Source organism: Colius striatus, chromosome 2 (assembly GCF_028858725.1).
Source record: "Colius striatus isolate bColStr4 chromosome 2, bColStr4.1.hap1, whole genome shotgun sequence".
Lineage (NCBI taxonomy): Eukaryota > Metazoa > Chordata > Aves > Coliiformes > Coliidae > Colius > Colius striatus.
In genome coordinates, this window is record NC_084760.1 from 68,712,441 (window position 1) to 69,000,798 (window position 288,358).

The following is a 288,358-nucleotide window of genomic DNA, read 5'->3' on the forward strand; positions in this document are numbered from 1 at the left end:
TTAAAAAAGGACTTTTGTTATGTCATATCCCATTAGCTTAACAAGTCAGAGCAGTCAGGTCTCCTTTTGACACCAGATTGTCAGGTGATCTTCAGATCTTACTTTCCAAAATCTGCTTTCACATAATTAAACTTGATTCCAGTTAACACAGATTTAGATTTTTCTCCCTATGGAATTGAAATAGTACTAAATAGGGAAAAGTTTCTTAGTGCAAAAGGAAGGAAAGAGCCTTCCATCACCCCTGAGGAACAGACCACTATAGTGCTGGTCCATGAATCTATTACAACAGTTAACTGACAGACTGAATACAAACCCAAGTGCTTGCAGGTTAATGGCTTATCGCTGATACAAGGTCATAAGGCAGGGATCCATCCTTTAATAAATTTTAAATGCTAAATGTATTGCTTTGCTATGATATTTCTACCCACTTGGTGTTGATATACTTGCTGCACTCATGAAGGACTTTTACTTGAAAACACACCTTAACTACAAATGGATCCAAATATCAGTTGTGCAGACAAAGTACGTATTACGAACAAGTAAATAACAAGCTTTTCTTCTGGGAAGAAAACAAATCCTCAATTCCTGGCAAGGAGGCAAACCGCTGTTCCTAGCAACCAAGACTTCAGAACAACAATCTAAACTGATGAATCAGAATTTGTAATGACAGAAATAGAATTATACACAGCCTCCTACAAGGGTTTATAGGAGAAATTAAACATAACTACATTACCAGCAACATGACAAATGCAGCTAAGCTAGAAAACATATGATAAAAAATAGTAACTAAAGCAAATGGTAACCATGAAAATGGTTTTATAATTTAAAAAATGAATTTAATCCATCTGATTCCTCAAATTACCTTTTTTTTCCTCCAGTAATATTGAGCTGAACTGGCTATTCAGCAATTTCAATAACATTAACTGCTAATACTGAAATAGGGTTTTGTTTTTCACATCAGGCAAAAAGTGACTGACAGTCATGCTAGTTTGTAGAGATTTTAGCATAGGAGAGACTGTTTGTTTACTGTCTGTGACTTTTGTTGCTGTTGTGACTTTTGTTTGTGACATTGTTGCTGGGCAAAACTACAGGTGGCACCAAGAGGAATTTATTTAGCAGGCAGAGTTCCTTTTCTTTGTTTCCTTTTTGGTAGAAAAAGAAGAAATATGAAAGTAACTACCAGTGACTGAATTTTCTTGGGAAACTGTGTTTGAACTTATAACAAGAGCAGGGGTACAGGATATCCCTTAATCTAACAATCAGAGGAGGGAGAGACATAAGTAAATAAATGTACAGAAATTTATTGCATATTGACATAAATGAAAGCATATATAGTATCAGATTAGTTAAATAGCATCCCATTTCTTTAATTAAACAAACAAAGACGTGACAAGATTCACTGTTTGAAAACCAAAACTAGAAAAATCTGAATAGGAAGAAAAATACAAATTTTAAATGAAAGTAATTAACTACTGGAATACATTTTTTTTTAAGTGTTGGTAGGTTCCTCAGCATCTCAGTGAGACAGCTTTCTAAAAGATAAACCCCCAATTAAGCACAATCTACTAGGCTTCACACAGAACCACCGAGTAATACTCTCATGGCCTGTGTTATAACACAGGTACAAGTAGATGTGCGTAACGGTCTGTACTGACCCTGAAAGATTAAAAGCTTTAAACCAAAACAAAGATACAAAAGAATAAGAAAAGAAATTTATAGATCTTTCTGCCAACATCTAATTTATTCTGGTCAGTATCTTTCTGGCTAATAAAATCTAACTGAAATAATTTCAAGTTATCACTAGTGTGAGTAAGTCTGGAAAAATCAGAAACTTCCTGTTATATGGAAATTAGATTTGCTAGTTATGCTGTCTCTCCATTTATTCACACCTAATGACTTTTGAAACTAATAACTAATTTAAAAAAAACCAAATGGAACAGCAAGTGTCCCAGAAATTAAATTCTTGAAGCTGAGGGACCAGATGTATAATTTCCTTTTCCTCATTGTCAGCAAAAATCAACCCATCGACATATCCACATTTGGAGACTTAGTAGAAGAATGTGATGCCTGGTCCTGGCAAGCAACCAGTCACATTTCATAGATCTCCTGGATTTTGTCGGAGCACATGGAAACAGATAATCAAAATGACATAGTCCACTTGGGTTTCCAAAAGCCCTTTGAAAAGGTCATTCACCTAAGGTTTTTGAAGAGCCAAATTGACATGGATAAACTGACATGGATTATGGATAAATAACTGCATTAAATATGAGAAATTTAACACAGAGGTACGTGGATCTTTTACACAATGGTGAAGTTCGGCACTGGATATTCATCTGGACCTACACTAGGGGCCTAATTCATCACAAATTATATAGTGGACAGTAAAGCGACAAGACTTGCTGCTGATGCTCAATTATTTGTGACAGAAGAAAACAAAAGCTGAATAGCAAAAGTCACACAAGTACTTCATGATATAGAACAGCTAGTGATAAAACAACAGATGTGGGGGAAAACAGTGCAATTCATTGTAAATATGTAGAGTCACGGCAAGCCAGGCTTAGTACAGTTTTGCAACCAAACTTGAATTCAGTGAAGAATTGTATTACCTGCAGATCTAGCCAGTGAGGCAAGACCTTGGATCCTTTTGCCCATTTAATGAAAGACTCAAGTCATTTCACACAAAAAGTTTGGATAGACTGTATTGTCTCCTGAAATGCTTTGTGAAGGCAGAAAAGAAGCTTTTCTGCTCATCTCATCAGTTCAGTTGTGATTAAAAGCTTGTCTCCACACACACAAAGGAGCATAGAGGCACAGTGGCAGGCAGGGGAACCCCAATAACCTCACCAGAGGCCTCAGTTTCTCCAGAGCTGTCACAGGAAGGAGATCAGCCCACAGCCAGAGTGTGGAACCCCTCGAGATGAGTCAGTGGAAAACCTCTCCAGAATACCTTATAGATTGGAGGAGATTACTCTCTGTAGAGGCATGGGACTCACTATAGAATATAAGGGAAGAGCATTTTGGGATTTTACCAGACTCACAAGATGTTCAGGAGATGAACCAAGGGTTGGGAAAAGGAGGGATCAAGGTGGTTTGGGGTAGAACAGGCATGGAAAATTAGAGAGATAAAGGAGCTGTTTGTATGTAAACAAGTTGCTGGTTATCACTCTTATCTGTCCATGTCCTTCACCCGATCACTACAATCTGTCCCATCTTCTTACTAAACTCGATTTTCAAGTATTTTCTTAGGTGAGGGTACTCTAGTCTGTGTGCCATTGTGTATCTAAGATCTAAGTTCCAGCAGCTGGAGTCAAACCACAGATCACAGGAGCAACTACAGAGACTGAAGGGAGTGAAGGGTTTAAGCACCAGCACCTAGAGTGTTATCATGAATCATAAGGGCCACTATATCTAGGGTGCAAGCAATAGAAGGGGTAAGAGTGTGTGGAGGTCTGTCAGCAACTGAAATGAGGACCGCAGGCCATAGTGACCTGTTTTCCTGGAGTGCTGGCAACCTCAGAGACCAGAGAGCATATATAGTTGGTGGATGCCCACATCAGTGTATAGTCATTAACTGAAGATGTATTACCATGCCAGTAGGATAGAGGTTTGGGAGCTGGGTATTAAAGCAGCCACAAGTCTGGGCCAGACACTGGAGAGACCTGGGGGCTGAAAGTTGGCTAATGGAGGAATCCAGTAGTCCAAGCCAACTCCTGAAGAGGCTGAAATTTGGGAATCAACTGAGAGACTCCTTTGCATTTATGTGTCTGTGCACAATGCAACTGGACACAAGAGGATCCAGGGCCTGCTACTGGATAGACTGAATGTCTGTGGCTAGCTCCTGGAGGATCCATTATGTGTCTGTCTGTGCATGCATAAGAGTGTGTGTGTGTACACAAAAGCCTGAGTAACAGCAAGGCCCAGTGGCTTGCATACCCAGCTGCCAGCAACCTGGAGAGGCCAAGAAATCCAGGAGCCAGCTACTGGATAGACTGAGTGTCTAAAGCCAGGCTCTGGATGGATCCATATTATATGTATGTGTATATATATATATGTATATCTTCTATTAAATGCCATTCACTCTGATCAGCCAGAGAGGGGAACAGGGTGAATCCACTACTAGTGTTTATGCTGTGTTTTCTGTTGGTGTTGATCTGCATGGCCAGTATATATACACATACACTGTGTGTTGGAGGGTGTCTATTGGGAATACATGCTCAGTCTCACTACTGGTTGAATGCAAGGACACGCAGCAGGAGCAGCCTCCCCTCTCTCAAGGTACCAGGTTCAGCAGCTCCTAACAGCCCATGTGATCACTCCATATTTGTCCTCTTTGTGTGAATGCCAAAGAAACACAAAGGCCTTCCTGGAACATCTTTCCACTTGCCCACTAGTATACTGCAGGGCTTACCACTGCATCCTTTATGAGTTAACACTGTCAATCAATAAAGGAGCATCTCTAAGGAAAATAGATCTGAAAACTATCTAAAACATGTGTATCTACAGCTTGTTGGACTGGCTTAGCGTTTCTTTCTACTCTTGTAACTATTCATGACTGTAAACTTTGGGTTTATTTTTTTTTTACTACATTTAAGGAGATTAGGCCCCAGTGGGAGATAATTTGCTTCACTTTACGGGGATTTTTGTATTAACTTCATCCTATGGTTTCTGTGATTGGACTGTCTCACAGGAATTACCACCTGATGCACTTGTTCCAGTATAGCAGCTTGTACCAAGCACTCTGCCAACCGTCACTCAAAGTAGTATAGAAATTCACTTATGTTCCTGCCTGTGTAAACCAGCAATTGTTAAGAATGACATTTTATTGACAAAACTGTTACACCTTAAAAAACAGCAACTGAAAAATTTAGCAATATGATCAAATTTATTCTGTATTGCAATGAAGTTTTTCCTCGATTACGGGTTATTCTATTGACATCAAGCTTGCAGCAGAATTGAGCTGAAGTTTGAAATTTGCAAGTGACTGCCTACATCAAGATAACATATCAACATAGTAAATTTATTTTTATCATCCCATAGCAAACCAATCTGTTTTGTGTTTCTTCAGAGTGAATGCTTCTTGCTATTTCTTCTAAAAAAACAGGAATACCATACAAAATGTCATGCAGTTTCAAAGCCACTACTTTCTTTCTGAAGTAGGAGGTGAGAGATAACTGAAAAGAGCAAACAAGCAAGCTGTTTCATCAAGGATGGAAACAATGAGACCTAGTTTCCTATGGATTTCTGCTACAGGTTGAGCTCTACATGTTTTCTCTCTTCCCTAATGAGAATTACGTTTATGCTGCATAATTCCCCTCTGAATGTTAAAAAGATCTTCCTCTTATATCCAGATGTGTGTTTACAAAAAAAAAAAAAAAAAGTATAGCAACTTACTAGTTTAACTTTTTCCTCTCTGCCAAACTGGCTGCAATTGCCCAGGAGGTTCATCATGCTATGCTGTTAGAGACAAAGAGTCTTTGTCGGTTTGTTGTCTCTGTTTACAACAGTAAATTCAATTTCATAAATATAACTTCCATATAGAGGGTATTTATAGCATTTAATATCATTTATTTCTTACATCTGTATTTTCAGGAAACAGTTTCAAGAACTTATGTTCTGGGGAACACAACCATTGATGGAACATAAAGGATTTCTACTGCATGAACCACACACAAAAAATCTATAGCTAAATCACTGATAGAGGGAGTACCACAGTTTCTATCTAGAGGAGGCCCTGCATGTAGCTAATGGCTTATCTCTCTAGGAAGTTTAAGATTAAAGGCTGGCAGGCTGTAGATGCTCAGTGCTTATTCTCAGACACCTGCTGATGCCATGATTACTCCACAGGCAAAACAAAGCCAAGTCAGAAATACCATCACTAATATCATTAGATAGCCAGTGGGATACAGCTAGGCCAACTATCTGTGAGCAGGAGCATTCTCTATAAGTGAGAACAAGGACAAAATAAAGAACTCTCTAAAATTAAATCTCTTAAAAGACAAAGTGTACTTCCACACTTTGATGTAAGCAAAATGCTATACAAACTTAAGGTACCATGAATCAAAAAGATAAGCTCTGTTGGAGACCAAGAAAAGGGTTTCAACCTAACCATTCTCCCTCCCACAAGGGGAAAAAAACACCACAAACCAGATAAACCAAGGGCTAGTGCCGGTGGGAAGGCTTTGGGTACTTTGACAATGGATCCTTCCTTGGAGACTATAGCTTGATAGGATGGGATGGGATTCATCTCTCCCATAAAGGCACTGGACTATTTGGGAGTAGACTAGCAAATTTAATAAAGAGGTCTTCAAACTAAGGGACTTGGGGGGTGGGGGGAGAAGCAAAACAGAGCAAGCTGTCCCCTCTAGCTGGGAAACAAGGTAGGACAGGGAATGCAATGATAAGTGCCCTTCATCTGCACACTGGACCGAGACACGGAAGGCTGACCACCCTGAGAAAGAGCCAAACCAGGGAGGAATCTCCTGCACCCGTCCTATGTGTTTGAGTAAGCCCCTGCGCTGCCTCTACACCCATGCACGCAGCCTGAGGAATAAGCAGGAGGAACTGGAGATGTGGGTGCGGATGCAGGGCTACAACCTCATTGTGGTCACAGAGACGTGGTGGGACAGCTGCCACAACTGGAGCACAGGCACGGAGGGCTATGGATTGTTCAGGAAAGACAGACTGACAAGGCGTGGAGGTGGAGTTGCTCTCTATGTGAGAGAGCAATTAATGTGTACTGAACTGTGCCTGGGTGGGGATGAGGAGCGAGTAGAGTGCTTATGGGTAAAAATTAATGGGCAGGGCAAGGCAGGTGATATTGTTGTAGGAGTTTGCTACAGGCCACCTGATTAGGAGGAGGAAGCAGATGAGGCCTTCTACGAACAGTTGAGAGCTGCCTCACGATCACAATCCCTGGTTCTCATGGGGGACTTCAACCACCCTGATATTTGCTGGGAGCCAAGCACACGCAGTCCAGGAGGTTCCTACAGATTGCTGACAACAACATCCTGTAGCAGGTGATCGAGGAACCAACAAGGAGGGGTTGGACCTGCTGCTGGACCTGGTACTGACAAATAAGGAAGGTCTGGTTGGGGATGTGAAGGTTGGAGGCAATCTCGTCTGCAGTGACCATGAGATGGTAGAGTTCAAGATCCTGTGTGGAAGAGGCAGGACACAAAGCAGGACCGTGACTCTGGATTTCAGGCGAGCCGACTTTGGCCTCTTCAAAGATCTACTTGGATGGATCTCATGGGATATGATTCTAGAAGACAGAAGTGCCCATGAGAGCTGGTCAATAGTCAAGTACCACTTCCTCCCAGCCCAGGATCAGTGTGTCCCAATGTGCAAGAAAGGAGGAAAAGGAGGTAGGAGGCCTCCATGGATGAGCAAGGATCTGCTGGGGCAACTCAGGCAGAAAGCAGCCATCTATGAGAGGTGGAAACAGGAGCTGGCTTCTTGGGAAGAGTATAGGAACATTGCCAGGGCATGTAGGGGTGCAGCTAGGAAGGCTAGAGCCCTTCTAGAATTACATTTAGCCAGGGAAGTTAAGGACAGTAATAAGGCATTTTGCAAGTACATCAGCAGCAGAAGGATGACGATGGGGAATGAGGTCCTGCTGCTAGATGCTGAGGGTGCCCTGGTGACCGAGGATGCAGAGAAGGCCGAAGTACTGAATGCCTTCTTTGCTTCAGTCTTTACAGCCAAGGCTGGCCCTCGGGAAGCTCAGTCCAATAAGGATAACAGGATGGCCAGGACAGCAGAGGACTTGCCCTGGGTGGAAGAGGAAGAGGTTAAAGACTTGTTGGCCAAGCTTAAGGCTCATAAGTCAATGGGTCCTGATGGGATGCATCCTAGAGTGCTGAGGGAGCTGGCTGATGTGATTGCTAAGCCCCTCTCCATCATTTTTGAACAATCACAGAGGACAGGGGAGGTGCCTGAGGACTGGAGAAAGGTCAATGTCACGCCAGTCTTCAAAAAGGGCAAGAAGGACGACCCAGGAAACTACAGGCTGGTTAGCCTCATCTCCATCCCTGGAAAGGTGATGGAACAACTCATCTTGAATGTTATCACTGAACATATGAAGGAAAAGATAGTTATCAGGGGGAGTCAACATGGCTTCACCAAGGGGAAATCCTGTTTGACCAATCTGGTAGCCTTCTATGAGGGCATAACCGGCTGGCTAGATGAGGGTAGAGCAGTGGATGTCATCTACCTTGACTTCAGCAAGGCTTTTGACACTGTCTCCCATAACATCCTCATCAGAAAGCTCAAGCAGTGTGGCTTGGATGAGTGGACAGTGAGGTGGATCAAGAGCTGGCTGAATGACAGAGCCCAGAGGGTGGTGACCAATGGCACAGAGTCGAGTTGGAAGCCTGTGGCCAGTGGAGTTCCACAGGGATTGGTTCTGGGACCAGTCTCGTTCAACGTTTTCATCAACAACCTGGATGAGGGGACAGAGTGTACCCTCAACAAGTTAGCTGATGACATCAAACTGGGAGGACTGGCTGATTCCTCAGAAGGCTGTGCTGCCATTCAGCGGGATCTCGACCGGCTTGAGAGTTGGGCAGAGAGGAACCTCATGAGGTTCAACAAGGACAAGTGCAGAGTCCTGCATCTGGGAAGGAACAACCCCACGCACCAGTACAGGCTGGGGATTGACCTGCTGGAGAGCAGCTCTGCAGAGAGAGACCTGGGAGTCCTCACTGATAATAAACTAAGCATGAGCCAGCAATGTGCCCTCGTGGCCAAGAAGGCCAATGACATCCTGGGATGCATCAAGAAGAGTGTGGCCAGCAGGTCAAGGGAGGTTCTTCTCCCCCTCTACTCTGCCCTGGTAAGGCCTCATCTGGAGTCCTGTGTCCAGTTCTGGGCTCCTCAGCTCAAGAGGGACAGGGAAGTGCTGGAGAGAGTCCAGCGTAGGGCCACCAAGATGATCAGGGGAACGGAACATCTTTCCTACAAGGAAAGGCTGCGTGCACTGGGGCTGTTTAGTCTGGAGAAGAGGAGATTGAGGGGAGATTTTATTAACATTTATAAATATCTAAAGGTGGGTGTCAGGAGGTTGGGACACCCCTTTGTCTATGTTATCTAGCAACAGGACAAGGGGTAATGGGATGAAGCTGGAACACAAGAAGTTCCACTTAAACATAAGAAAAAACTATTTCACTGTGAGAGTGAGGGAGCAGAGAATAGGCAAGCAAGAATTCAGAGTCATGATTTCCACTCTGAAATCACTGATGTAGTTAGGCCAAATAAAGGCACAGATGTTCTAAACTATGACACAAACAATCCCTGGTCTACTCAAGAGTAACATGTTTCCCTTCTGATGACTCCCCAAATTTTATGTAAAACAGAAATGTTCTGATCCCATTTAATATTACCAGTGACCTGGCCATATGTAATATATTCAGTGACTCTACAATGTTGTTGAGGGCAGAAGCTAGATCTCCCCTCCTCTACATTATTATCTTAACTGTGCCCTGTCTGGCCCAGTCAGCCCAAGGCTGTGCCTTTCTCACCCTGTGAATTTGGTTACTCTCATGGCAAATAGACAATCTGGCTTTCGACTCTCTTGAGGCTGCCACTGAAGATGATATATGTTCCCTACTACCTGACTAAATGGTGGCCTATTACATAAAGCAGAAATGCTTTACCTGCAATTATAAAGCAGCTGTAAAAGGTTCTGGTTTATAAATCACAGCTAAACAGAAATACTCCTCTACTATCCTGAAACATTGCACCAGATTTAGGGGTAGGGAGTCTGTCTAAGCATCCTCCCCATGTTTCCTGCTATCAAGTTATACTAGTTCTGATCACCTCTGCAAGACATTCTCTCTTCCCTCAGTACTGTCATGGTATCCTAGGCATGGGCTCTGGTTCTGTATGCCACCTGAGGGACTAAATGCATAATTTATTAACCTCACCTCTTAACACCCACTTCTTTGTCGTAATTCCTCCTTCTGAAAGTGGTAATGATTTCTACCTCACAAGAGTGCTGAACTCTAACTTGAGCATAACATGAGACTAAAAAAGACTTCTGTTTTCCTCAGAAGTCAGAAGTGCAGTGGTACAAGGTACTCTTATTATACAGCGAAGTAGCTGATTGCATCCCTCACACTTTTAGATGACCCACTGTTCTACACAGTACCTGATCCTGAAAGTACTGTATATTTAAAGACATAGAATCACTAAACACAGGGTTGTTCTTCATCCTGCTAAGAATATAAAACAATACATGGAAGCGTGGCTGTATGTGATGTACAGATAAAAAACATTTCATTCAATTTATGGAAATACATGTCTATTGTGACATACACTCTACCTACTGATCCACACATTTCATCTGGCTGAAAAGGATACTTACTCTCTTTCTGAAAATTATTAATAACCTTTATACGTCCTTGGGAATTTACTGAAAATGAAAGCCAGACAAAGATGTGCTGAACTTGAAGATAACCATTCTAGCTGAAGCAAGCACAACTAGGATGTATCTCTTTCATACGGGTAACCATTTTTAGCTAGGCAGGGACCAGAATGCCTCAAAGGCAGAGAACATCACTTCACCCACACTTCTGCCTTCACACCACAGCCCTCCACACAAAAATTACTTTCCCTGCTCTCTTGTATCTCCCCATGGCCAGAGTGTAAACAAATAAGGAGGCCCCATGCATACAGCATTTGGGGATGCAGACAGATGTCTGTCAGTGTATTTGTTAAACCTGCCAAATCTTTCCATTTATGACCCAGTTTGCTCAGCTTTGTAACAACCCCCTGGCAGTATATTAACTTTCTAGTTACATTTGCTATCTGCATAGAGGTATCTGACAATCCGTGTGTCTTTTAATTGACTAGTTAGCTCCATCCTGCAGCACTTTGTTTACTGAAACAGGTAAAGAACTCTAGAGAGAGCTTCCTTAACGTATTCAGAAATGAAATAGGTCAAAGGCAAACTGGACAAAAAAAATGCTGACACACATTTAGGAAGTTAATTGTTTTTTTCCCCTGTTCCATCTTCTGGGAAATACCCCAGCCCACCAGCAGCAGCCCACCCTAAGGCCGCCAAGAGCAGGCAAAGACCCGTCGTCGGCTGCCCGAGCCCTCAGCCCACAGCGGCTACCGGCCCGCCGGCACACACCACCTGCCCAGGGCAGCGCTGGGGTAATCCCCGCCCGCAGGTTTACGCGGGCCAAGCCGGGCTCCCCTCAGCAGCAGCCAGGGCCTAGCACGCCTAAGGACGCTGTCACCGTCGGCCACTGCCATTCGAGGCCTCAAGAGCCACCATGTCAGGCACCACCGGGACAGAACGCCAAGGCAGGTACCTCGCCGGGCGCGACTACAGGGCGGCGGCAGAGCTCCCGCCGGTCGCTTTACCGCGACTGCCCGCGCAGCCCGGCACGTAGCCACAGCTGCCTGGCGGGTAGAAGGCGGAGCGGGGCAGGGGCGGAGCGAGACGGTGGTGCAGCGCAGACTTTCGGCCAGTATCGGGTGGGAGAGAGGGCGGAGCGTGGTCCGTGCCTCCCCTCAACACAATGTCCCGGCACGTTTTCCTCACGGGACCCCCAGGTAACGGGGGCACGGAGGAGCCCGGGGAGCGGGGCAAGGGGAGGCAGTGCAGCCGCTGGGGCCGCCCCGGGGCCCAGCTTGGTCCTGCCCGGTTCGGCTCGGCCTGGCCTGGCTTGGCCTAGCACAGCCAGGCACCCTACGTAGTGCCGTTGGCGCTGCGAAACGCGTATAGCCGAGCAAAGCAGCGGCGCAGGCCGTGACGGAGCCCCGGGAGCGGCTCCCGCAGCCGCCGAGCCCGGCAGCTACCTGCGAGGTCGCCGCGCTGCCGCCGTGCAGGCCTGTGGCAGGTCCCCTTCCCGAGTCGCCTGGCGAGCTCGGAACTGCTACATTCCTTAACTTGTTCCTGATGAAAAGGCCAGGTTAGTTCTTGATCCAGTCCTATGCCGTGTATGTTTCCAGATGCTGCTGCTCCGTCACTGGCTCTGTCACTGGCTGTTCGAGGCTAACGAGGAAAAAAACCCACAACAAAACAACCTGGACAACTACTATGCTTCATTTAAACTGCAGCCGTTAATAATCTATGAGCATTCATGTCTTTGGTAGCTTATTTGTAGTGATTTAGCACTTCCAACTTTAGTAATGCTCAGTTACAGAGTAACAGTTGGTACCCCATATGGCAGACGGTGATTGAAGCAACAGAGTAGCTTATCATCACAGGGGAATCCAATTCTTGTGGAAGTAGAATGGGGTATGATGTGAGAGTCAAACTATAAAGTTGATAAAGAAGCAGTTCTGATTGAAAAGCTGTCTTTTGTGGCTGGGAAGTAAAGCAGTGGGCCTAATTTTCCTTTTGGCCAACCTTTTGCAGGTGCTTGTCTTGTCTGGAATGAAGTTGAGATGCTACTGCCTAGGTTGAGATAGCAATACCTTCCACTCACTTCATTCTGCCTTTTCGTCCCCTTGAATATAGGCAGCCTGCTGGGAGACACAGATATCAGGCCTGTTTAGGCCTCGTCTCTGTTTAACTTGAATTGGATGTACTGTTTAGATTAGCTAAATATATAACTTTAAGCTTTCTCAAACTTAGTTTGAATTGGTTTAGCTTTCTTTGGCAATTTACTGAACAAAGGTAACCAAATTAGAAATAGCAAATCTACTTGGACAAATTAGTATAAATTTGCTTATAGAGACGAGGCCCTAGAAAGATGGGAGATACTGATGGTGCCAAGTTTGTCATTTTGTTGTTCAAATGCCAGGAATTGCTTCAGCCTCAATTTTGAAAAGTTTGCTTAATAGTTTGACTAAGTGCGCTTACAGCCAAAGAATATTTTACCATTGGTATTCACTGTTAAGAAAGTAGTTCCTAAATCCGCTCAAAATCTAAGGAAGGAATTTGGTATGTGCATGTTGAAATTATTTCTGTTGGCATCTGTAGGCACTTCACGTTTGGTTTATATTCCTTGTCTCCAGGAATTTAAAGGCTTGTTCTTGCAAGATATTTTCTGTCTTCTGATTATTTTCTTTTTGGACAACAATGATTAAAAACAAGGTGATAACACTAAATTTTGTGAGAGGCAATAAAGTTGAGTTTAAAAGGAGATCATCAAGGGATGTACTTGTACAATCGCATAGAGGAAGAAATAGCTCCTTTGTGGGAATGTTTCAGAGGATGTCTGAAACATAGCCAGCATTCACAATGTAGAAAGTATATCAGACTGTACAAGGAGACATCAGATGTTGAGGGTTTTAAGGATCTGTCTGAGGGTAAGAAAGTGGTTTATAGGACCACAGGATATTTCATTTGAGAAGGGACTTAGGAGGTGTAAAGGAGGGTCAGCTATAAGGCCAGACCACGTTGCTCAAGACTTTAACCAGTCAGGTCGTGAAAACCTCAAAAGGATATGAAGAGTGGGCAGCCTGTTCCAGGGCTAGATTGTCCTCACAACAAAAAAAGCTTTTCCGTGTATCTAGTCAAAACTCTTACTTGAGTTACCATAGGTTGTTGGAAGTACTCTTTGTCATGTACGACCTGATAACTCTGGGGCCCTGAGTGCTTCTGATTTCTAGGACACCAATAGGAGGTGTCCTTTGTGCCCGTTAGGCTTCTGGTAATAGCAGGCAGTTTTGACCTTAAGATCTAACAGGGGGATGAACTCAGCTGTGCTCTTAAAAAGTAGTGAATAGCAGTGGTAGAAAGGGAAATTCATCAGTCAGTTTTCCATGTAGCTTGGGTACCAGTTGTGTACATAGAGCTTGTGTATTTACCTGTCTTGTGGCAAGCTGTCCCATGCACTGTCTAAACGAAGAAGTTTAGTGGTAGCCTGAGATATTTTTACCATTCTGTCTTGACTTCGCTGTAGACATAGTTCTTAAAGGGTGATAAAACATAATGATGTCAGTACAAGATGAACTTTAAAAGGTTTTATTCTGTTCTTTTCTTTCTTATCATTTGAAAAAAACACATCAATTTGCAAACTTTAAAAGTAATCGATGTGCCTGCTGAACCAATCCATTATTGTGGTGTATAAAAATGGGCTTTTACTGGAGAAGAAGATTAATCCTCTGTGCTTTTTTGTTTCCCCTTTTATTTTTAGGGGTTGGAAAGACTACTTTGATCCGGAAGGTCACTCAAGCTCTAAAATCCTCAGGCATTCCCATTGATGGATTTTACACAGAGGAAGTCAGAGAAGGTGGCAGGAGAACAGGATTTGATGTTGTCACTTTGTCTGGAGAACGGGGACCTTTATCTAGAGTCAGGTACTGAGGTTTTAAAAACTGTGAGTGGATTATTGTTTTACGTTTCTGCCCTGGTCTGTCACATGTTAAATACTCCTCCAGAGGGTGATTTCCAGCACACATATGGCTTTCATGGTCAGGTTCTTTTTCAGCTCCTGGCCAGTGCCTGTATTGTGTATGTACACAGTGTCTCTATTGCATAGTGAAATATTGAAAATGTGCTAGGGAAGGGTGTTCTGTCTTACACCAGGTAGGGAGGAAACACTGCAGAGCATTTTATTGTGAGGCCAAGTCTCTTTGGGGTATAGTAAGTAGCTTTTTGTGGACAAGGAGGAAGAGTTTTTTGTTTGTTTCAGTGGTTAATTTATGAAGACAGACATGGAAATTAAAAGGGAAATTGCATATAACATTGTTTTAAAGAGCCACTGACTGGCCCACAAAACCTACATAGGAATTTTAAGCAAAAAGAAGCTTCCAGAACCCTTCTAAGACAGGAGCCTCTGAAATGCAGAGGCGCTCACAGACTGTCCTGAGTCTCTAGACTTAGCTTCTCATGCTTCATGCAAAACTGTCTAGGCCCAGGTACTTCATTGAGGTGTAGTTGATCTGACTAAATAATTTGCATGCTGCTAATAAAGGACATTCTTCACCTAAGGTAGTGTGGTGCAGCAGGTGCAAACTGAATATTTTTCCAAGACTGTTCAAGGGTTTTGCAGCCTATTTAGGCTACTACTGTGATGCTGTCTGTAGTGTCACATTACTGAATTCAAAGATCTGAACTGCAGGCATGTATTTTGATTTCAGTGTAAATAAACCTGCTGGCTTTTAGATCTCATTGTTCTTCCACACACTGTGCAAATTTGAGCTTGCATAGTAACGAAGGTAGCTTGAGGTAGATTTATTATCTGAAGGTATGCTGTCTGCAATATGACTTAATGGGTGGTTTACAGAGTTTCTTTCCTTTTCTTAGAAGGATTAAAGGGATTTGACTTACTAGGATAACTTCTCCTAAATCCATTTGAAACGTCTAAACTCATTGCTTTAGAAGGAATTGTGTATCTCTGTTTCAAATTCAGTGCTGGTTCTTCTACTTCAAGATGTGAATATCGGGTTGGACAATATGTTGTAGACCTCATTTCATTTGAGCAGTTGGTTCTACCTGTGCTGAGAAATGTGAGTATTCTGTGAAAGCTGTTGAAAAATGGATGCTTTATGATAATCAGTGTTATTGGAAGGTCCTTTTACAGCACTAGTTTTTGATGTTAGTAAGTTACCTGTTTCTTGGGTGTTTCTGATTCTGATTGACTTCAGGATCAGGAAGCTGGAGGGGCAAATCTGGCATGTCCTTTTATGTTTATTCTGGTGTTGGACAGGTTGCAGTTGCCTCTCATTCTTGATCTGATGTCCTGTGAATCGTTGACCTGAGAGACGGCCAACAGGAAGTTTCTTCCTATTCCACTGTCTTGTGTATTGGAAAGCAAACAAAATGTACGAGTGGCTTACCGTGCAGAACTGGGTGGTCAGTGAGTCCAAGAAAAAAGCTTTTGTTGCTGCTCTTCTTCTTTACAGCCTCTTTTTTTCTTCCCGCTCTGATTCCCATCTTCTTCCAGCAGAAGCACTTGTTTCTTGAATTCAGTGGTTATTTTTGATTACTTGCAGATTTGTAGGTTTTAACTGATAATAGCACCCCGATAATTTGGGATTTAGCCTGCTGTGCAAGGAGTGCTCTGACTGTGACAAGACTTTCCACGGTCTTTTCCCTGTCCTTCTCTTGACATTCTGTTACAGCAATTTTCCTTCTCCTCCCTCTCTCTCACGCCAACCTTTCCCTCTCCAAAATTAAACAAGAACAGATCTGATTTTGGCGATAATGTATCACAAACAGTGTGCAACATCTGCTGAACTGTACTACTAAAAAGGTCCTGTTGTGATTTTTCTACACTGATAAAGCTCAGGAGACTGAAGAAGAAGGGACTTCTTAATGGACTTTGTCAAAAAAAAAACCAAACAAACCCAAACCAGTGCAAGGGGCAACAATGAGATTGAGGATCTGATTTTATTTTTGTCAATGAACAGGGAAGCAAAGATGGGGACAAGGGAGAAAAGAAACACAAATAAAAAGGAACAATTTTAATATGTTTACTCTCACTGTAACTTGATTTACTATGTTAGTAAACAGAAGGATAGCTTAATAAAAGAGACTTCATTAAACCAGTACTGTATTTGGAATCCTTTTACTGCTGCATTAATGTGAAGCCCAGGAGAGACCTTGCTGGTAGTGTTGAATTTTTCTGATTGTTATATATCTGCAAGTACAAGCAAATGAAGAGAAGAAGAAAAGAGGCCATCAGAGTCAGACCCTGTTCTCTGTTAGACACATTTATAGGAATGTAATCATATAAGTAGGCAGCACAAAATGGGAGAGGAGGAGAGTAGGGAAGATTATAGAACTGAAATAACAAGAGAAAAATGAAGAATGAGGGTAAGAGTGTCATAGGGTATTATCTGGTTTGCTTAGAGACTAGCACAGAGTGAGCATATGCCTATTTAGTCTTGAGGACAGCTTTTCAGCTTTTAAGGCTTGGATTTCCTTCACTGCAGTGAGAGCAGGGATAGACCCTACAATGGATCATCTCTCTGGTTCTGGAAACTTTACCAGGCAGGACTGAGGATATTTTTCAAAGCAAAATGCTCTGTTTCTCAACGTGTGACCTAGTGACTAGTATTGGCTTTTTAGCTCACAGATCTATGAAAGGATTATTAGATAAAATAGCTACTCAGCAGGGACTTAGCTTGAAAAGTTCTTAGGATGCATGTTATGCAGTTCTTCCACTTTCCCAGAAGCAAACACTTTGCCTTCACAAGGGAAAGCATTTCAATTGTCTTGTTTTGTTTTGGTGGGGTTTTTTTAGATTGTGTATAACATGGCTGATATTGGTATATATTTATGGATGTTTTGGCTTGAGTCCTCCTCACTTCTATAGATAATAGAATACAATTCTCAGTTACTTTTACCAAGAGAGCGTAGGCAGTGCCCATCCTTTCCCACTGAGTAGTTCCTATGCTTTCTGAGTTGCCTTTCCCTCAGTGGCAACCACCCATTGCTGTCTCCTAGACTTCCATGCTCCTCACAGCAGCCTGCAGCACAGTGCTATTTGGCACACTGTTCACTTGCTGAAAAAAGCAAAGTAGTCACAAATATGTTTGAATGACCTAGGAAAATGACTAGGACTATAAAATAAGCTGTATCTCAACAAAGAAATGGAAGTTGACTGCTCTGATGTGAGAGGCTTGGGAATGGCTTGGTTTTTATCCAGGTAGCTTTGAAGAAGGCTAGTTGTTCTGAGAGCAATGCTAGTTTTGACCCTTCTCTAACCCAGCTACAAGAGGAGAAACTTCCAAAACTTGATTTAATGCAAGTATTTATTTTTGCTTTGATAATTGTGTTGTATATATATTGATCTATTCTAAATCCATATTTTCATGGGAAGGATGAAGTTTTGAATAGTTGGTATCCCTCTGGTTGAGAGCTGCTAATAAGCAAAGGGTATTTCTTAATTGTCAAATAGTTCGTCTGTGACTACTGTGAGAATTCTGCTTTGAAAGAAAACTTTGAAAGAAAAATTGACTATTATAGATGTTATTTATGCCATACATATATGTTCACCTTTCAAAAAGTCTGTGCTGAAATGGAAATTATAGATTTATAAGTCTGTCAGTTACCACCAGCAGGTTTGAGTCTTCCACACTTTCCCCAGTATTACAATTGAATTGTTTTAGTGATATTTCTTTTACGAGCATAGAAATAATTTCTGTTGCTTGTTCTGTGTTGTTTACAGTCTCTTGATGCACTTTTCCACAGGTAAACCATGGCAGTGATGCAGAGAAAAATATCTGTGTCATAGATGAGATTGGTAAAATGGAACTCTTCAGTCAGGCTTTTATTCAAGCTGTTCGTCAAACACTGACTGGCTCAGGGACCGTGGTGCTTGGAACTATTCCAGTACCTAAGGGAAAGCCACTGGATCTTGTTGAAGAAATAAGAAGTAGGAAAGATGTTGAAGTGTTCAATGTAAGTAATATTTAATATCCTTAAAGAGCATTCTGTTCTACGTTGCTGGTTTGTATTTGGCTGTGTATAAAAGCTGTTACTTCCAATTGATAGCTGTGGGTAGTTGGTATGAAATAAGGAGGGTTTTTTTAGTTTCCATTTTATTCTTAATGGGCAGGTGTTCACCATATTAAAAAAGAAATCACATTTGGCATTTACAGTCTCACACAGCTGGCTTTGCTTGTGAGGGGCTGCAGAAGTAATGATACAGTTGTTTGAAAAGGTTTTCTTGCTGTAGTATTATGGCCATAAAAGTATTCATTATTCCTACGAGTTAAGTCTTTTAAAATACAGACAGGTTTTTACATTTATTTTTTTTTCCAGACTAGCTTGCAGAAATGTTACCAGCAATTCTATTCAAGAAAAAAAACCCAAAAAGGTAGCAGTGGAGTTGGCAGAAACTGGATGATCTCTAAAGGTCCCTTCCAACCCCTACCATTCTATGATTCTATGATTTCTAGAAGACACTTGTAAATGGAGTGTACTTTCTCTGGAGTCAGTGAACCAATTTTGGTATTCATTATACTTTTACAGATATAATTTTCAGACTATTAGGGCCTCAAGGTCCATTTCTGATCAGTTACAGGGAGGTTCTCAAGAACTTACCACAAAAAAACATAGCTTGTTCACAGAAATACATGCATGAGATCTGTAAGTGTCCTGGATGCTTCACAAAAACAAGCTAAGGCAGAGTCACCACTCTGATTTCTGCTCAGTGTGTACTACTGGTAGTACAAAAAAAAAGCTATATATCCAAAACAGAACTGTGTCTCTCTAAGTTCAGTAAGTGGGATTTATACATCTTGGCTTACTAACAGGTCTAATATGCTATAGAGCAGTGTACTGTTGCAGCCTGTTCTTTATCAGACGCTCATCACAGTGAGAATGCTGACTTTATTTTCATCCAAGTGAATGAGGAAGGAAACACCATTATCTCAACAACTTCATAATGCAGAGAAACCAAAGCCTCCATCTTTTTTCCTCTCCAAAGTTTGATTGATAAAACCACAGTGATCAGAAAAGTTCCTCAGTTTGCTTTTGTTTGATGCTCCCATCATCATCTTCAGTTTCTGGATTTTTTTTAAAAAATTAAATGCTTGTTTAATTAAAGTGCTAAAGCAATCCTGGGAGGAATGATGAGAGAAGATTCCTTACCTCACATAAGCATTCAACTCCTACCCTTCCTGTCAAGTTTCCCACTGACAAGCTGATGGGTGTTAGTTGTCAGACTGCTAAACAGGGATGAGTGTGAATTTTATATGACTTGCTTTACAGTGGTAGGGCTGGGGAAAAGGGAATGGAGGATGCCTCACTGAAAGCAACAGTCATTTGGTGCTTAGGCTGCAGTCACAGCAAGGCAACAGTGTGCATTTGGTCCTCTCAGGGGAGGAAACAGGGTGCTAGAAACGGCATTTGGCTTTCCAAGAAAGTTTTTGAGGCTTCTGCTGTCTCTTTATGAGGTGATGTTCTGAATGCATGTGCCACTCAGCCCCAGGTTGTTGGCTGTATCAGCCTGAAGATACAGCTTTCTCTTGTGCTGACTACAGCCAGCAAAAGTCTCCTTGTAAATGTCAATGGAGCAGTGTTTTCTCTAACTAAAAAGACTTTACTACAGAAGAAATTAGCCATCTTGTATATGCTGCTGTGATTAGGACACGCAGGCTTCCTAGTTTAAATAGGGTTCTCTGGTGAATCCGTTTAGCCAAAAGCATTGGTGTGAAATGTGTGACGGGACTGCAGTAGTTCCCATGTGGCAGAGACCTGCAGTGCTAAAGTCTTGTGCAGGAGAGCATCTGTCTCTGCAGTGACACACTCCATACTCTTTCCCAGCTAGTTAGAATGTGTGTATGAGCAGGAACAGAACCTGCTCATGGGGAGCTAGAGGTGTTAGAAGATGTGGTAAATACCACATCACCAGCTATGTTCTTCAAGGGCTGTGGCATGGGGAGAACCTGGAGTGCCCAAATAGCTGGTGGTCAGTAATTTTGTACTAACTTTTTTGTGGTGCCTGGAACTGTACAGAAGTAGGTGGCTACCTTCCAAAAAAGTTTTCATAGAATCATAGAATGGTAGGGATTGGAAGGGACCTTTAGAGATCATCATTCCAACCCCCCTCCAGAAACAGGTTCACCTAGCAGGTTGCATAGGAACATGTCCAGGCGGGTCTTGAAGACCTCCAAGGAAGGAGACTCCACAACCCCTCTGGGCAGCCTGTGCCAGGGCTCCATCACCTGAACAGTAAAATAGTTTTTTCTTATATTTAAGTGGAACTTTTTGTGTTCTAGCTTCATCCCATTACCCCTTGTCCTGTTGCTAGATACCATCGAACAAAGGGATGCCCCAACCTCCTGACACCCACCTTTTAGATATTTATAAATGTTAATAAGATCTCCCCTCAGTCTCCTCTTCTCCAGGCTGAACAGCCCCAGTTCCCGCAGCCCTTCCTCGTATGAAAGATGTTCCAGTCCCCTGATCATCTTGGTGGCCCTGCACTGAACTATCTCCAGAAGTTCTCTGTCCCTCTTGAGCTGAGGAGCCCAGAACTGGACACAGGACTCCAGATGAGGCCTCACCAGGGCAGAGTAGAGGGGGAGAAGAACCTCCCTTGACCTGCTGGCCACACTCTTCTTGATGCATCCCAGGATGCCATTGGCCTTCTTGGCCATGAGGGCACATTGCTGGCTCATGGTTAGCTTATTATCAATCAGTTTTGCTCAATTTGTCACTGTTAGGCTGCTTTGAAGTAACTCAGCAGTTTTCTCATCCTTCCTGTAGCATCACAAGGACAGTTCTGAGGTTTGATGCTAAGTGCAGAGAAACAGCTGTTTGGGATTTTACAGTCCTTTCTGTCTTGAAAGAATATTCAGTTGGTGTAAATAGGCCCAGATGCCCTAAAAGCAGTTGAGGATTTGTTCTCAAACGTTTAATGTGTTATGTTTAGAGCACTTAACGATAGGAGCTCTGATATTTAACACATTTCTTTCCATTGTTGCCTAGTTCCATTTTGCTGAGAGTTAAACTTTCCAATGAGACTACAGAGGCTTTTTTTTTTTTCAGAAATAGTGCCATAAATAGGATCAGATTATCCTTAGCAGCTGGCACATATTCATTTTCTCCTATTTTCCCATGTATTAGATTTGCTTCTATGAAACCCATTAGTGAAGTTTGGTTGCATATGCCTTTTAAGAAAGAAAATAAATAGTAACATGGATCAGGAGAAGAAAAGGTTCCATTTGAACAGGCTCTACAAAAGGGGTTTCATTGACAATACTTTAACAGTTAGGGGAAGAAAGCTTTTGTCCTCTACTGCTGCTTCCTTGGACTCTAGATGTTGGTTTCCTCCAAATTTCCTAAATGCTTAGTATAAGCAGCATCTACAGTTATTTAAAACTCCCTATCTAAAAATCTGCCCATCTGTTTGTACATTCAGTGCAGATACTGGGAGATTTGTTCTCTCTGGGAAAGCTGCCTGTGCAGAATGTCTCCAGATCTTCAGAGGAGACTTCTATCTATCAAGCAGCCTTTGTAAAACAGTTGTGAAAATTTCCCAGCACTTGGCACTGTCTCTCTGCTGCTCTCACTGGACTTCTGGCACGTAGGTGTGGAAGAGGGATAGATAAAGTGTAGTATTGTTTTTGTTGGCTGTGAGACAATGGGAAGAGCTATTAAATGTTCAGAAGGTCCTTTGAAAGTCAGGATATCAGGACACTTGCTGTGAGATTGAGTTTGGCTGTTCTATGTTCTTGCTGTGTTTACCTTGGGGTCTCTCAATAGCCTTACTGAAAAGCAATTCCATTCATTGTTGTCTTGCTATTTTTGTTACTGTGAGGTTTTCTGGTTTATCTTACAATAGATTTGGAATGACACTCAATAAAAAGAGCAACATTTTCAGGCAGATCTTCCCTTTCATTCCTTTTTTAGTTGTTGTTAATATCTCTTTTTCCTCAGTCCTGTGTTGATCTGCTCTATTGAATTTAAGTAGGTGACACTACTGTCTCTAGGTTTTACATTGTTGGTTTCCAGCATTTGGATAGGCTGTCTGTGACTAAATAGCAGTAGGCTCCTAGGGCCAAAGTCTTCAGGTAAGACTATCAGCTGTTCCAAAGTATTAGTAATTATAACATTTCCTGTACAGTATTGGCTGGAAGGGAAACAAACCTGTGTGCTCAGATTTTAAATGCAGCTACAGGGAATGCAGTGAAACCTTGCTGGTAGAGAGCCTGACGCCACACAGAGTGTGGTTGGTGTCTCTCCTTCCTCAGGAAAGAGCATTTCTCAAACTTGGTTAAAAAGATGAATGCCCTTACACTTGCTTTTTCAGCTCAACTGTCTTTGTCTGATTTCATCTTGCCCCCTCTGCAGGGATCTGAACAGTGGGGAAGAATTCCCAGGCTTTTTAAAACAAGGCTTTTGCTGACACCCTCACAGTTGCTTGTTAACCTTTTCACCACCCCAGCCATCTTCCCCAGGTTTTGGTTGAGTTAGTAATGCATGGCCCTGTGGGGCTCTGTACTCGGGGGGGGTCTGATAGACCCAGTCTATCAGGAAAGGATCATTTATACCCTGCCACCTCTCTGCCAGCTGACTGGCAAGTGCAAGGGTTTCCTTGGCAGTTCACAGGGATCTGCATGTGCTACAATGCACATGGGCCCAGCAAAAGACAGGACACCGGCCTATATGGATTTTCATGTGTGCTGGTCTTAAAGCCCAACATACCTATGCACTGGTCAACAAAAGATGTGCCTCAGTGTGTTACAAAAGCCCCTCAACTTTCTCAAGTGGTCTTCTTTTTCAGCGTGTTTCTATCCTGCAACACTAAGGCTTCTCAGAATACAGAGTTGCACTGTTGAGCCTGTTTGAATTTTTTTCATTGCAGATGTTTTTTATTAGGTCTGTCATCCAAGAAAATATCATCCTTTCGAGTACTGACGGCTTAAGAACTCTATAGTAGGAAAGTTTTATTTGGTAAATGACAGAAGGACATGCTGGTTCTTCAAGTGATTCTTGATAGTTATTCAAGCCCCGAATAATGCTGCAAAAATACTGTGGGTAATTACATCAAACAAAATCATTGAATATTCAATTAGATATGGAGGTTTGTGGCTTTAGCTTATTGTGTTCACAGTAGCAGAGGAAGGCAGGTGCTTGACACTTAATATTCCTCCACCACGAAAGAGATGCGTTTTAATTTCTGCTTGCTTTGTTAATGAATCAAACACTGATATAGAGGTCATTCATCAAGTTACATCAGTTTTAATTTCTCTCTCTCTCTAGGTTAGTAAGGAAAACAGAAACAGCATTTTACAAGACATCATGGCAGCTGTAGAATCCTGCAGAAAATGAAGACCTTTTCTCGCCTGTAAACACTAAAGCTTTTATTTTACAAAACATTACAACATTTTGCAGATGTTTTGGAGTCTGTCCTTCCTGCTTTAACCCCTGGAGGCTTTACTGGAGCCTTGAGGGTAAGCAAGGTAAAGCTGGTAATACTCTAAAATGTGACAATGAGATAGCTGGGTTCTTGTTTATTCAGTTCAGAAGCTGATCCAGTAAAAAACCTGAACAGATGTGTAGTTAACATCCAGTTCTAATCTGTATAGCTGGAAGTTCTAGTTGCACCATCTAAAAGCAATTTGCTATCAAAATTGGTCAAGATCTCGGTCTTTCAGAATGTAGTGTGGGCTGGAGACCAGTTTGGTATCTGGAACTTGATCCTGGTGTTACAGAACAGAACCCTGCCCAAAACTGATCTGTGCTCTGCCCGGTTTATGTAGAAATATCTGTGCTGTTGGTGACTCAGCTTAGGTGTGTCCACGTGTGTTTCAGCATGAGTGCAGACCACTCATGAAGTAGAAGGGATAAGTAGATGCTCTCTCCCTACCCTCAGACAACTCTTGTTACAGTTACAGTTGCAGAAGGATTATCTGGAATTTCAAGGAAATTTCCTGTAGTCCCAAGTGACATTTTCAGACTTCTGCTTCAGGAGGAAAAATAAACAACTCTGCCCTCTCCTAAGTGGCCCAGACAGTAGCTGATAAGAGAGCTGCAGTTTGGGTTTGTTTTCAAGACGACAATCCTGCCTCACACCCCCTTAAAAGAGAAACCAAAACAAAACTTCAAGTCTCTGAAATTCAGACAACACTTGGATTGTGTATCTCGTACAGAGTTTATTAAGTCAGAACCGACTTACTACAGCATTTGTCTATATTGGGTTTACAATCTGTTATGTTTATTGATACTTTTTGGTTGGTTGAGATTTTTTACCTTATTCAATTCTGTACATGGTTAATGGTGAAATAAGAAGTGTTTGAGAGTATTAGACAATGTGTTTCTCCATGTGCAAATGTGTGCCGGGAAAGTGCTACCACTTTATCAGTTTTGTATGTTGTGAAAACAGAATTCCCTCCCAGGTGCACATTTGTTCCTTGTATTTTTTGTAGTCGTCTCTGGCTGTATAAAGTTGTTAAGAATTCAGTAATTTCTTAAAGTTTTTCTGTTCAGTTCAACAGCTGTTAAAATGAGCGAACTATTCAAAGGCATTTTGAAGTACCATTTCATAGAATCACAGAACGGCAGGGGTTGGAAGGAAACTCAGGAGATGATCCAATCCAGCCCCCTGCTAAAGCAGGTTCAGTTCCATCAGGGAGCACAGGAACGTGTCCAGGTGGGTTTGGAAACTGCCAGAGAAGAAGGCTTCACACCCTCCCTGTGCCAGGGCTCCGTCACCTCAACACCAAGGAAGTTTTTCTCTGTGTTTAAGTGGAACTTTTTGTATTCCAGCTTATGTCCATTACTCCTTGTCCTTGTCCTGTCACTGGATACAGCAGAAAAAAGTGTTGCCCCATCCTCCTGACATCCATCTTTTTTAACTACTTGTGTCAATGAGGTCCTCCCTTAGTCTCCTCTTTTCCAAGCTAAACACCCCCAGATCCCTCAGCCTTTCCTCATATGAAAGATGTTCCAGTCCCCTGATCATGGTGGCCCTGCGCTGGACTCTCTCCAGAAGTTCTCTGTCCCTCTTGAGCTGAGGAGCCCAGAACTGGACACAGGACTCCGGATGAGGCCTCACCAAGGCAGAGGACAGAGAGAGAAGAACCTCCCTTGACCTGCTGGCCACACTCTTCTTGATGCATCCCAGGATGCCATTGGCCTTCTTGGCCATGAGGGCACATTGCTGGCTCATGGTTAGTTTATTGTCAATGAGGTTCCTCTCTGCCCAACTCTCAAGCCAGTTGAGCTCCCGCTGAATGGCAGCACAGCCTTCTGGGGAATCAGCCAGTCCTCCCAGTTTGGTGTCATCAGTGAACTTGCTGAGGGTACACTCTGTCCCCTCATCCAGGTTGTTGATGAAGATGTTGAGTAAGACTGGCCCCAGAACCCCACAGGCCTCTAACGTGACTCAGCTCCATTGATCAAGACCTTCTGGGCTCTGTATCTAGTTATTTACTTGTGTAAAACTGACACCTAAAGTTGTAGGAGGCTGGATGGGGACAGGCACATTTACAGGTGCCCTGGAAACAGCTGGGAGCATGGAGGGAATCACAGAATGCTAGGGGTTGTTGCAGGGTGCCATGGCCTTGTTTCCTGACTGCCTTGTTATACTACCATTCTGCCCAAATCCATTTGGATGGTGGTTTCATTTTCATCATGTTTGGGAAAACGGGAATTTCTCTTAGGAGTTCCACTATGTTGAGAAATTACAGCTCCTGGTTTCTTCTTGCAAAATAAGGCTGTGCCCTGAAGGTACCAGTCCCTTTATTACTTCAGGCATCTTAGACAAGACACTTTGTAGAAGTGAAGGACTTGGGACAAAAGTAAACCTTTTCAGGGCAGTGTGCCATAGAATTTTGAACAGAAACCTCTCTGCACTTGTGTGAGATATCCTACTATTTCAGTGTTGAGTCTGTTAGGCTGTGAAATATGCTGCAAAAGAATTGTTCTTTCAGTGATTAAATAATTACCTAAAGTCTACCAAGGTTTTGCTGAGACCACAGTTAAGACTTAAATGAGGATCAGTCTTTAAAGCTTAAATAAATTGAATATGTTTGACACTTTCTGTAGAGGCTGGGAGTGGAATTCCTTCAGGAGTGATGGCAGAGTTCTGTTTTCCAGTTCAGCCAGTATTGTTGGGAGTTGTTCCTCATAAAAGAAAAGATATTACCGTGCACATGGTGCCATGATGCCTGCTGTAGTCCCATTATTTAATAGACTGGGGAAGAAAAAGAATCATAGCAAGAAGCTTGGGCAACTTTTGACCAGTGTGGTTATAGTACTTTTAAGCCATTGTCTCATAGTGTAAGGAAGACCTTTTGTAGCGAGGGTAGGTAGGTAGTCACTGCAGAAACTTCAACAATGGAGATGGATTTTTCCTTCAGTGGAACTGCGAGTGAAGTGTCTGCCCTTTTAAATCAAGGGATATTTTTGCTTCTGATATCAGTGGCTCGCTCTTTCTGCTGCCTGTCTCAAGGCTGGTCTGTAAATTGGTGGTGCTCTTTTTTTTTTAAGCCCATCTTCTCTCTGAGCTAGAGTGCTTTTCGAGAGAAATAAAGAGACCTTTTATGGTCTGCGTTCAGCAGGAGATCCTAGGTGACCTTAACAGTCATGTCTGGCCTTTAAATCTGAGATTGTCCTGAAGAAACTATTTGCCTGATTCAAATATACATGGAGGGAGTGAGAAAGTCATATTTCCAACCGAACTCGGGATTTTATGTCACCCTGTGTTTACTTTACTGGTAAAATCTTATCGTCTGGTCTTGCACTAATAAAATAGCTGGGAAGCCTTGGGAGCACTGTAACAACAAACAGAGCGTTCACAATTCCCCTGATGGGCTGATTTTACTAATAGCACACATTTGGTGAAAATAACCTCTGATGTACCAGCAAGATTCCAGATGACAACGTTAGTGCACCTGCAGGTTTTAATTGATGCAAAAAAAGGAGAGAATACGAGGTACCAGTTATTCTCTCAAAGCCTGAGAATCAAAGATGCTTTTGGCAAGGAGGCTTGTAATTCCATGGTAAAATTGCACACAGCATGGAATAAACAGGGCCTGCATTATTTATCATGCATCAGACAATTTTTGACTTGGAAAACTCTGAGAAGACTGAACGAGAGAGGTGACTCTTTAACATTGGACCTACTGCTAAGTTAATTGTAAGTAATACGCCTGTGTTGCAGATTTAAAGATGTGCCGAGCACCTAGTGAAACATTGTAATTAAATACCAGCTCCCAATCCAGGCAGTGCTCTAAATATGGCAGTAATTGGGTAGTTAAAAAATACACATTGATGAGAAGATGATTACTACATGCTGGAGAATTTCACTGGTAATTCTAATCTTCCACAATGAGCTGCACAAAATTCAGCTAATCTGTAACTTAAATTCCCCAGCAAGAGAAGAGCAGTCAGTGGGTTAGAGCAAAATGCAGATGACATTTCTTGCTTTATTCTAACAAATAGCTTTTAAAAATAGGATGTGAATGACATTGCAGAGGCTCCTAAGAACTTCATAGTTTCAGAATGGCACTCATAGGTACTGAGAGTATCAATACTAGACTCACACTGTTGAGTCCTTTTTGTTAACATTTGTCTTAAATGCAGTGAATGGCAAGATTTTCTGTCTGTGGGAAAGATGTGAGACTTTTCAACAAGAACTCCAGTTCCTCACACAGAAGAACCTTCAAAATGGAGGGAAGAGCAGGACCTCTGGCATTTCTATTTTTGAATGAATGGAAGTGATCTTTGTACATTGCACCCATCACTGTTCCCATCACTGTTGGGAAACAGCCAGGCTGAAGGCCAGGCTGGAGGCTTGCCAGCCTACCTGGTGGATGGGAGCAGTCCAGCAGCCTGTGGCTGGCTTTGATAAAATACTACTAAAAGTCCCTTTACCAGATCTTAAGGTCATGTTTCACCCTTTGGAGTGTAACACCTGGCTTTTACTGTCTGGTATAAACAAGAGCCTATTAGTAAAAGGAAAGTTTAGGAAAAGAAAATTGGAGTGAGGAGTAAGTATCCCACATTGGATGCAAGGGCTGAAGTAGTGTCTTTGTGCTTGTTTTACCATATGCTGATTATCCTCCTTCCTGTAGCCTGCTGTACTGTACATGTTCCTCTCTGCTCTCAGGTTGCCAGGGCCCCACCGAGCCAGTGTGGATAAAATCACTGCCAATGTTTCTTTTCAGTAACGGTGATGTTAACTGGGGTAAAGCTGAGGGGAGGCAGATGGGGCCTCTATCTCTTCATCCCTCCTGGCTTTTGTATGACAGAACTGCATATACCAAACACTCTTGTGAACTGAGTGCTTAATTTCCTCAGAGGATGCCTTCAGCTTCTTAGGGTGTCTGTGGAGTGTCGCTGCTTTCAGTTGTAGAAACAAGGAAGTTTCTGGGCTGGCTGAACAAGCAGTGGGCAGGCTTCTGCCTTCAGCCCCTGCTGAGTAAGTGGCCTCTGCAGCCCTGGAAAAAAACAGGCATAGCACTTGAATCTTCAAAACTGACACAAAATGTAACTGCACAGAAAAGGTACTTAGGTAGTGGTGGTTGGCCACTCTTCCTGCATCACAGCCGTTGTAAGAGATCAGACATGTACCACAGGCAAACTCTTCAGCCTCAGCAACTTCAGAGCCAAGTTTTAACACAGTTACATGCTGTGAAACCTGTTGTCAGGGCTGCAGCTGACTTTAGGGCGGTGAAAGTTGCCTTTGCCTTTCATTCGGAGCCCAAAACTGCGCAAGTGGCCTTCCTAGGGTGTCACAGCTACCTCCATCCTGCAGCTCTGAAGCACCTTGTGTGTGACATTAAGCTGCTTATGTCTTTCACGAATAAAAGAATGGCTTAAAGCCTTTGTGGATCTGTAGGAAATGATACTGAGAATAGCATTCCTACAGACTCAGGTGCCTTATGGCGCTATGCAGAGCTGTTTGGAGTAGATTAGTGTTGAAGTTAGGCCTTGTGTAAAGGTTGGGTATCTGTTTGTTGGCTTGTGTGCATCAGAGCCTTAAATGCATCTTCCCTCATGTACATAGTAATCAAGTCTGTCTCTACCTCATGCAAACATGGGGGAGGTCGAAGATATCTTAAATCAATGCAATCTCATACCTTGTTCCAGGTTTTATTTCTCACAGTCATGTCTCGTTATGCTGTGGGATTGGCCCTTATTTAAAAACACTGTATAAAGCAGTAATCTTATGAAAACAGCAGTCTCCAAAATGATGAAGAAATCTAACATGAGTGAATTCATGCTGTCATCTTTCATTTATTTTGTCTTTGTTCTTTTTGTTAATGGTCACTCCTGGGTTTTTTCAACCCACTGTTACACCAACAGCTTTAAGACAAAACCAAACCTGTGTAAGACATGGTTACCAAAAGGAAATAATTTTTTTGGATCTTACCTTGACTCCTGCTCTGCCCTTCACCAAAGGAATCAGCATATGCCTAGAAAAGGCAACTGCAGGAGCCTGGGCTTCATGGCACACTTCTGTCCCCAAGGAGTTATGATCCAGGGGCCAGTGGCTTGAACTAAGTCAGGAACTGTGAGGCAGCTGCACTATCATAGGGTGCAGTACCAGAGGACATGGAGATGGGAGTTTCTTACAGAAGCTTTGGTGCTGGAGGAGGTGGTGTTGCTGCTAAGCAAGATACAGCAGCTTGCTGCTGGAAGGATTTGTGCAGTTGCTTCCCAATCTGGTTTAGTATGCTATAGAGGATAATTTAGGTTGATTTGGACTACAGGAGTTACTGGGTTTTGATGGTAATTAATTCAATTAGGTTAAAGGTGTGAAAACTGGGAGGCTGAATTGAAGCTAACTGAATATAGAGAAGCTTTTCTTGCTTTCCACAGCTGCCTGTTTGCCCTGCCTGCATGCAAGGCAGGGCTGAGGAAGACAAAGCAGTGATGGTTTATCTTAGCAGACTGCCCTGCAAAAGCTCCCAAAGCAGAAATGGGGCTGCTGGCTGTATAACCTTCATTTGTAATTAAGCACTTCATGAGCAGGGTGGTGGGAGGAGAGGTGCCATCTGCCAGAAATGGTTAGAAGGGAGCAGCTGAATTCAATTTCCTCTTCCACATTGCACCTGGATGTGGAAGAGACATTAGCAGGACCTAAACTGCATTGATGACCATGTGTCATGGGGAGCTCTACATGAATACTGTGGTTTTGCCTTTGTCAAGATGAGCAGACTTTTGCCTAAGTTGTGCTGAGCTTTATAAATAATCATCAAGATCTGAAGTGAAAGAAAACCAACAGATTTCTCAAGATCATAATGCAGAAAGCAAGTTAAAACAATTCAAAATAAAAAAGAAGAGCCAAAAACTACTGCCACACAAACATACTTGGATCATTTTATTTTCACTAGGTGTTATTCTACGTATAATCTGAAGTGTGGCACAGTAGGAAGCTCAGAATGCAACAGTAATGAGACTCAGCTACAGCATCTCTTGTTAAATCTTTCTTGTTAATTGGGACAAGACAGCCTGGCTGCACGTTGGAGTGTTGAGAATCAGAAACAATCTATGGTAGTTACAGTAAAGAGGAACAGCAAGACACTGAGAGCTGCATGTTTTAATTTGGTTTTAATGCAAAAAAAAAACCAAACAAAGAGCACACGCATGTGTGTTTAGATGCTGGAGTAGAGGAAGGATTTGTTGCAGCCTTTTGGCTTCCAAAGTAGTTGTGCAGTCCTGTTAAGTCCGTGTTTCTCAAACTTTGTGAAAGCATGGCCTCCCTCTTTGCCTTAGCTGTCTTTATGCAATTATTAAATTGGCAGCAGCTCAGTTTCTCTTGGGGAGGGAAATCAGAATGCTCTGTAATTACTGGCTACAAGTGTTCATGGACACAGAGCTATGTCCAGCAATTAAAAGCATTTAGCTTTTCTCTTCCTAATACAAACACCTCCAGACAATAATTACACCCTGCTCTGCACTTACTGTCCTTGAGGAGCATTCCCCTGGGCCCCTTTACAGCTCCTAGGGGGCTGTTGCCTGGAATTTGAGAATCACTGCTGTAAACCAAACAGGAGCATGAAGATAATACCTAAGAACAGCTGTTTATGCAAAGCTGCTTTCTTTGCAGATAAGGCGCACCGTATGCTTTGAAGGCTTTCCATGCACTGGATGCTGCTTTCTTTTCTCCCACTGGACTTTCATTAATCCGTGTAGCATGGCTGGGTCACACAGTATTTCAAGATGGCTGCATGCAGTATATGAATCTGTGATGCTATGTTGCTACTCAGAGTTACCACCTCTATAACATGTGAAAGAAAAAAATAGATTTTTCTATTGGAAAACAAATAATGAGATTTAGCTGTGGTGTTACGGCGCGTGTTGTACTGTCCTGTTACGGATCATTGCTTCTGCTCAGAGTTGCCTTTTGCTCTATGTTATATATCGAATGCCAGTTAGCTTGCATGCAATCAGCTGTTCAGCTACAGCAGGAAAGAGATGTCTTGTGTGCTTTTCACTGAGTTGTGTTAATATTTCCCACTGTATTCTTTTGTGATTCCAACCGTTCCAGAGGAAGGAACGTTAAACAGGTCGTGTTCATTGTTCTAGGATATATAAGAACCTGAGATGAAGCTGCACTGTGTGGTCTTTAAGACATCTTCCAACTCTACCCATGCCAAGGCCTTTAGCTGAAGAACATCTGCCCTGTAGTATCCTTGTGTGGAAGTTAGAAAAATAAATATCTGAAGGTTGCTTGTTACATCTGAAAGAACCTAAACCCACGTGCAGCTCCCTGACCTAACTCTGTATTTAGTTCTAAGAAGTGCTTGGGCCTTGTGCTGGGAATACTCCTTACTGCTCCTCAGACAAGCTTTGCTGAGAAGCAGTGTCTTCCAGGGCCATATCTTCTTGGCTGGCCCTCCTGCACTCCAGGTTCTGGCTCATCAGGATGGTGTGGGCTGGAACTGCCTCTGGATGTGGTCTGGGCTGTGCTGCATCCATTGCTTCACACGTCTCAGTGGGCTGCTGCAAATGAAGGGAGAGAGAAAAAAGGAGAGAGAGAGGGGAAGGAAGGAGGGAAAAGAAAGAAAGAAAGAAAGAAAGGTCATCTAAGTTGGAGAAATTTGTAAGTAACACTTCAGCTATTTTTTTAAGTGTCATTTCAAAAAAGTTCAATATTGATCTCAGGACTGTCATTCTGTGAAACTCCATGGGATTCTGAACATGCATTATTCACAAAGGACTTTGGAAGAGGTACTTGTCACACTTTGTGTAACGCATAAATTTGGAAAGGAAAGCAGGCCAGGAGCTGGAGGTTTAGTATTACAGATGTACATGTACGGAGCGCTGTAAAATAATTTGGATTGAAAAGGACTCCTGGAGGTCATCCAGTCCAAACTGCTGCTCCGAGCAGGGCTGACTTGGTAGAAGCTAAACCAGGTTGCTCTGGGGTTTGCTTTATACACTCCACATTAAATTTGACTTACAAAGACACCTTTTCGTCAAAACTGGAATGCAATTATCAGTCTGAAAATGTTATGCACGGTGTCACCCACTGTAAGGAAGCCATTAGTACAAAAGCTTTCCAGAACTCTGCTGTGTTCATGTTTAAGTGAAATACTTCCTCCTTTCCACTTTCAATCAGGCACCTGGACTCAGAGCAGTTCCTGTGTCCAGGACTCACCTCTTCTAAGTATAACCATGTAGTCTTAGTGCATCATCAAGGCTGTCAGTGGTTAGCAGAGACGAATGTCCCAGAGCAAGATGTCTTCCTGACAGCTGGGTGAAGTGCATTGTCCTCCTCACTGAATACAGAAGCCACACTACTAACCTGCTGAGACTTCATGCCCAAATTTTACATGGCTTAAAGTCAGACGAGGTGAATCCTGCTCTTAGTCCTCAGTATTGCAGACGGCCTGGATTCTCTCCAGCTAGGCTCATGAGCTGGAATTATGCCGTGTCACCTGCTGCCTTCAGCTCTAAGTGTAGAAATATTCTTAATGCTTGTTAGAGTAATAAAGCAGGTTTAGACCCAGATGAATAACGTTCAGTCAACTTGGAAGTTCCTAGCAAAACTCCAGGGAACATTGCCACACACAGAATTTTTGGGTTGAGAGCAAAATACATGCAGGATAAGGAGGTTTTTTAACTTGAGGTTGGCAGAACTGTTTGCAAATTAGGGAATCATAGAATCACAGGGGTTGGAAGGGACCTTTAGAGATCATCTAGTCCAACCCCCCTGCAGAAGCAGGTTCACCTAGATCAGGTCACATAGGAACGTGTCCAGGTGGGTCTTGAAGACCTCCAAGGAAGGAAACTCCACAACCTCCCTGGGCAGCCTGTGCCAGGGCTCCATCACCTAAACAGTGAAATAGTTTTTTCTTATGTTTAAGCGGAACTTTTTGTGTTCCAAGTTTCACACAGTTCAGAATGACAGTAGCAGAATAGCATTTTGGACTACAGTCTTCCCCTATTGCCAATTTGGTTTCCATTTTGATAGGCCAAATACAAAAGCCTGTCTTAATTATGTCCCTCGATCTCTAGCTGCATTCACCTTTTATCTCGAGTTCTCTCATGTTATTGCTCTGTAGTGCTGCGGTGAAGGTTTCAAAATGCAGGAAAGCAACTGATGGCAACCCAAGTTAAACAAATACACTTAAGTAGACAACAAAACAAAAACACTACTGCGTGCATTGAATTTGGGAAGAGGGATGGAAGTTCTTTGTGTGTACTGTTTTGCTGTCAGAAACAGCTGAATCACAGGGCATGCAGGTTTCCTTTGGGAAATATTTCCTACAGACTTCTTTCAACTAACCCTTTCAGCTACAAGGTTTTCAAGCCCTGGATTGAATTTCTGGTCACAGAGGGACAGACCAAGTACACTATTCAGAGGGAACCATTCTTCTTTGTACAAATAATTAAGTTTGTGTAAGCAAGAAAGGAAAGAGCAATTTAGTCTGCTTATGATGGTACTCATCACCTGGGCTTCTGAAAAGAGAGACCTAAGCCCCTGGTCTGAGTGAAAGGAAGGATGACTTCGGTCCAGTTCAGTTTGCCACAATTTCAGGTGCATGCATAACAGCCAGCCTGTCAATTACTTACAAATACATCATTCTCACACTGATATTATACAATCTCGTTGCCTTTGTGATGCAGCAAAATCCAAAACAAATATCAAAATCCCGATGTTTTGGAAAAGACTATTTTCAGTGAGAAGGAAGAAACCAAATGGTGCTGAGGACAGTTCAAGAACCTGAGCTCTGTAGCTGACACATAGTACAGCTGTTTTGGCCTCAGCCTTACCCGAGTTGCTTGACTTGCTGCTCTAGCAGATGGACCCATGGCAATATTCATACTGCTGGACGACTGGGTGTCACTGGTGTTACCTCCGTCTGCAGCCGAGAGCCCAGAAATCACCAAAGCACTTGAAAAACTTCTCTTGCCAAACAGCAGGCTGAGAGTTGAGCTGGTGGAAGAGGCCAGACTGGACCTGAGCATTGCTGCAGCTCGGTCCTGCACAGTCAGCTGGCCAGCAGCAGGGACAGCAGGGGACTGGGAAAACACAGATGTTGCCGAGTTGTGGAATGACAGCTGACTGCTAGAAAGCCTTTGGGCAATTTCATGGGCAGATGTAGATGTTTGGATGAAAGGCTGGCGGCTTTCTGCAATTGGTCCAGAGTGACTTGAAGCAGGGGGCCTTTGGTTTAAGGCAGCATGTGCCTGGATGGACTGACTCCTGGGTTTTCTCCTACCTTTAAAAGAAAAAGTAGCGTATTTAAGTAAGTGGCATCCTGATGGACTCCACCCTATTGACAGCCTCCCATGAGTACACATCACTACTGGCTCCCAAGAATAACAGGAATAACAAACTGCTACGAGTCTTTTTGTGTTTTCCACTACAAGGGTACTGGCTTTTGGTCAGAATAGCTCCAGTGGTTCTGCAGAGTCAAAAGGGAGGAAAATAGGCAAACAGACCAAGGAAAGTGCTCTAATCACAGGCTCACTCCTATTCTGCCATGTACGTTTTAATCTGCCCAGTGAAGGACTGAGCATAGCATTACTGTAACTCTACTCCCTTTTGCAACCACACTAAAGCAGGGGGTGTTGAATATGCACCTTAAATGGCTTGGCATAATTAAAGGCAAAACTAGAATAAAACCCCTGGGAGTTAAAACAATGGTACATTGTTGAAAAGAATTATTCCCACGTTTAGGGAAAGAGAATTTGATCATTTAGCCAAGTGGAAGACTACCACATTCAAGCCACAGAACATTCTTTAATATTAAACTGTATCTGAGTTCCAAGAGTGATATTTACAGTACATCACAGACTGAAAAGATGTGACCACCTTTAGGTAGGGCTGGCTGTTGGAGGTCTGAGTGGGACCCACACAGGGCTCTTGCCCCAGTCTGTGGAGCATCTCAGTGCAGCCACTGTTGGATACAGGGAGTAGATGAGATTAAGCTATTCTATCTTCCTGTACACATATACCCCCATTTTTAACATTTATAGCAACACCTGATGTCATTTAAACAAATTCTGTATTTCTTATGCTTGTATATTTAAATAGGCACAGAATGAAAAATAAAACAACTTGGTGGCCAGTGAGCCCCAGAGACACCTTGGTGTGCACCACAGGCCCCCAAAGAGGGGGCCACCTCTGCAGGCCTGGCCCAAGCCCATGCAGCAGATACCCAGTCACTTGCGTCTTCAGCTTCTCAGGAAACTCCAAACATTAACACAAGCTGGCACTTTGGCTTCCCAGATGTAGCTGTGGGGTAGGGAGTTGATGCCAGAAAACTGTTGGGATCTATCAATGCAGAGAGAAGTGTTGCCAGCAGGCCTTTCCAGGTTGCTGGCAAATTTGTTGTGCTTTGGTTTTTCCCAGTACACGAACTATGGAAGGGAGGGAAGCACTGAATGATGAAATTTTGCATGAATAAAGGAATATAAATCACAGAATGACAGAATGGTAGGGGTTGGAAGGGACCTCTAGAGATCATACAGTCCAGCTCCTCTGCTAAACCAGGTTCCTCTCCATCAGGTCACACAGGAATGTGTCTAGGCAGGTTTGGAAACCTCCAGAGAAGAAGACTCCACACCCTCCCTGGGCAGCCTGTGCCAGGCCTCCCTCACCCTCACAAAGAAGTGAGAAGTAAAGAAGTTTCTTTGTTTCACATTATCTTCTAGAAACATGACTGCTGAATTCATGAGAAATGCAGTAATGCAGAATTTCATGTCCAAACTATTTACATTCTGTAGCTGAAACACACATCCGTGGACCTGTGTTCCAGAGGCTGGATCATTTTTCAGATGCTGAAGCAAAGAGAACTTAGGTAACTTGGCACAGAGTCAGATGGCAGAGCTGGGCCACAACCTAACTGGAGCTCTTTAGCTGGACTAGAATCTAGTTGGTTTAGCAAGTACTGGACACTTTTGCACCCCACTTACAATGTTTCTTGAGTTCTACTCTTTATAGTTCAGCCAATAAAAAAAAATAAAACTTTCCTACAATGGCCTGAAAAGCAGCACTTTCTGTAGTATAAGCCCCAAGACCTCTGGGTCGGAGCAACAGGACAGATGCCCGTGGCTCCCGTGTGTCATGTTGCCAGTGTCCTCTGCACCTCAGAGGCTGTGTCTGGGGGCTGGGCCTAGTGCCGCGCTGGCAGCCCTGCATACGGCTGGGCCTCATGGGGATTCTGCTGCCCCAAGCTCTGGGCTTGTGTCTAAGTGCTTTGGTTTCTACATCTGATGGTTATTGCAATACGCTCCCCTTTTAAAATAGAACAGGCTGGAATTAAGAACAGAGGGACTGTGGTGTGTTAGTTTGTGCAGGAGCTAATGTGGCCAAACATCTGTCTGTGATTTAAGCTGCCAAGCTGACCCCTGTCCAAAAGTATTCTATATGCATCCCGAATGCAGTGGTTAGAGCACTGGACGGGAGACCACCCGCATCTACACATAAATAACTCTGTCCTTGAAAACACTTAAGAAACAAAGGGTGTTCTATAAACTGTATCACAAAATAAGGACACTTTGGGGCAGAACCCCACACATTTCTAATGCTCCTGGTTTTGGTTGCACTTTTATAGAGGGGGTTTTCATTGCATTTTGCAGACTAGGTGGCATCAGGCTGCAAAAATATGAAATATGAAAACATTAAATGCACTTGATTCACAGATTATGAGTCGAGGAGGACTTGCTGTGATCATCTCTTCTGCTGTGCATGTAGCATGGGACATAGAGATCCCTGGAATTAATTCCTGCATGGTATTACTGATCACTATGAGTATTTTAAAGAAATGCATCCAGCATCTCCAGCCACAGAGAACCCATCTTAACCCTTAGTCACTTGTTTCACTGCTTATTTACTCTGACTGTTAAAAATGTGAACTTCATTTCAAATCTGAATTTGTTTTGCTTTATTACATCCACATCTGCTCAAACCAACTGTCTTTGGTCACTTATTGTTGCCCAGGTAAGTACTTACAGACTATGATCAAAGCATCTTTTACAATATAAATTGTTTGAAAGCTCTTTAATTTTTCACTACAGGATGTATTTCCTAATCTTTGATAATTTTTTGTCTCTTCTTTGAACTCCTTCCAAATTAAAAATGCCTTTCTTAAATTAAGGCACAAGGATTGTGTGTGATAGGCCAATAGTGTCCTGAACCAAAGTCAGATTGACACACACACCCTACCCAGGTCACTCTATTCATTCTCCTTTTTTGATAGCAGGCATAGCCTAAGTTCTGTCCCAGGCTTCTGGTTTTGCCGAAATACCTTGATACTTTGAGCATGCTTTGCAACTAGCTGTCTTAAAAACTTTATTGAATGAGAGTCATTTGGATTTGCTCAATTGAGCATATAGCTTTGATAGTCAATCTTTCTTGTTCTTTGTTGCTGTTAGGATGGAAGGAACGACTTCATCATCAGATCTCAGAAAGAGATCATCTGCATTTTTCCCAGTACAAACCAGACATTTCCCATTTCTACATTATTGGCAACTCTTACCTGTCTATATAGTGATGGATCAAGACCATTGCTGGGATTTCTCTTGTTTCTAACACTCTTGAAAAATAAACAGCCACAAAACCACTTTCATCTTTAACAGTGCTAGCCAGAATCTTCTCCTCATTTCATTCTCTTTCTCTTACCAGTGGTCTCTCAGGACTGAATACTAATTTGCATTTGCTATTTTCCACTTCCTTGCATTTGTTGTGCATTTCTTCATTTTACCTCAAAGCCAGGTTGTTTTTCTTAACTAAGTGTGACCTTCTCTCTTGACTCTGGTTTTCTGGGTACCCAATACGTTCTTTTGAAGAACTCACAATTAACTTCCATTCTGGTATGGCATGCTTAGGATCATTATTTGCCAATCAAGTTTGCCATCCTGATTACTGCAGTGTCAAGTTATGAGTGTGCACATGGGGATTCCTCTAACGCTGGACTCAATTAAAAGCCGCAGTTATTTTATTCTTACAACATGATTTATATTCAGGGCAAGATTTTCTCCAGTCTTATCCATTATCTTTAATGATAGGTCAAAATGATCTAGTGTGAAACAAACAAGTGTCATACTCCTCTAGTTCTCTGCTTTAATTTATACAGTAATGCCACAACTTGTTGAAAGGTTGAATTGAATGATGAATTGGCTTTACAACTCCTGATCCCACAGAGACAGGTCTCAGTGACCCACTGCCAAACTTTACATGTATTTCCAATATGAAGGGCAGTAGTTCAACCTCGTGAGTGTATCTGAAGTACTTATGAACCCACAATTTTAAATGAGGAGAGTTCAGCTGTCAGTTGACAAAATGATGGGCAATGTTTCATTTTCTCCTGGTAATTGTTGCATAGACATAAGGAGTTGGTTCCTATTTGTTTGTTCTCTATGTGTGCTGATGAACAGCCAAACCAATTCCTCAAATAAACCATCACAGCCCTTCCAAGGTAATCAGGATTTTTGCATACATTCAGTTCTGCCGTTCCTACCAACTATAAGCACGGGTTCACTGTGGGACAGGCTCCTGGCATCACACATGTAGACTCCCTCCCATCTGAACTTCTCATTCTGGCATTGTTTGTGGCACCTCCTAATCCAAAAGTTACACATAAAAGGAGTTTGACAGTGGAACCTTTGGTCAATCACATTTGCCTTATACTCTGCAGTAGAATACCTGGAACAATATCAGGAAGCCATATCCTATACACGCTCAGTCATTAAGAAAGACAAAGCTCTCTAAAACCAGCTTTTGCCTGCATATAAGCACACCCCAAAAGGATCTGCCCATGTAGCCCCTCAGGAGAAGACTACAGAAAAAGCCAAATACATTGTGCAAATACCTGCACGCTGGTGGACCTCTTGAGATGAAGCTTGCAGCTGAGGGGTTCCATCTCTGGTGGGCTGCGAGCTACTGCTCTGGCTTGAATTGCCTGTGGAATTGCTGTTAGACGAAGAGCCCCCTCCACTATCCCCCTCTTCCACGTTCCCTCTGTCGTGGTGAGCAGTGTGGCAGTCCTTCCGCATCCTGTTTGCGGGAACACACGCATGCTCAGCCGTTGGCCATTGAGAATTTGTGCCATCAATGTTAGGTGCCTTCCAAATACGTAGTTGTATTCTCTTAACACCACTGCGGGTCTTGTGACATTTTATGAGGTGGCAAAGGTGGTTAAGCTTGCTTGGAACTAAATTGTGCATGACACAAGCCAAATCTTTGCTTGCCTGTGTCAAGCAGCTTTGGAGCCCTGCAAAGCCTTTGGGCTCTTTATCTAATGTTGCAGTGGTCTCTAAAGATCAAATTTTGCATGAGGTAACCAAATAGCAATTAATAAGGAATGGGCTGGAGGGAGCTTGGTGGGACGAGCTGCATGGTGAGAAACAAGCATATTAAGCCACTAGATTTAATCTTGTCAGTTTAGCATAGGTCTTAGCATGCAAGCTGGATAATGGAGTCTTTCCATGGATCCCTGCCTCTCCTCAGCCTCAATGGTGATAACGCCAGTGGAGGGAATGAGACAAGTGAGCTGCTGCTGTATGAAAAGTGCATGTATGCATGAGAGGTGGAATATGTCTGACATTGATCATGCATACCTAGAGGAAGCCAGGCAGTTTTGCTTGATAGGAAGTACATTTTTAGGTGTGTTTTCATCAAGAACAACACTTGGGGATAATCATGTATACTACCAAAGCTTTGGAGCATAACCCATCAACACATGTTCTGAGTAACCAAGTTACAGAAAAGATGCCTTTACCTACAAGGCATAAACAGTAAACTTCCCTGGAACAAGGGAAATGTCTGTAATACTAAGTGATTTGATAATCAGTCTTGCTGAACATGTAGAAAGCTTTGCTTAAAAGCCACAAATGAGTTAATGAATTGGCTTTCTGCTTTATCTGTAGGGCTATTTTGTTAGGAGTTATTTGCAATTAAAATTTTACTCTTCGATAACTGTATGGAATTACTCTCTTAACAGAAAATATATTGGGACCAAGACAGCAGGGTCTCTACCTGCACAGCCAAAAATTAACACTTACCTTAACCATTTGGATCTGAACCACTTTTTAATGTTGTCCAAACTGACAGGTCCTCCCCAAATGTTCCTTAGTTGGCTATGTGTCCCAAGGTATGAGGTGGTTAAAGGGGAAACATACATCGGATAGCCCAGTGGCTGATCACATGACGAATTAATTAAGTTCCGCAAGACCTGCTTGTTGTTCTGGATGCTCCCCCTCTCCGGGTTACGGTTGCGTAAGAAGATCAGCTCCTGCTGCTGCCCAGCCCAAAGCCCTCTGACGCACTCCTTGTTGACCTACAGGCAGGTTAAAAACATGTGGATCATGTGAAAATGTTTCCTACTGGCCAGGCTGGATTAATGAGCTGAGGCCAATTGCATGAGGTTTAACAAGGGTAAATGCTGGGTCCTGCACTTGGGTCACAACAACCCCAGGCAACACTGCAAGCTTGGAGCCGAGTGAGTGGCTGGAAAGCTGTCTGGAGGAAAAGGACCTGGGGGTGTTAATCTACAACAGCTGCACATGAGCCAGCAGTGTGCCCAGGTGGCCAAGAAGACCAATGCCATTCTGCCTTGTATCATAAATATCGTGGCCAGAAGGGCCAGGGAAGGAATTGTCCTCCTGTACTTCGTGCTGGTAAGGCTGCACCTCAAATACAGTGTTCAGTTCTGGGCTTCTCACTACAAAAGGAACATTAAGGTACTGGAGTGTGCCCAGAGACAGACAACAAAGCTAGTCGAGGGTCTGGAGCACAAGTCTGATGAGAAACGGCTGAAGGAACTGGGGATCTTTAGCCTGGAGAAGAGGAGGCTTAGAGGAGACATGATCCCTCTCTACAGCTACCTGACGGGAGTCGTAGTGAGGTGGGGGTTGATCTCTCCAGTAATGAATGATAGGACAAGAGGAAATGGCCTCAAGTTGTGCCAGGGGAGGTTTAGATTGGACATTAGGAAGAACTTTTTTACCAAGAGGGTTGTTAAGCACTGGAACAGGTTGCCCAGGGAGGTGGTAGAGGCAGAATCCCTAGAGATATTTAAAAGATGCATAGATGAGGTGCTGAGGGATGTGGTTTAGTGGTGGGCTTGGCACTGTTGGTCTGGTGGTTGAGCTTAAAGGTCTTTTGCAATCATAATGGTTCTATGACTCTATGATGTAGGTAGAACGGCAGTTCTGTGTCTGCAAACACCTCGTGTCTTTGCACCACCAAGTTTTATGAACTGGTAAAGCCTGGAATGTTACTTCAGACACAGAAACACCAAAGTCAACTGCAAAGAGAGATCTTTTAGTCTCTCAATCCCTACTTGGATAACTACAGTCAACCTCTCTTTTTAGCCAGATTACTCAGAAATAATATTATCTACCACAGCCCTAAATTACCGCAATATTAGAAAGAAGGTTATGTACCTTGATAACTTTGAAGCTCAAGTAGGTTTTGTGAAGCATGATAACTTTATATTCGTCTGCTCCTTCATCCACCACATGTCTGAGGGTGAGCAGCTCCTCTCTGTTGGAGAGCACAGCACTGCGCCAGGCTGGGTCCCCTTCGTGACAAATCACCACCTTCTCTTCAAAAGATTGGATTGCTTCGTACAAAACTGCTGGATCCTCGTACTCATCTGGGCACGTGAACTGGTCCTGTCAGTACAGGAAAAAGTCTTGAGAAGCTCGGGTGGACTTATGAGAACACAAAAACTATTATCACTAAACAAAACACTGTTTTTTGAACAGTTGCTAGCTGATTCCCTCCACCCCCAGGTGACTTGCCATTGGGGAGGCAGAACAATTAATTTTACAGTAACATGGAAGGTATGATTTTTGTGTGTGTGTGTGTGTTATTTTAACCTATTCTGATATCTCCACTCGGTGAATGCCAGCTTATCCACTTCCTTTTTATAAAGTGAGAAACCATGGGAGGTAGAGCTTTTGGGAAAGGCAAAGGGAGATGAGAATCACCCACATGTTCCACAGTCCTTCTGCAAACCCTTATTTTTATTCATGAAAAACCACCAACAAAGGCACAGACGGGAAATCCATCAGCAGATGCCACAATATTGTGTTACTCCTTTAGCTGCCACGCAGCAACACAGCCAGTGATAACATTCATAAAATCCTTGTGTTAAATTCCCAGATATTAATTCACAGCAGTTCCACTTCAGTTACATTCAGAGCAATTATAAATATCATGCATGATAAAAGCATGTGACACTAAATCATAACAAGGCCGAAGCAAGAACAAAATCAAGTCCAAGCTATACAGGGATTGACCTGAAAAAATTGGAGCAACTTCAGTGGAGGTGTGCCAGATTTTTACAACTGAAAACAGAACAGGGTCAGAAGCAGCCTGACATTATCAAACAAACAGCTATGACACTAACCCTTCAAACCACTCTCCCCTCAGCTGTGTCCTTTAACATATGGAAGTGTTACATGTGTACTGTCATTTCCTAAAGACCGACAAATTAGCAATGAAATCAGTCTAATCGATGTATTTCTTTTCAGTCTAGAAACCATCTTCATAGCAGCCACACACGCAAGTACAATATGGCTGTCGGTTCAGTTTTGATGAAAAATGCAGGGTCAAGCTGTGCAGGATGAATGGTTTCAAATGGGCAGCTGGGAGGTACAGAAAAGAAGGTAAAAGGTAAATAAATGCCCAGCTTTTCCAGTTTGGTTAAGGAAGTTTCTTAGCAACAGGCACTCTCATTTCCCTCTTTTTTTGTTTCCTTCTCTGGACAGTTTCTACATTGTCCTGCATTTCCCTAAGAAAACAGATGCAGCAGTAAAAGTTAAAAATGAAAATTACAAAAACAGACTCTACCTGGTGTAGCTTCAGAGACATTCGGATTGCCGGGGCAACCACCTTATGCAATAGGTCCATGTCTGCAAAGACCCACTCATCTTTTGCTGCTATCCGAAAGTCTCCTTTGAACAGTGCGTGGAGCCCATAAAGAAAAGAGTCCAAGCTGTAAGAGAAAGGCAGCAGTCACCCCCAGAATTTGTTCCTGTGCCCTGCAGCTGCCAGCCACGTGCTCAGCCGTGCACGAACCAGTGGCCCTCCTGCAGTGGGAACAAAGTGAGGGGCTGCATTGCATATTTCTCGGGGTAGGTGGTTTCCCCTCTGCTTGCACTGTAAAGGACTGTCTGGGAAATGAGGGTGGCAACCTGGAATGAAGGATGTCCTAAGGATGAGTGGCTGTGTCATGAGGTGCCTCAGGGTGCTGCTTCTCTGCAGCTGTGCCAAAGGGTCAAAGAACGCCTGCTGCTCATTTGAAAGTGTATTGATTGGCCCCGTTACTCACAGCACTTCTCCATGCAAGGTAAAAAAAAAAACGAAGCCAGATGTAAGTTTTCAGCAAATCTGAGACTTCTGTCGTGAAACTCCAACCCAGACGTGAACATTAAACCAGATGTACTAGGAAGAATACTAAGTTTCAGGGACTGTTCAGCAAACTGAGTGAGAGCATGGATCAAACACCACGCGTTTCATACGGGAACAATGAGCCCTAATGCAAATATGTACTGGGTTTCTTTTTACTAATATAAGAAACTAGATATAACCAGTTCTGCCTGACCTTGGATGCTGGTTTGCCTGAACGTGAGATGTAAGCAAGAGGTAAAAGGTACAAAAATCAAGCAGCTGTTAGAAAACGGTTGCACAAGGCCTATGGGAAGGGAAACAACCAGCCTTCAGCTCCTGCCTGCACCTCGAATCACAGGCCTCCCAAAAGGACACACAGCCACTTGCATAACACTTATACAGCTGTCCTAATTGCTGCTCTGAAGAAGTGATCTAGAAATCGAGGAAAACAGAATCATCTAGTAAAAACAGGCATCTTTTGCAAAGCCACGGGATGGGGTTTCATCTGCCTGCCAAGACTTCACTCGTTCTTACAGCAGCTGATTTTTTTCAGGTTGTAACAAAGCTGCATTAAGATGTCAGCGGTTTTCATCATTGCCCAGGCTTTCTCCAGAGAGTGCATAGTCTTCCTAGAGTAATCAAGAAAGCTCAATTATGTGGAAAAAGAAAAAAGGGAGTCTTTTAAATGTTCTTCTCTTCTCTGGGAGAGGGAGAAGAGAGACTGGGAGACTGCTTGGCCTGTCATCAGCTCAGGCACATTCTAATTTGGCCCTTGGTGGGCAGCACGTTTTAGAAATTAAAATGGAAAGATATGTATGTTGTTACCAGAAAAACAGCTGGACACCGATTTTCTCCATGGTGTAATACAAATCAACTAATCAGTGGAACCAAGGCTAGTCAGGAAGGCAGGGCTGTGGCTGCTGCTGAGAATGTGAAGAGTACGGGGAAGCTCCTGGGAATTCTTAACTGATTTGCATTTGTTAGTACTAAGTTATGTATTAAAACACGCCTACGTGAGACTGGCACTTACACTCAGATCTTCAAAACATTCAAGCACTGATTTCAATGGGAGTTCTTATGTGTCTTCAAGGAGCGTGTCCTGATCCCCACTGGCTTTCAAGTCAGTTCACAAAATGATAATATACCCAAATCCTGCTTAATAGTTAGGAAAGCTCTAGCATAAACCAGTTAAGGGAGAGAAAAAAAATGGTGGGTGCAGCCAAGGTGGTGAAATACATGAATATCATCTCCTTTGAAAAAGCCAGAAATCAGGAAAGGTCCTTTCACTCGCCCACTGACTAGACAGCATCCATTATATACAGCTGAATCAGGAAAAAAATCCACTTCTGTATCTAAATATTCTTCCCAGGATGAAACTGAAAAAAAAATTATCCTGAACTCTGCACCTAATAATGATCTGTAGTATAGTTTTTCCCCACATAATACCTCCTGTATTTGCTCTGAAAAGTTGTCTGGGATGAAGGGAGGAGCAGGCAGGAGAGAGAACTGCTCCTTACATCATTAGAGGCTCTGAATGCCAAGTGTGAACACCGGAGCAGACAGAGTTTGCATTTACATCAAAGTGTCCTATAGGTATGAGCAGATGCTAAACAGGCTGCTGCAAACAGCAGTATCTGCTGAAAGCAAGGCCAGGACTAGGACAGCTATGCGAAACGCAGCTGAGCATCAGCAGAGGGAGCGGAGGGGAGCACGTACAGCTCTCACTGTGCTTAGTTAGGGAAGACTCATCCATTTCTCATCCCTCTGCATAATAAGTTCTCTAACCAGCATTTTTAAGAACAAATGTGACTGCTACAAGAAGCAAAGCACTGGTGGCAGCAGTTGTGAGAGGCTGAGAGTCAATTACTTTATATATCGTATTTTCCACCAGAGAGGTCTGGAGGAGATTGCTGTATTCACAAAACCAAGGACATCTTTTATTCTCCTGCCAATTGTAATGAGGCTTTTGGGTACATTCTGCCTATAATGTGACACCATCTCAAACCATTATTTCTGTAACACGCAGCCCTTAATCCACATAAGATACAGCTGCTGTTATTCTTCCCATTGTTATGCTCTCTTCTGAAGACCCTAATGAGATTATAAGGAAGCTGTAATGCCAACAGCTTTGATCTCAGGCCCATCTCAAGATTGTTGCTACTTTCTTGGCCTAGTTTTAACACACCTCAATTAGTAACCTGCTGTGGTTATAAGCTCATTCAAAGTATCTGAAAAACTAGTGAAGGTAGATTCACCTGCCAAAGAAGCAACATTAATCAGGAAGAGACCTAACTATGATTTCTGTCAACATTTCTAATCCTCTGGGCTAAGAGCCCAAAAAGCTGCTGTCACAACTGCAAGCTATTTCAAAACAAGACTACTGTAAGGTGTGTGGGAGCCACTGGACCTTTGAATGGGCAGAAAAGAGAGGATTAAGTAGCACCACCAATAGCAGAGAGAGGGCAATAAACCCAAAGCAAATACTCCCTCCTACTGCACTCCTTATGTTGCTCCAGCAGCTGAAACTAAAAGCATTTGATGCAAGCCTGACAATAGTATGGATGAAGACTAATGAGATGGTGAATACATCCATGTGTATTTTACACAACAAAACCCTTCATCTGTCTGCAGTGTACAGACCTTTCTCAGTGCTAACTAGATTTATTCAAGGAATAAGGAAACACACATGCCTGTGAGCTGGCAATGACCTGAGTGTCATAGCTCACCTGAGTGACATATTTTCAATGGCTGCTTTTCTAAATTCGGTATTTTAGATGACAGTAGTTGTGAGCTAAGAGTCAAACTTTTCTCCCCTGCTTCTGCCCTGCTCATCTCTGGCAGATAAAGCTGCACTGCCTGCTTGATGCTGGGCAAGTGCAATGTGATGCCCAGGAGAGAAGGGGCGAGTGGTGCCATCTCTTCCCAGGCAGAGGTGTTCCTGGAGCCACCCTCTGTCCACTCTGAGCTCAGGTGACCCAAGCATCAAGGCTTGGTTACTGTTGCAAGTATCTGATGAGAAATGCCCTATAAAGAGATTTTTCTATATTCCAAATTTGAAATATATGCTTAACCACTTATTTACCAGCAGGTCTAGTAGCTGAACAGGATTATTAAGCAATTTTTTAAAAATACACACCCAAAACATATCACTCATGTCTGAATAATTGAATGGTAATGTCATGTCATTCTCCAAATTGCATTTTGTGCAGGATGCCTCCTAATGACAGTTTAAAAGAGCAAGTGATTTGCATAGTAATGCTCTGCCTTCTTAACGAATGCATTTATTGTGCAATCTAGTGTTAATGTTGGGTTTCTACTGACATTTACATGAACAGGTACACTGAATAATTATTTACATACATTATATAAGAGCATTTAAAACCTTGGTTTACAAAGTGACATTTACTGATTAATAGATTAGACAAAATCATGTGTAAATGAGTGCAAATTGATAGTTTACATACACAATGTAAACTTGAATCTCAATTCTGCAGTGCACAGCTCAGAGTGACTTTACCTTTGCATTACTATTTCTGCACAGCAATCGGATGAATGTCACTCCCCAAGACACAGCAAGGGCTACTAGACTTAGTCCAGAGAAAGTTTCCTACTACCTGCACAGTTACTCCCAAGAATAAAACACAGACCACAGAGCACAGAGTCTTGGCCTGGTTGCTCACGTTGGACAGATCTAAAACACTGTACAGAAGTAAGTGTGAAGAGGAGAAGACTACAATGCCTGTCTGGCCATCACATCACAAAACCTCTAGCAATATTGTAGGCAGGATGCTTTACAGCCATAATTAGTAGAAAGTCCTACAATAAAGTTTAGGGTCATTCCTTGGTGCCTACCAGAGCAACAGAAATACTTTTAAGTTCTTGCGGTCCAGCATTTGAGTGTGAGAAGGCATGTGCCAGGAGCCCTAACCTCTTACAAAGCTAGCCAGCTCCCAACAGCTGTGCAGGCAGCACATCCTGCTCATGCACACAGCTGGCTGTGGGATTGCCTGTTCTGACATCATCTCTGCAGAAAACTATAACCCTTTTCAGCACCAGCAGGCTCCAAAAGGTCCTCAAAGTATCCTAACACCATTTCAAGGAAAAGGACTGTGAAGCATTTACCTAATGAGAGAGAGAGGGGAGGCTGACCTGCCTTGAACACCTAAGGTTAATCCTCAGGAACATCTCTTTTTGGCCTCAGCAGTGTTGCACACATTGGACAAAGTCTCCTTCCCCCTAGCATGCCATAGAATTGCATTCATTTTGGAGTCTCACTGCCTTACTGCTTCTTTATGTTTCAATAAGTTGTGAATATCTGTGTGAAGCAGTAAACACGGTAAGTATGGCAAGAACTGCCCCTTGTGCTAAGTGAATATATTTGGAGGATTTCTGTTGATGAAGGTCTTTCTGTTGATAAAGGGAGTGGAGTACTCACCTTGCTCCTTAGTTAATAATTTCCACTAAATTGTTTTTGACAATTAAATGATAGAAATTCCTCCAGAAGGGAATAAACACGTTCCACCAAGCTAAAGTCATGTTTTGTAGCTGTAGCAATTTATAACTTGAATTGTGCTGCTCAGATTCCTTTTTTTGCCCCCAGATCTTTCTGACAGTTGGAATGTATTAAAGGTAATTTAACCAGGTGGGTAAGTGACACAGTTTTTCCAACAGGGAAACTTTTCTAGGGAAAGCTTTTATGCAGTAGCACTGAAAAAGATACTGACAAAAGCTTCCACTCAATCCCTTTTATGTCACAAAATACATTTTGGAAATACAATGATTCAATGCTGCCCTGGAGCACTTGCTTAATAAAAGGAAAACCAGGACTTAATTAAAGATACAGGATTATATAGAATAGATTCAGAAAGAACAGGGATAGAGCTGTGCACTGCATTTGACTGCTGTAGTCTTTGCCTTTCTACAGACCAAGAAAAGCATTTTTAAGTATGGACTGTCCACTCACCAAAAGAGAAGAGTTAGTTTAGTTCATTGGTAATTTTCCACATTCTGAAAAGGCATGGTATAGATGACTCCTGCAGTTATTTATTAAAATTTTTACAGAAGGCTTTGCAAATAATTATCCTTCACATTCATACTTTCCATGTTAAGCTTTAGAAAGTCTCTGGTAGTATTATCTCCATGCATTAGCTACTAATCATGTAAGCCAATACAAATAGGTGACATGGTTATTGTATCTTTACTAGTACTAAAACACTGGAATTAAGGTTTTAAGATCCAGTGGAAAGTACATGCAACATGATGTCAGTTTTAGGAAGCTTTTGTGATAATTTTAGTTACATTCTATATATTCTATTATCACTATGACATACCTATTGCAGGCTCAGACCAAAATCACTTTAATCTTTTCATCAAAATATAAAGAAAATCATAAATACACATCAAATTTTCTATCATGTCCTCAAACTCTAAAATCTGGATCATCAAGAAAATAAGACAATTTTAGAAATATCAGTGGCCTACTAAACATTACACTAACTTGAGTACCTAGAAATGAAAGGAGAGGAAACTCAATCCAGAAGTAAATTTCTACAGGAAGGGAATGTGCAGACTGGTAGAAGAGGTGACAAAAGCCACTTTAGAAAGTGGAAAGAAGCAGCACACCAAGAAATAAGCCACGTGGGCCACAAACATTTTCCATGACTGACTGACAGAGGACAACAAAGACAACGGCTACAAAAGTCTTAACAGTTAACAAAGCTAGAATGAATATTTAAAAGGACTGTTTTATCTTACAACACAAAATGCATTCAAAATCACACATGCTGCCTTTGTTTGCTTGTTAGTGAGACAAATTCTCTTAAGGAGAACACTGATAGAGGGCTAGCTAGCTCTGCTTGCTCATAGTTTTGTGGCAATGAAGCAAGGTCACTTAGAAACTGTATTTACCCAACTTCTCTACTGTCACTAAACTCCTGTGAACACAGGGAGTTCAAATGCACCCACTAAATATCTAAGATTGAGTGAGAAGTTAGACTTGATAAAAATAAAGGTTATGTCAATAATAAAATGTCTTATCTATAGAAAAGTGTAAAGGATACTTTATAAAACCCAAACAACTCAGAACTCCTAGTGAAAATGAAAGAATTCCTCATGAAAATGTCAGATAAAAAGCATATTGAGAAACAATCTTAACCAAGTACTGTTTAATTAATCAGACTTTCTAGGAAGAAGTGTTTGGAATGAATGAATGAACGACTAAAGTAGACTGAGAACAGACAAAGCTTTGGTCCCAAGAGATGCGAAGTTCTCCCTTCCTTGGTCACTAGAATGAAGTGGCACAATAATGAGAAATACAGCCCTGAGGACTCCAGGATCCTTACGGATTTATTATTTAGCTAACATGATATTGGATGATTTAGTAGTTTCTTTCTCTTCTGGAGGAAACCAGCATTCCAGCATCCAGGCCAGGCATGAGTGAACACTATCAAATAACCATCAGTAGCCATTTTTTTTAATGCAAATTTCTGCTTTCCCTATGAAATAAAGACTGGTGTTAAGTACTTAGCCAACTATCAAAGCATAAAACATCCAGGAACCTCAGAAAACAAATGATAGTTGCCTCCATCTAATCTTCTACTGAGATTCCAGTTAAGTGAAAAACAGACAAACAGGTCTTTGCTTTAAGACAAAGAAAAGGGATTTCTAAAAATTACCTGATGGCCATATTGTGAGCTGCAGTTCCCAAAGCTCTTCGACCCAGTATACACAAGGCAAAGGAAAGTGTCACTAGAGGAGAATCCTCATCGCTGTCGAGCTGCTACAGGGTTTTAAGAACAGCATGTTACTCTAAATGCAAAGCCATCTTTAAAAGCACTGCAACACTGTCAATGATAATAAGCCGAAAACTTGCATGTAGCTGGACCTACACACAAAACCATCCTCTGCCATTAAACGGAACAAGAGGGAAGATCATTGCCATTAGGGGATTTCTGAAAAATGCAAGCTTATTTTGCCACTGGTTAGAAACAGAGCATTTCAACCTCAGGTGGTGAGATCCCAAGAGGGTAGGGGGATGCAGGTTGTGGGATTTTTTGTTTGCTTGTTTGTTGGGTTTTGTTTTTTTCCTCACAGATCTGACATTCTAAACCAGAGCAAATTCCTTATTGCTGAGAGACACTGCAACTGAAGGCAGCCAAACCCCTTTTCATGGCACACAGTGCCTATGAAATCCCTCCACAGATTCCAGAAGAACAATCTATATGGAAAAGTTTGGAGGGGCACACTTTCAGTGAATAACAATAGATATCTAAATTGTATACCATTAATGACACTGACCTCACGTTAACAAGCAGCCAAAATCTCTCGTTTACATTTACTACCTCAGGAGAGTTTCTTCACTCAAATTTTTCCAAAAAAGGTTCACTATCAAGCAGAAGGAAAAAACTGAAATAACCTCTCATGAGTGTGAATCTTCATGAGGACACAGACTATTTCAATCCATGCAAAGAGTGATTTTTTACAGCTTTGACTCTAAAACTGAAGCCAATTATAATGGAGAATGTTGCTCCTTCTATAAAATACATTGATTTTCAGAGTTATGTGTACAGTGAAGCTTCTTTTAGTGTGTCATCTCCTACACAAACTTTACCTCTATATAGCCAGTGAATTACAAAAAACAGATATAAAAGAGGGAAAAATCTATAAATATGTGTGCACACTGGTGCAGGCATTCGTTTGCCTAACTTAATAGCCTACTGGGCAGCCCTAAATCTGTTCTATTTGACAGTCCCAGCCACACAATAATTGAAGCAGCATCATTTAGCAGTGGCTCTCCCTGAACCATGCAATTCTTTGTCTGTCAGAACTTGGGAGCTGAGATATGGAGACGAGAAAGACAAGAGATGAAATATTCCCAGTAGGAGGAGATGGTGGGGAAGGCTCAGAGGACAACTCCATGAAAACAGTTCCTATGTAATGATATGCAGAGGAACTGGTGAAATGGTGTTCAGATTAGAAACATGAGAAGGGGCTGAAGTGGAGGGCAAACATTAAGGTTCAGTGATGTTATGCCAGCTAAGGTCAGTGGCAGTAAATGGGATGTGCACTCAGTGATCCCCTATGAAAAATGCACAAATAACCGTGCATGGGGGCCAGGAAAGATACACTTCTCTCTTTTTTTTTTTTCTTTTGTCATTATCAGGAATAATCTGAAAATTAAATGAAGGGAATGTACTTGTTTGAAACTGTGTTCTCCCCCTGGGCTACTTGGAGTATTCCACAGAAATACAGTAGTGCATTTCTGACAAATGATTGCTGACTATCAGTAATCTCAGTGCTCAAAGCACGTAAATACGTAGCTGTACACCTGCCCCTGACCTCCTAGAGCTGCCACGTAATTTCTCATGGTTTTGTGGCATAATTCACTTGTGAATTATGAGCTCTCAGAGGTGACCTGTACTAGCAGTGAGTTCGTTATACACTTTCCTACCATTTGCAGGCTGTACTCAAATGTAGGCAAATTTTCAGAAAGGATAGACAAACATCACAAATGTTTGGCAAATGTATCCAAACACTGGCAGCACTAAAGGAACAGTAATGCTCTGATGGCTTTCCCTGAATGGAGCCTGTTCTAGCGATACTTCTGCCAGTGTTTGTTACATCCTTGCATCCTAGAGCTAATGAAATTAATCAGTGTTAGAAGTGTGCACAATAAGGAATTGGTTACGTATTCAAAGACCAACACTCCTTAAAACTCTAGTTTTTGCACAAGAGTAGTCTCCAAAATATGGGGTTTTTTTTCCATTCCGTAAAATGTATTTTTCTTTTATGTTAAATATGACAGCTTCAATTAGATAAATTTTGTTGTATTCATCCTAAGCAAGCAAAAGTGTAACCATTCACCGTTTAACTCCTATCTCAAGAACCAAAACTACTAGTAAAAACTACAAAAGCGAGCTTACCTCCACCCTTTTTCTAGCACAGAACTGAATCCAGTCCAGATAAACACTGCAGAAACTAGCTCTTGTTATTCCTTGGAGACACGGGACATAATCTTCATCTATGTTAATGTTAAACATTGCAAGGTCACGTTCAATATAATGCCACTTTGCATAAGGCTGCAGGATCTTTTGGATGGATTCGTCTTTTATCCAGTCAAAGATTTTGGGAGAACTTGCTGTAAAGTATATTATACTCTGTTGAAGAAATGTGCAAATGTTAGTCACTCTGTCTCTGATTAAAGCAGATTTATTTTACGCAGAAGACAGTAAATCAAAGAGCACCACATTAACTACCCACAAGGGTACAAACTTTTCCTGTCTTTTACTGTTTGGCATCATTGCTTCACAAAACTGTTCAAGTTAGAAAGATGATATTAATTGATATCTAAGTATCAGACAACAGAAAAATAAGTCATGTTTTTAATACCCTTCTGTCCTAGAGGAAAATTAATACAAATATTAGGCTATGATGAGACTACAGAGTTCCAGCATCTGAACATGTCAATTACTGGATATTAGTGATGTTCTGGAGTCTATTACCAAGAAGTTAAAAGTTTAGGCATATCTTGAAAAAAACAGTAGTAGATATTCACATGCTCAAAATAGAACTTTTTCCTCCATGGGCTTCCTGTTTCTGGGGACAAAGCTTTCCTAATTCTTTAACAAAAACATTTTCACCACGATTTAACCACAAAGGTGATATCTAACAGATGTGTACAATACGAGTCTGAAGCCCGTTTTAATTGCTGTATTCTTTCTGCATTTAGTAACATGACTATTTTTGTTATTTGTTGATGAGGCTAGTAAAGAATAACAGGGTTTTTTTCTTATATGTGAGGTTAAGAAGCTGATAACTGACGTAACTGAATTTGCTTTTAAAGCACCGAGGGAGAAGCAGCATTCAGCAGGAGCTCTTTTACCAAATGCAGAAATACCAGAAACCAGCAACACTTGTATCTCATGCCTCTGCCTGAGTTTCTAAGTTTAAGTTCTTCAAACTGCTATGTCTGGAGGCATTAAAACAATTATAAATAAAATAAAATGGTAATGTTTTAAAATAATTCCTCCAAAACAAATTTAAGGCATATTTTCAAAAGAAACTTAAGGAGAAGTTCCAGTGTTGCAAAGAAGCATCAGCCAGAAAGTCCCATTGTAATGTTTTATGTTTATAATTTTTGTATTAATAAAATATACTAATTTAGAACTGGATTCCAAAGCAAATAAGGGGTAGGTGAACATGACTGAAGATGACATAGTTCTACTTTACCCATGCAATGCAAATATTATTAAGCAAATAAATATATAAAATAGAAATATGACGTATTACAAAATCTTTTTAAAATCCCAAATGCTCTCAACAGTTTATCTTTCAAATTATATAAAAAATATAAAAGCAAGAGGAAAATTAAGCTCCAGAAGAAAAAGACAAGACAGACAGATACAGACTGAGGATGGACCCTTAATTTCTTGGCATGTGGAGAACAATACACTCTTAAAAATATTCATGCAGCAACAACAGGAGCTGAAAACACAGCATTCAGTGAATGTAGACTTTTTGAATACTGAAAGCATTTAAGAACAAGAATATATTGAGCAGAGATGGAGAAGACAAGAGGGAAAAATATCATAGTACTTGGGCAGGAAATGACCTCAAAATATATGCAGAAGGGCTACAGGAGATGACCTGCTTTATTTGTGGAGAACAGAAATCCTTTTATAAAAAGAAATACTGGCCTTTCTAGGTTGCCAATGAAACTGCACATGAAATAAACACATAAGGAATAAGACGCTCAGTGCAACTCATTATTTAAAGACCAGTATGGTAATTATTCTTGAAGGGTAGGAGAACTGAAACAAAGCACACGACTTCTTTGTTGATCTTCAAAATAGTTTCCTTTTTTTTATTATTCTCACCTGTGTTTACAAGGAAGCAGATTCAGCTGGGGAAAAGAAATCAGACTCATAATCAGACAGAGAAATAGCAAAAACCTCTGTTGCCTAATTAAATTCTGCTCTAAGTAGCTCATCCTAGTTATGTTTTGTGCACAAGTACATCCTCAGCTATATGCCAGTTCAGAAACAATATGGTAAATATTTACACTATTGTAGGCTACAAAGAATAAACTAGAGGCACTCCAAATGCTCACAGGGCAATGAAAGTGCAGTTGCTGCAGGAACTCCAGCCTAAGTGTTTCCTGACTTTGTGATTTATGCAACTCGAATACTCCATTAACTAGAATTCTTCCTACAATTAGTTTTCTGCACCATGGAAGTGTCAGGGCTTTAACATGTTTACAGTGAAATTGTGCAGGGTCTTTACAGCTGAAAATTCTCCTGTAAGAAAGAAGTGTGAAGGAACGAATTCTCACCTCTGTTTCTGATATTGTTTATCTGGAGGTAAGTAAAGTAGCAAATCAATGGGATGAAAACTGATCTGATATGTAATATAATCTTCTCACCTTCTGAGGCTGTACTACGGATTTTACCAAATCTTATCTAAGCTTCTGTTTATGGAAGAAACTAACAACTTGAAGATTAGGAGAAGAAAATCTCCATATAGCATTATCTGCTGTTCATCCTTCCCTAAGAAGAGAAGTAGATTAAAGGACTGACACCCTTCTGAGAATGAAGATCTGTCAATGCAGTGTTACAGTACTGGCTCAACAAAATTCAACCAGAAGAGATTTGATTTTCACATCTTCAAAGCCATACATAGGTGGTGAACATAAAATCTGCATACAGAGATGGAGCCACAGCATAGCTCAGTAGAGTGGAGATCATTTAACTCACCTGCCTTCTACTTAAAACAAGATTAATTAACCACACTGGCATCAAAGAATCACAGAATCTCAAGGGCTGAAAGGCACCGTGAAAGATCATCTGGTCCAATCCGCCAGAGCAGGACCACCTAGAGTAGGTCACACAGGAACTCGTCCAGGTGGGTTTTCATATGAGACAAAAGTTTATCTACGCTATCTTATGTCAGATGCTTCTCAAGAATGTACAGAACCAGAAGCCCTAAATTATCTTTCAGTTAAGTTTTACTTCCCAGGTGATGAACCTCACGCTTTCCACAAGCCCTTTACATATTAGCTGACTAAAACGCAACTTAAAAGCTCCACTGTATAAAGCACAATTCTTAACTGCTTTAAACTCATAAGCTGTTGATTGGATTGCAGCTTAGACTGGGAATTTTTTCGGTCTTGTTTACCATCAAAAGCTGAGTCATATACCAGCTTGCATCAGTTTATATTCAGGTTATTTAAAGAAAAGCAAAGCCATTGCAGCAACACATTCATTTCAGTTTAAAGAAGGTTGGGTTCTTTTAGTTTAGATGCATTGCTTAAAACCAATTTAATTTATAGCCACAAGATACACTTATAAAATGAAAAAAATATGCTCACATGTAGTTTTGTTTCTAATTAGTTAATTAAACAAAGCAGGTTGGTTACCAGGCCCTACTGTCTGTAAAATTATTTACGAAATCGCAGTCTGCATTTTACAAAGTAATCAACTGCACGATCAAAGCAGCTTTGTGAGGCAACAATCTTGTTTTTACTGTTGTGGCTCACTTGCAAAATAAGGTGATTAATTTATTTACAACAGGTGTCTATAAGGTTGACAAGATTTTCACACTGCAGAGATGTAAGTAGGAAGGAGATGTCAGGAATGGCTGGGAGCTTTAGTGACAATCTCAGTGGCATAAGAGAGTGCATTTGGGTCTTGTCTCAGACAAGCAAAGCTCAGCAATTTCTTAATTTGCTGGTCTGGAAACCATTTGGCAGAGGTTGAAGATGTCTCGCTAGACTATAAGGTTCAATTATTTTGAAAAAATAATATGTGTGGTCATTGTGATCTTAATAACAATAATGCAAATATGGAAGTGATGTAAATGAATTGCTGTTTAAGCAGTGGAATAAACCAACTTCAAATGTGCTGTGGTATAAATGTAAAACAGCAGGTAAGAAGGGGGTTTGCATACTATAAATGCACATTTGAGAAACAGCTCTTCAGAGATTTCCCAAGAACTTTATTCTTCTTGATCTTTTTTTTTCCCTCTCCCAGAAAAAACAGTGCAAAGGCCAAGCCAAGAAGAAATAACAAACTGTCAGCGAAGATTTGCTTTGTAAGTATGCTCCCTCTGATTTTATGGCTAGAGGATAACTTACCTTCTTGATTTCTGCATCGGCATGACTGCGATTTTCTGTACTAGCTGAGCTGTCTAAGTGGCCAGAATCAAACACAGCAAAGGGAGACAAGAATTAATTACTCCTACCTAACATCAGATCAGTCTGACTGCCAGTAGTGCAAATGAATAAACACCAAGCCAAAACTTGAAACGCTCATTCCTCTATAGACAGCCCACATTCATCCTGTTTGACAAACCTGCCTAGGAACACAGCACACTTTCCCAAAGAGTTTACCTTTATATAATATCTGATAAGTATTCTCCGCAGATCAAACACTTGCAGCATTGTTGCAGCGTTGTTATCAATGATGCTGTATCCTTCCAGGATGTACTGGGTTCGTGTTATTTCCCATGTCAGCCATCGGAGGTTAAAGGCTGCATTACATGACAACAAGTGAGGCAAGTGCCCGGGCTTACAACAGCAGCAGCCTTCATTGTCTTCATCTCCTTCTGTTATAGCTTCCACTTCTCTCTGCTGGCAATATGTCCCTTGGCAGTGAGAAAAAGAGAGTATGCTGCCAGTTATTGGGGGAGGAGGAAACAAAAGACATCTCCCAAACTGAACAGGTAGGATTATCGGATGCAAAAATCTAATAGAAAGAGCTACAGCAACAAATTAGATGTGCTAATTGATCCACGCACAGTGGCAAACAAAGAGCTGTACATTATTTATTTGCTATCACCTATAAAAGCCAAAAGGGCCTGATGTGACAGTCGAGGCATTTGGTTCTCAGTTGAGCTAAACCACAGCTTCTACCTTAATAAAAACTCACCAGGAAGCAACACTAAAGAGACTCACTCCGTCAGGCACATTAAGCAAACTGATACAAGTCTCAGCCTGCTTCTTCAAATAACATACAGGATGCAAACAAAGATTTTACAGTGTGTCAGAACACTTTTAAAATTTGGGTTTTAGCAAACTATCTTGGAAAGCAGGTTCCAAAAATAACATCCACCAAGTCGTTTGATCTCCCAACAGAGTAAAAGCTGCTCTGCATCAAACATCTCTAATGAAGAGCACCAGTGGCAGTATATCATGAAGACAGAATAGCTTTCTAATTAGCCTGTTACACAGGCTGTAGATCAAAATACAGTAAACCTTTCTGGAAAAGAGATGTTACCTCAAAGAGAAGTCATGAAGCAGACACAGAAACAATAACAATGTCTGCTCTGGAGACTCTGCATTTCTTCGTCGGTGCTGTGCACACTAGATGGTCAAGCTGAGCTCTTTGGGGTTTGAAATTACGAATGTGGTTACTACACCACATAGTAGGGTACTACAAATCAAAACAGCAGTGGATACTCATGTGCTTCCCCCACTGTTCTCAAAATACATGTGTTCTATGTTCTTGATGTCTGGATCTTAAAATTTATTTCCTGTGGGATGTGGCAGAACTTACTCTCCACTGAATCTGTACATAAGCCATCTTTCAAGACCACCTCCTGTGATACGAGTTACACATATGCCTTGCATGGGCCTTTTGCCAATGGTTCAGCATCACCCCACAAGAGAGCTGGCTCCATCAGCTTCTAAACAGTCTCAATAAGAGAGGAAGGTGCTAGACACTGTGTTGCAGTTCAACAGACATGTACATCCCCTGCCAGGAGCAACAGACCCATTCCATTGTGTCACTGTCAATGGGAGAAGATTTTGGCTATGTTCATCGTCTGAACATTGGACCAGGAAAGAACAGTGACAGCTCCAATCCCCCATGGTTTGCCAGCACCCTGAAAGAGAGCCTGGAGCAAAGCAGCATCCCAAAAGGCCTTTCTGTGGAGCGTCATGACAGTCCCCGTGCCCTCAAACTGCCAGTCCTTGTCCCATCACAACTGTCTGTTCAACAACCTGTGGATTTTAGTTTGTACCAATAGAAGCAGCACCCAGAATATTCCTCTTTCTGTGCTAAGAAGAGCTTTTCAAAATATAGCAAAATATGTTAAAGTACTGGTTATTACCTTCTCTTTTTGTGCCTGTGCACCTTTTCAAATATACCCAGCAAGTAAAAACATATAAGAAAAAAAAGAAAACTAGAAAGATCTGAAGGAAACATGCAAGAAAATCAGGACTGTAGCCCTAAGAGATCCACTATATTTCAGTAATCTCTGCTCTGTTTTGTATGAGTGAAAATTTACATTGTGAACTCAGTGTTTTTCACACCCTGATACATATTCCTCCTTGGACTTCAGAGATATACAATATGACAAATTATTAAATGTCTTCAAGACATAAACATCTTTCAACACTGCCACGAAGTACTAAACATGACCTATCAAGCTGACATTTCCAGTTGGACTGGACATGAGCTGGACTGTTTCTGCTTCATATTTCACAGATTTCTACATGAATTAACACTTACTGCTCAACAGCAAAAAATGCAGCAACTGCTTTGGGTCAATGAATACTTCTCTGAAGTCAAGTCAAAAGATATCCTACTCAAACTGAAGTAAGGAAAGGCATATTCCTTTGTACATAGCTTGAAAAGAGTAAAATAACTGCTCTGTGCTGGTGCTGTTGGTATGTTGTTATGTTTATTTTTCAGATTTCAAAGGTCTCCCAATATTAAACTGAATTTAAGAGAAAATATAACATCATTTCAGGTGCTAAATTAAGTATTGCCAAATGTTTGTACGTGATGAAAAACACAAGCCTAATAAACAACTGTCACTGAGCCCCCTGCAACTAAGGGAATTAAAGATGTCTTTGTTCAGTTTATGTAGCTCTGTTCTTAAATATTTTTTCTTTTGGTATGGAACTATAACACTCCATCCCTCTAGAATGCTGGCTGTTTCTATGTGCTCTTTGTATTCTCTCTATTAATAAATACCAAATAATGTTTCTGCAAATTCTGTTAATTACTAGTTTTCTTAAGCTGTTTATTTCCTGAAATATAGAGAGGCTGGCAAAGCAACTATGAGGTGAATTTAAGAGACCCTAAAATGTTTGCAGGAAGCTGTCATCACATGCAAAACAAATAGAAGAAGATGCTAAAATGTCTCCAAGTTGTTAGGTAATTTTAATCAACTAAAGCTCAAATCACACTACAGGGGACAACACTGAACTTGGGAAGCGAGAGACATTCTAACTGGGATGGTGTTATTGCAAAAGCTCTGGGAATCAACAAAAGGAGCTCATGTGGTCAGCTTGCAGATTTGTTCCCAAGAATGAAATCAAACCTGTGCTCTTCAACATCAGGGTAGCGTGCACTTGCTTAAGAAAGGCTGTTTAATGGGCTTTGGTACTACGAACTTTGGGATTTGGTATCTTGAGTGCTTGCAGAGCCTCTGGAGTACCCCTGTTAACTTTAAAGGTGTAATCTAAGCCATGGCCAGTGGTCTGATAAACCACCAAATCCCTACTCCTATTGTCATGCTGCTGATTAGTATTTCTAAATGATATCTAGTAAAAAGACTCAAATCTGCAAAGACAAAATGCAGGCTCGACACTCAAGTACATGTTGGTTCCCTCCCAATTCTTGCAGTTAGTTCTAGAAATACTGCTAGTAATTTTCTCTCACCTTTAATTGAGCCTTACTTGAATTCATAATGCACTGGCTGGACTTCAATGCCAGAGATTTGCATGTTACTGAGAATTTTCATTTTACCAATGCCTACACATGAATTCTCTCTAGTGTAGACACTGGCACTGCAGAGACAAAGAGAATGTGCTCAGCTTTATGCACTGAGCCAAAAGGGACAAGTCACAGTAAATGAAATTAAGCATTTGTGTACAACTTTTACAAAACTATGACCTGAAACTTTTGTGTATATGATGATGACTTAAATGACAATTTTTATATCGCTTCTCCAAAAAAATATCAAGTCCAGGCAACTCTGAGAGAATTATTTATAAAATCAAAGAGCAAGGAGCAGAACGTGCTCTTCAGTTCTGTAATATAATTAAGTGTAGTATCATTAAATACTAAAATGTAGGAAAATGTTGTCACTAGTAATTAGTCATTTGAAAATCTCAGGGAAAACATTTCCTTTTTTTACATTTCTTTCTGCAGTAGAAAGAAAAACAGCTCCCATGCTTCACTCAAGCTTAGCCATTCACCGTGACCCTTGCTAGCATAGATGAGACCGATTCATTTCCAAGATATCTAACACTGGATGGCTGCCAAAAATCCATCAATGCAAGAACATGTGCCAGCTGAACAAAGCAAGGTCAATCCATGTGAGCTGAGGAGAAAAGCAGGGTGAGAACTTGGAGCTCTTTCTATTTTCCTGACGCATCAGCATTTGAGGACTGACTTGTGCTCTGCCAGAATGATCTGACCTAAATGGAAATGAGAAAATTGAAACTGAAGACTGTAATCTCACCTCAGGAGGACACATCAAATACACCAGAATTAATGACCAACTAGCCTTCTAGAATTTAAGGCCGAAATCAAAGTGTGCTTTTGAATTCAATTTTGGAAACTTGGTGAGTGAAAAGTTCAGTTCAGAAGGGCCAGAAAGAAAATCCCATAACACAATCACATACTTTTAGAAGTGGTTTTAATTTCCATAAAACACTCCAGTTTAATCACATATCTATAATGGGGACTAATTATTGTGGCTAAAGGTAATGATAGCTTGAGCACTAAGGATTGCTGATGTATAATAAGTAGCTAGAATGCAAAGGTACATGGAAAAGGCTCTGAGGGCTAAGGCACTGACTCTAGCCCACAGATATTAAGATCATAAATCACTCTCCTGCACTAGGCATTTCAAGTTTTACTCTTTGACCCAAACAACCAGCTTTTAGGGGACTTAACTAAGTGTTAAGTTGGAGAGATGGAGTTAGGAGCCACAAAGAGGGACCGATGCCCAAAGTAACTCTTTTTGTCAATGAAGAGCATGGCCTGCAAGTCTACAAAAATGCCGAGTTGCTATTTGTTTGGCAAAATGGCACACATGAATGTTTTACAAATAAATGCGTTACACTGGAAATATCTGACTCTGCTCCACCAAGCTCTGCCGCCAATCTGAGCACTCCCAAATTCTGATGGAGAAGGCTCAGGTTAGCAGCTTAATAAGCAGCAAGTTATCATCCAGAGGAAGCACAAAGAGCATAATTACAGCCGGTGAAAGGACACCTTCCCCTGCAACAAGCTCTAGAAACACAGAACAAAAATACTTCAAAAATGAGTGAACTAGGCTCCCAAATAGAAACTCATGAACCCCAAAACTGGACATATTCCATCTGTTTTGTCTCCTTCCTGCTATTTTTCTTGTGGAATTGGGATTAGAATAGCAGTTTACAAGCTCTGATAGTTTCAGGTTGTTTCAAAGAAAAATCTCAGCACTTAAAAGACAGTATCTACTTCTCAAACATCAAAGCTATTAGTTATAAAACTGTGGTTTGGTTTTCTGCTGCTTCAGGGGCTTCTATGCCTGAAAAATAGTCTGGTTTTCAAACCAGATCAGTCAGTCTAATAACCATCATCCTCTCTCCTCAGAAACCTTTCATTTACTTGATCCACAGAGACACATTATGGAAGCCTAGGTGGAAGAAAGCATTGTCTAAGGATTCTAGCTGTTAAACTTTCAGCTACCAAATATCACAAAAACCTCTCATTTCATCTCTTCTGGAGTGCAATGCAAGACACAACATTTTGTTTCTGGCAGAGTCATTTTCTCAAGAAAAAGCCTGCAGTGCATTTAACATCTTCGTTCCAGAGGTCTTCTCCAGTACACTCATATATACATCCAAAATTGCGGAAGGGAAGAAAGGGGGAAAAAGGACACCAAATATTTATTCTTGTCTGTGCTACAGAAACTATTCTAAGCCTATTGGAAATTCATAGATGGCTTCCACTGCTGGAGCATTACTGTATACCTAGAAAGACTTGTACATCACAGATTTCCTTCATTCAACATAAAATATCCTCTTCCTCATTTCATGCCATTCTTCACAATTAAATCACCGAGATTAAAGAAACCCCTTAGCATTCTTCCTACTCATGCCTCTAATATTTTTGAGCATTTGTGTCTCCCAGCCTTTGTTCTTTCCCATAAAATATGTGTTTCTGGTTTTTAACCTCTTCTCCAAAGAAACGTGTTAAAAATGGCTGCTTTTCTCTGAACTCCTTGTAATTTATCAATACATTTAGATGGTGCATACACTGAACATATTCCAGGTGCGGTCTTGGAAAACATTTGAAGGTGAGCACTTTTATTTCCCAGCAGAAAGAACTGATTTCACAGAATGACAGGGGTTGGAAAGGACTTTAGAGAGCATTCAGTTTAATCCTCTGCTAAAGCAGGTTGTCCTCTATTAGGTCACACAAGAATGCATCCAGGTGAATTTGAAAACCTCCAGAGAAGGAGACTCCACACCCTCCCTAGGCAGCCTGATTTGTAAAACAAGGAGTGAAAGTTGCAACCACTCTTTAAATAAAGAATGATTCTTGCAAGTGATACAGAGCCTTCAGACACAAAAATCAAACACCAGTTCCTTACACTGGTAATGTACTTGCTACTGTAATAAAACTATACCACTTACACATACACTGCAGAATTAGACATCATTACTGTGCCTGAAGCGTATACCCTAAACTGGCTGCATTCATACACCATTTTGCGTGGGAAATAAGTGAGCTAACAGAGAGAAAGCCCCAAAGGCAATCCCATCCTGCTGTCACAGCTGCCTTCCACTATGTACAATTACATCTGTGTCTGCCCTGCACTTCTTTCCTTGATTCTTCTAATGAAGTTCCAAGTGAAGCATGAATATTGCACGTGCAACATTCAGTAATAAAAAAATTGTAGCAGAGATTCAGAAGTTAATTACGTGATTGAAGAATATTGGGCATGAGTTAGAAAACAGCTCCTCAAGACTTCAGCATCACCATCCATAATTTCTGTAAATGTAATGCCCTAACTGGATATTCTCCAAATGACATTTTGCGGAGGCATAGACTAAACAAGAAAATATTCTGCATCTTCCTTGTTTTACAGGGAACTCGCAGTAGCTAGATATTTTGACAGTCTTTCTGCTTGTTCGCTGACTTTGGGTTTTCCCTTGTCTCTTCCTTTCAAATTAAATGATATATTATGTATTTCTTCTGGCAGGCTGCTTTTAGCATTTTAGCGAGTTACCAAAGGGCTTTAGTCCCTCACACTCATGTGCAGTTACCTGGAAGTTTTCACCTAGCCTGGACTCATTACAACGCTCTCTTCATTCTTGGCCAAGGAGGAGTTGGGCATCTCCTCTGAATGCCTGGACACACTGAGTCTCCCCCCGTGCTTTACACACAGGATGAACAAACATCTTAGTCTATAGAAAGGGAGAGTGATCAACTAATTCACACAAGGTGCTTAATTCAAACAGAACTAACAACAGATAAGAGAAATCTCAGCTTTGCTGACTCTATTATTTCATTCTACTCAGTCTGTATCTTCTTACTGTTCCTGCAGGGGTTTGGTTTTGGGTTTGTTGTTTGGTTGGTTTTTTTTTTCATTTAAAAGCTGAGCCAAACACTTCCAGTACATACAGTTAGAAAGGCATCTGGATCAGCCATTCATAACGTCAACTCTCAATTAGGCTAGACTGCAAACTGAGGAGGCAGTACCTGCTACCACCAGTACACTTCAATTCTGAAGTGTCTCTGACCCCTTCCTTGTGCATTACTGTGGCAGCATTGCTGGTCCAGCTTTTCAGCTACCACAATGAGCAATATCCATAGGAAAACGCAGAGGTCCACAATGCAAATACTGCTTCTACTTTACTCATAAAGGGAAAACAGTCATAGACAGAGACTGTTGTGATTCACTCATTTTCAAAGTAAACATAGACTTACTTCTTGAAGTACCTGTTGCAGCCAATAGACATGTTGGATCTATTCATGAAGCAAACTGGCTACAGTACTAACACTGAACAGTGTTAGGCAATCTGCACAGAAAGGTCAATTTTCAGACTCATTTAAGTTACTTAAACTGTGATTGTAGGGAATACAGTGATGCCTTGACAGGTGGCACACTGCAACTTTTGAGCTTTGCTCTCAGATTCAAATGCAAAATGGCACTCACCTGGTAATGAACCATTCTGGCTAAAAGTCAAAGCCTTCCCAAACCACTTTGCAACCCTATCCAGTTGTTCACCACTCAACTTTTTCCAGTTCATTAAGCCCATCTGCTAGGGTCCTAATCTTTTTTTCCAGATAGCATGTGGTTTGAGCATCCTGTCATTTTCTCATCTCAGTTTCCAAGATTTACTTTTCTTGAACCACCTGCAGATGGTGATGATAGAGAGGGACCCAGCAGTAGATGGCAACTGCGTAAAGGGAAGAAAACCACTCACAAAACTTCTGTAATTTAAACGTAAGAGTGAGATTTCTTTTTTCTGTTTCAAATCCTACAATGAACTATTTTAACACAAAAGGACGATGAAAAAAGCTGATTTCCTGAAATTAGAATGCAAGTTAATGGAAATGTACATCATCCTGCTTACACAAAATTCTAACAAATCTGAACGGTGTCAATGTCGTCCAAGATATGTCTCTTATTTAAACTACAAATATCCCTCTTGGAAGTCTCTTTTCCTTTTGAATTAACTTTTTTTTTTTTACTTCAGTTTCCATAAATAACTGTGAGCAACCTAAGAAGAACCAAAAACGACAAGCTGACTAAAACTGTCTTTAAAAAAAGGGCAATTATGTCAGAGATTTACCAGCCTGTGAAACCAGTGGTACTCTAAACTGAGAGATTTGAACTGCCACAGCTTTAAGCTGTTCTTGCAGAACAACATAAATCTACATTTATCTAGCATAGATTTGAAAGAAGAAGTAATTGCAAATTCTAAATCTACCATTAAAAATATCTTTCCACCTGTGGACTCCATGGGATACTTAGTCTCAGTACCTATCTCTGACACAGAAGCACCACTGCTTGCCTTGGGGGCACGCAAGGAGAAGATGATACTTGCACAGATAGCTTTGAAGTTCAAGAAAGGCACAGAGCCATACATTTATCATCATAATCACCATCAAGAACAAGAGGAAATTATAAGGCTGAGAAACAAATTCTTTCTCTTCCTTCCCAGTTGCTTTTTCTTACAATTTATCTTTGTACTGAATAGCTAGCTCTCCAAGTACTACAATACCAAGCTGTTTCACGTACTTACTGTATCCTGCATAGCTTTTCTTAACATACAGGAGAGTTATCTTTGTCTCTACCATACAGGAAGGAGAGTGAACATCAACCATTTACCACAACCTGTTCAACATCCTACAGGGAGTCTGTCACAGAGTCAAGACTTGAGCTCACACATGTTATTTCCTATTCTAATCCTCCCACACCTAAGTGCATTCAAAGAGCCAGTCTCCTATTTTCTCATACTCAACCTTGTTGAAAAGTCACCTTGCTTATACACTCCTCTACACATTGCCCATTAGATACTCAGCCCTTAAACGTGGGAAGCTGGGATTTCAAAAACCCTATCACCCACAGTTACAAAGTGGTGTCTTTGAAAGGTTACAAACCCAAGCAACCAAGATGTATCATGAGCAAAATTTAAAAGCTGTCTGAAAGTCTTGTGGGTTCACCTTCCTTTTTCTTCCTACTCTAGCAACGACAACAGGCAAAAGGACAAAAGTATGACACTACGAGCAACTGGCCTCACAAAAGCCACACCACTGAGGAAGGAGATGCATTCCTTAAAGAAGACTGTCCTGGCAGAGGAATGTACCAACCAGGGAGAAAGCAAGGTCCCTTCTTCATCAACTGAAGTCAGCAACTCCTAAATAAGAGAAATATGAAGCCCTGACTTGCTTCTCCTGTTCTACTGTGACAGAAACCATTTCACCATTGGCACCTCGTATGAACTGACACGGGATATTTTTCATGGGAAGAGTCTTATGGTACATGGGGATTTTTCAAAAACAGGTTTTGGGGGATTGAAGAATTTTAAGAACAACTTGGGATTTCATGGTTATGAAGGAAAAGAAATAATCTGGTAATACAACTATGCATAACCTAAAAGATCTATGAACCAAGTAAATAATTCAACATGCCTTCTTTTATAAAGTCTTATGATACAGCAGAACATTACTCCAAATTTCTCAGCATCTAGGCTTGAAAACATTGTCATTCAAATAATGATACAAAGAAGTAAAGAGTTTTTAGACAGATAGACAAATATCTGTTAAAAGAGAGAAAGGTCTTTAAACTCTATATCGTGCTATAATTGTCATAGATTAAAAAGCCAGACAAGGTTTGCTGTTGGGTTTTTTTTTTTTTTGTTATTTACATCATCAGGGATCCTTACCTCGAAATTCCAGCCCTCTGAGCTGAAAGGTGACAAGGCCATTTCCAATTTCGATCAAGTGCACAAAGGCATTTAAATAATCCGATGCCAGAATAAAACAGTCTCCTGTGTTGTAGTTTCCCCAGCGGCCTAGAATCAAATCTCCACAAAGAGACTCCTGCAGAGATCTTGTCAAATGCTCATAAAAAATGGAGTTGAGATTATTGTCATCATTTCCTACAACCAGAGCAGCACACATTTGTAAAGAAAAAATATTTATAATACACTAAGTCATTCATCATAAATTCCTGTGTTCTGTTTTTATTCCTGCATAAAATGTCTTCCTCTATCTGGATAACATCTTCCTGATACTTTGCGCAATCTGCATTTTCCAGGTGGTTTTCAGCCCTTCAGAGAATCAGGCCTGAAACTTTTGTTTAATGTGAACAATATTGTAAATAGAACATCAAATTAGTGATAACACCTATTTCAGACTGGATCAAATCGCTTCTATGTTTTCCAAGAGCAAGAAGTTTTTGGCTCCACCAAAAGTCTCTGCAATGCTAAGTTAAAGTCTACATATTGTTCTTAATTTTAAGAAACGAGAAATCATCATTATTTCAGTACCTAACCTGAAATTTGAATATTACTTCTGAGATTTTTAAAGAATTCAGTCACACATAAATTTTATTGGTATCTGTTTCTTTTAGTCTTCCAGGAATTTTTCAAGGCTTTCTCCATAAAGCATCTGTTGGTACTTGAGCATACATATTTTAAAAGATGTCACTTAGTATAACTGAATGAAACAAGGTTCATTCACCACTAGAATTGCTACAATTTCTTTAAAAGTATTAGCTGCCCAATTACACACTGCTTGGACCAGCTGTCCAGGTGAAAAACACCCCATCACTGTCTAGAAGTGTCTTCTCAAAGGTCTTTGGCATTTAACTGGATTAAAAGTAACACTTTGTGATGGTGATCACCTGAAAGGGAATGAACCTTTCACAAACGCTGACAGTGCCACATAATCCAATGTGGTGTCATCTTGTGCATGTACTCTTTTACATAATATATGCTCAACATGAGAACTGCTTTTCTTTTCTACAACACATCCATGTCTCACCTTCAATATCTTTAAAATGCTGGTGCATGAATGGATTTCCAAGTACAAATCAACGGCTTGAAGGTGTGTTTGTATATGTGAAAGTGTATGTGGATACATATGTGCAGTTACACATTCATGTTTATGTATGTGGATATTTAGGAGCAGATCTAACATCCAGGAAAAAAAAAAAAAAGAAAAAAAATAACAGAGGATGACAAGCTATAGCTTCCCCTACAAATTGTTTCTCAACACAAGAAGAGGAGTAGGCATGTTACTAAGGTGCTTTTCATCACCTTGGCCAGGGTGTCTCCAGTCCTGCTACGTATATGCATGCAGGTGTGTATACACATACAGACACACTCAGCTTCTGAAATATGTTTGGTCAAAATCTAAATGAGTCATAAAATGAATATTTTAAGCACACACACACAAGGAATGCTTTGCTTTAGCTACAAGGTTTAAAACATAATTAACTTATTAGCATATATAATAATGCTAAAGGTTAGATGACAGAATAGCCTTGGGAAACATCCTAATTCCCTGCCTTGAAATGATTAATAATGAAAGAGCACTAAATATGCCTCAAATTGTTAATACCTCTCTCACCTTCTTGGAGACAGTTTCCCAGATTACATTCCCTTTCTTACTGAAGATGTGTATTTGTTCATGCTACTGATGTAATGGAAAAGGATTGGGGGGAGGAATGTAGAATAAAAATTTAACAGCAATTATTACAATGTAAACTAATGCCTCCACAATACAAGCCCCTGACACCTCAGTGGCAAAACAAAATAAGCCACAGAACACTGAAGTGGAAGAAATCCAAATATGAAACCCTGACTTCCCTCACTGGGGCTGGGATTCACCGTGAAACACTGGTACATAACCGAAGAGCGAACTTACTGATTAAGTCACACAACTTAAAAGCTGGTGCTCTGCTATATTTAAAACCCTCTGGCTTGTTAACACATTTAAACTCTGTGCATCTCTTCAGCTTGCCAGGCACAGTCTCGATTGGTGTAAATCACATTTTGCAGATCAAGCAACACACTCAAGCTCCCAGCCATACCTGCATCCTTTTCGATCTGAATTGCCAGTCTGGTGTTGGAATGGTCCGATCTTTTGGTGCTGGAAATAAAGATATGTGTACAGCCATTTCTTTCTTTTTTTTTTTTTCCAAAAAATAAGATTCTCCCAAACCCACAGTTTTATTTTCTTCTTTAATGTAACTTCTCATTCTGTGTTTATACCATTATGCAGTTCATACACTAATCTATTAAGCAGTTTATAAGTAAGCTTATATAGTTATTTGACATAAGTATCGCTATTGATGTAGTTTATCAGCACACAAAACAAAGTATTTATGTCCCCTCTTCTTTTCCTTAAACTCCTTCTTCCCCATTTTCTTTCTTCTGAAGCAGAGTCCATTCAGAACATTGTCTATTATCTGTGATAATACACAACACCACATCCTTAAATAATTGAACTGGCTCCAGAACCACATCAGCCAGGTGCCACCAAAACAGTGAATAGAAAGAATATTAAAACAGTCTTTCTTCCCTTCTAAGCCTTAAGGGAAACATCTGGACTTAAAGGGCTTTCTGTGTGTCAAAATATTTCTCTTAGTATATGGAAAAATAACAACAGAAAATCACTTTATTTAACTTTATATTTAGCTATGCAGCAATTAGGGAGTTCCTAGTCATTCTTATCACTTGAAAAAGAGTAAATTACGGTGCCTTAGTCTGTACAGATATTAACCCAGTCTCCCTTATGAATGACATATTCCCTTGTCAGTGTTTTCATTGTAGCACTGAACCATAAATACCACAGGAAAAGTGGTCACAAACCAGAAAACAACAAAAATGTAGATTGGAATGAGCTTTTATTTCTGCCTGTAACAAAACACATTAACAAAGGAAAGAGGAAATCACTGTGGGCAAACTTGTGTCCAACAGAAAGCAGTGGTGGTTGTGATGACTAGGGAGGCAATTCCCAAGCATCCATTTTCCAAGACATCAGTCTACAAGTCAAAGCCAGGCTAACAAAAATGCTCCAGTAAACATAAATTTCCTTGAAACATTGCTCTGGCAGTAGTGCTTTAGATTTCAGGACACTTCATTATAAATATTGCCTCAAAAGCTTTGTTCTCAATCACTAGCTGCAGCAAAAGGCCTTATCAATCAGATATAGAATCACAGAATCATTTTGTTTGCAAAAGCTCTTTACTAAACTATGTCCTCAGCATCTCATCTATGTGTCTTTTAAGTATCTCCAGGGATGGTGACTCTAACCATCTCCAACAATCCTCTCAGTGAAAAAGTTCTTCCTAACATCCAATCCAAATCTCACCTGGTGCAACTTGAGGCCATTTCCTCTTATCCTATCTTTCCTTACTTGGGAGAGAGATTGACACCCACCTCACTACAGCCTCCTTTCAGGTAGTTGTTGAGAGTGGTCATGTGTCCTCTCAGACTCCTCGAGGCTAAATAACCCCAGCTCCCTCAGCTGCTCCTCATAAGACCTGTCCTCTAGACCCTTCATCAGCTTTGTTGTCCATCTCTGGACACACTCCAGTGTCTTTCTTGTAGTGAGGGTCCCAGAACTGGACACAGTACTCAAGGTGCAGCCTCACCAGTGCTGTGTATAAGGGGACCGTCACTTCCTTGGTCCTGCTAGTCACATTACTTCTGATACAAGCTAGGATGCCATTGGCCTTCTTGGCCACCTGGGCATACGGCTGGAAAAGTGCCAAGGCACCATCTTTCTCAGTACAGGAACAGAGGGAGACAGTCAGACAGGGTCCTCCTCACATCCTTTGTTGAACTGTGAGAGTGGCATGGCCAAATGCAACAGGAGCACAGGGCATAGTGGAGATTTAGAAAGGGCTAATGGATAGCCAGTCAGTTTACAAAGCCCAAATTTAGTTGCTCACTATGAGAACTCAGACATTGCCTGAGGAAGAATGCGTCAAAAAGGATATAAGTTACATGGAAGGTTTTCAAACAGCTTCAATAACACTGAAAAAAGATAGTGTATAAACCCAGGGTAATGTTGTCTTTGAAGCACAGCAGAGACTCTGGGAGTCTGGAGGTTCTCATCTCAGTATTGGCTCCCAGGATCTTGTGTGTCAATATACAAGTTATTTAAAATGTTGGAAGTTTCCAAGCTGAAACCATAAGCTCATGCTGAAGCCAACTGGGAGAAGGATGCCATTGATATCTTTAACGTTAGAAAGCCTTTTCATTCACCCTCTACAGCCTCCCACAAAAAGCTGCAGAAAAACAACCAACAGAAACATTACATGCAGCCTTCCTTGTAGCAGGCAGAGGAGGAACAGAATTGCTTTACTTCTTATTCCCTACCAGCAACTGATGTTTGCTTTTAAAAGGCATGTTCTTTATTTGCAAGGAATACAGCTGGAGACAATATAAATCTTAATTATAATTATTTGTAATTAATATTAGTACATTATCTACAGAGATTAACATTTTATTTGATGTATTATTTATCTTCCTGACTCTGGTTGGCTCGGCTTATTGTAATTGCAATTTTCATTTCCTCTGCAACCCAAAAAGGCAACAGGGTGGGGGGAGGGTTCTAAGCAGTTCAGAATATAAAGAATGATATTTTTTTTCCTTCAAAAAAGCTGTCAGAATTCTTCTACCCTGATACACATCCACCTGCAACTGGAACATGTGCAAGAGTAAGCATAAAGATTAGGTTACAGAATTCAATCAATTTTCTATTCTCAGCAGAGAAATGCTGCTGATTTCCAAATGTGTATGTTTTAAGAATATGAGACTGCTTATTAACTTTCAGTCCCACTGAAATCAGTGTGGCAGTATGAGGTATAAGTCAATACTATTCTTTACCCCATTTTTTTACAAACCTATAAAGCATTTCTGTTCTCAAGGCATATCAAGACCCGTACAAATCAAGAAGTACTTCAGAAAATTCTAATCTATAATAAGTAGGAATCTTTTTGCCCAGATTGCAAGTGCTTTAGGAAACTTTGAGACAGACAATATGGCCTGACTGGGAAGAAGGGAAGGAAACAGAACAGCTCTGACAAACAAAACAAAATCAGGCTCTGCTGAAGCTTGATTCTCCATTCCAAGCACAGTAACAATTGCTTAAGCAGCTAAAATATGGGCCTTGGGTCACAAGGCAAGAAAGGATTTACCTTTTCAGACACTACTAGAAGACCCAAATCTTTATACAGATATTTTGAAGCATGATTTCTTTTTTTTAATTACTGTAATATAGACAGTTTGTAAAGCAAACTTCTGCCTGGAAATTCAGTTTAGTTGAATAAATTCAGTCAGGTAATCCATTTTGGTCTTCAAAAATCTTCCACAATTATTAGTGAGCAAGGCTATTGTTTGTACCTTCTTGAAGGTGACGGGAATTTGCATAGCATTAAACTATAACACACCACACACCTAACAATCAAAGCAGCAAAGCCTTTAATCTTGGGCTTTTTGCTGTCAACTAGGACCCTTCAAAGTGAACTCTGGGCCTTGTGAGTAATTTGGGCTTTTGTTCAGTGGCCTCTTGCTTTAAATTTGGTAGTTACCATTCATGCAAGCTGGTAATTAGCTCAGTAATTGGATTTCTTCCTAAAGAGTATTATTCTATGTAAAGAATAATGCAATAGTGCAGGTCCTTCAGCACTTGCCCTACAAAGAAAGTGATTGTGCTTGAACGTCTTCAGCAATTTTAAAGGTATTTCAATCAACATCCTGCTTGGTTCCTATCTCTTGCTCTTTTAGTCCAGTATTTACACAGGCACTGAGATAATCCACTGGTTTGCATAGCACTGTTCATGCCATCATAACTATGGCTTCCCTTTGCAAAAGGGTGAAGTCACTTTCTATACTTTCCCTTGTCTAAAATATTGCCTCATTTTTCAACCTGGAAAGACTTTCTCCTCTCTCCTTATTCTCCCAATTTTCTTCAAAAGGTAGCAAAACCAGTGAGAATTTAGGGTGCCTGAGGAACATACAGTAGAATCATGCAAATTGAGGAGGAGAAAGGGAAAAAGAAAAATCATTGCTGTGCATATTTCCAGAAGATGAAAATAAAATTGCAGCTGTTCTATCTGCCTTGCTGTTGCTGTGTTTTGCACCAAAACACAAATTCAGTATTTCCAGATTTCCTGCTGTGAAGGAGGGGATCTCTACTTTGAAACAGAAAAAAAAGAACCCAAAGAAAAGCAGTTCCCCTCTGGGGGATGCAAAAGTTGCCTTTCTAGGGTAGATCCAAAGTTCTTCTGCACCCGTGTCCAATGAATTTTAATCTGTCTTTCCATGACATCTAACAGGCAATTCTAACAGAGAGAAACTTCACTGTGTTGCAGGCCTATGATTATTCATGAGAGCCTGTGAAAAAAAATCCATTTCTGTGTGAATGTCTTACGCTGCTGGCACTATAAACGGGAGGCTTAGCATTAAAAACATAGTAGTAGTTGAAGGCTACAACAGGAAGCCAGGAGGGAGAATGAGGAGATGGCAGAAGAAGTAGGCATCCATGAATTTTTGAAGGACAACAGAAGCAAAAATGATGGTACTAATTGGAAATGTGAACATGCCCAAGTAGTTTAAAATCAATTTCATCTAAAACGCAGAAAGATTTCAGTGTGATTATAAGAGCAAAGGCTGACAGCCCCTTTGTGCATAACCATGCCCAGGTTTTCGGGACAGCTGCACAGAAGAGAAACCTTAGCTTTAACCCATGTTAATAAAGAAAGATCTATTAAAAATGAAAACATCTTCTCCTTCCTGATCACTTGCTCTGATTCTTATTTTTCATGCTTCCTTTTCCCCTCTTTCCCTGACTGTTCCGATGTTTCATCTAACAATAATAAAAACTAGTTTTGATTGCACACTTTGAAACTGAGAGAGGGCTAGAGCATAAAAAGTTCCAGTTGTTAAAGACAGTATGGTTGAAGGAATCTTTTAAAACACAGAAAGATCTTATTACCAATGTTTCCTGTTCTTAGAGTCCTTTACTTAAAAACGTTTTTGCAATGGATTCTGAGAGCTTCTTGGCTTTGGTTTTGGGGTTTTTTTGTGGTTTGTCCAGTGGGGCTTCTTGTTTTGGTTTGGTTTCTCGGGATTTTGGGGGTTGCTTTGTTTTTTTTGTTTGTTTGGTTTGGTTTGGGTTATTTTAATTAGCTGTCAAAATCTGAATTGCAGTCAGTTACTGAAGTACAACTCGGCATGTTTATTTGGCATATTCTGATGTCTTTTTTGAAAATGAAGCACTGCAGCAAATAAGATGCAAATGAGAGGTGTGAATTTAAGACCTGGGAGTCCTGGTTGGTAATAAACTAACCATGAGCCAGCAATGTGTTCTCATGGACAAGAAGGTGAATGGTACCCTGGGATGCATCAAGAAGAGTGTGGCCAACACGTCAAGGCAGGTTTCTCCTCCCCCGCTACTCTGCCCTAATGAGGCCCCATCTGGAGTCCAGTTTTGGTGTCCTCAGCTTAAGAGGGACAGGGAACTTGCGAAGAGAGAGTCCAGCATAGGGACATCAAGATGATCAGGGGACTGGAACATCTTCCTTATGAGGAAAGGCCATGGGAACTGGGGCTGTTTAGTCTGGAGAAGAGGAGCCTGAGGGAAGATCTCATTAATATTTACAAATATCTAAATGGTGGAAGTCAGGAGGTTGGGGCATCCCTTTTTTCTATTGTATCTAGTGACAGGACAAGGGGTAATGAGAAGACACTGGAATACAAAAAGTTCCATTTAAACATAAGGAAAAAAACCTATTTCACTGTGAGGGTGAGGGAGCCCTGGCACAGGCTGCACAGGGAGGGTGTGGAGTCTTCTTTTCTGGAGGTCTTCAAAACCTGCCTGGATATGTTCCTGTGTGACCTGATCTAGGTGAACCTGCTTTGGCAGAGGGGTTGGACTAGATGATCTCTAAAAGTCCCTTCCATTCTATGATTCTATGAAAAGCAGAGTCCCTGAACCTTAATTAAAGTTTTAGTATCTGTATACAACTTTCATGTCACCCTCAGAATGGTTACACTTGCTGAACACCTTCTCTGTGTTCTCAGCTTCTCCACTCTCCTCATATGTTGACAAAAGATGCCTGAGTAATCATATTCTTGAATGGAAGGGTTGAGTTTAGTCTCTGAACCTCAGATGCCCCTAAATGCTTGGTTCAGTTAAATCTAAACCAGGAGGTGATGTACATTATCTAAGTGAATGGGATGAACACTTGCTGAGAACATTCTTATGGACATTCAGTCAATCCATTTCAACAGGTTTCCAATACTCAATATGACAAAATTTTCATGAGTTAATTGACCTCATTAGTTTATATAATTTGGGAGCTAAGCAGTAGACAAACAGCTTATAAAATTTTAGTGCCACTGTACATCTACATGAGCTCTTAAAATATTATGTGCTTCCTTTTTCTGAGTCCATTCTCCTCTTTCCTTTATGCCCTGTTGCTGTCTTTCATTCCAAATATCATTAAAAGTCATCTTCTATCATGCTCATGATTTCCTTTCCTCTATACGCAAGAACTCATTCCTTTCCCTTTTCATTTATCCCACTCGCAGTTTCGATCTCTGCTTGTGTTCCTGCCTGGCCTCAGCATGCATTCCTTCTCTGATACCTCCCTTCTGTCTTGGCTCTGTCCTCTTGGAATGATTCAGTGAATTGGAGTTGTGAATGCATCTTTAACTCAGCAGGGAAGTACAGAGCACTGAATCAGAACGCACTCCCAATTAATTATCACACATATGTCTCCTATTCAGTTAGCCTCAGTTTGTTTTATTGACTGCCGGGTCAAAATTTGAGAAGAGGAGATGTTACCAGTTAAAGAGATACTGCCAAACAGTTAAAATGCAACTTGGAATTTTGAACAGTCTCCCTTGACTGTGAAACTCCTGGCAACTCAGAAAACATTTATCTTAATACCAGAACTATTTCATTAAAGTTGTCTGGTTTTCCTTGCCCATTCTTACTGTCATGGGTTTGTGTGGAGCCACTTTTTGCTTGGTAACAAGGGGAGGGAGCTGCAGTCCTGTCCCAGTAAGCAGCTCTCAAAACATCCCCTGGCTCTCAGGTGGACCCACCTCCAGCCCAGCTGTCAAGTGACAAGGTGAGGGCTGGGCTGGAGAGGAGATGTGCATATCTCTATGCTACAGCAAGCGGCCAAAGGGAAACACGTGCACACAAGGTCACTTCATGGCAGATCACAGTTCAAGATGCTGAAGGGAACCCAATTTCTAGTAGTGTTTCCTTTAGCCTGAGGCTTTACCTGAAGCAACACCTCCACACCTGAATGCTGTGGCTTTGTCACTCCTCAAAGCACTACACATCTGCTGAAAATGGATTAAAGACTCCCAAACCAAGGAGGTGCAAGTCCATGGACAGTATTGGTTGTGTGCAACATGAAGATGTATAGCAAATAGGCAACACAACAGGGACAAGTCAGAGAAGGGTCTTAAGAAGACAGATAAGTTAGTCTATAGAATAACATGTAACTTCAGAAGGCGCAACAAGAACTAAGCCTGAAGTATAGATAAAGATGCTCCTTCAAACGTTTTGGTTTTCTCTGTTTTCTCCCCCAATGCCAGAACCACAGCAACACATGCACCTGGAGAACAGGGCACAGCTTCCAAAGACCAGTTTATGCCCATTGTTTCAATAGAAGAGCAATTTCTTTCCCCTCCAAAAAATTGTCTTTATTGGGGAATCTGTCAGTTATAAGAGAAGATTAACAAAAGAAAAATTAGCAGCAAGTTGCTAAGGTTTCGGCTTTTTCCATCACTTCCAGCCAGGGAGTGCCACTACAGTCAGCAGGAATGCTACATCCAATGGCATTCAAGCCATGACTAAGCATCTTTCAGTACCAGTCTAGGCTAGATGCTCAAGGATCTAAACACCTTTCAAGTCTCCAGAAAGACTCTCACCAAATTCCACATACCCCATAAACAGAGCCAGGCAGCCCTTCTGTTTTGAAGGCAATACACCAAAAATGCAAACTAAAACCCATTTATTCATTGGTCCTATTTGTTCTGACTTTTAAGGCCCAGTCACAAATAAGCTCCTATTTTGGTTTTATCTACATGCTGAAACTTATGATTTTGCTGAGTTCTAAATTAACTTCACACTTAATAAAAGCCTGGAGAAGCCCTGAAGCCAACTTGGTGAAGAGCCATGGTCATCAAAGGGACTAGCATTCATAAAACTGAGTAAGTGCTGATAACAAAGGAACTAAAACCTCAGTACACTCCAGAGTTAAGTCATGCAATTGCAATACAGTTCTGGTCAATTCATAGAAAACAGTATAGAAGTCGAAGCAGCCAGAGAGAAACACAAAAATTAGCAAAGAAAGAGAAACAGTTCAGAAGAAACTAAATGGATGGCAGTCGACAGTGCAACTCCTGGCTGCAATGTGGCTTTCATATCAGAAGGAACCTTAAGTGTAGAGAATAGGCAGTGATAGTAGTCAGAACATAAGATTTCTGAAGTGATATTTGAGGAAATAAGGCAAATACTAACTGCTGTCAATTAGGGGGAAAAAAACCCCATTCTCCCGTGCTTAGGTCATGCTATAATTGTTGACTTCAGAGGTTCATGTACCTTTCTTTAAAATATTCATTATAAATCAATGTCTAAGGCATTACTGAAATATAAACATCTGCTGTAGTTCTTCCTCTGTAAACATCACCACTATGGAGGTCTAAGAACACATGGAAAATTGAACATCATAGCAACAAAAGACTGAAAAGTAATTCATCTCTAAACCCCATAACTTTAAAGGTCCAAACAGGCAGCTCCCAAACTAGGCCCATAGACATGAATGAAGGATGTTTTGTATTTGGAGCAGGGGTTTCACCAGCTGTAAGGGATGAGCTGTCTCACAGGGAAAGCAGATGTATTAGAGTGTGTTGAAAGGAAGCATTTGGAAATGGAAGGCCTGTTATGGGGCAAAAGAGAGGGAGCAGATGGGTACTTTTCACAACTTCTTTTCCCACACACGTGCATAATGTGGTGTCAACCCAAATTATGTCTACACTGTGAAAACTCTACCCATTCCACCTGCAGGCTGTCCATGATGGGTAGGTTAATGGTGCTGCTAGAAAAAAACCAAAATGCCAGCTGCACTGGATCTGAGGCAGAGCAGTTTTTCCTCATCCTCCATTTCCATCTGTATTAACTTTTCAGGTCAATGCTTTCCAGACCACAATGACTCGACTAGTAACACAGTGATACATTTTGTAAAAAGATGGAGAAAAGGAAAGCTCACATACTCTTAAACACAAAGAGATGTCTTCTAATGCCATTCTGAGATAAGTGGCAATGTAATCATAGCCTCTTTAGAGGCTATGATTTAGCTAATTCAGTTACACTACATTGTAATTCACTCAAGACCCTTCAAAGTAAATGCAAGCTGTGTCTTGCCCAAAAAAAAAAAAAAAGGCCCTGAACCAGATGATGGAGAAAGAATAGAAACAGGATGGAGCAGGAGAGATGAATGGCTTGTAGACAGCAAAATCTCTAGATTCCCAGTGGCAGTTTGCTGCAGGGACAAGTCAGAGCTGAAGCAGAGAACAGGCTGCACAATGTGATCCAGCAGTTAGACCCAATGGGGAACCAGAGTAAACTTCCTACTCTGTTCTGTCCACTGCCATATCCAAGATACAAAGCAAGATAAGAGGAAGGGAGGAGAGGGACAGAATGAGGCTGCAGGGTGACAAAGTATTTAAGAAATAAAAGCAAAGCAAAGGAATGGAACAACAGCATTTGAAAAAACACTTTACACTTTAAAGTGCCTATACATTAAACAAGATTTACTGCTATTTCCTTTTCTCCCTCTGACATCTACAGCCTAATCATTACAACAGCTGTGAAAATAAAGACTAAAACAGGACTCTTCAAACTGGGAAGTAGTACCCAAGCTAGCAGCAGGACAAAGTCAGTGTTGCATCAAACTTTTTTTAAAAAAGAGGAAAAGAAAAGAAGAGAAAATTTCTCATAGTTGGACTCCCACGAGGCAACCAGCTTATGGGCAGCAGGCCAGCTTTCTGATTTTACACCCTCCTCTCTACAACAAACAATGGCAGTAAAAGCTGTAAAAAAGGTGTTTGCATGAGAAGTTGTTCTTCCTTACCTTCCTTATTGCCTTATTTTTTCTTCTAAAAGTCACCCTTCTCTTCCCCTCTGAAAGATCCCTGACCTCAGTGATGTATTGGTGTACTAAACTCTACACACAGTGAGTACCAAAGTGCGCACTATAAACAAACAGCATCTGCTGATTGCAGGGAAGAACACCCATGCACTGTGCACACATTGCAAGATCACAAACAGGCACAGTATGACTTCGAATTCTGAAGAGCTTGTTAGGAATTTCACAGTTTGATTACTATTAAAAGGAATCTTTTTTTTCTTTATTTTTAACCTGCTTGAGCTCTTCTATCTCCTTGAAGAAACAAACAAACCATCATCTTAATTTTCTAAGACATTCAGCTCTAGCTTGCATCATCTAGAGTGGCAGATGCCCAGTCACAAACCTGAGGAATCAATCTCCCCTTTTGCCAGCAGAAAAAGTAGGACTAAAAGAAACACTGGAAACGCAATGAATGTGTGCATTCAGAAAATACCAGGTAGAGACAATCAAAACAACATTTTAAGGAACAGATGGAGCAGTTGCTCACTACTCAGTCTACTGGCCTAGCTCTATTAATAAACATGGTACTCCGTACTTGCTGATGTCCAAAGCTTATACTCTGGATTCACTTTACAGAAAATAATTTGGATGGTTTTTCTTCATCTAATTTCATACTATTGGCCCAAATGAGATGCAAAAATAAGTTTTCCTGAAGTGAAACAAAGAGAAAATCGTTTGCTTGATGGCAGTGAAGTGTGCATATGCTGATAAACAGATATGACACTCTAAGAAAGCAACCCAATTTATGACTTAGAAGAAAAACAAAACCATGATATTTTGATATCTATACCTCTTGCCAAAATTGCTTTCAGTTAGTCCAATTAAGAGGTTAAATTATAAAAAAAATATAACCATAGAATTTACTACCTTCATATAAACTAAAATGAGTTTTTGTGTACCTAGTATAAATGTGTGGTTGTCAATACAGCAAGGAAATGTTTGAAAACGACTATAAAACAAAAAGGCTGTATAAAACACATGGAAGGTAGCTTTCCCTTGGGCAAAAGTTCCTGTCAACAGACAATGAGTATGGAAAAAAACCTTCCAGAGATTCTGCTTTCTATGACTGTGTCTCAGACTGCAGTGTAGTGAACCTGTGGCTTTCCACGAATACCCTGAGCTGAACTTGTCAAAACTGTCAACCCACTTCAGAAAGGAAATCTATATACCTATTTCCCCATCTGTTTTGTTCTGTCTTCCTGTATGTGAAAACACAGGGCATATCTGGGCTTGGGGCACTGCAACCCTGAGACAGGTCAGCACATAAGCCAAAGCAACTCTGCTCTCAAGCTGAAGTTTCCAATCCAGTTTATCTCCACAGCTATGAAGGGAAGCACCTATGCCATCCCTTTGAATTTTTACATGTAAAAGGGTCAAGATATAAAGCAGCAGAGAGAGGCTCATCTCACTTCATTCAATTATTTCAAGTATTTTGAGGGAAAATTTCCTTATTCTTAGTTGAGATCTGTCCCCAGAGTACAAAACTCATCTCCTCTCAGAAGGTTTCCACAAATCTCATCAAATTCAGGAACAAATACAGAGCCTCTTCCACATGACTTGACTGTGTGTAATTTCTTTACAGATGAGTACATATTCATTCGCTGACATAAGTCAAAATCAAACAAAATAAAACTCTTAAAAGATTAAAAATGAAAAAAATCAGTTACTCATAGTTTTGAATTCTGAGGTACTTAGATACATGAGTGGCATCAATGCAAGAAGTGTGTACAGCACTTCTCACTGGCATGACCAAGTCCGGACTGGACCAATGCAATTTTTACTTTGTGCCTCAAACTGCTGTTCTACAGCTGCAGTAAGTTACTTCAAGCCTGGTTACATGTTAGTAGGGGCTGAGAAGCTCACGCACTACTCAGCACATAACTCAAAAGACTCCCCACTTTGAATCCAGCCCCCAGTTGCAGACTGCTTATCCACCCCTGCAAAAAACTACCTTCACAGAATCCCAGAACGGTGGGGGTTGGAAGGGATCTCCAGAGATCATCCAGTCCAATCCCCTGCTAAAGCAGGTTCACCTCCATCAGGTCACACAGGAATGTGTCCCGGTGGGTTTGGAAACCTCCAGAAAATTAGACTCCACACTCTCCTTGGGCAGCCTGTGCCAGGGCTCCCTCACCTTTACAGCAAAGAAGTTTCTAGTCATGATCAAGTGGAACTTCCTGTTTTCCAGCTTGTTTGTCCTGTCACTGGGCACTACAGAAAAAAGACTCACCCTGTCGTGTCAACACCTGCCCTTTAGGTACTTAGAAGTATTGATGAGATCCCCCTTCAGCACCAGGTCCCACAGCCTTTCCTTGTAAGAGATGCTCCAGCTCCCTCATCATTCTTGCTGGCCCTGCACTGGAGTCTCTCCAGCAGTTCCCCGTCTCTCTTGAACTGGGAAGCCTAGAACTGGACACAGTACTTCATCTCCAGTACTCTTCTTGGGAGCCCAGTTACCAAGTGCCCTCAAATCCTACTGGGCCAAAGGAGCAGAAGCTTTTTATTCAATCTTTTCAATATTCTATGTTTACATCCTTGTCAAACTGAATGAACGTCAGCCAAATTCTGGCAAAACTAACCAATTATTTGGTAAACCTCCAAGATCAGTTGTATCAAGTCATAATGCACACTCATCATCTCTTCACTATGAGAGTTACCTGCCACAACCCAAACAGTAACAATGAATCAGTTTGGTATAAAATAAATGCAGCCTGACTTCTAGTGCCAAAGGCTTCAGAGATTTAGTTGCTAACGCTAGCTAGCAAGACAAAAAAGGCTGACAACTGAGAGTTTTACTGTGGTGGGGTTTTATCACAGCTTCATGTCTGTGTGTCTATACAACAAATGCAACATGACACCTCATCTACAACATACCAATAATTGTTTAAATACATTTTCAAAAATAATTGAATAACCAGGGAATTGTACAACACCAGAATCGGAGTCAAAGACTAACCTCTTACGCCCTACAACAATTTAAGGATTATCTTTGGAAAGAAAAAAATACCTCCAGAATGAAATTAGAGAAAAATCTCTACAAATAACTAGTGTAGAAAATTTTTGAATAGTCTTACTTGTAGTTTTTCTCCCAGAACTTGACTGGTCTTGCATACGATGCGATAAAGATGACGCTACCAAGAAATGGACTCAGTGGTGTAGAAAAGACTGAAGTGGCCAAGGTTTGAAAAAAAAGTATAGCAGAGTCTGAAAATTACAAGTTAAGGTAACACACATGCTTTTGTTATACTTTTAAACCATCAATGAGGCAGCTCTTTGAATTATTTCTTTTTGCTGTTGTTATTTATTTTACCAAAGAGGAGGAGACAAAAGGGAAAAGGGAAGGAAGGCAGGTGGTGCCAAATTGCCAATTAACAGGATATAATTGGTGGCTCTTCAATACGACATAGTTGTAACGAAGGCAACATGCCTGAACTGAGTATGTCATTAGTAGAGTGACTCTATCCAACCTCTGCCCAAGCACAGATCCCGAGCTGAGCACAGGCATGGCAAAAAGTGCCCACTTCCAGCTACCTAGTATGCCTTCTATAACACAAAGGGTCTTTCCAGAGTCTGACACAGAGTTTAAAACAGCCCCCACCCCCAAATCACTTCCTTGGCAATTTTTCATTCTCTGCACTGGAGTCGAGTTCCCAATGTGTCCATTACTCCATTCTGGGAGTTTCTCCTTACTTTGGAATGACATAGTATGCAGAGAAACAACTATGCCTCTATAATCCAGCTTGCTGGCTTAAAATCATGCTTTCACATTAATTCTTACTGACAATTTAATATTCTATGCTGACTGAAAGGTAAAAAATGTTCAGCATTTCATACTGTTTGAAATAGATATGAAATGAGAAGGTGAAGAGAGGGAAACAGTAAATATCACACATAAACCTCATAATGAATGCCTGAATCCATAGCTTACTTTACGTTTAAAGTCATTTTTCATATTGCTGGGAAAACAAGTTAGGAGATAGACAAGGATACCAAAAAAGATGCAAGTTGAAAGGAACATGACTAAAAAACCCCAAATAAATTAAATTTGGGGCTTTAATTCTTCATTATTTCATACCACATCCATGAAACCTCAGGAAAAAGGTCTCTAAGTTGGCATAAGAGACCAGTTTTCCTTCCATACGCCTCTCTTGAGAGGAAGGTGCCAAGTAAAGAAGTTATGAATTACAGAGCCACTATAAAAGTACAGAGATCAACTGCATCTAAAACTAAAACTAAGGTCAAATCATCCAATAACCGCAGTCTTGTAGCTTATCCTCTTACAGCAATATCCTTTATGTGCGTCTCACAGTCTCCAAGCCTTATAAAAAACACTTTAACATATGTATCACCATGTATGTATGTACATGTAGTACAGTGTGTCCATAAAAAGGCGAGCTAGCCATGCTCTCAAAGCAATTTGCAAAATATACAAAACGACACCTCTCAAATCCTTCAAACTTATTAACAGAGAGTGGTCTGGAGTAGTGTCTTTGTGCATTAGACTCTGCCCTCAGAGTCTAAAGTTCAAAAAGCAACAGAGAACAGAGAGCAGGAAGCATGTGCATCAAAAAAAGTTAAAATGTCACATTCCAATGTTGTCAGAACCAGCACTGTCTGTGAAAGATGAACAAGTATTTACAAGTGTCATATAAGGGAAAGAGGCACAGGAGCTGAAGAGACAAAAAGAGAACATGAAGGATTGAATGGGACAGAAAATGTGATTTTCTAAAGAGCATTCTAATACCATGATTGATTTAAAATCACCATCATCATGAGTTAAGACATTTAGGACTCTGAATTGTTTGTGTCCAAAACATAACCATTAGTAAGTTTTTTTTCTGATAAAAGATACAGTGATCTACTGAATTTATGTTGGGAGAAATTTCCCATTTGACTTGTACAAGTTATTTCAACTGTTTCATGTATGTAAGATCAGGAGAGCAAGTAACAGTACATGACTGCCCTACACATATAGCTGATGTGTGCAGTGGGCAATTACCTGTCATCAGGCTTTTTATATTAGATGGTATTGAATTTACTTTCACTAGATAATCCTTTATCTACCGATATTTTAATTATGCCTAAGTAAAAAATATAAAAGAAAAAACAAAAACTCACAGGCAGACTTTTTTACGTTCCAGGTCGGGTTTCCTGTGTACTATCTTTGTTAGGTTATACTTTGTAGAAGCAGAACTCAGTTCTTTGTGAATAATGGATTTTCTTTTCAAGATGGCCAAAATCAAATTTTGAGGAAAAACATAACTAAAAACTCTTCAGCATGAAATAAAACGTTGTATTTGAGGATACATTCTTATAATTTAAAAATCTCTTTACATCTAAATCAAATAACTGAAAGACATTTTCAAAATCTTCCATCTCCTTTTAAAATAGAACTATACCGTAAGACCAACTCAAATCATCTGTTTCTCAAAACCTACATTTTTATTTGCAATTACTATAGGCCTTGCAATGGTCACCTAAGGGGCAGGAGAACCAAGTGTCACAAGTCATTCTTTTCTGATGTTAGAGCTCTAACCTTTAAACTATCAAAGCAGAAACTCTCGTAAACAGGATAATTTGAACCACAAAATCTCTCTTTCCAAGGTTCACTGTTAATTTATTAAGTAAAAGCCTCCTTTGACTACAAACTACACTGACTTTTCCCAGGGCGATGATAACTATAAACACATATCCTCAGTCTTACCCATTTAAACACTGGGAAGTGAAGTTGCAGATCTCTCCTCAAGCCAGAATCCTATTCCCATTCCTGGTCTTTCAGGATGAGGAGGGACACTGAGAGATCATCTAATCCATGTAATAGCCACAGGGTAGGATGAGATAAGCCTATTATGTGACTCCTGACAGATGTTCAATCTAAATTCCTTAAGCTCTGTAATGGTGGAAGCTCTACAGCCTCCACCAGACAAAGCTACACAATGTGTTGCCTTTCATGTCCTGCACACTGGAATCAAATACATTAAAGAGTGCAGAACTACCGAGTTCTATGGCAAAAGCTCATCAAGGCAGATATGATTTAGGATATGAAGAGGCACAAATAATTAACTCTGCCAAGATGATGCAGTAAGCGCTTAGTGCCTCTGCAGACCACAACATGCATTTATCATTACTGTTTGCAGGGTTATGGTAACAACAAATAAAAAATCATGCAAAAAGGCAGATTTGTGGTAATAGTAACTTGTGCATTTAACCAGTATCTTAATTGCAACATGGCCTTAAAAGACAGATTTTAATTTACAAAGAATACTATAAATAATAAAAAGCTAGTCTAGATGACTTTAGCAATAACTGTGCAAACAAACAAAATGCTGCAGTTTACTTTCCATTTTGCAAAGACTGTCACTATTATCAAGATGAATATTATCCCTGCACAAAATATTTGTGACCAAAAGGAAGCTCATTGAAATGTAATCTTAATGTTTAAATGTCTTGCTAAGTAACTTTATATCCACTTGTCCTGCAGCTCATATCTACAATAGAGATGAAAATAACTTTTTGTTGTGAAATCCAGAAATAATTTGCTACAAATCACTCAAAATGCTCAGATAAATCACTGTTTTTGTAATGCTTTCCCTTCCATAATTAGACAATCTAAACCTTTCCCTCCAGGAGTTATTCCGTCCACACTTTCCTCTGTCCAAGTCTCCCACTTATTCTTCCTAACATAAGCACTGTTCATCAATGCTGCATATGATTCAATATATCACAGCAAAGAAAGAGCAGAGGGAAGAAATCACTCAAGTGGGAGGAAACATTGTGAGATGAAAGAGACAAAGACTTAAGTGCATATATCTAATAGACAATACAAAGCAAACTCTTCAGTATGTCTAAACCAAAACCACTTTGTCAACTCTTCTTCTACAATTTTGGTTGAGAGGTTAGAAATGAAAAGTAAGTCTCTGAAAATGCTTTAGATGTCAATAAAGTTAAATGTGTTCAGTTACAGTGTTTTATTTCATTTTTTATCTTTTTCCTACCTTAAATCAAGCTTCTAATTGAATTTGACTCTAAGTTGAAAAATTTTTGTTCCCAATATACATTTTTTAACTCTAAAAACATTTGGGGGTCAACGTGTTTTATCCACAAAACCATGTTCTCAGCCCTGGAACAGGCACTGAAACAGAATGTTTCCAAAGGACTGCTTTGGCGTTGAAGAACATGTATTAGTACTCATAAAACAAGTGGAAATGCTAAAATGGAGAATGCTTCTCAGCACAACAAAAAATGTATATCAAAATGTTAAAATCTAGCTCCTTCTGAAATGGTAGGGAAAAAAAAATCAAGACAGTTGCAACAGACATTAGCTCACTGAAATTTATTTGTATCTGAGATACCAACTAGAAGCAACTAAGAAAGTAACTAATATTTTAGAGCTTAGTCTGCCATATGCCCTTACTTCACAAAACTAGTTTCTGCATACATGTAAGCGCTCATTCAAGTTGAAGTCAATAAGTTAGTCACAACATTCCTTTCTGAATGCATCAAAAGTCAGTGCTGAGGACTGTGGAAATAAGTGATCTGCAGAATGTGGCTGAATGGAAAACGAGAAGCTATAAACAGACCAGTTTGAGTCAAAGTTCGCTTTCCCAGTTTCAGATCCCATGCAGCCAAGAAAGAGAGAAAAATGTATTTCTGAAGAGATGCTCCATGTATTTTCACATTTTAAAATAATCTAGGAGTTCTGCACCTTGTTCAAACACTGTATATTAATTACATACATGAAAAGGAATTTAAGAATAAAGAAAAGCAGATTTATAAAGGATATGAGGTATTGCAAAGAGCTGAGCAAAAACATGGAACGATGATCCCCAGGCAATCTGCCAGGGAGCTATGTATGTCATGATGAACTGCAACTTCTGCAGCAGGTCCCACAGCTGTTAAAAAAAAGAAAAAGAAAAACATGGTGATTTTTTAAGTCTCTGAGATAGTTTCAATACCAGTATCTTACACTTTAGAACTATGTCCTGGAATGAATGTGGGGTAAATTATGTCATATTATTTGCTTTCATGGGCATTAAGACCTTATTTTAGTAAGGCACAAAAGTATATTGTTCATTTAAAACTGAGGTAGCTCCGAGATGACCTTTCTTCAAAAGTATGTCACTTTAATTAGAAAGTGGCAAAACAGGTTCTGATATTTGCTGCATATATCACACCACCTGTCAGACGGTTACAGAAGAAGAGACTCCAGGAGAAAGCAGACACAGGGAACAGAGGATGCTCAATGGGAAAAATGTGGCTCTGCACATGACAATCAGACTTATTTCTTAAGAACACTTCATTTACTGGTACATTGACAGTTAGAGAGGATGTATCTTCACTGGCTAACTCATTTAATCTGTCCTTAAGTTACCAACCCCAAAGTACCACGTGTCCATCTGTATCCACGCTGGCAATGCACTTACAAGATGAACTGTTGTCAACAACTGCAAATTAATTGGGAGGGAGGTAAGAATGACTAATAGCATTTATGTGTTTTGGTCTTTGTGATAATGAGCCACCACAGAAGCTGCTGCTGACTCTGGTTATAAACAGTGTCATGCTAACTCCAGTTACTACTAATAAACCTTTTAGTTGAGAAGCAAGCACAGTGCTTCACATGCTTTCTGTGCTTTGGCATGACTTAAATTAGGAGCAATATGCAAAATATAGATTATGTTAATTTTGCACAGGCATATCATTTAAAAGCAGTAAAGCCCTGATAAAAACAAGCTGTTATGATCCTTTCAAGGTATAGCCTGGTTATCCCTACTTAGTTTAACTATAAGAAACTTATATCTTGCCAACTTTGTTTCCTCTCAAAAATGCTACATGTGACTTTAAAACTACAGCATTGTCAAGAAAAAACTAAAACTAGAACTGACTTTTATTTATTTGAACTCCGTTTAGCAGCTTGTGGGGTTGCCATATTTTGCTTAATTTGTATTTATATAAAATGTGTGAATGAACAGCTGGGAGAAAAATTGTATCTGCTAAAAGATTTAAATGAAGGGCTGAAAAAGCCAATGACTCACATCTGAAACCTCAAAAACTCAAAACTGCAGCACAAGCCAGCAAAGTTCTGCCTGTTGCAGATTGAAATCACAAAGCCATAAATCACCCCAGCTGTGTTCAAAGCTCAGAGTTCATCAAAAGGTTTTCAAACCTCAAATAAAATTCAGGTTTTGCATTTGCTAGGAAACCAAATCCAGAAGGAGAACCTCCTGGCTTCTTGATCCATTACATCGTTTTAATCATTCTTTAATATTTACACACTCCTGCAAACAGGCCACGGAGCCCAAGTTCCCTGTTGCTTCTCTAACATGTCCTGCTACTTCTACCTTCTCCACTGCTTGAACTTGCTATTGTTTCTTTCAACACTTGTCTCTCTACTGACAGGCAATGGAGCTCATTTACATTTGTAAGAACATGAAAGTAAGAATACCACTCTGGTGAATCTCTTTTGGTTTTTTAAATGATTTTCAAGCTACTGCTCTCATTAAGAGTTGTCAAGTGCCTCTATTACCTCTTAAATTATTACTTCCAGGGCACATTCTGCAAAACACCTTAAAGGTAAAGTGCCATTTGCATTTTACATATCTAACTATAATTGCTAAAGGTGATATCATCTAGCAACTTAATACAGAGATTTAGGAAAGGGGGATTCAGCTTTACATTTTCTCTTTTTCATTTTTCTAGAACCATCTGAAAAAATACTTCTGCTTATCAATTTTAACCTATTTACAATATGCTTTCTCCTATATCTGATACAGGGACTCCAAGGATTCACAAAGTGCTATTGCTTTTCTCACAGAAAGAAGGTGAAGCTGCTAAAAATTGTCTTCATAAATAGGAGGCAACTGAACCTCAGAAACAGCCATTCTCTTATCTCAAGTAATCTTATTTCAGTTTTCAATAATCCTGAGACACTAGCTAAACAGGAAAACCTTCAACATTTTTACTTAATTGTCAAAAGACTTTAAAAGGTTTGGAAAGCCAAAGCCCATTTGGAATTGAATCCAGTGAGGAAAGTAAAAGGCACCAGGAGGACTTCCACAGGTACATCAGCAGCAGAAGACAGACTGAGGTTAAAAAAACATGGACCTGCTTCTGAATGAGGCAGGGGACCTGGTGACAAAGTGCATGGAGAAGGCCAAAGTACTAAATGCCTTCTTTGCCTTGGTCTTTACTGGTAAGCCTCCAGGAATCATAGGCCCCTGAGATCTGGTGGAAAGCATGGAGAAATGAAGACACCCTAAATTGTGAAGGATTAAGAGTACATTTAAACAAACTAGACTAAAACACTTCCATGGGACCTGACAGGATACCTTAGCCCTTCTGCTGTTCTGTGAACTATATGAGGTATATTTTGTAGTTACAAAGGGGGAACCTTCCCACCTAAAATGAAATTGCATTAAATAAATATTTTTTTTTAATCTGAGTTTTAACCCCCTCTTTATAAAAATTTCCTTAAACATCTATAAAATATGTTATCATTAAAACTTCTACATTCTAGTTTGGGATGATTTATAAACAAATATTTTCATTCAGCCTTCTTAGATCTTCAGTCTTTCCTACAGTTCACTAAGCAGAAAAATGATATATTCTTTAGGGGACATAAAGTCCTCATATTCTTAAATATCTTTACTCATGCAACAGTTTTGTGCAGTAAACAGTTTTTAAGTCTTCGATAAAGAGTTTAAATTATGAGTATATTTAGATAATTTAAAACAGCACATTCCTACTACTGTCAACTGAAAGTGCAGAACACGTACCTATCTTTCATATTTATTTTACATGGACACATATTTAATTATCTTTATCATCCTTAGATCTTCTGTCAGTTCTGAAGCCTCTACAGGCCTCTGACATATAAACTACTATTCTATATAACTATAAACAAAGTAAAGACAAAGATTTATCTTTTCAGGATTTCTTCTAAATCTGGTTATTCTTGCCTAACCAAATTTAAGTAAAATTACAAACTAGAAGTTAATGGAAATTAGTTAACATATAAAATAAGATGCTAGGAGTCTGAAACATCACTAAAATGTGATCTCCTTTTCTCAGTTTGGTAGATTTCAATAAACTAGGCAGAGATTAAATGGTGAGTTTAAATGACACAATGTGATACAGAGACTATGCAATGCTTTCAGCTTTTGGCAGCCTTTCTATATGTTCAGAATCTGTTGGGACTCTGTGTGGGCAGACTCCTTGACAATACTGGGACTAAATAATGCATTAACATTTTCTTACTAAGCTTGAATTTTGCTGTGTTTTTAAAAAGTTTATGTACAAACTGGTTTAAAACAAAAAAATGTCATATATATATGGCTATGTGCTCTACGTGCAACAAAAAATTGAGATATTAAAATAGTTAAATGTAGAAAGCATTTTTTCTCCTCCTTTCAACAGGTATTTCTTTATGCCCGTTTAGATCCTGAGAACTTGAGACAAATTTGAACTCAGATGCTCAGATGTCAGGGGTTACCCATATTAAGCTAATTTTGGTCATTAGCTCCAAGTCTCAGAAGTAAATTCTAATACCTACTAGTAATTTCTTTTTTATATTTGTATGTCAATAAAAACTAATAATCATCAAGAGTGAAAATCTGTGAGCATGTATATGTTTATGGATATGAAATTAAACTTAGGCAGAATAATTTTCTTCTAGTTTATAGCTCAGCATCTCTGTTATTTTATTTAATGCCATTTAAACCAAACTTCACCCTTGAAATCCTACAAAACCAGATTTACTGGAGACATTAAAAGTTTTTAATGTTTATGTCTTAAGTCATTGTGACATTCTATTGGCGTATATGAACAGAGCTGCTATGTTTGAATTACAACAAATACTTTCCAGGCTGTCTTTATTTGCATCTGCTTACAGACAATTCAAAGCGTTTATATTGTGGGATTTCAAGATCACTGTCTAATGCAACATACATAAAGAGACAAAAACATAATCAAGCCAAGGCTCTGATATCAACCTCTAAGGAATGTATTGCTGAAACACAGTGTTCAGCACTTGAGATCGCCAGTGCACAAACAGGCATTTTGTAAACAGTTTAACTAGCCTCAGAAGCCTTAAATGTGAAGTTAAATGTTAACCAGCAGGCAGAAGCAAGTATGAGGAGGATTATGACAACAAGATGATGACAAAACCTAACAGCCCTGGATTTGCTCATGGTAGATGCTGCTTCTTCCTATATTGTCATCTGACAGCAAATGCCCAAGGAAGGAGCCTGTGGTACTGTAAGAAACTGTCTTCCATATCTTCTGAGGTGGGCAAAAAAGACAAGATCAGAGCTAATAAGCTTAATTTGCAGAGGGCCAGACACAAGAAATAAATGAGCTGGGAGCTGTGCTGATCCAGCCTATTCAGTGAAGGCTTCTTAGACATGGCTCCTGCCAAGACAGTGTCTTCCCAAAATCCCCTTTAAAAGCAGCCATTAAAAAAAAAAAATCCACAGAGTAAGTTGTGTGCTGAAGTGCCAGATACTCAAGGTTTCACTTTCGGAGCCTGCATCAGATACAGAACATATCTGTATCAGCATGAATGTGCGAGAATACAGTCCTCAGTGCATAGTGAACCACACTGACTCTGGGAGAAGATGTTCACATGCTCACCGAGTGCATTTGTCCCATTCTGAAAAAGATCAAATGCAATTTAGGAATAGTGTCAGTGACATAGAGGTCAGTGACAGAAGGCTGAATTAAAACCCATTAAATGATTTCTCCAATATTAAAAGGAAACATGAATTGTACAGTGCTCAAGAAGGTTAAAGAACCTATGGAAAATACCATTGGGATTATCCTGTCAAATATCAGATGTAGCTTTGAGTATTTTACTCAGCAGAAAGAGTTTTAACAGGGTTTATATGCCAGATATGAAAAGTTGAGGAAACAGCTGTGTGCCAAGAGGGTGCAGCTGATTAAGACATTGGATTTCAGTATGCATGCATGGCAAGAAATGGATTAAAATATGAATTAATGACTTAGTGCTAGAAGCTTTGAAGTGAAACATCAGATTTAGAGAAGGATGAAAAAACAGAAGGGGAAAGGAAAAAAGAGTGAGACTTTTGATTTATAAGTAGCACCTAAATCAATCAATATGACTTGCCAACTAACCAAGAGTTTTATTGCCACAAAGGCAATAAAAAGATCCAATAGGTTAATTGCTTGACTTGAACAAAGCACCAAGAAGGTCAGTGCACTTGGTAACACTTTCTCATAAAATGAAGGAAAACAAGATGACATGTATAATTTCTTTTCAGACCAAGGGATTGTGTGGTGGATGTCGAAAGTTAAACCTGATCAGTTCAAGTCTAGCAGATTGTTACAAACTGCTTGTCTTAGCTGGAGTATGACTTCAAAACCATCTTTCATAAATGTAAGAAATTGGACATAGAGAAGTATACAGAAAGAGGAAAAAAAAGACAAAAAATCATGTGTAGTATTTATTAGCTGGAAAATGTATTCTGGGAAAGAAGAAGAAAAAATATCAGACAGGGAAATTGTATTCTTAAGTGAGCTCAGCAGGGGTAAGTACTTAGGCAAATGAATTCAGTGTTAATGAAGGCAAACTTAACAAGCTCTGGTTCTTTGATTATTTTGCCTTATGCATGAAGACAAATTCACAACCCTCAGAGGACTTGACTATAAGAAAATGTAAGGTGATTTCATATTTTAGTATTGCTAATTAGTTCATCTACACACACAAATTAAGAGGCCATTAAACTGCCTGCCAGTAGCATACAAGACACTGAAGGAGATAAGAAGTTGTAGTCCCATACATTAGAGGGTTTAACAACACTGGGTCTTAACTCTCATCCAGATCTGTGTAGTAGTTGGGTGTGTAGGCCAGGGGTAGCTCTTTCTTTAGGGCTTAAAGGAAGCCACACAGATTTATCAAAAATACATATTCCAAAGTAAAAGCATTTCTTAGTTGTGCTCTGGATCTGAAATAGTTGTTGATAAAAGAGACAGTTTACCACAGTTTGGCATATGGGAATCTCCAACATGTTGCTCCCAGTACTGAACAGACTGGCAAAAAATCCCCACCAGTATTTATAGGAGCCAAGAATATAATGCAGCCAGAACCATCCACATTTGCATTGCCAAGTTTTTTTTTCTCTCTTTGCTCCTTCAAGTCAACACTCACTCCACTTGAGGTTCCAAAAGCAGTTCAGAGAGATGCTATGACCCATCTCCACCAGCAAGATTTAGAGGATGTCCATGTCACTGGATGAAATGGAAAGCCGTGTCTTTAAGAGGATACAGCAAAAGAGCTGGGGACAAGCCTTGCCCTGAATATCTTTGTTAACACTCAGCCAGGTTCAAATCAATATCCTTGTTGTTTGAATGATTTGCATTGGTTTCTACTTTACACTTAATATTTGGTCTTTTTTGGCTTGAACAGTTGTTACTCCAGCAGTCCTTTAAAAGCAGCTCACGTATCTGACAAGAAGGGATATTCTTTTTACTTTTTTTTTTCCTAATCACACTGACAAAAGATAGACTAGATGAGCTATAACATACGCTTAAACACTCATATGCTTTCCCTCTCATATGTGTTGCATGTGTTACAGTTCTTCCTCAGTTAAGTATTATGTCAGTAAGCATCAGAAGCGTGGAAGAAAACCCCATCTTTTAATCCTTCCCAAACAGTTTATTCAAATTGGTTAATATTCCCACATTTTCACCTGATTAGATAAAATGCCTGATTTTTTCTGACTTTTACAAGTCTAGGGCGAAATCTCCTAAATCTCATTACATATACCATCTTTGCTATGCCTATGACAAACATATTCTCAGTTATTTGTGGGTTTTCATTTTTAACTAACGTGAACATTCGTATTAGCCTTTGCACTGACATCACCTCCTAAAAGTTCAGGGAGAACAACTGACTCATTTGAAAGTTTACACAGAATCACATAGACCCAGAAGACTGTCTTGATTGTCTCATTTAACTTCCTGTAGAGTCTACATCAGAGCATTATCTCCCCCTAGTTTCTGAATGAGCAACCATATATTTTTAAAACGCCATTCACCTCCAATTTCAAGAACTTGAGCAACGGGAGTTTTTGACATATGAATCCCAGGCTGTAGTCAAGGATGTAAACTGGGCTGGCCATGTGGAAAGTCTAGGCATAAGATGGAGAAGTCCTGTTCCACTTGAATTGAAAGCTGCAATCATTCTTAAAAACAAATCACAGAATGATCAGGGTTGGAAGGGATTTCCAGAGATCATCCAGTCCAACTCCCTGATAAAGCAGGTTCCCCTCCATCATGTCATACAGGAACGTGTCCAGGCAGATTTGGAAACCTGCAGAGAAGGAGACTCCACACTCTCCCTGGGCAGCCTGTGCCAGGGCTCTCCTCACCCTTACAGTAAAGTAGTTTTCCCATATGTTTAAGTGGAACTTAAACTACAGAAAAAAGTGTCACTCCATCCTCTTGACATGCACCTTTTAAATACTTAAGAAAGTGTTTCCAAAATGTTTATCTTGCTCCATTGCCAAGGCAATGTGAAAGACAAAACTGCACATTCTGCATATGCCTAATCAACTTGTAGCATTAAGTTTACATTTTGACATGCTGTGGAAGGTGAAAACATGGCTAATGAGTTTTTTAAAAAGAAGGGGCTGTTTAGTCTAGAAAAGAGAAGACTGAGGGGGGATCTTATTAATATTTACAAATATCTAAAGGGTGGGTGTCAGGAGGCTGGGACATCCCTTTTTCCTATTGTAGCTACAAACAGGACAAGGAGTAAAACACAAAAAGTTCCATTTAAATATAAGAAAAAACTACTTCACCGTTGAGGGTGAGGGAGCCCTGGCACAGGCTGCCCAGAGGGGTTGTGGAGTCTCCTTCCTTGGAGGTCTTCAGGACCCGCCTGGACATGTTCCTATGCGACCTGATCAAGCTTGACCTGCTTCTGGAGTGCGGTTGGACGAGATGATCTCTAAAGGTCCCTTCCAATCCCTACCATTCTATGGTTCTTTGAAGCTAATGAATTGTGTTGCATTAATAAGTCCTATGAAGTTAAAAAGACAAAAAAAAATCCAAGTTGATTAAAAAATCCTCAAGAATAAAACTGAATAAACTCTCTCATTCTCTGTGTAACCCCAGCATAGATGGCTTGGCTATTTGCAAACAGAGGTAAAAATCTGTGAGCAGCAATTCGGACTTTCCATTCCTAAACTTGTTCAGCGAGCAGTATGTTCATTTGGAGCTTCTGATTTGACTAAATTACATTAAATTAACAGCACAACCGGGAAAATTAGGGGAGCACAATCAGTGAGATATTCAGAAATATTCCACGCAGCATTACTAGCAAAGCTTTATTCAAAACAATCTGCTTTAAGACTCACTACTGCAGTTGTGAATGTCTGTTCAATTTACACGCCTTCCTCCCCAGTGCCTGGCAGAAGAAAATAAATGCTTACTACCACAGTGCTTTGAGAGCATGCAAATATTGTTTTCTGGGGTAACCATGCTTAAAAATTACCTTCACTACTGACTATGGCACAGCACTTCCAGTGTTTTCTAATTCAAAGGGTGCTAAGTTGACATTTTCAATGAGTAGGCAGAAATCAGGCATGACTATAGTAAGTTCTGCATAGCCAAAGGTGATGGTAATAGAGACTACTTCAGTTTTTGGTTTTCTTTTTAAAGATAGTTTCAAACAAAAAAAAAATTACTGAGCTACAGGCAGATAGAATCTTTGAAGCCCCATCAAGATTTTAGGAAAGGAGGTGGATGCAGCTTGCTTAGGGCCTATGGTATGGAAAAAACACACATCATCTTTATCCTTATGTGACCATATCCTTTACTAAAGTTCCACAATATTGAGCAAATTAAAGCTCAGATCTTAATAAGAGCAAAGAAAATTTATGCCCTTTATGAACTGAAATTCATAGGACTTTGCTGTCATCTACAATACTATTTTTCAGACCAGCTTTAATGATCATTGTGTAACTGTGCGTGTGCTTTTGTAATAGAAATAATACAACCATTTAATTTCTTTCTCTTTTTTTAAATAGAACAAGGACAAGTCCACTTGATGAACTAATGGCCCACAAAATTTCAGATATCAGATACGAAGATGACAGATCAATGCCAAAACTACATTTTCAAAACATGTCTGAAGCATACGCTTTCAGTCTAGTAGAGTAGCGCTTATTCTAGCAAACATCACTGCTTAATTTAGTATCACATCTGCATCACATTCACTGCTCCTCTTTCTCTCCAAAGGTAAGAAGCTCTAATCCTATTTTGGGATCACAGAGGATGGTGAAGGGGTTCTTTTTAAAGCAGGGCTTTGTATCACCTCTTCTACTCCTTTATTTCTGCCCTCCTCCACCTTTGCCATCTCACCCCAGCAGAGAGAAAGCAGAAAAACAGGTCTGAGGGTTGAAGGCTTGCAGCAGGTGAAACTCCTACTGGAATGTGGTCCAAGTGTTCAGAGAACAGAAAGAGCCCAAGTTCCCTCACTGAGTTATTATTCCTCCCTTCTCCTCTTCCTTTACATCAGCACGTGAAAAGCATTTCATTTCTGCTGAACTCTTTGTCTGAATGACTATGAAATCCCAAAGTAACACCAATGAATTGGACCTTTCCTTAGGAAGCCCAAAACTTCTAGGTAGGCATGGACAGCAGCGTGAGTTGACACTCCTTGTATAGAAGGGCTAAATATCTCCATGCACACTGTTGGGCATCTCCACGGCACATTCAGCATTCAGTACAGAACCAAGTTTTTCTCCTCTCAGAAATTAAGAGGTGGGTCATACTCACATGTATAGCAGGAATATTTTATGAAAAGAAACCAAATAAATGAGCCTGACAAAAAAATCCCAACAAAATCAAATAACTCACCAGATTTACACTTGTACTAACTATATTATATGTTATGGCAACTGAGGAGGTCAACAAGTTAAAAAACAAAATAAAATACAAAATAATTGGTAAAAACTTTAGACAAGTCTTCAAACTCTTCTCATGTTTCTCATACCTTTATCAAGGTATCAGTTAAACCTGCTTCTTTCAGTGAAACAGCATAGATATCAAATCAAGACAGGGTGTGATCAAACCGACATAGAAAGGTTTAGATTTTTTAAATTCAACTAGAGCACACTCGAAGAGTTAACAATGTGAATGAGAGGAAGGAGCTCTGAGGTTAAGGGCAGCATCACAAGGATAAGAGACTGAAAATAGGAAAAGAAAAATGTTAAGGTTGACATGAGGAAAACATTTATTATCATGAGTACGATTAGATAATGGAATAATTTCCCAAAGGAAGTTGTTGAGTCAAACACCAGGGGGTTTCAAAGGAAACCAAGATAAAAACACCAGGCAATTGTTCTGGAGGGCAGCCCTGCACTTATGACCCAAGAGGCTCTTTCCAACTCATTGAAGGTTCTCCTCAACAATTTGGAACCTTCTATAGCAACATGTGAACACAATGTAAATGCAAAACATTACTCAAAACCAGGAAAGATATTGAAGTTTTACCTTGTTTTCCGTCTACAGACTTTTTTCCTTTATAGCACCAATAACCTGTGTCTATATACATATTCACGACCTGTAAAAAATCCTATCACATGTTGACTAGTAGACACCAAGAACACAAATAAAGCTATGCAATGTATCTTCCAAAGAAATGACAAGAGCTATAAAACTTAACTTATGAAACACGATGGACATCATGAAGAAATCCAGCAAGAAATTTTCTGAAATGTCTCTGTAGTCAAATCGGAAGAAGATGACAGTAAAGCTCAAAGTAACAAACTGATTAATAGGATTACAGAATGAGGAGCGGAGGAGTTTCATCCCAGCAACTGTTATCAGGATAATATCACAGCTGTAAGAAAGGCAGAAAGAAAAGCCTTATCAAGTCAATGTCATAAAGCATTAAATTATGAAGCTCTTAAATACAAGTAGGTGTACCAGATGGTCTTAGATTGCTATATATATCTATATCTACACATCTTAATGATTTAGTATACTAATTCTATGTTCTTTTAATAATCACATTTGTTTTACCCACTTGCAACTTCCTATGTTTCCCTTATCATTATCACACTCTTGTAATAAAGAAATCTGTACTAAAATCAGTACTATTGACTATGAAAAGCCAAGAATCTAAAAGGCTATATTTATATAGCCCTTAAAATAAAAATTCAGTTTCAGAAGTATCTTGACATTGCCATTAATACATTACTGTATTTGAAAAACTCATTTTGAACCCACTCCATGGACAGAGGTGGCGTGTCACCCTGCCTTGAATTTAAAAAAACCCATTCCAGTCTCTGGATACATATCTGAACTTAAGACTTGATGTTGTTCACATTAAGTTCTGGTTTTAAGACACTTTACAGGATTAGAAAAACTATCTTGGACAGCAATTTTGATCTCTTGACAATACAGCCTGTTCTGGGGGTTAAATCCTAGAAAGGTCTCAGACACTAATTTTTAGGCCACCTGGGTAGGTGGGCATTCCCCTAAGATGTGACACAGTACCGGGCTCCCAACCATGAATGCTTGCATAGTTATGTATTCTACTCAACAGCCACTAAAAACCACAGCAACAAGGTCAGGAGCAGGAGTTGAAATTCACGATTCTCCTCTCCTGTAAGAATTTCCTTACCGCCAAAGCAGAAGGAGTCAAGAGCAAACCTGCCATAGCCTCTGCTTTCCTGCTAAATGATTAACAGTTGGACTCTTGTTAAATTAAATGGGCCACATCATCTTCTTCATCAAGGTTTTTAAAACGAATTAAATCAAAGTAGTATCCTGTAAACTCAATCCCGATCATATACTGAGGATGCTGCAAAAACAGCTCAGCTCAAAACCTTTGGGTTTTTGGGTCAGGATAAGGTAAGAGACAAGTGATTTATTCAGAAAGCTCCGGGCATGTTTAGAAGTATATCTCAAGCCTCCTAATGAACCACTAAGCCAAATTCAGAAGTATTTAGTGATATCAGGTACCCTCAGGGTGTTCTTGCAGTTGAACAAGTAGATTTGGATTGAAGTTTTGCACGTTGATGCCCAAGACCTATAACGGATGTACTCCTGAAAAAACAACCCAAACCTAAAAGACATTAGTACAAGTAACTCTTTGTTAATTGAGGACTCTTCTTAAGTAAATTAAGCACACTCACATTTTGGGAGATGCATTGTTATTTTGATTCTGGGGAAAACAGATGGGGACTTCAATGCATAACGAGTGACTCAGATTAGGCCACGTATTTTCAAAATGCATGGCAGGCTTTCCTTCATCCTGCTATGAACCAGGAGAATACCTGCTGCCATGACTGACACTTCACAGGCCAGAAAGCTCTAAAGACATTTTCATCATTCTAAAGAGGTTTTCAGTATTCTAGAAAGGCTCATAAATCTGTACATTTCCAGGTTGATTTTATGTGGCATTTATTCATTATTGTGTATCTTCCACAATGCAGATGAGACTCTGTATAAGTGCAGGTCATTCTAAAGGATCACCAGGACATCAATGCTGGAATGAAATGCCAAGCTGGCCTTATTTCTCACCCTGTCAGAGTTGTTCTTTTCAATTTGCCTCAGATTTCAGAATGGAAAACCTAGAAACTAAGCTAAATAGATTCTGAAGCAACTAGAAGCCAGCCCAGTATGTCCTGTATGAACTGCTTGCATCTCACATTCTTAAAAAAGAAGAAAATTCTTGCAACATGGAAGATTTTTCACATGGAAAACTTACATATCATAGAGCAAAAGGAAGACTTTTTCTTCACTGGGTCTGTTAACATGCGGAAAATTTCACAAAAAAAGTACATTTTATAAAATAATGCTCTCAGGTATAAGAAAAAAATAATCTGCTCATTATCCCTCTTCTTTAAAGATATTGCCACACAATCCTGGGGCCTTAACTCCCAGCAGAGAGAAAGCAAGGGGCTGGGCAGGGGGGGCCTATTTCTGAAGGCTCTGTGGCAGGTAACACAGGCAGGTCTTTCAGTTTGTCAGCATGGGTCCCACTAATAACGAGTACAACAGGATCTGTAAAGCTCAAGTAAACTCCTGACTGTAAAGGAGATGTTCTGCCTTCTCAAGAAGCAAACTGCTTCAGTACTTCAAATCACAAACCAAGATGAAGCTTAAAAATCTATTAAAATTAAGAAAAACTCCAAAATCAAATAACGCAAAATATACCACCTCAGACACTTTCAGACACAGAGCAGGAGAGTGCTATCTTTCTCTAAAGTATGTTGTGGTCTGACCTTTGCGTGGTAAATAACTCAGGAATGCTCCAACAGCAGAAAATGAGGTTTTATGTATTAAAGCAGAAAATGTAACCTTCAGCAACACTGTCTAGGGAAGGAGCAAGGTGAATCCAGGATCCCTTATGGGTTTACAGAGTTGAAGAGAAAGAGGTAGGATCTGAAGACGAATGTTTGGTGTGTGGCATTTGCATGGTGGCTGATGGGGAAGCATATTAAAGAGGAGTGCCAGAAAAGAAGAGACCCTGGGAGTATTAATGCCATGTTCAGTTTTGGGTCCCTTACCTTAAGAAAGACACTGAGGTGCTGGAGTGTGTCCAGAAGACAGGCAATGAAGCTGGGTCTGGAGAACAAGTCTGATGAGGAGTAGCTAAGGGAACTGGGATTTTTTTAGAATGGAGAAGAGAAGGCTGTGGAAAGACATAATCACTCTCTACAACTACTTGAAAGGCTGTAGCAGGGTGGGGATTGTTTTTTCTCTCCCATGTAATGAATGACAGAACAAGAGCAAATGCCCTCAAGTTCTGCCAGGAGAGGTTTAGACTGGACATTAGAACTTTTTCACTAGGAGGGTTGTTAATACAAGAACAGGCTGCCCAGGGATGCAGTAGAGCCACCATCCCTGGAGATGTTTAAAAGCTATGTAGATGAGGTGCTGAAGGACATGGTTTAGTGGTGGGCTTGTCAGTGTTAGGTGAGTGGTTGGACTTGGATCTTAAAGGTCTTTTCCAACCAAAACAGTTATATGATTCTATGACCTCAGTTACAAGGAAAAGAAGAAAATACAGGTTTTAAATCCAAGGTGATCACACAGACAAGAGGAAGGTGGGGAAGGAAAGGATTGTCAAGGTATTCCCCTACAGGCCAAACAGAGGCAGATAAATGTAATTACTTTCGTTAATCTCAAGATTTCTGAGGGACTGACTCACTACTTCTGAACACTTGAGGGAGGTGATACTTTAAAGTGCAATCTAGCTCAGAGTAATGACTATGTAAATATAGCACCTTCAGAATCCTACATGTTTGCTCAGTGCACTTACTCAGTCTGCTAACTAGTGACAAAAGACAGTTTGATTGCTTTTTAGTTCTCCCAGCCTCCCAGAGACAAATAGAGGGGTGAGTGTGAACTCAGTTTCACCCTGGATAAAACAGTCAAACTCCTGAAGTACCTTGGCCTTAGCATCTCCCAAGTGTCTGAGGGGGAAAAAAAGTCAATGGGGAACTACACAGGCTGTATCTTTGAGTGACTGGTGAAAGTCTCTCTGCAAAAGTATCTGTCTGGAAGGAATATGCAGAAAATTTGACTAACATTCCAGTTCCTAGTTTCAACCCCTAAAAGCAGAGATCACCTTCTTCTTATAGTTGTATAGGTCCTAAAGCTATATTGCTTTTCTAGAGAGAGAAATAATTAAAACACATGCAATTCTTACACCAAAGTTCTTTTACTGAACATTTAAAGTTACAAATCTAAAACATTATCAATACTGGGGAACTCCACCTCTCCAGCAGTTTTTTCTGCTACTGGAACCTTCCTTCCTGAACACAGGCTGTTTCTTTGTTTTTCTCATCTGCATCACTGTCATTCTGATAAAAAGACTGCAGAAACACTGCTCACTGGGGATACTGCAGTCACTAAGCCTGCTGAGTATATGCAGTAGGCAAGTCACTGACCAAAATATTTACCATAAAAGGCTGTCTCTGCAGGGATCATACTGTGAGACCATGGATCAGCACCACCAGGTTCTGCTTAACATCAGAGACGTCAGTCTTTGGAAAAACTTGTATCTCTACCTTTCTCAAACCACTCTTAATGCAGGACTACCCACCACTCTACACTGTTGAATATTTTATTCAGTCTTGCCTTAAAAGACTTGTGTGGTGAACCTTCTGATAACTCCTTTGGGAGACTATGCTACAGTCTTAAAAATCCTCAGTTAGGAAATGTTTCCTGATATCCAGCCTAGATTTCTCATTTTCCTCTGATTAATTCTAGTTACCCCACTGCGTTTATGCCCATCAAACACCTGCAGCCTTGTATAGTGTGTCTTGCTTTTAATTGACATTTAGACATTCTATATGTATCTATATATAGCTCCTTAATCTTTTAATTTTTTTGCTCTCCTACTGGAGACATGTCTTAGTCTGTGCTCAGGTAGCTTTGCTTTTTTCTTTCAGCAAAGCCAATTATTGTACACTGAACTAAAACTGCACAAAAGCAAATCATGACAAGCAGACTTCTTTTACGAAACAAATTTAATTTCTCAGTCTTTAGTCTAACATGAAGTAGTCTACTAATCACATGCTTTGAGTTAAAATCTACTTACTGTGTACCAAGCTTCTTGTATTTACTAATTGAGAAAGCATCAATGGTGAGAGCATTCAGTATTATAGCTGGATACAAGATGTATTTCTCAAAGCACTGAAGCCACACATAGAGTCTTTCAAACCACATCAAATGAGCAGCATCTGAAACGGAAATTCAGGTAATAGACTTCATTTCATCAAATTACCAGCATTTTTTTTGCACTGCAATACCACAGAAGAAAATGGTTAGCTCACATTAATAATCAACCAACTAATTTATGAAATAATGGAATTCATAATTCTTTTGCAATAGTGAAATCTATCCTCTGTTCAGTTCTCTGAATTTAGAGAGTATTGGTTTGCTGTTTATAACTGCATTGATGACAAATGCTGTGAAAGATGATACATACTAGACAGCAGTTTTTACATAATTCAATTACTAGTCACTATATTAAATAGCACCTTTTAGTGATGTAATGAGTCTGGAGAGGCTCTGTCCAGCTCTGGCATCAACCTGGTGGATGACCTAGAAAACCTTATTTGAACTCTGTGACTTATTTTATAGTGGCAAAACACTGTATTTAGATTGCAAAGTATCAATGACCTCATTGATAAATTAAATTGCCTTTGAGCTCTAAAGACTGAAGAATTAACAGGAGTTAGAAACTGTCAGAGATGTTTCTCAAAATACACAGCCACAGCAAAAGGTATCTGCCAGGCTCACATTATTCACCAGTCAAGAGTGTCTTTTTTTTGCAGTACACTTTTATAACAACATCACAGTGCTTAATATGAGTATCAAACAAGAAAAGAATGCTCTGTGGAATTCAACTGCTATGAGAACTTAGGTGAACTGAGTGCAGAAGCACTTCTGTACAGACAAAAATAATGTCTTTATTCTCAACAGAGCTTAGCTAGACAAGGTTACTGGAAAAACAGTGAACGCAAAAAGGCAGAACTCGATATTGACTCAGAAATAACAATGTCAGCTACTGAATCTCCAATACTCTTTCCTGCAGAAATAAAAATGATTACGTATACACATCCCATCCTCCTACACACACCTTTTCAATGACAGGCAAAGACAACATGCTGAATCAACAGATTTGTATGTTCTACAGGCTCAGCTGTATATTGTAAAGGCTCAAAGAGAAAGATATAAAAGTGATCCTTCCAAATTAGCTGTAAGTTAAGCTTTGCCAGTATCTTCAGCTAAGGCAATGGCATTGCAAAAATCTGCTTTCAGGTAATAGGATCAACTTCTCTTGTTTAGTGCAAATATATTTTCTCCTCTTACCTAAAGGTCACCTCCTAAAAGTTCATATTTGCAGTGAAATTTCTATTTTGGAACCTAGTTGTTACTCATATCCTTCTTCTCCTTCTCCAAAATACAAATTGCTCTCAGACTTCCACTCAGGAACTTCATTCAGCTATCCAAAGCAGAGCTCTGTATGAGAACTCAAGCTTGAATAAAGAGATGTGCATATCAAGTATTCAAAAAAGAACTTAGTTGCAGAAGCAGAGAGATGTGTGTAGACAATGCAGACAGAAAAAATGAGCTCACATTGACAGGTGGCCCAGGGAATCATAGAATGGTAGGGGTTGGAAGGGACCTTTAGAGATCATCTAGTCCAATTCCCCTGCAGAAGCAGGTCCACCTAGATCAGGTCACACGGGAACGCATCCAGATGGGTTTTAAAGACCTCCATGGAAGGAGACTCCACACCTTCCCTGGGCAGCCTGTGCCAAGGCTCTCTCACTCTCACAGTAAAATAGTTTTTCCTTATGTTTAAATGGAACTTTTTCTGTTCCAGCTTCTTCCAATTTCCCCTTGTCCTGTCAGCAGATATATCAGAAAAAAAAGGGATGCTCCAATCTCCTGATATCTACCATTTAGATATTTGTAAATATTAACGAGATCCTCCCTCGGTCTCCTTCTCTCTAGACTGAACAGCCTCGGTTCCCAGAGCCTTTCCTCATAAGATGCTCCAGTCCCTGTATCATCTTAGTGGTCCTGTACTGGGCTCTCTCTAGAGGTTCCCTGGAAAAGAAGTTGCTTGGGAAAAATTCAGATTATCCGAAAACGGCTTACATGAACCTGTGGATATAAAAGCAGTGGAGGAAAGAGAAGAAAAATTAGTCTCTGGTGTTTCAGGGTTTTTTTCTCACTCAGCCCTACGCTGCTTTCTACATGTCTATTATAGCATTAGATCATACATCTTGACCTCAGCATTTCTTCCTGCAGTCAGGCAAAACATGATAACTAGTAAGTTATCTTGTAGGGGCATCATGAGAACTGGCCTAGTAATTGCTATTCTGTGGAAGGCCTGTAAGTTTGAATAGCTCATGCAGAGTCTATGAAACAAAGCCCACAATAAACTTGTGGAATTGTTATTACCAGCTGCTCATCCAATTGGAAGCAATCGTCATCTCCTCATAGCACCACACTTGTCAAAAATTAGGAAGTTGAAAATGAAATTCTGTGCAGTAAAAGTTCCTCACAGACATCTTGTTTTATGTACTTGTTCTTTAATTGTCCATACCAGACAACTACAGAATACTGACCTGTCCCAAGCTTCTCTTTCTATACAAACAGGGAACCTGTAAGTTTGGTTCCTACATTTTTCTTACAGGGTAAAAGAAAGAAGACAGCCTGTCAGACACATCTATCAAAGGGATTACACAACCTTTCCCTCAGCCTGTCTCATCTCAGAACATGATAAAAAGCCTCTGTAGTGGCCTCAGGGACTAAAACATGTAATTTTTAATTTATTTTTTACTCTTGTTTTCTAACACACAATTGCAATAACATACAGTGCAATAATACTTAAGCCCCAAAGTACAGAAGGAGGCCACATATAAAATGAGGACTGCAAAGGAAAGAAAAAAGGCTGTTGCCCACAGCAAGTAGGATGGGAAACGGATCTAGATCTCAAAGCAGAAGGAAACTCATCTGTGGAGATCAGTCTGGCAGATCTCTACCCTCAACCTTTCCAAAGGCTGAGTCATTGCACTTAGGAAAACAATGTTTTCTGACAAATGAAGACAGATTTAATCAGGACAAGGGAAAGAAATCCTATAGTAGCCTTTTATGATTAAGTCTTGTAACAAAGAATAAAACTTGAGTATTCATCAGAATTTCTGATTATCAGTGAGAAGAAGCCCTAAATAATGTTTTCAGTTGTGCATGATCCTTAAGATTTCTGTTTCTACTACACTTTCCTCAGCATGTTACAGTAAAAGTTAAAAGGCAACCTTCAATCAAGTCTCTTGGGTACTCGAGGCTTGTTTGGAAAGTAATCGTTTTGAAAGACATGTTTTTTTTAATAGAAGATTTAAATCCTTAATGCATGGTTTTGCAGAATAATCTGAACTCTTTTGTTGTCTAGTTGAAGAACAGACTAAAATCCCTCAGCAGACTGTGTTCTGACAATGCTGTCTTCAAATACCTCAGGAACATATATTGAGAATGATTAAGGCACAGGATCCATCAAGAAACGACAAGCAAGCTTTCGGCTGGTAGCAAAGGCAAGATGAGAGCTGAGGGGGGAAAAAAAGCTGTACTTCTCAAAGTACACTGGCTGCTTGCAGAAATAACTATATCAGAACAGAAAATCAGACCTTGACATAAAATATTTACCAATACTCACACGTATCAGAGCACTACACACTGAAACGAGCAGACATGAGCAAGAACAAATGTTCAAGAAAATCTCACAATTCTTTTAAACTGTAATGTTTCTGTAAAAGTATTACGATGGAAATTAGAATTTTGTGTTGCTCTACTCATATCATTCAAATGATACATAGTTATATATCAGAAAGCAGAAAAAATTCTGCCTCAATTTAATCGCTTAAATTACTTAAAATACCAGTGTATTAAGAATAAACTACAGCATGCCAAGCTACACAGCAAGTAACAGTACTGTAAGGTAATAGCAAAATGCTGATCAGAACATGGTTTGTGAAAGGCCACTTAGAGCCAGTAAGATGACTAAGAGACAGAAGGATTTGACAGAGGAGGAAAGGCTGAGGGAGATGAGATTGTCTAGCCATGAGAAGAAAAGGCTCAGGAGGCATCTTACAAATTCCTGATTAAGGGCATTTTGGGGATAAAAAACCCTGATGGAGCAGGTAAAGTTGATGGAGCCAGACTGTTCTCACTAGTGTCCAGTGTCAGGACAAAAGGAAATGGGCACAAACTGAAATTCCATTTCAAAGTTAAAAAAAAATCCAAACCGTCCCCACCCTCAAACCAATCTTGCTTACTGTAAAGATGACCAAATTCTAGAACAGGTTGTCCAGTAAGGCTGTGGAGTCTCCACACTTGAAGATACTAAAAACTGGACACAGCCCTAAGCAACCTGCTCTAACTTACCCTGCTCTGAGCGGGAGCATTGGACTAGACAATCTCCAGAGGTGCCTACCCAGCCCCAGCTCTTTGGAGGAGGGAAATGGAAATGATGGACTATACCTGCTCTTCAGAAAAGGGAAATGTAAAGCATAATTTATTCTCCCTGCTCTGTTCTTTCTGGTTTGTTTGTTTGTTTTTGAACAAAGACAAGCTGTAAGCCATTGCATCCATTGTTCAGAAAAGATTTGATTACAAACCTCTCACTTCCCGTTGATGGTGCTCTTTGCTTTTAAGTATAGGGTGGGAGATCCAAAGCCAGGGGTGATGCTTTCGAAGCTGAGGAAGGACGTAATGTGTGACAAATCCCACAGTCCATGCTAAAGCAAACAGGACAATGCTGAGAAATGGCTGGGCCAAAAGAGGAGAAAATGAAATGTGGTTATATATAATTTGCAAACAACATTTTAAAGTAAAACTTCTTAATTTTTTTAATAATTTCTTTAATTGCATTTTTGTGCCATTAATTTTTAACACTACTTTGAATTTCTCTGACTCCACAGGGGGATATGGATTTTGATTTCTGTATTTTGCACATATAATTAACCAATCTTTTCCTCCCTAATTGGAGGAAAAAAGGAAATTTATCAGGTTTGATCATTCTATCCCTCAGGTTCCATATAATAAAAGAACTGTGGATATGCAGAGGCTTAAGGAAAGAGACTTGAGATAAGTAACACTGGAATTAGTACAAATACCCATAAAATCCTTTACACATTAAAAAATCAAAGAGTTATGATGACCACTTAAATTTTCATTAACGTCTCTTCCCACAATCTCTATTCTTTCCAGTTAAAGCACCCTGTGGTTTTGCAGAAGAGATAATATCTTACAGGGGAAAAAGACAAAAAAAAGGATAGATACACACCCTTAATGATAGAAACACAGTACTGGCACTGACAGCAAATGACAGAACAGCAGCCACTGTGCAGACAATGAGATCCGATTTCAAGATTTCTTTCTGTGAAAATAATTAATTTACACAAATTAGCAAGCCAGTACCATTTCAACCTAAGTGAATGGCTCTATTCTCAATCACTAGCAGTCTGCATTGTGGCAAGGCAAATCAGTACACACAGAATCTTAAGGGTTGGAAGGGACTTCGAAAGATCATCCAGTCCAACCCCCCTGCCAGAGCAGGATGACTTAGAGTAGGTCACACAGGAACTCATCCAGGTGGGTTTGAATGTCCCCAGAGAAGGAGACTCCACAACCCATCTGGGCAGCCTGTTCCAGTGCTCCATCACTCTCACAGTGAAGAAGTTTTTCCTTGTGTTTCTTTGGAACCTCTCCTAATACAAAAGTATTTTCTCTGCTCTGCTTTAGGAAATGATTTCTTCACACTTCAGGTTTGTCTAAGTAATCACATTTAAATTCATCATGCCTAATTTAAAGTTATATTTTTAAATAACACAGCTTTAAGATTGGAGAAATCAAAGTAATGCATTTATATATTGAGTCTGATTCTGTTTAAGAGTCTGATCTCTTCCCGATTATGACTTTTTTTGTTTTAGGAATCAAAATTCTGGCTACATTTCCTGTTTACAAGCATTCAGATTTCTTCAGATTCGCTGTCTCTTGCATTACTGAAGTGACTTATGTTTTCTGTAATGTCTTCAGAGACATAAAGTTAATACATTTATTGTGTTCTAAAGTGACATGTCCCATTCTCTGGTTTTCTGTATCAGAAGCCATATTTCAGCAAGATTTTATGGATTTCAGACAAGTCTTTTTTTCTAGTGTCACTGGATGATAATGAAAGGCCACTTCTGCCTATACATAAGGATTTATAACTAAGGTAGGAGCAATTTTGTTTCTAAAAATTGGAAAATATCACTATCTTTCCAGTCTCTTTTTCTTGTGATTAAAATGTCATTCTCAGTAAACAAATAAACAAGATAGCTTGCGATCTGTGCAATCTTTGAAATTGTATTTCAGAGGTCATCCAAATGTCTTTGTGAGTAAATGAAAATCTTGTCTTGGATTTATGAGAGGAGCATTTAAGTTCAGCACTCAATACTACTGCTAAGTTATCAAATGAGTAACTATCTGTAGCTCTTGGTTTAGAAACTGACTTATGCTTTAACTCAAAGACATCTAGAAATAACACATGAAATGGAACACTTCTGTTAGAATTAGAAACTCATCCAATTTCCTGATGCTGCAAGCTAGGTCTCCATGTATCTCATCAAAGAAAAAGAAAACTAAAATAATGATTGGATAGCAAAACTACAAATAAGAGACAAAAAGAAAACAAGCAAACCAAGTGAACAACAGAAGTGTTGTGAACTATAGGGGAAGCTGGTAGCAACCACTATATTTAGGCTGCCTATCATTCCCTGTTATGAAAAATGCTTCTTAGTAAAAGGTCACAAGCATCAGCACTTCCACTTACTGCAGCAGGCCTTTGAAATTTGATAGGACTAAAAAGCCTCCAGGCTCAAGAAGTACTTTTGTTTTGTCCCAGGAAACTCCAATCTGGTTTACCTAAATTCTCTAGTCATCACTACTGCCCTTCCCTCTCCCAGGCAGCTCACGAGTATGTAAATCCAAAGGAACAGACCTTCCTCCTCTCCAAGAGCTGTGGTCTCTCCAGACAGCCCTTGTGCTCCACATGGACTACAGCTGAAAAGGTGTAGGAGCAGAATTAGGTCTTCCTGACTCTTCCCAGCCATCTTTTCAAAAAGAAAGCCCTGCTGGCTTTGTTCCTTGCTTTTTGGCTGTCATGTGCAAGAGAAGAACAACAACATGAGAGACCTCACAGGCAAGCTCATCTCTTTCCTGAACAAACCTTTGATCCCTGCCAGTTCTCACAGGTCTCTCTGTTCATGAAGACCTTCTCTCACTAGCAAGTTGTGCATCCATCTCTCGTGTTAACATGTGGAACAGCACTGAAAAATTGTGATCAAAACCCTGATATGATGGATAAGGGAATTACTGTCAATCCATGGAACTGAAATAACCTTTTTCAACTGCTCCATTTAAAAAAAAATTGCATAAAAAATCTATGTAAAGTAGTAGCATTTAGCTTGTAAAATTCAGCATCTGAGAAAGTTAAGCAGTGATAGATTCATATGGAACACTGTCAGGCTTTTTATGAATATGTATTATGAAAAGTTTTGATCAAGTATCATTTTCTGCACAGCTGAATCCAACTACTACTATCAATAAACAAGCTTATAAGAACAATAAACACACTGCAATCATTTTCAAGCTCTTCTGTTATATCAGAAAGGATTACTATTGAAATGACTTATTTCTCTCACAGTCAGATGACTGAAGAAGCTGCTGTTTTAAGAACTATATCAAATATTAAGAATTGAGCTGTAGAATCAGCAGAGGTGATCACGGACATTTTGGCGAGAGGCAGCATCCCAGCTTCCCATTCTGTAACAGGTCACGAGGAGAGACTTTTCAAAAGATAACATTCAAAGGGAATGTATTACACAGATTATATTGCATAAGACTAGTATTTCCCAGCTTTCCTACAGCTGAGTTTGCAAGTATTCCTTTTAGGGTGCTCTCTTTGACACATTTACAATCCCATACAGGAAAAGGTCTACGTTTTTAAAGCAATTAATATTATTCAGGTATTTAAATCCAAATTTGACAATAAAATACTAACTCTGGCAACATCTAAAGTGTTTAAAGTATCTTACACATGCCCAGGCTTGCCCTTTTGCCCTTGCACAGAAACGCTTCAAAATGTAAATGTACTGCTCAGCTGCTAACTTGCACAACAGTCCCCACAGGAGCGCCTTCTTGACGTGGCAGACGCTTTCAAACTTCTTACAAAATTCTGTTTTTTCTTCCTTCTAAAACAAAGTTGAGCAGTAGTTGCTATTGTTTCTTGTCATCACATAGGGGTCAGGGCCTCTTAGGAAATGGCTGACCCTGGAAAGTTACCTACATGGTTGGAGGTGATTCAGAGGTGATATCTTCCAGAATAAAACCTTGGCCATCCACTTACAGGCCACTGTGGGTGGATCTGCATTTTCCATCCTTCCTGCTGAAGGCTGCTAGGTCCTGCAAAGCACATGCCTACCTTGGATGCAACTCTGTTTCCCATCCTGCCTTTAAACACATCTGTTTAAAGCAGGATTTTGGATTCCATTCCCAAGGCCAGGAACTTTCAAATTCAGTGTTGGATAACCCTATAATGTGATGCTTGAGTCCTTCACTGCAATTGAGCCAACGAGTAAAAGCTAAGCTGTGATCACAGTTAAATCTTCACAGTGAGAGATAATCAATATTAGACTTTGGGTTGAATGCAAGTGTTATTTTTTCTTCTCCATTTTACGCTCTAAGGTAAAAAGAAACCATAGACCAACATCTCTACATTTGATGCCTTAGAGGTTTTTCAAGCAGAATATACTAGGGCTTGTTTTTTTAATTACTATTTTCAATTATGCTTTTGGAGCTTTGTACAAATCCTTTTACTAGCTATCTAAATGTTTGCATTAAAGGCCAGGAAGGAAGCTGAGTTTGAATGTAACACATTAGCACCCTCAGGCCACTAGTTAATCTAGCAATCAGCCATGTGGATGCCTATAGAAATTAATTATAATGGTAGGAAGCTCCATTCTCAAAGTTGAATGGTCAATTATCCATCACAGCTGTTTTATAATTCAGGCTTCCGAAGCGGGCAATTCTAACACAGCTACTCAAGCAAAGGAAAATAGTAAAGGCCATGTAACTAAACATTAGAGATGCTGCATTTATTATTCCTAACATCAATGAAAAGCCACTATGGAACACAACACATTAATTTTCAATATTAACCTTGTTTGCTTCCAGCTCCTTGAGGAGGGGGTTTGGGCCCGTATGCCTTACAATTTCTGATTAAAACAGATCTTATTGAAATAGCACATTATGTAGACTATAAGTCTATACATAGACCAAGGCAATGCTGGCTGTTATGTTGCCACTGATAGGGGGTTAGAAATACTCTCCTCACAGAAGAGCACTCCAAGAGGAAAAAAAACAAACTACCACCATGAAATGTACTTCAAGTAATGACACATTGTTTCACCCAGCTTCTGAAGTGTTTGACAATCCCCTTGCAGAAGTTCTACTAGCTGTTTAGAATCAGCTTTTAAGAGCCAGATGAGTCCTACATCCTGAATAGGATTATTACTGAAGCAAGTCAGCAGAGGCTGTTGTGCTCCTCAGACTTCAGGTATATCTATTTACTCCTGCCTCAATTCTTCCCTACTTGTTCTATTAGCACTGGACTGTTGGATAACAGTAGAAGTCTCCTGACAAACTGGTTAGTGTTTGAGACAAAGGTACCAGGTAACACAGGGGTTAGCCAAAGAAGTTGTATTAATCAGAAATTGCACTCTCTTTCTTCAAGAGATCTCCCAATGTGGAAGAAATAGCACTGCTAATTGCCACCATACATTTGAGGGAATCCCAGATAGAGGAAAAAAAAGAAAAAAAAAAGAAAAAAAAAGAAAAAAAAAGAAAAAAAAGGAAAAAAAAGAAAAAAAAAGAAAAAAAAAAGAAGGCAAAGAACTAGCAAGCTCCAGTAACACTGAAGGAAAGTAGCCTCTGTCTCAAAGTAGTAGCATGAAGCATCAAATGCACAGAGCTGAAAAGTGACAATCCTCAAAATCAGGTACATCCTGGAAAGCAAAAGGTGCCAGGAATCCCACTTAATTACATGCAAAACACCACCGGCAAACTATGACAGGAATGAGATGTGGTGAAGAGAAGAACTGAAGTCTTGTGTCTGTCCAGTCCCACAGCAGTCCTCCCTGCACTTCTGCATCTTCTGGCCCAGTGGCTCAAGGGCCCAAGTGCAGCTGAACTACATGGCAACTGTGTTAGTATAAGACATCAGATCCCTGTCTGCATTACTGAGACAAAAATAGGTTCAGAATCTGCAGCATGACTTCATTTTGAAAATACAGACAGGATCTTGGATGCAAATTTGTTAATTCTTTTGTTGGTTTTATTTTCTTTTCAAAATATTGAATCCTTACACAAGTTTTCCCTCTGCACTGTGAAATGAAACCAGTTAAGTGGACAGTCACAGAAACTGCTTCAGTCTCTCAGCTAGACCCCATGTGCAGAATGGATAGCAAACCATACTGCTCCAAGAAAGGCCCTATCAGCAAAACAAATAAGTGAGATGCAAACGAGTAGTGTTGCATTACATCATCTATACAGTGCCCATGTACAAAATCAGACTGACAATAAACTGTGGTAATAGCCTTCACACCAGAAACACCACAGAATACAGCAAAACTGTAACATAAATACTTTAATTTTTACCCTGTTACCAGCTGGACATTAATATTGCAGTGTGACCCTGTTGCAAACTGTAGCTCAAAACAAGCAACAAGAAACAGCCAACTCAAAATCTTTTGTGGGCCTTATTAGAGTAAGCAATTTAAAATAACATTATATATGATAGAAAATAACAATCTGAGCAACATCTTAGCAAAGAAAATTAGAAAACATTGGTAATGTGGGATCAACTCCTGTGCTGAATGTAGGCTGTGTACTGCCTTATAAAATGCCCAAGAAATGATTCAGGATGTAAAGGAGAGATGCATTCCTTTGAAGGGATATTTGAACATCAATCCGGCTACCACACTAGCCACTGCTAGGCATAGGTCACGTCTAATGGTCAAAAAAAGATAATCTGTCATGCAGGCATTCTCAGAACACTCTGCTTCTGCAAGCATTCAAGAGTTCAGGAATAATTGCCTAGAATGCAAATGCTCAGATGCAGGCACTAGGGATGTACACAGGAGGAGCTCCTGTGAAGCAAAAACATTTCCTGAATCTAAGAAATATCACCCTTTAATCCTTCTGGAAACTTAATCATCTTCCCATACGAACTCTAAGATCAACCTCCCCTGGGTTAACAGTGAGGGTGGTTTTCTATACAAAAAGGCACAAAAAGGAAGATGGGTCACTTTGGATGTTTAGGATGAAGTGAGAAATAAGCCGACACAAACTTACAGCTACTTGCCAGACAGTAGGAAATAAACAGCCTGCCAAGCAAAGGACAGACAATGAGATGGCAATGCTTGGCATCAGGTATGTGCCTCCCTCTCTCAAACTAGTCAATTTTCATGTGCTTCTTCCATGTTTATGTGCGAAATCTGCTCTGTGCACCTGGCTTGGCTGAGGTGGCAGGCATATAGTCAAAGGTACTTTCTAGCACACAAAAATGTCTTCCTTAAAATCAGGTCAACTCCTAGCCCTAGAAAAGAATTAATAAGGGTTGTTTAAAACACAATTCTGTGGAACAAATCCTGTCATCCTTCAACATGTCTAGAGAGTTTGGTTGGACTGCACACCTTTTTGAATGCTTCTTGAACAATCCAGCCTACCCTGTACACACCAGGTTGCCAGGCTGTAACTCTATGCACTGAACCTGCATTAGTTCTCTGAGTACCAGGATAAGATGCTCAATTCCCCAAGCTCTAACAGTGCAATTCCCACCAACCATATTGAAGAGTCACTGCTGCTGAGACCTTCAAAGGAACCCTTCAGAAAGGAAAATTACAGTATCCTCCTTCTCCCTTCTGGCCTCACTGGAAAGACATAGAAGAACTTCTCTCCGTTACTAACCATGGATTAAAAGGAACAGGATATACATATTCTCCCATTTTCTGTGCTTTTAGTAATTTAAGTATTTAAATTACTAAATGTGAATATTTAAGGATTTCTCAGTGGGGAAATTTGATAGGAGAGAGAGCTTTGAACAGAAAATAACGAAAGAAAAGGTCTTACCACTGATTCTCTCATCTTCTCTGGGAGTGGATCTGCTGCTGAATCTTCAAATTGTTGACGTAGATAGTGAGGGACATATTTGCATGGAATAAGGGACCTGTTTAAAAAAAAAATCCTAGTTAGAATACTTCTGAACATGTCTAACAGATAGGAATATTCCTAGAGAGCAGTGGAGGAAGAAAGCCTCAGATTTCCGTCCTCATATATGCAGTAGCTATCTTCTCTCTGTATAGCTGAAGATTGACAAAAATCAGCTCTATCCATGATCAGGGTAGAACTTCCTCATCAAAAATGTTAAGGAGTCTCAGCAGCCTAATCAATGTGACTCAGTCATCTAGAAGAATGAGCAGAGAGGGTACTGTTTCATTCATGCCCTTTATTGCTTCAGCTAAGTTGAAACAGATCTGGGAGCTGTTAAGTCCCACATTAGAAAGTCCAAAGAACCTATTTCTGTATAAATTGTATATTAATTCTCAGTTCAAGATTTATGTGCTACCTCCTCCTCCATCTTGAAGTTTATGCCAGAGGCCATCCCTTAAACACTGTTTCCAATCTCCTTAACTTCCTTTAATTGAGTTCAAAGCTGTCAAAAAAATCTTAAACCTCTTTTTTAAAGAATTATACATTTTTGTCACAATTGCACAATAAACATTTGATGTTATGGTGTTCTTAATACATTTAACAATCATTTCAGCTGCTGAAAGAATATTATGAAATCAGTAGCTAGACTTAAAAGTAAAAATGGATTTAATGGTTTAAGATTACTTCTGTAAAGCAAATGTTTTAAGAAAGAGAAGTTTATGTTTTATTAAAGAAGTTAATGGACCAGTGTGTCCTTCGCAGGGAGTGGGAAAGAAGAATACATTTAAATTACTTCAAAACTGAAAGAGCTCACACTTCCATGCTGATTTGCAATTTACCTGTGTGCATTTTCCTTCAAGGCTACACAAATCTCCCTAATACAGCACAGAGCTTCACTTCCTTCCACACCTGAGTTGCACACTGTAATGGTTGATGAACTACATACCACCCACATAAAGGTTGATCCAGGTCTAATTGACATCAGTGCCAAGCACAGCAGGCTTTGGATAAAGTTAATGGCAATAGAGATATGCAGTTCTTGTTGCTTTGTCACATCAGAACCTGGTAAAGTATAAATATCAGATTTCCTGAACTTTTTGGATGACAAAGAAGGAATCTGTCAAGTCTTGAGTAAGGTCTCCTATGAAGGTTTTTCAAATCCACCTGGACACATTCTTGTGCAATCTGATGGAGGGGAACCTGGTTTGCAAGGGGGTGGACTGGATAATCTCTAGAGGCCCCTTCCAACTCCTACCATTCTGTGATCTACCAGGATGCCCTGCATCTTTTCCATCCTCGTCAGAATTCTTCTCTTTTTCCCAAGTTTCTCAAATACAATCTTGAATGGCCTAAAAAGCCCTCCACTCCCTCACTCTCTGCTGCATTACAGAACTGTGCATCCAACCATGCTGACTTACCATGTGCGTACCACAACTTCCGTACACTAAAGAGCCTCACCTCAAGACACACACAATACATCTCACAAATCACAGGAGAGAACCTGTGGGTTTCCTCACAGGCCCTCTGCACTGTTCTAGGACAGACTGAGCTGTCTGTGAAGCAGAATCCCAGCTGGCACGGTAATATTGACTGCACAAAAAACACACGTTTGCTTAATCCCACAGCCATGTATGCAGATTCCCACATGCTTGTGGATCACCACAGCCTCCATGACACTTGTGGAACACATTTCTCACACAGGAAAACTCACATCTGCTGTCCATAAGCTATTGATTTACAGGCCTCTCTCAGGTGACCTCAACCTGCAGACCACAATGTTGGGACTTCTCCTCTGGCTCTCCCTTGTTTGCAATATCAGTTCTTAATACACACTACCTTTCCTCAGATACCTCTAGCAGACTATCTCAGAGCAGAAAAGGAAGAAGTTAATAGCAGAGAAGTATAGTTTACTGACAGCAATACTCAGCAAGAGCTGGAATTCAGTCATCTTCCCAGCACATCAAATGTCCTTTCTCCTGGCCGCAATGCTATCCAACACACATGCTGCAGCTTCAGTAGCCTGAGTACCCCCTCAGCTAAATCACTATCCTCCAACATGGCAAGCACACAGTTTCCTGGAGAATGAAATCTTCTTAAGGGAATTTGCACAGTGCTGTTAAAAGATCACCAGCCTTACTGGCAATCTGACTGCAGCACTTCATTTATTTACAGGACTGTTATTAACCAGGCAGTCATAGCAAGGAATTTCCAACTCACTACAGTAATTTCAGGAGACATCTCCTGTGGTTCTGAAACCCAGGCAGCACTCTGGTTGTGTGCTGTACAGAGCAATCAATGAATAACATTTACAGGCAACTTACATCAGTACAGATGGGTCACTGCTTTGTCTGCTGAGGTGATAAGAAAGTGCAACAAGCAGACCACAGAAAGCAGAGAACAGTGCTGGAATGTGTTGCGCATCCCAGGGCTCCTGAAGGACAGAAAGCAAAGTATTTGTAAGTTAGGAATGCAGAACTTTTTTTTTTTAAAGTAGTCTAAGATATACATGCACACTTAAAAACACAGTATCCAAATTTGTATACCATATACCAAGGACTGAAAATCCTGCTTCATAACAAAGATTATAATTGTAGAAAAGACTGTGATTAGATGTTTTGTGATCATATTATGTAATTCCTCTATAATCGGCAATTAGCTAAGAAACCACATAAAAGGCAGGTTTTCTTTTGTCTTTAATGAAACACTTGAGGCAAGTTCTCATTAACATGAGATGTGAATGAAATGAACTGCACTGTGTTTGCCTAAAATCTAAATTTCTATGTAGTTACTTGAACTTGTAGTTACTTGATGCTCATAAGAAAGCTCAGAACGGGTGGGTTGGATGAGTGAATGGTGAGGTGGATTGAGAACTGGTTGAATGACAGAGCTGAACCACCAGATCAGCTCAGGAAGGACAGGGAGCTGCTGGAGAGAGCTCAGTGTAGGGCCACAAAGATCATTAAGGGATTGGAGCATCTCCCTTATGATGAAAGGCTAAGGGAGCTGGGGCTCTTTAGCTTGGAGAAGACACAGAAAGCTGACTTAATTAATGTTTACAAATATGTAAAGGGCAGGTGCTAGGAGGATGGAGCCAGGCTGTTCTCAGTGATGTCCAATGATAGGACAAGTGGCAACGGGTACAAGCTGGAACGTAAGAGGTTCCAAAGAAATACAAGGGAAAACTTCTTCACTGTGAGGGTGATGGAGCACTGGAACAGGCTGTCCAGATGAGTTGTGGAGTCTCCTTCTCTGGGGACATTCAAAACCCACCTGGACGAGTTCCTGTGTAACCTACTCTAGGTGTCCTGCTCTAGCAGGGAGCTTGAACTAGATGATCTTTCAAGGTCCCTTCCAACCCTTGAGATTCTGTGATTCTGTGAAATGTGAAAGACAGAAGTTTCTAATTCTACTCCAAATAGTCATTACAAACAAAAGGCAGTTACACAGTATTACTGAAAGAACCCAGCACCATTTGTTTGACAAGTTAAACTTTGACATCCTGTTTCACTCACTTCATTGTTCCCAGTTTTGGGCCCAAATACATTTTGGGTTAGCTCTTCCCACGCTTACATCAGAAATCCATCTTCTTCAAAACACTGAAGAAAACTGAAGCCAAAACATTCTGAAAATGGCCAAATCAGACTATTCAAATATCTATTTTATTTCAAGGGTAATACAGCTGCACACAGACCCACTCAGTAGCATCCAGTGCATGACTGCCCCCTTACCCTGCAACTTCTTTCAGAAGCAAACTATTGTGAAGAGCCCAGCAATATACCTGGTACTGAAATGTATCAGTGGCCAGTTTGTGAATCCACTCTGCCCTTTATACTGTAAACCTGGACATGACCAATTCCCCATACTAATGTCTCAGGAACTCTTTACTTCCTTATTTTCTGTATATTACACACAGCTTCTACATTTGGCTGGCCTGTTGTTCCAAAGAGTCAATGTTACAGCAAAGTTCATCTGTCAGGGAGCCAGGAAGACAGGCAGGACATGCATCAATATTTGCTGTGTGCCTAGAGCGCAGGATGTTCCAGAATAATGCTACATGTTGTACAAAAGATGAGAATGAACAAAGGTGTCATTTTGTCATTTTCCTCCCCCACTAATGATGCCTGGGAGAGCTTTAAATTAAAAAGATTTAAAAAACCCCAATATAGCTGATAATTGGACAATGATTCTTCTCAGTGGGAAAACAGGAATGACAGCTTTTAGCCTTGGAAGCTGGTATTATCTGTCATACTAGACAGGGAGTCTGACTTCCTACTTTACTTGATTTGGTTGAGGTGAAGTGTAGTGCTGTCATACACAGTTTTGACTTTGATGCAGACACTCATGTAGACATTTTAAAAAAGAACATACAAAATGGGCTTATAGGGTTAATGATGAAAGAAGGGTAGGGGAGTGGAACAGGCAGCGTTCCATTCCAATCACAGAATCACCTAATCCCAAAACAACTCACTAAAAAGGAAGATAAAGGTGGTTTTGAACTTACAAGCTTTTCACCACTGGTAGAGGTGTGAGGTAAAGGTATTTTTAAAAATAAGAGGCAACAGTTTTCTGTCCTACATTATTTAACCATTTTGCTTCTTTCTTCCCTTAAAAAAAAGTAAAATAAAAAATCATGTATCTTTCAAAGGTATGCTCAAATAAACGGTATGTCCTACTCCAGAGATAAAAAGTGCTCTTAACAGAGAACCATTTGTAGTAAGCAGAAATTCTTGTGAGCTGGTTTTTTTTTTTTTCCAATAATATCCCTCTCAAAGACTTTGCGGATCGCTGCAGCATTAGCATGGTTGAAAGTGAAGGTGCATGGCGGCTGGCTTTTTAAATATGAAGACAAACTCCAGTTGTTTTTCACAAAGCACACACCATCTGATCTTCCCCTCTCTCGTGATTTCATCATTGTTCATAAAACTATAAAATGGTTTGGGCTGAAGATATCTTTAAAAGCAATCTTGTCAAACTCTCCTGCAAATCAACAATCTTTCTTTGGTCTTCCTCCTTACTTCAATTTACCCCCAGCTTCATCATGGATCTATGCTATTGCACAAATCAAACAATGCATAGGATAGATGTTGACAGTCAGCCATTCCATATCTGTGATAGAAAATCGAAAGAAATACTATCACCCAACTTCTGAATATGTAAAAGAGAATCGACCCCTGCCCCCAAAGGTATAAGAAAATGGTAACAACAACTTGTCCTTTACAAGGTTAACTATAAACTAAACTGGATTACCATGGATCCTCATTTTCAGTGAACACTAACCAGGAAACGGGAACAAGCCTCATGTTACATTGGTTAGTGACAAATTCTAAGCAGAGGTTCCCACCAGCCTTATCTTTGCATTATCCACAGAAATCAAAACATTAGTTTCCCAAAAGAGCTCCAAAAACTTATGAAGTGATAAACTACCAGAATACAGATATCACTATCTATTCTGAGCATATTATCTCAATTTCTCTGCAATCCCAGCTACTGTGACCATATTTTCATTGCTGAAATTTAAAATCCATGAGGATGGGACTGAGGCATGGGTGTGCATATGTGTGTGCACTCCACCTTATACAATGGGATCCTGCTCTGTGACTAGGATTCCTCAATTAGAGAGTAATATGAGCAACAACTTCAGGTAGGTAACATGGATTCTTATCTTTCACATAATGGTCAGTTTATCCTAAACAAGAAGTATAGATTTCTACATTCCTATACAGTGACACACTTCTGTAAGAGTAACCCTGGAGCATATCAGATTCTGCAGGTATAATTTACTTTTTCTGTTATATCTGGACAGTAAGTTCTCATATACAGAAAACTAAGAGCATAACAGTTAAAGTTACATCTGAAGTGGGGAGTCTGACTATGGCTGGAAACGCTGTTCACTGAAATGCGTGATATCTGACAACTCTCCAAAATTAACACTCATAACAGCTCCTGCCTGAACCTCAGGGGTCTCTAAATTGGAAAGTACATAAAATCGATGAGCCTTGTCCTCAAAATCTCCAGTAGAGCTGGAAGTATTTTATGTGGTAGAAACAAAGCTGTCTAATAATCCTATAGTTCTATTTTTGGTTGCTTGCACATCTGGGAATTCTGTCTATACACATAGGCCCATTCAGTGCTGTTTAGAAATTTATTTGAGTAGTCTTAGCAGACTGAAGGAGATGTATGATCGCAATTCTCTCCCATTATAAAAACCTAAGACAAATATTTCAAAATTATTAGTACACAGATGAAGCCTGCATCACTGAAAACAGGAATCAAGACACACTGTTATCCTGATTAATGACTTTAAAACTCATTAAACAACAAGCCAAACTACATTAATGTGAGCTGAGAATGGTTTAAAACACACACAGGATTTTTAGTAACTGTCCACTGTAGTGATAAGTAACCAGAAAATACTTTCTTCAGGTAGAAGATAATGAAAACTATATAATTTTCATTAAAACAAAATATGCACTTAGAGCTGGAAGAGGCAGCTGTGTCACAGATGAACACATTGGCATCAGTTTAATTTTTCTGACCCAAGTCTAAAATCTGATTATTTTCCAGGCTGATTAAGATAAACCAGAAGGTCTTTAAGCAGCCTTAAAAAAAAAAAAAACAAACCAAAACAAAACAAACCGAAAACAACAAAAGGCTGGATAACAAATAATTAACTAGTTCTGGACAACTTTCAAATCCAAAGCTGCTGACTGGAAGAGAAGGCCGAAGAGGAATAATGATCAATTCCAGAAACCTTCAGGGATGTGCTCTTCTGCCTCACAGCAAAACATTAATGCACTGGAATGCTAAAGACTGATACAAAGATGATTAAATGCCAGAGTGTGTATTTATGGAAAAACTATGAGTGCATACTGGACCTTTTTTTTTTTAATATCTGTTAAATATTTGGGCACGGACCACAAAGCAGATAGAGTAGGAGAGAAAAATCAGCAGATCTAGTAACTCTAGTCAAGTGAAAAAGATGGCACAGAAGTTCCTGTGTCTCCAATCTGATGGATGTAATATCTGAAAATAAAACCACCTACTCCATGAAAAAGAGATAACCCTTTCCTATATCAAAGCTAAGGTAGCTATTAGAGCTGCCAACTTCTGTTCAAGATTATAGGACTGAAGCCAAGATCAGAAATAAAGCCAGGCTGAAGTGAATGTAGATAATTTTAAACTAAAGTCAGTTACCCAATAGCTTCAAAAAAGTAGCAAGCTGAAAAATTGCTGCTATTAGATGTATCAATCCAAGGAACGACCAAAAGGGGCAATAAAACCATGTTCAGGACTTAAAGCTTCTTTTTAAACAAAAGTAAATGAACATTTATAGAGGACTTGGAAAGAACTGGAATAAGGAGCAATGATATTAAACATAGGCCTGGGAGATAAAGAAAATCTCAAAACAAGCAGGAGAAGCTCAAGCCTTTGCACTTCAGAAGACAAGATTTATCTTCTTTCTTATCTGAATTCCAGTTCACAGTATTGGTATATGTAAAGCTGGATAAGCAGCCTGTATCACATCACTCATAACAAGGATGTGTCTTGGGATAAGTTGTATGAAGAGATGCTTTACAGCACCTGAAAGCTGTAGCCAAACCACCTTTGTATCACTGCGATAACATGACTGTAAAACAAAATTCTATCCAGAATCTATTTGAATCATCACCAGAGTGAACAACTGCTGTTCACCAGCTATGTCAGAGACTTGAGAACCTGCTCCAGTCACAATGTTTCTTTGACTGACGAACAGTCGTGAACAGTCTGCTTTCCATCAACCCTCCAGGCCTCAAACACACACATGGAGACCAACAATTCCGGCTATTTTGTGCTTTGGAGATTTCTGGAGAAATTATCTCTTAGAATTTTAGATGCAATCCTCTGTACTTCCAACTGTGAATGATATAGAGTTTTCTTTTTTGTTAGCTTTAAACAAAAAGAAAACTGATCAGTCCAGTAATAGCACCACCAGAGGAGGTCCTGACAAACTGCAGATCCACAGTTCTTCCGTACAAACATCACAAGAGGGCAAGCTGCTGAGGAACACTCTGAGGAGTGGAGTCAAACACTTGGCCACAGCAGGTAGGACCCCTTCACTTCTCAGCCACCTCCACACAACACATCCCTTTTCCTCCTCCAAATGTTCGTGCTACACAACACAAACAGGTATGCTCATTGTGTGATGACTTTGCACCTGGCCTTGTAACAGACTGTCCCTTACTTTAGTTGTGTGGAAATTTTGGTTACCTAACACTCATGTCTGTCAGATGAACAGTATTCAGCTACTCTCCAAAACACGTTGCATCTTTCTGATGGTCCTGTGATGGGTCATGTAAGCAGACTGCCACATGATCCAACCTACATATTCACTGTTAGCACAAGATCTATCAATCCTCTTTTATGCAATATGTTCATTTTAGGCATGCGAGACAAACATTCCTGGCCAGTGATGCTGCAAGGTCATTCAGAGAGAGTGGCAGGGCCAGATGAACTCACGGAGCACACCAGATTTTGTCTGCAGACATAGAATGAACTGTCAATTGAGACTACTGCATAATAATTTTCCTCAAGCAACTTACCTGAACAACAACAAAAAAATCAATGACAATTATTAAGTTAAAATAATGACACATCTACACTCCTGCTGTTTTTTCATAGAGTTGGTTTTGTACAAGATAACAGCAAAATCGGTCTGGACAAGGAAGAGGATTTCAGCACATGCCAATTTGTTTCAGTTCTCAGAGCTTATATTTGAATGTTGAAAGTTAACTTGAGAACTTACACTGTTTTGTGGATATATCCCAAAACAATTGCTCAATTCTTTTTTATTTTTCTAAAATTGGAGTTTTAGAGCAAATAACTAACTGCTGTGAATTTGGCATTCTAAAAGCTTTTCAAACTTTGACTGCAACTAAATCAAACTATTGTACATACACATATATAGCTTCTGTTCTAAAAATGAACATGAAAAACTCACTGAAGAACACAGGTCTATTATAAAGACTAAGGTTTTATTTTAATAAAAAAGAAAATCATGTGGTAGATAATTGATTCTTCTAAAGAACTTCTTCAAGAATAATACCTTTCCTTTTGGAATAATTCACTTACACAGAAAAATGAGGCTAGATTATTTCACCCTACAAGACAGCAACTAGAACACAAGAATCACTTAAGGAAGGAAAGGCTGAAGCCTGATACTGCTGGAATGGGTCTTCAGCCTGGGCACTTGAGCAATTGTTCACGCATAAAAAGCACACAAACACTTACAGATCTATTCGCCTCTGCAGTTTATTACAGGAAACAGAAATCTGCTAGCTGTTCCTGCTGAGCTATAAGTTATTCTGCCAATTAACAGAGTTTACATTTGAAGATGCCACATTTCAGCCAATAAATAAGCTTTGCAACCCAGAAATCCAGCTTTGCAACCCAGAGAGAGTCTATTGTGTTTCTCTGCCTTGAATACTTTTGATTCTGCTAATTCAACTAGTAATGAAAAAATTTTGCTGTGTCGGTTTTGCCAAACTGACTAAAAGTGATAGAGTAAAACAAAAAAATCAAGAACAGCTGCAAGTGTGGAAGAGATGCCATTTCTATCTCAAATAAAACCATGCACTTATCACCACTGTGCAAACACCTCAATGAAACAGATCACAACATTTGCTCAGTTTTGAGTTAATCTCTGTAATTTCTAGTGCAGCAAAAATCCAAACCTTCATTTGATTAGGATCAGAAGTTGTTGATCACTACATATCAAAACAGTCCTAGTTTCTTACAGGGGTATCAGACTAATTTCATGGTGGTCCCTATAAAGGATCAGTTTCTTCACTTACATTTAAGTCAATCAACAAAATCATTCTCTTGCAATGTTACAAACAAAGGCCTCAAAGGAAAAATATCTCTGGACCTGACTGAAGAACAAGGAAGGTTAGGACAAGTGCTTATTTCATAATTTCTGGAAGAAAAAAAAATATGAAATTTCAAGCACCCCAGTAGACTGAGATTATGGGCTGAAGAAAGTAGAATCATCTTTACACGCTTTAAATTAACCTCCTCAGAAGTGCTTTCACAAGAACAGTGCCATAAAAATTCAAATTAACTGTAATTTCTGTGTGAATAGAAAGTCTGCACTTAATATCAGCAATTTACAACAGATATCTTGTAAATCTTTCACAGCACTCTACAACTTCAGGGTAGCATTAAAAGCATATTTCTAAGCAGTTTGAAGTCTAATCCATGAGGAGATTGCTTATCTACAAATCCATCTGCATGCTGCAATTTAAAGTATTACGCTGAGAAAGAAGTCTAAAATATATTCAGAGGTTTTTCTTCAATACTGTTTACAAAACCAGGTTTTCAAAGTATCCATCCCACAACTTCCCTATCCTCAACTAGTGAATTGCCCTCTGCTAACCTTAGGGAAGGAAAAAATTATAATTTCCCCAGATATCTGCCTATTGTAGTTCCTTCCATATAGTCCTTTCCATTTTTCTCATTTCTCCCCAACCCCTTCCCTCATTATAGATTTTTCTCTCACTCTGTTCACCCTTACAGAGAGCCACCTTCTCCATCCTGGCTCCCAGTTTCCAAATCATTAATATAGACAGAAAAAAGTAGCAGGAACACTAACTACTTTAGGAAACTGCATAAGAAACACTTAAGCTTTCCAGAATCACACAGCAGGGTCAAGTTAAACCACTATAATTGATATACTGGGTGAGCCTGGCAACAGGGGATTGAACATGTGGTGTACACCCAGGAAAAAAGAAAGTGTCTTAACAGAGCACTGGTCAGCAGATGAGTTGCCATAATTTATTGTGTATGGACTCAAGTCAACTAGAGGCAAGATAAAAGGGCAGCTTAATACATTCTACCTTACTATTGGGAGTGGTTAAGAACATATGCACAGCCAGCTCTGATCACCTGTGAATGACTATTTATGCATTATAATTTACCTTTTTTGTATTTAAGGCTCCATTTCTAAATTTTAAGTGAAGAGCTGTTAAAAGCCACTATAAAAATACTTATGAAAACGCTTAAAGAATTTCCTTAAAGAAACATTTGATCACTCTTCTCATCTATGTAAATTGCCAGCCTAGGTGTTGTCAGGATACTTCCTCAACTGTTGTAGTACGTCGTATTTTGACCTGTGTGCTACGCATGCATAACATGTGAAGACCTGGAATTTGTTGGCACAAAATTGTGGAGACAGACAGGACCAGCATTCAGGTGGCCGAGAAGGCCAACAGCATCCTGGTATGTATCAGAAATAGTGTGACCAGCAGGACCAGGGAAGTGTATTCAGTGCTGGTGAGGCCACATCTCGAGTACTCTGTGTAGTTTTGGACCCCTCACTACAAGAAGGGCACTGAGGTGCTGGAGCATGTCCAGACATGGGCAACGAAGCTGGTGAAGGGTCTGGAGAACAAGTCTGAGGAGGAGCAGCTGGAGGAGCTGGGAGTGTTTAGCCTGGAGGAGAGGAGACTGAGAAGAGACAAGATCACTCTCTACAACTACCTGAAAGTGAACTATAGTCAGATGGGAGTTGATCTCTTCAGTAATGAATGATAAGACATGAAGAAATAGGTTCAAGTTGTGCTAGAGAAGGTTTAGATTTAGACATTAGGAAGAACTTTTTCACTGAGAGGGTTATTAAGCATTGGAACAGGCTTCCCAGGGAGGTGGTGGAGTCATCATTCCTACAGGTATTTAAAAGCCATGTAGATGAGGTGCTGAGGGACATGGTTTAGCTTAGTGATGGCCTTGTCAGTGTCAGGTGAGTGGTTGGACTTGATGACCTTGAAAGTTTTCTGCAGCCATAATGATTCTGACTCAGGAACTAGGCAAATTCATAGGCAAGCCCACAGATACCAATTGAAATAAGCAGAGACATGCTCTCCAACATCCCTAATCCAACAATTGTGGATACTGATGGAATGTTAGGGAAAAGAGTGGCAAACAGTTAACTGTCTTAAATTGCTAAATTGCATTTCCCTGTGGATGCAGACACATTACTGGGTTAAATGGTCCACCGCTGTGCCCAAGCTCGACATTGAAGTTCTTAGGAATATGAAGCAACAATAAAACCCTTTCTTTTTTTTTCCCATCATAACTATGGACCATACAAGAAATGTTGACCAAACTCAGTCTTGTTTATGTGTCTCGCTTATACAGGTCAATAGGAATTGCAGGTTCTTAAGTCTTAGTTGCTGTTAGTCTTTGTAGGAGAAATTTAATGGATCGTTTCAGACTAATACATATAAGAGGCAAACAGTCACACATATTAGACACACATTTACTCCTATATTTCTACTATAGTTTCAATCTATTTCAGATAGATAGATTCTATAAGCAGAACCTGAAGGCTGAGTTTGTAAAGCTCATCTTGATAAACAACAATGTAGCACCAAAAAAAGCTGGTTTCCCTAGATTATATGCATTTTTAGCTTGAAATATTGAATTTCTGCATTGTTGTCTTCTGACTTACCTTCACTGCACTGAAGCAGAAAGCATATAAGACAACCAGAACCACAAAGCTTCGGGAAATGCTGTATAGTGCAGATACTAATCCTGCAGCAGCTGAAATACAAACATTAAATGGTAGTTAATTTCTTCCTAGATTAGAACATGCAATTAAAAGAAAAAATGGAACAGCTCTTGCATCGTGAGAGGTATAGAAATTTAAATCAGTTATCACAAAGCTGTTTGTTGAGAGAACACCTTTAATGCTCCAAATAAGCTCACAAAACTGCATACACCTAAGACTGAAAGCCTAATGCCACTGAATTCCATGGGGTTTGCATTTACCTGAGGTCCCAAACTATTGCTTTTTGTACTGAACATGGTTTTCCCAAAATATCAGTATGTCTCTCCATGTTGCTACCAAGGAAGAATGACGTGATCACGTGACTATTGAGGAAGCACGTGATTATTGATAGGATGAGGATTTTCTCCACCAGGTCCACTATGAGATTTATGAGATAAAATGTAAAGAATACTCATATCACCTCTTCTGGTTTTAACCACTTGCCAAAGGCTATGTTTACGGTAGCAAGCAGAATGCTGCAGTAATCCAGAGTCTGTGGAATGAAAAGTACTGAGGATGTAATATCCATAATAGACATGGTTGAGAAGCCTTACTGCAGATTGTCTCTAGTCTGGTCCCACCAACTGGATGTTCGTTAGTATTTAGGCCATAAGAGCTGCACCCTTACAGTCCATTTTTCTTTTAAGCTTTATCCAAATGGAAACCAGTTTGCACACTCTTTACATCATTCCATGATGCAAAACAAGTGATAAGTGGGAACAAGGAGAAAGTTTGTTTCTGATCCAGATGACAGTGTAGATGCACATCAATTTTCTTTGTTACTTAAGCTATAATCAAAACCGAAAAACATCACTACCAACAAAAACATGATGCATAGTCTTTCAAAGGACTTGATTAACTTCTGACCAAAACAATACTCCCCAAAAATCCCAAATCTAATATCTTGTGAACATGTTTTACTGCTGCAAACAATGCAAACATTTTTACATCTATTTTTTTAAATGGAATTTTAATAGAATCAAAGTTTAAAAGTTTTTTGTTTTTATAAGTACAGAAAAGATTAATAGAAGACATGTCAGGACAGAGCTTTTAGATACCCAACCACATTCTGCAACCTACAGCTCAGCTTGTATACAATTTTTCAAAGGAAAAAAGAAATCTAATCAAGGGAAGGGGTTTGTCCTACTAGTATTCGTTCTACTGTTATATGAGTGCCATTAACTGTTTGAACTTTAACATACACTGTGCTTTAAAACATGCAATAACACACTCTGAGGTTGTAAGACCAGAAAGGTCAGGATACAATTGGTTACTTACCAGAACCACCAAAAAGCAACATGTCTATTTGCTCCAAAAGATATATAGAGAAGGTGTTGATTTGGGGGAAAAGACCAAGAAGAGAAATTGCAGGAAAGCAATATAAAAACACTAAGAAAAAAAAAAAGTATGTTAGAACACAGTCACACATCACAATGTATAGAGAACAGAGAAACATGCATCATATCAGAATAAGAAATTGTTGCAATAATTACTGAAGATTACTGAAGTGAACATACCTTAAAAGCAACAATTACACTTCCCTTCTCATGTATTCAAAATAAACTATGCTATTTTACACCTAGGAAAGTAAATCTCAGAGTTTAATTTTGGCTTTATTTTTTGATAAAAGCAGGATCAGAAAAAAACCCAAAACACATTATGTAGCCTCCTTACTGTTTCTAAAATACTTTCCATGTTATATTTGTTCTATTTAAAGTACAGAAATTTGGATTTGTAGACTTTGAAACTTCCTTCTTGACTCTGAGAAGGTACAAAATATAACAATTCAATATAAACAAACAAAAACTATTTGAATTGCTAAGATCCTAAGTATCTTGGCTATCACAGTATCCTGCCTCTGTCAGGAATCGACAGCAGACAAAGAGCACATAAAAATGGATAAACCCATAGCAAAACTTTCCCAGAATATTTCCCGAGCTTCCGGCAGAACGGACCTTGACTTTGCAGTAGTGAAAGAACATCAAAAATAGTAAAGAAACTTAGGCATAAAACCCAGTCTGAGATCTTTACATAATCTTTTTCTAAATAGAAATGCTAATTTAAATGGCTCCCTACAGTCAAGGAAAAGCAGGAGTCATAATTCAGGTAATCGTGCTGATAGTCTTACATTCTGTTATTTCCAGTCAGTCTTCCTTCCCATACGTTTACTCCACCCTAGAAAATGCTAAGCACAGTTGTCCAGTAAAGCATCTAAACACACACTTGACTTAAATCTTCAATACTATTAACTTGCAAAGATACATGCACATGTTTAAATATATTATTACTGCTTCATTGTACTAGTACCAGAATGTTCTGCATGAAGGAAAGAGATGTGTGTTTACATGCCAGGAAGACTGCAGTTTCCTCCTATTCATTCTCATAAAAAGCAAATTAAACAAATCACTAGTACAACTTATTCCTCTTTCTACCCCAGTCAAATTTTAAGGGTGTAACAATAGTATTTGTATTCTTCATTGAATGCTAATTTCACATTTTACTTTCAGCTCCTCTTACTAATGCACCTCATGCTGAAATGAAATCATACACCAAGTTTGATCTGACAGCTTTTAATCTTCATCATATTATACATTACTGCTATCTAATACTGTAAATCTTGCTGAGGAAGTCAAATACAGGAGAAAAAAAATGACACACTCAAGTGTTAAACACAGACAGGGCTTACTTAAGTGTACGTGCATTCACAATGTGCCCTTCACCGCCACTTCCTACTGCTGGCAGAAATTATACGTATGCAGGAATATGAGGAAACACTGCCTTCTCAATCTTTTCCATGCAAATGCCATTATTAATCTTCTCTACTTTGCTGCTCTCCTCTTCTTTTAGATATTCCACCAAGCCATACCAAGCCAAGCAAGGATCACTCTTGAAGATGGACAATGACAACAACAAACTGCCTGGTAGGCCATGTAGACTTGTCACAGGATCGACTACACTAAAACTCACTGCTGGAGCTCACAGATCTTGTTCCTCTCTCAAATGGTTTGCAGAACTGCCAGAACTCATCTTCAACTACTGACTTACAGTCCAAAGCTCTGCCTTTGCCTCAGTAACCTCAGAAAAGGATGAGTAAGAAGAGGGAAAGTAAGTACAAGACCAAATACATTATTGTGTCAGTAATCCAACACATACAGTGGTGAATATAAACAAGAAGGGAAAAGTTAGTTGACTACAGCAATGTCCTCACCTCACCCTCTCTCCATTAATACCTTGAATAATCCTAACTTCTTTGGCTAAGGCAGTCTTGTTTATCTATCTCCTCCTGCACAAAGGAGCACCCCGGAGAGGAAAAGAAACAGCTGTCACTTATAAAAAGGACTGAATTCAGGAGCAGTAGTTTCCCTTGTGGGCAGCAGACAATAAAAGTAGCTAATCAATTGGAATTGCATTATGAATTCCAGCGAGAATTTGTTTAAGCATCACAGACTTCCATGCAGAACACCACCTTTAAGAGTTGGACCACTAAGAGATGCTTATGTGAGCTGCTGTAGTTTGAAGATATCCTCTAAACAAGCAGTTACCAGGTTAAGTGTAGGAGGGAAACACAAATTTTGACTTTCCACACTTTATGTCTTTTGAGAAATGTAGGATGGTAACTCATTGACAAGGTCACTGCTGCAAACACTATGAAAGTTTAGAAAATTCTTATTTTTTGAAAAAGATACATCTGAGTATTAGTGCATTAGCTGTGTTATAATACATACTTCTTCATAGGGAAAAAAACCCAAAAAGTTGTATTTCGTTAAGAATTAGTCTTTTTGTTCTCTCCTCTTGATCATAACAGAAGATAAAATAGACAGAGGTTTTCTTCCCCTAAGAGAAACTCTGCCATTGCTAAAGTAGGGGGCAGAGTACTTGCTATCACAAAATTTTGACACCGCCTGGTACTTCTGAGATGTCTACTCACCTGTCTAATACACATTAAGTGCAGAACTACTTTTGTCCCTAACCACACTGTAGCACCTAGCAACTGAGGTAGGCTCTGTCTGTGCCCTTACTTGCACTACATTATGTTCATCCACTAAAAAGGTCCACTGAAAAAAGCAGATTAAAGACAAAAAGCATAGTTAGAATGAATTAAAGCTATGACCTCCCAAGTAATATAAATCAATGGCAGTAACACCATCCATTTAAAAGAAAACAGAATCAGACCCTAAGTAGATTACTTACAAAGAAGTTGACCTGTTAAAAAACACATTTCTTAATTAATTAGGTTACATATCTAACAAATTTGCACTGCTTTTCTTTTATAATCTTGTTTCAAGACTTTTCTCATAATATGCTATGCAGCATCCCATTAATTGTTGGTAAGTCCTTTCTATGATTCCCATCACTTTAGCTTCTTACCATAGTAAACAGCTGAAATTAAAGACTTTTCTATTCCTTAGTATCTGTAACATATAGTCAAAAATCCCTTGATTTCCCAACACATCAACTCTGAGTATTACAAGAAATTATGAGTAAAATATAACTCCAAAAGTCACCATATGATGACAAGCCAATAAAGAAATAATCAAAAATACCTAGCAAATAGGCAAATCCACAAAACAATAGCAATATTTGATTGGTATTCAGTAGGGACAACTTCCTTCCTGGTTATATTGCCCAAAATAAATACTTCTATACCTTCAGTGCCTAAGGGAATCTACATATGAAGTACAGCAAGATGCCGGACTATGCCAGACTGCTGTGGCTTACATGAGTAGATGCACTGTGAACACTTGCAAGGATTCACAGCAGCCAGAAGCTGAGACCCCTATAGAGGCAAAGCAAGGAATAGCCAAAGCACAGCACACAGCGCCACTTCAACAAATGCACCCTGGCAAAATAAGAACAGGGGACAAGCAAAGTGAAATGGTTTCTTTTCCCCTTCTCATTAAACAGATTCCAGTTGGACAGATAGATCCTGTATTTCTTCTCTTCTCCACCCCTTCCAGGCTATTTCAAGACCCTGCTCTACCACCTCTTCAGTCCAGCCAAAATCAGCACATTTACAACCACACTTTGTTTCCTTATACCGGTTGCTATAGTTTTTCATGTATCTCTATCCCAAGTGTCATTTAAGATTCTTGTTGAATTATTTATCAGCATTTTTACTGTTCACCTTTGACAGGCAGTGAAAATAAGATGTAAGAAGGAACTTTAATGAGACCAAAGGAAAGTAATGAAAGAAGCTAATGAAAATAAGTGAGATGCAAGTCTTCATTATTCCCCTGTTTCTGGTGAGAAAGATTTGGAGTCAATGAACCCATATAAACGACCAGAATGCTCTCCTAAAAATAATATGCCTTTCAGGCAGTAATTGCCTGACTTAAGTATTGCAAAAAGCAAGTACAACAGTCACAAGTGAACAAAGACCTCAACGGTCATATACTCTATCTCACAGTTTCTTTCTGCTATCACAGTCTGCAGGTGCATGTTTAATTGAAAAAGGATATGATCTGGACAAGCTAGATATTTCCTCAGTTAGAGGAAAGGTGGTGGTTGAATAAATAATACGGGAGTTGATGCAGGGCAAGCTGCTTCTAATCATTAAGGAAAAGATGGTTACCAGGGGGAGTCAACATGGCTTCACCAAGGGGAAATCCTGTTTGACTAACCTGATATCCTTCTATGAGGGCACAACCAGCTGGCTAGATGAGGGGAGAGCAGAGGATGTCATCTACCTTGACTTCAGCAAGGCTTTTGACACTGTCTCTCATAACATCCTCATCAGAAAGCTCAAGCAGTGTGGCTTAGATGAGTGGACAGTGAGGTGAATCGAGAGCTGGCTGAATGACAGAGCCCAAAGGTTGGTGATCAATGGCACAGAATCGAGTTGGAGGCCTGTGGCCAGTGGGGTTCCACAGGGATCAGTTCTGGGGCCAGTCTTGTTCAACTTCATCAACGACCTGGATGAGGGGACAGAGTGTACCCTCAGCAAGTTGGCTGATGACACCAAACTGGGAGGACTGGTTGATTCCCCAGAAGGCTGTGCTGCCATTCAGTGGGATCTCAACCAGCTTGAGAGTTGGGCAGAGAGGAACCTCATGAGGTTCAACAAGTGCAGAGTCCTGCATCTGGGAAGGAACAACCCCATGCACCAGTACAGGCTGGGGGTCGAACTGCTGAAGAGCAGCTCTGCAGAGAGAGACCTGGGAGTCCTCATTGATAATAAGCTAACCATGAGCCAGCAATGTGCCGTCGTGGCCAAGAAGGCCAATGGCATCCTGGGATGCATCAAGCAGAGTGTGGCCAGCAGGTGAAGGGAGGTTCTTCTCCCCCTCTACTCTGCCCTGGTGAGGCCTCATCTGGAGTCCTGTGTCCAGTTCTGGGCTCCTCAGCTCAAGAGGGACAGAGAACTTCTGGAGAGAGTCCAGCGCAGGGCCACCAAGATGATCAGGACACTGGAACATCTTTTTTACGAAGAAAGGCTGCGGGAACTGCTGTTCCGCAGTTTTAGACTAAACTGCTGTTTAGTCTAGAAAAGTGGAGACTGAGGGGAGATCTTATTAACATTCACAAATATCTAAATGGTGGGTGTCAGGAAGTTGAGGCATCCCTTTTTTCTATTGTAGCTAGCAACAGGACAAGGAGTAATGGGATGAAGCTGGAACACAAAAAGTTCCATTTAAATATAAGAAAAAACTACTTCACCGTTGAGGGTGACGGAGCCCTGGCACAGGCTGCCCAGAGGGGTTGTGGAGGCTCCTTCCTTGGAGATCTTCAAGACCCACCTGGACATGTTCCTATGTGACCTGATCTAGGTGAACCTGCTTCTGCAGGGGGGTTGGACTAGATGATCTCTAAAGGTCCCTTCCAACTCCTACCATTCTATGATTAAGAACAGGTGCTGTGTGCTCAGCACGTGAAGAAGATAAGAGTAATCAATTAAGCCTTGTGTGATCACATGGGCGGAAGTGGGATACATAAGGAAGTAGAAAGCAAATAAAGGGTGGCTTTGAGTCAACCTTACTGGTTGTGCTGTGTTGCCTGTGTGCATTCCAGCACGAATATCAATGCCTCACTACAAGAGTCCTGGTTCTAAATTCACAAACCAATGGGTTGTCTTTGGTACATGACACAGCTCTTGGGAAGTTCTACAGTAAAGTTTAACTTTTCGACTTCATATCTAACGGTGTTGAACTACCTGACTTGAGTCCAGTTCAGCAGTTATTATCTGTGACACAGCTAAAGCAGCATAACAGTTACAGACTTAAGTGTGTAACAGGAAGAATAGATCTGACAGAATGGGGTATTTCCAGCTGTGGCCATTCCAAATTAGTGCTAAAGGATCATTAGTCCTGTATCAAGACAATACTTAAATGTCCTCAGCCTCCTCAGAACATTATTCCAGAAGGAAACGGGTTGGAAGAGCTACTACAGAGCACCTGCTCCACAAAAAAGCATCATATGGGCAGCCAGATTAAACTAAATCAAGAAAAATCATGTTCTTCATGAGTGGAAGAATGTCCAGCTGAGGGCTCGGCATGGATTAGCTTCAAGATGTTAAATTTAAAACTCAGCTTATTCTGCAGTAACTGCTCCACACAGACAAGCCCTTACAAAGATTAACTGAATTTCACAGATGATGTCTTTTACTAATAACATCAGCAACTGTTTTCTGTAGAGACTCTTCTATGAGCCTCATTTCACTAATAACTGGTCTTACACAAAGGGAGATCACCAGCTGACATCTGTATCCCCACCCCACACCCCTCTTAAGTAATTCCAAATGTTTATATCAATTTGACTTAGAGATGTGCCTCCATAACATGCATTTGATTGTCAACATGGGAAAACACAAACTTACCCAGCTAGTTCTTAATCCATTTCTACAGTCCTAAAAAAAATATTGACTCACCTATTACATGGTCTCTGGCTGACTGGAGAGATCTGGGTGAAAAGAGCTTCAAGCCATACATTGTATAAACTGGAGGATTTGTGTCTTTAGATCCAGCATCCAGCAGCAAAATAAGGCCACACAGTATACAAAAATATACAGGTCTGCTGTAGGTTATGATTTTATTGTGCCCCTGGGGAAAAAAAAAAAGTGTTTGAATTTTGTATTCTTTCTCATTCTGTGTGCACTGCATTAAACTGGAGAGAGGTCAGGAGTCAGACAAAATATTTCAATGACTTATACATACTAATTAAGAATAAAAATGTTACAAGGTATTTTATCTTCTCCAGAGAAGATTTTCAAAAAGCACAGCAGTTAAGACTAACTTCGGCAATCATTTATGCTTTTGAAAATCTGACCTTCTGGACCTTTCAAAACACTAGTTGCAGAAGTCATCAATTTCTGTGGAGAAAAAAAAAAAACCCTTAATCTTTCTGAATCTTTCTTTTCAATAGACAATTTTTCTCCATATTAGTGTTCTTTTAATGAATGTCTGCTTCAGGTAGTTTTGCTTTTTTTAAAAAAAATTATTTTATGAAACATCAAATGAATTTTAAATTGCATCCTGGCAAGTAAAAAAATAGTATAGCACCTTATAGGTGCAGTGTGAGGCATGAAGGCACCGATACAATTACATTGTTTTTTGTTGATTTGAACCACTTGACTGCAAGTTGGGGAATGGAGGGAGTGGCACTCATTGGCAGATTCTGGACTCTCTCATGTAACACTTTGAAATGATAATTAGAAAGAATGAATATGTGGAAGGATCCTTGCCTTACACCTTTAGTACATGTGTCTCACACGACTGATTTGCACTAATCCTACAAAACACTGCTATGGGGCTGTGGGACAAGGAGAGTAACAGGCTCTTAAAGAAAAACCTTAACAGTTCTCCTGGTAGCAAGCTTATGGGTAAATAGGGCATTTTAAACACCGTTGAGTCAAAAGATACCTTGGGTTTGAAAAACCGCAAGCAAAGTAACAAGGACTCGCATTCACCTTGCACAATGCTGCTGTGAAACTGTTCTTATTTGTAAAATGCAATTTAAGGGAGTATAATGAAGGATCATTTTGCTTTTGAGTCTACTTACTGATTTGAAACAGCGGCCGTATTTGGCTACCAGCCAAGCTGGTATGTTAGCATTGCTATTAACTGATCTGTACTCTCTTCTGGGATCAATCAGTTAACAAGGCGGCAGATTGCAGGGAACTAGCAGGTTTATATTGCACCTCACATCCATGGAATACGAATCAAGTCAGACTGATAAATCCTAGCTGTTTTTCAGGAGGAGGTTTTTTTATGGTTTTTTTGTTGTTGGTTTTGATTTTTAAAGTTAGCATTTCATATACATAAAAACAATCAAAAGAGAATTGGAAAGATAAAAATCTGATTCTTAAAAATTCACTTAAAATATTACTTTCTGGCTGGTTTTAAACTTCAGTTCATGTATCCTAAATACAAGCTGTGCCTTAGGAAAAGAAGACAGTACATTTTGCATCTAAACAATTGCTTAATGATTTATATCTTAATGTGCATTCAGACCTAAACTCTATCTTATCATGATGTTATCTGTTGAATTACAGAACCCAGGTTTTATTTTTGCAAGGCAATTATTTGAAGGCAGTTGAATTATTTGAAGACAAGTTGACGACTAGAAGTCCAGAGGTTTAGCTCCACACATCTTTCAGTTCCAAGCAGAATGCTTAATATTAAACTTTTACTTCTAAAGTAGTTCACAGTGCACTGGTGAAGAACTGGCTGAAGGGCAGGGCTCAAAGGGTTGTAATGAATGAGGATACATCTGGCTGGTGACCAGTCACCAGCTGCGTTCCTCAGGACTCAATTATAGAGCCAGTCCTGTTCAATATATTCAGTTACGATCTGGATGCAGGAATGGAAGGTATCATTAACAAGTTTCCTGATGATATCAAACTGGGGAGTGCTGTTGACTCTCTTGAGGGACAGGAGGCCTCGCAGAGGGTTAGACACATTGGAGCATGGGTCAATGACAAATGGGATGAAATTTAAAAAGTTGAAATGCTGGAGTCTGCACCTGGGACAGAGTTACACCAGGCACAAGTATAAATTGGGAGAGGAGTGGCTGGAGAGCAGCTCTGCATGCTGGTGGGCTCGGTGTGAGTCTGCAGTGTGCCCTGGTAGCCAAGAAGGCAAACTGCATCCTGGGAGGCATCAAATGCAGCAGAGCCAGACAGCCAGAAAATGTGATTATCCTGCTGTGTTCAGCATTGGTGCAGCCTCACCTTGAATACTGTGTGCAGGTGTGGGTACTACAATGTAATAAGGATGTGAAGGTCCTTGAATGCATCCAGAGGAGGGCAACAAAGCTGGTGACAGGGCTGGAAGGCATGTCCCGTGAGGAGCAGCTAAGGACGTGAGGTTTGTCTAGTTTGGAGACAAGAGGCTGAGGGGTTACCTCATTACTTTCTACAGCGTCCTGAGGAGGGGGAATAGGAGGAGGTGCTGAGCTCTTCTCCCTGGTATCCAGTGACAGGATGTGTGAGAATGGTTCAAAGCTGCGACGTGGGAGATTTAGACTGGAGACATTTATTTACTGAGAGAGGGGTTGAACACTGAACAGGCTTCCTGGAGAGGCTGACACCTCAAGCCTGCTGGACAATGCCTTAAACAACATGCTTTAACTTGGTCAGCACTGGAGTGGTCAGGCAGCTGGACCGGATGATTTTTGTAGGTCACTTCCAATTGAAATAGTCTGTTCTATTCTAAATAAAGCACTCTACGTAGTATTATTGTTAACAACAATAATAGTATTTAGGATTAAAGAAGTAGCTTTCAAAGGATGTCTGAACAGCCTGCAAAATGTGAGCAAATATTACTTTCTCTACTTTTGCAGGTGATGGTGGGGAATGAAGCAGAACCCTGAAAAGGAAATCTTGCCTGCTATGAGATCAACAGCAGCAAAGCAATGCAGTAGCAATGCACTCAGAAGGGCACTGGCTGCATAGCTGTCACACTGCCTGGGATACACTCAAGCTGAATGAGCTTCCCAGAGCACAAAAATACTCCAGTCACCACATCTTGGGAACAGGCAACACAAGAAAGAGGAACTGTTGTGAGTCCTAGTACTGTATTTCACTGTCATTTACATCCTTTGTGTGAGAGGGACTATTTGGGATAGGATCAGTTTGAAGCCAACAGCAGACATCTTTTAGGGAGAGGTCACTGGGATGGTGCATGACCTCCTGAGTCACAGAATCTTAAGGGTTGGAAGGGACCTTGAAAGATCATTTAGTCCAAACTCTCAGCTAGAGCAGGACCACCTAGAGTAGGTCACACAGGAACTCATCCAGGCTGGTTTTCAAAGTTTCCAGAGGAGACTCCACAACACACCTGGGCAGCGCATTCCAGTTCTCCCTCATCCTCTCAGTAAGTCACAGCCAAGGGATAGACATTGCATTTCCTCTTTTCAAGGTTCTAGAAACAAAACAGAAGCCCAAAGCCCTTTTGTGCCTTTCACTGACAGGCCAAGCTAGGCAGCTCTCCACCAAAATGGGCACGAGGCAATGAAACTTAACATGGTATTTTAGCTATTAAGGGCTCATTTTGTTCTACTAGACAAACTCAAATTTTGACATGCAAAACTGACAATATATTTGCATCCTACAAACACAGTACTGGTGCATCTTGTACTTGTATAAAAATATTAAGATTTTCAACAAAGTTAGAATACTTTCACACTTTCAGTTAGTAAAGTAGCACTTTTGACTGCAAAGCATTTTGATCGAGAAATTTCAGAATGAGCTAACGATTTTTTGTTATTGTTCATGGGTGCACACATGCAAGAGAAAAAAGATTAGAAGGCTTTATAAAATACAAAGTAACTGTGCTCAATTCTACAGAAAAGCTTGCAGGGGCAGAGTAAAAATATTTGTATCTTACAGGATTTATGAAACTGCCTATGATAGCTACCCAACTGAATTACCTATCTGCTGTGTTAGATAACAGCGCCAAGACAACAAAGTTATGCTAGTGATTATGTAAATCTTAAGAGAATGACCATAACCTTTCAAAGCTCAAATGCCTTTGTAAGTCTGAGATAGATCCTGAGCTATACAGATGTCTTATAAGGGACTTACAATCTCTCATGATACCTCTACATAGCCATTTACTACAGACACAGCCTTTATTGCCCAGTCTGCTCCTATCTCTAAACCTATCTCTAAACAGTATCAAGAAACTCTGCAAAGCCATTTGTCTAAAACTTCGAAATACACTCAGTAAGGATCTCTTGAATCTTCACATTTAATATCCTGCAGTCACTGGCAACTAACATTTGGAATGGACTCAAATTTTCCTCCCACCACTCCAGTGAGGTTCCCAAATTTCACCCTCCCAGAAACACATACCCCCATGTGAACATTAACTAAAGGCCACCAGCTCCCAATGAACCAGAACTGTAAAGGCTAAAGCACAAGCTGACAGGAAAATCACTCTCATCTTTTAGCAGGCAAATACTAAACCTGCAGCTACATAAAGAGGGATAAGGAAAATCATCTTTTAACAGACTCGGGAAGCACAGTGACCAAGGATGAGGAAAAGACTGAGGAACTTAATGCCTTTTTCACCTTAGTCTTCAAAGGTAAAACAAATTTTTCTCTGGATACACAGTCCACTGAGACATAAGACAGAGACAGGGGCCTCCTTAGTCCATGGCAAAATGGTGTGTGACCTGCTGCTCCACCTCAACGCACACAAGTCTATGAGGCCAAAAGGGATTCAACTCAAGGGTACTGAAGGAGCTGGTGGAAGAACTCACCAAGCTACTCTCCATCATCTGCTAGCTGTCCTGGCTTGTCATGGAGGTTCCAGAGGACTGGAGAATGGCAAATGTGACCCTCATCCACAAGAAGGGTCAGAAGGAGGATCCAGGGAACTACAGGCCTGTCAGGCTGACCTCGGTACCAAGGAAAGTTATGGAACAGATTACCATGAGCACCACCATGAGGCATATATAGGACAACTAAGGGTTCAGTCCCAGCCAGCATGGCTTTATGAAAGGCAATTCCCAATTGACCAATCTGATCTCCTTCTATGACAAGATGACTTGTTTAGTGGATGAGGCTGTGGATGTTACCTACCTGGACTTCAGTAAAGCTGTCAACAGTCTCCCATAGCATCCTCCTGGAGAAACTGAGTGACCATAGCTTGGACGGATGTACTCTACAATGGGTGAAAAATTGGCTGGATGGCTGGGCCAACAGAGTGGTAGGGAATGCAGTTAAATCTGGTTGGTGGCCAAGCACCAGTAGTGTTCCCCAGGGCTCAGTGCTGAGGCCTGTTCTGTTTAGCATCTTTATCGCTGATCTGGATGAGGGGATCCAGTGCACTCTCAATATGTTTGCTGACACCAAGCTGAGCAGGTGCGTAGATCTGCTTTAGGGCAGGAAGGCTCTTCAGAGGGATCTGGACAGGCTGGAGTGATAGAACGAAGGCAATGGGAAGAGATTCAACAAGGCCAAGTGCCAGGTCCTGAACTTGAGTCACAATAACACCATGCAACACTACACACAGGCTTGGGGTAGAGTGGCTGGCAAGCTGTCCAGAGGGAAAGGACCTCAGTGTGTTGATTGACAGCTGCGTGAACATGAGCCAGCAGTATGTCCACGTGACCAAGAAGGCCAATGGCATCCTGGCTGGTATCAGAAATAGTGTGACCAGCAGGACCGAGGAAGTGATTGTCCCCCTGTACTGGGAACTGGTGAGGCTGCACCTCAAATACTGTGTTCAGTTCTGAGCTCCTCACTATAAGAGGGATACTGAGATGCTGGAGCATATCCAGAGACTAACAATGAAGTTGTTGAAGGGTCTTGAGAACAAGTCTGATGAGGAGCAGCTGAAGGAACTGAGGGTGTTTATTCTGGAGAAAAGTAGGCCATGAGGAGACATGATCATCCTCCACAACTACCTCAAAGAAAGTTGTCATGAGATGGGGGTCAGTCTCTTCTCTCAAGCAACAAGTGACAGGACAAGAGGAAAAAGCCTCAAGCTGTACCACGGGAGGTTTAAATTGGAGATTAGGAAGAACTTTTTCATCGATAGGGTTGTTAGACATGGGCACAGGCTGCCTAGGGAAGTGGTGGAGTCACCAACCCTGGAGATATTTAAAAGCCATGTAGATGAGGTACTGAGGGACATGGTTTAGTGGTGGGGCTTGGCAGTGTTAGATTAGTGGTTGTACTTGATAACCTTAAAGATCTTTCCCAACCAAAACAATTCTGTGATTCTATGATCCAATAAATGCTAGTAGTCAGCATTAGCTGTAGAATCTGAGTAGTTCAACTTAAACACCAAGGCTAATCTAAACAAAACTGTATCACAATACAATAAGTACAAATGAATATAAAATTCAAAATTCTAGCTGAGTTAAGATAGGTTTTTCTCTGTATACTGAAACTTGTCCCTTAGCACAGTGACGGTACACGGACAATACACAGTGTTCACCTCAAGAGTCCCTAGCTGTCACAGCATGGTATGGAGGACAAGAGGTAAAATTATCTCCAATAGAATTGTACTAGATTACCAAACTTTGTAGGTTTTAGTCAGCCAGCTCTTCCTCAACACCAGAAAGTGAATACACTGGTGCTTGGAAGGAGTTCAGAACAAAAGCCTAGGCATTTCTAAGCACTGTGCTTTCCGAATTCACTGTATGGTATTTTAAAATGGAGTCTTTCAAAATGGTACATGCCACGGATGAAAAAGTCACATCAAACAACAACAAAGTCTGCATGTAAAAGATAGGGAAGACATTTGGAATCTCCTTGGCAAGCATGGATAACATAAGGCATTTGCAGTTACTCATGGATCCAAGAATAGAAATTAATTCAGTGTGCAAATCTGTGGCTCATGATGGTTTGTTTCACACTGAAAAAAAAAATCTAATCTATATTTTCATTCATGGACATGGTACTGATCATTCTTTAACCACTTTGCTGTTCTGCATCCTCGCGTTAACATCAAGAAATGTTATTTTCTTTAATTTTAATGTAGTCACATAAATTACAAAACAGTACATGGAGTATCTTTTCTCACCTTCTTGTCTTCTTTTTGTTGTGTTTACTAGCACAAACAAGCCTTTACAAAGATCTATTGTGTTAAAAAGATATAATGCAGAAATAGCTAATCTTCTGTTTTAACTTGATCTATAATGCCTCCTACCTTTAAAACTCTCAGTGGAAAAACTCTCTAAATTTAATTTCCATTTGAGTTCACATAATGCACCAAAGTGTTTGCTAGAAAACATCCCTGGTAAAGTTTTAGGAAATCAAATGTAAGATGGGAATACATCTATTGTTACTTTACTTCACTGCTGCATGACTTACAAATACAATATGGTGACTAATACTTGTAATGTTATTGTGGGAGTCTGAATTGCAAACCTGGATTTTGCATGAAAAATGTTCTGTTTAAATTTCATTAGCTACTTTAATAGTATAAAAACCTATGGGCTAGATAGGTTTGTAATGAAGTTTTGATTAAACTGTTTGCCACCTACTTTAAACAAATGTACACATTACTGATGTCTGAATAAGTGAAAATTATTTGATTACAGTTTACATTATTATGTCTAGACACATGCAGCTGAACTGACAAATAATATTATTTTAGTCCCCCAAAACACAAACTTTTCACTGAGGTAGGAATATCCCCTCCAATGTCTAAACTGCTGTTTATTAGCCATGATTACTTTTTATGCAGACAGGTATTTCCTGTGAATGCATTATAACCAACAATACCATAAGTTCAACCGACAATAACTGTAATGGAAATGAAACTAAGAATCTTCTGAAATCCATCTCAACGAAATGTGTAGCATGCACTTGAAAATAGCCTCTGTTTCAGGTTCAGCTTGTACTTCTAGTCTCTAAACTGACAAAGATAATTGCTCCCCGACAAAGGGAAATGATCCAGCAGGACCTGCAGTTTTCAACATGATGGTTTTGAACCCTGAGGGAAGAGAGAAGGTCTTCAAAAACATTTAAATTGCTAAATAAGAAATATGAACAACTAAGCAGCCAGTGTAAAAGCAAGCAAGGGACCTCATGACCACTGAAATGTCTTCCAAGATCTTCAAATCAAAACCACTGAGACACTGTGACAGGTGAAGAGGTTAGGTTGCAGTTTTAAGATGATGCTCCTAAACCAGTCCGATAACGAGGACAGGCTTGGATAGGGAACTGGTTCTTTGTAAGGTGGTTGTCACCAGAGTTCAGCTTTTCAGACATACTCAACAGACATCAACCAGCAAGATCCTTACAGTCTGCATTCACCCACAGATATGGCTGTTCCTTCAGAACCCAAGTATACAAAAATGTAATCATATTATAACAAAAGGAAGACACTTGTACCTTTTGATGAGCTAATAATACTATTGATAAATACATCTTCAATATCATATTTAAAAAAAAATCCCCAATCTAAAAAAAAAATCCCAAACTTAACCAATGACTGAGCTGCTATATCTGGAATTTCTGCTGTTGTCAGTCACTGTTTCCAAAGGAAAGCAAAGAAAAAGCTTTTCTGATGCCATAAGACAGAATTTCCGCAAACTAATCGAGATGATTTGGTTTTACTGTATATTTTAGCTTAAAGAAAAAACAATTCTTTAATAGTAGTGATGAATTCAAACAGTTTAAGATTAAACAAAGACAGTTCCAAGTCTCAAAATAACTGACAACATGCTGCTCATTTTCATAAATCACTTAGAACAGCAAACTACTGATACCTATGTTTCACTGAACAGCCAACTGTTTCACAGGACACAAGTAATAAGAAAAGAGAAGCACTAGTTCTACTGGTCAAGACTTACATGTATTGGTGAAGCAGGATCAGGTTGAACACTCTAAAAACAAAACAGAGGAAAAAATGTTTGCTTACAGAATTCTGCATTTGTAGAAGATAATTAGCAATTGCAATGAAGTTGTGTCCCACCTTCAGGAGAGAATACTGGCAGCTGGCCATCACAAGACAGAACAACAGAACCCAAATGTCTTTACAGAAGCCTTGGTTCAAAGTCAGGAATCCAAGAAGTGAAACAAGAACTATCAGAAGGACAGCAATTACATTCTCCTTTATATCTTCAGTCCTACGTGAATAAAAATGTTAAGAGAAGTACAAATATTTATATATTGTTAGAGCAAGGCAACAGTACTGGAGCTATCAGAATTTACAGAAACTCAGATTTGGCTCCTAAAACTACAGTTCCATGTTTGATGGTATTTGGCCCCCATGCAAAAGACCTTATTCACTATGATAGATAAAATATATAGCAATAAGGCATTCACACTGAAAATCAGCACCCTCCAATCTCACTTCCCAAAGAGAATTCCATAGTAGATATTACTTGAAAGGAGGCAAGCGTATATTTGTTTTTAAAACAAACACAAATGCCCCCAAAGAAACACAGAAAAACCACCCCAAACAAACACTTTTAAATGAGGAAATAAAGTATTCATTTAATTAAAAATATTTGTGTGTCAACAAAGAAGTAGATAAAAGACCAAATTTGTCATCTGATGTTTTATTTGTTTTAGAACATTGAAGCTGAGATAAAAAAACAATGTTAATATTCAGGCTATAACAATAGAGTTTATCAGCAGATGCTTCCCATGCAATGGAAACAGACATAAGGTGCCACATATACTTAAGTAGCTGCTCTGGACCACAGTTCCCTGACTACATAGCCTGATTTCTGCAGCATGTAAAACTGTTACCTGAGATTTCTACTGTGGAGCCTGTATTAACCTATATGGCATAGCATCCAGCCAAAAGCAAATATAGAAGAGCCAACAGTCCTTAGGTATGTAGGCTAACATGTCTGAAGGTCCTAGATTACCATGTGAGGTCTAACAGCAAAGGGTACTACCTGAAAAGTTGATGCCAAATGAAATTGAGAAACTAGAAAAAAGAGAGATGCCAAGACAATAAATTTTTCTATAAACAAATAAACCTGAGCTGGGACAGAGGGAACAGCTGAAAGATCTCCTCTTCAATATCACATTATAATTTTTATGATTGGAGTGCTTGATTTACAATACCCTGGCAGCCTTCTACTCTTTTATTTTTGCACAAAAATCTGATTTTCTCATCAGAAAGTACAAAACCATTGGATCCACAACTGAGAATCAAATTAAAGACTATTCCACAGACTTGCTGCTCACATGAATCAAAGTCCCTGCTTGAAGACAAAAGGTAGCAAAAACCAGCAAAACCAACTCTGTAGAAAAAATATTTTATTGAATTTAAAGCCAATAAGCATCTATCTACTCAATCTGATTATGAGACACTGATACAATGTTCACTTTTTCTTTCTCCATTGCTCTACAGAGACATGAAACCACCCATTGTAATACTGCATAGAGCTGCATTAAGAAAAGCTTACCTATCCAACAATGCCAACAAGGTAAGACGATCATACCAGACTTTAATCCATTTGCCAGGGAATATAATAAATCTGTAAAACTGCCTGTTCAGCTTCCGTTGTGCTGAAGAACATGAAGAATCCTCAGGGTCCTGGCTGGGTTGCTTTAAAAATAAACCAGAAATACAGGAAACTTTTTCTCCTTGGCATATGGCTGATAGTAAAACAGGTGTTTAAAAGGTTAAATTTACATCAAGTTTCAGGTTATTTTTTTTTTTAGTCCTAAAAAGGATAGTGGGATCATATTTATTTTCTTAATTTTAAATTAGAAATAAAAATATCACAGTAGTTTAATTATTGCAGATGGACAGAAGTTACATCAATTGTGGAGCTCAACACTGATATGATGCTTTAAACATAAATACTCAACACTAATTTCTAAAATAATTACTTTTTAGTCCTGATCCAGTGCTTATCTAAGTTTCATTTGAAGATTTCTCTGTGAGTCAGGTTAATTACAGAACAACACAAAACCACACACAATAGGACAAATCCTTGTTTTCAATCAAAAAAATCAAGTAGGCTTTAAGGCCTAGAGGCATGACTTAGCAACTCTTTCTACAACAGAGCTTTATCTTTCCTGATATGCTTCTAATACCACATCAGGTATGCACTCTCAAGAAGAGCAAGAGGGGAAAAAAACCCTGCAAACAAGCACAAGTAATATAAACATCATTAGCTTAAGAGTCTCTAATCTTACCATCACAATCATAAATCCATCCCTTTGAATACTGCATTTGTCAGATTCTAAGGGCTTTTCTTCTTGTCTGTTTGAACTACAGCATTTCAGATCTCCTCCAACTCTACACCTGCACTCCTTCACCAACACTTGTGGGGAGGGAAACTTATCTACAGACCATCAGCCAAGCCTGCAAATCTAGACAACAGAACAAAAAAACCTCTGCAAAGTAGTAATTTCTTTCTAAAGTACACCAACAATTGATTGGGATGAGGGGATCACTTATTTTTCTTTCAAGAAGAATTTGACTTAACAGTGATTAGAAATCTCTGAAGTTTTTCAATCTCCTTCTATACTCCCATTGTTAAAGATAATTAATCAACATTAGATAACAAATATACCTATTATGGAACTCTAGGAAATGTTTACATTAGAATTATTTGTTAGATTCACTTTCCTATTCAGAGAAGGTGATTTCTATGTGAAGTAATTGATCATTATCTTGAATTGTAACTGTTAGCAAAACACAAGTTTTTAAAACAACCTGTCCCCTGCACAAAGGAATTGTTAAATTTTCTCTCAGATTATTGGAATAATTTCTAATCACTTTCTGGGAACAGAAATTTTCCAAAGAATTGACATGTGACAGCATATTGCAGCATGTCAGCTGGGAACCAGCTCATTTCTACCCTCAGTGCTCAGGAAAACGTGAGGTACAACAGGCTACCTTAAGCTTTGGAGAAAGAAATTCAAGTTCATGCATTTTCTCTCATGCTTCCAACTGACTAAAAGTGTACAGCCATGCAGTGCTGGGTTGCTCAGCCACTGTCATCACAGGACAGTAACTCATGTTTCTCGGCAGTCAGTCATACGAGACTGTTCAGCATTCTTTTATTTATTAACAATTCCAAGTAATTTAAACACTGTCAGATTGACTGCAAACCTTTCACTGCACTGACTTTAAAATCTGAAAGTAGTTAAGGTACTCCAAATTTTAACATTTCTATTATTACTTCAAAAAGTTGCTGAACTACTGAGTTGGGGCATTTATAAAGAAAAAAATATATTTTTAAATACTGCAGTTGCTAATACTGGCAGTTTTGTTTCTCTTGGGTCTTATTTCCCAGCAGAAAGCAATGTGGAACTCAGTCAACTACAATCATTAACTTCACTCATCTAATCTAGACTGCTCACTCTAAGTAAAAAAAAAATAAATCAAAATGGTGGCAAAGAGTCCATTAAAAACACCTGAAGGATTTGATTGTTCATTCCAAAGAACAGCTTAACATATATTTAACTGACTGCGTAAGTGAACACTTTGGCTTCTGAGGAACTGTAATGTTTGGATGAAGTCCATTACATGATTCTTGCAGTACTTGGGCTGCAGTCAGACTTTGGAGCTGCATTTGTGAAACTCTCTGACTGGCCCTGGGCAAATTGCTAAGTCTAACTGTGCCTCCTATCAAAAAAAGAGCTTATAAAAAATATACTTTGTAAATTTATATAGTGTCAGAGACAGCATGAAACCCTAGCTTCATTGAAATCAAGGACAAAACTTTTCCTGAATAACTTAGGCTCAGAATTTCATGTTTAATAAAAATAAAATGTAGAAACCAGGAAGTTCTGAAATTACTGCCTGGCCTTGTTACAAACTTGCTATGTGATCTTGAGTAATACATCTTACTTCTTAGTGACGCAGTTTTCCCAGAAGAGGGGAAAAAAAATAAAAGGTGGGGGGGGAGGCATGACAATTATTCTCTAATTTACAAGTAGTTTACAAGATTATAAATATCTGGAAAACATCTGAGTCTTCAGATGGAGTATCTGTCCAAATCTGAAATACACAATTCAGGAAAATTTCCTGATTTTTAATTTAAAATAGTTCCTTTAAACAAGTTGCTTCCAGCTTTAAGTTCCTGTGCAAAATCCAAGATGAAAGATAATTAACTGGTATTTTAAGGTTATTCATAAATATCTAACTAGAATTTGCCAGGAAAGAACAGAGAAGGTTAAAGTTATTACAAAAGGAATTGTAAAAACAGATTATAGCCTTAAGCCATCAGCCACGGACCACAAACACAGACCCCTTTACAGTTCAAGTATCTCCACATATTACAAACAACTCTGAGGGCCTTTTTCTTTTACCAGCTGCACTGGGGAGGTGGCTTTGACATTCCATAACAGACATCCAGAAGTCTGGTTGCCCGACTGAGAAAAGTGAAACCAGACACGAGGTTTTAAGATAGTAATGAATCTGGAGTAAACACTTCACAGTATTAAAATCTGGTGGTGGCTAAAATCCTAACAGCTGTGTACTCTTTCTTTCAAATAAAATACGACCAAAGATAGAAGACCAAATTTTTAGGTGATGGAGTCTAAGTACTCCCCTAGGACACTATTCAATGTCAGTAGAAAGCAGCTGAATCACATCCATCAACACAAAATTGCATCTTCTCCCACATGCGCCATACCAGGCAAGGTAGAATAGAAAAATCAACAAAAATGTCTTAGGAACAATCTGGCAGCATTTGTTTATGAAGCAGTTTATCAAAATGCTAGAAACTGAGATATTACAATGTACCCGTGGGCTTTCCGAAAGGGTCCTTCGCGCCACCATCAGTAGGAGCTGCTGCTGGAGCGCACTTGCTGCTTGATCTCCAGAAGATGGTTCTTGGCTCTCTGAAGTGGTAGTACTAGAGGAGCTGAACTGTATTTCCCTGTGCACAGAGGGCAGAAAGCAAATAGACTGTTTTAAGAGGCAGCACTTTCTTAGTATTTCTAAAACATTACAGGAGGAAGCCTGTAATTAGGTTACTGGTTGGCTTCCACCTCCATACCTTAAATCTAGCCCAGGCCCACAAAGCAGTTAACACTCAAATTTAGGCTCACATGGTCTGCTACATGCATGGCAGAGAATCAGATACTTACATGTCATGTTTTTATCTTCCTGAGATTAAAAAAAACCAAACTACAGCGAATCACGCTTCAGAAGTGCCTTTTCCTGTCTGATGGCAATAATTCAGGTTGAGCTGCATATCTATGAGGCAAAACCACAGGGTGGCTACTGCAAAGATGCTGGACTAGATTTCAAACAAGCTCACTTAGGTACCAAGATAGTCTAGTCTCACCTACACCAAATTTGGTGACTACTAATTCACCCTACTGAGAATCCAAGCTACAAGAACTTCCTTCTGCCCTAGCAAGATCACAATAATACGTGAGCTAATTCACACAAGGCTAGCTCAGATTTCCCCGTACTGAGTGTAAACTCACCCTGGGAGGGCCTTGAGCAAAATGCTATTTTTTTCCCCATGTTTTCTGCTTTATGTTGTAGATACAACACTTAAACAGTTTACTTGAGGAAATCTTCCGCACTTAGAGCAGCGATACCTGTTGGGTGCAGAAATGGTGTGCTACCATGGCATGACTGACTGGGTCTCAGCAAGAGTTATATTGAAATGAAATAGCTGTTACCCGGGGAAAAAAAGAAATTTAATTTGAATACTTCTTGCTTATTCTTTTCCAAAAGGAGCTTATACATCAGGTGCCCTGCTCTGTACTCATTACTCCTCTGCCTCTGAATGGCTGCCTTGGGCTCTTATTACTATTTTATCTGTACGAGGTGAAACAACCTTGGTACTCATGCAAGGTAGTCAATACCTATTGTTCCTATTTTCCACAGAGAAAAGACAAGCAGGAAGAAACTCCAGGCATCTGCCTCGAGTCAGATAGAAAGCTTGTGGTAGGGCAAAAAATAAAACTCTCACCTTGCATATCCTATGCTTGTCACCAAGACAACTTATTAATTTTTAGGTAACTCGGCCTTCCTTGCATTTGCCACCAGTTCCCAGTGCTTGTCATGTAGCCATTGTTTAGCTCATCAAAAGTGGCTTTAAAATTGTGGCTGTTGTGCACATAACTGGCTGTTAAACTCCAGTGGCCAGCATTGTGCTGGGATAAGGCTCAATGTCTGCATTACTTACAAGCAAGGCTGAAGAGTCACACCAACAGCTTGAAATGCACATACTTTCTCCTTCTCCCTCCCAGCTAGCTTTGCCCGGACCAAAAGGAACACCAACAGCCTCAGGATGTCACTAGAGCAACTATCTTGCCTCTACTCTCTGAGCCTGGTAGTTCAGTCTTTTCAAAGCCTTGACTGCTATCAGGCATGAATTCCAGACCTGATATTCACCATCTGCCACTCCAGTAGAGTTATCAGCTGAGTAGAAATGAGAGCACCCCGTGTTCCTGACCCTAAGCATTTTGGACAATCTCCAGACCCTCACTGTCTTAAAAATAATTTAAAAAAAACATTAAAAATACAGTGTCAAGACACAGGCAATGAAGTTGGTGCAGCATGTGGAGAACAAGTCTGATGAGGAGTGGCTGAAGGAGATGGGGGTGTTTACTTTGGGGAAGAGGAAGCTGAGGGGAGACATGGTCACTCTCTACATCTGCCTCAAAGGAAGCTGTAGCAAAGTGAGTTCTCTTCTCCTAAGTTACAGTGACAGAACAAAAGGAAACGGCCTCAAGTTGCACCAAAGGAGGTTTAAATTGGAGATTAGGAAGAATTTTTTCATCAAGAGGGTTGTTAGACACAGGCACAGGCTGCCCAGGGAGGTGGTAGAGTCACCATCCCTGGAGATATTTAAAAGCCATATAGATGAGGTGCTGAGGGACATAGTTTAGCGGTGGGCTTGACAATGTGAGTGGTTGAAATCTATCTGAAAAGTCTTTTCCAACCAAAACAATTTTATGATTCTAACAGCATTCCCTTCACTCCCTGCTCCTCCTGCTACAGGCAGAAGCATGATCAGAATAGCCATCATGTTCCTTTTGGACAGTACTAGGAAATGAGGACTTGGTCCAACACAACACACTTGATGTCCTAGCCACAAGGCAATCCTCCATAAGAACACATCTTCTTTGTGGGTCTTGTTTAGCACCTTGTCAGCAGTATATAATAAAGGGGTACAAAAGGGATAGGATCAGATCCAAGACCTTGGATCTCAATCAACAGATTTAGGCAGTCAGAAATGGCAGGAAAGCTAGAGGTATGCCTCCCAGGAGGAAGATTCCCTCAGAGGACAGCCACACCTTTCAATATTCTGCAGTGCCCTACTCAGGAGTGACCTTGCCCAGCTTGAAATAAGGCAACAAACTCTTTGTTTCCTCAGGATGAATTGTCCTGTTCCTTGTCATTGTCAGTGCAACTTTAGGAATCTCTGTCCACTGCAGGAAAAACAAGAAGCATAGCTCAAGGTATGCAGGAACACTACCCTAAGAATTCCTGCCCAAAAGCAACCCAACAAAACAGCAGGGAAATAAAACAGTGGCTGCTGATGCTTTCCTAAATTGCAGAGTTAAACTCCAATAACTCGCTGTATCTTTAACTGTCTTTCTCCAACAGTCAAATTGAGCCAAGAGTACTTCTAGATTGGACCATGTCTTTTATCCCATGTTTACCAAGAATGGAAATGGCAGGTGGACAGATACCTAGGCCAAGATATTCTCCTGGTACTCTGCACTATCATTTTTCAGAAAGAAAAATTCTTTTACTTATAAGACTTCTTCCAAGCATAAACTTACGAGACAAAATCATCTCCCATCAGACTTGAAGATAAAAAAAAAAAATCATAGCTCCACCTATAAGGAACAGCAGAAAATTTCACAAACAGCCAGGACATTGTGGGAAAAAGTCAAAAACTTCATAGGTTTGACAAGGCAATTAGGGCAGAGAAGCTGGGAAGGGAGAGGTAGCAAAGCAACAATTCCGGCTGTCGTCTGGCCTTCATCTGCTTCCTATCTCTCTTATTCATCAGCCTCATTTCTCTGTATCTTCTTGGTCTTTCCTTCCCTTCCATTCCCCTCAGCTCCTGTTTACCATTTTTTTCTTCCTTATCCCTATTTTCCACACAACCTCCTTCTCGCATTCACTTGCTACCCTCCAATGTTGAATAGCTCGCACAGCTACTTAGAAGCTGTATGTTTCATTCAATGATATCCTTATTGCACTGACAACAAAAAACAGTAAGAAATGCAATGGTAGTGTTTGTGTTTTTGTACACCTATAAACTGGATTCCATAAATTTATTATTGTATATAAATAGGAGCAAACACTGTCTAATCATAAAATCATTATAAGAGCTGATCTCAGTGTAACATGGAACCTTGCTAAACAGAAAATCTGTTCGTTTGAAGAATCAAATTAATGTTATCAAGATCTACTACAGTAAGCTGCACTGCTAATGTAAGCAAAAGCATAATTGAACTAAATTTTGAATAATAAATTAACTAAAAATATCTTTGATAATCACACAATCTATGCAGATCAAATGCAAAAGATACATAGCACCCTCTACCGAAAAGTGGTTACAAAGTCAGTAATTCTTCTCTGGCTCATAATTCAGTTTTGTAAGAACACTGAGTAAACATAAGCTAGCTGAGCAATCATACAACACTAAGTATGTTTTAGTACAATCAGGCAGCACTAGAAAAATCTCTCTTCTCCCTCTCTGATTAATCTGTGACAGTTGCCTTATACCACTGACAATTTATACAAAGCCATTCAAATACAGCACAGCCTATAACATTCACTTTGCCAAGGATTAGCTAGCCTTCAGTGTGAACACCTCTCAAGGTAAGCTCATTATACAGGCCTGCCACAAAGAATTCCCCATTAACAAAGTTGTTTTGCAGGTCTTGGATCAATTTTGTTCTAAGCTGCATATAGGAGAAAAGACAAGGAACCTTGTAACACAACAGTCACAACAACAAAGCACCTTCCTCTTGGCCCTAGTGCTCAAAACCAGAAAGATCCCACTAGACCGCTTCAGATGCCTATCTGGGTTACTATAAAGCTTAACAGTGTGCAGCAAATATCCCCAATGATAATACATAATATAGCTCAAAAGCTATTTGTAATACTTACTGAAACACCACTCAAGTCAAAGTAGCTACAGTTGTGACATGAGCCACAGTGAAGCTCAGAATTGTGACTCTCTCCTTCTGTATATCCAAGAAGCAATTGGTTCTGAGGTGCAAAGTACTTGCTGAACTGAGATCTCAGCAATTCAGTTTTTCAAGAGATAACTAGTGTTAATGACATAGCAGGAACTCCAAATGCCCTTACTCACCCTTTCAAAACAGTCAGTCTCTGGTAGGAACACAGATGTCTAAACTGACTGAAAGTATTGTATCAACAACGGCCCATAGCTCACCGATGGCACCTCCATTACTCAACGTTGCTGCTGATGTCTTCCCACTACCCCCTCAGCACCTTTGCTCCTTCTCACCTGGCTTCCCTGCCATTTCGTGTTCCAATCACTTTAACACCTCACACACAGGCCTCTTGCTACATCTACTCGTTGCTTATCAGGTCTACCCTACGAAGCTGCCAGCATTCATCTGACACAATCATGACTGAGATTAAATCCACTGCCACTAGTTGTGGATATTGCCACCTTTTTTTTTTTAACAGCAGGTCACGTACGGTTCTCAATTGTACTACCAAATGACAAACTGAAAAAGCAACCTGAAGTATATATGAAAACTGAAATAAGCAAAAGTGACGGCTGCATTAAGACTGGATAATTATGTGACAAACCCAGTCATAGCACACATGGAAATAAAACATGGAGAGGAGACAATCTTCACTTTTTGGTAACTTCATCGCTTCAAAAATAATACAATTAATTCAGAATGCATATTTTCACTTTCCTTACTGATTACTTCTGAGGGGAGCTCAAGAAAAAGACAAATTCTCTCTTAAATCTTGTTGATATTTTGCTACTCATCTAACAGGATTTGTGGAGGACTTTTGGCATTTACAAGTAATAACAACACCTCTAAGAATAATAAGACAGAATAACCAAGTTCATAGAATGGGAAAGCTGGATGTACTGATTTACTGACATAACAGAGAGAAAAGGATGCAAGATCACTGTTAAATTTTTGCAATGGGCTACAAAATGGGCAGTGGTACATACTAAGTTCATTAAGTCAGACATTACACACAGACACAAAGGCCTTGTAAAGCCTGTGACCAGTAGCACTGTGGCCAGTGTGAAGGCAGGAAGTCATGAGTGCCGTCTAACTCTGCTGTAAGAATGGGACTCACTCGGTACACCCTTACTTCTCAGTATTCCGATTTTTTCACTTTGATAACAAGCAAGTAAAATAAAAATTTGTGAGCCTATTACATTTCAGAACAAAGATAAATGTACCAACAACTTCAAAAACAAACAGCACATACTGCCTAATAAAACAGAGGATGCATTTTGAGAAGATGCAGTTTTACTGGAATGAATGCATTAACAGCACCCACGGTTCCATTATCTCCATCGCCTTTTAAAACACTCGTTTGAGCTCTCCTTCCTTATGAAAGGGTTGGGGGAGGGAAGAGAAACCAGCTCCAAAAGGTAAACGACTACTGATGCTCCTAGTCCTGAGCAGGATTTTGCTGCCATCATGTGGCAGCAGGGCCCCCTCTCATCTCAGAGTTTTATTCTATTGAAAACTTGCTTCCCTGTTCTGTGTTCACAGTGAAAGAGGGGCTAAAAAAATCCTACAAATACAGGAAAATATTTTAATTGGCCAAACTAAGGTAAGAGATTGCTCCTGTCTGTAGCAAGCCCTCGGAAAAAAGCTGAGTTTTGCACATAGCATTTTTCAGAAGAATCAGTGGCTTCATTATAATTCAAAACACAGTCATTCTTAGTGCACACATGCATGCATCATTCCCATTTACATGTTCAAACAGCACCGATCAGGTAGGTGAGCAGGTCTTCTGAAATCACTGGATCCCCGAAGGAATTACATATGATATTTGTCGCATCCATTTCAAAACACGCTCAGCTGCAGAACTGCACAACCTGCCAAACAGCTTAAAGAAATCTTTAAGAGTCAGCAGCCTATTACCAGAGCAGCAGGGGATCTTTGTTATTTGGGTCACCTTGCCAAGAAATATAAAAATGTTTTAGTGATACTGTATTTTGTCATTCTGCAATGGCATTTTGAAACACCAAAAAGATACTTTTAAAAAATCTACTTCTAAGTCTATTTTCTCCTATGAGGTATAAACCTCAAATATTCGGGGAATTTTCCAGGAACAAATGTACTGAAGTATTAACACACTTATACAGGAGACATACAGTACCACTAAGACATTCAGATAAATCCATTCATGTAGTATAATGCAGTCAAGCAGCTTATTCAGAGATCTGCATGTAAAATCAAATAAGTTACGTCACAGATTTGAAGTTCTCTCTTTTGCCCAGGGCCAGAAACACTAGCACTCAGCAGCTGTACTGGCAGATTTCAATGATTTTCTTAGTACTTGCTGGTATTTTCCTGCAACAACTTCTTTTTAACCCCTTGACCCTGCTGTTGCCAAAATAAACCCCAACATTTTCTCCAAACAAAAAATTTTGAGCTTTTTTTTTCCTAATAGTATTCGAATCTGTATTGCAAAGCATTTTAGACTCAAAGTACTATATATCTTTCTAGAAGCCTGGTTTTAGTGCCAAAGTTTTATCTAAAACAGTGAAGAGTTTAGAGGACTAGTTGTTCTGAACGTGTAAAATGCAATATAAATGCAGGAACTGTACTGGTATGGATGAACCATGTGTAACAATGAAACATAGAATCATAGAATGGTAGGGGTTGGAAGGGACCTTTAGAGATCATCTAGTCCAACCCCCCTGCAGAAGCAGGTTTACATACATCAAGTTATATTATTTTAATAATTATACACATACATTTAAAAAGATACCTGACCAAGAAAGCAGGTGAAGGCTCAAACGAGAAAAACTATTTTTTAAAACATATACAGTAACTTAAGTGTGTAATATACAATTGATTATAAGAGAAAGACCAAGTCTCACTCAGGCAGAAAGAAGAATCTACAGCTAAGAAAGAAAGATGAGGGGTTTTTTCCTCAGTGCTGGGCAACCATTCTTTCTGCTCCAGTTCTCAAATATTTCAGCTGCATGCCATACATCCATCTCTGTGGCCTACTTCATATATTTATTTTAAATTGCAGCTTCTCTTACACATATGCAGCATAGTAGCCTCAGGAACTGGGGCTGTTTAGTCTGGAGGAGAGTGAGGGGAGATCTTATTAACATTTACAAATATCTAAATGGTGGGTGTCAGGAGGTTGGGACATCCCTTTTTTCTATTGTAGCTAGCAACAGGACAAGGGGAAATTGGAAGAAGCTGAAACACAAGATATATAAGAAATTAAATGTAAGGAAAAACTATTTCACTGTAAGGGTGATGGAGCCCTGGCACAGGCTGCCCAGAGGGGTTGTGGAGTCTCCTTCCTTGGAGGTCTTCAAGACTCACCTGGACATGTTCCTATGTGACCTGATCTAGGTGAACCTACTTCTGCAGGGGGGTTGTACTAGATGACCTCTAAAGGTCCCTTCCAACCCCTACCATTCTATGATTCTATGATGCAAGTTATGGTTACTGCTGTTTAACAGACACTGAAGTAATAAACTGCAGTAGGAGGTCCAGCATTTAAACTTATATGCATTTGAATGACTCAAATGCCTTTACATCACAAAGCTGAATCTGTAAGTAAAAACTTGGATTGTTCTGACATGACACTAACTCTATCTCTTTAAAATCAACATATTTGTAAAATGATACTATGCTGCACAGAACTGTGTTTCAATATTGTCTTCTCTGGAGTTCAACACAGGAGAGAATTATAGAATCTTTACAGTTGGAAAAGACTTTTGTGATCATCAAGTCCAATCAGTCACCTCACACTGCCAAGTCCATCACTAAACTAAACCATATCCCTCAGTACCCCCTCTATGTGTATTTTTTTGTCATTCACTTCCAGGGTTGGTGACTCCACCACCTCCCTGAGGAGCTTGTTCCAATGCTTAATAACCCTCTCAATGAAAAAGTTCTTCCCAATGTCCAATCTAAACCTCCTTTGGCACAACGTGAACCCATTTCTTTGTGTTCTATTATCCATTAACTGGAAAGAAGAGACTGACCCCCCAGTTCACTACAACTCCCCTTCAGGTAGTTGTAGAGAGTGATCATACATCCTCTCAGCCTCCTCTTCTCTAGGCTAAACCTTCCAATTCCTTCAGCTGCTCCCCATAAGACTTGTTCTCTAGACCCGTCACCAACTTCGTTGCCTGTCTCTGGACATGCTCCAACACCTCAATGCCTTTTTTGTAAGCAAGGGCCCCAGAATCAAACACAGTATTCAAGGTGCAGCCTCACCAGCATGAAGTACAGGGGGACAATCATCTCTTTGGTCCTAGTGGTCACACTATTTCTGATACAGGCCAGGATACCATTAGCCTTCTTGGTCACCTGGGCATACTGCTGGCTCACATTCAGTTGGCTGTTGATTAACATCCCCAGGTTCTTTTCTGCAAGACAGCTGCAAGCCACTGACCCAAGCCTGTAGCATTGCCTGGGGTTGTTGTGCCCCAAGTGCAGGACCTGGCCCTTGCCCTTGTTGAACCTCATACAATTGGCCTCAGCCCATTGCTCCAGCCTGTCCAGGTCCCTCTGAAGACCCTTTCTGTCCTCAAGCAGGGTCTACACACCCTTGCAGCTTGGTGTTATCTGCAAATTTACTGAAGGTGTATTTGATCCCCTCATCGAGGTCATTAATAAGAATGTTAAACAAAACAGGCTCCAAAACCAGGCCCTGGGGAACACCACTGGTGACCGTCTGCCAAGTGATTTTAACTTCATTCACCATAACTCTCTTCGCCCAACCATCCAGCCAGTTTTTCACCCATTGCAGCACCCATCCATGCATCCAGTGCAGCCAGTTTTTCCAGGAGGATGTTACAGGAAACACATCCACAGCCTTTTCCTCATCCACTAAGCCAATCACCTTGTCATAGAAGGAGATCAGACTGGTCAAACAAGACCTGCCCTTCATAAAGCCATGCTGACTGGGGCTGAACCCTTGGTTATCCTCATGTCATGCCTCAGGATAGTGCTCAGGGTAATCTGTTCCATAACCTTTCCTGGCACTGAGGTCAGGCAGATGGGTGCGTAGTTCCCCCCTTCCAATCTTTCTTGTGGATGGAGGTCACATTTGCAATCCTCCAGTCCTCAGAGACCTCCCTGGTGAGCCAGGACAGCTTGGTGAGCACTTTCACCAGCTCCCTGAGCACCTTTGGGTGGATTGCATCTGGTCTCATTGACTTGCATGTGTTGAGGTGGAGCAGCAGGTCACACATCATTTCCCTTTGCACTAAGGTAGCTTCAGTCTGTCCCTTGTCCCTGTGTTCCAGTTCTAGTAGACAAGTGCCCAGAGAAGAGCTGGTTTTAGTATTGAAGACCAAAGCAAAGGTGGCATTAGGTACCTCAGCCTTTTCCTCACCCTTTCTCCCTACGTTTCCCCCTTTATCCATTAAAGGGGGAAAATTCCCTTAGGCTTCCTTTTGATGCTAATATATTTGTAGAAACTTATTGTCTGTCATGGTTTAGCAAGGAGCAGCTTTTGTTTGGTAACAGGGGGAGGGGGTTGCAGTGAAGACCCAGTAAAGAGTTTTTCGACTAACCCCCGGCTCCTGGGTTCAGACTCACCTCCGGCCCGGCTGGGCCAATCTGGTGCCTCTGTGATCACTATTTAGGGGTGGGAATTTGAAGTGCTGGTAGGAGGTGTAACAGTGATAAAAGATGGAGGCAACCACGTGGACTCCACAGTCAGAGAACAAGGAAGGAAGGGGGAGCACCAGACCAAGAATCCACTGCAAGCTGTGGCGAGAATGCAGGCTGTACTCCTGCAACCCATGTAGGGCCATGGCAGGACTGAGAGCCACCAGCAGCTCTGCGTGAGTGCACCGGGACGGGCGAGGGACTGTGTGAGGAGGCGGCCATGGTGCAGGCCGTGCTGGAGAGTCTGCGCGCCGCAGAGCAGCCCCACACGAGAGGCAGAGAGGAGCTGCAGCCTTTGGGATAAATGCACATGGGAGCAGCCCGTGCAGGGCTGCTGTGTGTGTGAGGTACCCCACGGAGGTACCTCACACACACCTTGCAGGGAGGACTGGTGCAGAGCCCACCTGTCCTGAGGAGAGGCAGAAGCTATCAGGAATAGACTGACTGAAACCCCCACTCCCTGCACCCCGGGTTGTTCAGAGGGGGAGGAGGTAAAAACACCGGGATCAGGGCTCTGAGCCCAGGAAGAGAGGAGGAGTGGGGAGAAGGTGGTCTTAAAGAGCTGGTCAGACTCTTCATTGTTGTACCACTCTGTGTTGTTTTATTTTGGTTATATTTTGGGGTTTTATGGTTTTGCTTTAGTTGATGTTGCATTAAATTATTTTCTGTTTTCTTCCCCAAGCTGAGTAGCCTGGTCTGTTTTGTCCTGGTCCTTAAGGGGCAATTAAGCTCTCCCTGCCCTTTGGCAATCCTCAGGTCTTTAGTACTTGAGGCTAATCGTGGTCTTTTGTTCCCTGGTGGGCCTAAACCAGGACACTGTCTTTTACAGTAGTGGCCAGCTTAACTTCTAGTTGAGCCTTGACTCTTCTCTTCCTGCATCACAGTTACTACAGCCTTCTAGTTCTCCCGGGTTGCCCACCCTTTCTTCCAGAAATTACAGCTTCTCTTTTTCCTCCTGAGCTCCAGCAGAAGCTCCCTGTTCAGCCAGGGTGGTCTTCTGCCCTGCTGGCTGACCTCTTGCACATGGGAACAGCTTGATCCTGCACCTTTAAGATTTCCTTCTTGAAGAATGTCCAGCCTTATTGGACTCCTTTACCCTTCAGGACTGATTACCAACAGACACTGGCTAGGCACCTCCTAAACAAGTCAGTCTGCCCTCCAGAAATCTAAGGCAGCAGTGGAAATGGGGTCAAGTACACAAACAATATTCTTAAAAGCTGCATTTGCTAAAACCCAGCATATTTCCTGAAAGAAATATAAATGGCCAAAAGCCTCCACAGTTCATGTGGGCATAAGTCCAGTGGCTCTAGAAGGTCTAATACTTCATTTTAAAGACAGAAATGCCCTAGCCTCTTGAGAAAAAAACAAAAACAAAAAAACACAAAACCAAAACTTCTACAAAAAAACATTTTTCCTTGGAGCTACACACATTTCAGTTTTTCAGCTAACACTGAAAGCATTCCTGGGTTAGTATGGACATACTCACACCAGGACTTTGTGTGTGGACCACCTGCTGGTTTTTTTTGAAGCTTAACTAACCATAGCACATATATGTCTGCACACACACCAAAGAAAGCTCTGTGCTTTAAACAGAAAAAAATGCAAGTATGCAGCAAAAGTGCTCCAACACCCAGAAATACTACTGCGTATCCAGCATGATGCTACACCAGCATCCTCTTCAGGGGTGTTTAAATGTTCTGTTCTCATCTTAGATCTTAATACCCATTAACATATTGGAGATGGACTGCAATGTACCCGAGTCAAACAGCATGGGAAAAACCACAAAATATTTTTTGGAGATAAATCCAGCCCATTTTGAAATAAAATTTCTTCACATTGGCTAGTAAAATGTTAGGCTGAAATAAAAATCATGGTAACAGATCATCACTAAAACTCATGGAGGAAAATGTCTGAGTGTCACAGTGTTATCATGCTATCATGTCTGTCAACTGTTCCAGACAGTACTGTGGAAGTTTTGGATAGTTTACTCCTGATTAGGAATATCTTTAAAATTACTTGAGGCAAAAAGCAGATAGAACAAGCAATCTCAATAAGAGCAATTCACAGGCTATCATGGGAATATACCCAGTTACTTAACAACCCTATACCTAAAAGTGTTATATTTTGATACTGGATGTTGCTTTCAAGGTTTCTCCAAACACTGCTCCTTTCAGTACTGAGAACACAATTTTACACATGGAAAAAATTTAGAACACATTTTTGGCAGGAGCAAAAACGCATAGAAACTATGAACACAGTAAAGTGCATTACACTAGTGCCCTCGAGTTTATTGTAAGCTTACTTTTTCTGTCTTTCACAATATAAATGAAGGAAGCAGATACAGGCTACACATTCAGGCAGCATTATTATTTTAGTACTTGATACTACAGAAAAGAAACTGCAGCAGTTTACATTAGCTGAACAGAGCTTTTCATAGATGTGAAACCAGGAAAGACAACAAGCCTATAGATTAACCTCTTGCAGTCAAATCATTTGTAAAGACAAAGTAGTATTTCATACACGTTAAGCACAGCTACATTACTGAGATATATCAAATACTGACACATTTTTCTTCAATATATACATACACACACACTGAATGTGCTCAGCCTTCTAAACAAGAGCCCCAGTATGCAAAGAAAGCACATTTATAAAAGTGAACATTTAAAAATACATTAGTTTTGTACAGCAAGTATGTATAGAATATGATTGCTGTTAAATTTATCTATAGCTACATGTTTTTATATATATATATATATATATATATATGTATTTTACAGTCCTATTGGCCACTGTTCTGGGGACAGATCATGCAAAAAAAAAATTAGTTCTACTATTATCATCACTGTAATTTTAGGGGTTTATGCTTTCACTGATATTTATGAGCCACTTTACATGTAAGTGATAGATCATGTTTATCTTTTTGACTGCTTATCAAAACTCATACATCCAGTTACAAGAGATATTCAAATTAACTAAAGAAATTCCTGGGTTACGACTGCTTTGTCAGTGACAGACAGAAAAGGTGTGTCAGAGTGCCACCTCCTTATTTGTAAAACACTTATTAATTCCAACTTGCTTCTCCTGATCCCAGAAAACAGGTATATGACTAACAATATTTTAACATCCAAATTCTTTCAGCTCCTTTTTTTAAGGAGGTGTTCTTGTTAATTGTTGTTGGGTTTACTTTTTATTGCCAACCTAAAGGGAAGATTTTTAACTTGAAATTGTAACTGTTCTATACACATAAAGGAAAGCCTAGCAGTTGTTTGAAGTCAAACTAATCATGCAAAAAGGCAGTTCATACTTATACCAGACATCCATTTTACACCAATGTCAACTTTCTCATACTTAACTGACTTCCCAGAAGCCAAACACATACTCAAAACACAGCACTGAAACATTAAGGATTCACTGTAAGAGAAACAAAGGCTGGTAAATAACTTAATGCAATGGAACAGAAGAATGTTTTTTAAGGATGAAAAATCTATTTCCAATTTCCCACTCCGAAATAGATTCAAATGGCCTTTCTGCAATTAGTTTCTAACATAATCCATGAGCTGGCAATACAGTTTAGACTTTGTCCTGTCAAAGACTGTCACAAAGAAGTTTATGGCTAGAGGTGAAGCTGGCATGATAATGGGAGCATCAAATTTAGAGGCAATTAGCTCAGCAGGGAACCCATTCCACAGGGACTGCTGGCAAGAGGTGTTGCTGGCAAGATAACAGGCAAAATTGGGGTTGGACTAATTACATGGACAATAACTGGGGAACTGATTAGCTACCTGCCAGTGTTTAAATAACTTATCAAACTCAGTAACAAGAATCACCTGTCAAAGTGAGAGCTAAAATGGAAAGGGAATTCGCTTTTTTTGGTGTTCATTGCAAGACCTTTAAAATTAACCTGGCAAACTTAAGCTTTTAAATATTTTAAAAGCTGGACTGCTGGGCCAGTGAGAGACAATTTGGCGAGAGACAAATATGGTGACAAGTTGAGACAATTCTACTTCTCAGGAACTTTTGGCAGAATTAAGGGATAATTTTAGAAACTCTTAAGAAGAGATTATTTATACTACATTTAAGAAACTCTGAAAATTTCCAGGACAAGGACTGCAGGTACAGGTAACATATTTCATTAAGACACCTACTATAGTTGAAAATGCAAACAATAAAACAAACAAATGAAGTTAGAATCTGGTGGAAAATACACTAACATTGATGAACAGGAGAATACTCCAAAGATCATCAAACAACACCGCAAAGCCAGAAAGAGGTGATGGACCACTGATATTTGATAAGACAGAGTGTGATTTCCTCAAACAATACTGCTTCCAATGTCAAGGAGCCTCTGAAGGAAGAAAGCACAGAATCCTTCAAACTCAGGCATCTGCTTTCTCTGGCACACTGTAATCCATTGTTGTACAGTCAGCTTTTACAAGCAAAGGAAGAGCAGGAAGCACATAAAAGCAAAGAACAAAAAAAGCACACAACAAAACACAGCCTCACTTCTGTGACAGCAGCATTGTGAAGATTTTGCATTATTTGTGAGAAACGGCTTTCAGAAGCCATGCCAAGAAGATAAAATTTTAACATGCCATAGAAATAGTTCTTTGATTTCAGTTCCTAATAATTTGTTGCAAAATGCCAGACCAGTTAAGACTTTACTGCTGGAGCAGACAATAGCAGGACTTGATAAACAGAAATAGCAAGTTACAATTTTAATTTAAGATCATTAAACATTAGTTAGTCTGCCTCAAGGCTTTCTTTGATCGTCTCTTTTGAATGGTATTTAAATACCTTCTCCAGTTTTGCGTAAATTACTTGAAAGGTATTAACCTATGGCCAATTTATAAGTCAATTAATTTTTGCTTGACAAATCATCCAGAGCTCATACCCTCGTCACTCAAAATTCCCTCCCTTTCACCAGCTGTAGTATTACCCAGAAGTGTCACAGCTCCTAATACCAGTGCCTCTGAGCTGCTGTTTCTTCTAATAACATACCCAAAGCAAGAGGCCTCTTGCCATCACCTAGCCTAGGCCAATTCTCCTCATAAAGAAGCACATCAGGAAATGGTCCATGCACATTCACATAGTTACTCCACAGACTCAACTAAGTGATATTTTCCCTTTATGGGTAGCTTAATCTTAACACTATAAAGCAAGTACAGTTGGTGGAAAGTGTTTTAAGAGCTTATATACATCGACTGCATATTGTTCTCCAGAAGCCTATTCTAGATTCTGAAATCTGGGCTCCCCAAAATCAAAACCCTATCCTTCCTATTCAAGGAGGATGACACCTCGTATGTCCAAGCATTAGTTTAACTCATGCATCCCTTGACCTTATAAAGTCTAATTTTGATGGCTTATTGATGGGTTCTGACAGCAAACCTAAAGCTGTAGTTTCTACATCATCTCAAGTACTGATGTTGTAGTACTGTCAGAGCCATTGTCTTCTCCTTAGTTAACTTTCTGATGAGCTGGGAGATAAGACAAGGACATCTCAGAGGTGTTTTCCACTACCCTTTCATAACAGTAGCATCTCCTGTTGGTATGGACTATTCACACAGAGACCAGAGAAGGGCTTACCCTCAAGGGAAGCATTTCTACCAAGAGCTCTTCCTTTGCAGACATACAGTGTCTTCTGTAACTGAAGCAATCATTGATTATGCCTTGTACTTTGTTTTATTCTATTTGACTTTTTCTTTAGTAATAAAAAGGTCATTAATTAATAACTGTGAATACCTGACTTATCTTTAACCACAGATAAGAAACTATCCTAAGTGATGTACAAGCCTGCAGGTGGGGATAGGAGAAAGAGGGAAGAAAAGATGCCTGATTCCTGAATCATCTTTAAAGCAAATTTTCCCCCCCTATTTTCTATATGCTGCAACTGTTCCATATTGTCTAAATACAAAATTACTTGATGGTGAGCATCTGAAGAAAAACAAAAAAAACCAAAAAAATCCTTTCCTCTTGTGTTACTCTTCAATCTATGCACAGATGGTAGGAACTGCCCATTGAACAAGCAGCTCTCACTAACCTCTCTGGCCTGAACTTACTACAAAACACCCTTGCAAAAATCAACTTGAGTATGCTTCATTGTCCTCTTTCCTTGTGTTTTTATGTGAATCTCTGCTTTGTACTTTCCTTCACGCTGCTCTGTTCTTGGAAAAGCTCTTGTGTTCTGATTTCCCATTCACTCCCATACAGAAACAGTCCTGGGAACTCACTCATCTTTGCTAATTTTTTCTGTTCCCCATTCTGAACTGTCACTGTACTCCGAGATTTCTGGTAAAGGTATAAAATGCATGTGAATGGCTGCAAATAATATCTGAATTTGGTTTTTTAACAACATTTAGCAGACCCTTTAAAAAATAACCCACATTCCCAGAGGTCTGCAAACTGCAAATTAAAAAACCAGCACTTAATATAGCATAGGACGACAGTGATGTCACATAAGCATCTAGCAAAGAGAAATTCAAAAGGACTTCTTATAGAAGAAAGATTGCTCTTCTTTTGATACAGACCAACTGATAAATGTCAGGGGACCATAAACTATTTCTGAATTTAGGACAAATTCAAGTTCATAGTTATATGATGGGGGAGGAAGGGAGTATTCTGGGCAAGGTGAAACAAAGAGAGTTGCAAGAGTTAAACAGTCTGAAAGTAAAACATTTAAGTCAAAACTGAACTTTACCAGGTTGGGGTTTTTATTTGGCAGAAGACAGATGGAATTTTCTGCTGTAGATGAACTCGAATTAGTATTCTTTTTTAATCTTCACCCACTGACTGTTAAAAGTATTATTCTCATGTGTCTCATAATAGCGTTCTTTCTCAAATGATAAACACGTTTCTTAACACAGTCCCAAGCTTTTCAAAAGTCTTCACTGAAAGCAAATCACTTCAAAAACAATATTTACTATTAATAATGACCCATCTCATACCCTCACTCAACTGTTCCAAATACCGCTTAACAGTATGAAAAACGTTAAATTATTTAATAAAATAATTTAATGAAATTCTTCTTAAAGATATGCAAACAACAGATCACAGAGAGTGTGGAAACTATAGTAATTAATGTGGAATTTCTGTGGATCGTTCCAAAAAGATCTTTGAAAAACTAAAATTGTTCAGATACCTTTTCAGAGTGGCAAATCATCACTAGAGATTTTATGCAAGGTGAAAGGCTCTGCTGTTGCAATCCAGAGGAAGCAGTGACACTGGCTGACAGTGACACAGCATCAACAATCTACAAAGGACCCAACAGGCATGGGAAGTGAGCAAGACAAGGTTGAGAGAATAGCTGGTAACTAGTCTCACTAATTTTGTTTTGCTTACAAACTTATAAAATCACCACACTTGACTTGGGCTGTTTCCAGAAACTAATGAAAGCATACTGGATAGTTTTGGTTTTCTTTTTCACTTTTCCTTATCAATATTCTCACAAAGCAGTCATTGTTTCAGCACAAAACAAAAAAAAACGCATACTTTGATGTCTCAAAGAGGTTAGTAAATTTATTCTCCAGTGTTCCTCTTCACATGCATCTTTCACAGCTATCATCATGTCATAGCTTCTAGGAGTGAAAGCTTTTCGTATTTCTAAAAATAAAGGCTTACTTACTGAGCATTTGAAATACAATCACAATTTGATAGCTGATGTCGAAAATTTCCTTCCTTCTGACAGCCAGCCTTTAGATAACAGGATCTAATCTCCCCTTTAGAAAAGACACAGAAGAAAAAAAAATCAGTTCAGTGATATGATCATTTGTTTTACATACAAACTTTACAAAAAAGCCCATTTCAGTTCAGGCACATTTATAAATGTAGTTTTCAGTCTGTGCACTGAGCTTATATCAGAAAGCAAATCAACATTTGAAAACCTGGGAAATCAAAACAGGGAAGTTACAGTAAAAATGTAGAAGGTATGTAAAGTAAATGCAAGATAAATCAATGTAAGTCTACTCTAAAATGTGAAATCATCAGATGTTTCTTCTTTCCATTCACAAAAGTGAGGTCAGGAGGTGCAAACAGGAAAAAACTGTTAAAATTGTAGCCACTGCTACTCCCTACTTGCCTATACAGCAAAAAGTGATGAGTCACTGCTCATTGACCCAGAGGTCATGCCATCTGCCTGACTGGCAGCTGCTGCAAGCCTGCCAGCAGAGCCAAGAGGAACTGGCAGAAAACCAAATCATCTCTGGGGTCACAAACCGAGCTACCATGAGCACTTATTCCATAATGGCTTTGAAGATAGCTTTAAGGGACACATGGCTTTTGGGACAGCTGCCCTTCAGAGGTGTGGACCAGCACCTCACAGGGCACTACATGTTGTTCAGACTTCAAAACAAATCTGTTACAGCTTCAGCCTCCATGAATAGCTGCAAAGCAGAGGCTTATCAAGCACAGGCACACGACAAGACTAGGTCACTCATTAATTCTCTTGAAAGGGGTAGCAGACCACAACTCCAAATGGGAGCTAACATCAGAGAGAGTTCAGTCTGAGATAGCTGAAGAATAAAACAGCAGAAAGAAGTAATGGTTTACCTAGGCAAGCTAGTGCCAAACTCCTCACCAGGCAGAAAGCACCAAAGGCCCTTCTGCAAAGACAGAAATTGTCTTCTGGTCTAGCCAGTATTTTTTGATCATGTTTGGAATATAAACTTCCATGCACTATGTAAACCTCAGGTCTGTGATGGTTGCTGGTGGACTTTAAGAACTCTCATTTTTATTGATCTGACTTTAAATTACTATTCCCCTTTCTTTCATGCACACAGCAAAACATGCAATTAGTAACAGACAGGAGAAACATCCTTTGAGGGCATCTAAAGTTCTTTAGAAATTTCCTCACAGCTTCTAATTATTCCAACCACAGAAACTCACCATTTTCATCTATGAATACATGCATTGCATCCACGGATAGTTCATCTTGCACAGACGCCTCAGGTCCACTTATTACTTGCAAGACAGAACTGTCTTGCTGAGAAGTTACCCGGTAGATAATCTGCCTTTGCCTGTTGCCCTGGTAACTTGACACAAAAATGTTTCAAAACTACTATGAGGAACTTTTTCTTGTTCTCAATAAAACAAAAAGAAAGAAAGGTTAATTAAAAGTTTATGTCATTTCTACTCAGTGAAACAAAACAGCTTACATCATATCTTTGAAGTACAAAATGGTAAAGTAAACTGGCCTTACAGTGCTGCAAATTTGGCAGACTCTGGTAGCACCGGACTAGTACTAGCATGATCTTGGCTTTGTACATCTGATCTTTCCTGTTTAGGAAGTTGCTCACTGTGTTTTTCTGTTCCCACCATTTCTTCTTTTCTCTCCGTCATCTGGCTATCTGGAAAACAGGGCAGTGAAGTGGAGCCACTCTCTGCAGATGACTGTCAAGAGTTTTGTTCATTAACTAATAAACAAGAGCACCTAAAAGAGAAAAGCTAAAGCACTGCAGTAATCACCAGTTTCATGGACAACATTCAGATTACTTAAAACAATACAATCACAGAAATCTGGATGAGGAGGTACTCTGACTCAAGGAAGCTGTGGGAATCACTTGTTTCAAGAACAGGCTGTGTGAAGCAAAGGACAAAAGAGAGAAAATTTCTGCTTTGCTTCTTCTGTTGTTTCAGAGGGAAGCAATCCATCTCTAACCTAAAATGGTAAGAGGCTGCTTCCCTGGAGGCTGTAATTTGCTCCTAAACTGTGTATACTGGCATTAGAAAAGCAGAAGCATTGCCCCACTCTCCTCTTACAAAAGGGAAAGCAGCACCTTCAAAGGAAATAGAGATCTTGGATTGGAAAGCAGGTAGCTGCCTAATCCCTCTCTTCCCCACTGGCCACACAGCTGATGCAGGTCAAAAGACAAAGCAGAAAAACAATTTGACAGATTCTCCTATGCTTAGAAAAAAGAGAACTATAGATTTTAAAATACACAATTGACTTGTCTGATTTCTACTACTTTGAATACCTATTATATTTATATTACCTTTCTACACATGCATGCCATTTACTTACAAATGTGTACAACTTTCAAGCAAGTCTCTTTTAGTTGCCACCATTCATGTTGGATGAATGAGTTTACAACTGTGTTTGCAACAAGTCGAGTCAGTTTGCAACTGTGCTTTGTAAGCTAGAAAAGTATCTGTTAGGATTTAAAAGGGAAACTAAGTGATTTCATCACCATCTGCAGTTGCACGATTAAATGCTTTAAATGATAAAAAAATTCAGTTGTTTTTGTGGTGCTTGCTGGAGATGCTTCAGCGAGTCCTGCAGTTTCTTGCACTACGCCATGTGTATTGAACTGTACTTACCCAGACTTCTTGCTATACCTGCTGTTTAAAAATCTTAGAAATTTAATCAAGAAAAAAACCCACAGAAATTCCTCCCACAAATAATTCCATTTGTTAAACCACATTTCCTACCAATACAATTACCATCCTGACCTGCAAGAGTAACCAGTCAAGAAATAGTGGTGTCATAGCTAAGATAGTCTAAGGATAAAACAGATTCAAGGCTTGTAGAGACGCAATATTTTTTAGAAGGCCAACTGACATAATTGAAAAAAACCCAACCAGCTTTTGGATATACAGACCTTTCAGATTGTCTGCCTTGTTTTCCTCCAACCATATCAGTTGATCTAATAACACATTACTTATACAAACAAACCTACCTTCCAGAGTTAAGACATCTCTACATCAGTTCAATACATGGGTCACACCCCTCTAATATCCTAAAGCCTCAGACACACACATAACCACATTTTGATGCAAACATTTCACACTTACTTTGGGGAGGACAGAGTGGGGGGATTCAGAAGCATAAGAGCAACTTCAATTGTACCACCACACCTTGCCCCAGCAGGTCTCAGCCCTTAATGTGAAGCACAATATGCAGCACCAAGCCTGAAGAGTATCACTGGTGCACCAGAAACTCACCAGTGAGGGTACCAGATGCAAAACGGAACTGGTAGCAGAGATAAAGGCACCATGTAACTCTTGCCTGGAACAGCAGAGTTCCTTCAGCTTCCACAAGCAAGGGGAAAAAAATAAATCAAACTCATGACAACACTATTTGTGTTCTGAGTCTCCTGCACTATTTTTAAAGCACATGGTGACCAAGGATCCTGACTTTATGTGCAACAAATACAATGAGCCTAAGTTTGGTTTAGGGAAATGTGCATCCTTTGTGCATGGAGACAAAATTCAACAGGTTGTTCTATTTAGTGAAGGGAAAAGAAATACAAGGGAAGTGGACAACATTTTTTTTCCTTTTCTAATCAAAGATTTAAACTTTATTTTAAGCAGACACTGTCTTATTTAACTGTGGCATTACTGAAGCATTTCTGAAGCATACCTTAATGATGTAAATGTACCTGAGGGAGGTGACACAGCCACAGATACCTAATCAAAATCACCTTCCTAAAGGCTTGGGCTGTTCAAGCTGTAAGAATAATTGATAGAGATTAGAAACTGTGGTTTTTAATAATCTAATTGGTGCCATATTGCCCAAAACTAGCTCTAGGGATGGAACAATTAAAAATATTTTTTAAAATTTTATTATCTAGTAGTTATATAAAATGCTTCTCTTTTCCATTCCAAACCACAAGCATTGCAGACTTCTTTTCCCTGCAGTGGTAAAGAGTCATAATAATAGAAACATAAACGTATTGCTTCTTACAGGTTTTACAGGCCAATCAGACAACACCATGGCGATTAATACTTTCAGCACTGGTAAGGTGGTCCATGATGCGTTTATGACTAGTTTTCATTATTATCATTTATTTTCTTCCCAGTGACTTACATCTTCAGTATTTAAACAGAGGTAGAAGTGTCTAGACTAGGAGTGTTCTGCCAGAGCACATCATCAGCTCTACATCATCACATACTCCTCTGTATGGAAACTGTATTTGCAAAGATCAAGTCCCTAAGAAAAACCTCTCCAAAAGCAAGAGTAGTAAAAAGCACAACACAGCAGTGTACTTGCACCTACCCTGTGGTCTCCTACCAGAGACATTTACCCCAAGCCACCACTTCACACATCCCTGGCATGCATGCAGCTGAGCTCACAGAAGCCCCAAGCTCAGAGCCAGGCTCTGCAAGTAACTTCACAGTTAATAACTGAAAATGATATGCAGATGACTCAAATATGTGAGGCATAACTAGCAGGATTCATAGCTTAAGTCATGCACAGTCAGGTTAAGTCAGGCTAATCCAGGAGTCCTACATAACCAACCAAGTTTTGGTCTATACATCATTTTCATACTTTGGTTGAGCCCAAGACACATCCTTTAGTTATCCTGGTAAAATTCTTATCAGGACAAAAGAAATGTTTATATCCCATATGGGTACAAGATACTTTCTGTAAACATTTTTATCTGCACCAAAGTGGAACACCATAGCATATTACTTAAAAAATACAACATTCTAGTGCTGACAAATAAGATTCTAATTTAAATGCGGTTACACTACCAAAATTTCCTTTGCCATGTTAAGTTTTTCATTTGTGGAACAGACTTTAAGTATCTCAAATCATCTTTGTAGACAAGGCTGGGAGAAAGCTGAAAACAGTTTGACAGTTCAAATGGAACAGCCTTTATACCTATAATAATCCTGATAACCAACTGTCAGTGTATCTCAACTTTAAAAAGTTGTTTTATCATTAGGGAATTAGAATGAATTTTTATTCACTTATTTCATAGTTATTTTCTATAAAACATTTTTACTATTTTGTGCCCTCTCTTCAGAGTCTCCCAGACATTTTCCTCATCTTTCACTTGTATTTCCCTATCCCAATCTCCACAACTCACCTCTGTAGCTTAAATTGCCACTGTTGTTGTAACTTCAAATGCCATCTGGCTTGAAATCTGGTCAAGTAGAATTAAGCTAATTAAGTAGGAGTCTCTTCATTAATTGCTCTGCCATATAACCTACTTCCTTCCACAACACTACACTCCAAAAAAAACGAAGCTTCACTTTAAAAATATATTTGTTGCCCATTCAGTCACAGAGATAATTGGTTTCAAATCACTCTATGCTTTTGTTAGTACCAACATGAAACAAACGTTCTGCAAGTTGTGAACTGTCCCATTCATAACCCTAGAGCACATATCCTAAGAACACCTTCAACCTTTTCTTTACCGATTGCTTTAGCGGAAACATCTGACATGTACTTTATTCTCAACTGAAATTTGCACACTACACCACAAATACTTTAAAAGAAATATCCGACATAAAAGCTGGTCACCTGTCAACCAACAGGAGTGGCCAGGGAACCTGATACAATCCAAAAATAAAAGTGCAACATGAGCACTGAAAAAGCACAAGCGTTTATCTACTAATCAGGATTATCACATTGATCTTGAAGTGACAGCGAAAAGTAGCAATACTCACTGTACTTGTTTCAGGACAAGGAGAATTAAGCATAAAAATTACTTGCTCAAAACAATCTCCTAGGCTAGCAGCAGAGCTGGGAATAAAATAAAGGTTTTTGAGGTCTCCAGTAAGTAGTCTAACCATTATTACAACTATGTCCGAATATAGATCTCTGAAATAAACTCACAGTTAGTTTCTTTACAAGTGTCAGCCTTGTCATCAAACATACTATTGTCTCTTTGAATTTTAGAAGGAGGTTTTAAAATCTCAACCCATCAAGCCTCACACATCAAGTATCAGATTTAGAAAACTGAAGAGGGGCATCAAGGCATCAAATGTCCCATGTTCCTTCTCTGGCATGAGCATCAGGAACAGCACACAACTGCTCTGACAGAAGAGCAAGTACCTGGCAGGGCTTTCTGTCCTAGGTGCTATCTGCCTGCCAGCAAACTCCTCTGCTGTCGCCTCCCACCACAGCTGTCATTCGGGCCAGTGACTCAATACATAAGATCCATCTTCCCCATGATTATATGGCAGGCAACAGCCTTCTTTCTCACATGGACAGAAAAAAAAAAATAGTCAACAAAACCTTGAGGAGTCTAAAAATATCTACAAGAGTATGTTTCAGATTTTTATAGAAGGGTAATTGCTTGGGATCCAGAAGAACTCACTCAAGGTTGTGGTTTGTGCACTGCCCAGAATGATGAGTACCTTTTCTAAAAAGAGCCTGCAAAACATCTAAATTTGGGCCACACAGTCCCGGTTTAGGTTCTCCCCCACCACTCCCATAGCAGCCTTTGCACCCTGGGTGATAACACCGCCTGTCCTAGATTACCAGCCAGTGGTGACAGAGGAGACATACATGATTTTTTGCCCTGCATAAGTCTGATGCACAGCTGCTCCTACTTAGCTCGAGACATGTCAGGGATCCACAGCAGTTATAAACTCAGCTTTCTTTACATGTCTCAAAGACGGAACAAAATTTTCAGTTGCCATTCAACAGGCTTTCATTACATGGGTGGTGCAAGTTTGATTCAAAACTGAAAAGACATTGGCCTGAAAGTCAATTTTAGACATGTTAGTGGTACTTTACCACAATCTAAAGAGGTGGAGCAGCAATGAAAAAAAGCTGTCTAAGAGCTATTCTATGTCCTATATCTTAACACATGAAATCTGGCATGCCTGGTAGTGTAAAGCAAGGGTTTAATTTTCTTGTACTGCATTTTACTGAGCAGTCTACTGACAAAGGCTTACATTGTCAGGATGATATCTCTTCTGTTTCCTATGTGGAAACAGTTCTGTGAAGGACCATCCATAACAAAGACCTATCCATGACACCTGCAGGACTGTTCTGATGGGCATTGCCTTCTCCAAATTATGGAAAAGGTCAGCTTTCTTACACAGGGCTCTGAATACCCAGCTTTCCAGGAATTTGCCAAGTTTCTCACAATGTCTAATAAACACCTTTGTGGGGTGGATTTCATGCTCATTTGGATTAGGCATCTACTATTAGCTTCTGCCAATTGGGTGGTTTGCAAGGTTAAAAAGAACAAAAACCAAACACAAGTAATCTCTTCCCTGCAAACAAATGGAACATAGCTTGACTTGCACTGTATTCCACACATAGAGTGGGGGTTTTTTAACAACCACTTTAATGGGAGAATAACATTTAATTGGATCTGTTCTAAGATGTTATATTGTTAAAGCATATTTGTAATTGCGAGGCTGTTACCAAATTAGAGGCTTTCTCAATCCTAAAATCTAGTCTTACCGTGGGGAAGCTGCCAGTAATGACAGTAATTTATTTTAACAAACAGCACGTTCTCACTGGGCTAGAAAACAAAGCCTACTTTCTTTTAAAAATAATTGCCTTTGAACTACCTCTCCCTAGCTTAAAGAGTTCAGACTGAATATCATTTTTCCCACAGCATCAGTCCAAGATGCAGGAGACACCTTGCAGTGACAGAAGCCACAGCCAACATCACCACTCCTACAGGACATCCCCTCCTCCTGGCCCACCTCCTTTCCCAGGGTGACACTTGCCGGAAACAAGTAGGGCCATTTGTTGTATGTGTATGCAGCTCAATTTCACCGTCTCACAAACATGACGACTTAATCACAGAATGGTGGGATTTGGAAGGGACCTGCAGAGATGATCCAGTCCAACCCCCTGCTAAAGAAGTTTCCCCTCCATCAGGTCACACAGGAATGTGTCCAGGCGGAATTGGAAACCTCCAGAGGAGACTCCACACCCTCCCTGGGCAGCCTGTGCCAAGGCTCCCTCATCTGAACAGCAAAGAATATTCTCCTCATGTTCTAGTGAAACTTTGTGTTCCAGCTTCTTCCCATTATCCCTTGTGCTGTCACTGGGCACTACAAAAGAGATTCACCCCATCCTCTCAACACTTGCTCTTTAGGTATTTATAAGCATTGACAAGGTCCCCAACTCAGTCTTCTCCAGGCTAAACAGCCCCAGGTCTTACAGACTTTCCTTGTAAGAGAGATATTCCAGTCATCAAATTATCTTGGTATCCCTCCTCTGGACTCTCTCCAGAAGTTCCCTGTCTCTCTTACTGAGGAGCCCAGAACTGGATACAGTACTCCAGACGAGGCCTCAGCAGGGTAGAGTAGAGGGGGAGGAGAACCTCCCTCCACCTCCTGGCCACACTCTTGATGCATCCCAGGATGCCATTGGCCTTCTTGGCCACAAGGGCACATTGCTGGCTCATGGTTAGTTTGCTCTCCACCAGAACTCCTAGGACCCTCTCTGCAGAGCTGCCCTCCAGCCTGTACTGGTGCATGGGATTGTTCCTTCCCAGGCGCAGGGCTCTGCACTTGCCTTTTCCTAAGAAAATAGGAAGGCAGTAAATTCAATTTGGATCACTTTCAGTAATAGTTTGGTTTGCAAGTTGAAGAAGAGCAGAATCCTTGTTTCCTCGGGATTTTGGATTCCAGTAAGAAGAACCTTGTTTGCCAGATCGGAAGTGTAATAACTACACACACATTACTAAAGTTTTGAGGTGTAAGGTGTTTCTTTGGTCACTCTCAAATCTGAGCCTGATTTATTCTGATCACCCATTGCTTTCTTTTATGCAGTAATCTCCCCCATTCATATTAGATGGGGTTACTTGTCTGAAAGCCCTTTCAAGATTAGTTGAACTTTTATTTTTATAATTATTATTTTAAACTTCCCCCTGCAATGTTTATTATTACTCTTTTCTAGCTAAGTCATATCACTTAGAAATCAAATTATTGTGTGAATATTCCTTCTAATGGATGAGGCCTAGCAAAAATCAAACTCTGCTCACTGTGGCACTGGTCTCGCTGCTTAGAGGCATGACTGTGCCCCCAAGCCCTGCACCCTGGGGACTCAACAGGCTCGCTGTGCTCCACAGGGAATCAGCTGAGCAGGCTCCAGTGAAAAGCAGGGCTGGCTCAACACATATCTTGGGCCACCACAGAGCAGACTGGTAAACTCAACAAGACCAGGGCAGAAACTGCTCTGTAGAGCAAACTGTCTGAGTCTGAAGAGAAAAGTGAATCAGGAGGCTGCACAGAAGGTGAGTGGCTAAACTGAGAATGGATAAACAAGGAAAGGAAAGCAAAAAACTGGAAATAACAAGTGCGAGAAAAATTGGACACAAGTGAAAGACGGAATGAGATAAGGGTCTCATGCATTGCATAGGACAGGTAAGAGGAAAGACTGTGGAAAAGCAAAGTGAAAGGTAAATGAAATCTACAGGAAAACAACACATCTAGAAGAAAAAAACTACTTATTTTTTTAAAAACAAGGTAAAAGTAAGAATTTCACATTTTTTATTAAAAAGCTGACCAACTTTGAGATCAGCTCTGTGGCTTTCATGTATTGGAAGGTTCTTGCAGGAATGAGACAAGGAATCAGAGACTGCCTAGAGCCTGTCTATGAACAGGGATACTGCTGTAAAACAGGAGTGACAAGATGTTCTGCTGAGCATCATGAAATTTCTTACCTTTTATGAAAAACAAGTATTAAGACTGCATCTTCTTTGGCTGTCTTAGAACAGCTTATTATAGGACCTAAGGTAAACCAAACATTTTGGAGATGGGGAAGAGAAATTTTTATTTTCCTTTGGCCCAGATCTTCTAAAGCAAGTTCACTGATCGCTTGGCAAGTAACCTGAGATTGCATCTATCTTCACTGAACCATGTCTTGCATCCTCATGAAACAGACTTACTAGTTTTGTCTAGAGATCTGCTGAAGACATTATAAACACTATTCCTTCCTAAAAGGGGCCACAGATATAGTTGACAGTAGTGAGAATGTTGGTTAAAAACAGACATTTCTATATCATAACCATTAATTGGATTGCATATAGGTTTTAAAATTTGCTGATTGAGGGTTGTTTCCCTTTTGACTAATGAAAAATAGTACCTTCTCATCAAAGTTCCCATTTAAAATACTGGGGACTTTCACTGAAAACAACCACCAAACTTTCCTCCTTAAGGCCTAAATTAGTTTTAGTTCTGAGCAACTAATATAAAAATCAAAATTCTTACCTATTACATGAGAATACATGATTTTAAATTAACATTTATTATAAGCTAACCCACAATTGTGCAGGAAGTTTAGTAATACGCATGTGTCTGTGCACAGATGTGTTACCTAAAAGTTGAACCATCACTAGTGACAATTCCAACTTTCTACATACTTACAGGAACAGGCAGACAACTCTCAACGTGCACCAGGTAAGATGGGCAAGGGTAGGTACAGTGCTAGAGCTGTATACATTTTTATAAAATATTTTTGGTATTCCAGCAATCCGGAACTGCCATATGCATGCTATTCTAGTATAGAATACTAGATACATACCAGACATTGACTGAGGTTAGCTTTAGGTTTTCCAGAATAAAATCTTTAAGAAAATACAAATATTCACAGAACTGTTAGCTGACACTATCACACTTCCGCTGCATCATCTTGCCCCAATCAAGCCCAGCCCTTCCCTGGCCCTATTAGCAAAACCAGTTCTCTGGGAATTTGCCCTACTGCAGATCTCAGACTAAGCTGCTATAAACAATTTAACTAGTCACAAAGTTCTTTATCCCAGAATAAATGTAAACCATGTATCATACCTCCAAGTCCATTTTCTTTTGCCATTTCTGTTTTGACAGTGGATTGATTAGATGCCTTCATCTTTGACGTATTAATAGATTCCAGGAGAGAGACAAACTCTAGGAAGTTTGATTCATTGGGCACTTGTCCTTCTTTAGCTTCTAGATCTGATTTAGAAGTTGGTAGAGTCTTTTCTTTGTCAGATACCTCCATTACATTCTTACTTAAAAGCACATCTGTCCCACTGTCTACGCTCAGCACCCGCACATGCCTCTTTTCATGAGCAGTTCTACAGGACTGAGGGTCTAGGTTCTGCGGGTCTTCCTTAGAAGTTAAGTCCAAAGTCTGGACATTTTCAGAAGCTTTCTCCCTATTTGGATCTGAAGAAGTGTTAGTTTCTAAAGGAGTGTTTGCTGGGTTACTGTGTTCCTTTCCTGCATCACCTGATTCATAGCCAGAGCATTGGTTAGATGACAGCTCTGCCTTTAACATTTCTGGTGTCCTTTCACTTTCACTAGCTTCTGGATAAGCCTTACCTTGGCTGTCATCAGAGAGGTCAAAAGTGATAACAGGGATTCTGAGCTGTTCATTAGTTTGCTGACTTGGCCAACCTGTTGTAACTATACCAGACTCAAGGGTTGAGCTTGTTCTCTCAGTTCCTAGAGCCTGTAAGTGGACAGAGCCTGCTAGGTCACTAAGGGTGGTGTTTGGTGTAGTACTCATTGTAATGACAATTTTAATGGGCTCACATAGCTGGTCTCCAGGAAGAGAGTTGTCCACAACTACAACAGCAGTCTCACTGTCAGAGCAATCAAGGTCTTCTTGAGTATTACTGGCATTGCAAGAACTTTCCACATACTCAGGATCTTTGGTCACAATGGCATCGCACTGTGGGCAGTCACTAGTAAAGCCTGCCTGTCGTGATGCATACCGTAATTTCTCACTTTTGTAGCTTTTAAGATTACTCAAGTGATCTGAAATAACTGAATTTTCACTGTCCCATGGCTCCGAAGAAACTCCAGTCCTTAAAATATCACATTGCGATGAAAAAATATTGGAGCAGTTTTTAGCTACATCTCTGTCCACAAGAATATCTTGGGATTCATGCTGTCTATGTGGCTGTCCATTCCTTCCTTTTTCACTTATTCCATAACCAGAAAATGTTTCCATCACAGCTGGTTTTGTCACTATTGCTGATGTGGTGGCACCTGAAGCAGAGGCTGTAGAAACAGGTAATGTATTTGCTTTGATACAAGGTGAGGTAGATGAAGCTGGTGGAGCAGCCTGCTCTTCTAATACCATAACACCTAATAAAAAACCATATAGGAGTTAGGTCTCACAAACATGAACATTGTGCATTATTGAATTATGATCTTTAGCTAGCGAAATCTGAAGCAAAGTAGAGCAAAGGATGTACAGATGATACAGCTGACTAAAACAGTTCCTAAGAAAGGACCATTTTTGTTAGCTACATGTGAAATACTATAAAAGTAAGCTGGATACCTTCCAGGTCAGGACAGACAGCAGCATGTCTATTTCATTTCAAACAATCAAAACAGCTCAAGAAACAGCTAATATCAAAACTAGAATCTTTTACAGAATTATACTCACTTATGGAGAGATGAAACCAAGAATAAGTCAGTGTGTCAAAAGTTTGTTATGCCACTTAGTACATAATGGTCCCATAGGATATGGTCATCAATCTTCATAGAATCATAGAAAGGTAAACGGTTGGAAGGGACCTCTAGAGATCATTTAGTCCAACCTCCCTGACAAAGCAGGTCCAACTAGATCAGGTGCAGGTGGGTTCTGAAGACCTCCAGAGAAGGAGACTCCACAACCTCCCTGGGCAGCCTGTGCCAGGGCTCCCTCACCTGAACATTGAAAAAGTTTTTCCTTATGTTTAAAAGGAACTTTTTGTGTTCCAGCTTCATCTCATTAACCCTTGTCCTGTCACCGGATACAACAGAAAAAAAGATGGCCCAACCTGCTGACACCTATCATTTATATACTTGAGAAAATAAATGAGATCAGTCTCCTGGTACCTTAAAAAAAAAAAAAAAAAGAAAAAAAAGATTTAAACTAAAAGAGACATCTCAAGCACTGGAACTGTAGGCAAAGCAAGATGTACTGGAGTTTATACTACAGAGCCAAAGGTCAACAGTCACAACAGGAGTCTACAGTTGGATGATGCTTAAGCACTTTAAGATGCTATCCAAGCACTGTTTTGTTTGTCTAATGCTTCAGAGAAGCACACAGCTTCCCAAGAATGTGGGGGAAGGCTCCTTCGTCTCCCCATGTCAAAATGGGGAGAGCTCCTGACACCAAAAAGCTGCATCCAAAACAGCTTGGCTAACAGTTGAGAAAGCTTAGCCCGGTAGAATTCCCTTGAGATTTTGTTCTCTTTTCCATTCAGCTCCTAACATGAGGCACAACAGAGCCTGCCACGGGGTCCTCTATGCCATTTTTTTGTGGCAAGCAATGATTAAACAAAGATTTAAAGGGATTTACAAAGCCTTTAAGATACCTCTAAGATCTTCAATAGTTTCCTGTGTTGGTAGCTCCTAAAAACAAAAAAGAAACATACAAAATTAGCATGTGCATTTATTAAATCACTGGGGAAAAAAAGCAACTATTAGTGCACTAGCTATCTAATCAGAAGTTAATTACAGCACTGATAAGTCAACATCACTGAAATATGGACATATATCTTGCACAAAATGCAAAAGGCGGGTGAGGGAGATGGTTATAGAACACTCATGCTCCAAATTGCATCGTGTGTGATGTTTGGGGAGGGCAAAAAAAGGTTTTTATAAAACATTTTGCAATGCCTAATCAAGATATATATTTTTTTAATCATTAAGGAATTGGATGTGTTCAACTGTTTGATTTCTCTAGCTACACGTTTCCAAAGCACTGAAGTGAAAAGACTGGCCTCCAAGTACTTGGTAACAATTTCTCAAAGGAAAACTGGAGGACACAGTCACTACATTATCATAGAATCATTCAGATTGCAAGGAAGCCTTGCAGGTCATGTAGTCCAAATCCCCTCTGCCATACACACACTCAAAGCAGGTGTAGTTTGAGCAGATTTCTCACAGCCATCTCCAACAGAGCTTTGAATATCTCCAAAGATGGAGATTTCACAACTTCATAATCTCTTCCAGTATTTGACCACCCTCTTGGTAGTGAAAAACAACACAACAACAACAAAAAAAAAAAAAGACATAAAACCAGCCTATTAAATCTAATTATTTAATTGATCTAATTGTAGTTTTCCATGGCTGCAGGTTGCAATCACCATCTCTATCCTGTCACTGGGCACCTCCAAGAAGAGCGTGCTCAGTCTTCTTTATACCTTACCAGTAAGAAGCTGAAGGCAGCAGCAAGCTCTTCTAGTCTTACAAAAAGTTTTAGTTTTACAGAGGCTAAAATATCCCATCTGTCTGTCTGCATACATCATGTACCTCATTCCTCGGCCACCTTGGTGGCTTCTGCTGGATTCTCATCAGCAGGTCAGTCTCTGTGGGAACTCACTGAGGAGCTCAAAACCTAAAAACAATATTCCAGAGGAATACTTCAGGAGTCTAAATTCAACAGCCTAAGTGTCTAAGTAGAAAAAAAAAAAGTTATTGGGAAAAAATAATATGGCTCTTATGGCTGACAGGCACCAAAACCAAGAGTAAATAATTATTTCCTAAAATTTTATGGTGGTGTCCTAGCAGCAAGAAAAAGAGCCTAGCCTTAAAAAGATCCAACCTACATGTTTGGAAGTGAGAGACTCGGGGCGAGATCCCAAGAAAGAAACAGGTTTGCAGAATGGACAAATACCAGAATATTGGGGACTAAGACAGAAACAAGGTGAAAAATATTTTACCTCACAAAAGAAAACTATGAATCATACAGATGCTACAAAAAGGTAAAAACATTCTGGGAAATGAGGAAATAGTTCTGATTTAGACCAAGATTTTAACAGTTTGTAGTAAATAGGGACATAGGGTGGGTGTGGAGGAATATGAAGACAAAATGGAGTATCATATAGCTACTTATACAGAGATCACTAACCATCCTCTGCACTGACTGAGGCAGGAGTCCTGTAGAAAAAATAGCATGGGATCACATAATTAAAGATTTTATCACAGTATGCATGTGGAGTAGCTTAAAATTACATAGACAGGATTATTCTGTTTCTTAGTTTTTTAAATACTTGATTCTTCAATCTTCTTATGTGTGGTATTTAAGAAAAAATAGGGAACATCTAATACATCCCTTTCACCACTTCATACACTACTGATACCAAAAAAAACAAGGCCAGTGGGATGGAACACATATATATGTATTTTTAACCTCACGTAAACATCTCCTGGATTTAAATAATGGGGTTTATGCTTTGTTTAAATACTTAAGAGATGTGTTGAGTTCATTTTATAAGCCTAGGTCTAGCCACACACACACAAAAAAGTATTAATGCTCCAGGAGCAGATCCCTTCTGAGGAAATGAGAGGCTGCCCTGATTGCATTAGCCTCAAGTTTTGCTCAAAGCAGCCATGAAGAGTAGTTGCTCTTGGCAAGATTTACAAAGGCCATTTGGTACCTATCAAGCAGATAAGACTGCCCTTAATGAGTGCAGAATTACGTTTGCCAGTTTCAGCTTGGTAAACTCGAATCTTTAGGACAAGGCTGTCTGACAGCAGTGGTATACCTAGCAGATCCACAGAACTACCTCAAGGCAGAGCTAGGCTTCAAGCAATACAAACCTCCATGTGACAGGCTGTGGACTGCACAAAGTGAAGACACTATTACAGAAAATCACATACTAACCATTACTCCAGGTGAGTTCTCCAAGGGCAGAGCCTGTACCCTTGAACTGTCATGAATTGTTTGGGTAGAGTCATTATGGTTGGTCTCACCAATGGCACCATTATCCCCAGTGTTATTGCTGAAAAGTAAGCAAATGAACAATAAAGCAATGCTTCTCAGCACTGAGGATCACAGTGAGTTTTGGGAAGAAGCTAAGGAATAACAATAGAATAGGAAGAAGCAGTATATCACAATGAAGTGACAGCACGTTTTTTCCCCTCTAGTGCTAAAACCACGAGGCTGGAAAATACTGTAACCTTTTTTTTTTTTTTTTTCACCTTTTTCCTCACCAAGACAACTTGCCAGAAATAAATAACTTTGTATTGAAGAATTTTTATTCTGATGTCTTCAGGAGTATTGCTATGAGAAATTCAAAGACGTCTCTCCAAACTCCCTACGTGTATACAATGTAATTTAGCCTGCCCAAAATGCACATGGACTTATTGGCACAAAAGGTTGTTTGGAGTTTCCTATTAGGTATGAAACAATCAAATGCAGCTCCTTTCACAATTTTTGCTTTTTACATCCTTTGACTGTACCCTTGCATACATATTGCTTATCTAATTGCCTGTTTATTTACAAACTTCTCATAAAAAATCTATTTGAAATGCAATACATAATGTGTATTAATATAACATTCAGACCACAAAATAAAGTTGTTCCTCTGGTTTTAGCCAAGGAAAACATATATCCATTACTAATTTCATGTTATAAGCCAACTTGTCAATCACTTCCTTTGAAGTTGCATTCAACTATCCACTAACTCTTTCTACACATATTTTCTACAAGCTTTTCCATAGACGCAAGCAAGTATTTTTAGACAAGGTTTACTAATGAGAATCAACACATATTCTCTTTCTTGGGTATAAGACAACAAAAATTCAGTTGAAAAAAAACTGAAAAATCACCACAGTGAAACATGAAAAATTGTGGGTTTGAGCTTCTTTCTTTGTTTGTAAGGGTATCTTCTTCTAAAAATAAACAAATAAATAAAATGTGAAGCTCTACAGCTGCATATAAGCTGTACAATTATTTACCTGGGGGTCTCAGTCACGTTTACACAAGTTTTTTAGTTAGCTGACTTCATAATCTCGTTCAGACAACCAGACTACTGCTGGGGCCTGTTTAAAAACTTCTGTCATCATGTCTAGTTAAAATACTAAGTTCTTCATTTTCTGACCTTAAGTGATTCTACCTCATAGCCAAAACAAAGGCAGGATAACAAAAGTTCACATTCACTTAATTAGCTAGTGATGAGGAAAACACTAAGGTCCTGTTGAAATGTGAACAACTAGGACAACTGATGAGCCTCTTAAATAACTGTATCTGACATCTGTAAATAGAAAATAGATTTGTAGACTGGTGAGAACTAAAGAGGAATAGAGCCTGAAAGGCATCACCAAATCTGAAAAAAACCTTTTATGGTTAGTGACACACATAAGACTGAGTTCTCGGAAGAGTCCCAATGCAGACTGATCTTGACATTCCCAGCAACATCAGTGACAAGGATGTAGCACAGACATATATGTGTAAAGACACAGAAGAGTAGTATCATAAAGGTGCACAGATAATCTTGATACTTCTTAGCTTACACAGAGCTAGCAGTAGTGACTGCAAATGCAACAAAAAAAAGAAAAACCCAAAGGAAATTCTTCTGTACAGAACACCCTGTTGAGCTGGACAGGTAGTTGTAACAAACCTACTTGCTTTAAGCTTTATTTAGGCATTTCTTTGCTGCCATCGCTATTTTATATACCTTGTTTTAGCATCTTGCACATCTGTCATAACACTTGGGAACACTGGAAGCAGCTTGTCAACTTCGTTTGTATGACTCAAGCTTGAAAAACCAGCATGAGAGGTCTCCATTTATTCAAAAAAGTGTACAGTGTAATACTCTACCTATACACAAATCTGGAAAATGTCAGTACCAGTCTTTGGCACAATGCTATTTTTACCTTTAATAGCATCTCAACCTGGAAGCAGCATTACTGACTTTCTTTACAGCAAAGACATGTGGTTCTCCAGCAGAGAGGCTGTAAATACTCACTAAATGCCCCTGAAAAACAAAAAATGTTCTAGCTTTCTCCATGAACAGGACCACAGAAGCATCACAGGCAGTCACAATAAAACATAAGGGGGAAAAGCATCTCACACATCTAGGTTTCAGCTAAGAAGGAAGTCACTATAAGCATATAAAGGCAACAGGAGCTCAGGCTTTCAAAGCCATGATATTAAAGCATTTCCACTTCTCCCCTTCTCAGCAGGTAAGTGCAGCAAGAAAAGGAAACCTTCCCCAGAAAACTTCTCACAGGTGTTCTCCAGGATCTTTTAATACCTCTCAGACAGATCTCTTCCTACTGCCTTCACCATGCCACTCTGCTGCCCTGCCCTCTGGACTAGGTGAAACTCCGCCTTTTTCAGCAGAAGCACATTGTAGCCACTGAAAATGAAAGCACTAAGACAATTTTTGAAAGTGTCATTTCTCACACAACAGTCAACAGGCATTATTGTTTTGCAGGACCTTAGTGCAAACTCTTCTGTTTTACAGAACATACCAATAACGTGCAATGAAAACCTTACCTATGATCTGAGAGCTGATCTGTGTTTCCTTTAGGAACCTCTGGGTCTTTACATTGCCTTTCATTTTTTTGTGAGAGTTTTTGTTGAATTACTTCACCTTTATCAAACATCAGGTGCAGACGATAACTGATCACTTTTATTACTGTGAAGAACACTGTCACCAAGCTGCAGTACACAAAAACCGTAACTTCATTTGCTGGAAAAGCCTATTGAAAGAAATAAGAAAGATATAACGGTAAGTTTCTTTTTACAAGATGCCACTATTTTTTTAAGTAATTTTCAAATTTTTTATTCCTTATTGTCTGTTATTTATACCTCTGCTGAGTTTTGCAACCACAAGAAGCAGTGAATCTTCACACAGCATACTTGAGTTCTGCTCACAAAGAATGCCTAAGGATTTGTTCAAACTTCAAACAATTTAGTAAGATTTCTTCTTCTTTTGTTTAGCTGTGGATATTATTTATTTCTTAACAAAATCAGTACAATCTCACAAAAGACAAACATTGTAAAACTTCTTCAAACACTCCGTTCCCAGGATAATGCAGTTGCAGCCTTTACTAAGCTATAAACTTATAAAAAATACAGGCAAAATATTAAAACATTAGTTACCTATAAACAGGAAACCCCTTTTGAAAAATTCTGTCACCTTAGCCTGCCTCTCAATTATGATTTCACAGTAAAATGCTGTAGTTTTATCTCCTTTTTCTAACACTTCACAACATGTTCCCAAGTATCCTACTGCTGAAGAATTTTACATAATTAATCAGGACTAGTCAAAACAAACGAATAAAATGCATTTGGAGAGGCAGCCTCTTTGAATTCTTTTTCTAAAGTTCATAATTGTTAATTTGCAGCAGTGTGACCTGTTTGGTGATGCGTGATGAGCACCATATTTCTTAGTCATTAAAATTAATTACAGTTCAACTATAGTCTGTAAAGTTCTTTCACAGACATGACACACTAACAACGATTTTATATGTAAATATTTACTTACAGTAAAGGGCAAATCATAGCAATAGACACTTGTCATTATAATCAAAAGGACAAAGCCAGTCCTTTATAGTCACAGAATACCCTTTGGTATTGTCATGAGGTTGCAGTCTCACAATGAGTTTAATCTCTTCTCAGGTTTCTGGAGTGTTTTTTTGAACAGAGCATTACTATATCTCTGCACACTTTGTAGCAAGAGGGGAAAAGAAAAAAAAAAGATTTGCTAAAAGCCTACTGAAGTTAGTTTTTAAGAATTATCTTTACTTTGAGCCTAAATCTATCATTTTACGTATCAGCATTGAAGGCCAATGAGCATTTGGACGGAAAAAAATCTAATTCTTTTTAGGTTCATAACTAAAGCACACTGACCACACAGGTGAAAGAAATAAGGCACACTTACTTCACCTCTACTACAAGCCACCACATTTATCTTGATGTTGAAATGAATATGCTGAATCATTTCTATGTTATTACAAGCAAACAAGTTGCCATGCAGCTGCTGCTGCTTTTGGCTTAGTGAGACTTCACACCTTGAAGATGTACATGTGAAAATTTTCAGGCAAATCCTTTATTATGACTAATCTGATTTATATACAATCTACTGCACAAAAGTGGAGAAGCTATTTAGCATGTAGGTACCACTAATGATCCCTAATAAAGACATTATTTTCTACAAGTTGAGGCTTAGTCTGTTAAGATTACTTTGTGGTACTATGTATATAAAGAAGACTAAGCATACCCTTCAGTTATTTAGCAAACCCGGGCCAAAAAGAGGATCGGTTTGCGAGGCCATGCTCTCAGGGTATAAAAGATTTGGTGGATGAGGTAGAAGAATTTGTGGTTTATGACTAACATATTTGCAAAACAGAAGTTAAAATTGCTTGGTTTCACAGAGTGTGATAGCCAAGAATCTGTAATGATTTATTTAAAAGAGATATTTACTCACTTTCCAAGAAATATCTTCAACTAAAACACACAGGCCCATCATTAAGTAACAGCTCAGAACTTGCCAAGAGAAATGAAGTGCTCTATAGGCAACGTTCATGTAGCTTAATAAATATTCTATGAATAAGGTCAAGGGGACACAACAAAAATAGACTATCAGTAATGCACTCTGTGGGTGCAGAAAGTATGCTACAAGATAGAATCAAAGGAAGCTCCTAAGTGCGAAAGAGGCCCGGTTCCAGCAGATGCCGAGTGTTGCGTGACCTCACCCCTCCCTCATGTCCAGGCCTCATGAGCCTGCCTGCGGTCTCTCTGACCATACACACAGCCTATATAGTGCTTCTTCCACATACACGCTGTGCATGCTCACAATCCCAAGCCTGATGCTGTACAAGGCAGCCAGTGCATCCTTAATATCTGGGGTCAAGCTAAGTAGTACAAGCTGGCATCTTGCTCCCTGTCTACATGAGGAATTAGGAGAAAGCGTAAGCCAAGAATGGAAAGCCCTTGATTTTCTGAACCAGGCCTCTTGCATAAGGGTACAAGTGTCATACGACTGCAGTTCATGTTCTCAGGTATACATAAGTGAAAGCTATCAAGTCTGCTTGAGCTAAGGAGGAATTAAGTTATAGACCACAGAGGAATTACATGATAGATCCACTTTTGATGCACTAGAATTATAATTAGCCCAGTTTCCTATGGAAACGAGGTTTTATAATCACACCATGTGCCTGGATTCATCATCTCTCTCAATCTCCTCTGCTGAATAACTTTTTAATTCTTTGGCTACTTTGAGAGAATGCACCCCACTAGGACAAGGTCACAGCAGCACATTTCCTGCATTAACAAGAGGAATCCACACAGCTCTCTGACCTTTTGAATGCTTCCCCAGTGACAGAAAAAGCTTCAATTGAGCTGACATCTTATTAGAAGCTAGGAAAAACACATCCACAAATACAAATTCATTAGAAGGCAAGCTTCATGACATCCCACAGGTCTCTGTGGAAGCTGTAGCTCCAGTTTTCTTTGCTCTTGCCCAATTAAAAACTCTACCATAATGTACTACTTGTTTTCCAGTAGCTTCTGTTGTTACCCCCTGCACCAGAACAGCATGGGGTCACAGACAGAAATGAAGGCTGGCATGTTTCAAATGTAGCCTGACTTACCATTGCACATGCAACAGAGTTGACCTACCCATGCAGGGAGGGTCTTTGCTTGGGGTTTCTGCCCACCCAGAGGAACTGCCAAATTCCTCTTCACATGTCCACTAAAGCTATTTCAGTAGCACAACGTCAGAGGTGACTGAAGCATGTACTTCCTAATATAAAGGTGTGTGACCTTTGAACAAAATACCATACTTTATCAATTGTACTGAATTATTGAAGTCAAATAGACCCAGATGTGTTCCACCTGATGCTTAAACACCTGAGCCATCTAAAGCAAGATGATACTGCACCTGAGCCTTGCTGTCTTGGTCTGCTGCAGAACACAAAAAAGGGAACTACTAAACAAATACACAGCCAGCCATTGCCATCAAGCTTGCAGAGGTGTGTGTGGGAGATATCATACTGGAGTCAAAGACAAATATTCTTTTATTAATTTAGCCAAATGAGTAACTCAGAAATGTCCATCACACAGTATAAAACATGAGAAACCAGGCAGCAAGTAAAACTGTACAGGTGTACACTCAATTTTTAGTGCACATTCTACCACACATTAAATATACTAAGTACAGTGTAGCTTATCTCTCTTGTATATATATATCCCTCAGACGTATATGGACCCTTACTTTTACAGAGAGATAAAGTGGGGTAAAGTGTGATCAAATGGGCCTGGAAGCAGCTGACACACTGCAAGTTTTATTACAGTTTACCTCTGAGTAATTTATGTGCCCACACCCTTATACTGCCAGGTTATACTTCTCCTATCACAGCATGATTTGAACATCTAATGCGTAAGAAGTAACCACCCTGTAAATTCAAGGGCTTCCTGTCCAACGAAAAGCAGAAAAAACACTAAGCCATTCTGGGGGCTCACCAAAATGTGGATACATATTCTCTTTAGGCTTGTAAAAGAAGCTATAGTAAACGCATACCCAAAGTTGCATCTCTGCATCACTAGTGTTTCACTGGGCCTGAATTCAGCCCAGTGGCTTTGTATAAAAATTACCACTATTTTCATATACAAAACACCTGGAAACCCTGGACTGTTAGGTAGAATAGATTAATTCTTAAATTCTTGTGAGAGTTGACATGGCAAAGTTAGAAGAGATGGTATTACAATTTTGAAAGATTATGCCCCAAATAATATCCAGTGTACACTTTAACTGTATATTTACTACTACAAAGGATAAATGACACAAGATAGAAACACAGATTTGCGTTTTCCAGAGTAGGGAAGCTAAAAACAGAACCATTAGTACCAAAGTAAGCTATGCTGACAAAGCTAGAGAATGAAATCCTTGATCCACACAGCAGAAATAGCTTGATACTATAAGCTTCCTGGTACTACCGTCAGCACATCTCTACTGAGCCAGTGTGAAAAATCTAAAAACGGATGAATTTTGCCATTTCATTCAAATCAAACTGCTTCAGAAAGACTTTCTGACTTTGACCAAAGGGTAATTAAGACTATCCTAAGCAAAGGAAAATTTTTAAAACTGCTACTCTGCTTTGTTTTGACTTTGCCATTTCAAGCAGCAGCTGTGACTGCTTTAGCTGAATCCAAAACTATTGGTGTCAAGTGTGTAACATAAATGTCACTCCAAACATTGCTGAGTGTGACATTATAGATAGAATTCTCGAAAGAAAACCTTTAGTTAAAAAAACAGGTTCAATTTTCCAAATGGCAAGAATATATATCTTGCACAAAGTTTATAAACCCCGGCCATCTGAAAGCAAGAAAACAAATACTTAAAGACATTATTACTCTCAAGCAGTCAGCATGATAAATGCATTATTCTTATCACGGATAAAGAATTCCCATAGAAATGCATTAGAGCTCAAGAACACAAGTCCTGCATTTAATCAGATGATTCATCAGAAAGCCAGACAGTCTGCAGAAAAAGCAAGTCCATCTGGATAGGCAAAGGTGAAGCCCAAGAGAGTGTTCAGCAGATAAGTCAGGTTTTCTCCCCTTCCCTTCAAATAATTGCTTTTTTCACCTTAGCTCTGACCTACAATCTTTGTATCCAGTGTCCTTTTTTGCAACCCTGCATGCCTTCCTCCATACTTTTAGTTCTGAAGTTTCCCACAAAGAAAATACATGTTTCTTTCAGATACATACTTACATCAACTGGAAAAAAAAAAAAGTTAACCTTTACTTTTTTTTTTTCTTTTTAAATCACACATGCCACTTTGACAGTAAATCCTACAATGTACGACTCTTGCTGGTTTGCAAAGGAAATAGACTCTATCGATCAGAAGAAAGTATACTGTTATTTTGGTTTGTTAATTCCATGAGCCATGCTTACAATAAATTGACCACAATCTATGTCAAAAAATATAGTACACCAATTTATTTTTAAAAACACAAGATTTGCTTTTCACTGGGATTACAGAAGGACTCATGAATGCTCTTTGCTTGTGAAAATCAGGCCGACATCTGACCGTGTAGACTGAAGAAACCTATTTTCAAATGTTACTCAAAAAAAAAAACCAAACCACAACCACCTAAAAATTCTACAGAGCTTAGTTGAGTCACTGTGAGAATCAAAGCGATAGAGGCTGTTTCCAATGGGAACAATATTAAGCAACAACCACTGAAGAACACACTGATGTGATGAGCTAGTAAACTATACTTCTAAGCTTCTCTCACACAGTAGGAAAACTGACAACCGTACAGAAAAAGTTCCAGGTTTTCATGAAAAATTATTTTAAAGTCTGGCAAACAGGCTCTAGTTATAAAAATTATTTGTGACGTTTAAATTTCGGCACAAAAGGATCTGCATGTCACGAAAAGCCATGTGACTCACAAGTGACATTCAGCAAGGCATGTTAATTACGCGGTATTTGTATTTTTCCATTTATTAACCTTTCTCAGCGGGTAAGGCTGCAGCAGAGTCAGAAAAAATAAATAATTAAAGTCTCTAAAAGAGATGTTTTGAACCAATGTCCCCACGGTCACTCAGCATTTGCAGGGGCCAGCGGTGCACTCCGGCCCAAGCAACCCTACTCTAACTGCTTGGGCAGGGCTAAGAGGTCCGGCCCCTGACTCACGCGTCCATCGTGCTCACCCCGTTAACCTTTAGACACAAAATCCTCACGTAAAGCCCAACACGCCCATTTCTATGTACCACCACCCAGCAGAGGTTAGTTTATTGCCCGTTGCGCTCACTCCCTTGCCCTTGCAGCTGCCTCCAGGCTGCGGTCCACCGCTGTCCCCGCCGCCCCCTCCGCGCCCCGGGCCGGGTCTCACCAGGTGCAGGGCCATGGGCAGCGTCAGCAGGAAGAGCCACAGATAGAGGTGGCAGCTGTTGGTGAAGGCGCCCTGCTCCGGGTCATGGTACCAGCCTCCGGTCAGCGCCGCCCACACGCCTTGCCCCACCAGCCGCGCTGCCGGCGACACCATGGCCGTCCCCCGCCGCCGCCACCGCCGCCCCTCAGCCCGCCGCCGCCGCCATGCCGGCCGCCCGCGGATTCTCCCATGGTGCCCCGCGACGCCGAGCATCCCGCCCGCCCCACCTCGAGAGCCGCTGCCGCCGCCGCCGCCGCCTGGAGGGCGCCCTCCCCCTGCGCACAGCGCCTGGCTCGTCCCCGGTGCGATGCGCTGCGGTGCGGGGCCGGGGGCGCGCTCGGCAGCGGGCGGAGGCCGCGGGGCGGAGAGGGGCCGGGCCGGGCCGAGCCGAGCCCCGGTTCAGTTGGGACGCGGAGGTGTCCGTCACCGCGGCGTCCCGGCGTGGTTAACAGGTGCAAAAAACGCGCGGCACAGGGACAGTGCCGTCGTCAGCCCACTGGGCTGCTCCCCGCATCCGGCACACCCCCAGCCACCGCCTTCTTTTCATTGCCGGTGATTCGTTTTTCCTGGCACATTACAACTTTCTCAGCTTTGAGCTCTGGCAAGCTTCAAGTGTGGACCTTTTCACGGTTTTTTTGAGCTATATTTTAAGCGGGTAGATGGGAAAATTCTGTAAAAAAAACCACTGTAATATTTGGTTTCTTTCAAAAACGAGTTTAGGGTAAAACAGCCTGCGTGGTGCTACAGAATTCATGGCAGCTGACTTTAAATAAGCAGTGAAGAGGGGCAAGGGAGGTGCAGATGTGCAAAGCAGGTGGGAGTGGAGCTGAAATGGTGGGTGGAGCTGAGTAGAAATATTGAGCATAGGAGCCCTAAGTCATTGGGGGATGGGGCATGTCCCCGTGGGACACCCCCGAAAGAAGGGGCATGGGGCTAGGCCTCATCACACACAGCACTCCCTGCCTCACACCTTCTGCCATCAGAAAATAGCTGTGAAATTCAATTGCATGTCTCTCGTGAGCCCCTTCTAGGGACTTTTCCATATAGAATCACAAAAACATAGAATGGTAGGGGTTGGAAGGGACCTTTTAGAGACCATCTAGTCCACCCCCCCCTGCAGAAGCAGGTCTACCTAGATCAGGTCACATAGGAACACATCCAGGTGGGTCTTGAAGACCTCCAGAGGAGACTCCACACTCTCCCTAGGCAGCCTGTGCCAGGGCTCCCTCACCTGAACAGTATTTTTTTTCTTATGTGTAAATGGAACTTTTTGTGTTCCAGCTTCATCCCATTACCCCTTGTCCTGTTGCTAGCTACAATAGAAAAAAGGGATGCCCCAACCTCCTGACACCCACCATTTAGATATTTGTAAATGTTAATCAGATCCTATTAATGAGATTCTATGATTCTCTGTGTAGGCCTTTATTGAAGTCAGGTTTGTGAAGGACATGTATGAAATGGAAGCAGCCAAGAAGGCTGCACATGACTACACCACATTTACTCTACTTTCATCATTCCTTATTGTGGATATGACTTCCTGTGTTTAGTTTCGGTGTGCTTTGTATGGGTTTTTCAGAGACAAATGTTATTAAACAACCATATTTGTGAGCCAACTCATCACATTTCAGCTTGCAATGTGGCCATGCTGGATGCTTGTGTTAGCTCGATGGGAAGGATGCTAAAGCAGCATGAAGAAGCGTTTAGGAGCAGGGAAGGCAGCAGTGCCTCGTGTGCTACTCAGTTATACCTGTCTTACCTAAATCTCTCCGGTTTTGTTTTACCCTTATCAGCTTCATTTCAAAGATGGCAAAGTTTCTTAACACAAATTGAATCAAGTGCCTTAGCCAGCTATGAATACTATGTTTGATGTGTGATAATTAGAAATGTTAAATTTTCAGAACTCACTGAAGTTGTTTTCCACTTGCATACTGGCAAGTAACGTCATTTAAATGCACAGCTTCAAAAAAGAAAGAAAGTAAACAAAGATAGAAATGAAAAGCTTCTTCAAAATGTCCTCTCTACTGTTGTTTGAGACCTCTGTCTCGTGCAGGATATTATTTGGAAAATCTGGGTGGTGAAGCCTTCATTGGAGTTGATCTAAGATTGGGTCTTGTCAGGGTGAACTGTCTGCCCATCACTCAGATCTTCCAACTCTTCCCCATCTTTGGATAATGTTGTCACCAAAGATTTTTGGGTACAGTGGCAATTACAGGAGTCAAATGTCCCCGTAACTTCCAGATGAGGATATGTGTTCTAGCCACCACACAGAGCTACACCTACAGCTGCAGGAATGCCAAAAGTGAAAAACACTCCCACTTTTCTCTGGAGAGAGGCCACTGTGGAACTGCGAGGAAGGATTTGCCTGCTTCCTGCCACCCTTCCCGGTGGGAACTCCACTAGATGGTGCCGCTGGAGAGGCCACGAGTGTAGCAATTGCTTAAGTGGCTAAGAGAGCAAATTTTGGAATAATATCTCAAAATAAGTATTTAAACTTCTCGCTGTACTGCAACTGATACCCTGTCTGACCCAAAACATTCCACACTTAATTAGTTCCTCCAGATTCTTCTAGATAACAGATAAAGTTCAAGGTGGAATTTGTGTGGCAGAATGCTTGTATTACAACATACTTTATGGCTTTTATAATAAGGCAAATATGCAGATAGCAAAAAGGCTTGTAATTATCTCTCTGAATAGCTGCAAGGCAATCCCTTATATTAAAGGAAATGGGAAAAGACCGGACAGACATGCTGGTTCTGCATTCTTTCTTTTAGGTTAACATGATTCAGTAGGTAATTTTCTGCTTAATTTTATTTTTATCCTGTGTGTACAACTATAAACACAGTTTACTGTGGGACAAACAAGAATTTATCATTTTTTGGATACCAAAATTTTAGGTTTTCTGAATTACAGTCTTTATGTCGGAACCTTAGTCCTCTGATATCCAGCTGCAAGTTTTGTGTTTAGGGACCTGCAGTGCTCTAGGGCTAAGGGGTTTTGCGCGAGAAGTCATCACGTCAGCTTATTGTGCCTGCCAGTGCGGTCTGACACCTTCCCCGAGCATTTTCTATCCACCCCGGGGCCTCTCCCGGCAGCAGCCGTGTCGAGAACCACAGGTACCGCAACAGAAAGTAATCAACTCCGAGGATGAAAACGCGTCTCCTTCGGCTTCGAGCCACGCTTCCCACAGCGCTGGCCAGAGTACATCCCCAGCCCACGCACTTCCAAAGGAACCACGGCTGGAGCTTAGAAAGGGATACTTCTTTTTTCCACCTAAAACCAGGGAAATCTTTATCCAGAAATAGCATACACACAGCATTGGCTATTTCCTGGCAACGTAAGGAAAGGATAGTGTGATCGCGCCCCGGAGAGTCGGGAGCCTCTCAGTCCGTGTGGGGACCGCAGGAGATAGCCGAAAAGCGGCGGGGGCGGCTAAAAGAGGAAACACGAACTGAGGCAGCTCGCTTTCTTCAGAAACTGCTTTAGGGTTATTCTGGTAAAGTCCCGAGATCGCACAAACCTTCGACCTGCTCCGCCACCCCCGACGGACAAAACGGGGCAGGGGGGGCAGGCGCCTGAGGGCAGCCTGTACCGAAACGTCGCTGACACCTCACTGAGCGCCGCGGCCTTCCCCTGGCACACTCCCCGACTACATACAGGGCTAGACAGGGTCATCTGTGCCCACGCCGACAGCCGGCGGCGGGGCGCGGTAGGCCCGGCGGTGCCGTTACGCCGCCCCGTCCCCTGTTCGGGCGCGACTGCTGCGAGCGCCTGAGCCGCGCGGCGACCGGAGCCCGCCAGTCTGCGGGCGTGGGAAGGCGGGCGGGCGCGCGCGGCCAACTACCTGACTTACACGCCCGCCCGCCAGCCCACTCCCCGCCCCCACGGCCCCGCCAGCGCTCGGCCCCGCGTGACGGCTGGCGGCCAATCCCCGGGGCAGGGCTCGGAGGCGGGAGGATGGTCGCGAGGCTCCGCCACTCCCCTCCCCGCCTTCCTCGCGCGCGCTTGCGCCCTACCTGCCGGAGGCTGGCGGCAGCGGCGGCGACCGGGTGCGCCGGGGTCCGCCCCTTCCCCGGGCCCCTCCCCTCCCCCTCCCGCGGCTCCCGCTCGGCGGCGGCGGCAGGTGAGGATGCGGCCGGTCGGGCGCCCCCGCGTCGGCTGCGCTGGCGGCCGCCGGGGCTGAAGTCACTGCCATGGCTCTGCCGGGCGCCGGGGCGGCGGCGGCGGCGGCCGCTGGTGGGGGTCCGTGCCCGCTGTGGACGGCGCTGTACGACTACGAGGCGAGTGGCGAGGACGAGCTGAGTCTGCGGCGGGGGGACGTGGTGGAGGTGCTGTCGCAGGACGCGGCCGTGTCTGGCGACGACGGCTGGTGGGCGGGGAAGATCCACCACCGTCTCGGCATCTTCCCCGCCAACTATGTGACCCGCCAGCCCCGCAGTGGGGCGGCGGCGGCAGGAGGCAGCGGCGGCGGGCGGAGAGACCCCGCGGGGAGCCTGACGGAGATCGACTTCCAGCACCTGGAGCTGCAGGAGATCATCGGCGTGGGGGGCTTCGGGAAGGTGTACCGGGCCACCTGGCGTGGCCGCGAGGTGGCCGTGAAGGCGGCGCGGCAGGACCCCGACGAGGACATCACGGCCACAGCGGAGAGCGTGCGGCAGGAGGCCAAACTCTTCTCCATGCTGAGGCACCCCAACATCATCGCCCTGCACGGGGTCTGCCTGCGGGAGCCCAATCTCTGCCTCGTCATGGAGTTCGCCCGCGGCGGCTCCCTCAACAGGGCCCTGGCTGCCGCCCCCGGGGCCGGGGCCGCCCGCGGGGGCCGCCGCATCCCCCCGCACATCTTGGTGAACTGGGCGGTGCAGATCGCCCGCGGCATGCTCTACCTGCACGACCAGGCCATCGTCCCCATCCTGCACCGAGACCTCAAGTCGAGCAACAGTGAGTCCCGGCCGGGGCGGAGGGGGTTGGGGGTGAGGAGGAGCTTTCCGAGAGTGGAGGCGACACCGAGGGGATCAGTTCGTCCCTCTGTTGCGGCCGTCCAAGGGGCTGCCCGGCGAAGAGCTGTTTGTGCCCCGCCGTGGCCCGGCGCGGTGCGCTGGCAGTTGCTGTTGGGCCGGCCCGCCGCGGGACGACTTGGGCAGGAAACGAGCAGCCGGGCACGATCCGGGACTCCTGTTTCACCGGGAGACGAGTGTCGCAATTAGAGCGGCTTGGGCACCTTCTGGTAGCAGCTTGGGCTGGCAGTAGGGTGGTTGCTGCGGCTGTGAGCTGGTTACAGACTCGTGGGAAGGTCGAGAGAAGAGGGTTTACCGGCGACGCTGGCAGAGCAAAGTCCTGTTCTCGGACGGCAGCTCTCTTAAAAGCGAAGCGGGATAAAATCGGGATAAAAAGCGGCTCAACCGCAGTCTCAAATGCACAAGACTTCCTTTACTCTTATGCCTTGTGTAGTCCTAGGTTTTAAAAGTTTCAGTAAACCAAGTGGCTTGTAAGAGAAAGACAACTTCTTTTTCACTGATGAACAATCGTGTTTCAGGTTTTCTTTGCATGCATTTAGCATTGCTAAAATTCATCCACATAGAAACACTGAGACAGAGAAGACAGTAGCTTAAAATCAGTAGAAACTCGTGCAGTTGCCAGATTCGCTTTCAGCCATTGTGCATGGACAAAAGCACCTGAAAGAGTGAGGGAGTTGCTAAATTCGTGCTTAAAGGATTTTAGGTCCATCTGTCAATACAAGAGCATCTAAGCTGTTGTCATTTGTGGTGCTGGAAGACTGGTTTAGTAGAATAGAGGTGTTTGTGACGTGCCGTTATAGTTGTGTTTTGAATTGATGACCTGAAAGTGAAAATCTATGTGCTTCCATGAACATTTTAAGACATATTGGACTCTTCTTCCTATTTATTCTGAATGTGCCAAATGTGCAGCAATATATTGCTCTCTTTTTCCAGTTAGGAGCCCTGAAGTATTACAGCAGAAATAAAAAAAGCTTCATTCAAGTTTGAAGCACTTTGTTTAAAAGGCCTTTGCAGCATGTCTTGAAGGTCATCATGCATGGGTTGTTAAGACAAGGCTCAGTCATGGGACCGTTTCTGAGAATACTTTCACTATTTGCTTGATAAAGAAAGGGCCTAGCTCAGCTACATTTTTGGGTCTGTTTGAAGCACTGGATTATCAGCTCTTGGAAGGCATCCTTAAAGGTCATGGCCAACACCTTAATTGCAAACAAGTTATTTGTTGGCAGCTTGTATTTAGTATATTTCCTTAGACAAAGTGAGCTGCTGCACCTTAGCCTCCCAAGGTGACTATGGCAAAGGCTGTATCTGAAATAAATTCATAACCCTCTTGTTTAGCGTAGCACCTAGTAACCAGTAACCAAGTTGGTTAGTGATGTGAACTGATTACTGTTATCATCTCTGTGTATGTGGGTAATGGCAGAGCATTTTAGAAAGGTGCTTTTGATTGTAACCTCAGCATATGTGCCTCCTCAGCTTTCATTACAAACTCCCTCCCGTTGCATGTAATTTGCATTACAAACTCCCGTTAGCTTAGTTTTCTCACCCATATTTCTTAATCTTAGTGAAGTTTGAAGGTAATATTGAATATGCTAAACACAATTACATCTCTTGATCATCCAATTAAATGGTAAAATCGGAAGACAATAGTGTGTTAGTGGTACAATATGCTATAGTAACTATGCTCAACAACATGGGTGTAAAATGACTGCAGGTCACAACAGTATCCCCTGTTCTGTTAACTCCACTGTTCATTGAAGAATTCACTTCATTCTTTTACTATAGTATTTTCCAGTTTTACACAGTGGGAGTGGAAAGCTGCCAGAGTGGACTGATCAATGTACTCGATTTGGATAGTAACAGTTCAGCAGTGGCTATAACTGCAGACGACGATCTGGCAGTGCCCATTCCACAACTACTCATCACTGCTTTCCATGGATGAAAAATGGTGGTGGTGGTGGTTCAGTGCTCTTTGTTAAACAGTTCTAGGTAGTATATGAATGTCAGTTTTGTGACAGCTTGGTTATTTTTGTTAAGAAGGATTGTTTTTCTGCTTGGAAGTTTCCGCCAGGGGAGGTTTAGATTGAATGTTAGGAAAACTTCTTCACTGAAGGGGTGGTTAAATACTGGAACAGGCTGCCCAGGGAGGTGGTGGAGTCCCCATCCCTGGATATATGTAAAAGATGCAGAGATGAGGTGCCGAAGGACATGATTTAAGTGGTGGGCTTGGCAGTGTGAGATTAGTGGTTGGATTTGATAGTCTTAAAGGTCTTTTCCAACCAAAATGATGCTATGATTTTATTAAATTAGAAAAATGATTGCCCTTAACATGGCATGGTAAGGAATGCTCCCCAAACTATTTCCCTAGCAAATAGACAGGAACTAATTTTTACAGACAGGAAAGGGAGCCCTTTGCACCGGTGTACTGGTGCAATATCCAGAAAGGATATATGTCTCAGCTTATGGTTGGCAGGCAGTAGGCAAAACAAGCATCTGAAAGGCAAGTGTGTTACTTCTCTCCAAGCAGATTTATGGAGTTGGGATCTATAAGACAGCATGTCTAGTGTGGTTTTGCTGGTACCAAATTGACATGACTGGAATGGAGCTGCCATGAATTGAAGAGCTGTGAGAGTAGCGGGGTTTTATTAACAGGAATGAGTATGACCATCTAGGTTTGTATGGACGGGTTTCCTTGGTCTCTTTTAGGCAAGTGGGAAAATGTTTTTGTTTCTGCCAAAGCAAGAAAAGATAAATAAATAGATAGGCAAATGTTTTCTGTATTGGGAAGGCAGACTAATGGACTTGTTTGTGAGAGCTGAATGAGGAAGTAAGGGATAACTCTTGGTAGCAGAGTTTCTTAAATTCTGGAGTCCATGTAAAAAAAAATTAGTATTTCAAGGCTATTTGTAAGTAGACAAAATAAAGGTATAAATAACACTATTAGCTTTATGTTTGTGTGATAAAGTGAAACACAATAACCGTGGCCTCTAAGGTCTATTTTCAAATTGTGGGTGGTTTAATAAACCTTGTACAGGCGACATGGTATGAGCAGTTACTCTGAAGGAGAACGTGAGCTATTTTAAGAATAATTTCCTCATAAGTAGTTATTACGCTCTTAGATATATTTTATAGATTAAGGAGATTAAAATTAAGGATTAAGAGGTGAACTTTACCTATCTAAAAATTTAAAAGAAAAAAAATGGAAAGAAAATGTCAAGTTTTTCAAACCATCATGGGTAGTCAAGGAATTCTGAATTAAATGATACTTTGACTGAAAAGCAATAATGTTAAAAACTGTGAAAATACTTGAATGTTCTTAACTGTATCTCCTGGGTACAAACTTAGTCTTGATTAAGCAAGCCAACGGATTCTGAAAAAAGTTAACTTCTGCTGAAAATAAAAAAACAGGAATTCATCTACAAGACTGGACACTAAAAACGTGTGCCTTTCTAGCACAACTCCACTGCTTTGCTGACTCTTTGAAAGGACAACTCTTTTTTTTCTTCTCTGGGAGAATCAAATTGCTTTCTTCTGGGCAAGAATACCCCATTAGTTATGAGACCTGTGGTTAAGGGCTTGGTGCAGGCTTTCATGATTCTTTTGTAGTGTTCTGAAGAAAGCTAGTAATTTGTCCAGATAGAGTATGCAGGGTTTTTACTTTCTGAAGTCTGGTGTAGAGAAAGCAGAGGTTTGTTTTTCTCTGATTGGTTTCAGACTGCACAGTACTTCTGCCTTTTAAATATAATCACTTTAGTGCAGCAGCTTTGAGTACTAGTAGAAAATGTTACAAAAAGTTCAGAATATCTTGCTTATGGCATAGATACATCCATGAATACAAAGTAAATCACAAAGTTGATTTTGTGCAGATTAGGTGTGCTCACACAGTATTGATAAAGTAGTCTGTTATCTTTTGTTGTAGATGGATATGCTTGTAGGGTTCAGTTTGCTATGGCTTTCACCAGCTCCTCTGATGTCCTAGGATCCTTTGCAGCTCTCTGAAGTGTGTGGAGTTTCTATTACTTTTTGAAATCATCAAGGACAGCTTGAGTTTTAAGGATTGTTGAATGAGGCTGTGGATGTGACAAGGCTAATGAGAGCAATACTTGAAATCAGAAGGAAAAAAAAACCTACAAAAGAACAGTGAAACTGCAATTAGACAATCCACTTTACTGTGACATTTTTCAACTAGTCTTATGCAAAAGTCAGAAAAAAGAAATCATTTGGCTTTAAAACCTCAAAAGGAAATGTGATGTGGTTTGACTGAACTGTTGCATCAGTTGCTTTTGAAGGAGGGTCTCCTGGAGCTTGAGAAAAGCAAGAACAAATTATATTCCAGTTCTTTGCTCTTGCAGGTTATTTAGAGCAGAATTACTGAAGTTATGCTGTTAAACACCTTTGCAATAAGTCAGATAGGTTTTCAAGATCTTATAAAAACTATTTCTCTTTAACTTTTCCACCTAGCAACTTTAGGCTACCTCTTCATTGAGAGGAAAAGAAAGGTTTAGCTCTAGTTTCTGTCTGCCATCTCCTAAACTGACTTTATTTATTCTGTAATCACTGGGATGCATAGTTTGTCTCTTACCTATGTTTTGAAGAGGGAAGGGTTGCTCTCGCGTCACCAGTAGAGCTGTAAGGGTTGCTCAGATGTTACCAAGTGCTTGAAAATTCAATGTCTTCTAACATACAGTTATTAAAAAAACTAAATATTAAATTATATTGTAATTGTCCTTGATAATTTTGAGGGAAAAGACTGATTTGATATTCCACCTAACTTTCTTTCTCTAGATGTAAAGTTCTAAAAAGTCCACTAAGGGCAGTTTCAGTCTAGCATTGTGACAGCTACTGCTCACCTGCTATATTGTAACAAAACTAAAAAGCTTGTTTTTATACTGATGTGTATTCAACATCTCACTTTTCTGCTCATGGAACTTCAGCTCTCCTCCTCCCTTCCACATCCCCGGCATGCCTGCTGGTATAAGCCTGTCTGTCACAAGGTGCACATCCAGTACTGGATGCCTCCTGCCACCTATAGCAGGCTGAATATGCTGTAATTGATTTGTAACTGCTTGTATTGCCTGACTAGCTGCTAAGTTTCTGCTGGCTGGCCTCTCTGAGGTCTGGAAGGGGAATGAACACTTTTTTTTCTGGGAGAACTAACTGCAGTTTCTCTGCTATAATGCAACCTACATTCATGAAACCCATGTCTCTGAGAATGTGCTATTGTTTTGACTCATGCCAGACAGATAAAATAGCAGGGACAGAAGTTATTTAGCAGTTTAAAACTCTTATACTGTAATTTTCCGTGCTGTGTTCATATGGGAAGTTATGGTACTTAAATGCTTTGCACTGCTCTTGATTACTTAAATTGCATAAAGCTAGAAACTTTTCCAGGTACACCAGCTTCCTATCCCATCTCTATAAGTAGCAGTAGCCCTGGATTGTGCTTTCCTGTAAAGATGCTGCATAAGAGCTGGTTGTACATCCTGAAGCATCAGGAACGAGCTCTAGTTTTAATAGCCTTGTCCACTTAGTACTCTTTACAAAAACAAACACCAAAAACCTAAATCCAGCCACTCTCATGCAAACTGTTGTAGGCTTGCAGAACTTGTATGTGTCTCCTAAATTTGGTACTGTGTGAAGTTTTTCTATATCTCAAGACTGGCCATTGATAAGTGGGGAAAAAAAATTCTCAATAATTTAGAATACATTCTCTTTAACAATAGTCAAGTATATTTATGTTTAGTCTTTAATGCTGAAAAGAAGTCTTTTAGGCTGAAACGCTAGCTAAATCAAATATAATTAGATTAAAACCTATGAACTTGTAGTACTCCTATTTATAACTCATTTTTAATACAGACTTTCATTTTAATGTTTCCTTGTGTTAACCTGACAGCTGTAAAGCTGTTCCTTATTTGGTGTTGAGACTCTTTGCATCTCTCACAGGTAGGATTACTAATTCAAGAATAATGTTACTTTGATCTTTTCCTGGATCCTACCTGGTTCTGTCTTTGTTCTCTCATTGTGATACACAAACTGATCTAGTTTGCAGCTACTGGAAGGTTGGATTTTTTTCCCATTTTTTCCCGCTCTGTGTTGATACTCTTTCCTAGCAGGTCTCTACAAGAAACAAGATTTCTAGTGATCTCTTCATGCCCAACATGGGAAGTCACATTAAAGTCTGTATGTCACATTTGCTGACTGTCTTTTCTGAAAGTATTCTGTTTTGGGATAGCATTATAAATTGAATTGTAGGTCTTTGAATTAGAGTATTTGCAATATTTGATATTAAAGAAAGCTTTGAACATTACTTGGCTCAGTTTTTGTCTTTTTAAAGCTGGTCCACTAAGCATGTGGTCGCATACTTACTTGCCTCTGAAAATTGCACTGAATGAGCAACCCATTTCCACAGAAGTCAATGGAAAAACAGGCAGCTAAACGCTTCCCATTAGCTGTTAAAATACTTACACATTCGCCTGAACAGTAAGAAATAAGTTTAAATGCTGACCATACCAGTTGTGAAACAGGGTATTGTATGTAAAGAAACAGAATGCCAAATGGGGTTGGGATTTGAGCATTGGCAGTATTACCTTAGAATTAGAAAAATTTGAGTTATTTCTGTGTTTTCAATTGGAGATTTTTTTTCCCCCCCCTCCTATTGAGAGTGGAAGAACAGTGCATGCCTTTGGAACCTCTTACCAAATATTAAAAGCTCCATTAAAGTTGTGTTCTGCAGCCTCAAAAGAATAAAGTAACACATCAGTGAACTGTATTTGGATGTTGAATACTGTTTTGTGGTTTCTTTGACCTTAGAAGAGAATGGCTTTTTGTTTGCAATCTGTAGGTTTTCTTATCACTGAGTATAAACTTTCTTCTAAACACGCTTCAATGTTTCAAGTTGTGAAGCATGATGGCCTTGTATAATGAACATTTGTAAGGAGTATTTGCAGCATGGGTGATTTCTGCCCTTGAATTTTATTTCTGATGATTTCTTAATTTAAAACATAGAAAATTGTATCAGTGACCTTCAGTAAAAATCCTTCTAAAAAGTGTAACACTTTATTTTTGAGCTTTGGGTTTGGCTGGTTGTTTGTGGCTTTTTTTGTTAAAGGCAAAATTATGGCATCAAATTGAACAAAAAATAGATTTTATATACATAGAAATAGATTAAATATATTAAATACCAAATGACTTGTATGTCTATAGTAGCAGCACCAAAATAATAACTGGTATCCTAAATGTACGTTCCTGGATTGACCGTTTAAAAATAATCTCACTATTTTTAATTTGCTTGATCATGTTACTGAGGGTATACCTCAGATGAATAACTGAAAATAAGTTGGATGTTTAAGTTTTGACCCACTTACCGCATCTTAAAGATATGGGTTATATATGGTAACATGGAGAAGTTATGCATCCGTATAATGTCACCACAGAAGTATTCTTCCTTCTTGGAGCTTTCTGCCAAGTTTAATCATTTTTTTGTGGAGGGTCATAGCTCCAGTTAAATCAGTCCTAGGCATGCCAGTGTTGGCTATATAATCGTGCTTTGTTCTTTTCATGGTGTTGCTCTGTGTTTTGGCAGGTGTGCTATTAACTTGAAGCTGATAAGCAGGCCCTCCCTCTTGAAAATGCAGGAGTAACTGCTTCATTGCTGTAGTTCACAATGGGACAAAGTAACCCTTGGAAGTGGTTAATTTTTAGTTCTAAATATTTGTGCAGTTCTGTGATTTTTCTCTTCCATTAGGATTAGTTGCCACTGTTCCTTCTGAAAAATGATTTCATTTCTTTCCTCATGTGCCATGTAAAAAGGAAAAAAATGTATTTTCTAACTCATTACTGAACTGTAATGCTAAATATTGAATCAAAATAGCAGGTTTTCTCTCCCATTTTCTCCTCCCAAGAGAATGAAAGCACTGCCAAATTTGCAGAGTTCTCATTTCAGAATAAGTGTTTTGCCTTTGCTATTAAAGAAGATGAGAGTTCTTGGAAACACATAGTCCTGAGGCACTGTTCCTCAGCTACTGAAGAAACTGTAAGGATTGAACGCAGGACTCCTAATCCAAAGAATGTATTTTCTTTTTTTGTTGTTGATTTTTTTCTCAAGTTTTGTATTTTTTAAAACCGAGGAGTGGGCTAAAAAATGGGTTTTTGGTTTGGGTTTTCTTCTACTTTGATTTTAAACTAGTTGTTTGGCAAAAATTCTTTTAAAGCAATATAACTCTTTCAAATATTCTATATGAGAGGAACTGTCCATCTAAGTCAGAATCCTTTATGAATGTAACCCATTAAACTTTATCATAGAAGTTATATTAATGGAATTTCAAGTTAACTGATGGGAGTCTAATGGAACTCAATGACTAAAGGTTTCTAAGCATCTACAACTAGAGTTTGTTTGAATTCACAGCAGGAGGTGTCTTCAAAGTGGTAGAGAAATTTTTTTTTTCTTCAGTTTATTCAACTGGTTCTGTTCAATAGTGATTTTGATCAAAGGTGATTTTATAATGGAAAAAAGTAGCAGAGCTGGATTCTATCTTTATGTCTCTGACTAAAACTATATGTAAAGGGGTTATGTCTATTAATTGTGAAACGTTGCCTGTCCTCTCACTACTGCAGGTGACCTGTGGCTTCATTTAGCAGCTACCTGTGTGAGGAGGCTTCCTCATGCATCTCCAGGCACAAGGTCTCCCTGCAAACATGTCAGTGGAATCTGTGGTCAGTAGGTCTGGGTTAAATCTGCTGAAGTATACAGCAGAAAACTACTGTAATCTGTACCTATTTGTAGGCCTGATTTTTTTGTTGAGCTGTGTGGCTATTGAGTTTCCCAAGGCTACTCAGTTTCTAGACTCAGTGGAGGGAAGAAGAGCTGTGAGGATGAGGGGCTATAACTGGAAAGGAGGTTAAAACGAGTATATTGGTGACAGCAAGCTCATGTCGTCTTGTATCAGGTTACAGCCATATGCTTCACATTGGTTAGTGAATCATCTTTAAAGGTATAGTCCATTTTAAATTGTTATTTAAGAATCTATGTATTAAGCTTTTCAAAACTTTCTTTAATTTAGCAGTGATTTTTTTTTTGTGTACATTAAATATTCCAATTTCAGCATATCAAATGCACCTTGATAGGGATCACAAAAAATAAAGGAACAAGGAAGTACATAATTGCTGAGTGTAATATGTTACAATCAGGAGAAGTATGCCAACTATGTAAATACTTGCATGTATTCAGAAGCCGTGAGTTCTCCTTATTAGCTTGAAATAACCAAATTGCATCAAGTAACCTTCAATATACTTCAAAAAACAAATCTATAAATTCCAAGCAAATTTGAATTAAATATTCTTGGGCTTTTTTACATGAAATATTAAAGAAGTGATTTTACTAATAGTTAAGTTAGTTGTTGGTTCTGAATAAGGGTAACCTGTATCAGCTCTTGTCCCTGGATGCTGTTTTAGAGATTATAAACTTAAGTGGAATTACCCTGATGATTGTGTGTGTTCTATGACATACATTGATTTACTTTGTTTTGAAGGGAATGACAAGATCTTTTATTTGGGGTTAGAGAGGTGATAAATACATTTTCTGAAAGTTTCTTTTGGAGGAAACTGTACCTGATGCATTATATATTGGCTAAGACTCCTTTTGCAGTTTGAATGTAATAGCTTTCATTTGTCTTGTGTTTTGATTTTGTTAGGATTAGGAAGAAGTTCCTTAAATAAATTAATCACTATTTCACAACAAAGGTGATGTTCTTTAAGGAATGGATACACAGCCACTTTGTTCTGTAGATTTTAAACAAGAAGAATATCTTAGTCAGGAATGACTGATTCACTACTTCTTAGCAGTTCTAATCTACCTGTATTTTCGTCACTTTCTATTGCATAACTTTCTTTCCAAATCTAATAGCAAGCAAAGAAGAAGGAGCTTAAAAGAAAGTAATTGCTCTTTTAAATAGGTTGGGAAGTTCCTGGTAGATGCTGCATAACGGAGTGTTTTGAGTTTTAAAGCAAAGTTTTGGCATTGATTGATTTCCATGTAATTGTAAAATTATTAACAAGTTGCTGCAATGAGGTAACTTTTCTTAAACTTACTATTTGAACAGGAGAACAAAGCTTAATCTTTTATTAAACTTGAGAATGTAGAGTGTGCAATCTGCTTTTGATTTTTTTCCTTTTTTTTTGCTGATACAATATCAGAATCCATTCTTTTCAGAATTGTTTGAATGATGATTTGAATGTCTAGTTAGAAATGCTTGTTACCTCTGGTACTTACTCTAACGATAGAAATTTCTAGTTTGCGTCACAGAACTGTCTGAAAATGCAAGTGAAGCACAAATGGCAGGTAGTAAAGGAACTTGCAGCATCTGTGGCCTGTGCCAATAGCTTGTTAAAACTGCTTCTTCCTCTCAAGTTTCCATTTGCCCAAAGTTGCTTTAATAGTGGTTATTAAAGAGGTAAAGGGGAAACAAAAAATGGTGATGCAAGGTGTGTTAAAGCTGTTGAAATCTCTCTTCCCTCTTTCTCTGTCTTTTACCTTTGTTTCCTCCAGGTGGCCAGGTGATTCCCTGTCATTCCCATGCTTTGATCATTTTCTTGTACCACGTGTCCCACTATGGGATGTGTTTTTCTTGTGGAATTGGTGTGTATTTGTAAATTCATGCTGTCAGGGGCTTTTTCTGTCAAGTCTTGTCTTGTTTTGGCTTTCCAATTGGGAACACTTTATTCAGGACTATTTTTTTTAATATATGTTGGCTCCTGTGAGGTAGGATTCTTCTTTTTTTTAAGCTGCACATTTTTAGACAAATACACTTAAGAAGAAATTGTTGTGGCATTGCTTTCAATTTTGTGTGAAAATTAAGAAATTATTACATAGATATAGACATAGATAACATAGATAACAGAGGGACATAGATAACAGAGGAACACAGTGTCCCTATAATAAAAAGTAGATAAATGTCTCCTGCATATGTAGCCAGTGTTGAAAGGATGAAGTTATGTTGGTAATGGTGAGCTCTAAACTTGATTTATTGAGAAGTGCAATCTGACAGATACTGGCTACAAAGTTGACGATAACAGTCACTATCCTGAGAACCTGTAGGAGAAAAGCAAGGTATTTAAGAAGCAGTGCTGTATAGGCAAATCTGTCATCTTTTATATAAGTGTACGTATTGAAAATGTCCTGATCAGTTAATATTTTTGCTGTGATAATTTGTGTTTTGAAAACTCCGCATGGCTTCCGTAGGCAGTGCTGAAATTTTAATTTCTAATTATGATTGGAACCAAAGAACAACTCTTAATATTGACAAAACTTTGTGCTTCATTAATTGAATATGCAAAGTTTAATAAGGCTTTTTTTCTGCCTGGTAGTTCATAGGTAAAGATACAAGGTTGCCCTACTGATTTTGTTGCATGTCGATTTAGTGAATTAATAAGAACCAGATTCACTTGCAAACAGATGGAGAGGGGACTGGCTGGGTACAGAGAAGGGATGGACAACAGTAGCAGCATTATCTGGACAATCTCTACTTGCAGATAGAGGTAAATTGCAGAATCGTTTAGGTTTGGGAAAGCCTTTAAGATCATCAAGTCCAACCATTAACCTAGCATAAGATCTTTCTTCTTTCTGGTATTCTCTAAGAGTGGCTTTATCAGTGGTGGTAAATGTGGTGGGCATGTAGGAAGTCTCACCTATAATCATAGTAACTTAAATAGTTGTGCTATTAAATAGCATGTATTTGCAAGACCCATGATAGTCAGCTATTTATCCAACTTTAGATAAGGTAGCAACAAGCACTATATGGCAAATAACTAACTTGGGAAAATAAGATTACTTAACATTCCATTTTTAGTAGTACCAAAATAGAGAGTATAAAGGCATATGGTAGATAATATAAAGAGGATAGGAGGGATAGAACTCGAGTACTTCAGGATGATTTTTTAAAAAGTTTCAGTATTGAAAGAGAGTTAGAATTCAGTACATCTAAACTATTAAGAAGGTGTTCAATCCTTAAACTTGACTTCTGTCATAACACTTTGTTTACACAGTTAGTTTAAGTGGCTGTTAACTGAAAATGGTCACTTGGAAGTGCTAGAATGCATTATGAATAAAATTGGTTTTAACTGCATAGAGTGTTTGGACTTCCAGAAACTTTTCAAATGAAACATTTTATTAAATGGAGACTTTGAGATAGATAAGAGAAAGGAGAAATACATTTTATATATATTTAGTAACAAAAAGACTATAGGAATCACCTTTATTAAAAGAGCAGCATTAAACAGCTTAGTGCTACGTGGAGATTTCCTGGATGTGCTGCCAACTAAAAAGGTCTGTCCAGGCTTCTCTCAGGCTTGCTGTAAATACTGTTTTCTGCACTGCATGAATTTTAAGAAATAAAAAGGAGAGAAGCAGAGGCAAGAATGGGAACCTTTTAAATATGATATGCATTAAATAAAATACTTGCAATTTGAACAAATACTTTCAGTTTGTCAGTAGACTTTCACCTTAGTCCTGTCTGAATTTTGTACAGCAGTCATGTACTTCACAAATTTGATTTGTCTAAATGTGCTCTTTTTTGATATTTTTTGACCAGTTACAGCCTATTTATCCATATCTAGGCTCTCACTTCCTTTTTTCTCTCCCCAGTAAAATGTCAAGAGGCCAGCTCTTGTTGTCCCAATCTGGCCAGATCTGGCCTGCCACCTTACACCTCTCTCACCTGAGCTCCTGCAGTTAACTCTTGCCTTTTGTTCTCAGTAGCTCAAAGCAAGTGTTACGGTCAGAGAGTGTAGTTTGGAGACGGAGTGGTGAGCAGGGAATGGCACAGGAAAATGAAGGGAGGCTGAAAATATTTGGGTGGGAATTTGCAGAGACTTCAGCCTCTTTTCAAGCCTAAATTCTGTGCCTTACCTGACTACCAACAGCTTGTATGTGAATAGTAGTAGTTTGGTAGAGAGATGTTGCTGGTTCTATTTTAAACAGAGGAACACACACTTGGGAAATACCTTGTGGCTTAGCTGGTTCAGTTCTGTCGCAGTCTTGGGCAACTATGTGGTAGATGTGAGGTTTTAAAAGTGTGCTGAACATCCTATATGCTTACTGTTACACTATGAAATACTTGCAGTGTGCCATAAGATTGGTAGAAAAAGGCTCCAGCTGTAACTACGCTAATGCAGAAAGCTGTAAAGATTAATGGCATTACTGTTTCAGAAGCTCTTAGGTTTGACAGGAAGGTGTAGGGGTTTTTTGCAGACTAAATTGTGCTTTGCACTGCAGAGGAGAGTCAAAGGTGAAATGGGGAAAAAGAGGTAGTATTTTGAAGTCTTATATGACTGTCTACCCTGGTAGTTTCAGATCTAGAATGGAGTGTCATCATGCGCATGTCTGTAAAACAGGTCAGCTAGGGCACCTAGGAGAATATTTTATCAATAAGAGCACCAGGTGCTGTAGGTCTGCATTCTGGTTCTAGATGTGGCTAACTTCTGTTCTCGTAGCTTCCCTCAACCTTTGTTTAGCCTAGCAAAAAACGGCAAACTCTTCTGATTTAATCTAAAGAAGTTGTTACGGGATCCTAACTATTCTATTTTCTGCATTTGCTTCAGTTGAAGTTCCTCTTGTTCAACATACATGTACAGTCCTAGTCATCCAGTATTTCATATGAGGTCTTATGTTTTGTACAATTCTATTGATATTTCTCTGTTTCTACTAAAGAAAAAGAGGTTGTTTTTTTTTTTTTAGTGCCTTTTAGCGTTACATGAGCTACTAGAAGAGCTGTTTGATTTTTTTTCCATCAGCCAGAATAGCCAACCTTTTCTTCTTCCTTCACCTCTGCTTTATAGCTGTAAATTTTATGATTAGTCCCTTCCAAGTCTGCATGTTTTCTGGCATGATGATGTGATCTTCCTCAGAGTGGGAAGTACCCTGGGTGAGTATCATCTCACTTTGCTATCAGTTCTTAAAATGCACTTTGTATTATTACTGATTGGCATGTGAAACAGTGATTCCTGTTTATCCTGATAATTTGTCTCCTAAGATTTACCTTTATACAACTCTCTAAGGAGTTACAAGTTTTCCTTTATACAACTCTCTAACTGCTCTAAGGAATTCTTTAATTAATCCTTATTCTGTCTGTATCACTAAACTTCCTAAAACGTATTCACCTCTGCTCATATCTGCTACCTCACCACTTTCTAAGAAACGATACATTAGGACAAAGTGGAATTAGTGTGATAACAGCTATCTGCCATAATTTTGTTGTTTTTTCTATGCCTCAGTGTTCTTTCTCTAGTTTTCTTCAAAATCTGTTATAGAATGGCATTTAAGTTAAATTGATGTGTGTAGTTGAGTAAATATATTTCAGATGTTTTGACCGTAGCTATTGTTTACTTTTTTCTGTCACAGAGTGCCATAACTTTACTGATTCATAAAAACACTTGATGGTAGATTTACATTTTATACAGCATTAGCCCTGCTTAGGTTGGGGCAGGGTGGGGTGGTAACATCTTGAGGCCTGTTCCAACCTAAATAATTTCATATTTCTATGAGCTACTTCAGTGACCCAGGTTGAGTAATACTTGCATTTCCAAGTTCTTTTTAGTTAGTGTTAGACTGATGAAGAGTATAAGATTTTTTTTCATCCATGTGGTTAAATACTAGTATCTTCGTATGCTTGCTGCACTGTCAAAAGTGTCAGGAATTTTTAGGACATGAATTTTGTCACATATACCAATTTCAATACCACTCTATTACACAGTATTTCTATTTTTCATTTTTCTCTCTGAATTAAGGATTTTTTGGCTTTTATCTTCAACTTGTTAATTTATATTTTGTGAAATTATTGAAAATAACATGCAACAGCATCTTCTTGTTCTCTATCTGTAAATGGTTCTAAGCATCTACTGTCTGTCATATTCAAACAGTGTATGGTATCCTAACCTATGCTGCTATGATGTTAATAAATTTACTTTCTCCTTGATCTCATTGCAGAGTCACAAAGGAAGGCATGCTAAACAAGAGTTGGGTTGCAAATGGTCTTACCCATAGGAATCATGCAGCCCTAAAATATTGAGTCAAATACTTATTTCTGGCTGTAGTGCATGCAATGTTTGGATTATAGTCAAAGGTGAAATTTTATGTTAGGTAGATGCAAAGTAGTCTTTTCACATCTAACTTAGTTTCTTCTTAGATTCTGAATCACTCAAAAAGTCATAGTCTGATTTTGCTTATGTCAAAAATGAGTGAGGTGGACATAGTTTTTTTCCACACTTTTGCGTTCCAAAGAATTTTTATTTTAAGTATGAATTTATTTTCAAATAGGCTTTGTAATTTTAAATATTTTGGGCTACATAAGTAAAGAATGAATTAAAAGTATGAACATTCCTCTTTGTGGAAAATAAAAAGTCTGAAAAATGTTAAACCAAAAAGTGCTAAACTGATTCTTACCCAACTTAATGTTGCAGATGTATTGAAGAGAAATCTTAAAGGATTTGAAAAAGAAACAAATGAGGGCTGACTGAACAGGGAGAGACTGTACAATGACTTTTCACAGGTTAGCAGCCAGCAAGGGCCAGGAAGCTGTGGAAGTGGCAGAAGGATGCTATAGTAAAGGTTGCTAGGCTACTGTGAGGGAAGCACTTATGGAGCACTACTCAGCTATACTGAGCATTTTTACTACCCAGCTGCTAAGTAGTCTGTGTATGGTATTGCTGTTTTCCTGGCTACTAGCCGGAAAGGGAAGCTCAACTGCTAAGAAACATTGTCCCTTTGTAGGATGAAACTTGGCCACGTGCCAGTTATTACCTTTTGCAAGACTGACTGTTTTTGGTTTCGGTCACATTGACGGACAAGGAATGTCAGGAATTCTGCTGAACATGTTTGAAATGGAATAGCAAACAATAGGCCTTTGATTCAAGTATAGAAGTATAAAAACTCTTGGATAAATTTAATTTGTTCTGGTGGTGGTGACTAATGAACTCTTAGTTTGTCTATACCATTTTGGTCTTCACTTCTTCCATGTTAAGAAGCTTACTGAAAATGGAGTGTGGATTTTCTTTTTTCATCCAGATTTGATGTCATTTTAAAAATATTTCTAAGAGTGTAATCTCTACCAGTAAAAATTATTGCTGACAATTGCAAATCCAAAGTCATGAGTTTATTTTCTCTCTATGAAATCATAGGTCTTCATCTTTTTTTATTAATGGGTTCTGTGTACCATGTTTCGCCATACATATAGTTGGAAAACAGATGCATTTATGATTCTTCTTATTTGTAATTTAACCTTTGATCTTTGCCCCAGGAGATTATTTTAATGGAAAATTAAAGCTGTAAGTTCCTACCTCAGATAGTGACAGTGGAACTGAAAATGGAATTAAAATTACAGTGTGTTAATAATTATTCCTTTGCATCTGTTTTCTGTTGACTTTTGATCTCTAACACAATAACACAGTTCTCTTTTAACACTATGTTGTTAACATGTATTACAACTCTGACAATACTTTTGTGTTTTATGAACAAGTCCGACACTGAATACGCACTGTAGGATGCAAAGGCAAAAGATGATAATTTTAGTATCCATGAAGGTGCAATGACTATAATGTAACCTGGATTTGATCCAAGTCCAGTGTCCTGCTGCCAGCTGGGGACTCCCAAGGCAAATTGGTATATAGTCTCCGAACTTGTACTGATTTGTGGCCCAGGGATTTCTTGAACTTAACAGTGGTTTGTTGGGTTTTTTTGCTATAAATGGTGGTTATGAAGTTGTCTTCTGTGAATTTGTGTAGGTGCCTTTTCGATCTAGATAAAATAATAATATTCACATACTTTGCCAAGAATTCCAAAGTTCACCAGCCCATGTGTTGTGTGAACAACTGCCACGTGTTTGATTCGTATCTGCCAATTTTGCTCTGTGATGTCCATTTCTTATGTTGAGAAATGGTGCACAATTGTTACCTGTAGCTTCCTTCATTCCATAGGTGGTATTATAGATTCTGTTCTCAGATGCTTCTTTTTCTGGTGGAAGACTCCTTGTATATTAACCATTCCTTTCAGCTGTGGATACGATATTTTGAGCACGTGTTTTGACCTCTTCCATGCCTCTTTCATTTCTGTTATATACTTTTTGAGATGATTAGGAGCCAGGATTGGGTACAGCATTAAGGATGAATTTTATACACTGACATATCATGTCCTGCTTTGTTTTCCAAGTATTTTATAGGAATTCTTAATATTTGATTTTGTTTTAAAACTCCTGCTATTTTTATTACTGCAGAATCTTGTCATAAAGTGAATGTCTTTCACAGCCCATCGTCATCTGTGGGATGTGGAGATTCTGGGCTTTCTTAAACTTAGGCACTGTATTTTACATCTGTTTCCAGTGACTTTCTGGTTGCTAATTTAATATCTACTCGCACAGTTGCATAAAGAACTCATGACACTGTAGGTATTTCTTGCTTTTATAGCTTAAAATTATCAGAAACCTTTTTCATGTTTATAAAATTTCAAATAATAATTTTACAACATTTAAAATAGACAATTACCTGTGCAGTACAAGTTGTGTGTGAAATTAATATCAGCACTGGATATTTTGATGTGATTAACATTGCATTAATTTCCAAACTCAATCTTTTGCAGTTTTGTTGCTTGAGAAGATGGAACATGATGACATTTGTAATAAAACTCTGAAGATTACAGACTTTGGTCTGGCTAGAGAGTGGCACAGAACGACCAAAATGAGTGCAGCAGGGACTTACGCATGGATGGCTCCAGAAGTTATCAAGTCCTCCATGTTTTCTAAAGGAAGTGATATTTGGAGGTAAGAAGTTTGTCTGCTGAAGACCATGTTCAGTAGAACTGTGTTGAGCTTTTTTAACAAATTTTTACTTGATTTCTTTTGGTGGTTTCCTAGGTTGTCATCTCAACACATGGCAAGTATAGCTCTTCTAAGAAACACACTCATTTCTCAGCATGTACTTCATTTGATATAACTTTTGATATTCATGACTTATAAATTGGGAGAGAGGTAAAACAAAAAAGGATTGTGGGTTTTTTATGGTTTTGTTTGGTTGGTTTTTTAAGGAAAGCATGATCTCATTAAGAGAAGCCTTTACAATATCTATTAGTAAGATAAGTATTTTATCTGGAGTCTTAATATAAATAGCAGTATGTTCTTGATACATTAACATATGATTTATCTCTTATTGATATGTTTATATTGAATGTCTGAAAAGTCTCATTCTACATAAAGAGACGGAACCAGCCAGTAATTACCTTATATGTCTAATAAATAAAAATAAGCTGAAAATCAGACCTTTCCAAATGTTAACTTAAATAAATACTGGTTTTAGGAGTATAGAATGTGATCATGTGTAAAAGTGAACATCAGATCTAAGCTTTTACATTTATAGAGATTTTGTTTCCAGTAGCTGGAGTGAGGAGAATGTATTAAGCACAGAATTGTTTTAACTTGCTCTCTAATTTCAAAGTTGGGCAAGTCCCAATGTTAAATTTGTGAATTTCTCATAACAGATGTTATATGTGGATCATAAAAAATAATATAGCTCTCAGTGCTGATGCTATTTTTGAATGGTATAGTGTGGGATGCATGTATTGTAGAAAAGTAATTTAAACTTTAGTTTTAATTTAGTAATTTTTTTTGTGAGTGAGGAAAAGTGGTGATTGCACAATGAGCTCTAAAAGCTGCTGTGCCTCTCCCTAAAAGTCTGCATTTCCTTTCTTTTTGAAGTGTTTTCTCTCAGAAGGATCCAAGATAGCTATGTGGGGAAGGAGGGGAAGAGTTTAATCTGTTTTCTCATGCCTTATGCATGTTCTTAAGTTATATAATTCTTAAATAGGGTCCTATTTTGCTTACATGCTTGATATTCTACAGCATTAAGTAATAATTTTGGTATTCTCAGGATGATTCTATATCTCCACTACTGTTTTGTGACACCCATTTGACTTGTGTCTGGAATTGATTTTCAGCGTTTTGTGTACATCACTGAGTTGATGCCCAGTTGGGAAACATCTTGGCTTCATTCCTATTTTCCATTCATTCATTCTTTCTTTCTTTCTTTTTTCTTTCTTTTTTTTTTCTTTTACGGGATGAAGGTTGGGTGTAGGCGTTTCCCTAATCAGCTGTGTTCCATGCTTAATTACAGGTCCTGTCCAGTCTTGTTGCTGTGATTTTAGGTATCTGAGGGGGTATGCTTTGGTCCAATTATTTTATATTCTGCTGCAACATTAGTTTACATTTTTGGAACCTACAATATTTCTCTTCTTCGCCTTCTCTCCTGCACGCCTCTCTTGTAAAAATGTAAGTATTTAGCTCAATGATGGACATCTAACAGGAGAGGTTTTTAAGTAGAAAGGCTGTGTTTTACAGTATAGTTTAGACCTTCTTGGCTTCTAGAGATTTTCTGCTTACTGCACTTTGGTCTATTCTGTTGCTTGTCTTTACTCTTTCTTTAAAACAAAAGCAAACCACCTTGTTGTAGGAGTGGAATTTGTTTTAAAAAGCTTTCAGGTCACAAAATTAAGTATGGGTCTCTCTAAGACAGTACATTTTATATATAGATGTATCTCTACTACATAACGTATTTCAGGAAAGTTCTAAACTTCAGTTACACGTACTGAGTGCTTAGTCTCCAAAAGAAATCTACAGGCCTTATTAGAAGAAGAAGAAGAAAAAAAGAGCAGTTGAGGCTTCTCAAGTGTACTCACACTTGCAGCTGTTCTTCCAGAATCAGACAGTTCTTGGAAATGTCGTGGGAGTATTTTTTGTGAAGAGCCTTCCAGGCTGCATTTTCTCAGGTGTCATCCTGGATAGCAGAACTGATGCTTTCTAGGCCCTGCATGTATATCCTTTTGCTTCCCAAACCAGGGTTATAACTATTACATTTATTATTCTTTGGCATATGCTTCCAAATTCACAAACAAGAATTCCACTCTTTCAGCCCTAGCCTTCTATCAATCGTCATGTATTTCTTAGTGGTATATCAGTCTTGGTTTTGTGTATGGAGCCTGAAAGTGCAAAGATGCCCACAGATTTCCAAGTGCTGACAGTAGCCTTTACAGCAACGTGTGCTTCCATTGTACAAGCTCTTAGCAAAGTGAAGCAGCACTGTATAGCAGGGTTAGCAGCTGGTTTTGTCTAGTATGTGCATATAATTTGGAAGGAATTAATGTGGCAGTGCTTATTAACCTGTGCTTTAGTAGGTGGATCGTAGAGTAAAAGAAACTTGGAGAACTTTAGTTTTTATCAACTTTTAATATATGTAAAACAAGTAGAAAAAAACATTGCTGGAATGAGATATAGCAAGGTAATAATTTTTATTAATGAAAATGCTTACAAGGAGATATTTTTTAAACTATTAATCTTTTTAGTTTAAAAATGTATTCAAGCATATTAATGCCTTTTGCTGAAGATGGAAAAGGACATGGCATTTGCTCTTTTTAAAAAACCTTATTAGAAGCTCTGACTGTATACATGGGACAACTGTATGTGGGCTGGTGAAATTTACTACACAAACTAGCTACTTCTGTAGTTGAGAATTAATAAGTAGTTGTTGTCTTAGGTAATGATAGATTAGTACCTCCCAAAAACTCCGGTATGACAGGACTAGAATGTCTTCAGGGTTCCTCCCCACAGTTTTATCCCCCCAGCCCTGGCTGTTGGCACTTGATATTAAGACTGCTTTCATTAAAAGAAATACTTTCAGGCTATTACTGCATTGGTCTGTTTAAAATTTTACAATCACATTCTTGGCACTGGCGAGAACTACTTAGGATTAAAGACTTGAATTGTAAACATAACTAAAGCTGATGGCGTAACACAACTTTGTATAAACTATTATTTCTTTTTAGTTGAATTTATTGTTCTGCTTAACTTTAGAGTTGATGCTAAAATAAAGTAGAACAGAATAGTCTGAACGAGGGAATTCTTTGAGCTAAGAACCATCTATGCTTGCTGAGAGAGCATGATGTTATTTTTACGCTTTCTTTAATCATACAGATGCAATGCTGTTTAGTAGAATTTCCTCATCATGCATAAAATATGTGTCCTCTGCAGAAAGCATTGTAGTAACTATTATCAGAATTACCACTGATTTAAAACAAAATCAGAATTCATTATTTTTTTCTCTTTGGGTATGCAAGCAAGTGCAGAGATCAGACTGGAAACAATTATTCAGAAGCTCAAGACATTTCTTTTTTTATTCCTTTTTTTTATTCCATTTTCTTTTAGGTGAGAGTAAACTGTATTTCTTAGCTTTTTATTAACTGTGAATACTAGAAATTCATTAGTCTTCTAAGATTTTATGATAGGAAAAACTTCTTAGATAAACAGAATGTAGATAAACAAAACACTGCTGATATTCATGCTGGTATTGCATAGCTTGCTATTTTTATTATGTTTATTATGTTGTGAGGTCTTGCATAATGCTGAATGACTTCTCACTAAGGAGAGAGTGATAGAAAAACTTAAACTAATGTGTATTCTTCTTCCTGTCACATCTGCTGTAGTTGAAGTGGTATTTCTGGTACTAAGGGGTACGTGATAAGGGAAGGAGTATGTAGCCCTTAACTCCCTAGTGCTGTATGCATTTCTCCTCATGTAGGAGAGTTCAATACATTCCTGCAAAACTTCCAGGTAGTTTCTTCAAAGATCTGAAGGGACAAGAGCAATACTTTGTTTTCTGTTTTTTTCCCTTTGTCTGCTCGCTTCACTATTCAAAAGCAGCAATAGGTAGTTCTTTGTGTCGTAGTTATACAGTTAATGGTTCCTAGGCAGAAAGAAGAGGAGGATGGGGGGAAAAACCCAAACAAACTCAGTTATAGAGTTTACTTTGGGCTTACGCTCTAAAAGGAGTAATTCCTGCTTCCATAAAAATGACTGTGAAAGCTGTCCATGGAATAGGAGTGTTAAAGCAACATCACTAAGTGTGCTATCCCAGTCCTTTGTAGGGGCTTGGATTGTTTTAGCAAACCAAGCGTTGGACATATGGATACAAAAAAAGGTAAAAGCAACACCCAGCTTTTCTAGTGTGGAGGGCATAGCAGAAATTCTTCCAATTAATGTTGCTGCAGTAGGAATTTCCATAGTTCTTGATTTCTGTACATGATGCTGATCTCTTCATGCCACTACTTCTCACTGGAGACCACGTTGTTTTGTTTGCTTATGGGGGTTTTTTGGTATGGAGAGGTTAGTTGTGCATGTGAAACTAATTCTCAATCTTGTTCTGTGGGAAGTGAAAAGTTAACAGGCCTTTATGTAATACACATGGGATTAGAAATGCAGACTTCAAGCAAACTTCTTTTTTTTGTTTTGTTGGTTCATTTTTGGTATGGAAAAAATTGCTTGTTTTCCTGTCATTCAGACTTCTGATTGTGAGACTCACATGATACTAGTATTTCTATAAAAGTGACTTCAGGATACATTTGTAATAGGAATGTGAGCCACTCTTAGAGTTGCATCCAATTTGGTTAATTACTATTCGTGGAAAGGTGCAAGATTATTAAAGTAGATCTGACTCTTAAAGGCATTTGCATTTGACATAGGAAGTCCACATGAATTTCAGTGTATGATTGGACAGATACTTGTTTGTTCTTGAGTAAACAATATTTCAGTATTCAGAAAATAACTATTAAAAAATTACCTTTTGTAGTTATGGAGTGTTGCTGTGGGAACTGCTTACAGGAGAAGTTCCTTACCGTGGCATTGATGGCCTTGCTGTGGCTTACGGAGTTGCTGTCAATAAGCTTACTTTGCCCATTCCATCCACCTGCCCTGAACCATTTGCAAAACTAATGAAAGGTATCTGTGTGTTTCTTCCTACATATTTAAATAGTTATATTTGGGGGGGTATGTATCCTTGCCCTTAATAGTTATGGGGTTACAAAATAAACACCTAATTTGATTAAATGTTGTGTACAAAGTGTTTTGTTTTTTTCTTTACACAGCAGTCTGGTGTTACAGATAGTTGAATGTATTTCTGAGTAAGTCATAAAAAATTACTGTGTACTGCATAAATTCTTCAGTAGTGACAGAGTGTGGTTTTGGTCTGATTTTACTGATTTCCTTTTACACTGAAACCGCATTCATTTTTATAAAGTACAGGATATACTACAGATCAATGTGAGATCAAGAATAAAATCCCAAGGGAAAGAACTGCAGATGCTGGGGTTTTTTCCTCATTGTTTCTTCCTGAGTGCCGAAAATGTTTTTGGGAAATTCCTTAGAGAGAAATAAGCATTGCTTGCTAGTGGCTGTGTCCTTGTTTTTAATGAATTTCTGTACCTTTTAATGTATATCCCTTCTGTACAGTATTGCTAGTTTTGCTGTTTCAGGTCCTAAAGATAGAGATGAAAAACAAAGTTGACTGTTAATACAAAACCAGTCCTCTAAATACAGGTAGGTAGATGTCACTTCTGCAAATGGGAAAGAAGGTAGGGAAGCATTGCGCGTAAAGGAAACACGTTAGAACTTGAAGTACAGTAGAAAGTGACTTGGAATTCATGTAGCTCTTCAAAAGGTTCTATGTTCCATTAAAAACTGATGGGATTTTGATAAATTCTAGAATGCTGGGAGCAGGACCCTCATATCCGACCATCGTTTGCCTTAATTCTTGAACAGCTTACTGCCATTGAAGGGGCAGTTATGACTGAAATGCCTCAAGAGTCTTTCCATTCCATGCAAGATGACTGGAAATTAGAAATTCAGCAGATATTCAATGAATTGAGGACCAAGGAAAAAGTAAGTTGACTTTTCCAATTGCATTTCAGTGAAGGAAGGATATGTGTGTGTGTGTGTATGTGCATTTTTGGGATACAGCAGTTTTCAGCTTTTTAATTGTGGCTTACCAAAACAATACAAGAAACCTGATTTATTAGTGGAGACACACTTGAGAGGATAAATTGCTTGGAACAGAGCTTGGAACTCTCTCATAGAAGCATTATTAATTCAAGTTGCCTGTTGTTGGATGTACCATTCTTAAATTCCATTAACATGTTTCTGAACATTGTTTTAAGGTAACCCTGTCACTGTCTTGCAGCAAACTTGCTTTAGAAAAGAGATTTGAGTACTGTTTTTCTGAAATTTCAAGCAATGCTGATTTTCCCCTGAACAAAACCAATACAGTTCTGTATGCTGAAACTATAGCTAGAGGGATTTCAGTTGGAAGTGAAATGTTAAGTTTAATGGGAAGTGTAATGTTATTGTAGTAAGTGAGGATTATCATATGAATAACTTGTTCAAGAATTACAAGCAGTGGAAAAAGAAACATACCCACACCTGTCTCCCCAAATAAAACAGGTGGCAGATCCCTAAATGTGGCATGTAGGCTCTTTTAAAAACTTTTTTTGTTCACTGCATCACTTAAACAAACAAACAACAGTTTATTTACCCCTTAGCTAATCTTTATAAACACTCTGAGTTTTCAGCTGCTGCTGAGCATGTTCCTCAGCTGTGGGACTGGAAAGCTTTTCATCCTGTTACACAACTGTTCACGTGACTTTGTTTCAAAAAATGAAATGATATTTTTATCTCTCTTCTCCCTGAACAGACTGATAATATTGATCTCCCAGTATTTCAGTTTTCTAAAACATCTTGCCAGATATTAATAAGATCAGTTAGATCACACTACTACTCACGAAACAGCTAATCCAGTTTCTCTTGTTTATTACCCAGATTCCTTTCACTAGTCTTCTTTCTATGCTCTCATATCAGGATACGTTTGTGCAGTGTGAGCCCTTGCTGTTAATTCTCTTTGCCCTCTCTTATTAGTTACTTAAAATAGTTTTTAATCACCCTGAGGTTTATATTTTCCTTTAGACAACTTGATAAAGACAACAGCTGGAATAGACCAGGTGTCCTCTTGAGCCCCTGTTCTGATAGTTCTTATAGAATAATTCTAATAGCAAAAGATTTCTTATTTACAGATTAGTTTTGCAGTTTAATTATTGCCCAGTGTATATTTGTTGTTATTTCCCATTAAATGGTGATAGATGAGGAGGAAGAGAATTGAGATGCGGTGGCTTGTGAAGAAATCTTTGTAAAAAATGTAGACAACTTTGACAAAAGCAAAAACTAAACTCTCATCTCGAAAGTTACTGTCAGCAGCCTTTGTCCCTTGCTGCTTCTCATCAAGGGTCACAGATGGCTGTTTGTTGACTGTTGGCTGATGATCATTGTGACATTACAGATCTACTGATATAGCAGTATATGTGGTGTCAGAATTTATTGATCACCACTACGATTGTGCTATCATCAATAATAATCTTAAGTACTTCCTGTCTGCCTTTGCTTCTGCCTTTGCTTTTTCCTCTTCCATTTCAGTTTACAGAACTGTGTAAATGTTGTCTGTATAGTCTTTACCCAGCCTGTAGTGGGCATACAGGTTGCTGGAGTTGGATTCTGTGCCTCTGTAGTTGTTAGATCTCTTTCTTTCCACGTGGATTATAGCCTCTCTACAAAGAATAGAGACTTTCTTTTTGTCATGGAGTCAACAGCCACTGCGTTTACTTTCCATAACCCACCATGGGGCATAACTCTCCTTTCTGCCCCTCCAGCAGCTGTTCAACCAAGCATTTTCCCCTTTTTACTCGGAGGGCAATTCTAACTGTTGTTCCTATTTGTTTAATTTTAACATTTTTCTGAAACCATCAGTCCAGTATGAAATTTGCTATTGGATAAAAATCTGACTACATCAAATTTAGAATTCAGTAAGTCCACACAAAATTTTGGGAGAAGAGTCATATTTTTAGTGTAAAAGTGAATTAAGTGTAATTAGGGAGGGGAAAAGATAAAATGAAATTTACTTCTCATATGCCAAAGTAAATGCATCTCTAAAGGCATCTAATTAGGTAAACTTGTTTAACAATGAAAGCATGTAACTTTGACTTAGACAAGGTTTTCCTTTGTGTGGGCTTATTTAATTTGGCACATTATTAATTTCACTGTCAGGTACTAGGGAGAAAAGTAAAGTAGAATACTGTTGTTGTTGTTGTTGTTATTATCACGACCAGCACACAAAAAAAACCTGCGTGGAGTTTCATGCCCTGTGTAAAAGGAACTTCTGTGGCTGGAGGAATTTCCTCAAGGGCTTGCTGTAAATGAGTGTTGGTAACACCCACTTCAAAAGATCACCATCTCCTTTTGACAAACTTTCTTGAGCAACTTAAATATAGAATTATTTCCTAGCTTCCTTACAATGGCTGTTTTAATTGTAGAGTTATGTAGAAATGTTGCATAACTAATTGCAGTAAGTCTGGTTTTAATTAGTTTATTTGGAAAAGAGTGAATACTTAATCTCTCAGTGAGGAAACACTATTACTTTTTCTAGACTTATCTGTCTTTTCACTATGGGCCCTCAATTTTTGCCTGGTTATTGAGCTTTAAGGAACCTGGTTTTGAGGTCAATGAGAGATGGATAATCAACAGTGGCTCCTGCTGTGTTAATATAGTAATATTTTCTTTTTAAACTCTAAAGTGCCTTTATTGTAAATTTCATGCAGCTTTGGATTCCAATCCTTGTTTTGGACTGTCCAGTTTGGACTAGACAGGAGGAGGAGTAAAGTAAGAACTTGTAGCAATCTCTTAATTAAGTTATTAAATATCTTTTTAAAACCACAAGCAAATAACAAATCCCAAAGAAAAACCAACAATAACCCAACAAAACTCACTTTGAATTTCCAAGAGGTGGAATTACTTTCTGTGAAACTCTAAGTTTAGCAAAGTGGGTATTTTCATAAGGAAAAAAAAAAAAACAAATACTATTTTGAAACAAGGTTACCCAAAATAAGCAAACCATATTGTCAGTCATTTCAATTACATTTTAAAACAGTGATAAGAACTATGTATATGCTATAGTTGTACATAAAAAACAACTATCTTTCTGAGGAACAGATATTTCTCACTGAACCAATTTGTCTTGGTGCCAACTTGACTTCTGAGAATCCATAGTGTTTTTGATGAGAATGGAGACAGGTTTTTTTTTCCCTCATTTGAAAACACCAGAGTAATGTAGTTCAGGAACTAATTTTTAAAAGACAAAGTGGAAGTTAAAAGAGCGTAAAATTTAGTTTTTTGCTTTCACTGTATTCGATAAGGATTTGTGCTGGCATACAAAATTGCTGGATATCAATTAACAGAAGAAGGCAGTCTGCTTTGAAAAAGAAGCACAACCAAAAGAAACAAAAAACCTCCCCATCCCACCATGACACCATAATTGTAAGATGTGACAGAATAAATGAGTAGGAATATGGTCCTTTTATATCCAGAATTTTTGGCATAGCATAATTTCAAATGCTAGTTTTCTATTTTGAATTGAATTTGAATTTCTTTCCAGATAGAATCTCTACAATTGTAAGTAAAAATGAAAAAATTATATAGTGGGAAATATACAGTGTCAGTCACATCATAGCTTCTCCTTTTCCGAGAGTCTCTTTTATTAGTGGTACTGACTACAAGACTTCTGGGTCAGTCGGTTTCATGTATAACATGCCGCATACTACGAAGGGAGATCAACTGAAGTTTCAGATATATTTTATCAGGTTTTGGAAACTGAACATTAAGATAATTTTAGAGATGGTAGGTTTACAACTGTTAAGCCTTGGGATTTCAATTTCCCTGAAAAATTAACTAGCTTCCTTACAAAAATGTTTTCTTCCCTGAAATACAAGAGAATAAAAGAGGAACAACAATTATTTATGGGATTGATGGTTGGAGAGTCTGTGTGACTTTAACTCAGTGGTTACTAGCTGTTTGATGTTATACAGATACCTTCTAGATTTTAATTAAGGATCATCTGTCTTCTGTCTTATGACTTGGTTTATCCTATTACACTAATCTTCATTCAGTGTAATACTGATTGCTTTTTTAGATAGAAAAGTGCTATTTAATACATGGCTGAAAAACAGGAAAGGTTAGAACATTTAAGATAAAGGCATTAATTTTTGTATTCATCAGGTCATTGACTTTATGCTAGTGCACAGGACATATCTAAGAGCAGCCCTCATGCCATGCCTGATCTGAAGTACTTGGAGCACATTTTCTGCTAGGCTGTAAGCTGATAATCTCTAATTGGTTGTGTAGTCCCCATTGCTAGTGCTTACTTGCCTTAATTAAAGTGGCTCAAGTAAATGATTAAAAGGGAATCTGTGTAATGTGTGATTGCGTCCAGATGCAGAATCTTTGCTTATGCAGAATGGAGGACTGTGACGTGTTACATGTATATAGTGCATCTTGAAAATATATCAGGAAATACAAACTGCTGTATGCACTTTTTATATCCTTTAATACAATTTGTTACATTATTACTTGATTGCGCTTGTGTGAATCTTGCCTTCAGGAGCTTCGATCACGAGAAGAGGAGTTGACAAGAGCAGCTCTTCAGCAAAAATCTCAAGAAGAATTACTGAAACGCCGTGAGCAACAGCTGGCAGAACGTGAGATTGATGTACTGGAGCGTGAGCTGAATATCATGATATTCCAGTTAAATCAAGAGAAACCCAATGTAAAGAAGAGAAAGGGCAAATTTAAAAGAAGCCGGTTAAAACTAAAAGATGGACACAGAATTAGTTTGCCTTCAGGTTTGCAAATTTTTTTTTTAAGTTCACAATTTATGTTACAATTCATATGCAGACTTAATTTCCATTGTTAGTGTTTTTAGTATTGGCTATCATGGTAATTCATTGCCAAGTCCTTCTACCATAATAGTGCAAAAGAGTATGGTAAGAATTGCATAGCCTTTTATTTACTTACTGATTTGTTTACTAAGGAAACAACTTTGATGTGTCATATTCTTGTGGAGTAATCCTTGTTTCAACTGGAATAATCTTTCACCTGATTCAGCTAGCAGTCCATTGTGTCTGGAGGGAAAGGCTACTAGCATGGGAGCCACATGGTTCAAGACTGCTTCCAAAGTTCAGCTTTTGCCATTCTCTCTGTGCAGATAGAAAAACACCTTTTTATCACATCACAGAGCTTTCTAACATGAAGAATTGTTATGGCTATATGCCCTGAACTTGTAAATACCTGGCAGAAAAACAGCAGTTGATGAAGGCTGGAGGTAAAGATGTAGTACATCTAGATTGTATGCTTATTGGGGTTGCAAATAGAGCACAGCAGTTAATCTTCTGTGCCTTCATTCAAAAAAAACCACTGCAATAGCAGCAGAAGGTGCTATTTCAGAATAAAAATGTGGCATAATTTGAATGCTAATGCATTTAATTCCACCCATGGAGACATGAAAATGATCCCTTTGCAAAGGAGGTGTGTTTGTAGAGTCGTTTTTTGGTTGTTTTGTTTTTTGTTTTTCTTAGCAAGTGCTTTAGTGATGCCTTTTTAATGTCGCCACGAGATGGCACTATGGAAACTCAAGGTTATGCCAATGGTTGAAAAGCCTGCAGTAGTGGTACCGTACCAGCATCTTGGTGTTGATGGTTTTTCTTTCAGCTGCTTCCAGGTCAAGCCTTTCAGTTTATTACTAGTGCAGTAAGAACTTAATTCCACACTAACAGAGGTCTGAACAAATCATAGCTGTCTTGTAGCTGGAAAGCGAGAAAATAGGCATTAATCTTTAGAGTACTCTTTCAGCACTAATCGTAGAATCATAGAATGATAGGGGTTGGAATGGACCTTTAGAGATCATCTAGTCCAACCCTCCCCTGCAGAAGCAGGTTCACCTAGATCAAGTCGCATAGGAACATGTCCAGGCGGGTCTTGAAGACCTCCAAGGAAGGAGACTCCACAACCCCTCTGGGCATCCTGTGCCAGGGCTCCCTCACCTGAACAGTGAAATAGTTTTTTCTTATATTTAAGTGGAACTTTCTGTGTTCCAGCTTCATCCCATCACCCCTTGTCCTATTGCTAGCTACTATAGAAAAAAGGGATGTCCCAACCTCCTGACACCCACCCTTTAGATATTTATAAATGTTAATAAGATCTCCCCTCAGTCTCCTCTTTTCTAGACTAAACAGCCCCAGTTCCCACAGCCTTTCCTTGTATGAAAGATGTTCCAGTCCCCTGATCATCTTGGTGGCCCTGCGCTGGACTCTCTCCAGAAGTTCTCTGTCCCTCTTGAGCTGAGGAGCCCAGAACTGGCCACAGGACTCCAGATGAAGCTTCACCAGGGCAGAGTAGAGGGGAAGCAGAACCTCCCTTGACCTGCTGGTCACAGTCTTCTTGATGCATCCCAGGATGCCATTGGCCTTCTTGGCCACGAGGGCACATTGCTGGCTCATGGTTAGCTTATTATCAATGAGGACTCCCAGGTCTCTCTCTGCAGAGCTGTTCTTCAGCAGTTCGACCCCCAGCCTGTACTGGTGCATGGGGTTGTTCCTTCCCAGATGCAGGACTCTGCACTTGTCCTTGTTGAACCTCATGAGGTTCCTCTCTGCTCAACTCTCAAGCTGGTCGAGATCCCACTGAATGGCAGCACAGCCTTCTGGGGAATCAGCCAGTCCTCCCAGTTTGGTGTCATCAGCCAACTTGCTGAGGGTACACTCTGTCCCCTCATCCAGGTCATTGATGAAGACGTTGAACAAGACTGGCCCCAGAACCCATCCCTGTGGAACTCCACTGGCCACAGGCCTCCAACTCAATTCTGTGCCACTGATCAGCACCCTCTGGGCTCTGTCATTCAGCCAGCTCTCAATCCACCTCACTGTCCACTCATCCAAGCAACACTGCTTGAGCTTTCTGATGAGGATGTTATGGGAGACAGTGTCAAAAGCCTTGCTGAAGTCAAAGTAGATGGCATCCGCTGCTCTCCCCTCATCTAGCCAACCAGTTATGCCCTCATAGAAGGCTACCAGAATTGGCATAAATATTGATTGATTTGAGATAAAATACTGAGTAACTTCTTTCTCTCTGTGACAGCCAACAAGACTGAATAACAGCTTGTGATGTGTAGGTGACTCAGTTTGGGTCCACTTAGACCTATCTGCTTTTGTTGTTGTTACGGTCTGAATATGTGAAATCTTGCCTGTTTGACCAAATATCTAAGTTATTACATTGACCTAGAATTTATCAGTGTTTTTAATATGAACATCTCTTAGACTATCAAGTCTAATTTATTATATAGCTTTAATTGTTTTAGGAAGTACAGCAATATAATCTCCTGAAGAGATTTTTATTTAGAACATTAAAACTAATTTGGCTTACACTCTTACAGATTTCCAGCACAAAATAACAGTGCAGGCATCCCCCAATCTGGATAAGAGGAGGAGTTTAAACAGTAACAGCTCTAGTCCATCAAGTAGCCCCACAATAATTCCTCGTCTTCGAGCAATACAGCGTAAGTCTCCACCATCTCCATTTGTTCTTTTGGTCAATAGAGGCTGTTTGTTCCATATACTCACTGAAACACTTACAGTAGTGTCAGATTTACGTCTGATTTCCAGGTCCCTTAACTTGTTCTAACATTTGCAACTTTTTCTTTGATGGGAGGGATAATCTTGCTAAAATGACAAACTAAATGATTGTGAATGCTTTTAATCATGTCTTTCCTTAATAACTTCAGAAACTCATTTGTAAACTAATTGGGATAACAAAATGAAGAATCAAAATTTCTAACAGTAAAAGGCAAAGCATCACGTTTAGAATCTACGTGAAATTGAAAACAAATTTTTATTAGATATTGGAGTTCATAAAGGAAATCCATTATGGACTATCAGAAGAAGCCAAGGGTTTAAGAGAATAAGAGAATGATGTAAGATGAAAAGGCCAGAGAATCAACCAGCAATTCACCTTGTTTGTGTCAAAAGAGAAGCAAGCTTTAAGAAACTAGAAAAACAGAAGATAATAAACAAGAAAGCTTGCCTTACATTTTTTTGAAAACAAGAGAAACAAACAAAATAAAATTGTGGGTATGCTTGTAGAACTTCATACATGACGTACTATAAACATATACTGAAAGATGTGTTCATGCTCACGTAATGGAGATACCATGAATATGGAAGAAAACTGATTATATTGTTGCAGTGGAGACTGCATTTGTATTTGGGAATGATATAGGTAGAGATAGAAGATAGTTCCTCCAGAATTCATTGCTTGCATTTGTAATGTCTGATCTACTGTGCAGTGTAGATTATCTAATTATCCCTATTCAGTGTGGAATGCCTTAAGCTTCACTCTCTCTCTCTAAAATCAGTGGAACCTGTTCCAGCTGATTGATTGTGGATGGTGACTGTCTTCTCATGCAAGGCTAGTCAGGTCTGAAGGAAATTACTTCACAGTCTGGCTTTATCAGATGTAAACAGAGAGAAGGGAAAAATCAAAATGCATGGAGATTATTTTCTTTCTGCATAATGTCCTGTAGCTAGTTTAAAGACTTTTGTAATTTTTTTTTAAATAAACTTTCAGGCTGGTTGAAAGATTATACAGAAATCGGATCTCCCCTCTCCTTTGGAATACCTCTGCCTGATGAAATCTCCTTCATTAGTAATGTCTAAAGGAGAAGTGATATTTTTTCTTGCAGTAACTTTATTATTTGTTTGAACTGTAACTGATACAATTCTCTGGGTGGAGACCATTCACAGAATCACAGAATCTTAAGGGTTAGAAAAGACCTCAAAAGATCATCTAGTCCAACCCCCCTGCCAGAGCAGGACCACCTACAGTAGGTCACACAGGAACTCATCTACGTGGGTTTTGAATGTCCCCAGAGAAGGAGACTCCACAACCCATCTGGGCAGCCTGTTCCAGTACTCTGTCACTCTCACAGTGCAGAAATTTTTCCTTATGTTTCTTTGGAAGCTCTTATGTTCCAGCTTGCACCCGTTGCTCCTTGTCCTATCATAGGACGTCATTGAGAACAGCCTGGCTCCATCCTCCTGACACATCTTTGTAAATATTAATGAGGTCAGACCTCACAGACCCTGTCTTGCTTTTCTTAATGAAAAGTTGAGATGAAAGGAAAATTATGTAAAGTCTTTTTCAGAAGTTAGCTGATCCACTATCTGTGTGGATAATGATTTTCTGACCTCAAACCATGTGGTAGGTTTTTCTTTTGATTGGGTAAAAAATACTGCAGAGGTAAGAAAGAGTTTTCTTAGTGAGATGACATAGTTATTGATAACCAAGACTTATTTTATCTTTGGTTCTCTTTGCTCTGTATGGAAATGCTTCTGAAATGATTCTGAAAACCTGAGTGTTTTTTTTTTTAAATGCATAGCCATATGTAAGCTTATAGTAGTGCCACTCCTTGCATGTGCACTAAGTCCCACTGCGGATTTTTCTTTTCTTTCTTTTATTTGAGCAGGCATTTGTATTTGTGGGACTAGAACATACATACAGGGCAACATAAAGGCTCTCCCTTAAAAGTACACTTCTCTTACTGAGTTGGGATTCCTAGGTTTTACCTAAAAGCTTATCAGATCTCTTGGAGTATCTAGCTGAAACAATTTAGCTTCCACACCCATCTGCACCTGTGCAAAATAAATCCTCTTTCCCACAATAATGTTTTATCTTGATTTAACTTCAAAGTGTCTTTGTTTCAAGGAGACTTGCTCAAATACAGGCGATTTGAAAAGGCGTATCTACCAATTGGTTGCCTGATTGCTTCACTTTGTTGTGAGTTAGTCTGGCTTCTAAATCAAAAAGTTTTTGAAGTTAAAATAAATCTAATTATAAATCTTATTAAAACACATTCAGGTAACTTTGAAAGATGTTTTAAAGGGAGAAGGAAAACCAGTAGGAAATACATTCCACAGGTCCTGGAATGTTATTGAAGTTGGATGCATAAAGAAGGCAAGTAGAGTGTTGAACTACAGGGGAAGCTGTGATGGTGAAGTGTACAGTGAGGCGGGAGTAGAGTCCTGTGCAGTGTAGGAGTGGCAGAACCACGGGCATGTAAATGTCATCTCATCATGCTGTTTTAACTAAGTTGTTTTGAGCTACGTCTCTCCATCGTAGCTCTAAGCATGTTATGTTGATAGCAAATTACTTTTCCAGTTAGTCTGTCCTATATGAAAATATACTTCCCTAGATCTGGTCCTAGAAAGAGGATCCTCTAAACTCTACAGTAAAAACCTACTATCAAAAGATTCTTTCCTTTACAGAGCTGGGCTTTGACTCTAAAATAAAAATAAAAGGGAAACACTTTCGTTTCTGAAAGCAACTTGACTAAGATCTTTGCTACATCTCTTAATTTTTCCTCAGTGATTCCCAAAACAGATACACACACAACTAATGGCCGAAGAAACAGTGTATATGTGTACCAGCAAGATGTAGATATCACAAGTGAACATGAACTTCCCTGTGGGGTTATGAAAAAAGGCAAGATTTCATTATGTTTCAAAGGTGCTGGTTCTGTTTAATTTAACAGTTGAGACAGTGACAGACTAAGCATTTAATGAAGGTTAGACACTTTAAAAGTATAATTTGTTTTGGTGTAGTGAGAAAGAAAATGTTCATCATTGTCACAATTGTAATGTCCTGTTTCATTCGATAATGGTTGTTCCGCAGCCTATATTTTCTTCATTGTAATTTAAGTGCTCAGTCTATCTCACTTGTCTGAATTACCTAAATGTAGGGTTCTCAGTTAAAGGAAGCATGGAAAATACAATCGCTTTTCTGCTTTATCCTTGTGTCTCTTGTCAGCTTGTAAATTATTTTTCTTGCTAGCTCCTCTTTTTGTTTCAGTACAGTTTGTGTGGTCGTCTTTGTAAAAGAAAAAAATCTCAAATTTTGTCTGCTCCTTAAGTTAGTGGGTTAAAATGGTTTTTCAGTGGATAAAATATTCTGTTCTGTCAAAATATTTTTGTTTTAGAAATTCTATTTATGTTGGGGGTTTTTTTGTTTGTGTTTTGAATTGCAATATCTAGTAACTTCAGATGAAAGCAACAGAACTTGGGGAAGGAGCACAACTTATCACCAAGAAGAATTTGAAGACGCAAAGAGAAGTTTTAAAAAGAGAGGTTGTACATGGGGACCAAGTTCAGTTCAAACAAAGGATCGTGCAGATTGTAAGGACAAGTATGTCTATGACATTTGTTTGTTTGATAGTACTAAGTATTCTTGGTAACTGAATCACTAACAGAGATAGTGAGCAAGTTCTGCAATCTCTAGTTACAGCTAAAACTCAGTCCTACTTTTTAATTAATTTAGGAACGACATTCATAATGAGTAGCTCTCTCACAGAGACTTGATGATAAAACACTTATCTTAAATTTTTTGTAGCTCATATCTCTTGCCCTTTATCTGTGGTTTTTGAGACTTGTAACTGGGATGCTGAGCTACTAATGCATACCAGACATTCATGATCTATCTTGCCCATCCTCACATTGACCTGAGGAACTACAAGCATGGCCCCCAGTGGACACTTCCAGTACAATTAAGTAAGACTGACTGATTTTTGCATACATGAGGAACAAGTCACACCAGCAATGTCATTTACACCAAAAAACACAAGGTTAAAGGATTCTGAAAATAAGTTGGATGCCTTCACTTTCAGATTATTTTTCAGAATGCTCAGAACTGGAGATAAGCAGTTTTTCTGAAGCAAGAGATCCTTCTCTTTGTCTCTTCTAGTAGAATTATTTATAGCACCTTTTTTTTTCTCTGGTAGAGGCATCTACTACTGGCAGTAATTGGTTCCAAACCATCAACTGAAACTGGCTTTGTGGTATTTTTGTTTGTTTTACAGTCACTATGTTTAATAAAATTTCAATATTCACATCATTTCTTTGCCACAATGAAACTGTTTTCCAGGTTTTCACCAACTTTTGTTCTTAAATAGGTAGTCAAAGCCTGTTTTTCATTGGCTTTCTTTTCAGGCCTGGCATTTTCATTTTATAAAGAACGCCTGATGGAAGGCATGTATCAATTTATAATCATAGAATCATAGAATGGTAGGGGTTGGAAGGGACCCTTAGAGATCATCTAGTCTAACCCCCCTGCAGAAGCAGGTTCACCTAGATCAAGTCACATAGGAACATGTCCAGGCAGGTCTTGAAGACCTCCAAGGAAGGAGACTCCACAACCCCTCTGGGCATCCTGTGCCAGGGCTCCATCACCCTCACAGTTGAAATAGTTTTTTCTTATGTTTAATCATGTGACTGTGTGCTATTCCATACAGGATTTTTTACCTTTGGAAAGTTTTACTGTTTTCAAGTTGTTTACTACATGTTTACAGTTTAAAAAGAAAGTTTGTTGTTTTTCTGTCGAAGTTGATATAATGATAGTATCTTCTGTGATGTCAAAATAACTATTGTTATTTCAGAATAAGACCGCTTTCAGATGGCAGCAACCCTTGGTCAACTGTTTTAATGAAAAATCAGAAGGGTGTTCCCTTAGCTTCGTTATTTGTAGACCAAGGTAAGAACCGCTTTTTAAAAAGTGAACGTTGCCATAAATTACTTGAGTTCTGCCTCCAGTGTTATAAGTTGTATTACTTTAATTCTTCAAGAATTATGCATATTAGTAGAAGAGTAGTCACAGTATGAATCAGTTTCCTGTGCAAAAATGCTATCTATAAGAAAATGCAAGTATCTGTACATTTCTGTCATTAGCAGTTAAGAAATATTTGTGATGTATGAGCACTACCACATAAAGATTCTGGTTTTTCTCTTATGTTTTTGACTTACAGGCTGTTCTGAATAGGAGTTCTGCAGTCACCACATTTTAGTTTCTTTTAAAAAGAAATAACTTAATTGGTAATTCTCTTGACAGTTAAATGATCATTAATGACTTTTATTGTCTGCAGAGTTGTTTAAAAATTTCATTGCTGTTAAAAAACCTGTAAACTCTGAAGTATTCCCAGATATTATAGAATCACAGAATCTTAAGGGCTGGAAGGGACCTCAAAAGATCATCTAGACCAACCCCCTGCCAGAGCAGGACCACCTAGAGTAGGTTACACAGGAACTCATCCAGGTGGGTTTTGAATGTTTCCAGAGAAGGAGATTCAATAACCCATCTGGGCAGCCTGTTCCAGTGCTCCTTCAACCTCACAGTGAAGAAAATCTCCTTTTTATTTCCTTGGAACCTCTTATGTTCCCACTTACACCCATTCCCCCTTATCCTATCATGGGACATCACTGAGAAGAGCCTGGCTCCATCCTCCTGACACCTGCCCTTTCCTTATTCATAAATATTAATGAAGTCACCCCTCAATCTCTTCTCCAAGCTAAAGAGCCCCAGCTCCCTCAGCCTTTCATCATAAGGGAGATGCTTCACTCCATCATCTTGGTGGCCCTGTGCTGAACTCTCTCCAGGAGTTCCCTGTCCTTCTTGAACTGAGGGACCCAGGATATTCCAGATGTGGTCTCACAAGGGCAGAGTAGAGGGGGAGGAGAACCTCTCTTGACGTACAGCCCACACCCCTTCTAATACACCCCAGGATGCCATTGGCCTTCTTGGCCACAAAGGCACATTGCTGGCTCATGTTCATCCCACCGTCCACCAGGACCACCAAGTCCCTTTTACCTACATTACTCTCTTAACAGTTCTTTCCCCAACCTGTACTGGTACATGAGGTTATTATTCTTTCCCAAATGCAAGACTCTGCACTTGCCCTTGTTGAATTTCATTAGATTTCTCCCAGCCCGACTCTCCAGCCTGTCCAGGTCTCGTTGAATGGCAGCACAGCCTTCTGGTGTGTCAGCTACTGCCCCCAGTTTAGTATCATCAGCAAACTTGCTGACAGTGCCCTCTGTTCCCTCAGCAAGATCATTAATAAATGTGTTGAACAGTATTGGTCCCAGCACCAACCCCTGAGGGACTCTGCTAGACACAGGCTTCCAACTAGACCCTGCCCCATTGATCATAACTCTGCCTTCTTCCCGTCAAACAGTTAACAATCCACCTCACTACCTGATCATCCAGCCCACACATCTCAGTTTTGCTGTGAGGATGCTGTGGGAGATGATGTCAAATGATTTGCTGAAATCAAGATAAACCACATCCACTGCAATACCATCATCTATCCACCTGGTTACATCCTCATAAAAGGCTCTCAGATTGGTCAAACATGACTTTCCCTTGCTCCCAATGAGCCTCTTGTCCTTTAAATACCTGGAGACAGCATCCAGGATAAAGTGTTCCATCATCTTTCCAGGGACCAGTCTGTTGTTACCCAGCTTGTCCTTCTTGCCCTTTATGAAGACTGGGTTGACATTTGCTTTCCTCCAATCCTCAGACACCATTCCTGTTCTCCATGACTTACTGAAGATGATGGAAAGTGCTCTAGCAATGACTTCCACCAGCTCCCTCAGCACCCACAGGTGCATCCCACTGTGGCCCATGGATTTATGTACATCCAGATTGCTCAACTGATCCTTAACCCAGTCTTCATCAACCAGAAAAATACCTCCTTTAACCAGAGGTCCTTTGCAGTCTGAGGCTCCTGAGGACAGTCTCCAGCAGTATAGAGAGGCAAAGAAGGAATTCAGTAACTCTGCCTTCTCTGTATCCCCTGTCACCAGGGCACCTGCCTCATTCAACAGTGGGCCTACAGTACCTCCAGCAGTAGTTTTATCCGCAATGTATTTGAAGAAGCCTTTCTTGTTGTGCTTGACCTCTCTTGCAAGGTAGAACTCCAATGAGGCTTTAGCTTTCCTAGTTGCCTCCCTACATCCTCTGGCAACAGCCTTATATTCATCCCAAGTGGCCATCTCTTCCGTCCATGATCTATAGACTCTCAATATTAGTTCTCAGTTTTTTAAAATGATGTTTGTTCTCTCAATTTTCAAGAAAAAACATGTAGATTTCAAATCTTAAAAGTTGTTGAGACAACTTTTTGGGATTTACAGGTAAATTACAAAGAAAAACATACTAATCTTCTTAGGATCAGAAACATAATACCTGTATGTTGTGTTTTATGTCCATTATTATAATGTCCTCTGGCTATACAATCTTCATAACAAATTTCAAATTTGAACACACTTTCTGTACTACACATTCTGAGAAAATTTAAGTTACCAGTGTTAGAGAATTTTTCCCTCTGCCCCCATGCCCCAGGAAAAAGGCATTTTCATTTTCGTACACAGTGGTAGGGGAGTATAAATCAAGGCTTCACAAATAGTAATTTTATAGATATATCAGCTTTCTATTAAAACCCTACACACAGAGAAGATTATACAGTTTTACATATTTGTATTTTAAATATTTTTGTATGTACTCTGTAGCATTCAGTAGTTCATAGTAGAATAACATGTAAGATAAATGGTACCTTCCATTTTATTTTTCCTTAGCTGTGAGATGTCAAATTTACTTTTTATTCCATACCACTAAGTCATAATGAATTAATTGGAAAATTTTCTAGTAACTCATTGGATTTTGGAGCACGACTTAATGTGTTGTAAAGAATGTGTTCCAGATTTTATCTAGCAATTTGTGCATAATAGATTACTTCACTCAAATCCATACACAGAAGCATTTCCTGTGTTATTTGAAAAACAGTACCAAAGTGTTGGAAATCCTCAAATACTACAGAAAATGCAAAGACAATACCTGCTTCTCAACTGTGTTGAGTGCATAAAGGTTGGTAGGTACGTTATGCCTCTCTTAAAATAAAGGTAAGCTTTCAAATGTGAAATACGTCATTTATTTACAGTTAACTTACATACTCAGAAAGATTGATCTGAAAGTTCCATCTAGTAGTTTTCTTTTGAGTTGCTTAAAAAGATGAAATTGTAGCAAAATGGTACTTGTGCTCTTTTAAAGACCATCAACAAAACATGAAGAGATTTAGTCTTAGGATGTGTTTCTGAGTCTTACAGTGTTAGTTGTGGAGCTTCTGACTGCATCCAAAGGGAGTGTACAGTACACCTCAAGATTAATCCTTAAGCAAGTGAGAGGAAGTAATGATATACATATGCAGACATGCAATAGCGAAACAGCTGAATTGCAATCTTAAAGCATGCTGTGATGTTTTATAGGTGTCTGTACTGATAAGAAACTTCTCCCTGAGGGTTTGGACAGTAAAAGACCAAAGCCAATTAAGTTGCCAAACCAGAATTATATTAATCTACCTCTTTGGAAAGATGATCAGGGTGAGAATACAGCAGAACATGAGAGCTTTGAAGAAGGAACATCTGCTAGTTCTACAAACAGTACTCCTCAAATGACACCTACAAACAGTCTGAGCAGGACGCTGCAGAAAAAGAGGACCGATTCAGTGCTGTATGGGTGTGCTGTCCTCCTTGCATCTGTTGCACTGGGCTTAGATATCAGAGAGCTGAACAAATCACATGGTCCAGATGAACTTTTGCCTAAAGATGAGAAGAAGAAGCGTGATGGAATATTTCAGCGTGCTTCAAAATTTCGCAGGAGTGCCAGTCCTACACGGCTGCAGTCCAGGAAAGAGGAAACAAATGTTTCACCCCTAAATCCAGCTGCAAATACTGTGAATCTTCTCTCTATGCCCTCCATTTCCACAAAATGCCTACTTCATTCTGACAGTGAGGATGCGTTTGTAAGCACTGTGCTTGGCGATTGTGGGCCATGTCATTCCACTGATGACTTTCTATCTGAAACTTCTGAAAGGAAGAGAGAACAAAGGATACAGCTGTCTCCTAACACAATTTCTACACGATTGAAAAATCAGCCTTTTAACTTTTGTCGGAAACAAGAGTCTCAAAACATGCTGAATGATTCTTCTACAAAGTTAAGTGTGTTGGGACACAGACGAACCTTATCAGATGGGAGCAATTTTCAGACCACAGGTGGGTAACTAAGAACTTGACATGCAGGGGTTTTTGAGAAAATTTAGGGAAATTAACCATTCACTAATGAGCTGTTAAGATTTTTGTTACACTGTTAGGTGTTAGCTGAGCCACCATAACTGTATGTCCCTAAGCCCTCTGTATCTGAACCCTGAATAAACCGCCTGCATTTGGAATAGTGTCTAGTTAGGAGTGTGGGTAAAGGGAAGAGGTGGTTCATTTCAAGATGGTATCTATTTTTCTGGGGTATTGCAGAACTAGGTTTCCCTAGTCTTTTCATGTCAGCTTTTTTGTGAAATGTACACTATTAATGTTATGGGTGAAATAAACTGAGACTGTCAGGTGTGGGCATTATGAAGTGGTGGATTTCCTGAGTCTTGAGAGTACGTGTAATACAGTTTCACAGTCCACATAGGTGAGCGATTGAGCGTCATTTTAGTACTGCACATTTCTTAACTTCAAGAAAAAGAAGTCTGGTAAATTTTTATTTGCTTGCTTGACCTAGAAGTTATGTCACACGTTCCATGAATCCTTAAGATGAAAAAAGGTCTTTAAATCTGGTTTCCATATAAATGGAAAAGTTGGTGATTAATGAGTTTTTGAAAATAAGTTCTAAATTCCAATACTGATGTTCTATGGTGGCTTAAATGTAATACTCTTCATGGTACTCTATGCATATTTAATTACTCATAACTTGAGAAATTTCTGGGGCTTTATTCCAATATGAATATTCATCCAGTTACTGGGCAGTTATCTCTCTTCTGCAGCAATTAAAAATACATTGTTGTGGTCTGTAGTAGAAACTGTAGGTACAAAAATGTTGTTTGAGCATTGCTGGTCCTCTTTGAAAGATTCCTCACAAACATATGAGCCTCTTAATTTTTCTATGGGAAAAAAGCTAGTAGTGTTTATAGCAACCCAGTTTTACAAATAACAAAGAAATCAACAAGTCACATGGTTTCAATTGGCTTTTTTTAATTTGGCCTTTCCTTTCTCCTAGCTAATGGATTTACTTCAACCAATGAGGTCTCCACGTTGCCAGTTCTGTCAGTTACTGGAACTCTGCACTCTCCCTCTGTTCAACAAGGAAGCAAGCACAATGGTGTTTCAACTGAAAAGCAAGGCGCTGTCAATATTATATCAAGGCCTCGACCTTCTTCTGTAAGAAGTAAAATTGATGCATGGCAGATTATTCCACGTATTATTAAACCAAACTCTAAAGACTCTGAACATTTAGAGGGCAATGTAGATCCAGATGTTAACTCCTTGCCAGATACTGAGGAAAGAACTAACTGCCACATGCCCTCATTACTTGATATTGATGTGGAAGGTCAAAACAGAGACTGTACTGTGCCTTTATGTAGAATGAAGAACAAAAATTGTCGGCCATCTATATATGAACTGGAGAGAGAGTTTCTGTCATGAGTGCCTTTTGTTTTAAATATGTTTGCTTTTTAAAGGGGAACAAATATAAAATTCTTGTCCTTCTCATGCTTTGTGCTGCTTTTTTTTTTTCTGATGTACTGTGACAAATAGTACCAAAATTATTAAAATGGGCAGCTAATTAAGAAAGTGTAGTAAATGGCTTTTTCAAATGTTCCTTGAAATCCCAGGTAGCAACTCTAGAAGCACAGTGCTGCAAAATAGAGTTCTAGGTATTACTAAAATGACAGCCCACCTTCCTCTGCAATGTCACAGAAGTTTTCTTTTGGGTCCGAGTGGTTTTGCTAGAGGTTTAACCTTTGCAAGTGGAAGAAATGAACAACATACAGTAAGGTTGTGTTCCAACAAGAAGAGAGTCGCCCAAGAGGTGCTTGTCTGCAGCTTGCTTATGGGGCCTGTGGAAGTAGGGAGCGGGGCAGGGGATTTTAAGGTGCTAGTGCAGGAGGCTCTGTTCACTCCTTATTAAACAGGTGGTTACTTTTTAGCAATTGGTACTGAAATTGATTAAGGATCTGCAGCTGAATTTTGAGTATTTGCCCTTGGCTTTTGTGAGAACTTTCAGCTATGTGCATTAGTTTCTCCAGAAAGTTACATTGCTTGTATAAACATTTAGGTTTCAGCCATCTTATTGATTTGAGAAGGTAAACTGCGGTATTGTGATTGGATTAAAGGTATTTGACATACTTTATAATGTGAAACAACATTCCTTGTAGGTAAGGATACACTGGAACGTAAATATTTGTACTCTTAACCTTTTGAAAGCTACAGTGTTTGCACTGAAAACAATATTCTTAGTCTGGGATTTTGTTTGTGGTGGAGGAGTTTTTCCCCCTTGTTTTCTTTAACTCTCTTGCACCTTGTCATGAGGAAAGATGATGGGTTTTAAAGATAATTGGTTTTGGGTTTAAGTGAGGCAAGGATACATTTTGCTGCACTCAGATTTTAAAACTTCTTTAATTAAATATTAAGTGTTTGAGTATAATCTCTGCAGTTTTAATTCCTACAGTTACTACTGAGTGTCCAATTATTCCTATGTAGGAATTCAGGGACGGGAACATAGATGCTTGACTGGTTTTCAGTGATAGAAAGGTTCCAGAAATTTCCAAGTAGTTAATTGTGGGGGCAGGAATATTTATACTTTATAACACAGATGGTTTAATTTTTTACAGTATCACTAAGCATTTAGCAAAAATCAAATGTACAGTATACCGTCCCTGATCAAAACATTTCTAGAATTAAAGGAACGTCCCATATTCCAGTATTTAAAGTCTTAATTTTCCATATCATTGGATGTTTAAATAGTCCTAAAAAAATACAATTGGGTAATGTTAGAATAAAACTACTCTGTTCCTATCAAAACACTGGGTTTTCAGACCCTTGGTTTAAGTGTTTTCTTCCCCTTTGCTCTGGGGCCTGGGAGTTCACTTAAGTAGAATACACAATTGCTTAAAGCTTCAAAACCAGGGGATTAAAAAATAAAGTTTCTGTTCTAAGACTGGTGTGCAGTACAGTGACTACCTTGAGGATGACAGGTAATTATACATACACAATCATGAAATGTTAATCATACAGAGCAGAACACACAAAATGCAGCTTCCCATTTCTCAAAGTGAAAATAGAAAAGGATTTCCTTAAAGGATTAGTTTACCACAAGTAAATTTATAACCACGAATTGTCTGTAAAACTAAATACTTGCATAGCAGATTATTAAGTTCTTACATTTTGTTCAGACCTGTTTCAGTATTCCCAATTCTTTGTCAACATGATGCAAGTTGCATACTGTTCTTTGTCTTTAAACTTCGATTTCATCATAAAACTTTAACAGATGAGGTCTATTCCAGCTTTAATACAAAATGTTTTAGTAAAATAAAGTCAGTTGGGTACTGCATATGGATTGAATTTTAAGTATATCTTCACAGCAGATTTATCTTCAAGGCTTAATTAGAATTTTGGAGCATTGTGCATATTTCGTCTCTTTCTTGATCAGTTATTCCCGTGTAATACTGAGAGAAAAGGAATTGATTGTTTTACATGTTTCTGATGAAAGTATTGCTGGCTTTCTTCAGAAAAATCTCAGGTGCTGAAGTATTTTGAGTTGTAAACTTCTGTTAAGTTCTGTTCTGTACTTTTAAGGTTTATATAATTTTAAATGTTGGATTTTGCACCCTATGTTTTGTAATCAGTAGTATCATCATAAAAGCCCTTTGTGAGCTATGTTGTTTTCCCTTATGAGTGGCTTCTCTCTCTTGTAATTAAACAAAGATTCCTCTTCAGTGGATAATTTCCATAAGCATGGGACATGTGATATGCCCAGTCCAGTGCATTGTAACAGTTTAGGTGACCCATGTCAAATATTTTTCACATGATGCAGGTTTTTCTAAGCTTTAGTTGGTAGTGCTTCATAATTGTCTTGATAGTTTAAAAATTACAGGCCAATCTTCACTGATTTTAAAAAGAGAAAAGCAAAAATTATTGCAGTCATGGTTTCACAGTCTGTATTTTACTTGTCACCAGAGAAACTATCTATAAAGGTTTGGGAATCTGGTGTTTGTTAAGTGATCTGTGTTTGTTAAAAGTATATTTATTTCAATGTAGGTTACTATCCTGACCAAATAATAATTTATGTTGATTGTTTTAGCATACAACTGAAGGTGCTTACACTACAAAGATTAAGATAAACACTTGACATGCTGTTTTTACAAAAACCTGATGATTTAAATGTTTTTATTTAAAAAAAATAAATGTTTTGTAGCTACTGTATTGCAAAGTGACCTGAATTTTCTTGAAAAAAATATGTGTTAATGCTTTCTTAATATGTACAAAGGACTTTTCCGGTGAATAGCCAGGATCTGTAGACTTACGGTTAGCCTGTTCTTGGCACATTCAAATGTAATTGTTACTTTAAGATTAATTATCCAGTACAGTAACATGAATGTTTCTGTTAATTCTATGTCATGGATTTGGGCAGAAACATATTGAATAAGCTTGTTCTTTCATTTCTGTGACCATAATATGTCTTTTGATGCTTTTGCAATGTTGGGTGGTTATCTTAGAGGAAGTAGAACAGTGGATATAAATAAATTCTGCATCTGTTTCAGCATCAAGAATACAGGTAAGGAATAACATTTCTGTTGTGGGCTTTTTGATGGGCAGAGTTTGTTGATTTTTTTTTGGCTTTGGGAGGTTTGGGTTTGTTGGGTGTTTGGTTTGGTTCGGTCATTTTAGGCAAATAAAGCCAGTATTTTCCTTTTAAACTTTTCTAACATCTTCTTTTATGAACTTGCCTCTTTGTTTTACTTAATGCCATGGGTGCGTTAGTCCATCTTTCAGTAAGGCAGAAGAGGAAGTATCTATTTGCACAGTGGCAACAGACAAGATAGGGCAAAGTAGAGACTGAAAGTAGTAGTAGTGTAGTGCACTGAAATTCAAAGCTCTGAGCTCAGTCTTACAGAGACACGCCTGCATAGAGCTTTCAGTGAGGCTGGCTAGATAACAAATATTTACAGGGCCTGTGAGTGTCAGTATGGAGGCCAGATTAAAAACCAAGCTCCGTGGGCAGTTAATTTTGTACACAGTGTTAACAATGGTAATACTAAAGGTCTCCGTTCAAGCGTGTGGTAATAGAAAAGGTCCCATTCTCACTAACCACATATTTTTAAAAATATAATTAGTGAGATCACTACAGGGCATGCATTATGAGAAGCTAGTGAGATCCATTATCTACTACATTTTTTTAATATAATTTGAGCATGCTTAAGATTGTAGCAGTAGGTATTCTAAACTGAGGCCAGAGCCCTTGCAGGTATGTAATGGATTTCTCCCTGAATGTAGGTGAAAATGGGCAAACCAAATATGAGTTAGTCATGTCAATACTGTTAAAAATCCAGTATCCTCGGCGATCTAGCTAGTTTGATAAAATAGCTTTTTTAAGCATCAACAGAAGCAGCCTTGTTCTAATAGGCTAGAGAAAAGATCCACAGAGCCATGCAAGTAGGATGGGTTTACTTTTTCATAGAATCACAGATTGATTTACATTAAGAGACACCTGGAGATTAAATAGTCCAAAACCTTCTGCTAGAGCGAGTTGCCCAAGATCACGTCCAGTTGAGTTTTGAGTAGACAGAGGCTCTGCAGCTTCTCTGGGCAGTCTGTTCCAGTGTTTGCAAGTCATAGAATCATAGAATGGTAGGGGTTGGAAGGGACCTTTAGAGATCATCTAGTCCAACCCCCCTGCAGAAGCAGGTCCACCTAGATCAGGTCACATAGGAACATGTCCAGGTGGGTCTTGAAGACTTCCAAAGAGGGAAACTCCATACCCTCCCTGGGCAGCCTGTGCCAGGGCTCCCTCACCTGAACAGTGAAATAGCTTTTTCTTATATTTAAGTAGAACTTTTTGTGTTCCAGCTTCATCCCATTAATCCTTGTCCTGTTGCTAGCTACAATAGAAAAAAGGGATGTCCCAACCTCCTGACATCCTTACATTAGTAAGATCCCCCCTCAGTTTTCTCTTCTCTAGACTAAACAGCCCCAGTTTCCTCATAATTCAAGTTTCTAAACTCCCTTTTACACTCACGGTAAAAACATTTTTCTCATCTTCAGATCCAAATTTGTTTTGGTTTTTTTAGTTTTTGCCTATTGCCTCTTGTCCCATCCTTGTACACAGCCGAGAAGAATCTGCTTCATTCCACCTTATCAGGTATTTATAAACAATTATAAGATCCTTCTGGAGCCTTTACTTCTACACGCTAAACAATCCCAGCTCTCTCAGATGACATTCCTCTAAGCCCAGTTTTCCAGCCTGCCCAGGACTCTGAAGAGTAGCACAGTATCTGGTGCCTCAGCCACTCCTTGAAGTTTTAGATCATCTACAAACTTGCTGAGGATACACGTTGTCCCAGGATCCAGGTTGTTAATGGAGATGTTAAAACAGTTTCAGCCTTACATCAGCCCCTGAGGTACTCCATTGATACCTTGGTGACATTTAAGCAAGTTGTAGTTAATACTATCTCTTATTTTGCTTATATCATGTAAAATATTTTCCCTATGTGATTTAGGTAATGGCTATTCTTCAGCTACTTTCACAGGCTTATTTTTTCCCATTTCAAAACCAAGGACATAATGACAATTCTCACATGTAGGCTTTAGTTTAGCGCTTCCAGTAGTTGAAATGTGGCATTATGATGGCCAAGTTCAGTACTGCTTAATGTAACAGCTTGTACCTGTTCCAAATCTTTAGCTTGCTTTAAAAGCAGACTCATAATTCAGCCTGGGTCACTGAACTAGTCAAACTTCAGTCAAATGTCAAGTTTAGCCTTAGTCCTTTGAGTGATCATTAATAGGGGAACTCATGGTCTGCAACACTGCTTAATAGACTTTTAAAAAAAACATTTGCATGATGTCAGAGAACATCGGTCTTCTCTCCTACCACACCACAGCATGTAGGTCTGACAACTTGAATCTCTTGTGTCTGCTGAAAACATTCACGAATACTCTGGTCTCCAAAGGAGAGAGGGCACAACAATGAACTCCTCAGTAGAAGTTCTCCTAAGAAGGATGCCCAACACAGCTGTGCCTGCTGTAACTTTGCAAGCCAGAGAATTTACACAAATGCTATATTGTCCTCTGTCTCCCTGCCAAGAGTTCAAGCATACCTAGCTAAGATCTTTGATGTAGTACTAGACACTGTGAATAATCTAGTCATCTTAGGGCTTGCCAGTTGTTATGAAAGCAGGTGGGAGTCTGCATATTTGGGGCCCTAGAGAAAACAGAAATAATAGGACTATTCATTACCCTCAGTGTTTTGCAAGTCATTTGAATAATTCCAGTTTCTAAACTCCCTTTTACGGCAGACAGGATTAGGCAATAATATTTCACAAAGCCTTTTTACTCTCTGCAACCTTCGTGACTGAATGTGATATTTGTTCATTGTATTAGATGCCACTTATTCTGCCTGATAAATGTTATCAACAGTTGGAGGGATGCAAGATGGAGAGAGGTAGTTGTGCTAGAAAGCAGGTGCATCAAACATCAGGTGAACCTGCCACTAGTTAGGCAGTCAAAGCTGTATACTAAATGTATATTGTCTAGTGATTTAAGCTGTATTGAGTGCATAGTTACCAAGACTGCTGGATATACAGAGTATTTGCAGAAGCAGGGTATCTACCTGAAAGGAAGCCACTTCTGCTAGAGAAGTGTCCTGCATGTGGTCAGATGCCTTCTTGACTGTCATTAGGGAAATGGGTATGTATCTCCTTCAATGCATGAGCTACCTGAAATGTTTAGCGTAGAAGTGGTAATGGTCATTCTATCAGCTACCGTAGTTTTTATCAAAATACTTAATCTTGTAGCTATTGAAACCCTGACATTATTCATGTTGCTTCCTCTGCTCTTGATAGCAAAAATTTTCATCACCAAGACCCTAATTCCTTCTTTTTTGCTACTGATGGCTGGCTTTGTGGGCTAGGGCAGAAACAACTCAGTGTACCCACAAGAAATACTCATTAGACAGATATTTGTGGGCTAGGGAATAACTTTGTCCTATTTTTTATGATACCTTAGCCAGTTTAAATACACTGAAAGCATACATTTTCAGTTTATTGTGGTAGTCTTTATTTACCATGGTTGCTTTCCTCTGGTTAAGCAAATTCTGTTGGTTTGTAGAACCAGACCATTGAGAAGAAAACCTGTACTGTCATTATCTATTGCTAGAAGATGTAAAAAACAGATATTGTCTATGGTGATATTATGTTGGGTAACTATGTAAAGCATATTAAGAGTGTTTTATGAAGTCATCACCTATGATCACTTCAGCAAGTTTGGGCAGCTCTACAGAATATATTCTCTCAGGCCTGCTGAACTGCTGAGGGGTACTGTTTGCACAGTTGTGCTAAGCATTGCATGGTGTATTTAGAAGACAAATGTGCCTGAGACCATTTCATCTTATTTTTTAAAGAGGTTCTGAATCTCTTTTGGAAAGTCAGGGGTACTCTTTTGGTTTGCACATTGTATGCTTGTAGGTTCTAAAAGGAAAGAGAAATTTGCTTGTAGCTGTAAATATGGTCCTAGAGGGGTTTTTTTTCTCCCTTTACCTTAAAACCTGTTAACATGTTTAGGGTTTTTAAGGAAGAGGAATGGGCACTACCTCGTCTTTCTAACTATACATGAGCCAAATACAGGGTTCTGGCTTATATGTTCCCTAGCAGATATTGCTGAAGGTAGTTCTCTGATAAAAAACACTGTGTAAATGTCTGAATAGTATGAATATGTATCACAAATGATTTTTTTAGAGAGAAAAAAAAAATACTTCAACTTTTGTTTGCAATGATTGTAGTGTTTGTTTTGAAAAGTAATTCTTTTTAATACTTGTTGAATTAATACTCATGGAAGTCAGGGTAGGATGAGACTGGGTTGCAGTTGAAAAGAAGTCTAAGTAGGAAAGTTTTGTCTCCTTTTTCCTTTTTTGTATAGTATAATTTAAGTTTATCTTGCTGCTAACAATGAAAAAGAGATGAGGTCCTATAATACACAAAAGCCTTCACAGTAAAATACACTAAAAGTAGCAGTTCAGGACTGAGCGTACGTATGTGCATATGGACATCTATGATCTAAATCTTGTAATGCAAGCCAATTAGCTTTTCTCCTTGGAAAGCAACTCAAAGAATTAGAACTGGAAAGTATTGGTTGACCTGGTAGAACAGGCATACAGAGGAGGCCGATTGTATTACAGTTTAGAAACCTTTTATCACCCATTTGCATTTACAATACGGGTCAACCCATTTTGCATTGTGGACCATATCAAAATATGTCCTGCAGACCTGTGATGTTGTTCAGAGTGTGTATACCAGTGGAAATGGTACAAAGAGGCAGGAAAAGGAGTTCTCATCCACGGGTGTAGTGTATTTAGGCAAAGCATCACTCTTGACTCAAATCTGTTCTTTCTCACAAGTGCTTCCTGTGTCTTTTTCTTCACCTGTTTCTCTGAAGCATTTTTATGTCTGTTTCTGGAGCTGTGCCTAAGGATTTGCTTCAGGACTTCTTTGAATGGATTGATCCTATAGAGCAATAAGCTTCTATCTAACAGCTCTGTTTCTGTGGTAGGAGGCACTACCAAGATACATGCTCATTTTCTCTTTAACAGTGGTCTTCTACTGTAAAAGCACCTCGGTGTGCAGCAGGTCTCCCATGTTTACAGGCATGTGTAAGCATCAGGAAGAAAAAAAAAAGTCACTTTTGTAGTCTACCAATCCTCACCACTTCTCCTAACAGCTATTCAGTGGCTGGTGCAATGAACTGTTTGTTCTGAGTAAGATTTTCACAGAGATTCACTGTCCTGTTTCCCAAGGGTCTCAATTTGTCAAACCTTCTGGAGTAACTAGTATCACTCCCTTACTTCAGTCCATTCATAGATGTTACTAGACTTGTTGATGCTCACCTGTTAAGGAACAGAAAAGTTTGAACCTTTAGAATACACTACAGAAGAATTTTACAGTTATCCATTGCCAAACATGGCTAAGTGGAAGTTTTTCCACTGTATTGTAAACTGAGTTTTTTACAGCACTGGCTTGGCTGATGCTCCAAGAATGAGGCTTACCCTTGAGAAAAGTACACTGAGAACAGAGAAAAGTACAGTGAGAATGGAATAGATTGTTGCTCCCCTTACTACTGACAGTATGCAGGTTTATCATATTTCGCCTCAGTTTTTTTCTTCGCTAGGGTAAACCATACATTTCCTTCAGTCTTCCTAAATAACTTCTTAGAAATTTGATCATTTTCTTGACTTTCTTTTGTTTTCATAATTTGAGATGGAGACAAAGAAGTGTCCAGAAATCTCCAACTGAGAATTTACTTGCATATCTGACAGTCAAAAAGCCATGTCATGGTCAAAATATACCTGCAACTTAATTTGTGAAGTCTTGTCACAGATACAGTAGCTGTTACTTGTCATCTTTGAGATGCTTTCAAAAGATCCTGATTGTTTTTTCAAACACTTGAAGGAACATTGAAAGTGAGCTGGTTAGTTTGTAATGGACCACCTACATACAAAAACAAATTCAAAACACCACCATCTATGCATTTCGAAGACTTTTGCTTTTCTGTGGTTCTTAGAAATGACTGCTGTAATCAATCAGCTTCAGGACAAAGTTTATCAAGCCCAGCTAATTAGTCATGTTTTAGATTTTTTTCCACTTTCTAAGCTTTCTCTGGACTGCTTTTTAGCAATCTCAAACTCCTTAGGTTGAAGCCTTACCTTTGCTTGTTCATCTTAATTGTGCTTGTAACTGTTTAACATCTGAGGCTCTTGCAAAAGATTGATGCAAATCAGGTAATACCATTTATTAGAATCTAATGAGGTGATGGCTTTGCCTGCCTGCTAGGAATGGTACCACTGCTTTTCAGGTAGGTTTTTGTTTATTTGTTTTTATTAATACTTTATTTATAATATCACTTATTTTGAGATTTTCCTTCCAATTTAATCTCATTTTGTCTCCATGTACACCTGCCATTTCTTTACTTCTTTTTTCTGCAGCCTTTTGCCTTGTATTTGATATCAATAATGAATTCACAATTTATTTCTTTTATTTTTCAACCTGTATTCAAGTGCTTCAGGTACTGAAGTCTAGTTTTGTCAGTTTAGGAAAGAGAGATTGAGGAATGTCCCCTTTTGAAATAAGTTTGCAGAGATTTTTTTATACCTGTAGGTCTTTCTAGATTTTTGACTACTGAGCAAGAATATGAATATTTTGTAAGTGAAACAAGTTTTAATCTGTTTCTCATTTTTAAATAAGAGTTGTCTTTTTATAATTTGTATTCTGGTCATGATACTTCTCAGAAACTATACTAATTGATCCATAATCTTGTTCATTGTATTAAGACTTTTGGCTCTTCCTTGTCATTACTGTGGCTTTATACAACCATCTAAGACTAATTTCAGTGAGTCTTCTCTCTCCTTAATTTACTATGACTGTATTTATAAATAAACTTATCACCTCATTTTTAGGTCCATGTCCAGGTTGCCTTGTGACTGTTTTCCCGTGTGCCTTTGTCAACTAACCCATTCAATCCTTACTTAAAATCTTCCCCACTAGGTTAAGAAATCAATGTGTTAAATGAAGTCTTTGTCTAATAGGTTGTCTAGGTTGACTTGTCCCCAGAGATGTCTGATATCAAGGAGTTAAGAACACTATATCTAAGTGTTATCGGTTCAGTGACCTCTCCCATGCTGCTTTCAACAATAATTAACAGTGCTGTTTCAAGGAAGATATTTTTTAAAATGTGCCTTTGTAATTGCAATGGATCAATGCAGCTAATTTAGATTTAATTTGGTGTTAAAAAATCCAAGCATTTTAGAAGCCCTACAAACTTTTTTAAAGGTTAATTAGATGTAAACCTCTGAAAACTTTTATTTGATTAAAAGAAATGCAGTCTTTTTAGTTTGTGACATGTTTAATATTTTGTCTTGAAAATGTATCATTGAACAGTATCTTCTAAAATAGCTTTACTTTTCCTCAGCTTTTGATGCAATGAGTTCAGCAGGAAAGTTGTAGCTACAGGCAGTACAAACTGGACATCAGACTTCAGTTCCAGGAGAAGCTTGGGTAATGATGTTGGGCAAGTCACTTCTTTGTAGCTTATGCTGTAGCTCTGGTAAGATGAGCATGAGGATTTCATCCTTTTCTGTAAAGCACTTAACCATGATCAAAGGCACCATGTTTCAGTGGTAAACAGCAGCCCCATCAGAGTTAATGCCTTAACTTTACACACAAAGAGGAGCTCCGACTCTTAGCCTGGGAACTGAATATGTGGCAGCTGTACATACTTTTCTTGCAAAGCACAGGTTCCTTGCAAGTTAAAGTTTAACTTTGGTAAGGAATAATTCCAATAACAGCTGTCTGCAATGATTTAAGCAAGAATTGCCACACTGGGGAAAAAGTTACACAAAGGTTAGTGGGGCTTTTTTAAAGATTCTAATAATTGGTCAAAGATATTAAAGCTTAGCACTGGTTTTCTGTTTCATACAACAAACAAATGCTGTTACATTATTCTCCCCCACCCCAAATTCATCAGTATGCTAGTTATTTTCTTTTGTCTGAATAAAAAGACTCTGTATTTCAACCGCTGCTGCTTATTACTGCTCTTGTAAAGCTGCATTACTGGATTGCTCCCCATTTATGAGCAGCTGGTGAATGAGAAAATATTTTCTAAAGAAGAATGATGTTACAGCTTACTGACTCCAATGGCAGAATAAGTTCCTCATGCTCTTCTTCACACTAGCATTCTCTCTTGGAATTGCTCCATCTTTACCTTGGATTTAATAAACTAGTGTGAAACGTAAGGATGAGGGAAAAGAACAGTTACTCCGTCATCTAGATTTAGGCATCTGACTCCATGCAGAAATAAGTACCTACTGTGAATTGGAAGAAGAGTGAGTTCTGAATGCGTCCCTGGAGGCTCAGTCAGTAGCATAGAAAATCTTGATTCATAACTGAGCTACAGAAATTGGATGCCCAAAACTATACTTTAAATCTCATCTGCCTAAAGTACATATTGTGCAGTAGTACATTGCAGAGCTTGAGGGATAAACAGTTTATTGCTACCAGCATTCACCACCACAGTATCTGCATGCTTTAAGGGTATGAATATGAGATATGAGAAGTCAATAAGGTTGAAAGAATGTATGATTTAAAGTCTCCAGCTTCAAATTCCAGAGGAAAGCGGTTGATGGAAGAACTGCACAGCAGCACCATGTATTGCCAGGAATCAGTTCTTTAAACAAGCCAAAATGCAGCTCCCTGCCTTCTTAGGTGGTTAGCTTTGAAGTGTGGAGGAGATGATTTCTTCAAAGTCTCTACTGATTAATTGTTGTCTTTTTGTTATCTTTACTTTTGAGCATGGAGCCTTCAGTGTTCCTGTGGTTATAACCTGTGCGCTGTGTTGTACACGAATGGTGAAATGTTCACAGGCAACCAGGGACCTGCAGGAAATAACTGCCAGTCTCTTTTGTTTGAATGCTGTTTTCCTTTTAGCTTTATTTAGAAGCAGAGCAGGTTGAGACTCTTAAAAAATACTTTTTATCAAAGTGTGTGTTTGATAACCGGTTTATCCTTGGTTTATCTCTAGGATCCCAAAGATTTCTCATCACTGAGAAAGTATGAGTCTCTTTATTAAGCTAGAGATGTCTTAAAGGGACATCTTATATTTACTTGAACTTCATGTATCATGTTGCATTTGTTAGGTTACACGTGATTTTCCTATTAATGGAGTCTTTTGAGGTAAAGTTTATCACACAAGAGCTTGAACTGGATAGATGTCTAAAGCTATGAGTTTTTTCACGCAAGACAATAATTCCCAGAGTAATCTTCTACTTAAAGAGAACATACTTTGGATAAGATGCTAAAAGCCAAATTTTTAACCTCTTAAGGGTAGAAACACACCACTCAAGTCCTGGTCAGACTCTTAACATGCTACTAATTCCCTACTGGTCACAAAATCAGATTCAACTCTCCCTGCTCTCAACTACTATAGAGAGTTAATAGCTGAGCCATTGTATTGCAAGGTACAATTGATTGCATTTCTGCAATAAACTGTTGTTCCTCTGTGCCCTTAGCCTTGTACATTTGTCTCCAGGATTTTAAGCAATGTTATAAATGTCTTTTGGAAGATGTCATGGAAGCCTAAGGTTTTGTGGATTTCATGGCCCGTCAGTTGCTCACTCGTGTGCTAGATGTGCTCATTTCAATGGACAAGTACACTAGTTTTCATAAGATCTACTATAATCAACTTTCAGATGTAATTTTTATCATGTGATGAATGGATGAGAAACAGTAAATGAGAAGTGATATCTTACAAATTCACAGACTTAAAACCAGCTCCCAGAGATGAAGTTTGCCCAGTGGCACTTTGTGCAGTAGATTAACTTTCTGGGAGAGTAAAGAAGAAGTCAAGATTAATCTACTTTCCTGGTGAAGCTTGGAGGCTGTCCAAATTATGGCAACTGCAGTTGCTTAGATGTAGAAATGCTGAAATTTTGCTGTGGGAAAGAAAAACCTCAAAACCAACAAACCACAGCATAGTTTATATCTTGCAGACCTGTGGACAAAGCTGAACGGAAGGTGCCTATATTTCAGTGGGGAATAACTAGTAAAGGCATATACTCTAAGATGTAGTGAGTAACTTGCTAATATTGACTGCAAAGTGCAGAGAGGAAGATGGTCAACCTATATGTATCTCCAGTCTCTCTCAATGAGGAAAATTGGAATGTGAAGCTTGCCCAGCACCACTGGAGCCTCTGTTAAGATAGGCCAAAATCAGTCTTGGCCACATTCTTACTCTACTCCTCAGCTCTGCCCTTTTGAATAAGATTAATTGAAAATTATAGATCTTTTGGAAAACTTAAAGCTGCAAGGATACCATGTGCACTCCTATAAAGTTAGTTTGTGCTCATGTGTCCCTTAAGTGAGAACTGAAATACCAAAGTAAATCATTTCTTTTGGCATCTTTTTGTTTGCTGTCTTGGATACCGAGATAAATGCTGCTTTCTCTTCTCCCAGACCCCTACTGATAAAGCAGCAGAGTGCAGCTCTGAATATCTATTTAAATATAGATATTCCTATTAACCATTCAATTAGCAAAGCCATTTAGACTCCTCAGTCACAAGAATGTGAACAATGCCAAATTCTATCTGCTGCTCAGAGATGTCAAGTTGGGAACAGCACCATCAGCTGAAGAACTTTGTACTTGGAAAAGTAAGGATCATCTTGCATATTAGCTTCAATGTGGAACATTGGACTTTATGCTCCTGATGATTAACTATTTGAGCATTTAACTGTAAATTAAGAATCCTGACAAGAAAGTAGTCTATTGCATGCAGTGATGTAGCAAAAATAAAAGCAGTAAAAAAAAAAACCCAGAATTCCTTTACCCGGCATGATTAATAGGAATGAGGATGTGCATACAGACATGCAGTAGGATTATTAATTAACCCACCTTTGCAAGTGGGTTGATGAAGCAAACTATGATTGCATTACAAACATAGCAGAACTAAATGACTCAATAGACTAGAATAGAATCATTACAGTTGAAAAAGACCTTTAAGATCGAGTCCAACCAGTCACCTCACACTGCTAAGCCCATCACTAAACCATGTCCCTCAGCACCTCATCAATTCACCTTTTGAATATCTATAGGGATGGTGAATCCACCACCTCCCTGGGAAGCCTGTTCAATGCTTAATAACCTTCTTAATTAAAGAGTTCTTCCTAATGTCCCATCTAAACCTCTCCTGGCATAACTTGAACCCATTTCCTCGTGTTCTATTATCCATTAACTGGAGAAAAGAGATCGAACTCCATCTCACTCCAGCTCCCCTTCAGGTAGTTGTAGAGAGTGATCATACATCCTCTCAGCCTCCTCTTCTCCAGGCTAAACATCCCCAGTTCCTTCAGCTGCTCCTCATCAGTCTTGTTCTCTAGACCCTTCACCAGCTTCATTGCCTGTCTCTGGACATGCTCCAGCACCTCAGTGTCCTTCTTGTAGTGAGGGGCCTAGAACTGGACACAGTATATTTGAGGTGCAGCCTCACCAGGGCCGAGTACAGGGGGACAATCACTTCCTTGGTCCTGCTGGTCACACTATTTGTAATACAGGCCAGGATGCCATTGGTCTTCTTGGCCACCTGGGCACACTGTTGGCTCATGTTCACCTGGCTGTCAGCCAACACAGGTCATTTTCCAGAAGACAGCTTTCAAACCACTCTGCCCAAGCCTGTAGCATTGCCTGGGGTGGTTGTAGCCCAAGTGCAGCACTTGGCCTTGTGGAACCTCATGTAATTGGCCTTGGCCTATCTATCCAGCCTGTCCAAGTCCCTCTGAAAAGCCTTCCTGTCCTCAAGCAGGTCTATAGACCTACCCAGCTTGGTGTCATCTCTGAATTTACTTGGGATGCATTTCATCCCCTCATCTGGATCATTGATAAGGATGTTAAAGTAGGCCCCAGCACCAAACTCTGGGGAACACCACTGACAACTCACCATCAACTGGATATAATTCCATTCACTACAACTCTGTTGGCCCAGCCATCCAGCCAGTGTTTCACCCATCACAGAGAAGGTCCATCCAAGCTGTGGGCAGCTAGTTTCTCCAGGAGGATGCTGTGAGAGACTGTCAAAGGCCATCCACAGCCTTTCCCTCATCCAGTGAGCCAGTCATCTTGATGTAGAAGGAGATGAGATTGGTCAAACAGGACCATAAAGCCATGTTGGCTGGACCTGAACCCTTGGTTATCCTGTATGTGCCTCAGGATGGTGAAAACTAAAAAATGAGAGTTTTTTCATTTGTTGCTCAAAGCTCCCAGGGGTGTATTCCTGCTCCTGCAGTTATGGTATCATAGGGTGACCTGGCAGTAATTGTATCTGAGCTTCCTTAATGCTTCCTTCACTGCCATGACAGCTGGCTAAACCAATGCATTTGTGGTTTGAGAGGAGGATGGTTGTGAAGGAGAAATTCTGCAGCATTATTTCACAGGGTCTCTTCCCTGGGGTTGTATGGAGCAGGAATATATTGCAAGCAAATTGGCTAAGCAAGAAATCAAGATTGACTGGGTGCAGTTCCCACATGAGGGTGTGTGAAGCACCTAACAATGCAGACCAGAAGCTGAAAGACCATCTACTGACTGTACAGAAAGGGATGGCTCATGGAGGTGGTGTTGCTGCAGTGGACCTAGAGGCCTGACACTGGAGTACAGGGAAAAGAAAGGCACATGTGTCTGGCTTCTTTCCCCAGACCGTGACCATGGGGATTGTATTCTGTCAGCATGGTGGATGTATATTACCTCTATCCTTGTTTTGCACTGAAGGTCTAAAGTTGAAGAGGCCTGTTTTCTCTGTCTTGCTGCTTTAAATCCCTTTTAAAACTTTTTCAGAGTGCATCTATACACATAATCTTGTTGAGAGAAGTTTGCTGAAGGTGCCAGTCCCTAAATACATGTTGCATAACTGCTTCTGGCGATAAATTACTGTGGAAATTCTTGTTTCAAAATACTTTCAAGCTTCATCTGAGTGATTGAAAGATTTTTTTTTCTAAAAAAACCTCCAAACTAATAGCATTAAGTTGCTACAGATATAACCTTGAAGCTCCAGAAAGTTCTAAAAAGCACCTTTAAACATGTTTTGTCTCTGCATAAAAGTCTCTAGCTTCTGTAAAGCTTCAGTCCTGTGCTTGAGCTCTGGCAATAAGCATTAAGGTTAAAAGCCTGGCAGTCTTCATAGTGCTGCATAGATGTAAAAAGAAACTATGACTTGAATTCTGAGAAGAAATGATATAAACCATTTACTATACTGACTGTCCACCTCTCTTTTCCAAGCTAAAGTGAGCCAGTTTTCCTTCTAGCACCTGGCTATTTCTTCTCAGTCTGTTAATATGGTTGGAAAGCCTCCAGTCCTCCAGAGAGAAGCAGGTGGGGAAAGGCTAGAAGACAGCACTCCAAAGAGAGACAGAGAAATGTTGGTTGCCACCAGGGTGAGTCCTTTATAGGTACTTTGTCACTGGCAAAAAAGAAAAAAAAAACCAAACCAAAAGGACTAGTATAGGAAGTAAACTGCAGCTTCCTTTCTCAGATGTTGCCAAGTCAAAATAGTTGCAAAAAGCCATCCCCTGAGAAAAGCACCTGTTCAAATGGTGAGCTTAATTGCTTACAGTGATCATTTCTCCTCTGAAAGGGCTCAGCCTACTTGAATCTGTTTCTACAGCCAGAAGGCATAAGTACCTGCAAGCATCATTTCATAGCAAACAAATTAATGCTATTGGACAATGTTGCAGACTATTTTTGTTCCCCAGACGCCTGTCATTTTAAAAACACTTGTGATGAAACTTATCATGTTTGTACTTGATAAAAGATCACCATGAGTGAGGACTTGTGGGCAACAAATCTTGATGTGAAAAAAGGAGAAAATGAGTAATAGATGGCTGTCTCTGAAATATTTATTTTCGTATCTGAAGGCACTTAAAACTGTAACACGTTGGGGTTGGGTACTATTTTCTAATATTTGATCTTATGGCAATGCTGAAGTTAAGCTCAGGAGGTTGAAGGCAAAGTTTTGTAAGTAAAAAATTATTTTCAGGTGAACGATTCACCAGCTAGGTTGTCTGTTCTCAAGCATCCTGTGCCCACTAGATGTCACCCACGTACACCATTACCGTTAAAACAACTTCGTCGTTGCTTAGGAGACTTGAGTTGACTAGAAGGTGTGTTAAAAATCGCGTGGTACCGAGATTAATTAATGACCAAGTTATGGATGAAACCATGGCATGGCAGGGAAGCTGCATGGAATAAAAAGGAACCTGTTACGTTTTGAATTAAGTGACCCTTCTACTCTCTATGTGCTTTGTAAATGCTTCCATCTCTTCCCTAATTCTTTTCCAGGACATTCACTAATTAAGAAAATGAAAAGTGTGATGTCCCGTACACTCCTGATCATTCGGAATCGGCTGGGGTGGCACATAGAAAGGTCTGAAAAGTGTTCCTGTGCTTCACTGTGACTGGTTTTTTCTTATTGCTTATACAGGATTGTGTGATGATGTTAACCAGTTGCAGCAATGACAACTCGTCGTTGCACAACAGGAAACAAGCTTCAAAGTTTAAGCAGAGAAGCACATGGTACAGACTACATCTCCCAAACAGCAAAGCCCTATTTCCTTTAACCTCAGCTATATCCTCCGGAGATTGAGAATGGCTTGAGGGGATGCGGTGAGATATAATTATCTCATTTTTGCCTTTGGAAGCAGGATCACACTTAAGGGTGGTAAAGGGCTTTTAAATATGGACAGGAATATTGAATCCTAAATATTTTTATGCAAAGAACCAAAAAGAAAGAGGAAAATGGAAGAATTGCCCTCTTTCATGGAAATTTCTTTGTGAAGACTTTCTCTTACTTCCGTGAAGGAGAAAGAGGACGTCTTCCTGAAGCCCCCATTTAAAACACAGGAGATGTGGGTTTACTTTGACTTCTTTTATATGACTTTGGGAGCAAGGATTAAGGAGAAGACTTTAAACACAGTTCATAGGAGAAAAGTACTTAGCGAGGGTATTTTTGAGGAAACTGAGTGCTCAGACCACGTCCTTTCTCTCAATGCCATCATCTCCCTGCCTAAGTAGTTCAGATCTCCTAAACCTTGGCTCCTCTTGAGGCAGTGGTACATATTCTTTAGTGCTTTTCCATTCTATCAACAGAAAATTATCCAATGTTTCTATTGTGTTGTGAAACTCACTCAACTGTAGAAGCTGCTTACCAGTGTTAATTATGCCTTGCAGGTACACTGTATGCGCTAGCTCCTCTCAGAGAGGCATATTTTTCTCTTTCTTGGTTGTGGAGCTGTTCAAGAAAGCGGATCCTTTTTCCATATCCTTATTTCTAGAAGGAAAAAGATGCTACTGTTAGACCACACTCCTAGCCTGTCTTACCTTCTTTCCTATGCTGAAGTTTTACATGGGTTGTCAGAGCACCGAGCACTGCCCAGTACAGTACGTGATTTTCCTCTTGTGTTTTTTTTTGTGTACCACTGTGACCTTCATGTATTCTTAGAAATAGGTCAGACTGTAATGCCCCTGGCAGCACTTTTCTCTTGCCACTAATAGCAAACCAGCAATTATGAAAAGCTATGGTAATTTGAAGGCTTGGTACATAATTCCACAGCCAGCCAAGAGAATATGCTTTTATGACTTTCTGCAACTATCTCATCTCTTGTTACCATTTCCATAAATACATTCTACACCGTTTCTGTGATCAGTTAATTCTTATACATGGGAATTGCCTGTTTTGTGTCATTTTTTTGTATAGTTCTCAAGATCAGATTGATCAAGTGCCCTTAGCAACATGTCTGCCATCAGCAGCTAATGTTGCAGTTTATACAGTGCTGCTGAGCCATACAGTAACAGCTGAAAAACACCAGTTTTCTCAAAATGTAATTCTTTCCTATGTATGCCATATGATCATTGCCAATTTTTGCCAAAACCGGTCTCCACTGCATAAGCTTCCGTGCCTGTGTACAGTAACACTTTGTTTCACTAAGTATTCTCTGGACATATGCTACTCACACCCAAAGTTCACAGTATTCTTGTACATACACTGTACCTTATGTTGCCTTTTGGAAGCTGTTTTTTTTTTAACAAAAAAAAACCAAACTTGCTCTGCCTTTTGGTGTAAAAGCCTGCAAGGGTTATTGCCTCATTTTAAGCCTTTCAAAGCAGAGAAGTCTCTTCTGGGGAGGACATTTCAACTGCTTTGTGCAAGGACATGGAGATGTGCACAGGCTGCAAGACTGATAGAAACATTCCTCCAGAGTTCAATATGTCTGCGTGCCTCTGCTTTAGTTGTGTCTTGTTTTCAGTCTTTCTCTTACTGATACTACTTATATGACCTTCAAGTTATCTCTCAAGTTTCAGGTCTGCCCCTTGAGCCCCACGGAATGCTTTCTGTAGCCTTTCATTCTGATCTGTTCCTGTCCTTTCAGGATGCCATCAATAGATGCTTTGTCCTGTATTCCTTCAGGAAGCTATGGTACTTTCTTCTAGTAAAAAAGTACTGAAACAGATTTTAAACCACAGGGAAGTCTGTAACAGTATTTGCTCCTTTATGGCATATTGAAAGTGCATATTGAACTCTCCTTATCTAGGGAAAAGTGCCAGAACCATCACAAAATATTTAAAAATATTGAACTTCAATCATAACTGTATGAATGTCCTGCTAGTTGGATGCAACTGTATTTGTTATCTTAAATCCTAAATATTTACAGCAATAACTTACTACCTCTCTCTGTTACAGCTGGTAAATTAAGTTAGTTATTAAACACAGTTAGTAAACTTCTAAAGAAACATTTGTAGAGTTAATGACAAAGGATATTTGTGGCAGCAGGAATTACTGGCTTGTGGTAGCATGAATTACTGGGCAGTGGAGCACTAAAAATCTGATTTTCCATGTCCAGTCTACCTGTCCCATGAAAGATACTGGAGATTTAATTCTGTGTACATTTTTGGGGGTTCCTTCGTTGTATGCATTCTCCAAATCAAATCCAGAACTAAGCACTTGTTAAAAAATTTTTAAAATCTGATATTAGCTCTTTGTTTTGCAGACATAACAGACTCTTCTTTTGAGCTTTGCATTTGCTTTTTGTTTGGTTGTTTTTTTCTCAATTCAAAATCAAATGATATGCATAATAGGAATTGGATCCTTTGTACCCATTCTCAGTTTTCATGTTTGGGGTTTTTTTTAAATTCTGGTTTTTTCCAGACCCTGGGTTTATCAGGATGTTGGTCACCTCTTGCAGAAGTGTTAATCTATGTGCTTCAGCTCTTGCAGATGGAGTCTGCTACCTGTGCTGCTGCCTGCTATACAGCATGAGTGCATTTGCTGGGTGGGCCTCACTGCATGTGCTTCCAAACATGTGCAGTTATGGATTTCCTCGCACTATTTTCCAAATGCTAGAGGTATTCACATTTGTGTGTTTTCCACACTTTTTGTCAGTTCCTAGCAGCTGGCTTCGTGAGGTGCCCTCTGAAGTTGCTTGCTCTGTGGGTTTCAGTTCCCTTTCTTACAAGTGCTTCTCATTGAGTGTTTTCATTCTCTGCTGAAGGAGCCAACAGCTTGAGAACCTTTCCTGTGGAAAAGCCCTTCCTTCAGCCATCTGGTCTCACCATGAATCTCTGAATAGGGAATTTGTCACATCTGACTTAATTTATTCACAAATACGTAGCTGTAAAACACTGAAAGGGTTTGTCTGTGAGCTTACAGCAGCTTCCTTTCTTTTGGAAGAGTCTTTCTGAAACTTGTTTCTGCCGGTGTCATGGTGCTGCTGGCACAGACTCCCTGAGCTGGCTGCTGACTGAGCCTGTAGTGGGAATGAGTCACTCCATCTCCTCTCTGAATCTCTCTCCTCCTGCAACTCCACAGCTGGCAAGTGGTTGCTGCGGCTGATAAGCTAGATCCCTCCTGTCCCAGTCCCTGCAGCTTCCCTGCCCACAGCACAGGACCTTCAACTCCCTTGGGGACTTTGGGTGCTGTTGTGAGAAGCACTCTCACAGTCTGTAGTTCCTGATAACCTTCTCTGACCTGAGACTTACTAGATTTGTGAAGCAGCTCACTGATGAGTGTAGTTCTTGTATTGTCTAGTTAAAGCCAGCAGTGTGCAATATAGTTATGAGTGCAATGTCTGGGCACCAGAGGAAAAAGATTTAATAGGTTACTGAATTGTACAATGGGGAGAGTTAATTAAGTAGCATGTGATTAACTGCAAAAGATGAAGACAATAAAAAGAAATACAGGTCTTCTACAAGACTTCTTTGCATGTTATAGCACTTTCTGTATTGTAATAGGGAAGTCTTTTTAGAAATATTTAGAAATATGGCATTCTGGAATGCATCAAGAAGAGTGTGACCAGCAGGTCAAGGGAGGTTCTTCTCCCCCTCTACTCTGCCCGGGTGAGTCCTCATCTGGAGTCCTGTGTCCAGTTCTGGGCTCCCCAGCTCAAGAGGGACAGAGAACTTCTGGAGAGAGTCCAGCGCAGGGCCACCAAGATGATCAGGGGACTGGAGCATCTTCCATATGAGGAAAGGCTGCGGGAACTGGGGCTGTTTAGTCTAGAGAAGAGAAAACTGAGAGGGGATCTCATTAATATTTATAAGTATATAAATGGTGGATGTCAGGAGGTTGGGGCATCCCTGTTTTCTAATGTATCTAGTAACAGGAGAAGGGGTAATGGGATGAAGCTGGAACATAAAAAGTTCCACTTAAATATAAGAAAAAACTATTTCACTGTTCAGGTGATGGAGCCCTGGCACAGGCTGCCCAGAGGGGTTGTTGGAGGTCTTCAAGACATGTTCCTGTGTGACCTGATCTAGGCTGACCTGCTTCTGCAGGGGGGTTTGACTACATGATCTCTAAAGGTCCCTTCCAACTCCTACCATTCTATGATTCTATGATTCATTCTATGACTTTTTTGGAAGGGCTTGGAAATGTTTGAGTGTTAAGATTATTGAAGATGTGATGGAAGAAGAAATTATTATTTTGAGAAAAAGATTGGGGCATTCCTTATGGACTATTTTTTTTGCAAATACTTTTTTGGAAAATAAAACCTTGTAATCTGGTTTTCCTGAGCACCTTGTAATAGCTTTGCATCAAAGCAGTCTTTATCTGAGATATTAAAATGTACCTTTCCAGAATTGTTAAATGGAAAATACTTGTTGTGTAAGTCTCCCATAGTTATGCTGACATGGCTGTTTGGCTTCTTACTTAAACTTGAATTTAAGTCTCAAATAAGGTTTCAAAACCACTGCAAATGAAGTGGTTTTTGTTTCATAAACCTCAGTTTTTCCCTCCCTTTGCTGTCCTATGCTACCTCTTCCCACTTCACTTAAAATATGCACATATTCAGCATATGATTTAATTCGTGCAACCTAAGTATGCAGCAAATTAATGACTTCTTGACAAAATATCCTTATAGAAGAATATTGGGTGCACTAATCTCTGAAGATATTCTTCTTCCCTGCAGAGGAACAGCTCTATTACGTGGTAACAAATGAACAACATCAGCTGTGCTGGTGCAGGCTGCCAGGTGGGAGCTGATGGAGATGCCCAGGTGTGTTGCCAAATGACAGGGAGTGGTGGAAAGGACACAGACACCAATAAAAAGATTAATCTCTCTGAGTGAGAAAGAAAGAGAGCAAGTTACAATAGCTATCACCATGTTGGTCCTTCCATGCCCCTTGCACAGGAGCTTGGCCATTATTTCATTCTTTCTCTTATACTAAATTATTTGCCTAGTCTTTTTCCAGGCATACAGGTCAGAACACAGTTCCCAATCCTCCTCCTCCCCAGAACAACTGATCCACTCACAGAGAGGCCCTCTGTGAACAGATGTGGAATCCCATTGAGACTCTGGAGGAGGTGCCATAGGCTGAGTTGTTCCTGGGTATTTTTCTTTAGAATTCTGCCCTTTCTTGTGAGACTTACTTAGTCCTCTCTGTTTATAGAGCTTCCACAACTCAGAGTTTGAAATACCATCAGTTTTTTCATTGGACACACTACCCTTCAACCAAGCTGTAAACATCTCCTTATGGGAAATCCTGGTCTTCCACACTTGAGGACCATTTTGAGTATCACAGTTTCCTGCAGTCCCCTGCATCACAGCATTGACATCATCTAAGTAGATACTCTGCTTCATCCCTTCCTCCTTCAATCTTTGTGTACAATCTCTCAAAGTATACCATTGATTCTTGCCAGTCATTTTCGGTGGGATATTTAGTGCTACATGCCTTAGCTGCCAGGGCTAACAAATTAGTTTCTTTGTCATTACTTTGAAATGCGTCTTGCACAAAGGAATCCGAACTCAAAATCACAAATTTCTTAGAATACTCTGCATCTAGGAGCACCCCTAATCCTCCCTGATCATACAGACATACCATCCAGGTGAGCAGAGACTCCCCCAACCTTTGCCTAAACCACTCAATTAGATCCCTCACTTCATGTTGGGGATAACCTTCTGCCCAATCCTTTCTCACTGCCCATTAGCATCCCATTCTAGCTTCTGTCTTCTGTCTGGACTTCTACAGGTTCATCTGGAGGACTGGATTCCAAGTCCATAGAATCCCAAATATCCTCATCCCACTTATCAGGATCCTGCTGCACACCCACCTGTGCAGTTATTGCATGCACTTTCCCATGGTTCATCCTCCCCTGTCTTTTCTCAACTTATGCTGCACCACCTGAACAGCAGCCTTTTCTGCTACTGTCTGATAAGCATCCACAAGCAACTTCTGACGTTGCAACATGATGATTTGATTTTGCGAGTCGCTCATCTGTTGCTCCCTCTGAGAGCGTTCTGACAATAGCTGCTCTTTTTGTTGGTGCTGCTTTCGATGTGCCATTAACAGAATCCATCCCCACCTTCCCACTTTTACACTTTCTTTCCCTTTTTCAAGAGACAGGTTTTGTATGCATTTTAATACATCTAGTGGTTTGGCTTCTTTCAGTCACCCCTCCCATAGTTTTCACAGTCCTCTGACCTTAACCCATTCAAGAGCCAGTGAACTGTAAGGGGGCTCTTCCCACCCGGGTATTCAAGCAGAACCACAATCTTTTGTTTTGAGAAGCAGCATTTTGAACCCTGTTTAATATCAGTTTGGCAGAAGTTAAACTCCCTTGCTTTCCAACCAATCTCAGATAGTTCTGGGTGGCTGAGGGGTGGCTGGGCTTAACTCCTGAGTTATGTTCAATTCGTATCCTGTCTGTGAATCCAATTGTGTTGCCAAATGACAGAGGGCACCAGAAAGGACACAGACACCAATAAAATAATTAATCTTACTTTACTGTCTACTTCTAAATGTTACAGAAAAATAGGATCAAGTAAAACAGGATAAAATATTCAATTACAACAATAAACTTATGACGTTCTTATTCCTAAATGGCAAAAAGCATAAGCAAGGTACTGTACCTAATCATTACTACAGGGGAATAGAGAGAGTGATTAAGAAAGATACATCACTAATCGCCCTGTTGATACTTTGCCATCATCCAGACTCACAGTCACTGGGTTGCAGCAAGGATTTGGAGAGCCTGTCCCAGCATTTGGGAGTTCCTACACAGAGCATCCACTCATAGGTGAAGTCTCCAAAGTTGCTGCAAGAAGGTCCAGCTTTTTAAATTATTGAATAAACAATCTTTCATAACTTCATTGGTGGAATATCTGGCATCATTCTCTGTTAACGTACCACCTGGAACTTGGCCAAAGCTGCAGGGGGAACCAAGGGAGTTTCCTTATCTTCTGGATTTTTTTCTTCATGTACTTTATTTCAATTGAGGCTGGTCATCTGGTTTCCCAGCCTTGAACACCAGCCCCTGTATACACAGGAATAGATACATCAAAGCAACAAATCATTCTCATAGACATCCTTCACTAATACTCAGAGATTTTATTCATCAGCAATTATATTTTGTCTAAGCTACCTCTTTTGCTAATAATCATGCATATTTCATTAATGCAACTATTGTCAGTAAAGAAACTATTGTCTATAAAGATGGAGCAAGAGCAATTATGCAGAGTCCATCTGAGGGCCAACTATTATCCAAGGCCTGTTTCCCAGACCCTGGCATATAACCAGGGCTGGGGCTGCCATTGGGCCCCCAACTGCTCTTGGCCAGTGGTAAATAAATGAGTGTTATCTCTTGCCTCCCATGTGCCATAAAGCCTCTGGTGGTATGATACCAGTGTCTTGGAAAGGAGACAGTGACATTTCTAAATGGCAGAATTACCATCTCTGCTACAAACACTATTAATATCCTCTGTGAATACAGTGAGACACACAGAGCAGGTAGACATCAGAGACATGCAGAGGAATAGGAGTGTGTCCTTTCCCCTATTTGCAAAGAAATACACAGCCCCTGATAAGAACTCAATGCCTGAGCAAGATAATTAGGTGCAGCAAAGTTGAAGGTTTGATGGAGCACTTGCTGGAGATTTGCAGAGCTGTCTGGCTCTCTCTGTCCCCAGTAAAAGACAAAACAAGGAGAGCAGACCAAAGGAAAAGGTTAGTGGGCTTGTATCCAGTGGAAACTTGTCAATCTCTTTTCTGAGCCCAGTTGTGCTTTTGGTCTCCGCAATATCCAGGGGCAGAAATTTAAAATATTGAATCTTAAGTTACATAAACATGTATCCCTTCCTAATCATTTTAAACCTGAGGTCTGATACCATCACTAGGTTGTGTTCTGATTATAACAAAGCAGTCCTTCCATGCTTTCCCTGGCCATTAAGAAGTTCAAGCAGCTTCCCCTCCACCACTCATTTTCCAATACAAAGAGTTAAAGCAATGCTGCAGAGGCTAGAAGGTGCAGAGTCAAATGCAGCTGGGTAACAGCAAAAGCACAGTCCAACTCTCTTGCTAAAGCAGGTCCACCTGGATTAAGTCACACAGAGATGTGTCCAGGCGGGTTTTGAAGATTTCCAAAGAAGGAGACTCCACACCCTCTCTGGGCAGCCTGTGCCAGGGCTCCCTCACCTGAAGAGTAAATAAGTTTTTTCTCATGTTTAAGTGGAACTTTTTGTGTTCCAGCTTTTGTCAATTACGCCTAGGCTTGTTGCTTGACACAACACAAAACAGACTCACCCCATCCTCTTGACATACACCTTTTAAATCCTTTTAAGTGATAATGAGGTCCCTGTTCAGTCTCCTCAAGGCTAAACAGCCCCAGATCCCACAGCTTTTCCACATAAGGAAGATGCCCCAGTCCCCTGATCATCTTGGTGGCCCTGCGCTGGACTCTCTCCAGCAACTCCCTGCCTGATCTGGGGAGCGCAGAACTGGACGGAGTACTCCAGATGAGGCCTCACCAGGGCAGAGTAGAGGGGGAGCAGAACCTCCCTCAACCTGCTGGACACTCTCTTCTTAATGCACCCCAAGATGCCATTGGCCTCATATTTAATTTATTATTAACCAGAGCTCCCAGGTTCCTCTCCAGCAGTTCAACCCCCAGCCTGTACTGGTGCATGGGGTTGTTCCTCCCCAGATGCAGGACTCTGCACTTGTCCTCATTGAACCTCATGAAGTTCTTCCCTTTCTGAAGTATTTCTTCAGAAATACTGAAACCTGAGAAATGCTGTTTGCCTGTCAAATGAACAAAAGCAACACTGTGGGGTTTTTCTCAAATTTGTTTTTAACAAGAACCTTTGTTCGGGGGGAACCGATACTCCTACTTACTGCTTTGCAACAGTATTCATCACTTCAAATACCTGTATCTTCTGTCATGCACAGAATCTAAATAGTGATGGTGCATTTTCACAACCAAGAATCATTAGATCTTAATGGAATTAATTTGTTTAAGGACTACTAGGGCTGGCAAGCGTCCCTGTGGTCGATGTTGGAGTGTCATCTCTTTGGGAAAATACAGTTTATTCATCTTGAAGGAACAAAACTATAGAACTGAATTTTCTTCAGGTGCAAATAGATAAAAAGATCAAGTTAAACTCCACATGTGACAGGAACATTACAGAGGCCTGCAGTGTCTTTTTTCTGCCTCCTTTTATCACTATAGCTGTCGACACAATGTGGAACATCTTATTTAAATGATCATGAGATTTAGATTCTGCTTCCAGTGATTCTAGAATGTATTTATTGCTATCTTCTCCTTTTTCCCTGTAGAATTATTTAGACCTTGTGCTTTTTGACCAACTATCAGATAGCTTCAAATAATCACCACTTTTTACTAAGAGGCTTTAAAGGCAAAAGCTCCCAAACCAAGTTAGGCAATCTGTCCTCAACAGACCCGTGTTCTGTCCCTGTGATAAAAGACATCACACTAAACAAACCAAGAAAGGTTCTCCCCGAATCTCCTCTGCGAGAGGGCAGCCAGTGCTCTACAGGGGGAAGGCGATTGTTACAGAGTGTAATGGACTGACCAGCTGATGCAAACGTTGTGTTTGATGTATTGATGAGGGGGGAGAGGATGTGTTGAAATGGGACTCTTGCTGCCTAATGATACAACGTGTGCCTTCTGCCACCCAAAGCCAATTGAAATGAGGTCAAAAACCAAAATTAGAAACTTCCTTGCTCAAAGTAAAACTGTGAGCCTAAAAGAGTGCTCAGAAGCAGCAAGTGTTTTACTCTGTGGTGCATGACAAAGGCCAATGTAAGAAGCCACCTGTGAGTGTTTCCTATTGAAAAAAACACCCAAATTTGGGCATATTTTATCATGTTCTAAACCACCTGGTTATATTTCAATGTGATTAAAGGAGAAGAGCATTAAAAGACCCCTTTATTTTAAGAAAGGTGATTTTAAGGACTCAATGAGCCTGAGATGAGAGGTATGGAGATGTTTCAATCAGTGCTGCAGTCAAGCTTAAGAAAGAGAAGCTGACTCCTTTTCTTTTCTCAGCCTCTCAATAAAACAAACCTCTGGACTCATGGTTTTATGCCACAATGAGACTGCAGGAGCCTTTACTGGTGTCAGGAAAAGGCAGTTGGTGGCCTCTCTGCCAAAACTGTGCCACCATGCTGAGCCCATCATTGATAGACTCATGGATGGGATAATTGAAAATGGGACTGACAACAGGATTGTTATTTCATGTACCAAGTGAATTTTGAGTAGCTGAGCTCCTCCCAGGGTCACCTCTAACTTGTCCCTTGCATTCTGCAGAGAAAAGAGAAGAGATTCTGGTGCTCAGATGCCTGGATGCCTGCTAGCGAGGGGGGATCCCTGGACTCCAGCTTACCTCATTTCATCCCTAGCAAACCCTCCTGTACTCCTGCAGCATGAAGCCTGCTGTGGAGCCCTGGCATGGGCAGGCTCAGCTCTGTGCCTGCTGAGAGCCACCTCACCCACTTGGTACCAACAGCAGCCTGTGGCTTACACAACTGCTGTTGCAACTGACACACAGCCCATCTAAGCTAGTAATGGTGGGTTTTTCAAGACACAGGTTTCATCACCAGCTGAAGCTTGAAAGCTTGCTGAAGGCAGCAGGAGTAGTATGAGCATTATTATTGTGGAGTAACTTTGCAATCTCTGACTGCTGGTGTTTTTCTCCTGTGCTTCCAAACTGTGGGACAACACTGCTGCCTAACACCACGCAATTCTTCAGGTGCTGGAAAAGGAATTTTTTGTTGTTGTTTTACTGTTGCTATTCAGTGTTAATATGAATGCCTTCAAGCAGATTTCTTTGCAGCACAAATTTTCTTTCTAGTCAGCATGAAATAATCTAGCAACAGCGGGCTCCAGCTGAGGGGAAAGTGCTGCCAAGTAGTAATTAATTAGTCTAACTGAAACAAGATTTGGCTTAATGGCTTATGGATATGTAGGCAGTGGGCAGGGTTGACATAGCAGATTATTATGTTGCTCAGGGTGTGCTTCCTTCAGCTTGACAGTCAAGGTATACGTGGTAGCCTTGCTGGGCTGTGGCTTTGGGTGCTTGTATCTGGTGCCCTCTAAGTCCTTGGGACTGTGGACATTGAGAGCTCTCTGGGTTTTGTGTGGTTCACTGAAGCTTGGTGGGATTTACTGATCTGCAAGAGTTTTGGCCTTCTATGAATTCTAGTATGAGAGCAGGCGGGCAACTCCATGGCTTTCCCCTGCTGAGGGGTTGGGTTTTTTTTGACTTTATCTGCTGCTTGGTTTAGGCTCTCTAAGCCTGAATTCACTCCTCTTAGTATAAAAGTACTGGGTTGACAGAGGTTCTCCTCTCCGTCTAGTCTGCCCTTGTGAGACCACATCTGGAATCCAGAGGTCCAGTTCTGGGCCTCTCAGTTCAAGAAGGACAGGGAGCTGCTGGAGAGAGTTCAGCACAGGGCCACCAAATGATGGAGTGGAGCATCTCCCTTATGATGAAAGGCTGAGAGAGCTGGGGCTCTTCAGCTTGGAGGAGACTGAGGGGTGATCTTGTTGATGTTTACAAATACATAAAGGGTGAGTATCAGGAGGAGGGAGCCAGGCTGTTCTCAGTGATGGCCAATGATAGGACAAGGGACAGTGGGTGCAATCTGGAACATAAGAGGTTCCAAAGAAACACAAGAAAGAATTTCTTCACTGTGAAGATGAGGGAGCACTGGAACAGGCTGCCCAGATAGGCTGTGGAGTCTCCTTCTCTGGGGACGTTCAAAACCCAGCTGGACAAGTTCCTGTGTGACCTACTCTAGCTGGTCGTGCTCTGGCAGGGGGGTTGGACTAGATGGTCTTTCAAGATCCCTTCTAACCCTTAAGATTCTGTGATTCTGCATGTTTGAGTGCACATACATAGTTGTGTGTTTATATGTGTCCAGAAGCTGTGTGTTGGTGTGTATAAACACACACCATGTCCACAGCTTTTTGAATCACTCAAAATTCTGAAAGGTCTTCTGCTACAATGCTCTAATGAATTAAAAATTCTGTATTTGCCTGTGCAATATCAAGCAATATCCTGTTGTTGTGAGTTGGACATCTTGTCAAGGCATAAGGTTATTTATTTATTTATTCTCCCTTTCTCTAAATTATTTCCTCTCATAGAAAATAACAGAATGCTTTGGTATTTTGCCCCTTTACAGCATTTTTAAAGAAAAAAATGTTAAGAAGGTGGAATTTTTAGAAAGAAGGAAGGAAAGATAGAGGATGGAAAAGCGAAAGAAGCATTACCAATTGCTGGCTCAGTTGTGAGCACAGAGGGAGATAGTGTGCTCTAGCTGAACTGATAGTGCTTGTATTCTTCTGAGTAGGCTTTGAGCTGGTGCCTGGATTCACTTGTGCTCCATGTTGAACTGCGCTGACTTCAACTGATTGCTGCAGGGATCTCATTGCAGACCCTGTGCATGAGCACAATATAAATAACTCATGTTTAAGTTCCCATGTCTGTTCATTTCCCCTTTCTGATTCAGATCCTTGCACTAGTAACAGATGTACAAGTCTTGACGAGAACATTGTTGCAGAGTAAGCCTTTAAAACCACATGTCCTTGGAGATGGGACTGGCAGCCATCCAGCCCTTTTGGGGGTCATGCCAACGTGCTTATATGTTGTGTAGGAGAGTGAGTCTCAGTGGGACTGCTTAGGCATTATTGCAATGCAAATATTGAATTACAATTATCCTAACAACCGCAAATAATGCAATAGATGCTTTTTCAGTTGATATCAGAGCTCAGCGGAGCTCCTGTCTTTAGCATGTGCATCACACAACTGATATAGTCATGCTAATCTTTCTATGGAGAAAAGAGGGAAAATAAATATTCAACAATTGTTTTAGCTAAGCTGATGCTACTGTGGACCTGTTCTTTCTCTCTGGCTTGTTCTTTGAAGTGCAAATTTTAAAAAGCATAGAAATCAAGAGATGAAAATCTTTTTCTCCAGGGTAGGAAGAACTTTATAAATCATTTGTAAACCTCTGTTCTAAATATTTTTTTTGTCCTATGGAAATGCTGATTATGAGGGAAGAGTGTACAGAAGCGTGCATGTATCTGGAAATAAATCAATGGAACTAGGGTCAGAGCAACACTTAATAGCTATAGGAAGAGATCCAGTTGTTCCCCTACCACTTCAGTGACTACTCAGTTCTTTTTCCTCTGAGAAACTCCAGCCAGCCACTCACTCACATTCTTCACCTTGTTGTCAGCCTACATAAGTCTTCAGTCCTTCTGCTGCTTTCTCCCTCCACATTGCTGGCCCTAGTGAAAAATGATGCTTTCTGCTCAGTGCTGTCTTTTCCCTGTCAGGTCTGTCAGCAGTGGATGGGAAGCCCAAGCCTGGGGGCAGTGTGTGGCCAGGCCAGCTGCATGCAGGGAGGCTGTGTGTGGTGGAGCGGCATTTGGGTGCTAGTAGATACCTGATGAGGACGGGCTAGCATTTCTCCAGCATTTTGTGTCAGTCTCCTAAATGAATATTTTAGTTATCTTAAACTAGATTCATGTACACAGCCTCCTCTGTTCCTGGCTGTGCTGTGTGCATGTGGTTCACCTGGTCTGTGGTATCCTACAGTGAGCAATTTTGCTCTGTCAGAGGAGATGCTTAGCTGTTGGCAGCTTTTCTCAGCTTACTGCCTTCAAAATGACATGTAGTCAATTTTGGGAAGGCATTTAAGAGAAGTACATGCATGCACAGTGGTTTTAGTTCTTTCTTTGATGAACACAAGTCTTTATTTAGCTAAATGGGAAAGCAGTAGATATCTGAAAAGTGACATTTGCTCAATCCTCTGTTTTCCTTGTCTTTCATAATCCCAGCGTGCTTCATTAAGAAGAAATAAAGATGAAAACTGTGTCTTTTGTCTATTTTTGTATGATTGGTTTACCCTTATCAATGAATGTTGTTCAAAACTGCATGACATCCATTCTTACCTATAAACTTACACTAAAGAGGATGAAGTCTACATTCTTATAATCCCAGAGATGACAGGAGAGATCCATAAGATTATATAAAACATAATAATCTCACTTATTAGCACTGAGCTAATCAGTATTAGAACTAATCAATCAACTTTCAGTAGGATGTTATACAACGGGACTCCAATTTCTGTCAACTTCCTTGAAAGAAAAAAATGTGCAAGAGTTTTCTTTTACAGTATATGGATAACAAAGTCCAAAATAGTGTTCAAAATGGTCTGTTTTGTAGTCATCTGGACTAGCATTGCCTTGAGTATTGTGGCAGAGAATAAAGATTCATTAGTCACTAATAACATCTTGAAACAACATTATCTGTTTATGGGGAAAGAATGGCCATGTTGGATGTGTGTGGGTGGAGGTTGTGTTTGTAAGAGTTGCTGCTGGTTCTATTCATTGAAGAACAAGTTGACTTCCTACCCAAGATTAGCCTTATGTACAGCAAAATGTTTCTTGAAAAGTAGTATTACACAATGGTTCTGAATGCAATAGCATTGGCACTGGAGAATATAGGCTGTTGCATACTCTGCTGTCAGTGAAAAGGAGAGAGCAGGAGTGAGAGGAGAGATGTGTAGCTTCAGTTACTGTGTCCAGTGCTACAGTAATGTTCTGTGAAGTGCTGTTGATCTAAGGAAATGTCATGAATAATGTCAGAGGCTTGGGAGAATAAACTTCAGACAAAACAGTCACACTTCATTGCAGGAGAATACAAACCCAGTGGTTCTTACATCTTTTCCCCAAAATTGTATTAGTGAGAGGGAAGAAAGGAAGGTAGGGAAATGGATGGCTATTTTCTGGTGTGCATATAGGCCACAATATTGTTTATCCAACGTGAGCTGAACCATACTGTTTTGCTAGAACATAAAGCAGAGACACAGAAGTGGGGTTCCAGTGTGATCTTGGTCAAGTTATATACTGCTGTTCTTCTAAAGGACAGCTTGATACAAAGGAAAGGATTTGGAAAGCTGAATGAAGACTTTGCTCTTGTGAAGAAATTTCTAGCTCCAAAATGTCACTTTTGACAGCACCCAGAAGAAACCCTAGAGCAAATGGTGAAGTGTCCATCACATGCTGAGTGTACATACACTGCACGTCAGGGCAAAGAGCTGAGGTGTTTTACCTGCAAGTAGCATGTTAGCTTTAGCTGCAATCATCCATATACTCAGCTAATGAAAGGACATTTCTGCTTCTGGATTTGGCAGAGCCTGTATCTCTCTTGCTCCCCACAAGGAAGGGGATTTGTTCCTGCCTGTCCTATGGTTTCCCTCCCACCACTGGACAGGATTTTCTGAGACATCACAAAAGCATAGTGGAGTTTCCTTCTCCTCTCTGTGTTTCTGTTGTGTTTCTGACCTTTCCTTCCCTAATGGCAAGGTCCATTTAGACCTAAGCATGGCCCAGGTATTGCACTATTGCACCACAGAAATCAAACCAAGAGCAATCTCAACTTCTTTCAGGAAAAAGCCAACAGGGAACTGCTGAACTAGTAATGACAGAAAGCAGAGTTATTGTTCTGTCATTAAAACTGTGATTGAGGATTTCAGTCCAAATCTCTTTGGACAATTACACAGAAATTTGCTTCATTCAGTCTATTGCCCAGGACCTCCAGGCATGCACTCATCAGCAGCCAATTGGTACTCTGTGCCAATTAGCATGCTGAAGCTCATCCTGTTACAGATGCAGCCTGCCACTGGAGGAACACTACGTCTCTCCAAATCTATTTAACAGTGATGCAAAAGGAACCTAGAGTATTGGGTTCATCTGGGTTCATCTGACATCCATCCCTTGTCTTAAATTGATTGAGGTTATTGAATGTTTTAGTGCCCATGCTGGGAGGCCTATAGTGATCTAAGCTTCTTAAAGTTACATTTTACAGGAACTGCTTTTGGGTTCTATTGTGTAAGAAAACTATATCTTTTTTTGGATGGTAACAACCTAGAAGGAAGAGCCTTCCTCTCAAAATTAATTTCTGCCTTGATATACCCAGAACAAGTGGAAACGTTTTCCCCAGGATACTGAGTGTTGGCTTGAGCACACCAGGGCTGCGTTATGACAAGACTTAAACACCGTTAGAGTACCGTACCTCTGTGACTATACCAAAGTAGCTGCTACAAAGCTGTATTTAATGTCCAATTTTGTAGGGTCCAACTAAATGTTTCAAGTCATTATGAAATCCCTACAGGGCTTCTAAACTCTGTAAAATATACAACTGCTCTTAAAATCTTCAAAAGCGAATACTCTGGGATTTATGGGGTTTGTGTGTGTGATGGGGTTATTGATTATTATTTTTGGTGTTTAGTTGGTTTGGTGTTATGTTTTAAACAGCTGTAGAATGGCTGTAACTAGTGTAATGGAGATTAACATAGCCTGCTAACATAGAAATATGAATTAATTTCTACTCATACTACAGAAGAGAGGGAACACAAAGTTTCTTGTCAGTACTTTGCAATGCCATTAGCTTCCTTTTCAGACTTCAGGAGCCATTTAAAATCCTGTGGATGTTCTAGCAGCAGTTGTAGAATGCTGGTAGTAAAAGTCACATAAGTCTTAATTTGAGTATTGAGTGAGTGCCATTTACAAAAGTGTCATTCTTTTCACTTGGGTCAGTAAGCCTGCAATTGTATCCTGAACTATTTTGCACTTGGTACTTATCACCCATTTGCCATGATTCTCTCCTTGATGCAAGGAGAGAAGATGGAGGAGCTTCTCCTGAGCCTTTTAATTCAGCTGCACATAAAACCCAAGCCTTGCCCACGGTTTGACCCAGAATTCGGGCTCAGCTCAGTGCTCACCCAAGTTTTTTGAGGTCTATCTGGTTCTTTGGCCACAAAACCAGAACTCAGGAAACAAAAATGCACTAGTTAACTTCTTATGTAAATTTGTTGGATTTCCTTGTATGTTTGGACAATGTTCTGATTTCTAAAACCCTTTATCAAAGCCAAAATGATATAAAGGTTCAAGTACTCTTTTTAATAGCATTGCAAAAAAACCTGTTCTCTCCTTTTATGCAAGTTTCCAAGATATTAGCTTTACAGTCTGATTTTGGAATGTAACTGTACTTTGAAGTCCAGGAGTTTCCTCAGGGAGGAGGAAGCTCCTTTTTCAATCAGCACTGCAGAGAATAATCCTCTTGGAGCCTTGGAACCAACTCTCTCTTGTCACAGATGCAGACACAAAAGCACAATTGGTAGAGATAAATTCTTAATTTCATGATCCTCTAATTCTTACAGGAAATGTCTTCTGTCCCCTCCAGCCACCTCCTCAAGCTTACTAAAAAGAAAGATCTTAGTAAGCAGACTTTTGGGCATTAAGTCTTCAGTTTGCTGACCTTTTCTCTTTGTGCCATGGTTGGAGCAGCAGGGCTGGGGGAGGTGAAAGCATGCTACCTATTGAACCATATTTAGGTGCAGATCTGGACTCTGCTTCTTTTTGCTCTGTGGAAAGCTTTTTGCAGGTTTGGTAAGGGACAGCTCCTGATCTAAAAGCACAAACACACTTGACCAACATACAGAAGGTCTTGAAAGCAGTGTTCTTGAGATATGATTCATTGTATTTCTAACACCTATCGTAGTCCAAGTAACAGTGTGCCATCATGACTTTCCTTTCTTAGTACCTATTAAAGAGAATCCCTGGGCTAATCCTTCAGAGATAATGAGCAGAATGATGGTAGTCATAGAAACTGCTGCTTAAATATCTGTGTTTAGCACAAACTCCAGAATACTGCTAATTACACAAGTGACAGAAATCAGTTTCAGCCCTGTATGAAGCACTGCCATTTTATTATCTCTAAGCAAGTTTGTCTTTCAAAAATGGCATAGCTACATCTGTTCTTTAGCTGGGCTTGTTGGTAGTGAAATTAAGGGGAATTTCTAAACACAGTGCTTGCCATCTATTGATAAAGGACTTCTTGAATAAATCTTATTCAAGGACAAAAAAACCCCATTTGAGGTGGCCCCAGAAATAGGTGCTTGATAAATGTACCTGTTGTATCATAAATGGGCTCTGTTAAACAGGTCCTGAATTCGACATGTTATGTTTAAAGCCACGTTTTCAAGGGAGGTTTCAAATCTGTTACTCTGAGAGCTGTAAATCTGCTTGTTGTGTGTCCTTGTAGCTTCAGGCTGGGAGAACAGGCTGATTTTCATCACAATCAATTCTAGGAACGTTAGAGGATGCTACTTGGGGTAAATGAACGTGGTGATTGGGCACATTTAATGACCTCTTTGCCTACAAAGACTTTGGACTTTTTGGGCTCTTGCTAAGTTTGTCTAGTTTAAGTTCTCTTGCACAGCCTTGTACAGCTGATAGACTACTAAGCACATTTTTAAACCAATCTCTCTATGCAAGCTCAAAGGAGAAATCAACAAACCCAACAGATTGTGGGCAAAGTGGCCAGGGGGACATAGCATGGGACATACTGGAGGAGACTGAGTGAAAGGGGCTAGCTAGGAGAGAAGTTTAGGAAGAAGCTAATTGCTGTCTTCTACTCCCTGACAGAGTATTGCAGGGGAGATCCATCAGGCACTTCTCAAGGGTGCAAAGCAAAAGGATGAGAAGCAACTGTTCCAAATTGCAGAAGGGAAAATTTGAAGGTAACCACTTCTATTATGATGACCTTCTTAAGCACTGGAACAAGTGCTCAGAGAGTGCTCAGTCCTGGGAACTTTCAAAACACAACTAAACCACGCACTGCTCTGACTTTGAAGCTAGCCTTGCTTTGGATAGGAAGTGGAACTACAAGATCTCCAGAGGGAACAGTATGTAGTTTTCTGTGATTCTGTACAAATGAGGTGAGGAACAGGGAAGCTGTTTGAGGTCACACAACAAACTTGTGTCCCAGTCAGGAAAAGAGAACGTGCATCCCCTAATTTCAAACCATCGTTGCACTGAGTAACCTGTATTGCTTTTCTGGCACAACAATATTGCCTTGATGAGCCTTCATGATTTAACTTAACAGCTTTTTGTCTTATCTTCTAAAAAGAAATAATGGGAGACTGGGGGGAAGACTATTTAAACTCTGCTGCTATGAGTATCTTAAGGAAATAATGCCTTTAATTCTGTAATTTTCCCTATGGCTTTTGTTGTGGAACTGTGTCTGTGTTGAGAAGGAGCTACTCTATGTCCTTCCTTTTCTCCAAAGATACTTTTACTTCAGAAACAGAAATGGTTAATGTATATCTGCATTTCATGGGAATTATATTTCAAAACAGGAATAGTAAATATATTCAAATGCTGATATTTTCTGGCATGATCTGTATCTTGGTTACCTCTAATAATGCCATCAAGATTTTTATTAGCAGATAAGAAATCTTTTATTGCAGTTCATGAAGTGGCTGGTATTATTTCAACAGTTGTTGCTGATTTTTAGCCTGAATGTGACATTCTAACTGTTGGTATAAATTGCAGCAAACTGTTGGGGTTTTTACTGTGTTAAATATTTCATGAAGTAGTGCCATGAATCTGAGTCGGTAATTATGAATATTATTAAAATTTATGAAGACATCTGGCAATAAAGCCACAACACCTTTAAGTCTAGGGGAGGAAGAACTCAGCAAACCCCTCCTGTATTGACTTTAATTTTATTGTCAGGTTCCTGCAGATGTTTCTCATAAACCACATTTGCTGAATTCCCCCTTTACCTATAACACACAGCTCAACCCCTTTCAGTTGGCATAATTCTTGTCTGACCATCTGTGCTGTGCTGATCAGCCTCAAGAAATAAAACACAGATCTACTTTCTCCACCTTGACAGAGCCTTTGGTTGCACTATAGTGTACCCTAAAATAAAGTAAAAATAACTTATAAATTCTACAGATCAAAAGAAACTAAAGGTAGAAATAAGTAATTTGCTTATTGGCTATAATTCTGTGGTCAGGCTGCAAACTTCACAGCATTTGATTTTTTCTGGCAAAGGTCTTAGCCCTGGAAGGGAGGGATACCATGCATGGTTGTAAGCCTGTCAGCAAGAGAGATGGTGCAAATCTGGCTCTTGCCCTTCATGCAAGACCAGACTTGCAGGGGTTTTTTTTTGCTGGAGTTCTCTTTGGGTTTTATCAGTTTTAGAGGTACAACACTGAACCCTGGCTTGCTTACTTATACAGAAAAAAAAAGCAAGAAATCGGACTGGAGGAGTCTATAATAGTGGTTTGTGCTCCTCAGAAAGTTAATACTGCATATTATCTCGAATATAGTATTTAGCATCTTGTGTTAATATCAGCCTGTCTGATAATGTAGCAATAGTCTTGCAACTTCCCAGGCAGTTGCAGAATGCCCATTGACATGTGCCAGACGGTTTCTATTGAGAATTAATGTAAACAATAGGCACAGCTTACATGAAATCAGGAAACCCAAGTCACAAGCCTTGAGTGAACTTTTTGTAAGGATTTGCTCCCTGTTGTAGCCAGGGACTACTTACCATTGCAATGCGTTTATAAAAAAAATTATCTCATTGTAAGTTGCACTGTCTGTACTAAATTTTTTTTTAAGAAAAAAGATTTTGTTTTCTCGCAGCTCAACAACACAGACAGACCTTTGCAATAAGGAATTGGAAGTGCACAAAGTCTATCTGAGCCGGTTCAAACATCTTAGTATTCCCTTTGCAACTTGGCTTGATTGCAAGATTTACCCAGGACTGTAAGCCTTTGCTATACTTAATGAGTTGGAAAAGCAGACTGCGTGTAAGAACAGCCTGGAAAGGTTAGGCAGCTGACATTTCGGGAGGCAGCAAATAACACAAGTTGATAATGTCAAGGAGGTGGCACAGAAACAGTCTTTTGAGGGTTATGAGTAGGTCCCAGATAAATGCTGCAATAACTGGTAAATTTGCTTTAAACATAATGTTTTGGGTAGCAGTAGCATTTTCTATTTGCCTGCGGGACTGTATTGGGTTTGCATGGCCAGGTTTTGGTAGCAGGAAGGCTACAGGAGTGGCTTCTGTGAGAAGCTGCCAGAAACTTCCTCTATGTCTGATACAGCCAGTGCCAGCGGTTCCAAGACGGACCCGCTGCTGGACAAGGCCGAGCTAATTGGCAATGGTGGTAACACCTCTGGGACAACATATTTAAGTAGGGAGAAAGAAAACCTGCACAACTGCAGTTGGGAAGAGGAGTGAGAATGTGAGAGAAACATCTCCACAGACACCATTAACACAAGTATTTGAAAGGTAGACGTCAAGAGGATGGGACAACACATTTTTTTTCTGTAGTGCCCAGTCACAGGGCAAGGGGTAACGGACAGAAGCTGGAACATGGAAAGTACCACTTAAGGAGAAACTTCTTTGCTGATCAGGTAGGGAGCCCTGACACAGGCTGACCAGGAAGATTGTGGAGTCTCCTTCTCTGGAGGTTTCCAAACCAGCCTGGACACATTCCTTTGTGACCTGATCTAGGAGGACCTGCAGGAGTGTTGGACTCTTTCAACCTCTACTATTCCATGATACGCAACTTCTGCCTCTGTCACTTGCAGATCCATGTATTGGTGAAGGATCTTTATGTATTTCATGTTTGTTAGCTCCTTTGGAAAGTATTTCCTAGATTCTCAGTGGAATGATGTGTGAAACATTAACAATATATCTTCACAGCAAGCAGCAAGCTAAGCAGAGAGGTCCAGATCTGGAGATGTTCCTTGGCTTGTGCTAATGGATCCATAAGTCATTAAACAATATGCTAAAAGGGCCTTTTTCCAGACTTGTCCTTTTTCCCTTCTTGGTATATGGTCAGTCCTGTCCATAAGATGGCTTAAACTCATATTCTGTAGTTGGCGCTTCCTCCAAAGCCTTTCAGCATTGGTTCTTCAAGAGCGGTTAATGTTGGTATGACAAAAACCTACAAAACTTCAACCAATATTAGCATTTTTGGTTTTTTCATAGGACTAGAGGATCTCTAAAGGTCCCTTCCAACCCTACCATTCTATGATTCTATGATACTGGCCTAATTTAGCCTTTCTTGGGATTTTGAAAACTTTAATGCCAGGACAAAAGAAAAGTTTTAGGTACATAGGCAAATTATGCCAAGGTGTATAGTACAGGTCTATATGTGTTAGTTTCCATTTGCTGAAGTTGAAAAACATTTTCCCAGTAAAAGGACAGTCTGCTATGGAAAAATTATGTTACTGCTTTTGAAGAAAAAAACCCAACCCTCTTGCTCCTGCTCATACAACCAGATACTTTGCTGCTCTTGAAAATAAAGCAAACCAGGTGGTGACTCAGCTAGAACATCAGTTGAAATATGAAATAATGATGAGTTAAATAGATTGTCAAGCAAGATAATCCAATTTCTGTGATAGGGCAAAGGAGTTTTCTGTTTGTTTGTTTTTGCTGTCTTAACTGCCTAGGATACTCAGAAATCACGTCTTTTCAAGTTTATCTGCTCTGAGATTGAAGGCAGGTCATTGCTAGCTCTCTAAATATAATGTTCAGCAAATCCCACTGTAATAGCTTCTCCTTAAAGTTAGCTTGTTTGTTTGGCTTCTCTAGATCCAAAGGTCTCTGAGGCACTCGGCACTGTGTTGCTTTTTGCAAGAGACTTATAGTGCTCTGATGGCTGAAGTTGTTTAGCAGCCTGAGACAGGTAAATTTTGACCTAGAGAGGTGGTGTGCAAGGTGGTAACCATTTAGAGTCTGGACCTCTATGTATATGTTATGGACTGATATAGTTAGAGCTGTCTGTTACTAAACACTGCTGACCTGATGGGGAGAAATTGGTCCTTTGTAGTGGTTTTGCCTGGGCCAGGTTTTGGTAGTGGGGGGGTTACAGGGGTGGCTTCTTTAAAGAAAAATCTGGCAGAAGCTTCCCCTGTAGCTGACAGGGCTAATGAGTCAACTCTAAGATGGACCTTGCAGCTGACCAAGGCCTGGTCAACTAGTGATGGAGGTAACACCTCTGTGAATAATGTATTTGAGAAGGGGAAGAAGTTGCTGCACAGCGTTGAACTGCAGCAGCAACAGGGAGTGAGAATGTGAGAACACCTCCCCAGACACCAAGGTCAGTGGAGAAGGAGGGGGAGGAGGGTGCTCAGGCCCTGAAAGAAGGTCTCCCCTGTGACCTGTGCTGCAGCCGATGGTGAGGCAGCTGTGCCCCTGCAGTCCATGGAGGCCACCGGGAAGCAGAGATCCACTTACAGCCTGTGGAGGACCTCGTGCCGGAGTAGGTGGATGCCTGAAGGAGGCTGTGACTCTTGGGAAGCTCACCCTGGAGCAAGTTCCTGACAGGGCCTGGGAGCCTGTGGGAAGAGATGATGCCACACCAGAGCAGGTTTGCTGTTAGGACTTCTTTTGATCCCCTGAGCGACCCAGACTAGAGCAGTTGGTACCTGAAGGACTGTTGTCCCCATGGATGACCCACATTGGGGCAGGGTGTGAGAAGCCCCCATGGGAGAACCCATGCTGGAGCAGTTCGTGAGGAGCTGTAGCCCATGGGAAGGAACAGCGGCAAAGTCCATCTGTAATGAACTGACCCAAACCCCCATCCCCTGTGCCACTAGGGGGAAGGAAGGAAAGTCCTGGAGGAGAGAGGGGTGGGGAGAGGTGTTTTAAGATCCAATTTTATTTCTCATCTCCCTGTTCTGATGGTTCACTAATAAATCAAACCATTTCTCCCCATGTTGAGTCTGTTTTGCCCATGACTCTAATTGCTGAGCAATCTCCCTGTCCTTATGTCAACTCACAAACCCCTTGTTATATTTCTGTCTCTCCTATCCAGGAGAGGAGGGGGAGTGATATTACAACTTGGTGGGCACCTGGGACCCAGCCAGGGCTAAACCACCACATCCTTTTACCTTTGATATCTGTATTTTTATCAGCATACCTGAATATGTTGCATCCCAACACAAAACTTATTCTTCTGGAAGCACGGGTCTGTGCTTGGAAAGATGTCTATTTTTTTTCCTCCAGTCCTTGCTTCTTGTACAAACTATGGTTCCTGTCTAACCACAGAAGAGAATCATAGAATGGTTTGTGTTAGAATGAACCTTAAAGATCATCCAGTTCCAACTTCCTTGCCATGGGCAGGGACACCTTCCACTAGACTAGATTGATCAAGGCACCATCCAACCTGACCTTGAACACTTCCAGGGATGTCCTCTCTGGACAACCTGTGCCAGTGCCTCACCACCCTCATGGGGAAGAACTTCCTAATATGTAATCTACTGTCCTTCAGTTCAAAGCCATTACCCCTTGTCCTATCACTACATGCCCTTAAAAAAAAGTTTCTCTCTGGCTTTCTTGGAGGTACTCTTTATGTACTGTAAGGCTGCTATAAGGTTTCCCTGGAGCCGTCTCCAGGCTGAACAACTCCAGCTCTCTCAGCCTGTCTTCATAGAAATCGAGAGATCTTATAACCTTCCAGTCTCCTATAAATGCATTTGCTTACTGATTTCCCCTTCTTTTCTTTATGTGGTGGTTGTTGTTTTGATCCTCTTTAGAAACTCAGTCCTGGAAAAATGACATTAGTAGGGGAAAGACTGAGCAAACAGCAAGTTTTATGTTTACTTCTGATTTAGTAGTGGCTTATTCCTAGAGGTGTCTGAAAGAGAGAAAGAGCCTAGACTCAGTCTAAAGCTTTATTTTTTAGGTCAAATTTCGTTTACATTTTGCATTGGACATGCTAGTATTCAAGCCAGGTTTAAATGAAGAGTTATAAATGAAAGAGACAGTTATAGATGAAGAGAAATAACTGAAGAGTTATTTCTTTTCAGTGAGTTACTACATGAAATGGCTATAAGATATTTGCAATAACAAATAATTAGAAGAAACCCAAAGCCTCCATTACCCTTGTCTGGACACAGCTGGCTGCAGTCGTCTGCCCTGATTTTGGCAGGCCACTCAGCTAAACATCTCAGAGTTAGTGATCTATCAAGGAGAAATCTGTGTCCGTGGTTGTTGTCTTCATTAGACTGTGAGCCTGGTGCTGCACACATCCTGACTGTCTGCAAGCCTGTGTCCTTCTTGGGAAGCAGTGAGATTGCTCTTTGACAGGGTGACTGGCAGGTGTGGGGAAAGTGCACATGTCACTCGTCAGATGGGAGTACAGGAGGGAGTAGGAATTAGAGCTGGAGTGGTCCATGGAAACTCGTGCAGGATGTCGCCTGCTGTTGCCAGCACTGGGAGAGGCTGAGTGACATGGGGCAATGCTGACTTCTGTGTAGTGGAATACTTGAGTTGTACCAAGCTAGCACAAAGGGCAGGCATTTAATGTACCCTTGGTTATGGCACTCTGGGACGTCCTACTGAGCAACAGCTGAGCATGCAGTCTGGCATGCTCCCTCCAATGTACTTCTGAGACCTCCTTCTTCTCCTGGTGTTGTCAGAAACAACTGGCCTCCCTTTCTCCCAGGAGGGGGTAACCTCATGCAGAGGTTCCTTGCTGATGTGGACATCTCCTTCTGCCCAGGTCTTCCTTATCTCTAGTTGCAGTGGCTGATGTCTGAGCTCTCAGTTTCATTTCCCCTCTAGTCCTCGTTACTGTAAGGCAGTTTGATACCTCTATTCCTATGGGGTGTATAGGAGGTGATGTTTATTTCTTTTCTTTTTCAAAGAGCCAAATCTGATTCCTTGGCTTATTAGTCAGTTGAGGAGGCAGGAACCTAGATGTGCCTGTCACTACCTTTTTATCCAGACAACTAATGCAGGGGGGAAGAAGTATGTTTGTAGAGATTCTGCAGTTACAGCTGTGAAACAGTTTTCAGTCTTAATATCCAAATAGTTCTCCATGAATGACATCATGATAACATTGCAAATGCTGCCTCCTCCTGAAATAGTGTGGTTTAATCAGAGCTTAAAGTTTGCAGGAACACAATCGGATGACATTTCAGTGCTTTGCCATATATTACCATTTCACTGTTAGAAATTATACAAGTGGAACTGGCCACCTTGTAGCAGAAGACAACTGCACAGACAGGACACCCTACACAACAACTTCTCTTTGTATATACTGTGACAAGTTTGCATTTGTTATTTATGTTTGTTTAAAAAGTTCATCAGTTCTGGATCTATCTGTACTTCTGAGTCCTCCTTGACCATCATGCAGGACACCTTCTCTTAACATGCACCTGTTGCTTGGTGGTGGTTTTGTTCTGGAACACGTCAATGCTTATTATAGATATTTCATAAATGGTCCTGACATCCACTGTGCCTTGGGAACTGTTCAGCCACACAAAGTGATGTGGGAGCTGGCTGCCTGGGACGTGGTGGGTCATGGACAGAGAGCAGGATGGTCTGTACTGCATTGCCTGGGATGATTTGGCAGGATGAACACAAGGGCCAGGGACCATTTTGGTTCCACTGGATCAGCATTTTTCAAAAGAAATCAGGATGAGGGAATACTAGATGTGCTGAAACATCTCTCTACTTCACAAAATTTGATGGTAGGACTTTTTTTCTTTAATGTGGGAAAATAATGAAAAAATAACAAACTCTTACATGCATATGTACATGTATATGTGTATCAAGTTCATGACCTCCCTACCCCCAAACATGATGTTTGGGAGCTTTCTATCACAAAATATTTGCAAGATGTTAAAAATAAAATGCAGGAGGCAGTATTTTAAGTGATTCATTGCTGGATTTGTCCTGTGTAACTTGGGACATCTGACATCTGACTTCTCAGTGCAGCTCTTGCAAGTTTCCCCACATGGCACAAACATTAACTGTATTTCAGTTCAATCACATCTTCAGCATCAAGACAAAAAAATACTATATTAATTCTACAGTCCTGGGATGTTGCAACCTGCCAAATCCACACCGTGCAATGTATGCCAGAGTTCTGCATTGTGATTACTTTAGGAGAGTCCTGGGGGAAGATGTAACCTCAACTGAGAAGTGACAGCGCTCTTTTCCATGCTCAGAGGAGTCACGTCTGCCTCTGAAGTCAAGAGTGTTGAAATGCTCATGGTAGTGGATCACCATCAGCAGTTGATGCAGGGCTGTGTTGGGAACTCTTCAAAGAAGGCATCACAAGACAGTTGTTAAGCATCAATTCCTGGCTGTTGGCAGATATCTCTGTATTCTGACCTTCAGCTCACAAATAACTGTCTCTTGGCTTTAATTACCTGGGTCAGATTGGGTTGGCAGTGGGATGAAACTAAAGGTCAGTGCTTGTTTCTCTATTGCATAGTTGACAGGATGAACTTGGACTCTCTGTCCATGCAGGCTTCACAGTAAATCCACTGTTACTTACTCTTAAATGGAGATGCCTGGGGAGATCAATGAGGGGCAAAGCCAGCTCTTTTTCCTACCCTGAACTTCTCACCGTGTCTCTCAAGAAAAATACAATGTTTGCAGAGGGGTGAACTAAGAAAGCTGCTACCCATCTGTAATGCCCTCACTACCTGGTACCAATGTGCATGGCAGGGAGTCAGTCATTCCTGCTCTGTTCTCATTTGACTCGGCATCCTACTAGCTCTCTTCCTCCTTCCACTACAGCTTTCTCTATTCAGGAACTCTTTAATTGAATCCTGTCAGAACCTTTTCCAAACTTGGTCTGACTCACTTTGGGCTCAACAATATCTTGAACATGTTATTGGTTCAATATTAAAATACCACTGAGTCTGTTCTTTGCCAGAGCAGAACAAGACTTAGGTTTGGCAGTTCCTTACTTCGTTCCCAAGCACAAGAGAAATCTCCCCTTTTGGTGGTTCTTTGCCTGTCTTTCCTTGTACAGAAGATGTTTCACCACTAGTGTGTCACTGTGGAAGATGATATACAATGTAAAACCAAAGTCTGATTCTCTGATGTGAAAATCAGACTCTGTGATCATGCAAAGCTGTTCAGTGTCAAGAAGCTCATGCTTTAAGCTAAACAACCAAGCTAGCTCCAGCCAAAGCAAGACTTCAGCTAAACTGCTTCAGTCAATTAACAAGCATTGGTTTAAGCACATTTGGATCACCACTGGGGTCTGTTTAGTTGTGGGGCATCCTCCCAGAACTTGTTCTCTCACTTTTCAACACTTGAGTCTTAGATACAGATCACAGTCCATGTAGTCTGTTCTCCTACTCGCTCCTCAAGTACTGAGAAGCCTTTCCTTTGGAAGCATTACAAAGGCCAATGGCTTTGGAGGAAAGGGATAGAATGGGAAAGGTGAAAAGGGATAGAGAAGCTGAGATTGGGAGGCACGTATACACCTTAGGGACAGAGTGTTGGAAAGGACAGGACTGAAGCCAGTCCAGTCAATATTGTTCTCAACCCTTGAGTAATGAATGAGCCCAGGTGAAACTTCGTGCAGGGGCAAACTGCAAGGGGAATATTATCCTGGAGAAGCAGAAAATTGCATTTGGATAGGATGTAAAACATGTAGGGAATAGAAATGGTTGACCTACATGCCTCTCTCTTGCCTTTTGTTAACCTCTTGCCTTATGGGAATTGAGGAAGAGATTTCACCTTGGGAAGAGATAGTCTTGCCCAGCAAAGGCAGAGCATGGCTCTGGGTGCTGCTTTAAGTGTCAGAAACTGAGATAAGGCGTATTTTATTCCCTCCTTCATTCCCAAAGCTCAGCAATTACTAGTTCTGCTGCCTTCCATAAATATATGGCATTCTCCTTTAATAAATAACTAGGACTTAACAATCCAATAGCAGACAGGAGTGGATTTGGATGAGAAATGAAATCTGTCTCTTGATTGTACTTGAAAGAGCACAACTTGGCTTTTGTTCTCAACAGGGCTGGCTGGAGCACAGCATCCTCCTTCTCCCAGGGAAGATAAGTCTTCTCATTTCACATCTTACCCAACTTCTTCGGCTCTGCCGAGTGGTGAGAGGAAAGATGAGTCTGTACTAATTATGGTGAAGTGGTCATGTTTAGAGGAGAAAAATTTTTCAAACAGTCCTCCAGAGCTGAGTGTCTCCATCCAGCTAAGGCTCCTGGCACATGTCTGATGTCTGAGTGAATCGTCGTCATAAGATAACAGCCCTGATATTCCTCTCAAAGCAAGTGTTTCTTCTGTTCAGCAGAGAAAAATCTCAGATTTTCAAAGAGAAGGGAGAGATGTCATGTTTAGAATCATAGAATCATAGAATGGTAGGGGTTGGAAGGGACCTTTAGAGATCATCTAGTCCAACCCCCCTGCAGAAGCAGGGTCACCTAGATCAGGTCACATAGGAAAATGTCCAGGCGGGTCTTGAAGACCTCCAAAAAGGAGACTCCAGGACCCATCTGAGCAGCCTGTGCCAGGGCTCCTTCACCTGAACAGTGAATTAGTTTTTTCTTATATTTAAGTGGAACTTTTTGTGTTCCAGCTTCATCCCATTACCCCTTGTCCTGTTGCTAGCTACCGTAGAAAAAAGAGATGTCTAGAAAAAAAAAAATGGGATGTTTAGAAGGTAACCAGGTGCTGAGAGAAGGTGGAGGAATTGAAGGCTGGTTTGGAGTGAGGCTGCAAAACTAGTCCAAGATCCTCTGTGCTGTAGGAAATTATGACAGACTCTTGTGTGTTATATGCACCAATAACCAGTTCAGCAGGTTAAATAGTTTTGAATATTTTAATATGGGTTCATAAATACCTCAATTAATAGAGAAATGAAGAGAATGTGAATGAGTGCCTAAAGCGAAGAAGCTGAAACATCTAACTACTAAGCCTGGATTGACAGAGTCATGGAGTCACGAGTTTCAGTGAAACAGAAACAATTTTCCTGGTAAGCTACTGCATGTTCGTAGTGGTTGTCAGTCTGGGTTGCTAAGGAACTTTGGATATCTACATTTCTGCCTTTAACATTTGCTTTCAGCTTCACACTTCACATGGAGCACTTTCCCTTTGTATTGACGCTGACCTTTCTTCCACTTCATTAGCAGAACCAACAACTGTGCTCCATTTATCAACTGTAAGCCCGTTGCTTCAATGCTTGGGAATTAAACTACAGTAAAACTTTAGTCCTGCTGACACTTAATGATATGATCATTATGCACAGAAATATAGTGGACAAAAGTGGTTTCAAAGGGACGGCAGCTCTGTTTTTGTTATTAGCAGTTGTAGTGCAGGCACTTAGATGAAATAATGGTCCAAGAACAGATAAAATAGTGTAATCAAAATTACTGGAATCACACAAATTAGTCTCCAAAAGAGATGTCAAGAGGCCTGCTGCCCTGATTGGAGATTCTGTTAGCTTTACCTATATAGAATCATAGAATGAATCATAGAATGGTAGGGGCTGGAAGGGACCTTTAGAGATCATCTAGTCCAACTCCCCTGCAGAAGCAGGTTCACCTAGATCAGGTCACATAGGAACATGTCCAGGCTGGTCTTGAAGACCTCCAAGGAAGGAGACTCCACAACCCCTCTGGGCAGCCTGTGCCAGGGCTCCCTCACCTGAACAGTGAAATAGTTTTTTTCTTATGTTTTTTCTTATGTTACTTCTTATATAATCCCTGACAGATTATGTCCATCATTTTTACAGTATTTTTGCAATAGTAGTGGTTTTTAAGGAGAAATTTGACTAAATGCCTTCCTTTCCCAAGTGGACATGGAGTATAATTTATTGATTGCTATCTCTCTTGATAAAATCCCTTTTTATGTTTGGAGGCTGTTGTTTTGTTCCTCTCTTGCTTTTTTGTCTGGACATTAAACAAATACAGTTTTTTCATCCATTCCTTACAAACTATATTTCTGAACTTTTGATAGTTTCTGTTGCTTCACTCTTATTTCTCTCCACATTTCATTAAGTGTGATTTTTTTCATGACTAGAGACATTATTGTCTGTGCCTCTCCAGTGCTGAGTACAGGAATAATAATTTCCCTTATTTCGTAAGCTATTTTTTAACCACGGGTACCTAAAATGGATGTACCTTTTTCTTCCAACCTAATTTTTGTTGATGTCTTTTCAGTTGGTGTATATATATGCCCAGTATAGGTCCTGTGCCCATTCACTGTAACATTGCAGCCCAGAGGAGCCCTTTCCTTCCATCTGAGCATAGATTATCCCTTTTTCTTCCTACTTTGGTGTGGTGTTTCTCCACTTCTGGAACAAAACTTCGATTTAATTGGCCTGAGATTGATCTTGATAAATGGGAGAAGCACTTTGAATTTTAATCTTGCCCTCAAGCAGGAATAAGCTTTGACCTACACTCTTCAGAAGCTTATTTGCTACTCTATCACTCAAGTCAGTAGCATACAGTAGCATTTAATAGATCTGCCCTTGGCCTTTCTCCTGTCACAGTGAAGGTGACTAATGCATAATTTTACAGGTCT

The 288,358-nt window shown here is 40.0% G+C and overlaps 3 protein-coding genes across 7 annotated transcripts; 2 read left to right on the forward strand and 1 right to left on the reverse strand.

Moving 5' to 3' along the window:
* The first annotated feature begins 11,449 nt into the window (after positions 1–11,449).
* Positions 11,450–24,827, forward strand: NTPCR (nucleoside-triphosphatase, cancer-related). Of its 4 annotated transcripts, none has more exons than XR_009818254.1 (6): positions 11,450–11,562; positions 14,097–14,259; positions 15,315–15,411; positions 18,101–18,310; positions 23,624–23,823; positions 24,253–24,827. XR_009818254.1 is itself a non-coding variant. In XM_061990993.1 (5 exons), the coding sequence occupies exons 1-5, from the start codon at positions 11,529–11,531 to the stop codon at positions 23,690–23,692; spliced, it is 573 nt and encodes a 190-aa protein (XP_061846977.1). In that variant the 5' UTR covers positions 11,450–11,528; the 3' UTR covers positions 23,693–24,827. The 4 variants fall into 4 exon arrangements, 2 of the variants coding, with proteins under 2 accessions (XP_061846977.1, XP_061846978.1); XR_009818255.1 differs by having other exon boundaries at positions 23,624–23,814; XM_061990993.1 differs by having other exon boundaries at positions 23,624–24,827.
* A 7,316-nt stretch (positions 24,828–32,143) lies between these two features.
* On the reverse strand, positions 32,144–192,335 carry PCNX2 (pecanex 2). The gene is made up of 35 exons (XM_061990089.1): positions 192,183–192,335; positions 185,832–186,037; positions 183,213–183,330; positions 180,919–180,955; positions 178,412–179,698; positions 169,122–169,269; positions 168,809–168,954; positions 167,550–167,643; positions 149,859–149,994; positions 146,560–146,702; positions 145,110–145,263; positions 144,988–145,020; positions 136,103–136,274; positions 129,517–129,627; positions 128,140–128,231; positions 117,977–118,086; positions 115,575–115,671; positions 108,691–108,783; positions 108,023–108,173; positions 103,432–103,573; positions 98,539–98,715; position 97,847; positions 87,635–87,745; positions 82,928–83,055; positions 69,720–69,778; positions 67,567–67,782; positions 57,553–57,806; positions 53,090–53,323; positions 50,843–50,946; positions 43,629–43,773; positions 42,215–42,445; positions 40,832–41,106; positions 39,640–39,824; positions 34,595–35,043; positions 32,144–32,317 (listed from the first exon to the last, which is right to left on the reverse strand). Exons 1-35 carry the CDS (start codon positions 192,333–192,335, stop codon positions 32,144–32,146), a joined length of 6,366 nt encoding a protein of 2,121 aa, XP_061846073.1.
* A 4,031-nt stretch (positions 192,336–196,366) lies between these two features.
* On the forward strand, positions 196,367–242,025 carry MAP3K21 (mitogen-activated protein kinase kinase kinase 21). 2 transcript variants are annotated; one of them, XM_061991000.1, is made up of 11 exons: positions 196,367–197,156; positions 214,851–215,031; positions 219,881–220,029; positions 220,793–220,968; positions 225,563–225,803; positions 228,389–228,511; positions 231,376–231,492; positions 232,041–232,191; positions 233,438–233,532; positions 237,096–237,881; positions 238,882–242,025. In XM_061991000.1, exons 1-11 carry the CDS (start codon positions 196,412–196,414, stop codon positions 239,304–239,306), a joined length of 3,189 nt encoding a protein of 1,062 aa, XP_061846984.1. In that variant the 5' UTR covers positions 196,367–196,411; the 3' UTR covers positions 239,307–242,025. The 2 variants fall into 2 exon arrangements, with proteins under 2 accessions (XP_061846984.1, XP_061846985.1); XM_061991001.1 differs by lacking the exon at positions 231,376–231,492.
* Positions 242,026–288,358: the final 46,333 nt, after the last annotated feature.

Bases quoted from the DNA above. Each gene is read 5' to 3' on its own strand.
- NTPCR (XM_061990993.1), top strand. From the start codon at position 11,529: ATGTCCCGGCACGTTTTCCTCACGGGACCCCCAG. The intron at 11,563-14,096 runs GTAACGGGGGCA...TTTTATTTTTAG, and splicing joins TTTCCTCACGGGACCCCCAG to GGGTTGGAAAGACTACTTTG. The intron at 15,412-18,100 runs GTGAGTATTCTG...ACTTTTCCACAG, and splicing joins TTCTACCTGTGCTGAGAAAT to GTAAACCATGGCAGTGATGC.
- MAP3K21 (XM_061991000.1), top strand. From the start codon at position 196,412: ATGGCTCTGCCGGGCGCCGGGGCGGCGGCGGCGGCGGCCGCTGGTGGG. The intron at 225,804-228,388 runs GTTTGCAAATTT...ACACTCTTACAG, and splicing joins CAGAATTAGTTTGCCTTCAG to ATTTCCAGCACAAAATAACA. The intron at 233,533-237,095 runs GTAAGAACCGCT...GATGTTTTATAG, and splicing joins TTCGTTATTTGTAGACCAAG to GTGTCTGTACTGATAAGAAA.
- PCNX2 (XM_061990089.1), bottom strand. From the start codon at position 192,335: ATGGTGTCGCCGGCAGCGCGGCTGGTGGGGCAAGGCGTGTGGGCGGCG. The intron at 35,044-39,639 runs GTATTTGCACAA...TTTCTTTTAAAG, and splicing joins AGAGGTCCACCAGCGTGCAG to GTAGGAGAAAACCCAGGAGT. The intron at 32,318-34,594 runs GTAAGGCTGAGG...CTTCATTTGCAG, and splicing joins CAGCAAGTCAAGCAACTCGG to CAGCCCACTGAGACGTGTGA.